Genomic DNA, 245,868 nt, shown 5'->3' on the forward strand with positions numbered 1-245,868 from the left:
CTCTCTCTCTCTCTCTCTCTCTCTCTCTCTCTCTCTCTCTCTCTCTTCTTCTTCTTTTTCTTTGACTTCTTGATTTTTTCTACCATCATTTTTACACAACCGGTCTGTTACATTTTTGCTGCATTTTTACTCTGGACATCGCAATAAACTGGTATGTTATCCATTCCCCTTCAATATTAACTTGTTGAGACTTTTGTTTCTATGTGGAGAGCAATCTGACATCAGATATTGATTTAGTCTTCAGTTATATGGTAAATTCATTTGAGTAATGCTTGTACTCTTTACCTCTGAGTTGAATAGAAAAGATTGAGTGTCATGTTTTTCTAACTATTGAGTTGGAAGATATAAACCTCTGAACATCTCAACCTAGATGTCTGGGCTGTTCTTCTATGTTAAGAAGGTCACTGAATGCTTTGTCTATATCTGCCATCACTGAACTAAGATAGGGATTAATCAGAATCCCAAAGCCCTTAGTTATATGGTAAGTTTCACTGGACATTATTCAAACCCTTAACCTCTGAGTTGGACAGATAAGATTGGGTATCATGTTCAATAACCTCTGAATACTCCAACCAAGACATCAGGCTATTCTTCCATGTTTAATGAACAAACTGAATAGTTTTGTTAATTTATAGAAGCCATCCCTGAACTGAAGACTAATGTCAGATCACGAGAAGTTTATTATTATTGAGTCTATATTCTTAATTGTTAATCAAGTCTTTCTCTCAATCAATGTATAAAAGTAGAGTTATTATTATCAAATGGAGTCAGATTAAATTAATTATTATGTATTTTACTTTGAAATCCTCACCTTGACACCGGAACGACGGAATACGTATTGGGGAGATATTACTATTTGTGTCTAGATATTTCCTCCCCTACAGTATCAAGCTTTTGTTTCGGATAACAAGATGCAGATTCCAGCAATGAAGCATCACTGAGCAAAGTCAAATCTTTTGATTATTTTCACAAAGGTCTGATAAATAATTATTTACATTGCGCTTTTCTTACCGGGTACTTAAAACACTCACACTGAAACTATTTTCCATTCATAGAGCATTCACACTGGAGGTGACAAACTACACATGTAGCCACAGCTGCCCTTTGGCTGACTGACGGTAGCGTGGCCAAGCAGGGTTTGAACCACCAACCCTTATTGGGACCCTTGTTGACCTCTACCTCCTGAGCTACTGCCGCACCCTGGGTTGGACAAACAGGACAACAACAGGGGAGAATTCAGCTATTATGTAGCGACTGGTCTGCACTTACGGCGGTGGGTGGAGGGTTTGTTTGACGCTGAGGTGTCGGCCCCCTTGCCCTCGGTAGGGGAGCTTGTCGTCGTCGTCGTTATTGGCTCATAACATTTTATGTCGAAACCTCCAGGCACCCAGTTGGAGATGTGCCTCCCACTGTACAAGGTGCAGTCAATGAAAACTGTGATGGAGGAGAAAAAACCCGTCAACTCATGGACTGTGCAGTGAGCCTTCACTATATTTGAATCACTATCAACTTTTTCTCACCACATTCAGATATCGTTTGTCCTGCAGAGGCCGTACTGACGTAATTACTGACAGTACAGACTACATAGCCAGACTGTCCTCGCTCCAGAATGATGCTAGACGAGTCACTTCCAGAGGAGACCTGAGGGACTCCATCCAGACTCCAGCTGTACTTAAAAGGCCTGTCCCCTCTAATTGAGTCGCAGTAGACCTTGGTGTCTCCCTGGGACAGACACTGAGAGGTCACCCAGACTGAGGAGACTGGCGCTGGTGGGAGAGGGTTGACTTTTATTTGACAGAAAAAAATTAAAACTACTGACATTAACAACTGTATGAATCTTATGAGGACGTGTGATGTTTGGTCAGTAAATTTTTACTTACCTTGAATGAACAAATCCAGAATCCATAGTCCAGTTCTTTTTCTGTCTGCATTAAAAATTTCAAGCTTGTACTGACCAGCATCATCCCTGTCCAGGTTGTTTATCGTTATTGCACTGCCACTGATTTCAGATCTACCTTTAAACTTATTCACCACATAACTACCCCGATGCCGCTCCAATACTTTCTCTGAATCTTTCCACCACATGAAAATGAACGGCGTTGTGTCGTTTAACAGGTGGAAGACAACAGATCCTCCCAAAGCTCCATGACACTTGGTGTTATTCTGTCGGCCATCACAAGATGTTTCCACACCTGCACAACAAGCACAGATACAAACCTCACAATACATTTTTTTTTTTTTTTGAACAAAAAAACGTTTTAATGTTTTTGATTGCCTAAAATGTCACACAATTGGCCGTCAAGTAGCACAGCAACCTACCATGACAGAGTCCAAGTAGCATCAACAACAATAAGCCCACAGCCGTCATGTCTCCTCCGCGTTCAGACCTTGAGCATCTGCACCGTCATCAAGCACTTTCAACGAATGCAGCAAATGGTGTAAAATCAGCTTTTATTTCATTCATCACTGTGTTTTTTAGAATGGCCCTTTTGTCATAATATTCTCATTCCAGAATGTGACTTTGCAATGACCAAATCTGTTTTTACTGTATGTAGCTTAAAAGCATTGTAGAACATCTCAGTAGAATTTTTTACAATGGAAGTTTGTTATGGGGAAAACATTTCCACTTCAAAGAAAGTTCAAAGAGCTCACAGCTGAAGCAGGGCTGTCAGTACTTATAAGCTTGTTAGTTATCAACATATATGATGGGCCATAAACACAACTGATAACTCTTTTTATATTCATTGATCACCTTCACCATATAACACCCAGCGCAAAATGATGCACATCGATATTCCAGGTACATGCAGTGGTAACATATGGATGTCATAAAAATGAGCCATTTTTTATAGTTTCTTGCAACATGACATCTTTCAAAGTGCCCAGAATTATTATGTACACAGGAAGGAAATATTGTTGGAATATTTCAGTAAAAGTAATGTTTTAAAAACTTGTCTCTGCACAACAAAGCTAAGCTGAGCTCGACAGTAATAAACTAGTGCTTCTTCTCAAGAACTTGAAAAGAACGCAGCCTGCAGGTGTCGCCATAACACAACGTACTGTACATACTCAGCATTCTGCTGAGCATCCAAACAGAATTTGGCGGGTGTGACTCAATCCAAAAGTCTAGGCTTTTTTTCTAAAACGTCTTTACAATTAACAATGATGATCCATCAACTGAGATAGATAGATAGATAGATAGATAGATAGATAGATAGATAGATAGATAGATAGATAGATAGATAGATAGATGTTTCGTGTTTTCAGAGAGATTCTGACTGCTGTTGCTCAGAGTCCCCAGCTTTTCCGTTTGGCTGCCCTGTTAATCAAACAATGCATTTTAATACTGTTAGAGACCAAACAGATCCTTAAAGTAAATAATCCAAACTGCAAAACCAAGCAGCTTGACTTTTTGTATGTTGTTGAGAATGCTGGATGATGAAAGTAGACTTCCTCAGTCTGTTTACCTGACTTTGTGCGCTTCGTTTTGCGACAGACACAGTGGGATATTAGCGCCACTATCACCAATATCACCACTATCAGCAGAACGCCACATGCTGATGAGGCCAAGATAATGTCTGAGTTATGGTTCGGAGGATCTGGGGAATAGACAACAATAATTTAGGCACAAATTTATTAACCATAAACACCGCTGCCCATGAAGTTGGAATCATTTTGTCAGCAGGTACAATTACATGTATCAGTATTCACTTTGGACCAGGTGCAATGATTACTTTTCGTGATACAAGTTATTCCATGAGCAAAGCTGTAATTACTTAGTCATGTTAGAGTTTGTTTTTCAGTTCTAAACATTCACATGGAGCCAGCAAACGGCTTATCGTGTTATCACTGACAGGCTTTTCATAAGGTTGACGCAAACAACGTTATGAAAGCACACAATAACACAAGGTTTGTGGTTTGGCGGTTGGGTTTGCAAAGTTCAGGGATGTTCATTTGAAATTGAAGCTGAGCTTGAGTTTGGTTTGTCGCTCTGCTTTGTCCTTTCATCTGAGGAACTACCCAAAAAGCCGGTCGAGGGTCGTCAACCATTGCTCATGTATATGGAAAACAAAATATGACAGCAACACTTGCTGTGAATGTTCTGCTGTAGTTGTAGGCAGAACCACAATGGAGTCTATAGATTGACCAAAATATGACAAAATGGTTTGTAAGATGTTTGTATGTTGTTGCTATGCCCTGCAAGATTAATCTGCAGTAGATTTTCAGCTGTAATGTCTATTTTAAATTATTGAATATAAAGAAAGATTTAAAAAAAAAAAAAAAAACAATAAAAAGAATTAATGTACTTTGTTTGTACTATACTTCTATTACTCTTAATAAGTTTTGGTATAAATGATAAATACTTGCCTTGAACATCCAGTGTGAGTAGAATGTTCTTTAAATGGAGTCCATTTGGGCAGAAGATTTCTATGCTGTATTGACCAGAATCATTCCTCTGTATGTGCATGATCTTCATCGTCCCATTGCCAATGAAAACCTCCACCCTGCTCTTGTAAACCTCCTGTATCACCACTTTGTCTTTCTTCAGAGTGAACACACTCATGGATTCAGTCCGCTGCAGCTGTTTCTTGAATTTCACCTGATGGCTGCTGGCATTATTCATCACTTGGATATACACAGTTCCTCCCAGGGTAGCTTTGCATGTGCTGTTGCTGCTGTTGCTGCTGACAACACACTGGGTCTCAGCAGCCGGAAAGAACGCTGAAGAACAAAAGCATTGTAAAGAGAAAAAAATAAATACTTCTCCTCAATTAACAGTATTAAAATGTTTTTGAATTCATTTATTTATTTACCTTGTGTTGCTCCAGCCAGCATTACAAGTAGAAGAACAATCTGCTCCATGCTCCTCAAGACTTACAAATATTAATGATCTTGAACCTTTAAAAAGCATACACAAAAAACTGTCACGGGTCAAATCCCATCTGATGAACCGACATAGTTCTTTCTGGGTAAAGATGACACCTACTGAAAGCCAAAAATGGCAGTTAGGTCATAGTCAGGAAATGGGTTTTTTTCACTTCTTCCTGAAAACAATCTGTTGTGCAGTGACTCAAAGTGAAGAAACCGTTGATCCTCTGTCGAAATCATTGACAGACTGAACAGGTGAAAATGCTCAGGGGCGAAACAAAATTTGATTTTAATTCTAAGGGACCCAGCTGACTGACATTGTCAAAATCTCTCTGATCAACTAAAATATTGAGTCAATAATTATGGAATAAGTATTTGCCTGGTATTTGTTTCTCATCATTGGTTTTTGCATTGCAAAATCTCTTGGGTGAAATAATTTTGTGCTTTATGCAAATAAAATAACCTGTAGTTGACTTCCCAGTTTTCAGCAATGATGCTTCTCATTTTCGCTGATTAAACCCTGAGCCAAGCAGTGAAACTTTATTTTCAGTAACTAACCAGTATAACCAGCATTCCAGCTTGTTTTTCGCTTCATGTATTCACTCACTTCTGTATGGCTCTGTCTCCCTCCCCATTGTGTAAGACAGTTTTCCTCCATTTGTTTTCAACCAGTAAAAAATAAACCTACAGATATACCTGTATTGCAACACAGTTAACCCAGTGTAGACAAATATACTTTTATTTAAAGTACAAAGTCAACAATGAATATATTTGTTTTTCATGAATCAGTTAATCTAACAAGACTAAAAATGTCCCTGCAGCAAATATAAGCCACCTTTGAATGTTTTATGTTTCAGATTAACATAGTCCTTCGCTGTGTCCTCTCTCTTCACCGCCTTTCTATATCCTGTTGGACATAATCCTGGTGTTGAGTCTCCGGAAAAATGACCTGCTTTTTGACAGTTTAAGTTTCTTCTTCCAGTCCTTGTTCTTTTTCTGATGGAAACTTCCCCAGTTGTCTTCCTCGTCATCCCCTACCCAGGGCACCCAAGCACCTCCATTCAGGTGTGGATCAGCCCTCAGGTCCTCTGATGGGTACCTTACTGGCACGGCAGTGCGGTTGTAGTAAACAAGTCTTGCCAGCAGCTGTTTAACCACATCTGGCCTCTGCTCTGACAGGTCCAAACGTTCATAGGGGTCTCCGGTGATGTTAAAAAGCCACACAGACTTGCGGGGTCGAGTGTGGCGCTCCAGGCTCCACCAACTGTTGGGGAACCCTGGGAGCACCTGCGGAGGTATCCAATCTCCATAGCCAGGGTCTCCTGTTAGGAGTTTCCAGTCCCCAGCACGAATGGAGGCCTGCACAGCTGTGTTCCAGATCCCGAAGCCTTGCTGCAAGGAGCCGCTGCGTGCGTGGTTGTAGAGAGGGTCAATGTTGTGGAGGATCTCCAACCTTGGCGACTCTTTGCCCTCACTTATGGCCTGCCAGACATCATACCCGTCTAGGCCATCCAGCAGTGACTCATTGCCTCCAGCTAATCGCACAAGAGTAGGGTACCAGTCGGTGATATGCACCAGTGCTTTACTCACCCTTCGTTTTTTTCTCAACAGAGGGCTGTGGACAAACCCCAGTCCCCGGACGCCGCCTTCCCAGTAGGTGCCTTTGCGTCCCCGCAGTGGCCAGTTGTTGCCGCCAGACAAGGGCTGGCCACCGTTATCGGTCGAGAAAATGATGACGCTGTTCTGGTAGTAACTGTACTTACGAAGGGCATACGTTACATTACGCACCGCCTCATCCACAGCCGCGACCATTGCGGCATATTTCCTGCGTGCCACGTTTTCCAGGTGGCTGTATGGGTATATGTATTCGCGAGGAGACTGCAGTGGGGTATGAACGGCCTGGAAGGAGAGAAAAATGAACAGCGGCTGTGACTGAGGGTCGTGGGATGCCAGGATTTTTCGGACCCTCTGTGTGTAGAGGTGGGTGGAGTATTTTCCCCTTTGTCCCCATGCGACTGACTCGCCCTCATGGAGGTCAAATCCACAAAGGCCAGGGCCGTCGCAGGAGTCGTAGGTGTAGTAGTCAACGCTGCCCGTCAAGGAGCCAAAGTAGGTGTCGAAGCCACGCCGAGTGGGCAAGCACTCCTTCTTGTAAAAGCCCAGATGCCACTTGCCAACCATGTGTGTGGAGTAGCCAAGCTCCTGCAACCTCTGGGGAAGGGTGATCTGGTCGAAGGGTAGGCAGTTGGGTTGCCGGGGCCGAATGATAGAGTGCTGCAGGCCGGTGTGAATTTGATACCTACAGGGTCAATGAGTGAAACTATTAGGAGCCATGGTAAAATGAAGCAACGGGTTAGTCAGAAAGGAGGATGAGACAAGATATACGAAATGGGAAAATGTAGATTTCTCTTTTTTTCTGCATCAAGTGTGACTGACATACATGATTAAAGTGAACACAAGTCAACAGGACTTGGCCTCGGAAGACCCGGAAAGCCTCTATCAAACAATGAGAACCAAATGACACAATAAAATTGTCTGTTTTATTTTGCCTCTGTTTTTTTTAATTTTTTTTACATTCATCACTCGCTTTAGTCCACAAATACAACTTTGCAATAAAATAAAGTTATTTCTCCTACAGTCCTCCATATGGCAAAAACAAATTCCTAAGAAGAACAAAGGACAAATGTTACCTTCCGGTGATGAGTTGACTTCGGGACGGGGTGCAGATGGGCTGGATGTAATAGTTCTCCAACTTCACTCCATCTGCAGCCAGTTTGTCCAGCACGGGTGTTCTGATGTCAGAGCTGTGATAGCCAATGTCGTTGAATCCCTGATCGTCCGTCATAATGAAAATGATGTGCGGGGGCTGTGAAGCAGGAGCCCCGCCGGCAAAGTTTTCCACTCCCTCATTTTCCACCTGATTTGGACTCATCAGGTCCCAGGTCAGGTACCCGAGGCTGAGCAAGCTCATCATGGAGAATCCAGTGAGAGCTGTCGTTGCCATGTCTTCCTAATTCCGCCCTATATCAGCCAAAGTATGAAGCCTTCTCAGAGCCGCCTCCAGCTCATTGTGCGCTAGGGTACGATGTTAAAGACGTTTTCGAAATCATCAACTCTGAGAAGTTTAACCATGAACTCGCAGTCTCAAAAGCGCGCCAGAGAAAATCTCAACCTCGGTCCTCTGCTGAGCCTCCAAACTGCTTCAGGCGCTTTCACAAACATTTCGCTTTCCCTAGCGGTCCCATTAAGACCGCCCATTTTGCCTCCGCCAGGCGAGCCAAGTACAACCAGACACAGTCATGTTTCAACTGCAGCCCAGGTGTTAATAGGCAGTATACATTAACGATACGTTGTGGTATATTTAATATACCTAAGCCGTTGGTGTTTTTGTTAGTGACATTATAACGGAAAAAATACAACTCAGACTTAAAGGAACCCCGAAGCATCTACAACTTACTGGAGCACCAGAAAAAATAATAATTCCCGTCTCACTTGGTTTAGCGGGTGACAGACTGCCTACAGAAAGACCCTCACTCAGAAAAGCACTGTGTGGGGGGGAGATTTGAGTTTAGGGGCCCCTACGGAGCCCTGGAGGCACAATCACAGACACTGTTCTTCCGATCCGTCGCCCAAACACTCGAACTCAAGAACCAGAACTCAAACACTGTCTTATTATTCCAGCTGTTTTATGAGGTCCGTCGACCTGAGGAGACTTTCCAGAGTCCGATAACGTCTCTGACCGAGTGTCAAAGAGCCACTTTACAAATCATCCATGACTTTTCGGGAGGACTGCACAGTTTCAGCCACAGCTCTGTGTCGATGTTTTGCTCATTAGCATCTTGTTCTGCACTTTCTGCCATGCATCAAATTCACAATCGGTGAGAGGATAAATATTTAAAAAAAAAAAAAAAAGGGACTTCTGAATCTTTGAAGGCAGCAGAAAAATCAAGTCCTCATGATGGATTTTGACCTGCCATTGCAGGTCCCTTAAAATTTTCACAGCACAATAATACTTCCCTTGACCTCAGTGTAGGCTCAAATCTTTGGCCTCACCTACATTGTTTCCTTACACAAAACATTTTAGCAAAGTTTACTAGGCCACAGACATTGTACTGAGGTGTGGGTGTGCATTATGTTATTAACTCGCCCACAGCTCATGACTTGCATGAAGAGTAAACAAGCCAAAGCAGAGAGTTTTACATCTATTAATAATAATCATTTCAATTTTGACTTTAATACATCTCAGTGTTGCACTACACAGTAAAATGAGATCTTTCCATGTCAGAAGTTTGGAAGGTAAAAAAATAGAAAAATAAATGTGCCTTGCAAATATTGATACTGATGCAGAGGGCTTTGCGCAAGACATCAAAGGAAAATCCAAGCGTTCTGTATAAGGTATGAAGCTGCGGTCAAAGGCGGCTTTTTTGGCCGCCAGTGACGGCAAAGGCCTCTTGGCGAAGAGCTTTGGAGTTTAAGACAGGTCAAGTTAGAAAAGAGGAGGAGGGAAAAAATGATTGAAGTGCACCTGAAGTTTTTCACCCTCGTGTTTATTTGTGTATTTTTCCTAGAGGGAGAGGCTTGGACAGCTGAGGTTCGTGCAAATATCCCACGGCAAAACAGAAATGCTGTGAAATCAGTGACTCAGTGAGTCGGTTTTATTATTTATATATTTCTCTGCATGGTAGGTGTGAGTGCGAGAGCGAATGGCTGTTTGTCTTTCTATGTGGCCCTGCGATAAACAGGCAACTTGTCGGAAGACGGCTGGGATTGGCTCCAGCACCCCCAACGACCTCTCGAGTGAAAGAGAAGTGGTGGCAGTAAATGGATAGATACATATGATTGCAGCAGTTTAACAAATATGTGTCTATGTGAAGAAATAGCTATCTGACAATGCACCACAGGCAGGCTGAATGTTGAATAAACACTGCACTTTGGTTTACAGTGGCTTATTTTGAGTCATTTATTTGCCATTATCTATTTTTGCCCCCTGCAAAATGCTCAAATAGGTTGTGGATTTAAAAATATGTTTATCTGGCAGCATTCTGAGAAATGCTGGTGTCCATTTCCAGTAATAGTCTGATTCAAACACAACAAGCACGCACGCACTCAGCTTGACTGAAAAATGTCCGTTCAGCTTGCAGACACAGTTGTGTTGAACTTTAGGTCTATGCGGGAACGGAAACCTCAGTTTGACCTCTCACGTTCTCTGCAAACAACAGGACGCGTCTAATGAGCAAAAGAGCGAGGACATCGAGAATTGGGTGGTTTATACCCAGTGCTCAGGTTTAACAAACATCCTTTATAACGTCGTATCTGAGTGAGCGCCGTTGCTGTTCTGTGTCAGTCTTCACCACGTGTTGGCCTCGGCTAAAGGAAAAGGCGCTGTTACTGAATACAGCCGCGCCCCTTTACTGAACACTAGCCGCTTTCTAATTAATGCCGCCGCCATGACAGTGAACCTACACATTACTTCTCTCTTTGTGGTTTCTGAACTTTCTGAACCACGCAGGATGTGTGTTTCTTTACTTCCCTGTGCCACAACTGCAAACTCAAAACTGCAACCCAAGTGTTGAGTATGTATTCACAACATGTCATTGGACAACTCTGAATAACAATAAACCCTTGGATCCAAAGTAAGATATTAGTTTGCTCATGTGCTAAGTTTGATGGTGTCCGTTAAAATATATTCCACCCAACTTTCATCTGTGTTCAATTCAATGAAAAAATGTACAACGTGATCATTTAGTTTTCTTAGTTTGTTTGTCTGGTTTTGACACATTAAAGATCACCAGTCATCCCCAGAACCAGCTGGCTTTAGTTACAGGCAGTGTGTAGAGTGCGGATGTGAGCTGCTACACATATGGAATGTAAAGCGGATATGTTTCCTGCGAAACAAGGTGCCATTGACAGGGGTTGCTTGTGCAAATATCTCAGCCATTTTTACTGAAATGTTTCATCAAAGGTGAGCAACTGCTTTGCTCCCTTTAAAGGGTCTCGACCATGGCCGTAACCAGGGTTATGAAACTAGTGAGGTACAAACCAAAAAAGTTTGAGCACTTATTTATGAATAAAAAAGTGAATAGTGTTTTAGAGTGTAGAATTACACAAATACACAATCACATAATGTTGTTGACTGTATCTTTATTATTATTATTATTATTATTATTATTATCATTTTGCCCTCTCATATATTGTTATGCATTATTGGAATTTTGGAGGGCTTGCTGAATCCTGTCTCCAGAGGGTTCACCTCACTGAAAGTACATAAAAAGTACAAACAGACAAACTTATGATCAGTTCATGCAAATGTGAAAAATAATACTGCTTTTTTTTTTTTCCATCTCAATTTTAACCAGGTAAGCATTTGAGAACAAATACTTATTTACAAAGGACGTCTAATCTTTAATCTAATCTACCTTTTACGGTTACAACGTTGAGAATGACCAGCAATGTTTTCTACCACTGTAAACGTGACTATTGGGACAATTTCACATTGGCCAATTTAGGGTTTCTTTAAAGTTATCCTTAACAATAATAACTGGTTGAGAGTCTTGCAATAAAATGTCGAGAAGACCACATGTATTGCTGTCAAACATGCATCAAGCAGTTGGCAGGTAGGCAGATTTTAAAACCCTGAATGCTTACACTGTATATATAAAACACATTAAAAACACATTATTTTAAAGTCAAAGTAAGTTCTTCAGAACCTGGCTGCAAATAAATACGCCCAGTGGCTTTTCACATCGCCAAGTAATCACGGCTTGGGATGGGGAATTAAGCCTGAACTAAAGTGTCAAAAGAAAAAAGAAGAAAAAACCTCCGCACCAGAGATTGTTTTTAGCGTGTGGATATAAAAGAAAATGTGTAGTAACATTGCATCTCACAAGCTAATAACGTTAGCTAATGAGATGAGATAAAATGACTATGAGATGAGAAAAACTTTATTGCCGCCCCGAACCCCCAGTTGAAATTTGTCTTCGGTAAGTACATGCAGCAGCTGCAAAATAGTGTTTTCTTTTTTGTTTCAACAAAACTATTATCATGACAGATGCGCAAACTGGCTAAAGTATTCTAAAGTAAAGCATTCTTTCCTTACCTCTAATTCAGGTCTCAGCACACATGGAATTTTCTCTTCCTTTCGTTTCTCATTCTTCTTCACACCAAACCAAAACAAAAGCCAGGGAGTTCCGCGCGGGGGCGTGACGTGTAATAAGGCCTAAGTTACGTGACCTCATATGCAGAAACACAAGCCGTTTTGTTTTATTTTCATTTCTTTTTTTTATATAGAAACACAACTCCTGATTGTCAACTGTAACGGTTAATATAGTTTGTGGACTTCCTATCAACTTGATTTAAATTTATTTTGTAAAATGTATATTTTTTTTAACTTTAAAAAAATCCCAGGAAATAGTAACCGAGGTATTTACCTCAGGTACCTCATAGCTAGTTACAGCCATGGTCTTGACCTCCTTCTCGGGGACGCTGATTAAGACACACCTTTTGGTTTGTGCACAATCGGCCCTTTCAATTTGGTCTTACATATAAAATTACATTTTATCAACTCTTATCCTTCCATTTGGACCTTGGTGGTCCTTCTATTGAATAATCTCGAGAATGAAAGCTGAGTCAGCCTCGAAGCTCCCATTGCCAAACGTGTGGCCTGTAGGTGATGGTGAAATCCAGCTCAGCAAGAGGGCTGACACAGACTTTGGAATACACTGCTTCCCTTTCCTGGTTCTCCTTCATGAATGGGCATCTTTCAGCTGCTGTTTACCCTCCGCTTGCCCAATACTCTCCTCAAATATGACCCAAGGTTTCTCACATCCAACGCCTGGCAGCTTGGCATTCCTTTAATTTTTACTCCAGTGAAGAAAATGTAAAATTTATTTGATCCCCCTACCTGGTGGTTCAATGATCTCATTCCAACATAAATCTGAAATTAACAGCTTGTATGGCAGTCAAAAGCGTCAAGAAAAGGGAGTTAAATTCAAGATCTTTGCAATAAACTGCAATGTCTCCTTTAGGTATCATCAATGCTGCATGTGCTGTGCTTTAATTTTTCACCTTTTAGTGTCTGTACATATTTTATACATTGATGCTGAATTAGGGGTCTTGGGTTTTTATATTTTTGTAATGAAAATGTGTCACCATTTTTGGAACATTTGTTCCAAAAAAGATAGGAGACATAGGAAATAGGAATGTGGTTAATTGCAGCTGTATTTCAGTCCTCTGCAGTCTCAAACCCTCTCTACGGGTAAAGTACTGCAGCTCCCATGATGCATTGCGGCGGTCAAACGGGATCACTTCCTGAGTTGAAAGTTCACCTCAACGTTCACATGCGAGTTTCGATTCACCCAACATGCTGTCCATGCGCAACGTGGGGATATTTGTAGCATGAAAACATCTGGAGCCGCTGTCCGTGTGTGTGTCCACATCTGTCTGCCTAGGACCTGCGTGGAGTATGTCCGTGAACGCATCACACCCCGAACTGCTGCAGCTTATCCACCGCCATTTGAAGGAGTCCGGCTTCCACTCTGCTGCAAATGAGCTACAGAGGCACAACCCCCAGGTCCACACACACACACACACACACACACACACACACACACACACACACACACACACACACACACACACACACACACACAGGGTTGCCGACGCGTCACCACACCTACAGTTTTGAACTTTTCATACTCTGAAATATGTTTGAGTTGAGTTTTGTTGTCATATTTATTGCTCTTGCACGGCGACTTGGGGCGGACAAATATAGTTCGTTCTCACCTCGAGAGTTGAGGATCGTTTGGGAATGTTGTCAGTGAACACCCCTCCCCGTCTCTCTCATTGGCTAGTGCAGTGTATTTTTGTGTGCCTCTCGTAGTAGGGGGTTCCTTTATTTTCAGTTAAATGGTAAAGTGTTTTTACATGGAGAATTATGATGAAAGAAAGCATGTTTTTGTTATGCAACGCTTGCCAAATTGCCCAACAATTCATTGGTCATTGATTTTTATTTATTTATTTATTTATTTATTTATTTATTCCCCCCACAGGGTGAATGCAGCATGTCTGCATCACTCCTGGATATCTACAGGTCCTGGCTCAAGTAAGAAAGATTTCACAGTTTTTTTTGTCAAAGTCTCTCTCATTGATTGAGTCATGTTAGTTGCAATGACACATTGTCTCTCCTGGTAGTGACCCCAAAGGGAAAAAGCAGCCTCCCTCTGCAAAGTCCTCCAGTTTAAAGAAAAAAGGACGTACTCCAGTAAAAGGTCTGACTCACAGTTCTTTCCGTTACCAAAAATGCACAGCAGTGTAATGGCGAGGTAGTTCTCATCTCTTATCTTTGATGGAAATCTTGTCTTATCACATCTCCAGACAATTATGTTGTCTTATGTTCTTTATATCATTAATTTCTGCAGATTCAAAATCAGAAACCGTCAATCAGACAATAGCTGAGGATGAGGGCAGCTCAGACAGCGAGGAGCTCAGCCACAGTCTGCTGCCACAGGTGAAATGGAGATTAGAGTTTCACATGTGATGACTTAGTAGACATGGATTTTCTCACTTTACCATTTTCCATCATCTCATGAACTTCTTTTTCATCTTGCAGACTCCACTCAAGTCGTGTCCTACAACCCCAGTTAAGATCCTTTATACGCCACATCCAAGGAAAGAGAAGCCTGCTGTCCTGGTCAGCCCTGTGACTGCAGTTGCAAATGATTCCAGTGCAACCACTGACATGCCAGGACATGTCAATAACACTCTATCTATGGTGAGGCTCATGTCTTTACTGCAGATGCAAATAAAATCATCCATCATCAAGTTGCACTGACAGACTTTTTCCCTCCATATCTGCAGACACCCAAAGCAGTGAAACAGAAGAAATCTGGCAAAGACTCAACTGAAAGCAAAAATGAAGTCAAAGCAGCTGTCAAAAAACAGGTAACACAGACATTTGTTATTGATTAACCCAATTTGCCTTCACTCTGTCCTCCTGTCCCCTGCGATTGTGCCATTACAAAAGCTGCTGCTGCTTCTTTTAGGCTAAGTTGCCCAAGACAAAAGGCAAAAGCAAACTGAGCTCTGCAGAATCAGCAGGAGGTAAAGCAGCACTTTCTGTTCTGAGCTCCTCTGCACTTAGCTGCTAACTAAATGAAAGTCAGACTTTATTTGTGCACTTGCTCACATTTCAACCAATTCTGTTCACTTTCTGTGTGCAGCTACGACAGGAAAAAAGAAGGATAAACCTGCAGCAAAAGCCGAGGCAGCAAAGAAGAAGGTGGGAATTCATTTTGCTTGGCTTTCTTCTTTTCTTTTCTTTTTTTTCCTCTCTTTTTCTAAATTTGAAGATCTGACATGCCCTCTCAGCTGGTTGTACTTTGATTTTGTCGTCTTTAGCCTGGCCCAGTGAAAAGGAAAACACCTGCTGGCAAAGACGAAGCAAATGTCTCCAAAGCCAAAAAATCTAAAACCCAAATTAAAGATGTGGTTGCAGCTGGCGGGGGAAATGATTCAGACTCTGACAGCAGCTTGGACGTGGAGAAATGGAAGAAACTGGTCCTGGACATGACAGGTAGGAGAGTCTCTGTGTGCAGGAGTACCTCCACAGCCAACAGAAGTTTTGTGTAAACAGTGATGTGTGAAGTTGTTGTGCGGTTGTGTTGTTTGGCAAGTGTTTTCAGTGTCCCACTTTGTGCACAGACGCCGATGTAGACAAGATGGATGTCATCAACGCCCTGGACAGCTCGGCCCCGCAACACAAGAGAAGACGAGTGAGGAAACCTACTGCAAGTAAAGAGACAAAGCCTCCAGGTAGGGATGTTAACAATTAACCGATTATCGATTAATTGTTGATTATTCACCTGTAAATAATGTGATGGTCATAATATACTTACAACAACTTACTTTTAAACAACTCTTTAAAAAAAAAAATAAGAGTTAAAATGTGACCCATTAGAAGTCAACTAGTCAGAGGATAAATGTTTAGGGTGTTTTTACTATTCTGTAATGTAAAAATGGGTCATATTGGACCCTCAATATTATTTAAGGGTTAAATAGTGTGTTCCTTACACATTTTTCATCTTGAAATTTAGGAAAAATCGCTGCTTATCAATTAATTGTTAATCGATCAATAAGGTCAATCAACTAATGATTAATAAATGAATTGATTATTTGCATCCCTGCCTCCAGGTGAAGAGAACGAAACAGTGGAGAAGAAAAGCACGACAAATACTCCGGCAAAGAATTCCTTGCCCAAGAAGAGCAGGACAACCACGCCTGCACCCATGACTCCACCAGCCGACCCCACACCACAGCAAAGCATCAACAGTGAAAAGGACCAACCTGCAGCGCCCACAGTGTCCTTGTCAGAACAGAACAGCAATGGTGTCACACTCAGTGAAGAACAGACCGAGGGAGCGACGCCCAAGAAGAAGAAAAAGAAGAAGAAGGAAGCAAATGAAAACAAAGACATAGAAGAGGAAATGAAAAAGGGGAGTGAAACAATTGGACAGGTGTCTTGTGAAAAACCTCTTGAGGAGACGAAAAAGGCCAAAGGTGGAAGAAAACAGAATGAGTATAGAGAAGATGTTGTAACGGAAGATCAGACGGTCATTCCTCATCATGACGAGGTTCCAGACTCAGTTGTCCCAGAACAAAAGAAAGAAAAAAAGGCCAAGAAGAAGAAAAAGGAGAAGATTGAACAAGAGGAAGACCAAGTAAATTCAGAACAAATATTTGAAAAAGCAAATGACGGTACAGAGGAAATTATGTCAGCTAAGAAGAAGAAGAAAAAGAAGAAGAGTAAAAGTGATGCGGAAAATTCTGAGGCGACCGAGAAAGAGAACGAAATAATCCCAGCCGAAACTCCAAGTGAAAATTCAAACCTGGCTGACAAAGAACGGAAAACAAAAAAGGAAAGAGACAAAAGTGATTTTCAGGATCCTTCAGAGCAGATTCTGAAGAAGAAAAAGCGAAAGAAGGACAAAGCGGATCACGATGAGACAACACCTGAGCAAGTAGATAAAGACAAGAATGAAATTGCTGACGTCAACAGCAATAATCGTTGCGAATCCACTTTGAAAAATGATTCAGCGCCGCTACCTCAGCTAATCCCCGAGACTCCGCAGACGGAGAAGAAGAAAAGTGAGTAGATCAGTAACACCTGCCTACTACTGCCTTCCGTCTGCTTATTTCTTTGAGTCACAGTTTCTGACCTGACTGCTTTCGCTCGTCCCTCCACCAGAGAAAAGCAAGTTAAAATCAACAGACGTCCCAGCAACACCTAAAACCCCCGGTCCAGATTCAGAAGAAGCGTCTCACCAAGAAGTCTTCTTCCAACCCCCGAGTGTTATTCACAAAAAGGTATGAGTGATGTCACTATTCATTTATATTCTCTCGATTTCACCTCATGTCTCTTTGACTAAAGTCACTTCCTTTGTTTCCCTCTGCAGAAGAAGAAATCCTCGAAGAAAACCAGTCCTGAAGATATTTGATTCTTCACTGCTGCACAAAAGACGAAGGCAAGACGTCCTTTTTTTTTTGGTCAGTCATCCGATGATGGTTGACTGGCTAAAAGCCTCACTTCAAACTGTAAAGGAAAATAACACCATGCTTATTAGTTTTCTGGACACTTTATATGTTGTATTTGTGTTTATTATTTTTATCTCGTCATTGTAATTGGTTTTGATTGTTTAAACAGAAAAAAACAACTCTGTAACACCTTGTCTAACTCAGTTGACTCTTGTGAGGGAAAAAAATGTTTTATTAATTTTAAAAACAGCATATTTATTCATAATGTGCTTTTGATCAGGATGATTCATGACAAGTTCAAGTTTCCTTAGAGCATGTTTTTTAACAAACTGTTTTGTATGCCACGGGGGGGAACATTTGTACATGTATTATACATTCTGCTTTTATTATGAATTAAACTTCATAGTTTTTGTAAACCGCTGTGTTTCTTTCTATTCTGTGGTTGTGAACAAAAGAAAATGTATCACACGTAACAGTGTTAATATGTACCCTCTCCTGATTTTGACACACCCCAAAATGCAGCGATGGTACTGTTAACGTGCGCACCTGAATTTTAATAACTTTCTTTTTATAATCCTGATTTCGTTGCTCTTCGTATAGATAGATAGATAGATAGATAGATAGAGGAATTAAATGAAAGAATGAGGTAGCTGGCACTTATATCCTCCGGTACTTTAGGTGGCGGTATACACCGTTTGAGCAACAGCGGCGGCGTGAAATCAATAGAAGAAGACGACTACTTCGTCCAAACGTTTACAGTTTATAGTTTGTTTGTCTTTTTAATGTTTAGACCGCTGTTCCACTTGAAATAAACATGTGGAGGTTAAATAAAGTTCGTCACAAAGCGGGTCGACAGGGCGGCAGCCTGGAGGAGCTCAAGACAAAGAGGCGAGATCACGAAAAGGGTGCGTGTTAATGTCCAGACCGCCTGTTCCTCGTGTTTTAAACGTGACTAGTTCATCATTTTTGTTCGTGCAACTTCAATGGGAAAGTAAGACTAAACCCGGGAGAGGAAACTGTGTCATGCTTGTGCCACTGGGTGAATAGTTCAAGCTAGCTGCAACACCCAGGTGGCGTAAACATCTTGTTGTTGTCACTGTTGCTCAAGACCATCTCCAGCTAGGCGCTTAAATCTGGGTCATGACGTCATGTTTGTTTTCATGTGTCGACGTCTTTTCTTTTTTTCTTGAAAGTGTTAACCAATAGTTGAATGTGTCGCCAAACGTTGCATGTACATTTTAACTGCTCTCAAAAGTGAGAAGCGCCACCGCTTATTCTCGAAACTACTGGTGCTGAAGTGGATGTGAGACTTGTGTTTTGTGTTGCAGCGCTGAGACAGGCGCGCAGGGACAGACAGCTGGTGAGCAGGAGGCTCCTTCCTTGTGAGGATGAGGACCACTCAGAGGTCACCATGGATACAGGGGAACAGGTGGGATGCTGCCACGTCAACATTTTATATACGTAAATATTTCTTTTATCATGTCAAACTTCCCCTCTGAACGTTCTCTCCCCTCCAGGATGTGGTGGATTTGTTCCACAAACTTCTCCGCAGCGGGCCAGAGAGGGAACCCCACCTGAAGGCGCTGAGCAAAGTCCTGCGTGACCCTTCGGCACAGCTCACGTTTACCAGGCATGAGATGAGTCTATAGATCTTATTGCCTGCTTATTCCCCCGCTTTCCGACCGCTGTGTTGACACTGTGAGTGCTCCTTGTGTTTGCTCCAGACAGGAGAACAGTATGCATCTTCTGGTGGGACTGCTCACCGGCTCCAGTGCCGCGTGCCGCCTGCAGGCTGCCCGGTGCCTCCACCAGCTGTCTCACTCTCCCCACAGCAGTGTGTCGCCAGCCTGTCTGCCCTCCACTCCCTACCTGCTCACCTATCTGTCTGGTCAGAGCATCAGGTTCACTGTGAGTGCCTGGCGCGTACCTGCACCGTGTCGCAGACAAATCTCAGTTTTGGCACTAAATATTGACATTTTCTCCTTTTTTTCACTCATGCAACTTGTTTTGTATGTGTGCTTGCACAGGAACTGTGTCTCTATACTCTGGGCAATTTATGCACAGATGATGTTGTCAAAGAAAAACTCCTGGCGCAGGGAATCATTCCAGCTTTGGCCAGCTGCATTGAGGTACTAAAAGAAACTACTCTACCAGTCAAAGGTTTGGCCACATAGATCTGATTTAATAGTTTTTCTTTCATTTTACATAATAGATTGTCACTCAGGCATCAAAACTGTGAATGAACACATATGGACTATGTATTAACAAAAAAGTGTGAAACAAGTCAAACAAGTTTTATATTTTAGATGATATAGAATAGCCACCATATAAAATATATATAACATAACATATTTAGGTATTTTTTTTCCTGTGCCACATTAATCCACATATCTTGGTCATATACTTGATGTCTTCAGTATGTATCTACAAAGTAGAAAGTAGTAAAGATAAAGAAGAAACAGGTGTGTCCAAACTTTTGACTGCTAGTGTATGTGTACATTTGCAAATTTATTAGAAATCTTTCTCATTTCACCTCCATGTGTTGTGATTCTTTGGACATTGTTCTTGTGTGCACCTTCAGAACCAGAGGCATAACCTCGCAGTGGTGGAAGCTGCTGCGTTCACCCTCTCCCAGCTTCTCCAGGCTGAAGATGCAGCAGAAAAAATCATCCCGTTAGTACTGTCTTTTTTTCCCCCGACATTTCCACAGACATTCAATAATAAGAGATCAGTTCTCTTATGAGGCTTCCTGCATTGAAAATTACAGTCAGCTGACCCTTTGTCCGCAGGGGGGTCCTGGCTTCCAGTTTGCCCTCACATTTGTTATCGGTTCTGACTCCTGACCCACAGTTTGGCCTGGCACCTGCAATAGAATGCGCATGGTGTCTGCACTACCTCTCATGCAGGTGAGAGCCGAAGTGCAACACTATGTGAAAGCAGCCAGTTAACCGGAGCGTGTGAATCATGTTGCTTCTACCTTGATCTCCACCTAAAGCACACAGGACCACACAGTGCTGTTGACTCTCGATGCACTGCTGAGGTGCACTACTCTGTTGGTGTCACTAGGTGGGGTTGTGGCAGCAGGAAATGAAGAGGAAGGGCTGGAGCTGGTAATGCAACACAACATTTTATAGCCCTTGTTTTTTTTATTTGTTTGTAATGGATTGTTCAAAGAAAAATGAGGAATACAGCTATTGAATGCTGTTTTGATCCGTGTCAAAGTTTTATAATGAGACAACATTGCAGCATTCTCAGAAAGATTAGTAAGTTTTGAATAGTGTGGTCTTTTCACAATATATCTGATAACATTTTTTTACTGTGTGGATGATGAAAATCATGAAGCTAAATATATAAATCACTTTCTCTTCAAAATAAAGGAAGAAACTCACAAACTGATTGCTTTTTTTCTGTACTCATGGCATATAATGCAAGCAGACTAGTTCTAACACCTGGGGTCACTGTTGTCCTCCTCTGTAGCTCATCTGTCCTCTGCTGAGGTGTGTGGGAAACCTCTCGACATCCTGTCCAGTGGGAAACCTGAGCGCTCAGGTGGGCGACGTCCATATCGTGGCTGCTCTGTGTGCGATTCTTCAGGCCTACCTGCAGACGCGGCCGGCGTTGGCCAGAGAGAGTGCCTGGGTGCTCAACAACCTCACAGGTTTTCAGTCTTCATATGCAAACAAAATAGGGACCCATGTTTTGATGTAAAAATGTATCTATTGGGTTTGGTGTGGTTTTATCACATTCACATTTTAAAAAAGCTTATCTATTTTAATCAGCAGAATTACATCCAACATATTTATCAGAAATGTGTCCCTTAATCAATTTTAATTCAGTGTGTTTTGCTTGTCTGGACTCCAGCTTGTTCCACCACCTTCTGCTCTGCTCTGCTGACTCTGAACATGGTGCCCGGACTCATCCAGCTCCTCCCGTTCTCTCAAGGCATCAACACCACAGTGAGCATCAAGGCTTTTTAGGTTTTTTTGTTGTTGTTTTTTTAGCCTGGCATGTGCTGATGCGTTGCCTCAACTGGTGTTTTACATGTCCACGGTCCCATAAGGTCCTGAGGGTTCTGGCAAATACTGCTCACAAGAAGAAAGACTTCTGTGTCCGTTTGCTTGATCTGGGACTGCTGCCCGCACTCTGTGCCACATTGAAAATGGCCAATCAAGAGATGGTGACCCTGAGTCTGGATGTCCTTTACATGCTACTAGACTCTGGTCCACAGGTAAACTGTTTTATATATAACTGTATACAGAACAAGTGAAAAAGAGACATTTTTCATTTGTTTAATCCTTGCATATTATTACATTAGTAGGCCAAGTTGCAGTTGAAACACACACAAGTGTGTATATAATACCTTTCAACCTACAGTGCTACTCTGCAGGAATCAAATGTTGGTTTTTTTGTGGCTGTTAACAGGGTGGCTCCTTTTCTTTTTTTTCTTTTTTTTTTTTTTTACAGGTGGCTGAAGAGTTTGTGAAGCTCGGTGGACTTTCACTCTTGGAAGCTTTTCAGTACAACGCCGAAGACGAGATCAGAAGAAAAGCAACACATCTCTTTGAGCGCCACCTACTGTCTTCATAGCATAATTTGTGTCACTGAAATGAAGCATCTCAGGTGCAGGCTGACAGCAACTCATGGGCGTTACATCCATGTCAGCAGGGCACGAAGACACATCAGGGACGAGTTACCAGGACTTTTCCCTGTGTCGGCGAGAACAAGCAGTTGGCGTATTTTATAATCTTGTGCAAGCGCCTGGAACATCCTCATTTTTATGTTTGTCAAATATGTGGAACTATTATGCAAGAGGCAATTGCACACAATGATGTCTGCGTTTCCCTTATACGTGATGGCTGTTATACAGCTGCAAATGATTAACGTAGATTTCCAGCTGATAGTGGAGTTTGTGAAGCAGATGGATTGGGATGATTTTAAATGCCATTTGCGCAGTTAGATTTTAACCTTTTGTTTTGCCTGACAATTCAACACAAAAACAAGAGTAAATGCATCATCTGAATCACACATTTGTAAATATATTCTAACATTTTTTCTCCCGAGTGTCTTTCTTTTTTATATTAATAAATTGCTATATATTTATAACATATCCGTCTTTTGATTTTGCACCTACATCATATGTAACATTTATTTTAAAGACTAGTGTATTATTTTATTACATTAGTAGGCTACTGGGAAGAGTTTCCATATAACCTTTCACATCTTGTTGTGTTCAGCTCCTCCCACTCAGTTGAGGGGAAAAAACAGAACTCTCCGATTTCTCAACTTCCTTTTCTCACCCAAAAATTTCCTTTCCCGTTAGCATTACAATCACAACAAGGTGGGTAACTTAGTACTTAAACATGTTAGAATGTTGTTAAGAGCATCATTTGTAATCCTAAATGAGGCAGTCTTTGTTGCGCCAGTTGTGTTTTAGTAATCTGTATACGGCCTGCTGTTTTCAAGTACTTTCATAAATTGGGATTCACTTCCTGTTGTTTTCGTGTTTTATTGCAGCATAAAAGTTAGGCACAATGGAGGTCTCTCAGTCTGATGCAACAACCAGTGGAACTCAGGAGGTCGACCAGAAGCTGCAGATGTCCAGCAAACCTGTGCACCGCTTCGTCAAAGGAGAACCCAAAAGTCTTGGGGTAATGCTGAAACTTTGGACTTGGGTTGAGTGTTGAGAAGCCACAGGTTAAGTACAATGAGGGCCTTTAAATTTATCTTTACCCTTGTCTCCTTTTCTAGATTGTTATTTTGCTTCTTGGCTGTGCAGAGTTCATGATGGGATTTCTGTTAAAAGGGGACCGCCTCACATCTGCAGTAGCCCACGTTCCCTACTGGCAGGGTCTTCTGGTAAGCAACATTTTGCTCCTCGATAGTGGTTGCCAATCATGAATTAACGTTTTAACCTTTTCCTGATTCTGTGCTGCAGTCCTGCATGATTTTTGAGGTTGTTTGTTAGTAGGGATTATGGTTTATTTGGGGCACAATTAAAGGTTTCATATTCTACCCCTTTTTCAGGCTTATTTTCCCAAGCTTTGGTGGCTGAGCCAAGCTCAAATATGTTTCCCAAGAAGCCTCTGTATCTCTAGAAAGCAGCTTACTTAGCACTATGGCAACAGCCAGCTGCCAAAACACACACGTTTTAACTTGCTACATGTGATTGCTTGAAAACTTTAACGAGGTAATGTGGAATCTTAAAACATTTAAACGCAAATGACGTGTTTGTAATGGAAAAATTAATTTAAAACCAGTAGGCATCTTGGGAAGCTGGAACCTTTTAACCGGAGGTTTTTTGTTTTTTTTCGCACAGCAAAATGAAACATTGCCATGCTTGGAAAACTGACATGTTGCTGTGATCATTCTTGCACCTTTTCTCCTAGTTCATCATCTGTGGAATCCTGTCTATCTACACTGAGAGACATACATCCAAGAAGATGGTGGGTGCACCATCATGCCACGCTTTGACTCGCTCTGAATAGAGCGAGTCGGTGTTATTCAGTCACTCTGAGTGTTTTGTGACAGAAACTCAATGAATCTTCTTGCTTCGCCCTTGTGTTCTTCAGGTGACTGCGTGTTTTGCCATGTATATAGTGGCTATGCTTGGCATTATCATCTCTTTTTCTATAAGACTGAGCATCCTTTCTCGTCTAAGATACTATGGTTTTTACTACTACGCTGATGCAAGTGTGAGAGGGGTGAGTTTCAAACAGATAGGCCATAATTCCCCTTTTCATTCAGTAATATGAAATAAACTTAATTTGGTTTCCCTTTCCTCAGTTAATGCTTACTGCATTTGAATCAGTCATGATCACCTGGGCTGTGTGTGTGTTCGGAATCCTCATCTTCTTAAGTACTGTAGCACGTTTGGGTCTGAAGTCCACCAGAACTCAGGTAAATCACGCTTTACTTCTCGGACTATGTTTTCAGTGAATCCTACCAAGATAGCTGCCACTAACTGATGATCATTATCTTATTTTTCCAATACTCTGGTGTTTTAATCCCAATTGGAAACCCTAAACACTCCAAAATCAAAATGTGTCTGTCCCTTTGTTCCCGCCGTGTCCTCTTTTTTTCTAACCTGTGCCCATGTCTCCTTCAGTTCATCGTCCAGCAAGTCCAGACAGTACAGAGTGTCATCGCTTCAAACTAAGGCCTCAGAAACCATCATCCTAAAACTAACGTCTCTCTTCATCCTCAGCGTGACAAAACAAAAGAAGAGTCACTTTAAGCCATGATTATGCGTCGCAAACACAATGTATGTGGTGTCTACATCCTGCCACCTCATGGGGGCAGTGGAGCAATAAACGAGGCATGTGAGCATACAGTCTATTATTGCTGTTGTCAGCATCTGCTAGGTTCGTGCCAGTTGTGCAATTCTGATTCTATCTTCAAAGCATCAAAGTGATCATTGTCTACTATGGCCGATATTGTATTTATCCATTAAATCATGTGTTTTATTGTAAAATCTATGTGATCTGAGCCTGCTTCCCTCCAATCTCATCTTGTTTTGTACCCGAATTCACGTTTGCTAATTTACTCGTTATATTGCAAAAGTTCACCTAGTATGCCTGATATGTCCTAAAGAATGTCAAGATTCCCGAGTTGAAATCTGAGCACTTTGGCCATGCAAGATTACAGTGTCAAAAATAAATTCACTTCAAGCTGTACAGTCTGAGAAAACAGGTTTTGATGATTCTTTTAAGTGTATGCCTATGACCTCATTAAATAAAAATCATTTAAAAAATAAAATCTGCTCTACACTACAATCTTTGAAAGATCAACATTTTAAATTACAAATACTTGTTTTGTTTGTCAGAAGCCACATTTTAGTCCCCTCAGGGAATATTTATGATCTAACTCGTGCATTGTAGACCACTAAAAATAAAGAAACCATTATTTCTAATTTTTATTGCAAGTCATTTTACAGAGCGTCAAAAAAAATAGTTCAACCACATAGTGGAGGTTGCCCCCTGGTGGTGGTAGCATTTGGAAGAGGTATTTGGTCCACATGAGTTTCGTTTGTTTGGTTTTTTTGTTTTTTTCAAGGTTCACAGTTTTTAGTAGACGTAGTTGACAGTGTGGAGGGACTGCTGGGAGGCCTGGTTGGCTGAGCCGCTGGGCTTGTACTCTCCTTTGGATGCCAGGCCATTGATCTGAGAGGAGGAGGGAAGAGAGTGAAGGCAAAGTCAAATCAGTGTTAATGATCAGCCGAGTTACCCAACACTGACTACGCAAACCCCTTTATTAATCATTTACAAATCTGTGCCAAGTCTAGTAATGCGAGATGAGCCACGCGGGACGCCTCCCCCAGCGGAAAAGCGTGAATGAATATTATTGGACGACGATGGGGCGGTTGCAGACTCTGGTCCCATTGATTCTCACCTTTGCCCTTTGGCAGAAGACTTCCTGTGTAGCTGCCCTGTTGGCTACTTTGCCCTGCCAAGTTGCGAGAGCAGAGGCCTGGAGTGCACGACCATAAGAGAAGGTCAGCTTCCACGGGCGGTGGAGAGCCACCTGGTTGATGGCGTTCAGGTTGACGGAGGCCTCCTCCTCACTCTGGCCTCCAGACAGGAAGCAGATGCCTGAAAGACAGAAAGAGGAGGTCAAGTTTTAGTCTTTCCCCCCCCCTTTAACTGTTTCCCTTCAGCAGTGAAGCTGACACTGACCGGGCACAGCAGCGGGGACGGTGCGCCTCAGGGCCGTCACTGTAGCCATGGCAACCTCCTGAGGTGTGTACTTCTTGGTGCAGGAGTGTCCAGCTGTCACCATGTTGGGCTTCAGCAGGGTACCCTCCAGGTACACATGGTGGTCAGACAGAGCCTTGTACACAGCAGCAAGAACCTAAAAATACACGGAAAGGTTTATCGCATCCATTTAAGTTCAACAGGAAACCGAGCAAACGTTCTTTGGTGGTTCGGAACCAACCTTCTCGGTGATGTATTGGCAACGCAGCAGGTCGTGGTCTCCGTCGGGGAGGATCTCTGGCTCCACAATGGGCACCAAGCCGTTCTGGTGAAGAACGCAGGATTAGCTTCCGCCTCGTGAGGAAAATTTCGATCACTCTGGCTGCCACGTTTACCTGTTGGCAGATGCTGGCGTATCTAGCGAGCACGTTGGCGTTCTCTGCAATGGCAAGAGCCGACGGGCAGCCGTCCGAGATCTTCAGGACGGACCTCCACTTGGCGAAGTCGCAGCCGTCCTTCTTGTACTGGGCGCAACGCTCCGAGAGCCCGTCAAGACCTGCGGGGAGACGGTGGGCAAGAGATAAGGTGACCGTTGACCTGAGCTTCTCAGTCGCGAGGCATTTCTGGGCCTTTGGACGCGTTCCTCACCCTGTGTGGTGGTCTCTCCGTCTGTTCCATTCAGACCTGCCGTGCCTTTGTCCACCTAGACCAAGGAGAGACAGACACAAACAATGCTATAACAAAGATATGCATGACGATTCATCGCAGCGGCCTATCTCCGTTATCCAGCCGCTCACCTTGATGCCGACGACGATGCCCTTCTCCTTGATGACCTGTGGGAAGAGCTTGCCACTGTCTGACTTCTGGTAGAGCGTCTCGTGGAAGAAGATGATGCCGCCCACGCTCGTGGACATGGACGAGTCGGAGGAGAAGAGGATGTCGCGGAAGTAGCGGCGGTTCTCCTCGGTGTTCTCCACATTGATCTTCTGCAGACGCTTTCCCATGGTGCCTTGCGAAAAGAGGAGCAACCCGAATTATCAAAGATGCCCCCGTCTCAGGGCTCGCCTCCCGCCTCGGGCCACTTGAGGGAGAATTGGAGGCTCAACCTGTGGATTCATCTGCAGCCAGGATCCCCTTTCCTGGAGCCACGATCCTCTGAGCGATGTCAGAGAGCTCCTTCTTCTGCTCAGGAGACAGTGATGGGAACTGATGAGTCATCCTGAAAGGAGAGAAACAAGTTGGCTTACAAAAGAGACTAAAGCAGGTATGAGGAAGATTTCAACGTTTTTCCCCCTTCCTTAACAGAAATCAACTCGACTCCCTGCCTCTCTTGCGCCACCTCGGTAAATATTTGACCTGTGAGGTTGAACTTTGCTCCGCATAGAGATAAGTCCTGCTTCCGAATAAGCAACACACGTTCGCATCTCACACAAGTTTGGCTAATGCGTATTTCTTCTTTCTTTCTGGTGCAACAAAACAGCAGATGTGGCTCAGGCATTTAACTCGTACACAAGTTTAAAGAAGCCCTCTAGCGGTGCAACACGTGTCGTTTGTTCACAAATCGCCCTTTCAAAGTAAAACTGCATTACGCCGTGATGCAAAAAACAAACAAACCCTCAGGCATGCAAAATGTAGGTGATAAAAAGCTCAACAAAGTTGGCAACTTTGGTCAGACGTACGACTGCAACGTTCCTGTCAATGCTGCACTTCATTACATCATTCGTCAATAATGCGAGACACTACCACAAATGAAAGCAACGTGCAAAGAGGTAAAAAATTGAAAATTGAGAAAAAAAATAAATACGAAATGCTTACTTGGCAAGGTTTTTTTTTTTTTAGTCAAACAGCAACGGCAAACAGAGGTGGGAACGCTTCAGCAGCCTCCAGACACAGAAGTGACTGATTGAGAAGAGCGAGCGAGGCTCACAATGCTGCATTTATTGGTCGGCTGGTGCTGCGAGGGGAGGGGCCACCGATGTGGCAGGGCGTGTGCCATCATCCGCGAATGCAATTGGCTGGAGGTGTCGGTGCGCAGTTTAATGGCATCAACCTATGTCTTCGTCTTTCGTCTTCTTTTTTTTTTTTCGTCCGTGGACTTTGCCGATATTGAAAACCTTGGCGGATGAGTTATAAACAAGCTAGGGAACACCATGTGACGTGTGAACACGGTTCTCGAGGTCTGTGCGCATGCACATATCACTCCGCTCCACCCTGCCTCCGCTGCAATGTTGCAATTCAGGTTTATTTTTTCTTTGTCCCGATGAAAGTTCAGATTACACAGTAGATTACAACGCATGACCTCATTGTAGTCTCGCTGTGGTGTATGTAGGCCAGAGTTACGGGTTTTCTTTTCGTGATGATCGTGAAAAGGACATTTGGAATTATAATTAGGCCTCCAATGACATGTGAGGATTTTTTTTATTTTTTTTTATTTTTTTATTTTTTTTATTTATTATTATTATTATTATTATTATTATTAGTATTTATTTATTTTTATCAGTAAACGACATGGAACATCCCATCAAAACATTGCCTTAGCTCCCTACATGTTATGTTTATTTTAATGACCCAAACTAAGCTAACTGCAAATCAATTACGTTTATCTTAGAAACATCCCATTCCCATAAAGATAAATGTTTATACATTATGACTACTCCCACTTTATAACATTTGCATTTAAAATGTTATAACTAAATGCTGTGGTTCATTGACCCATTCAAAATTGATTTGAACAAAATATGCATTTGAGCATTCTCATATTTGTTTGGTAAGTGCATCCAACTGTTCGTTGCACATTACGCATAGCTGCGATACAGTTCTCATATGACAGACGGGAAGTCAGAGTTTGCAAAGATCACAGGCCAACACAAGAGAGGGGTACCCAGACTGATAAACAAGGGTAGATCTATAACCTTGCACAATTTAGACTCTGAACCCAGTCCAGGGCAATGTACATTAATTGCTCTTATCGGTGTTCAGTCTTTGTCCATGATCTGCTGGTTTTACATAATGGTTTGCGAGTGTGTGTGTGTGTGTGTGTGTGTGTGTGTGTGTGTGTGTGTGTGTGTGTGTGTGTGTGTGTGTGTGTTGGGGGGGGGCGTTCAGAGAGGAACAATTGCTACTGAGATAAGCTGGTGCATGATCAAGTATGCAGTAATTAAAAAATTGCACAGGTTGTTTTGGTCACAGTACATGAATAACCAGTTCTACATCATGACCATACAGCTGTATGTTTCAGCTGATAAATCTTGGTTAATGAACACTATTGTAAAGTTAGCAGTTACGTGATTCCTTATTACTTTTCAGCATCATCAACTTAAACATTCTGACTTCAGACTTACTGACTTAACAGTAATTATCTAAGGAGTGCAACTTCTCCATAAATGCCTTTCACATGTGTCCAAAATAAGGACAATAATTTTTATCTATACGAAGCCAGGTTCTTAGCAATGAAAGATAAAAACAAAGACTTTAAAAGTGATAATCACATAAAAGCAGACAGAACAAACGCTATCCACAGGTTTTGTGGTCCAACCAGTGTAATCTATCTGATGTAAGCAGTTACTTGACTTTGTCTTGTAAATACAATTTACAGGGTTTTGAAACTGTATTCTTGACCTTTGCAACAACTGCAAATGCAAGGGCGCGTGTGCACACAGACACACACACACACACACACACACACATTTAACCAAAGTACTGTCAATAATAAATGAAAACGTACAATATTTACATTTAATGTATTATACATACATATAAACAAGAAATACTATGAATAAAACATTATTTGAATAACAGAAGTGTATTCTAAAAGAGAGTTTAAAAGGAGGGGGGGAAATAGAAGATTTTGGCATCAGCTTGGCAGCAGTATCTCCTCCGAAGCCGTGGAGGGCGCTGTTTAATGTGTAACGTTTATTCTACCTTTGCGCTGATACTTCCGTTTCCGATGACCAAGAAGCCGACACAAATGTTATAGTTTTTCTTGGTTCTGTATATTTTTTAAAAAAGGAAAAGCTCCATCTTGTTTTCGGTTAGTTGACGTTTGCGGATATTAATTATTATCAATATTCTTTCATGTAAACAGTTTTATGTTTACCTTGGGCTCGTATGAGTATTTGCGGCAATGCTAACGTTAGCAAATGGCTACCGTTAGCTTTACCAAAACTGTCAGCTTGTTATGGTTTTGTGAGGTGATGAATCGAAATGTGTCGTATTATTCCCTGCTAACTAGAACACGGTTTCAGAGTGAATATGGACATTAAAGTAGACCATGTTTAATTTAGCATGAGTCACTCATTCAGCAAAAACACGAATTTTACCATTGCTAAATGTTATTGCATTTACACATTGGTAATCTAATGATTTCCTTCTGTCCTTTTAGGAATCTGAGGATGTCGGGACAGAAGCGTCCTGCAGACTGCGGAGCCTCCTCTTCCTCCGGTGCACCGCCCGAGAAACGGAGAGAGAGGGAAGGAGAAGACGGAGGACCCGGTATCAGCACAGCTGCGGGGGGCAGCACGGCTGTGGAGACGGTCATTAAACTAGGTGGAGTGTCTAACTCGGTAAGAGGCAGTACATTGTTGTTATAGTTGTCATATTATATCTGTTGTCTGGGTCTGTTTTTTGTTTATTTTTTTTCCCTTTTGAAAAAAATAATAAATCCGTGGTTGTTTTCTTGTTTTTCAGGAGGAACAAGACATCAAAGCTCTCCAAGCTAAAAACCGAAAGTTGGGAGAAGCCCTTGACCAAAGACAGGTATGTGCAATTTCCATTTTCTAAAACTTGTCATTAACATGCTCAGCTGGTGACAACAATATCCACGATGTGTTTTTTGGCAGGTTATAGAAGATGAATTGCGAGAGCGAGTTGAAAGGCTGGAGACACGCCAGGCCACAGATGATGCCAGTCTGCTGATCCTTAACAGATACTGGAATCAGGTAAATAACTTCAGGCACAACAGTAAAGAGAACAAATTAATGTTACTCTCTATTTTACCAACCTGTTTTCAAAACTGTTAATCTCTCCCCAACAGTTGGATGAAAATATCAAACTCATCATCAGACGTTATGACCAAGCAAGCAGTGAATCTGAGAAGTCTCTGTCAGGGGACGGACGCAGCCTAAAACCTGACACTCCGGAACCTGATGGCGATTCCAATCAGGAGAGGGCCAAGGACAGAGGTGAAGACCTCGCTGACATAGACAACAACATGCTTACATATAGTGCCACAAGTTAAAATAATAGCCTAACCCTTCTTTCCTGACAATATATCTTAGGCCAACAGGGGGAAGGAACCAACTCCTTCCTGGCCACACTTGCCAGCAGCAGCAGTGAGGAGATGGAGGCTGAGCTGCAGGAGAGGGTGGAATCCAGCCAAAAGCAGGCCACTCATGTTGTGGATATTTGCGAGCACCTGAAGAGCACTGTGGACCAACTGAAGGCAGAGCAAGACTCGGAAGCACGTAGGTTCAATCGCAAAGCCAATGGATAAGGCTCTAAAATCAATACTGTGGTTACACCAGCCTGTTCTTTATTTATCTTGAAATACATTGTTATATTAGTCAGTGACATGCATGTTGATGAACACTTCTTTTAAATTATATGTCTGTTCTTTGTACTGTAAAGACTGGCTGACTAAATATTTGCAAAATAATGGAAAGAATCTGAAGGGCAGCCCTGGTGAGAAGATCATCTTTTAACTTCTGCTTCTTGCAAATGACAGTTAATATATTTAGCCATGATTATCACAAGTTAATGGAGCAAAGACATTATTTTGGTTGTGAGGTTTCGACCATGACAGAAAGACTACGATAAAGATGAAAATGTCAATGAAGAAAAGTAACAAATGACTTTCCTGTGTAGGCAGTAGATTGTGTGTTTGTTCATCCATCACATTGTACGTAGCTTGAAGTGATGATAGTGCTCCCAGACTGTTGGTACAGAAAACACCTGATTGTCATTTCAGAGACACATTGATGATCTCAGAGTATCTCCTGTGCCAAAGCAGGTCAATGCTGGATAAACGAGGATTTTAACGAATGGTTTTGTTTGTATGTTTTAAAAGACGCGAGCTGTGTTTTTGTTCTTTGAATCTGCAGAGGCCAACTTGTGGCAGACAGCCTCCAAGCTCAACTCCCTCCTGAGAAGTGAGAATGAGCGTTTGAAACAGTTGACCGATGACCTCAAGCAGAAGCACAGTCAAATGACAAGTGAGGTACGTGTTGTCCATTCTTACTCCTCAGTAGACTCCTCATCGGCCGCCATCAAAATGCTGGTAGAAACGAGGGGTGGGGGAAAAAATTGATTCTTCTGTTAATTGCGATTATCACATTGCCAATTGGGAATCGCTTCGTATGAAGGGTCACATGACAGCTGTCAATTGTCCTCAGTCATGTGACCCTTATGTGTCTATAACTGCCAGAGCAACTTCCTGTGGACCAAACCAACTGATGAAGGTGTTTGGATGGACACCGAAACGTCCTGTGTTTTTAAATTTGTTCCTTACGTCCAGTGTTTTAAAATAAAATCCTTTTGAGAAAAAAAATAGCTGTTCAAGACTCTGGTTTTGCTGCCTTATGAGTGAACTCATTAGCCGAATATGTCTGACACTTGTTGCTCTGTGCCAAGTTTCTAAGCTAAGTTTGTAAATAAGTACATTATCGATAAGTTTGTGCGTGTGTGTGGATGTTTTTTTTTTTTTACCACACTGTATTTCCAAGTCGTATCCCGAGAAGTGCAGTGCACTTTGAGTGTTTTATTGCATTTGGTTTTCAGGCTCTCTTTTTTTTTTTTTTTTTTTTCCCTCATTCAGTCGCGACATCTGGGCCGTGCCATCAACAAAGCAGACCAACGGGTCAGCGAGCTGCAGGTTCTGATCGAGGAGCTCCAGTGGGACATGGAGAAGATCCGCCGCCGAGAGAACAGACTGAACGCCCATCTGATTGAGATTCTGGAGCGGGTGAGTATGTGCTCCTTGCCTGTGTCTCTGTGCTTTACACGTCCAATATTCTGTTTACATGGAAGTCAATTGTGGCACCTTCCGGAATCTCTCTCAGGTGAACAGCAAAGGCTACAAAGTGTGTGGGGAGGCCAGCAGTGTTTGTGGGACCATCACCATCAACAAAAGAAAGGTGGGAATTGAGACGGCCTGAAAACTATTTTTACGAGCGTTTCGATGTTTGCTTTTCACGCTATAAGTGTTGACCTTGTGTCTTTTTCAGTTTGAGGAAATGAACAGCGAAATGGAGGAGAACAAGGAGCTCGCCGACAACCGCCTCATTGAGCTGCAGAAGCTCCAGCAGGATTTGCAGAATGTGCATCAGGAGAACAACAACATGAAGGTCTCAAACGTTCTGATCACCTTCTTTTCAGAAGCGCTCCACTTCTAATTGAAATACAATTACAACATTTGCAATGCAAATAGCTGAAGGGGAATATCAGAGTTGGTCCCTTAACTGAAAGTGAAAATGTATTTAAAATACTTTTGGCTGCATTTTACTGAAAACGTACTGAAAAAAGCTGTGGTCGTCTCTTGAAGGCTGAGCTACTGAGTCGAGCAGAGGGATTGGTGAAAGAGACGTCAGACTACCGCTGTCTGCAGTCACAGTTCTCGGTGCTCTACAACGAGTCTCTGATCCTCAAAGCTCAGTTAGATGAGACCCGCGCTCGGCTCAACACGACCAGGACGGCGAGGCTTCGACAGCTGGAGCACATGGAGGTGCGTGTCCGTCTGCGCCGGTGTTGGTGTTGAGTTTCAGTGTTTTACTTTCTAACTCTCATCTCCACTGTGCGCAGAATGATGAGGTGGCCCTGCAGAGGAAAGTGCGCACTGAGGTGTTTCAGCTGGAGGACACGCTGGCGCAGGTCAGGAAGGAGTACGAGATGCTGCGCATCGAGTTTGAACAGACACTGGCTGCTAACGAGCAAGCAGGTAATTTAAGCAGTAAGTGAAAATAAATATCTTCAACTTCACACAGCAATTGTACTGCAGAGCCAGTACAGCCACGGGTTCCGCCTTTCCTGGCTGATTTTTCCTTTTTCCGTTTCCCCAGGTCCCATCAACAGGGAGATGCGGCACCTGATCAGCACGCTACAAACCCACAACCAGCAGATGAAGGGAGAGGTGGTGAAGTACAAGATCAGACTGAGGGAGACACAAGCTGAGCTCAACCAGGTCGGTCCTGGATCAGAAACCGAGCAAAAAGCTTTTCTCTTGGTACAGCGGAGCAAAGATTGCTGTGCTTCGTTGTATAAGAGACCACTGCTGTGTTTCCTTTTGCAATGACTGCTGGATATTCGTGCACTCAATGTAAAACTCACAAATACAGGAAACAAAGAGTACAGAACAGGAGATAAAATAGGAATAAACTAAGAACCTGTATATTACAAAGTGCTGTAAAACAAGAAGTGTACAGGAGCACTGCCTAGACAACCTCAAAAATGATTCCAGCATTTCCCACGTAGCTTAATCAGAAATTCTAAATAAAAAAAAAAAACAACACCCTAATTTAGAAAAAAAACAAAACAACTAGAACACGTTGTGCACATCCACTGTATCAACTTGGGATACTGTAGTTTTCACAATAATAAACATGATGTTTAGGCATTGGTGTTAATAGACTGGTGCTGTTTCTTCAGGTGCGTGCCTCGAAGGGCAACGCCATCCTTCAGTCCCAGTCCAGCACTGAGGTAGACGTGAAGGAGGAGACGACCTCTCCGACCCCAGCGGTCTCAGTTGAACCTGCGACCAAGGCAGAGCCTGACAACGGCTCCTCCACGCCCAGTAGCGCAGGTGGCTTTCTGCACATTGGACACATATTCAGCAGGAGTTATTCACCTTTCATGTAATTTCAATGTAATTTAAAACTGAAAAAATTGCGCGTCCGTCAATGCAGGAGCCGCAGTGAAGGGGGAGCCCGGAGCGGAGCCCGAGGCAGCGGTCAAGGAGGAGGAGAAGGAAGAAAAGAAAGAGAAGGAGGAGAAGAAGGAGAGGGAGGCCGTCAAGAAAGAGGAGAAGGAGCGGGAGAAGGAGAAGGAGCGGGAGAGGGAGAGGCCGACCCGCAGCGCCAGCAGCAGCAGTGCGGTGAAGGAGGAGAAGGAGAAGCCCGGCAGCAGCAGCAACCAACCAGACGAGTCGGTGGCAGAGCGGATGTCAATGGTCGGCGGCTCAAAGAGGAAAGAGATGGAGCAGCTGAAGATCGTCCGAGCAGAGCTCAAGTAATGCTTGTTGTAATCGTCAGTCGATGTTGATGTTTTCTGTTTGCTTGTTTCTTTTAGAAAAATGATTTTTTTTTTTTTCAATACATCGGTTTAGGCCTTCTGTGTTTCATAGAATGTTCACAAATCGCAGATTCTGACCCGTCGATGAATCCCCCAGTGGATAATACAGAACAGTTGGGGCCTTTGCTGAGCTGTTCTTGTAACGTTGACTGTGCAGGAAAGCCCAGGAGTCCCAGAGGGAGATGAAGCTGCTGCTGGACATGTACCGCTCAGCACCCAAGGAGCAGAGGGACAAAGTTCAGCTCATGGCCGCGGAGAAGAAGTCCAAGTCAGAGGTGACCAGCCGAGCAACCCACAGACACGCATGCATCAAACAGCGTAAACACAGTAGCTGTGTTTCCATGACCCCTAGAATTGCACAAAACCTAAATATTGCAATAAAAAAACTGGTAATGGAAACACCTAAACTTCAAAAACTTCTCAAATATGGCTTAAAGGTTTTTACACTCATATGAGGCCTATCGATATCGAGGTATGTCGCAAAAATGTCATGGAAACACTTTATTCGCATTTACGCTTCACTGGGCGTGACGTATATGATCACGTGACCAGTTTACTTCAAGTGAAACTGGCGCGTTGTGTTTGGACGGCGGAGGAGACGGAATATTTTTTACAAGTAATCAAAGAGAAAAATATAACAACCATTGTTGACCGCAAACAAACGTAAACAAACAAAAGCAAATGTAATTCTCGTAAAATCTTGCGGAACGAGATGTTGTGAAATTTACGGCTTTACGCCATTCAATGGAAACACCTTCAAATCACAATTGTACTTTGTCGAAATTTTTAAAAATTTTGGGAAAAATCGTAATGGAAACGCAGCTTCTGACACCAGGCCGTCCCTGCTGGGTCATGCACTTGATAAAAGGGATCTTTGAATCAGTGTTTCTCAGCTCCATGAGACTCCCTGGCCTCGCTGTGAAAACTTGCTGTTTTCCACCCAGTCTGTGATTTTAAACTCGGCTGATTGCTTCCACCGAACCCAGGGAGAGGAGCTGCGCCAGAGACTGCGGGAGCTGGAGGAGAGGGAGAGGAGGGAAGGGAAGAAGATGGCGGACGAGGAGGCGCTGAGGAAGATCCGCTCAGTGGAGGAGCAGATCGACATCCTCAACAAGAAGCTGTCCATAGCCAAGCAGGTGTGCGGTCGGTTGGGGGGGGTTCTTTGTGTTTTAAACACTCACTTCTTCCTTTGACTCCTCCTCCACCCACTCACCTCCTCCCTCCTCCCTCCTCCGCCCTGCAGGAGGAGGACGCTCTGCTCAGCGAGATGGACGTGACGGGCCAGGCCTTCGAAGACATGCAGGAGCAGAACATCCGCCTCATGCAGCAGCTCCGGGAGAAGGACGACGCCAACTTCAAGCTGATGAGTGAGCGGATCAAGTCCAACCAGATCCACAAGCTGCTGAAAGAGGAGAAGGAGGAGCTCGCCGACCAGCTGCTCACTTTGAAAACGCAGGTAAAGTCGTTGTTGTATCTTTGCAATGAAACCAAGTTCTTAAAGTTCCTTGAATCAGTGAAATTAAACTGGTAACTGAAACTAATTTTTCATTTTTTATTTTTTTTTATACATTTGATTTCTAGTCTAAATATTTTTAAATTGCACCATCCGGTCTCTTCTACTTGTTTTCTCCTCTCTAATGAGTTTTGTCTCTGTGCCTTATGTCACATGTATCACCATTAATGACAAATATTTTGTTCTTTAGATTTGCTCTGATTTTGTTGTCTTTTTTTGTATTTTTCTGGCAGGTCGACGCTCAGTTGCAGGTGGTGAGGAAGCTTGAGGAGAAGGAGCGCCTCCTGCAGGGCACGATCAATACTGCAGAGAGGGAGTTGGCTCTTCGCACGCAAGCTTTGGACATGAACAAACGCAAGGTAGCGCGTTGTATCTAGCATCTTATTTCCTCATATGTCACTCAAAACAGGAGTTCATTTCTCCATCATTTTGCACAGTGTCCCAAAGCCTCCACCTTGAATTTATTTATACACTTAATTGGATGATTGTTATGTCCTGGTTTGGATTCTATGCACTACTTTACACTCTTTCACTGGATGGGCCCAAAAACAGGAATTATGGGAAACATGGAATTGTACTTAATATTTAGAAATGATGAGCCAGACCTCAACAAGAAAAGAATCTGAATGAGACAGTCTGATTGAAAGGAAAACAAAACACTCACTGTCTCCGTGTTTTTTTTCCTGCAGGCTCAGGACTCTGTGCTGCTGTCGGAGGACTTCCGGATTCAGCTGGAACAGGTCCAGCAGCGACTCAACCTGGTCAGGGAGGAAGTCGTCGAAAACAGCCTTTCCCGAGAGAAAGAGTCCTTCAACGCGCGACGGGCACAGGTGATATTTGAAGCCGTGTGTCAGTCAGTGCGGCGACATAAGGGTCGAGGTCCAGGAGTTAAACACATCAGAATACACTTCAAAATGAACGCTTTATGTTCTGCAAATCTACCAGTTGTCAACATAGCCGATAGTGACGTACGCTGTGCATTCAACCCGACATCGTCGTTCAGTCTACTAACATTTTTGCCTTGAGGCTGTTGCCTGTATTGACTGTGACGCACAAACACAACACAAACTTTTTTTCATTACTATTATTACTGAGCAGTTGTTCTCTCTGCGTGTCTCAGGAGGACATCTCCAAACTCAGGAGAAAGATCGAGAAGGCCAAGAAGCCAGCCGAGAAGATCAGCAACGGAGACGACATCCTGAACGAAGAGATTAATGAATATAAGGTTTGTCTCGGGCCGCAGGGACACCTCAAACACTGACCTGTTTCACTACATGCTGCTTCAAGGACTTAGTTGTGCTCGACTGGTGACAAAGCAGCACTTGTGAAGATGTGCCATTTGGGACGGCGCCAGGCCCTCGTGTTGCTGAAGGATCACTTGCACCCTGCAGCATTCTTTCTGTTCTTTTTTTTTTATTTTTTTTTACAATGTTGTTCAGTTACACTCAAGGCTGTTTTCCACAACTGGTTCAGTGGAATGCCTCCCTTTTTTTTTTTGTATTTGATGGTTTCTACCTTCCCTTTCCCCCTCCGACCCCAGGCTCGTCTAACATGCCCCTGCTGCAACTCGCGGGTGAAGGACGCCGTGCTGACCAAGTGCTACCACGTCTTCTGCTTCGAGTGCGTCAAGACGCGCTACGACACGCGCCAGAGGAAGTGCCCCAAGTGCAACGCCGCCTTCGGAGCAAACGACTTCCACCGCATCTACATCGGCTGAAGCCACTTCAGGGTCGTCGTCGTCGTCGTCGTCGTCCAGACGAGCAGCGCTCACAGTCACCACCCAGACCTTGTAGCTCCACCTGCTGTGTGTGTGTGTGTCCAGGACCACTTGGGCGTCTTTGAATGATGCCGGTCTCATAGACTCAGTGAACTTTTTTTTCCTCTTTTTTTCTTAAAAAAAAAAATAATGACCAAAATAGCTCTTGCTATCCATTATCCACCATTTTACTGTTTCGAAGTAGTCCTCCAACACATGGTGCATGTTTGCATCACATGACTGACAGTGCAGATTTTGTATGCGTGTCACATTTAGAAGCAACCAGTTCAGCAAAACCAGTGCAGAGAAATAAAAATAAAACGATATCCCAGTGAGAAGGGAGAGTTCCTCAATTTTGTGTGCGTTTGCACAGTCGTTGCTGTTTACTGCATGACTGTTTCTCATCATTCCTTCGTGTCTGCTTCGTGTCTGGCAGAGTACTGAAACTGTACTGCTTCTGCTTTCCTCGCCATGGGGGATTCGATCTGTGATATTCAAACCTCAGACCTTGGTCCCATATTCCGCAAAATTATTGTACACATTCAACAGTCTATTCAAAACCAGTTTTACACAATTACAAAGGAAGAAAATAAAGTCATTTTAGCAGTGGAGGGGTCACTCACTGCATTACAGTGTGGCATCTTAAAGCGCCTTTAACCCTGATTTTGCCTAATTACAAGCATGCAAAGGATGCGACTAGGTGTCATTTTTTTTTAGCAGGAAACTAAGATGGAGCCTTTTTGCAGGTGGGTTGTAAACAGATGGCTTCACATGCTGCTTTCAGGAGACGTTGATTTTATTCTTATTTCATAAATGATAGCACCAGGCGGGGCGGAAATAATAATAAAGCTCTGAGAAAGGACTTTCCACGTTAATTTCAGTGTTTCATTCAAGCTTCGACGTTTCCAAACCACAAATCCCAGGGTGCAAATCTCTGTTTATCCCCTTGCACGGAACGCCTCCCTCTCCGAGGATGTAGACGTGTTTGCACGCAGCAGCCAGCAGCAGCAGCCAGCAGCAGCAGGGACGCCACGCCGGGAGGCAGGGCAGGTTAAACGGGAGACTTTTGAAAGGGTTGTGCAACATAATCCGTCGCGGACAAAGGAGAACCCCAATTGCAACTGGTTTGGAGCTCAGATGAATTAAGAAGCTTTGGGAGGCTCGTGTGCGGCTCTGCTCCACCACCGCCTGGGTGCTTTTTCTTTTTTTTCTTTTTTTCTTTCACATTTTTACCTTCCCTCTTTTTTACGCGCAAAGGCAGGCTGAACTTTTGGAATTATTTCTATCTACCATTTAAAAATATACTTGTATCTATTTTTGCAGCATTTCTGCTGCATCTTCTTTGATCGCCAAATATCCGGGCTACTGGCTGCCCTTAAGCCTTCAACTGTTTCTTACCAAATATAGCTGCCGCTGCCGCCGCTGCTGGTATTTGCAGGAGCGTCCTTCACGGAGCGATCTGGGATCGTGGGTATTTGCAGCTCCGCCAAAAGTTTATTAATAAATCCGCCGATCGCTTTGACACTCTTTATTCTGAATTCGTTTCTTTGCTTTCCTTTCTTTTCCCCCCCTTCTTTCAGGAACACTACTCGACTTCCACGGCGGAAGAGGCTCGCACGCGTTTTCCTGTTTTGCAGCCCTCCTCTGCCACCAGCGCGTTGGGTTTAAACTCGCTGCGTCTCTGCCACCGAGTGCGCGCACAGGAGCCATTTTCACGTCTTTGTTTTACGAGGCTCTCTCGACTCCGCTGAACACCGGCTACTAGAATCTGCTTCGGGCTGCAACTCTTACATATATATATATATATATATATTTTTTTTCCCCCCCTCGACATTTTTGTGCGCGCGTCAGTATTTAGTTTCCCTTGACGATGATTTTCCGTGCGTCTGGCTGTGGGCGCGGCGGTGGATGTGCTGCCGTGGCTCGCTCCCTTCTCCTCGCCATCTGCGGCTTGGCTCTCAGCTTGGCGCCGATCTGGGCCGAAGCCGAGCCGAACCCAGCTGCTGCACCACCACCACCATTGGCACCACAGACGGTCACTCTGCGGACCCTTGTGGTCGGAGGCTGCCAGGAAGCGCAGCGTTACGCGGAGTCGCTGCTGGGAAGCGGCGCCGTCCGCTCCGTGGCTGAGGTAGGACGCCCCCTGCTGCCAGCCCCTCTCTCCAACCTTCTCTGCTTCTCTTTGTTTCATGACTCTCTAACTTTGACTGTGTGATCTGCCACTTTGTAACTTTTATAGTAACAGACCAACTAAAAGAAACTGTCGCCTTTCTCCTCCACCCATGTCACCCTTCACACACATTCCTCCCCCTGACGCCCCTCAACTTGTTAATCTCCTTCCTGATCCCCCACCCCCCTCCTCATCTTCCCCGGCCTCATTCCTGCTTCTATATATCCTTGCATCTCAACCTTCCTCCTCCAACACCACCACCTCCACCACCTCAGAGTGCAGTGTTGTTTCTTGAGTCGTTGTTCGGCCAGGAGAACGTCTATACAGTGGGCATGGTAAGGAACCTCGGCTCTGCTTTGGCCCGCGTCGGGACGCTGGGCGCAGAGAGAGAGAGAGAGAGAGCCTGAGCATGACTGTGTGTGTGTGTGTGTGTGTGTGTGTGTGTGTGTGTGTGTGTGTGTACGGTGACGTGTGCATGGGGACGCACAGTGTAGTCGTGCCTGTGAGCTTGTACCGTGGCAGGCTTGGCTGAACTCGGGTCAGCACTGAATGTTGCACACAAAGAGTTGCGAACTGGGAAGTTTGACCTTTTTAATGCATGTCCAGAGTTAAAGGGGGGGAAAATAGATAAAAACTAAGATCAAACTGCATCGTGTAGGTCGGCTGATTTCAGATTATCAATCAAGAAATCAATCAAACTTTATTTATATAGCACCTTTATAACAGCCAAACGGTGCACAGGGTGCTTTCCAGAGTAAAACATCAATACTAGTAAAACATAGTTAAAACACAACATTACCACGACTGCGCAATTATAAAACAAGAGTAAAATGCAAAATTGTTAAAACATAATTAAAACACAATGTAAAACCAATAAGCAGCAGTGTTATAGCTATATATAAAATGCCGGCCTGAATAAATTAGGTTTTAACTCTCAAAAGTCTTAAAAACTGTGAGTTCAGTGGCAGCCTGGAACTGAGCTGGAAGAGAGTTCCACAGCTTAGGACAAAGCTGTTCGCTCTCCAAACTTTTTGTACTTGGACCTGGGGGATGACCAAGGAGGTGTGATCAGAGGAGCACATAACAGTGATCAGTTCGCTGAGGTAGGCCAATTACCCGGAGCTCAATTAGAAACCTCCACACTCGCTGCTTCTTGCCACTTTACCACTAAAGTGACTCTTGACCTGGATTGGCTGATGATCAGGAACAAGAACCTACAAAACCGGCAAAACACTTTATTGGGACCTGCACAGGCTGCATCACGTCTTGTTAAAAAGCTTGCAGCCCGGCTGACAATGAAAACATTGTGTTGTGCTGTTTGCATTGCACTGTCAGATAACAAACTGCCGGTCGCGCCTCCTTCCCCCCACCACCACCACCACCACCACCCTCCTGCTGAAACCTGTTGTGCGCTGTGAATTCACTGACACGCAGCGACAGATGCCTGACTCCCGCTCCGACGCGCTGGTCAGTGTGTGCGCAGCAACAGGTGCAGATAAGACGCACGTCCAGCTCGCAGGTCTACCCTTGACCTTGGCTGAGGGGGGTCGCACAGCTCGTGCGTTGTGTATTTCTTTTCTTTTTTTTGCTTCCAGGGACGGGGGGTGGAGGGATAGGGGCGTAGCGGTGACTGTACAGGAATAGAGGAAGGGCAGCGTCCAGCTGTCACCGTGCATGCACAGCTGTTTTCCCCAGTCAAAGAAAAATGCAAACCTTCAATCTTGAGGTGCAGCTCGGGAGCGAATCGTCTGCGTCAAAAGTGCAAAGGAGCAGTTAGATGTGTTTCTTGTCGTTTTTCTTTTATTCACGTCTGCATGACTGTCTCTGTAATTAGAATTCCGTCTGTCCTACCTGTTTCCACCCCTTATGAATCCTTGTGCAAAACCGCTTCTCCGCCCTTCCTCTACCCCGCCGCCGCCACACAGATCTTTGAGACGGTGATCCGGTTCTTGGCCGAGGGAGCCGCCAGCGGCCTGAATGTTATCGCCGTGTACGTCACGGAGATCCTGAGGGTCACAGGATTCGACGGTAGGTGCCAGGATCGCCCCTTTGTTTGCTGTGTGTGTGAGTGCCTGTGCGGCCGTTGCTAAATGCTCCACCCTTTTCCCAACTCCACTCAATCGGCTGCCAGATTAAGGCAATAAAACTTTTCCTGTGCAAGTCGCAGGTGTGCAGACTTGCCTGTTCCTCAGGTAATTTGTCTGTCACGCCTTTCAAGACAGCCTGTGTGTTTGCTGCGAGTGTTTTGCCCTCTGCAGGGTGTGACGTCGAAAATGTGGAGCAACGTTTGTCATTTCTGCATTTCCTCTCCTCAACAGTCGCAGCGTTGCCTCGCTTCACGCCGGAGGGCGTGTCGGCCATCGCCCAGTGGGGTCTGCTGGCTCTCATCGCCTACTGGGTGCTGACCGTCCTCCTTCGATTGCTCATGTGCGTCGTCAAGCGGGTGTTCTGGGTGGTGAAGACAGTCCTGGCGCTTTGGATGTTCGGACTGATCGTGACCGACAAGACCGCCAGCGGCGAAACCACGGCGGTCCGAGTGGGCGGCCTGGTGCTGGGATGTGTCCTCCTGTCTCTGCTCACCTCGGACTGTGAAAAAACGCCCAACGTGGACCACCGGCTCAGCACGCTGGAGGGACGGCTGAGGGCCGTGGAGAAGAGGAAAGCGGAGTAGTCGCTGAGGAGGTTGGGGGAGGGGGAGACGAGGGTAATATTAGTCAATTTATCTCGAATGATTTACTGTGTTGGTGTCAAGATCGAAGAAGAATGAGAAATAAAGTTTTGCGTGATTTTCCAAGGAGAAACGTCTTTGTTCTTGGACTTGATTGAGAAAGAGCTTTGAGATTTTAAGGCCAATTCCTTCAGTGTGACTTTGAAGCGGCACGTAAAGATGGATGGAGTCTATACCTGAAGCCTAGAGAACCCAGAGAGGTTAGAAACCAGAAGATTCCATAATCACATATGTGAGCAGTCGTTGAAGGTGTAGTGTGATTGTATTGAGGGACCCAATGCCAACCAACCCTCTGGGAAGCTAACAAACTACAGCCACTAATTTGTAACGGTATGAATTTTGCACTCCTTCCCGTATGGATAGCTTGTCTGTTTTTCTTTTGTCTTTTTGCAACCATTTTTTGGCGGTCCCTGCTGGCCAAACGGTAGAATGCAGGTTTTCAGCGCTAGCGTGTTGGCCTCCTTATTTAAGGGATGATTCATCCATCTTTATACACAATCAGTGCTTTGAACCTTGAATACAGAATCACAAAGTGCCCTCTTCTGGCATCGGAAATAATTGCTTAAAATCAAGACACAGTATAAACATGAATTTATCCAACAATAAAAAAAATAATTTGACAGTTTAATTCAAGTGTATTTTCCATTGATCAGCTTTATTATTATTGTATGAATTTGTTCTTTAAAGAACACTACTTAAAATATCAGTAAGTTAAATTTAAAGTGTGTGTGTGTGTGTAGTCCCACCTGTTTTAATTCCCTGGTTTGATCACATTTTCAGATTTATCTTTGCTTATATATTTCAATGTATCTATACTTGTGCACATACCTCAGTTTACACTAAAGATCCCTTCATGCCTTTCACACACTCATGCATATACTGTAACTTTGATGCCACAATGTGTAAGTTAGGGCTCCTTTTGATTCCTTCAATATAATCCACCCAGTAGCCCTGGAGATAATTAAATCATCGTGTGTTTGAAATTAGAGCAGATTATCTCAGTGGGTGGAGGATATCTGATCAAATCTTTGTTCTTTTTTTTTTTTTAAACTATACCACAACCCAAATTAGGACCTTCGGGGCGGTGAGATTGTGTGGTCTGACTGGTGTCCCGCAGCTCAGTCAACCGGAAGCCTTTTTGATCCTTTAGGTTCGCGACGGCTCTGTTCGTCCTCTGTGCTGCTCCACCCGAGTGGAATGACCTGACCTCGGCGAGTCCTCATTCCTACTCGCCCGCCCTGCAGCGAGTGCAGCTCACTTCTGTCCTGCACTTTTGCCACTTTTGCTCCAGAGGCGAGCAGCTCTAAGTGGGCCAGAAACAACAAAACGCCAGCGTGCTGCAACTCGGCCCCGAGAGGAACGATAATGGGACTGCAGACCCAAACTGCATTTCTACAAAGGCTATTTGATGGCAGCACAACAGTAGATAAGCTTTAAAATATGGGTGACTGATGGAACAAAAACATTTCTTCAAACACCTTTATGGCATCTGTTAGCTTAAATGTATTGGTCCCTCACCTTCAGCATAACACAACACTACCTAGTTTTTCTGCCTTAACATGGGATGCGTGCACGTCTCATCATTAGGTTTTCATTGCCTTTACCAACCATTTAGCAAACAAGTATAAACACAAGCTGGTCTGCTTAGTTATATTGGCTTTAATTCATATAACACAGCTCCAAATAAAAACACAATCACAAGGCACGTAGAATAAATTTACATTATGGGTTGGCTATAAAGGTCAAAGTTCGAGCGAAAACAAGAAAAACTCCCCCGAATCCTGTGCAAAAAATATACAAACAGCTTGACACGCTACAGCATGCATGCGTGCGATATAGCTCCAGCTCAACATGAGTTGAGTCCCATATGCAGACAAGGGATAAAATAGACACTTTAGTGCAGCATTTTGTAGCTGTGGTTCAGCTGATGGCTTTGGTGCGTAAGTCAAAGTGTGAGCAGACACATTTTAGGAAAGACTTCCTAAAGTAATGCACTTGGGAGTTCAGTGCATCTGTGTTTTGAAGTGTCTCCCCCCACCCCCCAGGCCTACATACAGTGAAGGTAGAAGAAGAGAAAAGGCAACCCAAGTTTGTGATACATTTAGAAGAGCATCATAGCAGTTGGACACTGGCACAAGAGCCATTCATTACATGGGGAGACACCTACGACGTGTTCAATACTTCACAAGTCTATACCCAGCTCACAGGATTTTTTTTTTTTTAAAAATGACCTACTAGTCTGTGGTTTAAAACCTTTGTTCCCTGAAAAGCCAAGTGGATATCCGTGTCTACTGCAGCGTCCCTGACAGAAGTTAACGAGTTAAGGTGAAGGTGAGACTCATGAGGTAGAGAGTCATTTTACAGAGTTCAGGCACTCAGTGTTGAGTACGTTACTGAAGAAAATCTTTTTTTTTTCCTTCTTGAAAAAAAAAAAAAAAAAAAAAAGATTTTTTTTTAACGTTGTCTTCTTTGTGAAAGAGAGGCTGTACCTGCTTATCACACATAATCTATGAAGTAAAATAAGACCATAAACTGACTGGTGAAAAAAAACAACACTTGGCACAACAAACAATGCAGAAAAGTGTCCACACTGTGAAAATACTAAAAAGAGAATTCAACTACACAATTACATATGAAATTCACAGCAGCCTCACGTAAAAAGGACAGATATGCAACCTCTCCCACTCATTTTACATGCATAAGCACAGAAGCAACCCCCACAATGACTAGCAGAATATCTTTACTTAGAAGTCAGCTGGACTGCTAAGGTTTCATATGTGAAATGTCATGGATTAGTGATTGGACCGCTGATGGTTGCTGGGGACGAAGAGGCAGTGGCTGCACGTGGAGTTAAACTGTGGCAATTTTCGCTTCCTTGGGCTCAACTTTTCTTTTGTTATTGACGTGATCCCCAAAAACAGCAACAGGTCCGGCTATGTTGTTCACCCCTAGGTGGCAGTGGAACGCAACATATGTCTGTGTTTGGTCGATCTGATCGGGAGGAGTCCCGGTTTAAGGCCCATTGTGTTACAGTTAATGCCATCTATTGTTGTGAAATTGAAAAAAAAAAAAGATGTATGTTCGTCACATAAAGTCACTAAAAGAAATAACTGGGGTTTTCATTCACTAATAATATCATGTATTAAAGAATGTGGCTCTCCTCAGGGGTTTGGTCTGCTGTAGGAAAGACGTGAGATCAAGTGAGACATGGGATTAACAGTGTTTGCAATATACTTTCTCACTCTCAGATGTGACTGAATATTGCATGCATAGTGGAGTACTCCATATGGGAAAAAGGAGTGTTTAAAACAAGATTCTGGAAGACCGGCCATTTTTTTTTGGACTCCATTTGTATCTAATTTCGCTGCCAAACACGTTCACATGTTATTTTGGTGACGCAGGTTTTTTGACAGGGCTTCCAAACTGGTCAGCGGCTAAAGACACAACACCCAACACATCAGATGGCGCACTGAGGAAGACTGGGGTTTGCGGTCGAAACTGTCAGCACGAAAAAAAAAAAAAACAAGGTATGAAACATCTCCTTAGAACTTCATAGTCTAAGAGAATCCTAACTGTGAGAGGAACGTCATCTGTTTGGTTAGGAATATTAGCGGATCATTGCTAACCTTTTTTTTTTTTTTTTAAATCATGTCAAACAATAAACTTCCTACGAACGGATGGATTCTGATGTATGCTGAGACTGATAACTTTTCAGAGAAAGTTGAGTTTGTCAGAGGTGTACACGTCACTCTGGGATGAGTTGGAATTGAGCGGCGAGTCGAAAGTCAGCCCCTTCAGTTCGAACCGCGGCTCGGGCCCCGAGTCCAGCGGGGAGGTCACAGAGGGAGCGTTGCTGGCGTATGGTGGAACAGACAGCTGGTGGGAGAAGAACACAGGCCAGTGTTAACAAACAGGAAACAGGCTCTCGTACTCGCACATAGCTGGAGAAATGATCATTGCTGATGCGACTGATTTACCGCACCACAAAAACAACCTTACAGTTAAAGGCTCCCTGTGTTGTGCTTCAGTGTATTCCAATGCAGACAGCCATATGCAGGTGAAACAACCGACTGCAGCAGGTTTGACAGGGATGTGATGGATATGTTTCAACAGAGTTCTTCATAGATGCACTTTCAGAGTGAACGCAGGTCTGTGACCTCCCCAGAACTCTGAAAAGCAATTACTCCAGTTCTTTTTCTTGCTGTGCTGTCCAGAAAGTTTCCAGTAGTCAGTCCCGTGTGATGTCACAAGGGGGCACTGATGCGTTGTGACCAGACCTCCAGTTGTGCTTGTTTGTTTACTCAGAGTTGTGTTCTGGTTCCATTTTTTTTGTTTTGTTTTGTTTCATTCCCTCCAAAACATGTGGAAAGTCCCACGAAGCATCTGTTTTAGCAGGAGGCAGCAAACAGAGGGCTAAATATAGAGTTCTGGGGGGATCTAGAGAGCTTCTGGGATGAGTATCCATGTTTCAATGGGGTCGAGGATGAAAAAAGAAGATGAGAATGGGCGTGATGGTACTTTTAAGACCTAAATTCTCTTATTCCAAATGAATAGTTTGTGATTACTTGGAACATGGATTAACTGTATATTGACAAAAAAGCAGTTGTGCGCAAGGTGGGCGGCGGCCTACCTCGGAATAGGCTGGTGGCATGGCAGGAGGAGAAGAGTGCACCTGCAGGAGGGAAGCCACACAGCACATGTGAGCGATGGAGAGCGGATGGCTATCAACACACACACACACACACACACACACACACACACACACACACACACACACACACACACACACACACACACACTTACCAGCGGCACAGACGGGCCAGCAGGGGCAGCAGAGGGCAGAGCAGGGTAGAGTGGCACTGCATCGTGCTGATACGACCGCGGTGCGGCAGGTTCGCGCTCATACTGCAGTTCGCACACATGGGAGACAAAAGCAGTTGTGATGTACAGTCCACCTCTTTGACATCGTCCTCTTAACACGCAGCGAGCAGTCTCACCTCCGCCAGGTTCTCCGCAGCCTCGCTCCCCGGGGTCTCGTCCTCGTCCTTCTTGCTCTTCTTGCAGCAGCACTTCACGCAGCAGCAGCAGCAGGACAGGAGGAGGGAGCCGACGATGGAACCGACGATGATCTTCCAGACCTCGACCGGCATCGCTGCAGGCATCAAGCAGAACGTCACGGAGGGCCGATCAGCGAGAGGAGACATTGTTGTGATTCTATATTAAGTTTAATGCATTATAGCTGTGTGAGTTAGTATATTAGCAAATATTGTATGTATGTGTTAGAATTATTAGAGTTAGTTAAATGTTTGAATGTAGTGAATATTAATGCATGTAGTTCTCTTATAACCATTTGCCCATCATTATCAGTACTTTAGGGTCATTCAGAACCTCTGAGCAAAGACTGTGAAACTTAAGTCTCGTAAACAGTGACCTGGGTGAACAGAGAGTGGTCAGCTAAGGAAACTGCATTTGCGACCCCCATAGTGTTTATGACCCATCCAGGCATGGGAACAAGAACTTTTCACCCCAGGAGGTTATGGCAGGGAAGTGTTCCAGTAGACCAGATCGGAAGGAGGATGGATCATTTGGCTCCCTGCCAAATAAGGACTTGTTTATTTTTAATATTATTAACTGGGGGCTGGGATCTGGACACCCGGCAGCCAGTCAAAGGAGGGCAATACCGGAGAACATTTGCATGTTTTCATTATGTATAAAAGGACTGGGTCAAGGGACAGATAGCAGTCAGACTTCATGCCCTGACAATACATTGTTGTTGCTAGGGTTTTGAACTCGGCCCAGAGCTCTGTATATTTGTATCCTGAATTGTTTTATTTACTAAAGATATATTTAAATTGGCATTCTTCTCCTGAGACCCTTCATTCAACGAACACGCGGATCAGCAGCACGACATAAGGAAATAATCTGATCCAACAACATACAGGAGACGACATACGACGGCAAACAGTTCTGTCGGCCGCACTTAAAGGACTCGTATCAAACCAGCTTCCATTCAGCAATTCAGAGAATAGGCTGACAGTCACTTGACAAAGGATTGTTATACTTTTTTAAACCAATTGAGTGACATTGGATAATCTTTCCTTTCTGTGTGGAGTTTGCATGTTCTCCCCGTGTCTGCGTGGGTTCTCTCCGGGTTCTCCGGCTTCCTCCCACACTCCAAAAACATGCATGCGAGGTCAATTGAACGCTCTAAATTGTCCGTAGGTGTGCATGTGAGTGTGAATGGTTGTTTGTCTCTATGTGGCCCAGCGATGAACTGGCGACTTGTCCAGGGTGTCCCCTGCCTTCGCCCTAAGACAGCTGGGAGAGGCTCCAGCAGACCCCTGTGACCCTGAGCTCGGGAGTAAGCGGGTATGGAAGATGAATGAATGAATGAATGAATCATTTTTCACAGCACACCCGGCCTTATCTCACGGTACACCAGTGTGCCACGGCACAGTGGTTGAAAAACATGTGTTGTGATGGTCTGACAACTAGCTGCCACAATCCTTTTTTTTTTTTTTTAGGAGATGGCTCTGCAAGATGAAATCTCTGCCTGTTGACCTCTGACGACCATGTCACAATTCACTCACGCTCCACTTCCAGGTCTGCCTCTAGCGCAGTGTTGGTGTTGGCGTCTTTGAAGATGAAGGTTCCGCTGCACGCCGGCAGGAGATCCTCGTTCACGAGCCCACACGGTCGAAGCAGTTCAAAACCGCTGCACTCTTGACCGAACCGATCATAGTCCAGCCTCCCGCGAGTCACAATCCTGTGTTTCATCTGGCCTTTCTCACTCTGTGGCATGAAGTAAATGAAGCAGGAGGCCGACGGCAGGTCAAAAGAGACTTCAAACGTTTTGCCGGTTTTCAGCGTGTAGGACTTGATGTTTTCTGGAAGAAACAAACAACAACAACCCGTCATGTAGATTTTACTGCCTAAAAACAGGCCATGCAATCTACTGCTTTCAATTTGCTTGCAATCTTTACATGCACGGCCATAAATCTATATGGTCATAGTGCAATGAGTTCCTACAAATAAGCATAAATAGAAGAATCAAAAAAACAAAACAAAAAAAAAACAACAAAGCAGCCCAAAGCAAAACAATGGACTAGTCTGTCAAAAGGTGCAAAACATGCACAAGAACAGAAATGACAGGGATGACAGTAACACAAGTTGAACTGCTAACTTACCTACTACTTCAAGGTCAGTGGAGGACAATACAAGTCCGTTTCTGTCTTTCATTGAGAATCGGCCACTGTCCAGCTGGGTTAAATTATATACTGTAAAGTAGTTTCCCACAACCTTTCTTCTGCTGTCTTTGAACGTCCCAACATCTTTCCACAAGACAATCGGAGATCTTCCAGAGGATGGTGTAAAGTCCACCATTTTAAGCCCCGCCTGTAACCTCATCTTGAATACTTGTCCATAGTACTTTGTTTCGTCCCGATAGCAGCCTGGGGAGGGAGTCAAGGAACAGTTGAGAACAGCAACAACTTTTTTTTAAGCTAGCTAGAAACATAAAAGTAATAACCTCTGAGAATGCTTAACACAGTCGTCACAAGGGAGGTATTTACATCACTGATGTCTCTGCGGCAGTCGCAACAACTGCTGTGTTGCATGAGTCGACGTTCTCTGTGATGCAGATGAGTTTTAAAGGAACGAGGATTGTTTTTGTTGCTGCTGGGCTTTGTGCAATCAAATCAAATCAGGAATGGCCCAGTGCCGCACAATAAAAATATCAAAAGACCAGCCACCACAAGTACACATCAGTTCATTTAGAATGCATTACAATCATTTTAAAACAAACAAACAGGAAAAAACAAGTTGATGCGACAACTCTACAACAACATGAAATACTATTCCAATAACGCAAGGGTGTAGGATGAAGTCAATGAAAACTTATATTGTCCTACCCACTTTTCAGTTTTCTTTGCAGAGTTTATCAATCGTATAATGTAGAAAAACAGAAGAAAATAAAGCATATCAGCCAAACAAGGTGCACAAAGGCAAACGTGTCTTGTGTCAATTCAAAATGTTTCAAATTTCTCACTTAAATATTAAAACTAAAAATTGTTTCCGTGATTGTTTTAGATGTGTTCTCTCCCTCACAGGTATGGAAGTATGAGGGAACAGAGCAGGGCGTATTTGACTTTCGTGTCAAATGATGGCAATTGACATCATTCGACTTGAATTGAGCTGAATACGACGAAAACGGTCATTGACGTCGACGTGCACGCGTAGTTACGTAGAAACAACAACACATCGCGAGGGCAAGACGGTCCGCATCACAGTTAGAAAAGCAATTAAACTGCTGCAGCTTTTTTGTTTGTTTGTTTGTTTGTTTGATTGACTGATTTTCCTAAAGCAGCACTTTTGTTTCGGCTCCCTCCAAATGCTGGTCTTATTACATAAGTGGGTGGGTATGTGTAGGATGTTAAAAGTCGCGCACTGAAAGAAAAGTGAATGCATTTGGGACTCACCGACAACACAGAAGAGACTTAGCAGCCACGCTAACAGCAACATGACTCTAGCACTCAGTAGGTGGACGCCGTTAAACAGAAAACAAGGGCGCGGAAGCTAATACAGTGAACAACTGAAGGAGAGGAGCTCCTGCCAGGGCAGGACGGGCTTGCTCGCTGTCGAACGAATCAAATTGGAGGAAGTAATGGCACGTAATTTTTTTTTTTTAGTAGTGGGGGGCCACGCCCATAGACCTCGAGACTCCGCGGGACTCTACGATTGTATCGCGATACATCGAGGGAGGCGCTTGTGGGAACTGGGAACGTGAGTGGAGAAGATGCAGCAAGCTCAATATTCGCCTCGTGCGACCTGCAGTGACGTGCAACTAGGAAACATTTCTATTCACGTCGCACGTCGCGTCATCTCGGTGTAATTGCTCATTTGTTCAAGAGCGACAATGCTGGGTTCATTTAACGTCAACTAAAGCTAGTTAAAATCGTCAATAGATGAAATATATAGTTTAATATATAAAGTTACCAAAAGCCACATTGTTATTATGTGTACTATGCGCATCATGCCGTAGCATGGAGGACCCCCACCTCCCACTCCCCCTGAATGTGGTGCCAACTTCAGCGTCGTCCTTTTAAGTCTTTGCAACAATAAACATTACAAAAAAATTGTCTCGCATTTCCAAATTTGGTTCCATCTGAATTATTTTGTTGTAATCATCATAGTACAATCCAGTTCATGGATATCTGGAAGAGCTGGCAGTATAATGGAATCAAATCAATCATGACAAAATACTAAATAAAAGTGTATTTTAAAAGAAAATAAAAAATATTTAAAGCCCATTCATATTGCAGAAAAATACATGTGTAAAAAAAAAAACACTCCAAGTGGATTATATGAAATATACAAAAAGTCAATTGTGCAATAATGCAAAAGGCACAAATTGAATCGAAAACAACCATGAAAGAATACATACAATTACATGTAAATACAGTATTTTAAAGTAATGTGGTTTTTAATCATATTCAGTGCCAACACTATTTTAACTTGAGCATTAATTTTGAGAATCTCTCAACATAAACCCAGTAAATTTATCTCACCCACGGTAATACTCTTCATAGAGGCAAGCAAAGAAAAACGATTGAATGAGTTTTTCGATTTGGTGCATTGTTATTAGAAAGAAATGCTACTAATCTTGTGGTCTCAACAAAAACATCTGATGGACATGTTTGAACAAAACACACAATTCCAAACTTTGTATTTTCAGTGAAACACTGAGAGAGTAGTCTTCAACCATCTTTACGTGCCTTCATGAGACGATCAAACTGATAATCTAATGGCAGCGTTCCTCATTTTCACAACATTCAGAATGTTACACTGTCCCCTACATCTTCTGAGAGCGAAATAAAGTTGAGTTTATCAGAGTGATAAACATTGCAGATAGCCAAGTCTGAGTCCAGAGGCGGGCCTGAAAGTTCAAACAATCCTTTTATCTCAAACCTGGGCTCGAAATCGGGGGAGTGAACATCCAAGTTCATCCCAACAGATGAAGTTGGGTCTTGTCCGGCCGTAGCTACAACCTGGCAAGGCAGGCAAACAAAAAAAGTCAAGTCAATGTTGATAGTGGTGGAAATGAATGATTAATGCCAGCAGAGTGCATGTACCGTCTGTGTGTGTGCCGTAGGTTCCGGTGTATACACGAGGACATTAACTGGAGTATAAACCTGTTTAGTAGAAAATATATGAATAATGCATGCAAGTCAGTGTTGAAAATGGGGCGTTGCCACTATGATTGACACAGGTAAATGTAATCTGTAGAACTTTTAGATTTGCTGTTACTAATATCAACAAACTTAGTGGACTCTGGAGATCCAGAGATTTAAATGGGAATGTGCAGCATTGTTTAGATTGGAGATTTTTGTCTCACGGGATAGCAAACACATATTGTATCCTACACATGTGGAGCTGTTTTTTTGCATACCATCTAGTGCTTCCTGCTTCTTAACCACTACTGCATCTACGACTTTCAACCAATTTCCCTCTGTTTCCAAAACATGGACGCACAGCTGCCTGCCGCCCACTTCAAACCGTGCCATTACCGATGAGACACTCCAAAACAACTTTTCCTAGAAAACCTACCAAGGGCTCTGGCACTGTGACTGCAGTTGCCGGTTGATGTGGTGGGGTGAGAGGGCTCACTGGTTGGTAAGCGTATCGCCGGACAGGTGCAGTGGTGTTTGCTGGTTTGTAGGAGTTATTCTGGAACTGCAATGGAGACACGCGCTTCTAAAACAAAAACGCACACTTATTACAAATGGTTTGGCCACCCTGAGCGGTACTTACGCGATAAGGCACGGTAGGTGTCTCCCTCGGTTCTTTTTGCGGAGTCCTCTTGCAACAGCATTTTCTCACACAAATACAGCAGCCGATGACCACAAAGGCAAACACGAGACCGACTCCGACATACGTGGGAATGCTAGAAGGCGCTGCGAGGCAGAGCAAAAAGTTGATTGGATTACTTTTGAGTTTTTCTTTGCTCCTTTAAAAATGAAATTGTGGCGTTACTCACGGGTGTGTACTTTCACTTCCGCAGTCATGACCAGGTTGTCGTAATAATCTGTGAACTTATAAACGCCAGCATCTTCGCTTTTCAAATGAGAGATCTCAAGGCCCTCCTTTCTGAGGCTCAGTCTCCCATGAAATGAATTTTGAAGCCTTCTACCCTCGTCCACGACATGATTATCTCTGACCAATAATTCACTTCCTGATCCCGCCGCAGGTTTAAAAGTCACTGTCCTAGAGAAAGTCTTGGGAGTGTGAAGGATGAAGAGTGGCGAGCCCACATCTCCTTCAAGACTTTGACTCCTGGCTGTGGAGAAAAGATAAAGAGCTTGTGAGAATGTTTCATTTGACCAGGAACAGCTAGAACATCCACCAGTCTCCCCTCATCACCTTCTACCGTGAGAAGTGTCCTCCAGATCAAACTGTTGTCCGTTTTCCTGAGGTTGTAGTACCCATTGTCGAGCTGAGTGAGGTCTTGAAACCTTCCGCTAACCCCACTCATTATGAATCTGCTCCCTTCAGTGTGAGCACCGCTCGCTCTGGTGCGATTCCACACAACTTTGACATTTGTCTTATTGTTAATGGAAGCAAACTCCATAATTTTAGCCTCCAAGGGAACGTTGAAAGCGTACACATCCCCATAGTATTTTTTAACTGTTTGTGCACATTCTACATAGACAGAAAGACATTGGACACAACAGTGACTTACATTTGCATCAATATTTTTTGTTTGAATGGTAATAGTAATTAAGACATAATACAATAATGACCTTACCCCGGACAGTGAGTTTGAGGATATTGATAAATCTGTTATCACTTTTGCGGATGGAAAACAGTCCTTGATCATCTTCTCTTAAATCTTTCAAAAAAATCGAAGAGAAATACAATCCAACACGAGGGTGCTTTGGCTGAATCAGTAGACATGAGAGAAACATAAGTTAAGAACCATCCAGTCTGTGTTGACTGGGGAAAAAAAAAACAGTGGCATCACAGGCTCTTTACCTTTCCCTCATTAAATATGACAGTCCTGAATGCCCGCCCTCCCTTCTCCGGGGTGAAGTAAATCGTCTTGCCGGAATCAGACATGGCATGTCCATATGGAAATCGAAGAGTTGCGCCATAGCACAGTTCACGGGTTTCTACAGCATCTGAGAATCCTCCAGTCGCAAAGATACAAGCAAATATTATATCATTCCCATCATGCAACTCAAAATATTTGTATAAATTAAGGGGGACGGGACGGAGAAAGGCACGCTTCAAGATCACTTCAACACCAGGGCCCTGACACTAGTACAACTAAATGGAATATGACCATTAATAATTCAGCAACCTTAAACCAGCTTGCAACATATTTAAATGTGTTCTCTTGAAAACTTCATGTCGAGTGACTCAATATTACACTCCAACACCCCAGCAGTTTATCCACACTGCCATTCCTACTTTTCCGTCCGCATTCATTCGGGAGAATGTGATTTGAAGGCAAAACAAACACAACTGAATTCCCAGAGGATACATTCCACGTTTAACTTAAATAATTTAGATTAAAAATATATATACTCCTAGTTTTCTTTGGTTACATTTTAAACTGCATTTTAAACTGCACATTTTAAACTGCAAAGGCTTATTAAGCATGCACATGCTATTTTTCTTACTGAAAAGAAGACATGACAGCGCGAAGTACAGCAACATGTTCAGCAGCGACAGCTGGGGGAGCATTGACCTTGTCGATGGTCTCACCGCGTTCCTCTGAAATAACTCATGCAAATCATCTAAAATCAAACCGTAAACCAGTTCGATCGACGGTCCGTTTGCCCCGACAAAGGCACCGTCTCTCTCTTGTCTCGACACCGCCTTCCGGATGTTCTCGAGGAAAGTAAAAGTAAACGGGGCGAGGCTGCCCGGTTCGCGGTTTGCGTCGTTCGTTTGGATTATGACGTCACGTCCTGCGTCATACTCAAACAGCGCACATTGAGCACGAGGGTCTTTGCAAAACTTGAGCTCGTGTTTTGTCCCAAGAGTGTGTATGTGCGTATGAGTTCATCAGGAAGTGATACCTTAGTGTTGGTGGGAACAAAACAAAAATCAAAAAAACGATGCGGAAATGCACAGGGAACAAATATCGCGAGGAAACTTTATATGATAATATCGCAGTATTGGAAATGCGGGTGCTCTTCCTTGACAAAGCAAACGATCACAGCAACACTGCAATAAAATGGAATAAGCGAAAACTAAGTAATGAGGTAACGGGTAGTTACCTTAAGTTCTGAGCTGACCTTCGAGTTTTGAGTATCTTGCCAAACGCGATTGTTTGCAATACAATCAGTGTGACAAGCCCTCTTTATGATCGTCCTTTATGGTTATTTATTTATTTATTTATTTATTTATGTACTAACTTATATATTAATTAATTAATTAATTTATATATATTATTTATTTCGCACATAGTCAAGATTTATACAATTAAAAAAATATATAAGAAAAAAGAACAAACACAAAAAAGAATAAACAAAACCAGAATTATACAAAGCAGACGTGCTATGAAGTCCAAAAAAAACCCTTGATGGACTTGTCAGAGGACCTCCTGAAAGCAAGGCAAAACAAAATGCAAAAAGGACAGAATCCAGTTGAACACAGACCATAGATATACTGTACACACAACAAGCTGCAATAAAGGTTAAAAAGTGAAGGCAAGACATTCAGTACTTGGTTACACACTTGCATTTCACAGACTTTTTACAGATTTAGAGAGTGTAAGGAATTCCATATCTTGGAACCTCTATAGGAGATTTTAAATTGGGATAAAACAGTTCTTGAATGTGGGGGGCCTACGCTGATATGCTTTACGGGTTGAAAAGTTATTACAATTGTTGTAAACTATGAAAAGAGGAGGGAAATGTTTTGCTTAAAGAACCATATACAAATTGAGCAATTTGGAGTTGGACTGCAGCTTTGTCTCTAGCTTGTAATGTCACAGGGTGGCAAGTGTTGTGGTATTGCAGGAGAAAGTCTAATGTGACAAAGGTCTGTCAGAGTGTTGTAGGGCACCAGTGAGGCAGTGGTGAGGTGTGCTGTAGGTGGTGACAGAGGAGTTCAAAGTGGAGCTGGGACTGCCTCAGGCATCAGTTCTAAACCTCCTCCTGTTGTCTATAGCGCCCGAAGGGCTGACAGATGAGGTCAGACAGAAATCCACATGGTCTGTAATGTTTGCAGGTGACATAGTGGGAGCTCCCACTCTTTGGAGGAGGTGGAGGAGAAGAATCTTAGAGGTGTGGGTATGCCCTGGAAAGGATATGAATGAAGGTTGTGTTGAAGGTGTTGAAAAGGGAGAGGAAAGCCTCATCTGTATTGGATTTTCAGCTTTAATATGCCGACTTTTAAAATTGTTGTGAAATTGTTAGTCCATTTGAAAATAATAATAATAATATTGCATTCAAAGATTATTGGTGCGGTTGGTTTGAAGGATTTGGTTCCATCTAGTGGTGAGCAAGTAACGCAAACAAATGAGTACCTGTTCGCCTGTGGCGTGTGAGTGTAGTATTTTGCTCCTGGTCATGTTGTTTCTTTCTAATACGAACACAACATTTAATGATTAGTGATTTTTTTTAAAAAAAAAACGAACAAACATATAGTTGTATTTTCTATTGCGGGACATCGGCCCTTTAAATCTAGTCTTCTCTGGCCGCGCGCCATCCTCTGCGGACAAACGAACCCTTTCTCGCCTCGTCTTGTCCGGTCCGTGTTTTTTTTTTTTTTTTTTTTTTTTTTTTTTGGCTCCGTCCACCGTTGACGGAGTATTAAGACGTTGGAAATCGACGCAAGTAACTGTACGCGCAGCGCAGCCTGCGTAGACGCGGCTGAGAATATACCGTCGCCATAGAGAGGAGAAGGACCCCAGTGCCCATGCGCGCGCCAACAGGGACGGCGTTATCCTCTTAAACATCCGTCCACCACTAACGTCGAGATGAGGAATATCTCGCGGCGGGCCGACTCTTCCTGTCCACGCGCACCGCAGGTGAGTTCAGGAGCGCTGCGTGCACACCGCGTGCATGATGTGTGTGTGGGGGGGTGCACACGTCGCCGTTGGACGTGCACGTCGCTGACACCCGCGGACCCGTCGGACGGTAGACACCTGAGCGGACATGGCACCGAGCAGCAGCAGAGAGCCCAGCCCAGCACGCTGGAGATGATCCATCACCCTGCCGCCGTGATGGTTCTGGGTGACCGTTAGTGCGAATTCCTGCGCTACTGCTCCGCTATTGATCACGGTGGCCTCTCCGCCCGAGACCCCCCTCTGACCGTCCCCCGCCCCTTGGGCCTGGCGATTGGATCGCTGTTGACAGTAAACAGAGGGAGTGTGCAGTTCGGCTGCCGTGCGTTTGTTCATGCAACACGTCTGATATTTATGTGTCTGTGTGTCCTGATAGGAGAAGATGTCCCTCTGTGTCCTGATCGCCACTCTTCTCAGCCTTCCACTGGCTCTGGCCCAGGGTAAGTAGGCTACCTGCTTGCATTGGCCATCATCATCATCATCATCATCATCATCATCATCATCATCATGGTGTATCTGCATTAATATTATGTCATACTCACATGCTATTCTTTTTAGGCACTTTTAGCATGTTGTGCTTAGGTTTTTCTCCAGCTAGAATGTACCTTTGCAAGCTAACTGCCTGATTTTGGGGTTGTAGTGTTTTCAAATGAGACACTAAGTAAAAGTGTTGTAGTGGAGATGAACAGATCAGTGATCCTGATGTCTGTTCTGCTCTGTTCTGCTCTCAGATGCGGTTGTGTTGAGTAAGTCAAATGCCACTTTTCACCAATATATCTTTTACACAAAAAATATTCCCTGAAAACATAACTCACCTTAAGTTTCACCCTGTCAGGTGAGAGAGAAGAAGTCCAGATGGTGTGTGCAGGGAAGGCATTCCGTCTTCCCGTGTACTCCACTTCCAGAATTGTGACCTTTAATCCAGACTCAGGGGCGTCGAGGCGCGTTCTCCTGGAAAGAACCACTGTGAGTGAAACTATGTGATCATGACCATTGCTACACTTATTAGTGTATGCATTTGTTCAAATTGTTCCAGGCACAGATTTCCAAAGTCAATATACTTTGAAACTGCAGGTGAAGGACCCTCGCTTCGAATGGACCCGGGATAAGATGTTGGTCCTCAGAGAGGTGACTCATGCTGACCAGGGACTGTATGCCATTAAAATGTCATCTGGATTCACCTATGAGACTGTTCATTTGACTGTTTCAGGTAACGCAATTTTTCAGTTTTTCTCTCTATAATCTCATGTTAATATATGATTTTGCTTTTTTTTTTTTTTTTTTTTTAAGTTTCAAAGTAAAATCATATAATGGTGAGTTGGGGTCTGTGTAAGTAAAATATTCCTTTAATTTTACTGTCCCTGATTCTGTCCGCTTACGTCCTGCATCAGAATGCATCAAGTCCTACTACCGACACTACGGCGAAAACTTTGAGCACCATATCCCTGAAAATGTCACCCTGTTGGAATTTGCACCCCGCGGCGCCCCCCTGGAGGCCATGCCGGTCGTGTTGTGGAACCTGTCGGACGCTGAGACAAGCAACGTCGGCCGCGGTCGGCTGCAGCGGGGCGGCAAGGTGTGGGTGGCCGAGAAGGTGACACAGGCGGACCAGGGCAACTACACCCTGAAGAACCACCAGGGGAAGGTGTTGTCTCGCAGCACCCTCACAGTCCGCGGTGAGAACGGACAAGATGATGAGTTCAAAAGTTCTTCTCAAGTCTGCCGCTCTGTCAGCTGTAACATCTTTGTTTTTGTTTTTTGTTTTGTTTTTGCCTTTCCCCCTTGACGGCCACCTCTTCCTTTCATCCCGTCATTCCATTTGGGTTTTTTTTATGCTCATTTTCCTTTCTGTTCCTGCTTGCCGTAACCAGGCCGCTCCTTCAATGTCACCCGCTTCACCAAAGAGTCTCTAAACCTTCCCCTTTTTCTCCCCGTTCCACACGCGCATCTCATTTTCACCCCCAAACGCTACCCCGACGAAACCTCCCTCGGACCTTTTGATCCCAAGCCTCCCCGTGGCTCGGTGCAGCTGATGCGCGAGGGCCAGATAACGGATCACGACATGCGTTATCGGGGCCTGGTCTCACTGGGCAGGAACGGCACCGTCAACGAGGTGGTCATCGCGAGGCTGACCTCGAGGCACGACGGCGTGTACGAGATCAAAGATAGGGACGGCAACCTGGTGTCCTCCACCTTGCTGCAGGTGATCGGTGAGTGTTGGGGAATATTTTGGGAGGACTGTTTGTCTCCCAAAATTAAGCGCTCCAGCACAGCCATCAATTTCTGGAGATACTACTTGTAGAACAACAGTACTTTATTGATCCTTCATTAGTAATTGCTTGTTGCAACAGCTAAAACAGACCCACAAGACAACATTCAACCGACACGAAGGCACAATGCACAATATTAAATGCAATAAAAATATAATAATATGGATTATGTGTAATCTAAAAAGGATAAAATAAAACAAATTCACCATATCAAACAACCTACAACCTGGACAAGGGTTGAAATATGTGCATATTAGCATTTTCTCAATTCTCTCGTGAAAACGTACATTTCGTGATATTGAATTTTGCATCAAATTTGTGCTAAATTATTGGAAGGTGTCCCTGCTGAGCTGGAAATAACAGGAAGTAATGAAAAAAGCTTGGGAAATAGTATACCAACGCTACTGCTCAGCAGTGCTAAACGGTCTGGTGGCAGACTTTGTGGCGTCCGTCCTTCACTGTTTCCTCTGCTGTCCACAGAACGAGGCGGCAGATGGCGTGGCATCCTCAAGTCCATCACTGTCCCCTCCGGCATGTTTGTGTCACTGGCTGGTTTCATCCTGTTCATGAAGCGATACCCACACTGCAGCCTCTCGCAGATCATCGCCGGCCTCCGGACGAACCGGACACCTCAGGCACACCATCAGAGCGCCAACATTCAGGTGAGATGCAGCTGGAGGTGTTTTTCAGTTTGGATTAGAACGTTCGAGTGTCCAATCAGTGACATACCCATTGCTTAACAAATGTTCGACAACGCAACGCACGCAAGTATTTTAGAATTCTTTTTAGTTAGAGTAGTGCATGGACTGTTTAGAATCAACTTTTTTTATTTATTTTTTTGTAAACCATTGAATTTGAAATTTCATGATTCTAAGAATGATTACTTTAGGAATGCTTTAGGACTACATTTTTTTTTTTTTTTAGCTGAAATGCTTTACTTGTGCATTCGTCATTAGGGAAACCAAAAATATTTTGGTCATTACCAACGCTGTTCATTTAGGGCAGCTGTAGAATACTATAGATTATCAATAAAGACGTCCACTCTGAGGCTTTGCTTTAAAGGTCCAGTATGTAACATTTTTGAGGAAGCTCTATTTAAGGAAGCCTGCCTGACAGCGCGTTTACACACTGGACCTTTAATGTCTCCTTTATGTTCCATTAACTTTATTGTTGGCTTTGTGCGGCAGAAAAAAACAACATAAAACATAGTAGAAGGCAATTATAGCCTGCAAAGTGTATTTACATACAAAGGATGAAAAAGAAGTCATCCGGGCCCAAAACATCTACAATGAAGCTTGTAAGGACACGTCTTCGCATTGAGTCAATTTGTATTTTATCTTTAGCTGAGCACCATTTGAGGGCCGTGTGATGTTACTCAGTGGCTATTAAGAAATTCTATCCTTCTTTTTCAAATTAAAACTTTGATTGTTTTCCTTTGGATTGAAGATTGACGCTTCCTTGCTTGTCTGCCAACTAATTATTTCTATTTGGTGTTTTTGTGTGTGTGCAGGACTACAGCCAATCCAGCCCTCAGTCCTCAGGCTTTTACGCTCAGACACAGCAGCCTGGCACACCAAGAAAATGGACCCCTGGACCCAGTCCTGCTCATACTGTATGACCATAAACTGGTTTAGATGAATTAGAAGTCTTATTTATAAACAAGTTTGTATGACCAGAATAGCTTTTATGTGTTTTATATATACTTCCTGTGTTGCTGTATGTATTTTGCAGGGTTACACACCAGTCACCGTGGGAACTCCAAGGGCTCAGAACCAGGCAGCACAGAGATCTGCAGCTACAAGTTCTCCAAGTTGCAACACACAGATGGCGGTATGACTATGAAGATAATTTATGGCTCAGCATACCATATTTTTCTTAACGTATTTGCCTTTGTTTCTATTAGGGTACATCTAACGAGGAAGACAGAGCGATATTGTTCCCAGTGCCCGGGGCTTCAGACTGTCTCCACTCCTCCGAGGAATGTGTTCAGTTTCAGATTAAGAAAGATGGAGACAAAGAAAGGTGGAGTAAATCAAAGGAATTCTTCACCACGCTGCCGCTAGACACGGACACCTCTGAATCCAGCAGTGTTTACACCTCTGACAAACTGAACTTTTTGTGAAGTCTGATTTTGAGCTTGCGTGTGGAGGAAGACATTTAACGCAGAAAGAAATCGATGGGATTGAGTGGTGCACTGAAGCTGTTACAGAAGAAAAACCTGACCTGTGCCTTCTACATATTAACATACCCTTGTCAATACTGCATGTAATTTTTTTCATGTATCTTCTCAAAAGGCCTGAACTTAAGCCTATGCTGTTGCATTCAATTTTCCTGAAAATCCTGACGTACCCTGCTACTGCCTACCTCTAGACCCTCAGGACCAATCTGATTAATGTGTATGATGTGAGAGTCAAGTGATCTCTTGGACTATGTAAACATTGCAGATGTCTCTCAAAAAGGATTTCCTAAATACTATTGTCACTGCTGTTTTCGTGACTTCACTTGTACATACTCTCTGTTCATTATGTTATGCATTCCTGACTGATAATGTACAATATACAATCATGTTAGTTTTAAATGCTATGATGTAGAACATTTAACCTTGAAGTAATTTTGAATTGCATCATTCTCCACCAAATACTGCAATACTTTACTACTCTGAAAATGTTTGTTCAGAAATGTCTCCTCACCAAAATCTTTCAAAGATCAAAGAAAAAGGTTGTTCTGTTCATGAAAATGTCGTTTTTCAAACAGTAAATAAAAAAAGTTTAAATGTATCTAACAGACAATTTGTATCCCTCTTCCATTTTACTCTATCCCAATAAGGTGTTTATATATTGTACAGTCTTATGTTATGTCACTTTTATAGGACCTCCGGTAGGTGGCGGTAGAGAATTGTCGCGACTTGGATGCCTACTAGGTCACTGAGCTGTAGAAGAAGTCACATTTTGTAGTGGCAATGAAAGGGCAGCGTGCCACGTAAATTTTGAGTAAATCGTTGTTAAAGTGGAAATTGGCGCTCTGAATTAGCAAAGTACCCGGTCATCGTAAATATTCTTTCTTAGTCAGCCCAACTACTACAGGAAGATGTCTTTGGTTTGTGCAAGTAAGTGTGGTTAAAGTCAAACACATTGCGGATGCTGTGCAGTTGCCGGGCCAATGCTACTAGCTAGCTAAGCTAACGCTAGCGGCCACGCATTGGCGCCTTCTACAAGTCGCGGAACTAAACCGCTTAACTTCTTGCTGATCGTGCTATTGTTAATGTATGACTTTTAAGCCGCAACTGCGTTTTTAATCACAGTCTCGAACGAAGTCCCGGAGCACCCCTGCGTCTCCCCGGTATCCAGCCAAGTGTTCGAGCGCAGGCTGATCGAGAAGTATATCGCCGAGAATGGGACGGACCCGATGAACGGTCAACCTTTGTCTGAGGAGCAACTCGTAGATATCAAAGGTAAAATCAAAAAGAGCAACGGAAATTTCCGGCTGTCTTACTGAACGTGTTTACTTTTCTCCATGTGTTTCATTCATAATATAGCTTCATTGTTGTGGAGAATGTACTCAAAAGTCTGCATATTGTGTTGTCATGCACGTCATATTGTGTAATCAATGCATAGAATTCACATTATTACCCCATACGAAGACTCCTAGAATACAGTGTAGAATCATTATCTCGCCGTGTGTTTCTTGTTTAAAGGAGTTATATCCACAGTAGAAATCAAGGCTGTGCTCTTTTATTTTGGTTGGGTTGCACTCTATCTCAAATCAATTCTATGTTATTGCGAGAGAGTGAACGTGACAATTTTCCTTCTCTATTTAGTGTCCCATCCTATCCGACCAAAAGCCCCATCTGCTACAAGCATCCCTGCCATCCTAAAGTCCCTTCAAGACGAGTGGGTGAGTGTCTGGCACTTTGAGGACATTGCACACAAGAAGAGAAACAAAACATTTTGTGCGCTTACCCACAATGTATTCTATCAATTGCTTTTGCATATACTTGAGTTTCCTCATCCTCCCTGTTCTAGGATGCTGTGATGCTTCACAGTTTCACCCTGCGGCAGCAGCTGCAGACGACCCGCCAGGAATTATCACACGCCCTCTACCAACACGATGCCGCCTGCAGAGTCATTGCCCGACTCACTAAAGAGGTCACTGCTGCCAGAGAAGGTGTGTTTGACAAATTTGTGGGTGTTAAATTCAACGACCTAATTCTGACCGCAAAGAGCATATGGAATGTACTTTGTTTGGACGCAGTTTAAAAAAAAAAAAAAAATACTCCATTTTACATTGTGTTGTATCCCTTTTACAGCTCTTGCTACGCTTAAACCTCAAGCTGGTTTGGTTGCACCTCAGGCCATCCCTGCCTCTCAGCCAGCTGCTGCAGTGAGTGACTGACTCTTATTTTATTTTATTTTATCTTGGCAAATACTTATTACCAATACGCAATATATTCCTCAACTTAACAAGCTCGTAAATTTGCCATCTGTCTGTCAGGGTGATGGTGCAGTGCCCATGGAGATTAGTGAACAAGTGGGAATGACCCCAGAGATCATTCAGAAGGTACTATTCTTTTTTTAATTTTCTATGGCCTCGACACATCATTCTTTAGTTATGCTATACCTGATTCGTTTCCACCTTCAATACTTGTTTCAGCATGACTTTTTTTCTGTTTGCAGCTCCAAGCCAAAGCCACTATCCTTACCACCGAAAGAAAGAAGGTATTGTTTTGCCTTTTAAATTTTCCACATTATAGATACTAGTATCGCACGCCGTCAGAGTTTTTCTAATGCTGAACTGTATTTCTTCAGAGAGGAAAAACTGTACCAGAGGAGCTGGTTAGAGCTGAGGATCTCAGCAAGTACCACCAAGTGGCCTCACATGCCGTAAGTGTTGCTTTCATATCGTTACTCCCTTTTTCAGAAACAGGGCTGGAACAGCTGTTCTTTGCTTAATGTGTCTTGTGTTGACAAGTCCTCTCACTGTTGTCTTCAGGGACTTCACAGCGCCAGCGTCCCTGGTATTCTGGCTCTGGATCTGTGTCCCTCAGACACCAGCAAAGTTCTCACAGGTAAAATGGTTTCTAGTCAGTTGCTCGGTTGCGACTTTTGATTTAATTTATTTCCTTTTTAAAGGACAAGAAGTCACCTGAAAAGTCTTCCTGAACTCGGCCGTCTTGTCTTCCTCAGGTGGAGCTGATAAGAACGTTGTGGTGTTTGACAAGAATGAGGAGCAGATCGTGGCAACACTCAAGGGTCACACCAAGAAGGTCACCTCTGTCATCTACCATCCCTCCCAGGTAACATTCAGGGTTTTCAAGCATCCCATAATGTCCGCACTCCCGGTCTCTGCGCACTGTTTACATCACCTGAATCGTTCTTTGTCTCCCCCTGTAGACTGTGGCCTTCTCTGCATCTCCAGACAGCACCATCCGTGTGTGGTCCGTCACTGGCGGCAACTGTGTCCAGGTTGTGCGTGCCCACGACGCAGGTGTCACTGGACTGTCCCTTCATGCCACTGGGGACTACCTGCTCAGCTCCTCTGAGGATCAGGTGTGTGTGATATTATCCAGAATTTGTTGTTTTTTTCGCCTTGCAATTAAGCAATCTCTAAATCACTTCCTGTCATGTCTTTTATTTGGTCACCGCCATGTAGTATTGGGCATTTTCCGACATCCAGACTGGAAGGGTCCTCACCAAAGTTACCGATGAGAGCGCTGGCTGCGGTAACTACCTCCACTTGGCTTTTCATCTATCAGATTGCACAGTCGTCTTCCTGTTGCTGACGGTGATATTTGTTTTGTGCGCTCCTCTGCAGCTCTCACTTGTGCTCAGTTCCATCCTGATGGTCTGATCTTTGGCACTGGAACGGCTGATTCCCAAATCAAGATCTGGGATTTGAAGGAGCGAACAAACGTGGCCAACTTCCCAGGCCACTCTGGTCCTGTCACTTCCATTGCTTTCTCAGAGAATGGCTACTATCTGGCCACAGGTTAGAACAACTTCAGTTGTTGGTCTTTCTTGTCCCAGGTTAATGATGAAATACACTAACATTGCTCTCTGCTTTTGCTCCAGGGGCTCAGGATAGCTCTCTGAAACTGTGGGATTTGAGGAAACTTAAGAACTTCAAAACCATCACTCTGGACAACAACTATGAGGTCAGAATTATGATTGTCTCTCATTCTGTAGTAGCAGAATTCGGTGACTAGAGAAATACAGTTTTGTATGCAGTACAATTTGGAACACCTGCAGTTGGTTTTTACAAAAAGACTTGAGGTCGGTACCTGACTTGATCAAGAAAATTAAATGTACAGTTATTATTACTTCACGTTTGCACTGACTTGTCCTCCTAAATAGTTGCATTGGAATAGCTATATTTAATTGAGAACAAAGATATTTTAAAGTATGTAAACTTTGAAAACGGTTGCTACATACATGCGTTCGGCCATCATCTGTTCTGATGCATTTCCCCCCTGCAGGTGAAGTCCCTTGTGTTTGACCAGAGTGGTACCTACCTGGCTGTGGGAGGTTCTGACATCCGTGTCTACATCTGCAAGCAGTGGTCTGAGGTCCTGAACTTTACAGGTGAGGAAGAAAATCTGCTTTTGCTATTTTTTTCCTGTCTGTGTAGTATTTGTCTTTTAAAAAAAAAAAAAAAAAAAAAAAACGACAACAACCTTTTTCTGCTCCCTAATTGTAGATCACACTGGATTGGTGACGGGAGTGGCTTTTGGCGAGAATGCTCAGTTCTTGTCCTCAGCAGGAATGGACAGAAGTCTCAAATTCTACAGTTTGTAGAAAGAAGTGGAATCAGGTTTGTGAGTTTAGGGTATGTCGAAGCACTCGCTGTTGTACACAGTGATTTGGCATATAGCAGTCATTTTTAGAAAAAGTGAAATAAAATGAATGAAATTCTTGCTGTGCTTCATTAGTGCTTGTCTCCATGTGCAGGGGAAAATCCCTTTAAATTGTCTGTTAAAAAAAATGAAAACAAAAAAACACAGCAGCCAAGATAATTAACTTGTTTCTACCGTTTGTGATGAGGAAGCCAGTGAAATGTCACTCAAGATTTGTCAACGATACTTTTGTGTGTGTGTAATTACTTTGGGAGGGGTTTTCAGTTATTTGTAGTACAGAGCTAGAAGCTGTAACTAGTGTGATCACAATTTTCATTGTATTACTGTAGTTCATCTTCACTCAGTTCCTTTAGACCAAGATAAAATAAAACACATCTGTAGTAATGTACAGAGTAATGAAAAGTTCAACAGGTGTATCGCTTGTATTATCTCTGAAAAAAATGTCTGGTGGAACCTCCCTTTTCTCATTTGTGTTTCATTCAAACCTTTTCTTTTCCAACTGTATATTTTTTTGTTCCCGAATCTGCCCTTTTACAATAAAAATATATCTTTTATATTGCCATTTATTGACTTTTTGTCTGTTTAAAATGTCTGAGTTACAGACCCAAATGTAAACAGTCTTATCCCATATTTGCCCATCATCATCATCATCATCATCATCATCATCATCTGATGTTATGTTTCAGCTAATATGTCAGTCATTTTACATAAATGGTGTGTTTACTTTAAGGTTCCATAATATACCAATTTCTGTCACATATTTATTCTTCATACCAGAGTCCAGTGGGAACTGCTGTGTGAGAGTGATTACTACAAACACCAGAGCTGAAAGGAAAAAAAAGGATACTGAAGCATTAGCGTGAAATTAGCATTATGTTGGACTTTCAAATGCCCATCCATCCATCCATTTTCAATACCCGCGTCTTCCTGAGCGCAGGGTCATGGGTTTCTGCTGGAGCCTATCCCAGCTGTCATAGGGCGGAAGGCAGGGTGACACCCTGTACAAGTCACTTTCAGATACACACTATGCTTAACGGAGAGTGACCTTTTCTCTGCTAAAATGAGTTATGTGATAACATTTTTGAGCTCAAATTGTGTGTGTTTTTTAGACTGACAAATAACAATTAAAAAAAAAAAAAAAAAAAAAAGACAAATTCGGTCTATATGGTAATTGCCTGAACACATGCGAAAAATAAACTCATCTCTCAGGTACGACACAAACGGTTGTTATTTTCCAAATCTGAGGATGTTGTTTTCCTTTGTGCTAATCAAATGACTCAAGCCAATAATTGAATGATGCAGTCGCTCAGCGGCGCATGACCGAACTGAGCTCAGCCGCCACACATGACAGCCATTAGCCATAAGTAAAATCACAATCGTTACGCCAACTTCACTTCATAGCCTCTTTCATTTAACTAACGTCGCCTGTTTTTTACGGCCTGCTCAGTGCGCGGCCTCGTGGGTCAAATCAGAGTGTGACGTCATGTGTCACATGAGTCCGCAGTAACGTGACTTCCACAAACAGGAAGTGGGAGCCGAAAAACGGGGAAGTTCCCGTCAACACGTCTGTGTTGTTCTCCCCGGTGAACGGTCGCCGGGTTTCTCCTTCCATCGGTGCGGAGGCTGGACAGCTTGGCGGACAACAGACAGGGATTTTAAAAAAAAAAATATATATATATATATCATCTTAAAAGAAGCAGGTGAGTTATTCCACATTTGTTTGGCGCTATGTAATGCACGCGCGCATGCGGCGGCTCTTCTCAAGCTGTTGTCGGGACTTGCTCATTACTTTTCTTTACCGGCGAGTCCGTGGACGCAACACTTTACCGGGCAATTCCGTTTGTGGGTTAGTTTCATTTTCATCTTGGCGAAACACTCACCTGATGACCGTGTGAGGGACGCCTGTGAGAGACCACATATTGCTGGTGTGAAGTCACTCACTCATTACTGGGTGGCGAATGGGCAGTCTGTTAGAAAATTGTCGGTTCAGCTGAACTCTTATTGCTGCTTGGAGTTCAGGCAGGCGTGCGCCAGTTTTAACACACACACTTAAAGTTCAAGTTCATGCTGCATTGTTCCAGTCTTTTGTGTTAAAATAAGTGGCGGATATACAAAAGCAGCTATTTGCTTGGCTGGGATCAGATTTAGTCGCTTATACACACTTCTATGTGCTCAATAAAATGATGAGGGGAGATACAGGAAGATACAGTTTCTGTATTGGTATCAGGAACTTTCGCATACCAGGCTCTCAGATCGAGAACTCCGCACTGAATAAATCATGGTCATGATATTATTAGTAAGGTGGCTCTCTTTAAAAGAGTGGCTCATTCACAACCAGGTGAACCAGAGAATGCGCGTATTTCATTTATAAACAGTGAACATATGCTGAATCATCATTATCACTTTTCTTGAACTGTCTAAGCAAAAAGCAAGCACAAGCTTGTGACAGCCATAAAGGTGGGATTTACTGCAGAGCTGCTCTGGCAGGCTGGAGTTTTACCTCGTAGGAACAGCCCACAGCAGACGGTTGAAAAAAAAAAAAAAAAGACAATGTAGATTTTTATTACTCCATCAAGCTTGCCAGCGCAACAATGGAAGTCCCTTGTGATTGCAAGGGAGCAGTGGTGATGCTTCCCTCATTAGATGCATTGTATCTCAGGGGCTTTTTTTTGGGGGGGGGGGGGGGTGTAACTGATAAAGATAACCTTATTTTTTTTACTGCCTGACTTGTTCCCCACTTAAATCAACATGTCAAATTCTACTACGACCCGCAGTCCATGGGTCATGTTGTTCCAGAAATATAAGAATCATTCATTTGTAACCTGCCCTCCCGCCCTGCGTTTAGGCGACCATGGGCTCCTTTTTTCGGAGTGAGGAGGTGTGCCTGGTGCAGCTCTTCCTCCAGTCGGGCTCGGCCTACAACTGTGTCAGTGAGCTGGGGGAACTGGGCTTGGTCGAGTTCAGAGACGTGAGTAACCTTCCTTTTTGGTTTTGCTCAGTCGTGCATTTAACGAAACCCAACGTTTCTCAGGTTATCGAGTGTGTATGTCCTGTGCCTGCTATGCTTGCATGCCATTTGTTTAAAGCCTACTTCTGTATTTTATTTTATGTTCCATTGTGACGGTGACTCGTGTGCCTCCTATGACTCACTTTGTGTTGGAGGAAAATGTGTCTCCCGCTTTATTGGAATCAGGTGAACATGAGCAGCTCTTCTTCTCTCCCCCCAATGCTTCCTTCATACAGTTAAATCCAAACGTGAACGCCTTCCAGAGGAAGTTTGTCGGCGAGGTCAGGCGCTGCGAGGAACTGGAGAAGACTTTTTGTGAGTGTTTTGAACTTTTTCGAGTCACATTTATTCTCACTTGGTTCGTTTTCTCTTTGGCCCCCCCTTTGACCTGGTCTGTCTGTTATCAGCCTTCCTGGAGCAGGAGATCAATCGCTCCTTGTCTCCACCCTTGCAGCAGCCACTTACCCCCCCGTGCCCGACACCTTTGGCCCCTCAGCCCCGCGAGCTCATCACCATCGAGGAGGAGAGCGAGAGGCTAGCAAGAGAGCTGAAAGAGGTGGGTGGAGGTTCAAAACAATGACGGATGATTAAATTAAACGACAGCCTTGAGTGTCATTGACACACGCACCTTTAAAAGACACCAGAGTTGTTGTCGGCATTTTTTCAAATCTGGCTGTCTGTGTAGGTCTCCAGAAACCGCGACAGCCTCCGGGCTCAGCTGACCCAGCTGTGTCAGTACCGAGGGGTCCTAACGCAGACGCACTCTCTGACAACCTCACCGGTACAAACTTTTTTTTTCTCACCGCTCTGTCGTGTCGAGTTAAAAAATAAAAATCTGCAAAATCTCAAGATGTGAATCTGCTCCTCAGGATCCGCCACCTCTTCTGGAGAGCCAAGGCCTGCTGGACAACCGCCAAGACGTCCACCTGAGGTCAGTGTCATTGGCCATGGTGGTGACCGGGCACACGTTTGAAAGATCTCACTTTAAACTCTTTTCCTCCACAGTTTTGTGGCAGGAGTGGTCCATCCTTGGAAGGCCCCCTCCTTCGAGCGGCTGCTGTGGCGAGCATGTCGCGGCTTCATCATTGTAGACTTCAGAGAGATGGAGGAGCGCCTCGAGCATCCCGAAACGGTTAGGGACTAAGGGGGAGAGAGAGGCCGGAGGGGTCACTGGAGTGAGAGGTTTTTATTTGTCTCTGTTGCCTCCCAGGTGTTTCACCACAGCTGCTGTTTCTATATTTACAGGGGGAAATGGTTCAGTGGACCGTGTTCCTTATTTCCTACTGGGGAGATCAGATCGGACAGAAAGTCAAGAAAATATGCGACTGGTGCGTGAACCGTTTAAACACAATTCATAAATGCAGTCTTTTATATGTTGCACTACATGCTTTTGTTTATTTCCAGCTTCTTCTTTTTTTGGCCCCCTAAAAAGTTATGCAAATCCGTCTTTTTTCACACCATTCTTCACATCTCTATTCTTTTAAAAGCAGGAAATAATCTATTGCCAAAAAACATCCAGGGTAATATTTAAAGAAAGAGGAGGACATAATGTAAGAAGTGAGCTAAACTTTAAAAAACAGAAAGTAAGAACAACATTGAAAAGACTGTGCATGTAAGGCTGTGGGGTGACTTTATGGAATAAATTATTAGTTTTTTATATTGTTGTTATTCTTATTTTTTTGATATGCTTATTTAAAATAAATAAACAAATAAATCAAATCAAAAAGGGGGTTCCGCATTTTGCACTATCAAATCAAAGTCCGGTTTTCTTGCAGCTTCCGCACGCAGACGTTTGCCTACCCCGAGAGCCACGCTGAGAGGGAGGAGATCCTGCAGGGACTGGCGGTCAGAATTGAAGACATCAAATCAGTGAGTGCCAATCAAAGCACTGAACATTTACGCAATCGCCGCTGGACCCGCACCCTCCCCTTGTTGCAACACATTGAGTCTCCACCCACTCGCACTTCCCTCTGCCCCGCAGGTGATGTCGCAGACGGAGACCTTCCTGCAGCAGCTGCTGATGAAGGCGGTGGCCGTGCTGCCCCAGTGGAAGGTGCGCGTGCAAAAGTGCAAGGCGGTGCAGATGGTGCTCAATCTCTGCAGCCCGTCGGTCACCGACAAATGCCTGATCGCCGAGGCCTGGTGTCCCACCGCCAAGCTGCCCGAGCTGCAGAGCGCTCTGCGAGAGGGAGGGGTAAGAGGGCGGAGTCACACTGAGTTCATTTAAAGGTCCCACTGTTTTTTTAATGTTGCATCCCCGACTCCAGTAGAGCTTCTTTGTATGGTTGATTATCTATGAATTTCCAGAGAATAGCATATTTAGCCCTGTTTTTGCAGCCCCGCCAACACAAATTCACACAAAAATGCTACAGCCCTATGTTTTACCATAAACATTGTTTTCTTTTAATGAAGCAAAAGTGAAGGTTTTAATTTTCTCATTCTCATTTTGTTCGCTGACAATCTGCTAATTTCAATTCATGGGACCTTTAACATCTCCATTATAACTGTCTCACATTTTCCATTTTGTGTCCTGCTTCTGCTTCATCAGAGGAAAAGCGGCAGCGGGGTCGACTCTTTCTACAACCGCCTGCCCTCCACCACGCCGCCACCCACCCTCTTCCCCCTCAACTCCTTCACAGCAGGGTTCCAGAACATTGTGGACGCGTACGGAGTGGCCAACTACCGTGAGGTGAACCCAGGTATGACCTTCGCCCCCCTGAAGATGTTTCTCCCCGGCACCAGGCCAAAGATCGCATCTCTCTGCACGGGCTTCTCTCAAGATTCACTCGTCTCTTCATCCCTGTTGTGCCTTTTGCAGCATTGTACACCATCATCACCTTCCCCTTCCTGTTTGCTGTGATGTTTGGCGACGTTGGCCATGGTTTGCTGATGGCACTGGGTGCCCTCTGGATGGTCCTCGAGGAAAATGATCCCAAACTGAAGAACAACAATAACGAGGTGATCATGTGCTTATTAGAATTAGAATTTATTAGAATTGTAACAAACAGACTCAGGATTTTTAAATTCTACGTACAGTTCATTGCTTTATAACAGCATGAACACTTTTCATTTTTGATCATATTTGATGTGACGGTTCGATCAAACCTGTTTTGTAGATCTGGAAGATGATGTTTGGAGGACGCTACCTGATCCTACTGATGGGCCTGTTCTCCATCTACACTGGCGCCATCTACAACGAGTGCTTCAGCAAAGGCCTCAATGTGTACGGCTCAGGGTGGCATGTTGGCCCTATGTTCGAAAAGAACATTTGGAAGTGAGGACTTTTGAAATCTCTTAAGCACCCTCTTGTTCTTCTTTTAAGGTTCTCACTTAGTGTTTCTTATTTGTTTTATTCTCTATGTATATATTTTGTTTTATTCCTTCTAGCTCCTCAGTCTTGGCAGGTACCCCCTTCCTGTCCATCGATCCTGCTCAACCTGGGGCCTTCAATGGCCCTTATCCGTTTGGTATTGATCCGGTATGGACGTCACATTCCTCAAACTTTGGTTTTCAGCCATGTCTTCTCGTTTGGGTTCAGCAGCCCTCCTCACTCCGACCTTTACTCCACAGATCTGGGGGCTGGCCAACAATAAGCTCACGTTTTTGAACTCGTACAAGATGAAGATGTCAGTCATCATTGGTATCATCCACATGACTTTCGGAGTCAGCTTGTCATTCTTCAACTACTGGTAACGTTTCACTGAGATGGCTGCTTTATTTTCCTTTTTTTTTTAATCACAACTTTTACTAACACGTGTCTGTTTTGTTTTTTTTTCCTTGTCATCGTCATTGTTGTCTTTTCAGTCACTTTGGCCAGACCAACAAAGTCTTCTTTGTGCTCATCCCTGAGCTCATCTTCATGATATGCCTGTTTGGCTACTTGGTGTTCTTGGTGATCTTCAAGTGGATCGTGTACACGCCTGCCGATTCCAAATATGCTCCCAGCGTCCTCATTCACTTCATAGACATGTTCCTCTTCACAGAGAGTGCAGAAAACCCAAAGCTCTTCACAGGACAGGTGTGTGTTGTTCAGTGTCGGTAAAAAAACCCCCAAAAAAACAAAACAAAACCGACACCAGTTTGTGTTTGATAGTCTTCCTCTTCTTCATTTTTCCTCATTCTTTGATTTTTAAAAGCCATTAGTTCCTTTTTTTGCTGCAGTGTAACCACCTTGAAGCGGTGTGATTCCTGTGGCTTCTGCTTCTATCTTGCAGTTTATTTGTTAAGAGGCACTCATAAAATGTGTCAACTCATTTCGAACTATCTGGCTGGGATATGTGCTAAAAGTTTCTTCACATGTTTTTTTTTACCTCTTGCACAAAAAAATAGCATTGTTTGGTGCACAGCTGACTGGGTTTTTGCTCAGTTGTTCAAATTACAGTCATGTAAACAGAAGAAAGGATAAAACAATTTTTCAATTGCCATCAATCTGAGGGACTTTCAAGGCCATGTATAATGCATACATGTGAAGTTAAAGTAGAGAACATCCAGATATATGAAGTTGAAGTCAAATCCTTCTACAGCCCATCGTTATAACATTGTTTGCTGAAAAAAAAAAAAGTCAATAATGCAGAGAAACAAAAGTCTTCCGTGAACGCGCTAAGATGTTAACAGCTGTAAATCTCCCCTAACAGATTATTGTGCAGAAGGTCCTGGTGGCTGTGGCAGTTTGCTCTGTCCCTGTCCTCTTGTTCGGTACACCACTCTGGGAATACTGTTTACGCAAGTACAGACGAACCAATCAGGTAAAGCACACACACTGATGACTGCTGAGCCTCTCTTCAGTCGAATGAACTATTTTCTGATGAATTTCTGGTTCTCGTGAATACTAGAGCACAGACAGGTGCCCGTTGGTGACTGACGATGGCAACATCAACACCCGTCAGGGGGAAGTAGAAGAAGAAGCTGCTGGTACCTGCGAGCAGGTACAAAAAAAAAGAAGACATTTTGTGGTGGACAGTGGGTTGATTCCCGCTTGGCCTGAGGTGACTCCGGCTATAAATGTTTAACCTTTGCTTGGCAGGAGTTTGACCTGGCGGACGTGTTGATGAACCAAGCAATCCACACCATCGAGTACTGCCTGGGCTGCATCTCCAACACCGCCTCATATCTCCGACTCTGGGCCCTCAGCTTGGCACATGCACGTCAGTGTTGCACCCACTCTTACAACACGCTCAGCAGCCACTTCATCTGGCAGACCTGCTAACTGCCGGTGACTTTGAACATGACGTGACAGGCTGGTTTGAGTGTATCAGAATTGTTGGTCTACTGGGATATTTATGCAAAGAAAGTGGACCAGGAGATTGTCAATGTGGACGTGCAACCAACAAATTTGCAACTGCGGTGCAATGCTGTCATGTCAATGGAACAAAATGTCTGTGGAATGGTTCCAGCACCTTGTTGCATCTGTGCTGCCAAGAGTAGGAGGCCTCTTCTGAAGGCAAAAGGAAGTCCCATGCGGTACTAGCAGGGTGTACCCAATAAAGTGGCCAGTGACTCACTCATGACTCACACTAAAGTCAGACACTCAGGATTCATTCTGTACTTTTTCCAGCCAGTTATTCACAAACTCATGATATCGATGATTGTTCTTCTTCCTTTTCTTGATATTAATATTAGCCCCACTACTACTAATTATGATAATAAAACTGTGTGCTTGTGTCTCTGCAGAGCTGTCAGAGGTGCTGTGGGGGATGGTAATGCGCATAGCCCTGAAGTGGCAGGGTTACGTGGGGGCTGCGATGCTCTTTCTCATTTTCGCCTTCTTTGCGGTGTTGACCGTCTCCATCCTTCTCATCATGGAGGGACTCTCGGCTTTTCTGCACGCGCTCCGTTTACATTGGTAAGATTAATCTCAGAGTTGAACTGACAGTAAAGCTGAACGTGTTGTGCGGCTCCAATATCTTGTTAATACTTGTTGGCTCACCAAAACTATTGATATGTTAAATTTATTAAATGTTATATATGTTAAATGATGTTCAAAATGTCTAATTTATTGTATATATTGATATGTCTCCTTAATTTGGCATCAGGTGATGATTTCATGCTGGATTTCTTGAATTCACATTTTTGGTTTTGGCTTGTTCTGGAAAACGTAATTCAACTCGTATAAGCTCCTCAGACATCAGATTAAGCTTTGACTTCCACTTGATGTCTATTAAAAGTGTTCAGTGCATTTAATGTTGAACAGTATATGCAATTAATTCATTCATTTAAACTCCATGGTGGTATTCCTAGGTTGTAGGTCTAAAACAGCCCTTTGGCAGACTGTGATACACTAACAAATCTGATATTTGCCAATCAAGAATAATATTCAGCTTTATGTAAACCAGGAAGTCGACAAAAGTTAATTGTGTGTGTGTACTTTCCCTGTGTGGCTGCATGTTGACTCTGCCTCTTTGTCCTACAGGGTGGAGTTTCAGAACAAGTTCTACAAAGGTTCAGGCTACAAGCTGAGCCCTTTCTCTTTCTCATCTCTGATAAATGCACCGGCTGCTATATGATTGACCAAAAATCTGATTCATATTGCCAAACTGTTGTATTAAATTATGTACTGGAAAGTATTTGGACTGTAACTTCACAAATGAGAATGACTTGTCTTAACAATGGCAGTCTAATGCCTCTTGGTTCTGAATGGTTTAGGTCACTTGCACAATGGACATGATGGTTTAAACTGTTATTTAGCGTCAGCATATTAAAAAAATACAATTGTATTGTATCAAATGAAAAAAATATGTATAACTTCCTTTTTATCAGTGTTAAGTTTAATTTTGTAATTGCCCTTTTAGATTTAAAAATCTATTCAATATATGAACACACCTCTAGACTTTAATTTTGAAAAGGGAATGAACATTAGCAAAACAAATAAATCTGTTTTTCATGTCAGGGAGTTACCAAAATCATGCATTTAAGCTTTCTCATTATTATTGTCATGTCTTCCAAGCACAACACACAACTTGTATTATTGGAAGGAACAATTTAATGTGCCTTACAGGGACGGAGCGCTTTTGATTAGTCTTCAAGTCTTTTGTTTAGATGAGACCAGAATTCCTGTCACTATGGTTTTCTTCATTTATTTTAAATTTAACAGAATGAAAGTCATGTGTTTCTTCCTGCTCGTTTGCACTGTAAACTTGATCAAATTTGAACTGAAATTAAATTTGATTTCCTTCTGTAATGCTTTTGAAGATCATTCAATGAATAGTCACACCATTTTTGTATTATATTAAGCATGTATGACATTTTTGCAAAGTCGGTAATAATGAAAAGCATAAGCTTAGTCTATGCTTTACTTTTGATTCCACCGTGTAAAATACTTTTTAAGGAACGCATCAATGTTAAATTAATATTGCTTAATAAAAAACAATACAAACCAAATGTATTGTTACTTCTGTAATGAAGAAGTATGGCCAAATAAACGGTATACGTTAATTCAGATTATGTAGACTGAATAAAGTTGCACTATTTAAGAAAGACTAGTTAATTCATGTACATTTATAAATCCATGTGTCCAGGAAGATCATGTGTTTTGTGCAATACATCCGGATACGTGCACACAACATTTGACTGTAAAGAACCTCAGAAATATTTTAAAGGATATACATAAAGCGGAAAATCAATCAAATACTTCATAAGCATACAAAACTTGTTAAGGACTAACGTGGGAGTAACCGTTGGACGGCGACTGTTTTGGTCCGTCCACATTTTTAGTCCGTGCACAAGGAGTAAACGGACTAAAAATGTGACCTAGGTCTTGTTTCCGTCCGAGCTACGTGTGTAGTAACACCAAGTCACCCGGATGTTGTCTGAATGTCAAAGATGGCGCGTCTCACGTTACGGTGTACGCCTAAATCGTGAGAATAAAAAAAAAAACTACTCTTAGGACTTGTGAGACATAACAAATCACCATATGTAATTTACTTGTCAGGAAACGTATCCGAATTAATCAAGCCGTCAACAAAGAATGGCTTTTAGCGGGAAGTGTCTTCTTAGGCCGATTATAGGTCACATCCAAAGCTGTCGCCCATTTGTTGCCCTCAACCAGACTGGTAAGTGAAGCTGCTCTCTTTAACATACAGCACTTTAACCTTAAGTCATACGTGGACAGTTGACCCTCCTTAAACTTCACTTTGCTTCGAGGTAAATTACGGTTTGCGTGCTGGCAAGCAGCAGTAGACCTAATGAATTCCAACTGCTTTGTGTTCTCTCAGCTCGATGTCTGAGCCAAACAGCTCCACAGCCGGAACCTAGTGCAGATGGAAATGAAGCTGTCAACCCGACATTTGTGAATAGAAACCCCCGCAACCTTGAGCAGATGGCCCTGGCTGTGAAGGAACGGGGCTGGAAAACCACCTGGCCCCACCGGGAGTTCTACCACAGGTGTGTGCGCTGGACGTAGAACCGTCCTAATGTGGTCCATTTGGCCAAACATGCTTAGAATGGCCAGGTAGGGTTAGTTTCTGCTCTAATATGAAATGGACAGATTTGGAATGGTATTATTGTTGTAGACGTCAGATTCATTCTGCCTTTCGCCATTTTGATGACTCCAGTTCTGTTTTCCTCCTCCTCAGATTGGAGTTTTCTCGCACTCAGCACCACGTGACTGCACAGGTGTTCTCCAGCAGTTCTCCAGCCCCAGTGCTGTCCTGTTCAACCAAAGAGTGGGCACTGAAGAAGGAGCTGGCCTCCACCAGATGTGTGGCAGCATGCCAAGCTGTGGGCGAGGTGATGGCACAGCGATGCCAGCAGGCGGGAATCACCAGGATTGTGTACAGGGCCATTCCCTGGACGTACCGTTCTGATGCGGTGAGTCTACTGCAACGTCAATGACTTGAATGCATCCCCCCCCCCCCCCCCACTTTTTTTTTTTTTGTCCCCTAATTGTTTTTTTTTAATTGTCCACAGGTTCAGTCCTTTAGTAAGGCAATGAAAGATGGTGGAATTACCCTGAGTGAACCTCGAAGGAAATATATCGGGACGTGAATTCAGATGTCCTATCAAGTTTGCTGTCTGGAGAACTTTCGTTTTGTTCCCTCGTCTCATTTCTTTTGTGATTTAACTCTTGTCTTGATATAAAGTTGTAAAAGCTCTAAAACTGAATGAAAATAAATTGTGGTTAAAGTAAGCTTGATTCTCTCTCTGCTATTATTCACAAACAGCAGCTATTGTTGGTGTGGGACAAAATAAGTATACAAACCAGTGGACCCGTGTATTAATTACTTATTTATTTTTCTCTGTGGTTGTAAACTAAAGACAGGTGCAGGCAGTAGCGTGTGCAACTCGAGAACCTGATACTGGCTCAGCAAATATACTTTCCTTAACAGTGTTGCATGCATCTTGGAATACACTTTAGCTTGAACTCACAGCATAACTGTAACACCAGCAATAAATAATCCACACCAGCAATTGATAAGAAATCATAAACCAGGAAACTGAAAATTTTACCCCAGTGGATCAAAAGTCACGATAAACACACAAGAAACTCTTAATGCTTCACGTGTGGGTAGAAAAACACAGAACATGCATCAGGTTTCTTCGTGTCTCTACATGTACCCTATGCATGCCTGAAGACCAGGGGGTATAACATTTACAGCGGTATGTACTGCAAATCACATGGAAACAGTACAGAACAGCCAGAACGTTTCATCAAAAGAGCAGTCATAGAGTCTTATTTCATTCTCAGGTTGAAGGCACTCACAAAGAAAAGGACATAAACATAACTGGACACTTAAACACACTAGTTGGCACATCTGAATACAGTGTTTGGCAAACAGGGTTGTGCCACAACACGTGCCCTGACTTGGTTTATACTGCACAGCTTAGAAACAGTTGAGAACAGCAACATTGGTTCTCCTTCAAACCAAAGAATTCCAACAAAAAAACAAACACTTGCTAAGATCTTCTAGAGTGGCAGCCTGCCAGATTCCTTTGCAGAGTAAACTCAAAGGTGAGCGGTAATTGCATAGATGTCATTTCAAAAACAAAAGTGAGAAAAAGGCTCAGTGAGATCGCTACATGGAGGAAGAGATGGAGGAAAGAGTAAAAAAAAAAAAAAGCAAGAAGAAGAAAAATTTACACTAAGAATCGCTCCGAGCATCAGGAAGTTTCGCTGATATATCAATACTGCAACAAGAAATATAAAGCCAGAGCGAATCAGTGTATAAAAACCTTGGCAAGTTACAAGCTTTCCTTCAGCAGTTCACTTTTCTGCCTCCTTCTCCTCCTCCATGCATCTTTCGCCACTTTAACTTTCGTTTGGACCTGGATCCGGCAGTCTTGGTGGCCCGGGTGAAACATCTGTGCAGGCTCTCTGGTGAACCAGACCCCGGCTTCGTCTCCGCTGCCGTGGGGAACGCAGAGGGCTGACTGGAAGCTTTGGAGAAGAAAAAAAAGCAGTTGTTTCTCCCTCAGAATGGGTAAAAGAGACATTAATTGAACCTTTTAGTTTTTTGTGTCTTCTCATTTACTTTTGATCACATTTGGATATTTAACAAAGTGCAAAAGAAGTAATTATAATATTGCAATATTGTACCAGTGAAATGAATGTCCACACTATTCAGACCTGCACCAATTGACTTAATAAATTTGACTATACAATTGCGTCATGACCATTCACGGTTTGATTTGGCCAGAAAGGAACTGAAAATTCAAAATATTGAAATCAACAGACCCTAAACATCCCATTGTCTAGCTCTCTCCAGAATCATCCTCACGCACTAAGTTAAACTGCACAAACGAAGAAAGACGGAGGAGCCCGGCCCTCTTCCTCGCTCACCTGGTGTACGTCTTCTAGTTCGCTGATGGACTGCATGAGGGAGAGCAGGTTCATCCTGCCGCTGCGGTCAACACTTGAAGCCGCCTTTGGTCGGAGCAGAGAACAAAAGAACATGCGTGTTCATTTGTAGGAGGATAACACAAAACTAAATGACGGATAGAAACCGGTTCGGACGCAGCGACAGCAGTTCTGCCTGCATCGGCCGCTCTGGTCCATTTACTTTGACAGCGGGGTCGGCTGCTGGCGGCTCCGTCTTCTCAGGCACCTCGATGCAGTCAGGCTGCGGTCTTGGCTCCTCAAACACCTGGACACGTTTGAAGACAGACAAGAGTTGTGGTCAGGATGCTCGGATGCAAAATGCATCTGGATGTTATTAGTGTAGCTCGCCTCTTCCTCGTCTGACTCCTCGAGTTCCTCTGAGCTCTCCTCCTCCTCCTCGTCTTCTTCGTCTTCTTCCTCTGATTCCCCATGATCCACCTCATCCCCTGGCTGTTGGTCCGCCCCGTCGTCGTCCTTGAGCACAGACTTCTGATCTCTTGACTTTCGCCTCCAGAGGGCGCTGTGACGTTGCTGGCTTTAATGACAAGGGGAAAACAACAGATGAGAGAGTGAATACTCTTGGAATTCATACTCAATGAGCGTCGGCCACCATCTCCACAGCTGCGGATCTGACCTTGCGTTGAGGATGCCGTTGTAGAGCTGCAGCTGCTTCATGAAGCCGTCGTTGGGCTTGACGACGGACCGGCGATCCTTCACGTAAGCCAGCGCCACATCCAGCGGCCAGTGTTGCTTCTTCATGGCGTAAGCGACCACCGTAGAGCCGGAGCGGGAAATTCCCATCTTGCAGTGCACCAGGACAGCTTTTCCACTCTTCCTGCCACACAGAAACAAAAGACAAACCACTCAGCAGCTGAAACAGTGTTGGAACGCATCCATGTGATCCAAGCAATAGATTGTCTAAAGGTCCAATATAGGGATGTTAACAATTAATCAATTAATTGTCAATGAAGAATGTGATCAATTAAATTAAATTAGTCGCAATTAATTGTATTTTTTTTGTTAAATGGCGTGGCGCCTACCTGTATACCTAGAACAAGTTACTTTTAAAGAACTTAAAAAAAAAAAGTTGTGACCCATTAGAAGTCAACTTAAAATCAGAGGATACATTTTTAGGGTGTTTTTACTGTTCTCCAATGTAAAAGCTGGTGACATTGGACCCTCAACATTATTCTATTATTTAATATTATTATGTGTTTTCCTTACACATTTTTCATTGTGAAATTTAGGTTCTCATGAAAAAAAATCGCTGCTTATCAATGAATCTTTAATCGATCGATAAGGTCAGTCAACGAATGATTAATGAATATTTGCATCCCTCGTCCAATATTATCACAAAAGCACTTTTAGGACAACCTTCATGTTTGTATTTATATATACATAGTAATTTTTTTTTATTATTTATACTTATGTCTATATATTTTCTAGAATCTGTGTGTCAAAGAGAAGCACAAAATATGCACATTCCCTTCATGCAACTTGAAAAAAACAAACCAAAACCAAAACAACCTTGCAGCATCAATGAAGCTGTAAGTGTCTTTCCAGTGAGGGAGCAGGTCGGAAGCTTCCACATCGTAAACTCTGATGTTCATGTAAGCGAAGGACTCCGGGAAGAAGTTGTCAATCTCCCTCGTCACATTCAGGATGTAGCCCACACTGACAAGGAAACAGACACAAAAACGAGAAGCAGAGCGATGACTCAGCTGTGGCAGAACTGGGCGTCGCGGAGGCATGACAACTTGAGGACTTTTGTGACAGAACCACACAGTGTGCAGGTCCCAACGCTCACTTGTTTTTCTGCAGCTCTTCAAAATTGGCTGCATTCCATTCGGAGCCCTGAAACCACAGAAAGATCGAGTTCAGGCGACAGTGACGGAAAAAAAAAGGAAAGGGCCCACGGAGTCGCCTTTAACACTTCCCTCAGGAAGAGGAAGTTGAGGTCACATGACGACATCCTGGTGAAAGGGCTTATCTGACAGTTCGAACAGAGACTGAGGAAGTTTTTTTGTGTGACTAGTGTGTTAAAATAAAGTGTTTAAAAGCCTCTACCCACCAGGTAGAGGTAGTCAAATATTTTGGATGGTCTGTCCATCTGAGCCAAAGTGACCAGGATTTCATTGTCAATATATTTCTTGTAGGGTTTCAAGTCAAAGTCCAACCTGCTGGTCAGATTGTCCAGCACCTGCAGAGTCAGAGCAAAGCCCAGTCAGACACAGAAGAAACAGAAACCCTTACATTCAAGTCTACCACGTCTTTCTAACTGGTATTCGGTCCTACCATTCTGGATGTCAGGTTCCCCAGGTCTGCGTGGTTCATGATGTCTCTCAGGTGCTTTTTGATTAGCACCTCTTTGGAGAGTCTGTCTGCCGAGCTTGACAAGAAAATGCAAACAAAAACATTTAACCTTCAACGTTCATCCGGTTAATGTTAAGTTTAAAAAGCCATCTGTAGCAAGAAAGTTTGAAAAGAACCTTCAAAAGATTCTTAAAGACACTTTTAGTTAAATAAATAGCAAAGTTAAAGTTTTTCTTTAAGTCGAAGCTACATTTGCTGGCGTGAACGTCCCTGAACACAACACTGACTGCTGGTTTGACCAACCTGTATCCTTCACTGTCCTTGCGAACTGACTCCAGCTCATTCAAAACCTCCCACTCGTTCAGGCAGGAGCGGTCGGACTCAACGTGCTGCTGGTAATGTCGGGCCCACTCCAGGCCGCTGCCTGGGATCACGGCCGCCTTGACCGCCCGCTCGCAGCAGCCATGCAGCGCCTGCAGCACCGACCTGATAGCAGAAGGAAGGAAGGAAGGAAGAAAGGGGATAAAAAGGAAATTGAGGGATTAGATTAGCATGCAAGGTGCATTGGGGATGCAAGTGAAGATATGAGCTGTTGCTCACCACATGGTCTGCATCGACACGGGTTTGAATGTTCTCATCTCCTCCGTCGAGGTTATGCTGAAACCACTGTGAAAAGAACGATGAGCTACGGTCATTAAGGCTGCGTTCAGACTGCAGGCGAATCTGATTCAAATCAGATTCCTTCTGTTTTTAGCAAGTGTCCAAATGGGAACTGGCTCTGTTCAGACTGGGCCACATTATTAACCCATCTGACAGGTTGCTGTCAAAACCCATCGGTGTTGAAACTGATGGTTTCAAACCGTTTTGTAAAAATCAAATTTCATGTGATTTGTGACTGTTCAGACTACACTAGAGCCACCCGGTTTCAATCTGGATGAGCTAAAAATTGGATTTGGGCTGGCAGTCCGAACGCGGCCTAATTCGCGAGGAGACGGTGCAGAGAGAAATGAAGGACAGCGACATAACGTGCAGCGGCCCGGTTATTCAGCATGAGGTGGAACAGACAGCGCTAGCAGAGCGCGAGGGAGGAAGACGTCAGCGCAGCTGGAGGTGTGACCCAGCCTAATGACCACACTGGCGTGACACAGTGTGGTGCACTACAACACTCGGCACGTGAGACCTCACACTTCGTCCAACCCACTGTTGCATGGCTGCTGTCACTTGAATTGCAGCAGCGCTCACTCAATTCAAGACACACTAGAAGTCAAGTCAGCATCGCAGCATTCAAGGAAAACGTTTAGCAGCCAAACTCTGAGCACCGACGTGTTGGCGCCAGCTGGCTAGAGCTTGTTTTCATTTTGATGCGAGAAGCAGTGATGTTCATGCTTCCAAAATGGTGTAACTGGCAGAGTGATAAGAGCAGCAGTCATTCACGGAGAATGCTGCAGCTCCATAAATAGAGAAGTTGGTCGTACAGATTTTCTTTGGCCAGAGCCACACATGTTTCATTTGTGCTGCAGCCAAGACAACCTCAGCTCAGCTGTGCCTCCAACCTTCGACCTTAAAGCCTTGTTCATTTATTTATTTAATTATTTATTTATTTATTCTTTTACCCATCTCCATCCAGGTAGACCTGCGTGTCGCTCCACACTGGCAGGACCAGCCCGATGGTGCACTGATCGCTGCAAACATGGCAAGCAAAAAAAAAGAAGAAAAAAAAAAATTAGCAGAAGTAGCGTGATTAGAAATCATTAACTGAACAGAAACCCAATCTGCAGCTTTCCTTGTGACAGTGCAGCGCTGCAACAGGCCACACGCACCTCTCTGAGTTGGGGAAATCCATACCCAGCAGCACACTCTCTTGTTTGCTGGCGAGGGTGGAGACAATGATCAGATACCTGACTCTGACCGCGCTGACGGACTCCAGCTGCACTGCCTGGTGACCATGCAAGAGTAAGGAACTTGAACTATTGAAATTTAAACGCAAAAATGTTGTTATTTCTGATCGAGCTCGTCAACAAATTCAACTGTTCTGATGGCAACTGGTGTATTTTTCCCTTTGGTGTCATGAGTCAGTGACATGAGTAAGAAATGAAGGAGGAGATTTTTAGCTTTCCTCACATTTTGTCTACAATAATAACTGTAACTGACTTGAATTATTAATTAATTAATTAATTAATAATTATTTGATTACTGCTAACATCAAAACAGCTGCTGTATAACTCCGCAAGAAGCAAGCTTCAAAGCTTGATGATTAAAACGCATCAAATATTTTAACATTGCAAACCACTCAGCAGAAGTAGAAGGACCCAGCAGAAGGTTTCCACTTTAACCTAAGATATGATTATAGGTGCTGATAAAGCAGGTTTGCTCAGTAAACAAGCCAAAGAGTCGAAATTCTTTGGTCGTGACATGTTTGACGGATCCACTCGGCAAACACAAGAGAGTTTACCAGCTTCATGGTGTCTTCGGGCCTGAGCTGCTCCACCATGGCGTGAAGCTGTCGGCGCCGCGCCTCCGAGGCCTCGTCGCTTTCCTTTACAGGAGAGGTTGGAGAGGAAGCCGTCTCGTCCTCCGCATCGTCTTTGTCGCCTTCCTCCAACAGGTGGACGGCTCCCTTCACCAGGGCAAAGCTCTCCCTGACAGGAGGGGCAGAGACACAAGACCTCAGGTTGACCCACAGAGCACAGAATCGTCTCAGATGTAGCTTGCTGATGGTGAGGAGGCAGCACTGGTCTGAGTTTACCTCTTCTGAAGTCTCCCTCTCCTTTGGAAGCTTTCATCCTGCAGAAAAATACAACACTTGAATCAAGAAGGCAGGAGAAAAAGTGGACGACTGCTGTTTTAGTTTGACTAAAGACATTTTTTTGTTTTGCAAGCTACATTATGTCCTAAACATTCCAGCAGACTAGAAATTTTTTGTTTGGAAAAAAAAAAGCAGAGTTGAGGTCCAGAATTCTCCAAAAATCAACTCTTGCAGGCGGTGCCGTACTTTTTTCAATGTTGGAAAACAGTGCACACTAGAAAAACATACGTTTGCAAAGTGTAAGAAACTTTTTGAGAGCACTGGACGCAGTGTGCGGTGTTTTCCCCGTCGCAGTGCAGACAGATGACTGTGCAGTTACTTCTCTGGTGTAACTTGTCACAGCACAGACGAGGTGCAACGTAAGGCTGACATGAGGGGAGACATTTCGGCGACAACTTAAGAGGGGTAAAGCAAATCATAAGCGGGGGAAAAAAACTGAAGAAAGGTAATAGTGGAATAATGCAATGAGTAAAGGAGGAAAGATAAAGTTGCAGTAATAAGAAGAGAAAAAAAAAAAACTGAGACAGTGACATTACCTGTTACGCAACTGACAAGTCCAGACAGAGTCAGAAAATAAAGAAATGACAGAGGAGACGAGGGCAGAAGCCAGAAGAGGAATGATGAGGGTTTAAAAGGAGGGAAAAAAGAGAAAACATACATTTAGACAGCAGAGTGATAAGAATTGTTGACTTAATATGCAAAAAAAATGAAAGGTAGACATTGAGTCAGGTCATTTGCATTTAGCTGTTGACGAATCGGGTGATAGACGGAGACGGGGCTGCAGTGTTTCATGACCGAGCAACGGAGTGACAGGACGATAGATAACATAACTTTACAAACAGAGGCTGACCAGACTCCTGGTGTCTCTCTATGAGCAAAAACAAACACAGATGAAGCAGGCATTTCCATAGCCAGAAGCTGATATTGTGGTAAAATAAAAACATTGTCAGGAGCTAAAACGTTCAGAAAAATGGAATAAATCAGCAACAACTGTCGCATGCAAAGTCTTGCCCGAGCCAATTAGAATCGCCCCTTTTAAAAGGAAAGGAAAGCAAATGTTATACTCCATTATAACATTTGCTATAATGGAGTGCTGCGCTCAAGCACGACAAACTCATTTATGTGTGCAGAAGAAAAAAAGCATCATGGGGTTGACTGAACTCACGGGAGGGGTTGAGATGGATGGAATCCTTCGCAGGGTCAACAGAGCCATGACGGCACGCAGGTAGGCCTCCACTAATCCTACCGGCAAGTTCAGACAGGCCGCACAAGTTCCTCACCTAAAAGCGTGCGGCGGGCGGGACGAACGGTGGAATTTTGCTGTGAAATGACAAGCAGATTCCTGATTACGTCCAATAGACAGGCTGGAAGTGTTGGCTGATGACATTTGGCTTAGGAATGCCCAGAGGTCTGCCATATTTGTAAAGCTGAATGAGTCAATCATGATAATGATTTCTTTTTTTCAAGTCTATGTCTTGTGATATTTATAGAAGATTCTTGTGATTACATCCCTTTTTACGCCAGTACCCCCAGAGCATGTTTATTGTGTGATACAATGATGTCAAAAACATATCATATAATCTTGAATACCTATAAACATTGCCAAATGGCTCCATTCCCATATCACCCCTATTAGAAGGTAGAATCGTGACTCATTATCCGATATGCAACCAATACACACACAACATTCTTAGAAAAAACACTTTGAAAAGAACTAGAGGGAGAAAAATAAATGAATAAAGTTGGAAACATAAATTAAACATGCACACCAAAAAAAAAAAAAAAAAAAGATTCTGTGCATTGATGACAGCCCATTGCTAAGTGTGTGGTAAGCTGTGCAAATTACATAACGCAGTCAGGGGTGGTTGCTGCTAGAGAGAGAAAGGAAAAATGCCAGCACTTATGTTTCCCCCCTGAAGCGTTCTGAAGTCGCAGCCCTGTTGACCATCATAGGAGCGCCGCGGTAAACGCCTGCATTTGACGGTCGGCAAAATACACGATTCCCTTCAGCTCGTCGATGCCAGGACATGTTTAGTTCTGTTTTTTTTCCCCCCCCAAGCAACGAGTAGCCATTAAAAAAAAATGACCTGTTAAGTTGCCTGACGAAGCCAAACAGGACCGCGATTTGTTTCTGCAGCGCAAACCGCACTGGCTGCCACGAGCACCGCTGGATAACGTCAACAACTGACTAGTCGTAGCTGTCACGTCTGCCGACCAAACCCCGTCCGCCAATTTAACAAGACAGTTGGTCACCTTTCCAAAAACGCCGCTCCGCGCTTTTTATTTCCTGCTTCGAAAGTCTCGGCTCGTTGCGTCCTCGACGGTTGCGGTATTCCGCCTCCTTGCGCTGCCGCGGACGGACGCCTCTCACTCCCTCTCTCCCTCCTCCCTCCTCCCTCAGCGAGGCGACGGCGGCTTCGGCGGTTCCTGCTGCTGCGCTCGCTGCTGGAGAGGCGGTACGCACGCACCCCGGGGCTCGCGCGCGGGCACGAGGACTCGGGAAGCGCAGGAGCGGCCTTGTGACGTCACGAGCACCGTTGACGGGACTTTGTCCCAAGATGGCCATAAAATGAGAAGCGTGACTACATTTTCGATAAATTGCGAAATATCCCAATTTCAAAGGTAAATGCAGGTTATTAAGAAGAAACATACTTCAAAGATGAAGACTCGTGAATTATTACGTGTTTTAAACTAAGTTGGTATGTTTAGGGGAAATGAAGGGAAATTAGAGTATTAACTGTGCTCAATCCAATTTAAACACTTCTTCTTTTTCCACTCTACCGCATGTCACTGGTAACGTGTAAGGGCATAGCAGCGTTGCAATGCTGTATTTATTTTAAAAATCGAATTCCTTTCAATCTACTGATACAGTGTTTACAGGATTTTATTTAAAATAAAATATTAGTGAAATTACAGTTTTCCCTCACACACTTTTAGTAATCAACTGTTTCAGTATTTTACAACTGTTAATGCTGTTACAACTATTCATTTAAAATTTACTTTATTGAGAGTAGAAGTTTGAATTGAGTTTGGATACAGACATAAATTGAAATTGAAAGATAGTTTCTTTCTTCCACGTTCACCAAGGCAGTTGTATGATTTTTGAAAGGTCATATTAGAAATTACAGATAAAGTTTCAGCGGGGTAAAAAAAAAAAAAAAAAAAGGGAAACGGCTCCATGTCCGCGCATGCGCAGTGGGGGCGCTACGCTTCCCCGTCAAGGAAGGAGTGTGCGGACCACAGTGTGCAGGCGTCTTTGAGGCTAAACACGCAGAAGTACCCGTCCGATTAGTTTGTGTAGGGGCCCGTTGGTGTGATCGAGTGTCTGCTAGCATCCGGGGTGTCGGCTCCAGTGTGATGCAATCGGCCGGTCACATCATGAAGGTTTTCTTGACGAGGCGCATCCCGCAGGAGGGAATGAAGATCCTCTCAGCGGCGACTGGAGTGTATGGTTAATTATCAACTCACATTAGCTTTCCCCAGTAGCAGTGACACGCTGTAGGACTTTTGCATGTATTAGCGGAACTTTGATTTGCTTCTCGCACCCGGAGTGATGACATGTGACACAACCTCACGTCCCTCTGAGTTGGACTTAAATGTCAACCTGGCTATGGCAGAAAATGTCAATCTCTACTCGTCTTTCCAAACAGGTGCGAGGTGTCCATGTGGGACTCTGATGAACCAATTCCAAGGGCAGAGCTCCTCCAGAGGGTTCAGGGGGCTCACGGTCTGCTGTGTCTGCTGTCGGACAAGGTTGACTTTGAGGTTCTGGATGCTGCAGGTAAGAGTCAGGCAGTGATGACATGAGCAGTTTACCATGTGTACACACAGCGGCTTTGTCATTACTTGCTTTCCAGGAAGTCCTGGGATTAAATATTATTTTTTTGTGTGCGTAGGAGAAACTACATTCTGCAAAGAAAAAAAAAGCTGAGAAAATTATTTGGAATTGAATTTATTTAAAAATGATCGTTGGTTGTTGAGTCAGTAAAATACTTAAGCATTAAATACTCATTCAGGTTCTTTAAAGATTGTTGTAACACTTTTTCTGAGCTTTTATTGTAACAGCTTTTTTGGTTTCAATGCAACGCGGAAGCAAGGCCAAATAAAAGGGACCAATCTTTAATGAGTGTTTCTGGTTTCAGGCCCAAACCTGAAAGTGATCAGCACTCTGTCCGTGGGATATGACCACTTGGCAATGGATGAAGTCAAGAAACGGTAGATTACATGGCAAACAGCTGTATACGTTATTTTAATCAGTACACCTTAGACTAATGGAGTATTTTTTTTCTTGTGCGTGTGTTGTTTTTTTTTAAACCCACAATGTTGCAACAGTGGCATACGTGTTGGATACACACCTGATGTCCTGACCGATGCCACAGCAGAACTAACCGTCGCTCTGCTGCTGGCCACTGCTCGCAGGTTGCCAGAGGGAATCGAGGAGGTCAAAAAGTCAGCGTCACAGTTACACATTCACACTCATTACCCTCAGCTTTGGTTAACTTTTCACCCTGTAGTGGAAGTATAAGTTTTGTCACACAACCTGCCTGTGTCTACCTCTGTCAGCGGTGGCTGGAGCTCCTGGAAGCCCCTGTGGTTGTGTGGTTATGGTCTGTCCGGCAGCACTGTGGGTGTCGTTGGATTGGGACGCATCGGTGAGACTTTCCTCTCTCACTACAGCTTCATTGTAACACAACATATTTGACGAGGTTGCCTGTCCATTGTTGTCATTTCTATTACCATCATGCCGTGTTTACTTTGTAAACTTTTGGCGGGCCGTTGGGGTGAGTAACTGGTTTTTCCAATCCCCAGGCATGGCGATCGCCCGCAGACTTATGCCATTTGGAGTGAAGAGGCTGCTGTACACGGGGAGAGCGGCTAAGGATTACGCTTCTGAAGTGAAAGGAGAGTTTGGTGAGAAAATGGAGGGAAAGTGGATTGGAAATTATTAGAGGCAGTGCACAAAAGTCATAAACTAAAAGTTATGTTTAACATTTCTCATCAACATTTATTTGTTCCCCTCATCATTTCTCCCCCCTCTCCTTCTCGTCCACCAGTTCCCATGGATACCCTTGTGTCCGAGAGCGACTTTGTTGTCATGTCCTGTTCCCTGACGCCGGAAACCCTGGGACTGTGTGACAAAGCCTTCTTCAGCAAAATGAAAAACACAGCCGTCTTTGTAAACACAAGCAGGCAAGGAACAGCATCTGGTGTGTCATCTTTTTTTTTTTATTTCTTTGGAGAATATTTTAACATATATGTGTGATACTGGTTCTGGACCACAGGGGAACTGTGGTGAATCAGGAAGACCTGTACGAAGCTCTGAGCAGCGGCCAGATCGCTGCTGCAGGACTGGACGTTACAACACCGGAGCCCCTCCCAACTGACCACCCACTTCTAACACTTAAAAACTGCGGTGAGTAAAACAAACGTTTTTCCCTACCCGACGACTAATTTAAATTGCTGACTTTTAATTTCTCTTCCTCTGCTCCACCTGCTGCAGTGGTGTTGCCACACATCGGCAGTGCCACCTACTCCACAAGAGGCATCATGGCCGCGCTGGCAGCCCAAAACCTGCTGGGTGGTTTGCAGGGGACAGACATGCCCAGTGAACTGGCCTTCTAGTTTTGTCAAACACAAGCACATTGCCTTATTCAAATAAGCTATGATAAATAGAACTGGAGGGAAGCTGATGTTAATTGAACAGCTTATTTGTTTGCACATCATCTGGGTGAATGTTATAGACTGGCCATTTTAAATGTGCTAAGTAATATCTAGAATTGCAATGAAGGTAAGCCATCCAGAGAGAAGCTTACAAAAAACTAGCATTGCTAATAAAAAACACTCCTTGATGTTTTTTTTTTTTTTTTTTTTAAAGCACTCCACTACTTTAGTATGATGCAGTAACATTTTCAGTCACTCCTTCTGTTAATGGAGAAGATTAACCATTGTTTTCTGACTCTTAAATTTTCATGTAAACATGGTCTGCCCTTTTTACTGACACAACTCCTCCAGTTTTCTGTAAAACCCTATTTTTTCAGAAGAATTAAAACTTAAGTGCTCAGTTTAAAAAGTTGTGCTCTCTGTTTTAAAGAAAAAATGTTCTCGAAAAAGGACATAGATAAGGAATTCATAATTTATTCTTATCATTGAATTCACACCTCAACCATTTTATTGAATTGTAAATTAAGATAACCTTAAGGCATCATTCAAAGGTTTTTTTTCTTTTAAATCAGTATTTAACAGCACATTGTATTTGACTTGATGTTAAACAATAACAAGGTAAGCGGAAGGGGTAATAAATAAGATTTACAATGTGCAAATTCCAATCAGTTCGGATGAATGATGCGTCCAAGGCTGCAGGTTTATCAATCCGTGCCGGTCAAAGCAGCATGTCAGGGAGTGATTGAGTGTCCTTCCAGTTAAGGCAGGTATTTTTGGAGTGCTTGTACAGATGGGAAGACTGACTGAAACGTTTGCCACACTTTGGACAAGGATACGGCTTCTCTCCCGTGTGGACGCGAATGTGCTTCTTGCAGTCAGTCAGACTCATGAAGGTCTTGCAGCAGATGTTGCACGCATACTTCTTCTCCCCTTCCACGAGCAGCACGTGGTCCTCAGCCGCTGCCTTCTTGCACTTCAGGAGAACATCCTCGGAAGCTCTGGTTAAACTCGGCCGATCCGCTTCATCCCCCGCTGGTGCAGTAGGGGGGTCTGTGTCTGTTTCAGATCCGGGAGTAACTTTGGGGGCAATGCGACGCAAATTTTTACCCCCTATGCTTTTCCCAGCACTGGACTGTGGTACCAGGGAAGTTTTCACACAGAGACCCGACCTGATCCCACTCAGGAACCCTGTGAGGGGGTTTTGAGTAGGCTGTAGGATGAGCGTGTCACTGAATCCAGAGCCCTGAGTTTGCAGAAGCTGCTGCTGCACGGGGACAGATGAGACTGGAAATACAAGCGGTGGTGAGGGCTGTGCTTCAGAGTTTTCACACGGCTCTTCACAAGCTGCTGGAACATCACTCGCAGCTGCTGCCGCAGCAGTGACGGCGGCAGTAAGGCTAGCTAGGCTGGTGTCTTCTTCTAGGGCTCCCAATACACTATCACTGCTGGGGTTGAGGAAGCAGGAAAAGGCCAGTTCTGACAAACTGTCCAGGCCTTCATCAGCATCTGCAGACTCCTCACCCAAGTCAGGCACTTCCTCCTGAGCATCACTTTGAAGATCTGGGCACAGCTGAGATTGGAAAGACCCAACATCAGCCTCTGTCGCACAGGCTGTGGTCACTTTCCCGACATCAAACTGGGCGTCTGAATTGTCCAGGAAGTCTTTTGGTGGAAATGGAGGAGGACTGTTTGGTGCAATGTCTATATCAAGAGGATACAAGCTCAGATTTTCCTTTTTCACCTCAACCATCAGCATTGTTGGCTCCCCTACATCGTTTTCTCCTTCATCCCCAACTTTGACTTTGACCACACCGTCTCCACTTGCACCTACAGGCTGCTCCCATGTGCCCACAGCGCTCGTGCTGCTGTCTGACTGGCTTGGCAGCTCGATCTCCTCCCACTCTCCCTTAGCTGCCTCGTATTTTTTCTCCACCTCTTCGCTTCTGTCCTCCCAGGGTCCATCTGTACTCTTGAGGCAATCACTGGACAGCAGCCCCTCTCCTCCCTCCACTGTGCCAAAAGGCAAACACCCGGGCGGCCTTCGGTTCCTCTTTGTCCCACCGAGGCCGCGCTCGTCTGACTTTCTCTTGAGCTTTGTACCGACCCCATGATCCTCTCGCCCGTTAGACTGGCTGACCTCTGCTCCCACCTCCTCAACATCCATGTCCCCCTCCACGACAGACGTGACGTGCTGCTGCATGGACCTCCAGCCTTTTGGCGGTGATGTAGGGAAGTTCTTCTTGGACAGGTGGATCTTGCAGGCCTTGACCACAGTGTTGAGATGAAGGTGGGATGCTGCCAGGAGTACATCCATAACATTGGTGGCACTCAGTGAGAGGTTGGAGGTGTAGATCATGTCCAGCAGAGTGGAAAACGCGTCTGCGGTCACGACCCCCGGGTCCAGCTCCATCACACTGGGACCTGCTTTCTGCCCGCAGATTTGAACCCCAGTTTCATCGCCGCTGTCACTGGAGCTCAGAAGAGCCCTGAAGTGGGAGCTGCACGCAGCCAGGATGGAGCGGTGAGCCGGGAAGCTCCGGCCTCCAACCAGCACAACACAATCGCACAGCTGCGAGCGGAGGCGCTGGTGGTTGAGCTCCCTGAAAATAAGCTGAAAATGACCCGGAAAGTCCATAATCGACGGTGGGATTTTTTGGGGGGTAAATATTTGGTCTATTGTTTTAGCATCCGCGCTGCTGCTGCTGCTGCTGCTGCTGCGGGCAGGACAATACAAAGAAGATCAATGCCGCGAGCATCCCTGGTGCTCAGTGACCGCTCGCACTTTCCGTTTCTCGACCCCTGGAAAAATGACCGGGTTTCTAACATTTTATAGAGGCATACCTCCGGTAAGAAGTGCGAGGATGGTGCGTCTCGCGGCCGCGTCTCCTCCAGATGGTCTGGAGTATGGGCGGGCTAGTTCCAACAATAACGAGGAGGGATGCGACGCCGTCTCATGCTTACTGTCCAAAAGCGGCCTCGTTGTGCGCGCAGCAGTTGTTCAGCTGCCGCTGGAAGGCATTCATAGTGCTGATTATTTGGATGAACTTTAATTGTTTCTGCCGGCGACACTGCTCAATAAAAACTGACTCTGTGTCGCCATTATTCTGGATCTCAATGAATCTTAGGAGGAAACAGTGCCCCCAGCTGATGATCCGGCGACACTACAACTATATTTGAATCGAGTGGATCCATCATACTAATTTGAGTTTATTAAAGCTTTTTGCATACCGAGAGTAGAGTATATGACATAAATAGGCTAAATATTATCATTGAACAATACCATAAAAGCCATTTTCATTCAAAGAAATAACGAGGAGTAACTGTAAATTGTATGAGCTTGCTGCTATCAAACCTTTGATTCGATTTGAGAATCGGATCGTATGTTTTATTCTCCCTAATAAGAAAATGAGATTTTTTTTTAATGAACCAATCAAGACTGAGAAAAGGTGTTTGAGAATACTTCCTCTGTGAAATTAATAAGAAATTAAATTCATGTTTGAGGTCAATGTCATCACCATGAAAAAAATAAATTAAGAAACTGACTCTCCTGTTGCCATTTTCTTTTTAATTATTCACAGGTTTCATGGTTACACTAAAAGAGTGAGATTAGAAAGGTTCAAAACTACCTTTCTTGCCGAGACAAACGATGATACAGAGTTTCCATGGCATGAATAAATGCAAAAACTAACAAAAAAAGACCTCCGTCCTGTGATCGCGTGAACATAACAAGTAAACACATTCTAATATCTTGAGGTCAGCAAGCATAACAATTTGCATTATAAAAAAGAGGCAATTTAAAACAATGAGGGATGGAGAGAAATGAAAACAAAACTGTGGGGGCAGTGATAGAAGACACTTTGACAGGAATGGCCCCAGCTTCCTGCCGGTGGTCGTCCATAGTGTCTCTGGAGCTGTGAACTCTTGAGTTGGTGGGAAGTGGGAACAAGCACCTTGGATCATATGCTGTCCAGCTTCTTCAACACATATGGAGCTGCAAACACAGAAAACAGGTGATCACGAACAGGACCAGAAGTGGAAATTTGCTAGAGAGCTAAACTCTGGTACAAAACATCTTTACTCTGAATCTAATGTGTGTGTGTGTGTGTGTGTGTGTGTGTGTGTATATATATATATATATTAGATTTTATGTGTGTATTGGCATACGTACAGTTTTACGTATCCAAGTACAGAGTTGACTTGACAAACAACTACAAAGGTACGCTACAACTAAATTATGCAACATTAATCAACAAACCGACGTTACAACACTCTGCTACGATAGCAAACAAGCATTAGCAAACCGATCAATGCTCACAACGCACGCTAACATATCAGTAAAGTTGCTACTTGCTTAATCACATACTGCATGACGAAACACATAACTCGCACACGAATTGACAATGATATAAAGGAAATAGTATACATTATGGCGAAAAGTCAATGTCATTTGCTTATACTCACTGGCTCTGAGAAGGGCAACGTAAATTAGAAAGTTTCGTAAAGACGAAACGACGTCCTGTCGCATTTTCTTCTTCATCTCCTCTGGATCCATTTTTGGTCCAAGTCCCTCTAATTTTAACATTTTTTCAAACGTTTCTCTGCCACGAGTTCTCTGGTCTGCCTTACGTGAAGATTCTGTCACCGATCAGGAGCATGGACGAAGATTAACGTGAAACGGAAATACGTAAAACGGAACAAGGTTACTCGACGGCAAGTACCGAAGGACAAACTACCGACGCCGACGGGCAAACGTAAAAGCGAAGCGGAACTTTTACTGCTCCGTTTGAAAAGAGGTGAACATACGTGAAGCTTAACTAATGTGAGGGAGTCTGAAGCCAAAATTGCGCCCAATGTTTACTTCTTCTTCATGTTTTTTTTTACGGTTCGAATGAGTTTCCGGATTTTTTTCATTTATTTATTATTTTTTTTTTACCCCATTTACTCAATTTAAAACCATAATCTATAAATGGCAAAAGCCGTGATCACTACGCTTTAACCGAAAATGTTGAACTGATCTCACGTTTTCCCATGGCACCTAAACATACCACCTTCTGAACCACAGGTGATATAGATCAACCTAATAAGTCAGTCTCAGTAGTCCAGAAGTGAATTAAACAAGTAAGAGACCGAGAGTTTGGTGTCACGCACTTTAAGGCTGTTCGGTTTTTAACATTTATCGGTTATATTTGACACCATGAAAGTCACAGATCATAATGTGATTCGCTTTCACCTTCACGTTCTCCACGGAATAACTGTGAAGACGTTGGACAAGAAAACGGCGAGAATGTTTGTTGGTGGTCCAAAGATATTTGGTGTTCCCCTGGAGAATTTACCGAGGATATACATTCCTGAGTTTGGACTAGTACCCTGGTATGTGACAACAGCTGGGTCAAGGAATAACTAGACTTACTCCGAGCAGCAGCTTCACATGCTAAACCCTGTTTGTTTCACATTTCCCCCAGTTTTTTGGCGGATGCTTGCTCCTTTTTGCTCGAGCGTGTCGGGACAGTGGGTATCTTCCGAAAACCAGGATCTCTATATCGCATCAAGATCCTCAGGGTAAGCAAAGCGTCTATTTCATTCATATCATCTATAGCTAAGCATCAGCACCATCTAGTGGTTAGATGGTTCCATAACACGTGTTTTCACCATTTTGTCGGTCCTTAACAAAAAAAAAAAACGCCCCTCTTGTGTTCGCTTTAGGTAAAGCTGAACAGGGGTGAGGGCTGTTTGTCCACAGCCCTTCCCTATGATGTTGCAACCCTCATCAAACAGTTCTGCAGGGAGCTTCCAGAGCCTCTTTTCCCCACTGAGATCCACAATGCTCTGCTCCTAGCCCAGGCACTGCCCAATGCAAAGGACAAGACTTCGGCCCTTCAGCTGCTGTCTTGTTTGCTGCCTGCCAGAAACGCGTCTTGTCTACACTATCTGTTTAATTTCCTCTCAAGAGTCTGCAACAGGTTTGGTTAAAAATGACCTTCTAGGAATTGAACACCAGTAGTTAAAATGTTCAGAGCACATAAAAGTACTGTATGATCTGGTCCACGACTAACTTTTAGTTGACTGTATTTTTAAGATGGATGCTTTGGATAAGAGTAAATGAGTAAACAACTTATGTTGCAGTTCAAAAACAATGTATCCTGCTTTTTTTCCGTATGTTTCTCTTAGATGTACGGAAAACCTCATGACCAGCTCCAACCTTGCAACAATCTTCGCCCCGTGTCTTTTACCTCCACCCAACCAGGCAGAAATGTCTGAGGGACGACTTGAACTTAGAGTTCTAATTCTTCGCACATTCATTGAAAATCCACACCTGTTTGGTAGTAGACTATTTGCTTCTCTTGAGTGATACACTGAATATAAGGCATTTACAACATTTGAAATACCTTCTGTTTTTTTCTTTTTTTTTTCTTAGGTGTCATTCCTAAAGCTGTCTTGGACAGCATGGAATTTCTTAATAACTTCCATCCCCCGAAAGATGGGAAACACACACGAAAAAGAAGACACAGTTTCAAAGGTAAAAGGGAAATATTTAAGGCATTAGCAAAATGTTGACTGTCATTAGCTGTGTTACTCAATACCATAAGCCACCCGCAGAAACGCTTTCAGCAAAAACAGTACCCCGGATGCGGGCAAAGCCAAAGATCTACCCTACAGTTCAGGAACCTGTTGTCCAGGAACCCAGTTGTGAAGGCAGAAAAACTCTCAGGAGGAGCAATGGTGTGAGCACGTTCTCCAATGTGCTGCTGTTTCAGACCTGCATGTCTACTGGAGGTAACCACAATATTAAACGCTGTCATAGATTTTCTTTTAAAAATGTCAATGATTTATTTGTTTTTTGTGTGTGTACAGAGCAAGGTTTTACTCCTGCCATGGCTTTGCTGGAGAGCCCAAGAAACAGGAGTGAGTCATGCAAAACTCAACTGGAGAGACTAAAAAGGTGAGTTGTTATTGTTGGCATTATTTCCCAATGGCACTAGAAAAATGCATTATAACATAGGCTGAAATGTGGTACCATTTCGTGTTTATTTTATTTTTTTTTAAATACGGCTGTAAATAATATCAAATTATCAAAGGAGGCCTTTTTGTAACTTTGTCAAAAATTTTCAGAGATCTTCAGAGTGACGTTTCAAGATTCAGAAGGGATTCAGGCAGTTTTCCTATGCTCGCTGGTTTGAGGAAACTGCAACTGACGCGTGGGAAAAAGCGAACATCAATATGATACGTTCTGGAAAACACATGATGTGTGTACTTGTGTTAGTGTTTAGTATGTAATGTTGTAAGTGATTATTTCCTTTTGAAACATTGTTTTTGTAAAGGAAATATATTTTATTTAATTTTCAAATTGCTCTCCATCTGTACTTAAAGGGTTTTAGTTGTGTGGATATTTAATTTTTAATAAATGAAAATTCTACCTAAGCAACATTGCTGAAGAATTATTACTATAAAACAAGAATATCACTGAATACCCAGTAACTCATCATGATAGTGCCTTCTGATAAAGTAAGGTGACTTGTTCCCGTAACAAAATGCAATGGAATAAAAATGAACTTTTTTTTTTTTTTTTAGCAGGAGTGAGATTTTAGCATTCCTTGCTCCCCATGTCACAAAGCCTGATGAACTGCAGTTTTTGTGTGGTGACATACCAAGGTGTCTGGAAGTCGCGCTCGGAAGCACAAGCTTGCAGGCTAAACTGGGTGCTTTTTTTTTTTTTTTTTTTTTAAGCAGGGAGAGGAACATTTTGGCAGCACTTCCTAATGGTCTGGACTTGCTGAACAATATTCTGAGGAGGATTTCAATTCAAGATCAGATTTTCAATTAACTTCAAATTTACTGGGGGAAACCCACTGAGACTAGCTGGGGTCACATACAGTACTGCTCCGGCTGCAAAAATGAGTGAACATCCACATAAAATAAGCAATATAATAAAATAATAAAGAGAAGGAAAGCATGATACTCAGGATGCCATGGAATGCTAGCTTGTAAACCAGATTGTCTGCCTGCTCATGTGATTTATTTGAACTAGCAGGACTTATTCACATGCAAGATTTTGTTTAGGGAAAACCGTGTCGACAAGTAAAATGTTGATAGTAACCAAACAAGTGGCTTCCTGTCTTACAGACATGTCTTAAAATGAATAAACAACACACAATTATTAAACTCAGGGTTCACTACATCACAAACAAACAAACTCGAAATTATTCTAAATAATTTACAGCAGTGCATAGAGGGGAAAAAAAACATTGCACTTGCCAAACTGACTTCCTGTACAAACAAAGGGGTCTTGTGTTTGTCTCTTCTGCTCTTAGCTGACGTGTAGAAAACACTGGTTTTGTCGTCACTTTGCACTGAGGACAAGCGGAAAGACGCGCGAGTGCGCGTTCACACGTAGGGCGAGCGAGACTCTGCGAGGTGGTGGGCTTTTCGTCGCAACACCGGCTTCAAAACGCGGCCATATCACATGACGTCGAATAAAAAAAAGATGAATTAAGTTCAACGTGCGGGGACACTGTTAATGGAAGCATTTGCTGCCACGTGAATTTATGATAGAGTCATTATCACCGTTGAAACGTTATTATTATTATTATTATTATTATTATTATTATTGTTATTATTGTTGTTGTTATTGTTATTGTTATTATTATTATGTTGTGCCGGTGAGCCAGTGGTAATTGTGACCTTGCAGACGGGGGTAGCGGTCCTGCGGGCAGACAGGAGGAGGAGTGAAAGGGAGGCTCGAGCAGAGGGAGGCAGGGAGGAGGGGGTGGCTTTCCTGAGCTCAGGGCCGAGGATTAGAGAGCAGTCTCAGCACGATGACAGCATCCAGCGTTTAGCCAACTCCCCCCACCACACACACACACACACACACACACACACACGGACACGCCACACCACACCACATCACCATCACCGCCGGCTCGGGAAGGAAGCGGATTTATCCGGGAACCAAATATCGTCTCTGTCGTTTCCTCCGCGTCAGCCGAGCCGTACGGGGAGAACCCGATCAGACTGTCTCCTCACATCCCGAGGTGAGTGCTGCTCGGTATTTCCCCGGTGTTGTTGTCTGGACGAAGGGGCGCTCCGGCTGTCTGCACCTTACATCCTCCCGTGCCGTTCCGACTAATATTAATGCCACAATCGAATCGAATCGTTGATCGAACGATGGCTCTCCTCGCGTCCGTGGGCTCTTTTAACCCCGCGTGTCCCCGTTTGAGAGTCGCGTCGTGGAGATTTAAATCCGATTAAAATTATGGACGCAACAAAAGACTGACCTTTTTTTTTTTCTTTGTTAAGCCTCCTGCTTTGACAGGACATGGCTGCGAGCACCAATCAAAGTTAGAATCTAATCAACGCTGTGGCTGGGACCAAAATATCGTTTTAAAAGATGGGTTGGGGGGGGTGGCGGGGGGCGGGGATTACGTAGTACGGTAACGTTTAATTTCTTCCGTTTTAATCTCACGGTTAACCTTACGGGGGGGGGGGGGCAATACTGGTCTACGTCCACGGCCCACAGCCGGTCGTGAGTGAATGAATGGATGGCGATTTTAAAAGCACGTCCTCGCGAACACATGTCTCGTGCGAGGGGGGTAGTGGAAAACCCACGCTGCCATATGCGCGGTGGTGAAATCACCGTCACTGGATGGCGTCGGATCGGAATAGAACAAGACTAAATCCTGACGGATCGGGGCCAGCAGTAAGGCTCCGCGCGAGAGACGCACATTGTGAATGGGGCGTAGGCGACGGGACAGTCGCCTCTCCTCTTTTCTTCTTCTTCCTCCTCCTCCTCCTCCTCCTCCTCTTCCTCCTCCTCTCTGCTCGTATCCTTCGGCCAGCGGCAGCCTTTTAAGTCTGCGCTCTCTGCCGTGGCGTGCCGTGCCGTGCCAAGCATGACAAGCGCGACACAACTAGACCGGAACAATGCGTTTTGCTGTTCCGGGGGGGGGGGGCTCTAATTTAATGCATGACATGATTCAGTATGAGCGTCGATCGCCGTCCGTTTCATTTTTGGACACGTGGTGCGTTATATAGAGACGTCGCCCGCTCATCACTGGGATTGTTTTTGTTTAGCAGCGTGTCGTTATTGTGCCGCTTGTAGCTCCACAGCTGTTTCTCGAACCCCCTCCCATTCGCAAACGCAGGCTTCCCATTATTGTGTGGACATACTGGATGGACTACCGCCTACATTGTGACGGAGTTGTGAGATGGATGATGTCGGGTTAAGGTTCGGGCTGAGATGTACAAAAGAAGGGACCACGAATGAAAGCCATTTTGAAGTCCTCAGAAAGATACAGATACCAACACATACACACACCAAACGAATGAATGAATGAATGCCTTTTTTTTTTTTTTTGACGCAAACCCTGTTTGAAGCAGCCCAGTGTTTTGCTTCCAGTGTGCAGTTGGAGCCTCGGCAGCCTCCTGTGCTATGACTCAGGGATGTTCTCTGCAACACGATGTGATGGTGGTTTCTGCTTCGAGGTCAGCCTGCCTGAGGACGAAGACGACGGGGGCAGAACTCGAGCATCAGGAAGCTCTTGGTGACTGGCTGGTTTGATGCGATCTGCCGTGCCGACTGCTCCTCTGGCCTACTTACTGTAGACGGCCACACAGCCCCGTCCCTCCTCCTCTTCCTACCCCCCGCTTCTCTCCACATCCTTCGACCTTATAGCCTCATATCTCCAGGGCTGGTGTTGAGCTGCTTCCTGCTCCCCTGACGCCCTGACCAGCCCGCTCTCGGATAAATCGATAATCAGAGCTGTTCAGGAGTGCGGTTGCCCCTTTTTTTGCAGCGACTCGGTGCCAACGAACAATTAATTTTTATCTTTCTCAGTGAAGGAACCAAAATAGTCCATGATTCAGGATCAACATCTGGGTGGTATTTTCGAGGGGCTGGATTGATATTCGGGGGAAAAGGGGGGATGTTGTCTATCTTTCCTGTAAGCGGCGGAAAAGGAGACATGACCTCATTGATGTGACAGCTCCATGGTGATGGCACAATTGACTCGCCGTGAAGCCATAATGTAGGCCAACGCTATTTATGAACATCCAGCAAAAATAAGAAAAATCAAGATGTGGCGAACCATAAGTACATCCCCAGTCATGTATAGGCACATTTATACGCCTCAATTGCCCTCTGTAATATTAAATATTAGAGACATACTGTATTATTATTAGGTATTACGGCAAAGCCCTTAGTTGCTGCTGGCTTGTTTCCACTTATATTACATTTCTTAAAGATAAGCCCTCTATTGTGCAGATATTGGAGGATTTCGTAGCTGGAGGAAATTGGCACAGACACGGCAGCGGAGTGAGTGAGGCAGACAGTTTTCTAGACTTGTAAAAACATCGGACAGCTGACATCAAAAAGCCGTCTCCAGACATCGAGATCTGCTTCGGTCTGGCTGTCTGAAGTCATCGGGACCATCGATTGAGATTCGTTACAAAATGCAATACGCTATTAATCTTCAGAAGAGCTGTTATTTAACAGCTTGCTAGGGGATCTGAAGCCTTTGCCAGGTCGCCGATCAAGCGGGGAAATGAAATGAGTGGCACAGGGCAAACCCGGTCTTCATAAAGCTAATGGAATGAGCCAGCAGGTTTGAGTGATGAACAGGAGCTGCGATTTTGTGCGGAAGACAGGTGGGATAAATAAAACCACAGGAAAAAGTCACAGCTCAGGTGTTTTTCTGTACATTGCTGAAGTCAAGTTGTTTGCTTGCTTAATTCTTTATCTGGCTTTATGAGGGAATTTTGTGGAGGAAAAAAAAAAGCATGAAAAACACATGACCTTTAACATAACTTAATAACTTCACCCGTGAACATGTTGACGTTTCCTTCTTAAGACATCTGAAAGATTTCTTTGTGTGTGTGTGTGTGTGTGTGCGCGCGTGCGCACACACACACACACACACACACACTTTATTTAGCCATCAATATAAAAAAAGGCTTCTAGCAATGGATTTGCTCATTAATTCTAAACCTGCATTAAGTTCAATAAGTATTTTCGTACTAGAACAAGTAAGGAGTTAATACATGTTCGGTTGAATCCACTGTCTCTCTTCACTTTTTCCACCCAGAAACTACAGATAGGGAGCCAAGACAGACCTCTTCCATGCTTTTACTCCAAGCAATCTCCAGTCATGGCCAACACCTTACATAAGATCCCACATATCACTTAATCATCACGACAAACCTTGGGAATAATCAGCTTTGACTCAGCTTTTTGTACCTCAGTTTTCAGTCGCTGAGTTTTTATTATTGAAACTCGACCCGAACCATCTGTGTTGCATCAAAAACGCTCATCCGAGATGTTCCTGCTGTTCGTTGACAATAGAACGGCTCAAACTCTCTGCCGTTGTCCTCAGTGTTCACAATCTTTTGGGCCGTGACTTGAAGACAAAGTGAAATGTGGAGTTTTCTAAAAATCAGACCCTGTTGCTGCTGCTTCTGCTGCAGCGGCAGCTGACCCGAGCCTCATGTGATGCAGCTGTGTCCGGTGCCTTGCTCGGCCTGAGGGGATCTGATTTGGAGCGAAAATCAAATATATTTCTCTGTTAGTGGCGAAAGGGTTCAGTTTTTATCTGGGCACTGTTATTTATCAAACGCTTTGTCCACTGAGTCCAGTTTTAATTTTAATAGTGCGAACAGCAGATTGTGCTGAATTTAAGCACAGATGAATTTGTCCTTGTCGGCGAGCCATTAGTTTGGATTATGTTGTTTAGCCGTGCTTGCGGGGAGATTTGAGCGATTTTTTTTCTTTTTTACCCCACCCTTCGTCCTCACAGATTCACAGTCTCCGTCCAGGTTGATGTGACCCCCGGCGGCCCCGCGGTGCAAAAACAGCTGCACTGTGTGCTTTTTTTTTTTTCAACCGCTGAGGAGGAGGAGGAAGGAGGAAGAAGGAAGGAGACACCTCCGTGCAGCGCATGCACGGAAGGGTTGAATAGCTGACGTTTTTTTTTATCGGCCGGGGACCGACAGCAACTGCTGGGGGGAGGGGAGGTGAGGAGAGGAGAGGAGAGCGGAGGTGTCAGAAGGAACGAGGTGGAAGACGGAGGACTGAGGCAGGCTGTGTTCACAGATATGTGATGGAGGGCCGAGAAAGGAACCGGCGGAGCGGAGGGGGGAATGAGCGAAAGGTCAGACGGGCTGCGCTGCCTGCTGATGAGGCGTGTGTGTGCATGCGTGAGTGTGTGTGTGAGACGGCAGCTATCGATTGAGAAGCAGGATCGGGTGCCGACTCATCGTTGGGTCGGGGCCGCACACACACACACACACACACACACACACACACACACACACATACACACACACACACACGCACTGCTCTGCTGTGACGGGTCAGATGAAAAACGCCGCCCCGTGGTCGGACGGAGGGAGCGGCCTCGTCTGAGTGCGACGGCGGCCAGGCCAAAAAAAAAAAAAAAAGGGCGTGACAAATGGTAAGAAATGCCTGCTTCGCTCGGACCTCACTTGGGCCCTGTTTGCTTCTGGTCGGCTGATGGACAATCGACCAATGAGAACTGATGAGATTTTATTTTCTCCCCCCTGCTCTCGGGGCCCTTTGCGTCTCACTGTAGACACTTTTTGTCCTCCTCCTTTCTTCTGCCGCCGCTCAGCTCCCTCTCTGCTTCGCCGCTGCCCTTTTCACCCTTTTTAAAATTCTCCCCCCTCCTTCCCTCCCTCCATGCAATATCCTGTCTTTTCTCCCTTTTCTTTTCCCCCTGACCAATTCTCCTCTCTGCATCCCTTCCCCTTTTCTCAGCCCCCCTTTTTTATTTTCTTTCTCAGAGCCCCCTCCTCTTTCCCACCCTTCGTCAACCCTGCACCCGCCTCTTACTTCTTCCCTCTCTCCTCTTCATGTTGCCTGCACTGGCAAAGTGGCAGAAGGAGGCACTCGGCTGGGGGGGCAGAGCTAGCTGCTTTAGCTGCATGCATTATTCATGTGCCCTGCAGTCTGTGTGTGGGTCTCGGCATTCTGCTGGCTTCTCACCGGGACGCACGGCCATCGCGCCTCTGTGTGCGGGACGCTGAGGCCCCAACGGAAGGAACTGCGCACACGGGAGGCGATTATTTCTTGATTTCTGCTCGGGGAGGTCCGAGTTTGCTGCGCAGGCCGGCCGGCAGCGGAGTACGAAATGAAACGGTCTCCCTAGTCCAAGTCCAGGAATGTTTACTCAGTGTCTCGGCTAATTCAGCCGGGAGGCCGTTCACAATAAAGAGTTTCCCCCAAGTTTGTTGCTCCGCTGGCTAGAATTTCAGTCAGATCTGCCCCCCCGATGATGATCTGACCGACTTCTCCTCCTCATTTAATACTGGCTAGCATCTCTCTCTCCTCTCTCCCTCTCCCTCTCTCTCTCTATCTCTCGCTCTGTCTCTCTGTCTCTCTCTCTCTGTCTCTGGCCGTTTTTTATCACTTCAGGATTCAAAGGCTGCCCTCTCCGCTTTTAGAGTGCGCCCAGTAAGAACTGTTAACTCAACTGGGTTGGGTATGAAATTTTAATTTAGACAACCAGATGGAGATGGAGTGCCTCGTCTCCGCGCCGCCGCGTGCTTTTTAGGGTGCGAGGGAGGAAGTGGGAGAGACGGAGGGATTGGGAAAGACATCCTGGGGGACCAGAAGAGAGAGAGAGAGAGAGAGAAAAAAAAAAAACGCAGCCGCACAGCTGCTTTTCACTCTCATCTGGCGCAGTTGCGTGTCCTGGTCTGGAATCATCTGCGAACTGGGATGAAGCTCTGTGAGCTTCAGTGCGTCTGAGCTTCCAGCGCAGATTATGCAGCCGACGCAATTTCTATCGGCCTCGATAAGTGGTCGCTTCACACCCGGCTCTAATTATAAACTGCCCGCGTGTGTGTGTGTGGTCGCATGTCTTGTTCATGAGATTTGACAGGTCTCCCTGATGACGCTGCTCTGCTCCGCACAGGTGGCCGCACAGGACCGGGATTGGCCCCGATGATCGCTAGGACCCCCCTCCAGCTCTTCTCAGCCAATCCTGGAGGGGCTGCGGAGCTGATGTCTCAGAGGGCAAGAGGGTACTTGTGTTCCGGAGTTCTGAAGAGGCACGCCACATCACGGTGAGTCAGGCTCGCGTGTCTCTTTTTTTTTTTGTCTCCCTTTCCTCGAAATTTGGGACATTTTGTCTCTATCCTTAGATATGCAAGGGAAGCCGCGGAACACAGCGCACGCAATGTTTTATTAATCGTCCCTGCCAATTCTTGCTAGTGTACTTGTCAGTCACTATTTGGAGCAAAGACACAAAAGCGTGAGGGAAATACCAGTGAGGTGTGAGGGAATGTATTATTTAAAAGGATGTATCTGCTTTGGCGAGGACACAAAGTGGCATGAGAGAGGATATAGCAATACGTCTATATTACTGTACTACTGCTGCTATATTATTGAATAGAAAACCTTTCCATCAAGTGCTGAGGATGTGCTTGTTTGTGAGGGGCAGCAGCCCTGAGAGACTGTCACCTGAGAGCATCACATGACTCGGCAAGGACGCTGAGGGTGACCGGGGCAGTAAAAAAAAACCAGAAGAGATGGGGAAAAAGACGGAGAACGATGACAAAAAAAACCCCCACCCGACCGAGCATTGATTGATCGACACCTGCGACACCTGAAAGCACACGCGACGCGGCGGAGGCACGTGTCCGCGTTTGGGTCCGACTGACGTGTCAGAATCTGTTTCTCTCTCGGGCCGTGGAAGGCTTCTTCGTGTGCCGCTATCATCTGCCTCAATCATCCCTCCTCATCCTCAACAATCTGCCTCAATCCGGATCAACGGGAGGTGCTAAAATGACACCCTGACCAGTGAGGGCTCGTGTAGAACGAGGGCCTCTAATCCTCTTATGGGACAGACCTACACTTGCATGCTGCACTCCTACTGCCGCTGCGGCAGGCGATGTGTTTAACGTGGCCACTTGGACAAAGTGTGTGTGTGTGTGTGTGTGTGTGTGTGTGTGTGTGTGTGTGTTCCAGTTCAAAAGTCTCCTGCCTCTAAAGACCCCAAATTACCCATTTTCAGTTCTTTCATTTTCAAGCCCAGACTCCAGCTGACCAGCTTCAAACAGACCGAAACACTCTCTCGGCCTCTAGAGAAGCATCATATTTAGCACTCTGTTTACAGTCGTCTGTTTCAGCTTCCTGCTAGAACTGATGCTTTGAATAGACTTTCCACGTGGGCAGAAACTAGGCGGATGTCAGGCTGTCACTGAGGACGGAGCGAACAGCTGGCCGGAGGTGCGGCATGGCGCTGCCCCTTGTGACATCACAAAGGGGCTTATTACCAGAGCTGCGAGTTTTACTATAATTTCTCGAAAGTGAAGCAGTCAAGCGAGCTCATTTCTGGCCACTTATTGCTATAACACATTGGTAGAGGGATTCTTTACACGATGCAGGGCCTTTATAAATCTTGCCAAACACGTGTATTTCGGGAACGGGTGCAGCTGAGCTCTCCACAGTCGGCCGCTGAGGCCAAAGTTTGGATCACTGGGCTTCAGTGGACACATTCATCATCGTTAACCATATTGATCAGGCCTGAGTTGCCAGTCGTTGCATTGCTGCAGAAGTTGCCGCCCTTGTTTTCCGCCTCAGGGGGTCACAGAGTCCAACCAACAGTGAAGTCCTGTAAGAAACATAAAGGATACTTTGAGGAAGTGTAATAGTAACATAATGAGAGCTCTATTCCAAATGATTAAAATCTGGGCTCCATGACTGTCCTCCTTTGATATCTCTCTCTCTTGCAGAAAACGTGAATCTGATTAATGCGGCGGCCTTGCGCGGAGTGCACGCTCAGCGAGAGGTGACACGCAGAGTCATGGAATTATCAGAGGCTCCGCCAGCTCAGTGCCAGCGTATCGATTAGCTGACAGAAAGAGAAAACAGTTGTGAGGAAGCTGTGAGATTCGGTCCAGATTTGGCGCTCCTCCGGGGCCGACTGCATTTTTCATTTTGCACAGAGCGCTTTTGCTGCCCAAAGGCCAGGCGAAGCAGAGAGGCTGCAGCTGAGGACTTGCAGCAAATGTGCACATTGCAGCAAATTTTTAGTATGAGATTTCTCAGTAACACCCAGTCATGAGGTGACGCCACAGGGCTGAGAAACGGCTCTTTAAGGCAAACGCCGAGCATTGTGTGTTGTTGTCATCCAGACGGACAACACTCTCCCTTTTTCCCTCCGTTCCCCTCCGCCTTCTCGCTCTCTTCTCACATATCTGATTATTCATCGCATTCAAAGCAGACTACACGCTCTGAATATAGAAGCGGAGCAGACAAGATGCTAATTTAACCAAAGCGCAATGCTGCCACCGAATATTCTGTCTGACAAGAGAGCGAAACGGCTTTTTATTGTGTTTTCTCCCTCCAGATCTTTTCATCTGCTCCTCATTTGTCTCCTCTCCACTCTGTGTTTGTCCTGAAGGGGAATGTCTCTTACTGATCTTCTTGTCTCCGTGCAGATAAATGGAGGAGAAGGAGCGATGTAGGAGCAGGTCTCCAGCCCGGGGGGCCAGTCGGGTGCAGCAGGTGGTGGGAACAATAATACGACGCACCCGGGAGTCACTAAGCAGGTACGGAACTGGAGGTCTGGGAAAAGATTCTGATCCACATCAGGAAATGTACATGGAAGTCAAAAGGTTGTACTTTGCATTCCCTGTTATTTATTTAGAGACAATGAATTGTAATTCTATGCTCACACATCAGTTAGAAAGTCGGTTTGATCAGCAGATAAATTTAGACTCAAGTGTGGACTGAAAAAGATTAAAAAAAAAAAAATATATATATATATATGTATTTGATTTGTTTGGTTGTTTCTGGCACCGTAACTGCTCACCAAAAATGGCTTCAGTGACAAAAAAAGGGCTTAAGAAAAAAAAACACTGAGGAATCGGGTTTTGGACAAAGGCTGGAGAAGAACAGCATTATCCAACTTCTGGGCTGGTCGCCAGTTGCTGTAGTGGGAAATAAAACAAGGATTTGTTGCGTGCGCGGCGTATTACTTTTAATAACAATGTCGGGGCAAAAAAAATGCAGCTTTTTTCATCTGCAAGCAGAAAGAAAAGTCCTAAAAGAGGGGAGAATTATATTCCTTAACCTGGTATGCGAGCACGCACACACACACACACACACACACGCATACACACGCATACACACGCACACACACGCCACGTCTCCTCCCAACACCCACACGTTCAGATAGAATTACACATAGTTTAGCGTGTATTCAGAATCTCATACACACACACACACACACACACACACACATACACACGCACACACAGGGAACCACAAATATTCCTTTTAAGAGTCCTTGGGTCTTTTTTGAGAGTCCTGTTGGTGTGGGCGGTGCACTGAGGGGGCCCAGCAAACTGTCTGTTATTCATTGTGAGCTTGCTAAGTTGCATAATGTGGCGAGCAGCTGACCTCGGTGAGAGGAGGGCATTGTTGGAGGGGAAAACACATAATCATACATCATCATCGTCATCATACACATCTGCTGGGACTGCGGACGCGTGGCATTTGTTTTCATGAATGGGCTGTCAGAGTTCGCATACATCTGCTTCAGGCCAAAGGACATTGTTGTTTGTTGGGTGACACGCAGCTTCATGAAGTATCGCTCAAGATTCCTGGATTTTTTTTAATTTTTTTTTTTAACAGTAAAACGGAGAGAATTCCACATTAGACTTGCTATTGATTATGGTGATCATGCTAGCGCGCTGAGCCCCAGTATAGCAATATTTAATGGACCGTAATGTTTTTTGCAACCTCAAAATAACAGTTTCACAATCATTTCCTGAGTGATTGACTTGTTGCCAGGAGACTGACTGCCCTGCGTTTGACACAGGACAAACTGCTGGCTGACCTAGGTTTGGACTTTGGTTTGCCTGCCTGGCACCATCTCTCAAGAACACGCCTCGCTGTTACTGGATATAAGAAGCTAGCTTGTTTGCTCACTTGTCACCTTACGTAATGACGGAGGTGCCAGGGGAACTGAAGGAAACATTGTCAGGACTTAAGAAAGGGAAGAGCGCAAATGAGCGAAACTGGTGCTGGCCAGGCAACCAAAGTGAAACATTCTGTTTGATGGTGATTCCACTTTGTGCTGAGAGGAAAATTGTGAAGGAGTGCAAATGACCAGTTTTGTATAAAATATAGTTAATATTAGAAATGGCTGTTGAAGTAATGTTGACAATGATAATCTGCGTTACCAACAATCATCTATAATGATTGTTGCAGATGTGTAGTATAGTCTTATATAAGTGACTTATGGGGCTTTTGCAAACCTACACATCTTTACATTTAAATATAACTATTATACACCTTCTTATGTGATCATTTCTTTTCTATTCTTTTCTATTGCTGATTCATACTTTCGAAATGTGTGAATCAGCGCTTCCAGCCACTTTTTAGGGATTCAGAAGTTTTTTAATTTTGTCAAAACCATGTTGAATAAAACATTAGTCATTCCTAGTTTCTTTTTTCTTTCTTTTTTTTTTTTTTTTTTTTTTTCGTTTAATGAATTTCAAAAGATCTCCTGAGGGGGAAAACAGCACCACCGCCTTATACATCAGCCAGCGTTCTGTGATGGAAAAAATACAATTCAGGATTTCTTCCTCTTTTCACTGATACAACACTCTCGATGCCCACAGTGTTAAGTAAACCCACCCGTCACTGTCTGACCCCCTCAGAGAGCGGCTGCTCGGCGATGGGAGGTCGCAGCGCTCCAACAGTCTGTCCAATCAGAACTTCCAAGCCAAGCTGACGCTGCAGATCACCAGGGACCCCGTCCTGGACCGCAGCACCGGACATGGATTCACACTCACCACAAACGCGCCCCTGCTGGTCAGGGATGTCGCTCCAGGTACGTGTAGCGCTCGGTGACTTCTTGTTAAACGTGGCAATGTGAGGATCGTTGTTTGTGTCGTGTTGTGTTGTGTTGTGAAGGAGCATTGTGAGGAAGTTTTTACGGCGAAGGGTCAAATTTTGGAGGCGAGGTCGGAGCTGAGATTAGGTTGAGGTTAGGGTTTGGGTTCGGCTGGACAAAAGAATGTAAGATGAATGGATGTCAACAAGAAGTGTGCATGCGTTTTTGTTCCAGCTTCTTTTCTGGGTGACTCAATTCAAAGAAATTCAAAAACACTTTCCTTGTCCGTCAAGAGGCAATTTGAAAGGTTACAGGTGCAAATAGGTTGCTATTTCATTGACATAAAACACATAAAAACATAAAAACACAAATGTACAGACAATGCACTTTTAAAACAAAATGACCACCTGCGCCAACAACAGTTCTTGCCTGCAGTGAGACAGATACATTCTCTCTCTCGTTCCCTGTCACACAAATAAACACACACACACGCGCACACGCACCCACACACACACACACACACACATGCTGCCTCTATCTGTCCTGGCATGAGAGCTGCGAGGCACAGCGCCAGAGAAGCCACGGAAACAACAGAGCCACCTGCTCATCCTCTCTAAATTCAATCACTTTTCATTTAGCCAACTTTGATAGGGAGGGGAGGGGGAAGTGAGGCCGAAGCGGGGGAGCGAGGTGTCGACGTGCTGCATTTTTATCTCCCCCCCCACCCCGTAAGAATAAGCTGATAAGTGCCCCGAAGAGAGTCCCACCCTGTCGCCAGCGCCGTCGGTGCTGTCAGCTGCCAAGAGCGAGAGCCAGAGACGGAGCGAGCGGTGAGGCGGGGAAGAGGTAATGACAGAGCAGGAAGCCGGCAGGAAGACCTTACAGGGAGCAGACGACAACTTGAGCGAGAATACGGGTCGGCAGCGCTAAAAGATGTGGAGCGCAGTGGTGATGGGAGGAGGAGGAGGCGGAGTGGGGGAGCGGGTGTGAGAGACGGAGAGGAAGGAGGTTAGAGGAGAGAAGGAGGTAGGAAGGGAAGTTGAAATCCTGCAAAGACCAGGATGATGGCATGAATGGCAGGGAGAAAGAGAGCGAGAGAGAGAGAGAGAGAGAGAGAGAGAGAGAGAGAGAGAGAGAGATGAATGCGTGCATATGTGGCCTCTGCGTGCAAAGCTCGCAGACAGCAGTTCGGGTTCAGCCAGTGATTCAAAAACACAGACAGATGGGGCTTTGCCAGGCAGACATGTTGGGGAAAATACATGTGCAGGGGTGTGTGTGTGTGTGTGCGTGTGTGTGTGTTTACAAACCAAAACGGTCAGTATGTTAGTGGTGTTTGTGTGTGTGTGAGAGAGAGAGTGAAAAGTGAGCACAGCGCCTCGGTCGAGCTCCCTCGCTTCAAGACGGACGGGTATAAATAAAAAAGAAAAAAAAGAAAAAAAGCGGCGGCCCCAAAATAACTGTAACCCCCTCACGCCCTGGAGAGAGTGAGACAGAGAGAGAGAGAGAGAGCGAGAGAGAGAGAGAGAGAGAGAGAGAGAGAGAGAGAGAGAGAGAGAGCTCAGCTGAACAGTGATGAGTCAGCCATGTGTCCAATGTGTTATTTTGTGGGAGTGCGTTTGCGACTGTTTGTGTGTGTGCGCGTGCGTGCGAGCACGTGCGTGCCTCCTTTTATCTGAATCGGTGCCCACGTGCGCAGGTTTTGTTTGATGCAAAGCGCTCCCGCTCGTCATTGTTCATCTGTGCGCGCTTGTGTGTTTGTGTTTGTGCGTGGCCGCATGCAGGGAGTCCGGCCGATGGGATTCTGTTTCCAGGCGACCAGGTGCTGCAAATCAATGATGCAGTGCTGGAGGACCTAAGTGAAGAGCAGATAAAGAACGTCTTAAGGTGAGAATATCTATCTATCTATCTATCTATCTATCTATCTATCTATCTATCTATCTATCTATCTATCTGTCTGTCTGTCTGTCTGTCTGTCCGTCTATCTGTCTGTCTGTCTGTCCGTCCATCCATCCATCCATCCATCTGTCCATCCATCAATCTATCAATAAGTCTATCTATCTATCTATCTATCTATCTATCTATCTATCTATCTATCTATCTGTCTGTCTGTCTGTCTGTCTGTCTGTCTGTCTGTCTGTCCATCCATCCATCCATCCATCTGTCCATCTGTCCATCCATCAATCTATCAATAAGTCTATCTATCTATCTATCTATCTATCTATCTATCTATCTATCTATCTATCTATCTATCCATATTATGTATATATATATATTTGATGTGACAATATTTTTGAACATTATGATTGAAAGAGAAACCACGCTGATCTACCTTTTTAAACACACACACACAACAACATCATCAGCGCTGCCTTTAGTCACCCATCAGACGTCGGCTCGACCAGTGCGTCCAGTCCACCCGGTGACTAAACGCAGAGTCACAGCTGTTAGCCGAGAGTGTGCGTGTGGCTGATTGATGTGCGAGAGCGTGTGAGGAGGGCTTAGCGAGTGTCAGAGCAAAGGTCAGGGGAGAGAGAGAGAGACAGAGAGAGAAAGAGAGAGAGAAAGAGAGTGAGAGAGAGAGAGAGAGAGGGAGAGAGAGAGAGAGAGAGAGAGGGTGTTTGGTTGACGGTGGGTGCAGGAAGATAATGATGCCTCTTGTGTGCCTGTGTTTCCACTCAGGGACCTGGAGGACTGTATCAATGTGACCATCCTGCGACACATGACGGTGAGTACAATGAGGCATTGATGATGCCCCTCCCCAGCAACTCAAACACACGCCTGTCAAAGAGCCGTTCTCCGTTTGCATACCGCATGCACTCTCCTTGTTTTTTCTCCCACGAGCATGCAACTGTAAGTTTGGTCTTTCATCTTACAGTAACTTCCCTCACACTTGCTTTCTGGACTGCTATGGTCAGCCGAGTTAATTTTGCCCCTCGAGTCTGGACTCGCCGGTTGATCGAGTGTCTCTGTCCGTCTCGCAGAACCCCAAGTCATCCATCATGTCGGCGGAGAAGAGAGCTCGTCTGAGGAGTAATCCAGTTAAAGTGCGCTTTGCAGAGGAGGTGGTGGTCAACGGGCACACTCAGGTTGGTTCCTGTTGCTGCTGGGATGCTCTGATGGCGTCTCTGCATTTGACGATCTGACTTTTATTTGCTCTATCTTGATAAACCTTCTCCTTTCTCTATTTTCTACATGCTTCATGATCACTCCTTGTCCAATCACTGCGCCGTCTGTCTTGTCTGTCCACCAGGGAAACTCTCTTCTCTTCCTGCCGAACGTCTTGAAAGTTTATTTAGAGAACGGGCAGACCAAGGCTTTCAAGTTTGACAACACCACCACTGTCAAGGTATGTTTTCAATCACTGCGTTGTCATTATAATAGGTGATGCCATTTTTTTTTAAAGGGGCAGTGTGCTTTATTCAGCATTAAAATGAATTATTGAATTGATTAGAGCATAACATCACGCCCCCCACCCTTTTGATATTGGCCCCTCTCGATCAGTGCACGTGTTGTGCATGTGAATCTCTATCACCTCCCTCGACCATCAGAACAGCTGCCCAGCCACCATTATCAATTTAGGAAAAAAAACATACAAATAGCATGAAACATGCTCAAAATGAATGCAAACGCTATAATTATGTTGATGTAACCCCAAAACCAGAGAGTCGCCTTTTGTTATGAGAACTGTTACAGTGTTGTGTTTCCAACGAGACAACTTTGGGTGACGGACCTGCATCCAACACAGAGCTCTGCTACATTCCAAAGTGGTTTAGTTTTATTTTAAACAGGGTTCGAACTAATGAAATGAAACAAAAAGTAGTCAAGCGCGGAGGCAGGTCCGTCACTGATCGTGGTCCCCTAGGAAACTGTAACAGAAGGCGCCCCTGCAGCAAAACCTGCTTGTTGTGGTTTACATGCTGCGCTCAGCTGTGCACTCTAGTGGTGAAAAAAAAAATGCACAGTGCCACTTTAGTGATTTTAAAATATCAATGTCAATTTTGTCTTGTCAGTCACCACTTATTTGCTAAAGTTTTCTGGAAACGAGGATCAGAATTCACAGCGTTTTGAACTTCACCTGCTGCTGGCTTGTTTTCAAGAAGAATTTTACTGCTGAGAAGTCACGTTGGTCTTTCATCCAAGAGATGGCAGCATGATTCTGAGGAAATTGTTGTGTTTGTCCCTACAAGTTTGCTCCAATAAGAACATACTAATGTGTTATTGTGATTAATGTAGTCTGATACAACCTACAACCTACAACAAGCAGAAAAAAAAATCAAAATAAACAGTTACTTTGCTCCTATTTTATGCAGTAATGCTAAATTTAACTGCATCATTGTGTTCTCTCCATCATTGTCCTTGAAGGATTTGTCAGATTATCCCTTTTTCTCACTTTCCAGTGAATCAGACACTTTCCAAAGCGTGTGGGTGTATTTTGCTATCAGGCACATCATGGCAAGTCACGCCTTAGCTGCCTGAGAAATGTTATGCCGTGGGTAGAGCTGCCCCTCATGTTGAAATAATACAGGAAAATTTGTTATTAAGCAATTGCATTCAGAGGAAGTGATGCCAAGAGCATTTTTTAAAAAATGGGAAGCGTTTGAGTGATTGGTTGTTTTGTAAGTGCAGACTGTGATACGTGCTGTGTGAGAGAAGATCGTTAAACCGCCAACATGCACGTCTTCTCTTGTCTACCCCTGCTCACAGTTGGTCGGAGCTGGCTTGTGTGCGGTTTTTCGTTTCAGTTTGTACTTCCCAGCCTGTAGGAAACTGGGAAGTGAATCCCATTTTGACAATGTGCCACGAGCAGACAGGGGTGAACATGTTTTTCTAGGAGGGTCTGATCTGTTGGTCTTTCTCCATTCCAGGACATTGTTCTGACTCTGAAGGATAAACTGTCCATCCGGGCCATCGAGTCCTTTGCGCTGGTGCTAGAGCAACAGTACAGCATTACTAAACTACTGCTGCTGCACGACGACGAGTTCATACAAAAGGTAAAGAAAACAGGGGGTGCACAAACGCAAACCTTCCCCATTTGCTGCAGCAAAAAGACTGACTCTTAATGCTTGACTAAAAGTGCAACTTTCCTTCAGAAAAACTTCCCTTCCTCACATGGCTATTTTTGTCTTCATCAGGTGGTCCAGAAAAAAGACTCTCATGACTACAGATGTCTGTTCAGGGTGTGTTTCATCCCCAGAGACCCTGCAGACCTGCTGCAAGATGATCCTTCTGCCTTTGAGTATCTGTTTCTGCAGGTATAAGATCAAAACAAAACAAAAAATCTTCTATCAGCCAGACTACACGACTGATTTTTTTGAGTATGTGTGTGCGTTTGATTTTGCTAAAGAAATAACAGCATAGATGCCCCAGTGTTTTCTAATCCAAATGATTCCAGCTCAACATTTAGTCCGCTGAGGCTGGCGTGTTGCACGAGTATAAAACCTGCATATCTGTTTGTTGAAAATACTGCATTCATTTTGCAAAGCTGTCAAGGCAATTTTTTTCCTGTACGATGATGAATGCGTGTGTTTCCAGAGTGTTGGCGATGTGCTGCAGGAGCGATTTGCAGTTGAGATGAAGTGTAACACTGCGCTCCGCCTGGCTGCCCTGCACATGCACGAGAGACTAGATACTTGTGGACAAACCAGGACCTCTGTGAAGAGTATTACGTGAGTCATATGTGCACTTGTGAGATTTTGCCCGTGGGACGCTGCGCTTCTTACCATAGCACTCGCCCGAGATGGTTGTTTCCCATTGAATTTTAGTCCTTTTGAGCTTTGGATTTGGACTGCTCTGCTTATTGTTGTTTTTCAAATATTTTCAAATGCACTGATGATATTGCAATTGTAAAATGTCAAATTACAGCTTCTTAAAGCACAAGAGATAAAAGTGTGTCTTCCATCTGTGCGGCGACAGGAAGGAGTTTGGCCTTGAGAGTTTCATCTCTCCCACCTTATTGGGCAACATGAGGGAGAAGGACCTGAGGAAAGCTGTTAGCTACCACCTCAAAAAGATTCAGTCCCTGCTAGAGCCACGTCAGAAGGTAGGCACCCAATGACGAATCACTGAAATGGTTGTATCTTTCTCGCAAGATGAGCAAGAGTTTCTGAAGACTAGCAGAAAAAGTTTGTTGTTTTAGTTGTTTTGTTTTAGGAACCAAGACGTTTCAGTGTGCGTCAACTGAAAGACGGTAGTTTCCATAAACTCCAATATTAACTTTAGCTTGTTTTTAACTTCATATGATAAAGCACTCACATATTTCCTGATTCAAATAATGTGTTCACCAGTTCAACTTGTGTAAGTAATGCAAATGGAGAAATGTTGATAAGTACTGCAGAACGTTAAGCGATGCACACTGCCCTCCCTTGGTGGCACTTGGTTCCACTTACATAGGCATAAACAGGGGACCTTTTCATTAGCAATCACCAAGGTTTCTAAAGAGGGCCGACCAAAACCAGAGGCAGAACCAAAACCGTGTCTGTCTAAAAGCCTTACAAGGGTTGCAACTAAAGAGACATTAGCCGTTTTGTGGTGGCCTGTGGGTAATTTCCTTTTTTACACACAGAGAGGTGTGAAGTGATGCGATAGGATGTGGAGAGGCTTGTTTGGGAAGATGATGGGTAGGAAGCTAATTAAAACAAAAAGTAGGTCTCAGGCTTATTAATGTGTCTGGCACAACGAGTAAGGCGTATTTGTGGTGTAAAGAGTAATTTGATGACTCACCCATAATGTTCTCGCTGTTTTTAATTCTGTTCCTGTTTGCCCGCTTCCATTTTTATCTCCCTCCGCCCCTCGTCCACTGCTTTAGGTAATATCTGCCAATCAGGCTCGGTTGGCCTACCTCACTCAGTTGGGAGAGCTCATTTCATACGGGGGAAGATCATACACAGCTACAATGATGGTAATGGAGAACCGAGACGGTTCCAATATGTCCATCAGCAGATCTTCCACATCACTTTTGTTGGTTGTTTAGTTCTTTTGTTATCTGATGAATGTTCTCTCACTCTCACCGACATCCAGCTCCAGGACAGGGAGGTGTTAGTCAGCCTGCTGGTGGGCGCCAAGTACGGCATGAGTCAAGTCATCAACCACAAGATCAACGTGATCTCTACTCTGGTGGAGTTCAGCAGCATCAGCCGCGTGGAGCTGCTTTCAGAGTCGGACAAAGTCAGCCTGCTGCGAATCTCACTGCATGACATGAAGGTATAGCAGGCGTGCCATTTATGTACCCAGTCCTCAAGGTACTGGGGCTCTATTATTCATAAACATGTGGGCACACACACACACGCACACGCACACACACACACATTCACTGACACAGATTGGAAAAATGAATTTGCACTCGCCAGACCATGTTTGAACCAAAGCTCATGCTTGAGTAAATGTAGGTCAAGCATTTCTACTCCAATACTCAAACAGTATGCAGCCCAAGGGTGCGTGTGTGTGTATGTTGTGTGGCAGCTATATAAAGCTAATTCATTGGTCTCAAATGTAACTCTCTTTCTTCCTCTTTCCCTCCACTCCAATACCTTTTATTCCTTACCCTTTGGCTTCAATCACCACCACTTTCCCTTGTCCCTTTTTGCGGTGCCCCTCCGCCCCATTCAGCCATTTGCCTTACTGATGGACTCTCTGGCAGCCAAAGACTTAGGGTGTTTGCTGGGAGGCTACTACAAACTCCTGGTGGACCCCAGTGTCAGTGTCTTCCGTCTTGGGCGCCCAAAAGTGCGGGTGCACCGAATTCCTGCTGAAGAAGGTGTGTGTGGGAAGTTCGCCGTAGTAGAGGGCGTGTGCTATGAATCCCTATCAAGTGAGCAAAAATTGTTTCACTTAAAATGATCACCTTTTCATCTTTGGCTTTGGAGATATAGATATTTTCCACCTCACTTGTCAATGCCATCATTCTGTAAGGATAGAGAAAGCAGTCACTGTTCACCATCAAAATATAATTTTCATTCCCCTCCCAGATACTTTGCTCACAAATCTTCTCATGCATGCATATTTCCTCTTCTGTTTTATTAGGTTACGTGTCGCGATGCTGCAGTGATTCGGATGACTCAACAGACGAGGACGACCCAATGGATTCTCAGAATTACAGAAGCCCAGACCCTGCTAGTCAGGACTGGGAGGAAAGGAGGAGAGAGGAGCAAGAAAAGAGGAGGGAGGAGGACAGAAGAGAAAGAGAAGAACACAAAGGCAAACAGGAAGTGAAAATAATAGTGACAAAAGAAGGTGCGGAATTTGAGGGTGAAGAGGACAATGGGGCGACAGGAATTGGCCTGCATAAGTATGGCAATATGGATGACGAAATAAACCTGGCGCTCACTGGGCACCACTCTGACCTGCGAGTCACTAGCAGCTTCTCCAGCTTGTCCAGCAGCTCACTGAGCACTGCCCTGGAAGACAATGTGGCAGCTGCCAAAGCCCCGTCGCGCCTGGATGCAAAACGTGGACGCCGCACAAGTGAAGATCTACCTTCTGTGGATGTTCACCAATCCTACCTCCCGGAGCCCAAGCATCAACAAGGTCCCACGCGACCAACCAACCTCAATTACCGGGGAAACGACAATTGCATTTGCTTCGCCGATCTTTCCAAGGCAGACTTTCTTGCCAGCCCATCTGAGGCCACGAGCGACGATGACAACGACGACGACGAGGAAGAAGAGCTTCAAGTGGGGAAACTCAGACGCATCTCTAAGATCCCGAGCTCAAGAGATTTGAGGATGATTGACAGCACACCCTTTGATACCTTACCAATTAAGAGGAAGAAAAAAATCCCTCCTCAAGTTCCAGTGCGGACGAGTTCAATCCCTGGGAGCAAGGCTTGCCAGCCTGAACAGCGTCTATCGAAGGATGAGGAAGGTTTATTTCTGACACCGTCACCCAATCCCAAATCAACTCTGTTTGCAAAAGAGACTGCCTCAGAATCAGATGATGAATTTTTTGATGCAAAGGAAAGATTTACTCCGCCAGTTCCTGATTTGACAGGTTTGTCTATTTATGTTTCTTCAGAAAACTGTGTTAATGTGGTAGTATCTTGTGCCATCTCTGTAGCATTTGGGGAAAGGACTATTTTGTGGAAATCCGCTCACGATTTTCTTCTTTCCCTACAGATGCTGAACTTGCTGACCGGCGAAATGCAAATCGATTAAGTGGGACCTGGAATCGTCTTCCGGGTCATCCGGGAAAAGAGCCATCCACCCCACTTGCCAATAAAGATCAGATCTCAAATGCCAAGAAAAATGATGAGAAACCTAAAGGCCATGCAAATCAACATACCCACCAACAACCCAGCCCAGCAAAACTATCTTCCAAACCTGAAGTTAAAGTCAAACCAGCCTTGGCACCAAAGCCGCAACTGCCTCCTAAACCTCAGAACATTCCACCTAAATCCCCACAGCATGGCAGGTCTTATGCACATTGCAATGGTGATGCATCTGGCCGCCTGACATCTGAACTTGTGGAAATGGAGCCAGATACCATGGAGTTCAAGTCTGTCACATCTGGGGCTGGCGGACTCCCGCTCTCATCCCCCCTGATCACAGCAGTCCGTTGCAACAAGCCACAGTTACCCAATCAAACGCAGCAAAAGGAGGAGAAAACAAAGAAAGGTGAAAATAGCCCAAAACTAAAAAAAGATGTGAAAGTAGTGCAAACTGCTTCTAATGAAAAGGTGCACACAGTCAATGATAAGGAATCTCAAAACATTGATGGGAAAAGCAATGGAAGTGTACCCACAAAAGTTCCTCCAAATCTGCCCACTGTGGCCCGTTCCAATTCTGGTACAAAGCTAGCAGTTCCTCCACCAGTGCCCCCGAAACCCACTTCTCCCATCAATTTCCATAATTTGTCACTACCTGCCAGCTCCCCAGTTTCCCCAACTGATCCTAGCAAAGGGATATTTAATGATGCAGTCAGTCCACAAAATGGCATCCACCCTTGGAGCAGCCGTAACGGCAATGTCCAGTCTGGGTCCAGGAGGGTGTCTCTGAGTCATGAAAGCCTGTCACCCAAAAATACAGACGCCCCACTCTCTCTTACCACTTCCCTTACTTCCAACACCAAAGGTGTAGGGTGCCTCGAGAGCAGAGAAGCTGGAAGGTCTGGATCAGGGTCTGACTTACGGACAAGCTCCTCTAGCCTCGGAGGTAGGGTACCCGCTTCTTTCCTTAGAGGAAAGATTCAGGCTCTGCCTTGGTACATGACCCGTTCTCAGGAAATTCTGGGAACTCTGGATTATCCTTCGACAAGCTCCATTAATGGCGACACATCTGGATTTGGCTCTGGTTTATCTGTAGCTAGTGGCTTATCAGACTTAAACAAGACACCAGTGAAGGAGAAGGAGATGGCAAACCCCAAACTTGAAAGTAAAGAGGACATGTTAGAGGATGGAGCTGAGGTTGTCATAGCCACCATCAAAGAGGCTGAGGAAGTTACCTCACTAATGAACAAGGCCAGGGGTATAAATGGCTCCCATTCTAACCTGAGTTTCAAGGAAGTTAATGGTCTGTGCGGGAATGTTTCATCAGAGCAGCCACAATCACGGTCCCATTCTGCTGTCGGGCTTGGAGGTGTGACCAACATGCAAATTGGAGGAGACTCGCCAACGTCCTCACTTGCAGACAGCACGCCGCCGCAACAGCACAAGGAGGCCTGCGGCTGTCGCACCGTCTATGCTAACTGCTTCAGTGGAGACACAGAGGATGGTGTAAGCTTCGATGAGGAGCTTACCGTTTACGAATTTTCTCGTCGGACACGCCCCAAACCTCCTCGACCGGCACCTGCATCTTCTCCCACCACACCGCCTCCAAATCCCAATATTCTGTCACTCTTGAGGGACAATCCCCGACCTCTGTCCACTTTATCCACTTCCTCCGCCGAACTCAGTCCCTTAGTGTCATGCCCTGTGTCCCCGACAACTTCACTCGGTTGTCCTCTGCGCTCGTTGACCAACAAGAACTATGGAGGACTGAAGGGAGGTTTTACCTCACTCCGTCAGGACATTGACCAACTTTTGCTGGTCCTAGAGAGGGGAGCGTTTGAAGACCAGCCACACCCGTGTAATGAATCAAAGGAGGATATAACAGCCGTAAAACTAGGACCTGATCTAAATCATAATGGAAGCGAAGACAGAACTACACCAGGACACAGTCCAAATTGTACTGGAACAAGCACGGCCGCTATGACAGAGACTGAAAGGACTCTCCTCCAGGCAGAGGCTAGACGATTGGCATCTGGGTGTCAGCGAGCCACACGTGTAGGCTGGGCTCCTGATGAAGCCCTACGTTCTTTATCAAACAGCTTCAGTGCCCTGGTTCAGCTGTCAGCAGCTTGCCTGCGAACAAATCCCTGCCCCGGCTGCGAAACCTACAATAACACAAGTATGGTCAATGGGGACGATGATGATGACAGCCAGGAGCCCATGGACAAGCTCAAGGAAATAGTTGGGTTGTATCGAGAGTTTGTCGGGGCTGTTGAGACGGCTGGGACTGGTACACGGCTTGCAGGCAAAAGTGTGGGCTTCGCTGGGTCTGGACAGGGTCAAGAAGAGACTGATGGAGTTCGGCTACTAGCCAAGCGCTGCACTGTCCTCATCTCTTCTGTATTTGCTCTCACACAGCTCTTCCGGACACACACAATAGGCAACTCTGACACGCCTGGACACGTACCTCTTAACTTTTGACATGTGAATCTTTACCACTAATAATCCACTGGGTCCAGACAAAAAAAAAAAACAAACAAAAAACAAAAACAAATGGTACAACACAAAACAGTCTGGTGTGTAACGTGTGTTAATGTACTGTAAGTGCCATGCACGCCAGTGCACACAGACATCAACCCACTTTACTCACGTGAAAAACCTGTTCACCTAACAAAACCAGAGACACAAAACACATCAGCGGTTGGCCTCTTCTCGGACGCATGTGGACTATGCATTTGTACATATGAATTTTGTAATTGTCTTATAATTCTCTTATTTTAAGATACAATATATGTATGTAAGGATGAATTACCCACGTATGTATTTATGTATTTATTTTTCCAATATTTGCACCATGGTTTAAGTGCAGGTCTCTGGTGGAAAAAAAAAAACTATCGATGTCACTGGAATTTTTTATTTTTTTCTCTTTGACACAGTATTATGTTATATTTTGCTGCTCTGAAGATTTCTCCACTTAACGAGGTGTAATCTGTAAAATGTCAGTTTTTCCAGTTTATAATTGCAGTACATATTACTGACAAGAAAACGCAAAAAAGAAACGTACTCTTTCCATACTTACAAAATACAGGTAAACATAATTTGTTTTTATATGTGCAGGGATCACATCGTTTTGAGTGGTTTGGTTTTTAATCATCACATATAAATGGGTTACAAAACACCATTAAAAAGCAGGGAGAGCACTTTTGACTGTTACAGATTGCACCTTTTTTTTTTGAAACACATACCTTTATGTACAGTGTTTTTTTTCTTCTCTCTATCCCACCCTGGTCCTGACTGTGAGAGTGGATGACATGGAAATAACTCCCATTACCCAAATGTATGCAGTATTAAAAACACTAACCTAGTTTTCATCCAAAGGACATTACATTTATATTTTCCTGGAATGTGTGGACGGGGCCTAGCAAAACAAAACAGGGGGACCTTATTTATGTTGTCAAAAAGAAGTTTTGACTCGGCACAAGGGTGACTGTTAAATTATGTCCAGATGTAGCAAAGATCCCAAAGTCTTAAGACACTGAGCAACAACTGTTCCCACTAGTTTCCTCTTTGAACACACAACCTTTTTGATAACATACTGACTTACAAAACGGACTGAGTGCTATACGATGGGCTTCGAAGTGTAGATATTATATTATTGTATGCTTTTCCATTTTTACCTTAGTTATCGGCTATGCAAGCATAAACTCCCAACCCTGCCACACGTTATATTTTTTTTGTTCACATGAAAAGCAGTAGCAACATTATGTGCATCTTAATATAATGGTTGCTTCTTTTTTGCCCCTTTTTGTGGCAACTTATGACATTAAGCGTGCAACATTCTGGAAAGTTGCATGGTATTAGCATCCTTGTCAATATTGAGACTTTTTGTCTGTATTGATGCCTGTCAGTTTTCAGCGTGCTGTTGTACAGTGTTAATGATCAAGCTTTTCAGTATCACCTGAGGCAACTTCATCTTATGAGCCACTGAGTGTGGAGAACTTGCTTGCGGCCAAATGACAACTGAAGTGTAATGAATTCGCCAAATCAGTAAGCATTTGCCAACACAAATAAGAGGTGGAAGTTATGAGACCTTGAAGGAGTAGTTCAGTTAGTTTTCCCAAATGGTGCACAGACTTGTTTTTATATCTAACAGAGAAAGACTGATTTTTCCTTTTGGATGAACTGCCCTTATACAAGGGCTTTTAGAACGCTGGTGGTAAGACAGGCTGAGTACTTAATATTTTAAATAGATGAGCAGGGAAATTTTGTCAACATGGCCAGGCTTCAAAAAAAAAGAGTGTCTCTCATGTCGGATTATCAGTTCTTCCAAAGGCCATAGAGGGACATTTTCATTGCAGAGTCCGTTGCAGCACTGAAATCAGATGCATTGTGCGTGAATATCGCATCTCTAGTTGTTCATTCAAGCAGGCCCATACAGGGAACAGTGTCTGTGCTACTTTTATATTTGTTTCACGTCTGTGTGGGAAAGATTCAACCAACAGCATTTCATTTTCAAAAAGGACGTCGTGTGTCTACCTACACAAGAAGTCACTTTTCCAAACCCACATATAATGAGCTCTGTGTAACAAGAAATGTTTTGTTTTGGAATAAAGGACACATTGACCTTACATTGTCTTGGTGTCAGGTTCTATCAGCAGGAAATTTGGTGACTAAATCACGTTTTAGCTTTCCAGTCGGACGCATCATAACGAAACGACAGAAAGTGTACAAATTTGGTCAAAAAACATTCAGAAGTCAGTTCACTATCTTTTATTACTTTCATCACATTCTAGGTTGTCTGGATTCACAACCTAAAATAATGAGCCAAGGCTACGTAGGCTTGACGCACCACTCAATTTGTTAACAAGGAATATTCAAGTTGTATTTCTTTCTAGTTGTTAATTTGCTCTACTTCCACGAAAGGAAGTGGTTATCTATTTATGCAGCACTGAGGAATACTCCCACTTTTTTTCATTCAGCACTTGGAATGTCTCTAAATTATTAATATACAAAGGGCAATAAAAAGGCAACGTATCCACTCCTATTTTTAAAATACACTTGTAAATTATTAAAATTGAACTTAAAACCAGAATTTTTCACCATAAAAATGAGTTAAGTTTGTTTGTGAGGATTCCCAGCATCTCAACAAAGAGAGATGAGATGCTTTGTGATGACTGCAACTCAATTCTGCCTGGTCTGAGTCTGAGAATCTGAGTCCCCTTGACAGATTGTCCTTAATCTGATATCTGCAGTCTGACCTCTTGTGATCTAGCAAGTCTCGGAGAACCATTTGTAAATACACCATTGTGCAAATGATGCAAGATTGTGTGATTGATTGCAAAGAAGGGATTATGCTTCCCATCGCTTCTACTCTACCATCTGAAAATACACAGACGCTGTTCAGTTTCATAATTGACAGCATGAGTTGATCTCAACTCAAAATGAAAAAGCAAATTTAAAGAGCAGAGGAAGATTTGGTCAATGTTTGTTCACATTCACGGAGAGATTAGGTGATCTGTGCTTTACTGAAAGTGGATGCTAACACAGGAGACCATGAAAACACAGCCCACTTATCCCAGTCCAAATGGAAAGAAAGGCTCCGACATAGCAGCTTTAGCTTTTAGTGCAAGTGAGAAGTGACCTCTGCCCGGCTATTTTCAGCACCATTTCTGTCAAGTCTCGCTATGTCTGTGTGAATGTGTGTCTCCTCACTGCATAAGCTACAGCGTGGTGGCTCCATCTACTCAAGCTTGAAATCTGAGCCCATTATGTCAACAGTTGTTGCGGAGAAATGGGATAACGGGCATGAGATTGGAAAAGATATGGAGGATGCAGGGGGAGGAACAGAGAATTACATGTGGAAACCAGTGACGAGAAGAGAATCGTAAAAGAGAAATACTCAATTTGTGAAGTTGAATAAATTCATGGTGTATGATCTAATCAAGATCAAATGTTTTGTTTTGAGGCTTCTTCGACAAATTTGAGGATACTTCGACAAATTTGTGCCAACAGAATTCCAATTTGATATACACATTTATTTTCCTCTTCTCATTGGAGAATGGTTCCTGTGGTTAGATGGCACTCTCATGCAGTGTCCATGCTTTTTATGCAATTGTAATCTAACACCCACGCCTTGGACCTATTTAAAATAGACTGCACGCAAGTCATTGGTTCCACAAGCATGAACATCATTTATACATTCATTTGGCACAACACCCACTGAACATACACAACATATTTTCTGGTGCAAAGTTTTTTTCCGAATAAGGACTCCTTGTATAAAACTAGCAAGTGTACTTTGCAGTACACAACCTTTCAATTGGATCCTGACACCATCCTTCGTTCCTTACATGATTTTTAGAAGTAGTTCATAGGTGGCATTGATGATGCCCCAGGAGAGGAGCGAGCGGTGGTAGTTGAGGTGAGCTCCTCTGAAGAGCATGGCCACGCTTCCACCTCTTTCCCTCCACACGGTCAGAAGCACCTCCCTGCAAGGCTGGAAGGGTCCGCCCACCTGAGACTGAGCCCGAGACTTGACCACATTCAGTGGGAAGAACATGATGCCGAGGCCCGCCCCCAGTAGGCCTCCGCACACAAAATCACTTGCCAGGTGACCGGCCCTGGTGTGTGCTTGTGGTAGCTGCTCCTTGATGGGTCCACGGAGGCCAAAGAAGAGCACGTTGCTTGGCCCGTTACGGAGGAGTATTGGCACAAGGCCGCGGTAACACTCTGTGACACCGTATTCTGACAGCAGAGTCCTGAAGGTGTGTGCCGTGTTGTTGAAGCGGCCGTGATGTCGATGGTCTTGCAGGAGAGTCTGCACGCGCTCAAATGGCGTCAGGACCGCCTCCGTTGTTCCCGCCAAAGCTGCAGCAAAGCTTCGGACGACAATCGGCGGCAAACAACTACCATCGTTGCACTCCACCAAGCCTCTTGAGAGGTCCTGGTAAAGTCCAAACATCATGGCTTTTGTAGTAGACTTTTGGATGAGTGGAGGTAGGAGGCCACGGTAGAGATTTCCGAGGCCCTCCCCACGAAGTTGGCGCACTGCCTCAGTGGCCAGCATGGCGTGCAGCTGTTGTCTGAACAGCACCTTCTGAATGGGGAAGGTCAACATGATGTTGGTGAAAGCTGCAATGGAGCCGCAAACGTAGTGTTTGCTGTGATCACCCAGCCGACGACTGAGAGCAGGTGTAAAATCGTGTCCATCTTCAGTCAGTGCAGCCTGAGGCTGAGGTGTTCGGGCTGCCTCAAAGTCCATGGTGCTGACAGCCGCAAGAGGCTGAGTGCTGCAGAGCTTCGTCCTCCAACATCACAATAATAGCACAGCTGTAGTCTCTGAAACATCCCCCAAAATGAGCAAAAAACAGTGGTTACTTAAGCTGGAATAGTGATTAAACTTCAAAATGTTCTGAATTTAGTGGTGCACATGCTGTTGACGGGTACAAATTCACCCAACTGCATCCGTTGAGCTTTGCTCTAAAATGAACATTTTTAATTGTGTTTTTTTTTTTTCACTTCATTTTCCTGGTAGTTGGGTTCAATGGAAAATCCGATAATTGCATAAAAATGTACCTAATTCAAGATTTGGATCTACTGGTTAATCAACTATTGTTCCATAAGGAACTATATGCAATTTTTAATATCTAAAAGTTTCAAAGTCTTTCGTGATTCACTGATTTGAAACAGGGAGGATGACAACCCTGTCACTGACACAGCACCCCTGGTTGTCCTCATAGTACGATCTTGGGCTGGGCGACGCATCAATGTCATCGATTATGTCGATGACATAAATACGTCGACACAAAAAATGTGCGTTGACGCGTCTAACCAAAACAAAATACGACGGCAACATATACATCTATCTATATATGAATGCAAAATCAAAATGTATTTCTGTCTCTTTTACCTTTTACCTACCTCTTCTTTTAGAGACATGGCTATTTCTGGGACACATTTAAGACACAAAACGCTGCATCAATGCAACATTATTGTTGTCCAAGTGTCACCCCATGTGGAGTGAAAAAAGCTTGACCCTCCATAAATGTGGGTCCTTGTAGCTGAAAAGGTTACAACATGTCTTACTTTGAAGTCAGAGTTCAAAGTTTAGAATCAGAATTTTCAAGGCAGGGTTTGAAGGAAAGCCTTTAGATTGGAGCATCAACAAAGAAGTCACCCGTATCCCCCAAAGTAAAGTCAAAGAGTAGAGTAAAGTCAAAGGTTATCTCCTTTTATGTAATTTGGGTGTCATTTTCACACGACGTTGAGCAGCAGTTCATAGGTGGCATTGATGATGCCCCAGGAGAGGAGCGAGCGGTGGTAGTTGAGGTGAGCTCCTCTGAAGAGCATGGCCACGCTTCCACCTCTTTCCCTCCACACGGTCAGAAGCACCTCCCTGCAAGGCTGGAAGGGTCCGCCCACCTGAGACTGAGCCCGAGACTTGACCACATTCAGTGGGAAGAACATGATGCCGAGGCCCGCCCCCAGTAGGCCTCCGCACACAAAATCACTTGCCAGGTGACCGGCCCGGGTGTGTGCTTGTGGTAGCTGCTCCTTGATGGGTCCACGGAGGCCAAAGAAGAGCACGTTGCTCGGCCCGTTACGGAGGAGTATTGGCACAAGGCCGCGGTAACACTCTGTGACACCGTATTCTGACAGCAGAGTCCTGAAGGTGTGTGCCGTGTTGTTGAAGCGGCCGTGATGTCGATGGTCTTGCAGGAGGGTCTGCACGCGCTCAAACGGCGTCAGGACCGCCTCCGTTGTTCCCGCCAAAGCTGCAGCAAAGCTTCGGATGACCAGTTCTGGCGTGTAACAGCCACTTGCACGGTCCAGAAAGATTTTCGAGAGGTCCTGGTAAAGTCCAAACATTATGGCCATGGAAGTGCTCTTCTGGATGAGAGGAGGCAGGAGGCCACGGTAGAGCTTTCCAAGCCCCTCTCCACGGAGCTTGCGCACTGCCTCGGCTGCCAACATGGCGTGCAGCTGTTGTCTGAACAGCACCTTCTGGATGGGGAAGGTCAACATGATGTTGGTGAAAGCTGCAATGGAGCCGCAGAGATAGTGCTTGGCTTGATGAGTCATCAGAGGATTCAGAGAGTCAAAAGGGAGCAGGGTGGGGCCATCTTTAATCAGGGCAGCCCGAGGCTGAGATGTCGGCGCCGATTCAGAGTCCATGGTGTTGACAACCATGAGATGATTAAAGTTGCAAAAATGTTTTCCCTCCGACTTCACATTCGGACAAGTCTCTTCTGTGACACAGATTCGCTGTAGAAGACAGAGAAAACATTCCACCTCTCAGCACATGATCACGAAGCTAATAGCAAAGGCCTATGCATGCAAGTCTTCACAAACTCAGCAGTTAGGTGCCCAATTGTCACGCCGATTAATTTGTATACATATTAACGTCAACCAAATTTTCGTCCTTTATCTTTTATTATGGGCGATAAACAACAGATAATCAGTTGTTACAAATCCAACTTTTTAAAAATGGCATCAGAAAAAAAAAGTCACCTGAAATGGGCTTTGTTTTTTTTTTAATTTAATAAGTATATACGGAAAAGCACAATCTCAGAAATCATTAGCACTGCTTTCTATTTTCTGCGGCTTCTGATGAATGAAACAGCTTTTTGTGGAGCACCCCAAACATACAAATCATTGCTTCAGTCCATAGTCAGTCTGGGTGTGGAATGAGTAGAAATGGTCCTTACCGAGGTTTTGTCATTGTTGATACTTTATACCTGAAAGTGGGAAGAAGATCGAGAGGGCAGATGCTTCAGTGCTGGCTGTGTAGAGAAGCAGGAGGGTCTTCAAACTCCAGCCCGGCCAACTTTACTCCACAGCCCTGCAGTACTTCAGCTATAGGTTGTAAGAGACCTAAGAGACATTTGGGCATTAAGCACTTGGACATTGACTGCTGTTAAACCTTTTATATATCACTACTTCTACAATTAATGTTGGGCTGGTGGCAAACGAGAAGACAATGGTCGATGGTAAAGAATTAAAGAAAGACTGGAGATGACTTTAAATCATGGAATGCGTTGGGATTAAAAAAAAAATGGCTGAAAATACACTTTGAAGTGCCAACGTCATTTAATTCTTCCAAAAGTAGGTGGTCCTTAAAGGGGCAGTAAGCAACTTTTATCATTGTCAGATACAAGGAAACAAAAAAATGTATATGAATCTCATGTGGTGTTAAATTATTCAAGCTTGACTCTCACATCACATGGCCATTCAGTCTTGATTTTGAACTCTTTCTTTTGTCCTGTTTACAGTGTTGGACCAGCTGTGTGTGCATGGTAGTCCATGTCAATGTCAGGCTCCTCCCAACCATTGGAACTGTTGCCCCACCAGCCTTATAAATAGCGAGAAGCAACCACCCCTTTTCGTGAGATAAGATGGCTGAGACTGAAATGAAGCTTTAGCACATTACAATGTAGTGCTAATTTGTAACTTTACATCTTGGTCTGGTCATATTTTCTTGATTGTGTTAAGCTAACAGAAGCTTGTCCAGCCCATTCATGCGACAGTCACACGCTTGCGGCATCGTATACTTTATCGTCACTGGACGTTTTCCTTGTTCGTTCAGAGGGTGGTAGTGAGGGGACAGAGCAACAGATGAAAAGAGTGTGATGAGGTAGGGTTCAGAAGCTTCTTTGTTTTGATTTACATTCTGCTTTTATATTTAATCATCTAGAAAACAATATATTTTCCGAAAATTAGGAAGCAAAGTTTTGTGTGCACTTCATGATCTTGAAGATGAGGTTGTGAATACAATGATTTTTTTTCTCTCAAATGTAACTTTTCTCATAGTTTTTTTCATGCACAGTTACAGTGCAATTTAACACGCAACACTTCTGTGCAAATTGAATAGGTGACTCCTGATCCTGATACGCAGATTGAAACCTGCTTATGTTAAGGCATGACCATTATTTTTGGATAAACGTAACCGTTTCTGTGGATTAATATTTCCCCATTTGGCATCTAACTTGCACAATATCCTTATTTTAACCAATCAATTATAAAGAACTGCACACGTTCTGGTTGAAGCGTAATGTTTTACTTACATATACATTTTTAGGCAACTGTAATAGAACATTTGCACGACTTAACAGTTTCAACGTCTGCCCGTCAATATTTCCACAACCATGTATATTACAGATTTTTTTGATCATTTAAATCAAACATTAGCATTCTGATATTGAAAAGCCAGGACAGGTGGAGGCAGTGTACATGCATGGTAGCCAACATTCTGCTTCACAACAACCTTATATTTCATTGGTCAAAAACAGACAAGTGTTTCAGTTACACAGTGGTGGACAAGAAACAGCTCTTCTCAATAGTAAAGACACAGCACTGCACAAAAAACAGCTCAATTAAAACAGTTTGATTCCAGACCAAGTCCTTGTATACAACTGTGGAGAAAGCACTAATGGTTGGCTTGTTCCCCACACTTCTTTCAACAGACCAAACAGGTTTCAATTGGACCCTGGCACCAGTCTGCATGGGCTTGTGCAATATTTCTTTAAATACTTGGGGGAAAAAAGTATAAATGGCAGGTGGTGTGTCTCTCACACTGACTGTTGGCCCCTCAGAAGTGCAACTTACCAGTTGTTGATTTTCTGAAACTATGTCAGACAGCAAAGTATTAGCCTCACGTTCACATTTTTAAACATGGCAACCCAATTCATTGTTCCATTTTTAAATGAATATCTTAATTCAAAAAGTCATTGTCACTCTTCCTCTTACATGACTTTAAGAAGCAGTTCATAGGTGGCATTGATGATGCCCCAGGAGAGGAGCGAGCGGTGGTAGTTGAGGTGAGCTCCTCTGAAGAGCATGGCCACGCTTCCACCTCTTTCCCTCCACACGGTCAGAAGCACCTCCCTGCAAGGCTGGAAGGGTCCGCCCACCTGAGACTGAGCCCGAGACTTGACCACATTCAGTGGGAAGAACATGATGCCGAGGCCCGCCCCCAGTAGGCCTCCGCACACAAAATCACTTGCCAGGTGACCGGCCCTGGTGTGTGCTTGTGGTAGCTGCTCCTTGATGGGTCCACGGAGGCCAAAGAAGAGCACATTGCTCGGCCCGTTACGGACGAGTATTGGCACAAGGCCGCGGTAACACTCTGTGACACCGTATTCTGACAGCAGAGTCCTGAAGGTGTGTGCCGTGTTGTTGAAGCGGCCGTGATGTCGATGGTCTTGCAGGAGGGTCTGCACGCGCTCAAACGGTGTCAGGACCGCCTCCGCCATTCCTGCCAAAGCTGCAGCAAAGCTTCGAGTGATCAGTTCCGGCAAACCACTGCCCTGTGCGTGGTCCAGTAAGACTCTAGAGAAGTCCTCGTACAGTCCAAACATTATGGCCACAGTTGTGCTCTTCTGGAGTAACGGAGGAAGCAGGCCACGGTAGAGATTTCTCAGCCCATCTGACTGAAGCTGCCGAACCGCCTCAGTGGCCAACACGCCGTGCAGCTGTTGTCTGAACAGCACCTTCTGGATGGGGAAGGTCACTACAATGTTGGTAAAAGCTGCAATCGAGCCACAAAAGTAGTGCTTTCCGTGATCACCCAGTTGAGCACCGAGGGCCCCGGAAGACAGAAAAGTGCGGCCATCTTTAGTCAGGGCAGCCTGAGGCTGAGGTGTTCGGGCTGACTCAGAGTCCATGGTGCTGACAGCCATGAGAGGACAACTGCTGCACAAAGTTCTCCTCCAACATCACATTAGTACAATTCCCTTCTGTGGAACGAACACCCTGTAAAACAGAGACAAAACCATATTTCCTTGTTATTTTTTTGATAGAGCATTTTGACAGGGTACAATAACGTATGTACAAAATAATGTGAACCCCAGACTTGTGCAGAGTTAAACCTGACGATACGTGCAACCGTGGCTGCAATGAAAGAAACCAAAACAGTTTGAAAAATGATGAAACAAACCATTCCACAGCTGAGCAAAGTCAAACACTCTAGTTTGAATTTTTAGATAGAAACCAAAAACTAGTAATCCAACTCTTATCTCATGGATTCAGATCATGTGTTTGTGCAATTGTTGACTTAAGGGAGTGATCTGTTAAAACATCAGCCAAGTCCCATTAGCCTCAACCTCCAGACAGCCAGTCCTAGCTTGTCACAGCAGTTGTGACACAATTTAACAGGTTGATATGTTGCAACCGTTTCGGGGGCAGGGAGAGCAGCTGTATTGCGGGAGCCAGATTCATTTAAAGTGCCGTCATATAGCCCCTTGTCATCATGACTTTACAGAAATAATAAAGAACCCTCTCCCCCAAAAAGCCAAGCCCTCGAGACAAAGACTACGCAAGGATACGTAGCAGAAGAGTTTATTTGAAAACAGAGGTCATTAGAGGTCAGATTACCACGAAAGGGAAAAAGGGGTGACAACCTAATTTTTCTTTGAGGCATCGCGATATCACTGTAAACACGACAAAGGTAAAGACAAAAATGTATTTGTGCCAAGTTATTTTCCAAATTTAATTCATCAACATTGTTCACAGAATCACACACACAATGACTGATGATCTGTTTATTTTTAATCATCGATTTTACGTTGTTAGTGTTTTCCAGTATATTTGTCAAAGTTGCTGTCTTAAACCCGGAAGTATCCGCCCATGAAGATAACCGTTAGAAGTAAGTGGAACAAAATATCAAATGATGTCATTTCTTCCAAGTAAGTCCCTTAATATGAAGCCGGCGATTCAGGCCAACAGACTGGATATATTCATTGTAAAACTAAACTACCTACAGCTCTCAGCTCCGTGCTGTCGCAGCAGCCTTGCTACCCTGCCATGCCGTCAGCGAAACTGAACAGGCACAAACGTGTGGCATAAACAATTTACTGTGACGTTAACAGTAAGGACATACAAGATAGAAGTGGTAGCATACGTGGATTCACGTGGCTAATCTACAGGATAGCATTTGTAGCTGAAAAGCGAGTCATCCAAAGGCCAGTCTTGCTAACGAGTGTAGCTACAGTTATCGGGCCTTCTCTGCATGCTAGTCAGAATTTTTTTTTTTTTTTAACACAAAGGAAATAGACTGTGACCTGAGAACCACGACGGTCGGAATGCCATTTACGGTAAACAAATAAAGAAATCGCTAAGCAGCACAGGGCTGCCCAATTCGTGTAAAAAAAAGGGCGAGCTCGTATTAATGAATGGTTACAAACTTCGTTGACAGCAAGTGTTTGTTTGGAATCAAATAAGCGTTTAAGAGTCACGAACAACCAAACGGTGAGCGCCAATAAACCATTTTTTTTATTATTATTATTTTTTTACCTGCTGCGTATACAAGGTGTTGTCCTGTCTTTGGTTCGGCAAGTTGAAGCTATTTGGAAAGCGGTTAGGACACGACCATAGGTCGTGCACAGGTCCTGCAGGCGCAGTTGACAGGCACCAGCGACGCATGTTCGTTCTGCGCTTGCGCTCTCCAACATGGAAATGGCTCTTTCCAGACTTTCACAGGGTATAGTGAATTATGTCGTCAAAATTGTCTTTATTTTTTCCAGTTAAGATTAATTTTTTTGAAAGCTATAGATATTTACTAGAAAACTCAAATGCACAAAATTTTGCTTTAGTACGGGGACATCAAATCTGACAGTCCTTGAATTTTACCGTAAAAAAGAACAAGGACGCACACCGTCTGTTTTACGACACAAATGTGGTGTCGTACCGTAAAGGAGTGTCGGTAAATAAGGGTAGCGTTATGGTCCTTATTGAAGATTAATATCACAAAACTCAAGGCGTTTTCTGTCTTGTTATGATACATTTAAATGCTACTTACGAGCCAAATCACAATAAAACACGAAGCTGCAATCAAACTTAGCCGATGTTGTTATGAAGCGTAATAGTTAGCATTACTTAGCGATGTGCTGCTAAGTTAGCTGTTTTTGTGTGGCTGCGGCTAGTTTTCTAACATCAAGGTGCTCTTAACCTGCCCCCTTTCGATGTATTCGCTGCTATACAAGTGTTTCAAAGAAACGTTGAAATTTATGTCGACTTGGAACCGCATACGAGGTTAGACCGCCGTTATAGTGATCGAAAGGAAATATGTCAGCGCAAAAAGACTGCGAGTTTTTGGTGAAAAGAGCTCGTGAACTGGTCCCTGAAGACCCCTGTGCGGCCAAAGCATGGCTTATAACAGCAAGGACTCTCTACCCTGCGGATTTCACCATACAGGTAAGATCAATGCAACAGTGAAATGTTAATGTTTGTGTTCCCAACCTCACAACAAACACCCTCTTTATCTATTACACAGCGCGTTTGATGATTATGCATGTTCTTCTAATTTGTCTTAATATTTTCCCACAGTATGAAATGTACATTATTGAGCGAAATGCAGAAAGGACTGCATCAGCGGGGAGACTATTGTATGATATGTGAGTTGAGGTCAACTGTCACCTCAATAGCTATGTTATGTTATAGTTGTCCTTGTTAAATGTCGACATTTGTGCATTTTCTAGGTTTATAAACTTTCCAGATCAACCCATTGTGTGGCAAGAGATAAGTATCATTACAGCTGCACTGCGCAGCGACTGTCAAGACAAACATACGCAGTTTCTACGAGGTAAGAAGAGTGTAGACACTAATCCTACTTTATGACATTGTTTTTGACATGGCTTGTTAACGTTTTGAAATCTGAATATCTAAATGTTTCTATGTTTGTCTTTCACAGGTCTCTTTGAAACACTGCCCGGTCATGTACAGTGTGAAATGCTACTCAAAGCGACAGAGCAGTGTTTCAACACCCTGGAGAAGGCAGAAATGCTGCTACTGCTTCTGAAACGTTTTCCCGAGTCTGTCGTCCAACACGGGGTAAGTTACTAAAACGTCCCACCTGTGTGCAGACATTTGATTGGGGAAGAAGCAAGTCACAAAAGAGGGTTTGTCTTTTTTTTCCTTCCAGGTGAATCTTGGAGAAACACTGTTGGAGGCAGAGACGTCAGAGAATGTGGAGTCTCCAGTCAACTGCTTTAGAAAACTTTTTGGTGATTTTAATATTTATTATATTCATTTAGGAACCTCACTTGCCAAAAATATGTATATATTTATACTTATTTTGTGTAATTTCAGTCTGTGATGTCCTTCCGTTGGTCATAAAAAATGTGGACATGCGCTTACCAGCCAACCTGATGCAGAAGTACATGCTGAAAGCAGCTGAATTTTACATTGGCTATGTCACCCGTGGACCCTCATCTGATGCACAGATACATGGTAACACTGTGCTCTCCAAACACATTTTCTCTTTGCACAGACAAATTGTAAACACCAAAAACTTTTAAATTGTTTTTCCTGTTTCTGTTAACTGCCTTTACAACTCATCCATGGTTTGTTTTAGGATCTCAAGATGGAGGCTCCCTAAAGTCACCGGGTGTATCTCGTGGCTCCCAACGTTACGTGATTGATGGTCTCTCGGAGAAGTCCTCACTGGTTGCAGAACCCTGGGAGAGACTGTTGGACATCCTGGCCATCGCTGGAGCACGTTGTGAATGGCAGGGAGACAAGACACAGTGGTAGAGCATATTTTTTCCTATGTACCTATTTCAGTGTTTTAGATTTTTATTTTCTTTAAAATATTAACATTTGCAATTTTAATGAGCGCTATGACACTCAATGAAATATGTGTCGTCTTTGTCCATGTCCCTGTTGTAGGTCTTACATTGATATGCTGCAGAGAGTGAAGGAGCTTTGTCGCTACCTGCCTGGTCTGGAAGGAGACACGAGGTCTCGCTGCTGCAGTCAAATCGTTATTTGTGCTGCACTTGTTCTTTTCCGCAGCGCCTTCCTGTATGTCTCTGCTGTACAGCCAGCACTATTTCATGGTGAGCTACTGCTTCCCCTCTTTCTTTTTTTTTTTTTTTTTTTTTTTTTTTAATTTGCTTGCTTGTGCTCTACACAATTTGTTTCAGTGAATGGTGTGTGTTACGGCTCAGATGGTGTGTGTTATATTTAGCAGGTGTGAGTGCTTTGAATTCAGGGCCATGGATACTTGTGGAGGATCTGAGCTCAGTGTATAATGACGTCGAGGTTGAAAGAGGAGGGGTGAAACACGCTCATAAAAAACGCAAACTAACAGACGGGAGAGAGAAGACAATGGTACATTTTCTTTCTTTTTCTTTTATTTTTTTTAAATTTTTTTTTATTATCATTTTTATGTTTATTATTATTAATTAGAATTGTGCCTGACTATTCTTTAAAGCTGACCAGAAGGTCTGGTGGATCACATTATGTGCACAGTGTTATATGCATGTACTAAACGGTTCAATGGATTTCTTTCTTCCAAAAATTCTGATGACTATTGAATTTGCAGTTTCTCACTGAAGGCATCAAAACTACATATGAACACACATGGAATTATGTAGGAAACAATAAAAGTGTAAGATAACTCAGAGTTTTAGATTTAAATTCTTCAAAATAGCTAATAGCTTCATAAAAAGCATATGTAACATATTTTTCTTAGCTGCATAATTACATATATCTTGCTTGCTCAATATCTATGTGTAGTGTAGAAAGTTGTAAAGAAAGAAAAAAATTGCATGAGAAGGTGTCTCCAAACTATATATATATATTTATATATATATGTTGTTTGTTACGTTGTTATTATATTTTCTTGTAGAGCTCAGATGATGAGGAGGGCCTGGGAAAAGGTCGCGGTCGACACGTTTTAGTAAACAAGACCGAGATGCCCAGTTGGTCGGAGACTCTGGACAGCTTTCGCACAGCACGAGAAAGCTGGGACCTTCTACACTCACATGACAGCCTGGAAACTGGTAATTAACCTGTGTCTTCATATGGCATAAAAATACATACTTTCCATCTTTTTGTTTTTGTATTGAGTAAACATGTATTAAATGTTAAGCTTTTGCATTTTGGCAGAATTCAAGAAGATCTGTGCGTCTTGGAAGACAGACGGCTGGCTCTGGTTCAGAATATTTCTCACAGATATGATCATATACCAAGTAAGAAACACGTTTTTAGACACTTTACAGCTTCCCTTCCTGTGCAGATTCACATTACTTCCTGCTTCTGTCTACATTTGTGTGTCCCTAGGGACAGTATCGGAAGGCCCTCTCCAGCCTGCACCAGATGGCTGCAGTGCAGCAGCCTCCACCTGGGCCGCAGAGCCCCTCAGGTCAGGCCAGTCTGGAGCACCACAGGGCGCTTATACAGCAGGCCTCTTGCCACTACGCTCTGGGAGAGTACAGGGTAACTAAGCATAAATAAACATGACTAATATTAGCAGAAGGCACGGATGTTTTTTTTTTTTTTACAGTATATGTGTGCAGCCTTTGTTGCTGCAGTTTTCTATTCTTTCCGTTTGCCTTACTTATGCCTTGTTGTTCTGTTAATTTTAATAATAATTACAACACTTATCCAGCAGATGGTGCCATTGAAAACACATTTTCATAACTTCAGTTGCAGTCCAGTTATTTGTTTGCTCAGAACTGGTTATGTATTACACAATGGCATGTTGGCCTAAGATATATTAAGATCACAATTGCAAAAAAAGAAGAAGCACATTTTGCACATGCAAAATTAGTCTTGTCTTGTATCTGTTTACCAGTTGGCCTGTGAGAAGCTGCTTGATGTGGTCAGTGGGCTGGTGCCCCCCAGCCAAATGCCAACAAAGGGCACTGAAGATCAGACCAGAGTTAAGAGTAAAACAAAGAAAGGTAAAATTAAACTCTGATACGGTCACTGGTAGTGGGATACAGTCATAACATATTCAGCAACCTATTTTTCTTGTGTACAGGGAACGACCTGAGATTGCTTCCCTGCAGTAGTAGGTCTGTGTTGCCCTTCTGTCTTCAGCTCATGCTGGCCTGTTTCAAGGTACCCTAAGATATTTGGCAAACAAAAATACACCGACGTTCCACTGATTGAAACTGTCTTAACCAACTTTACTTTTGTCCCGTAAGCTCCGCGCCTTCACTGACAACCGGGATGACTTGTCGCTGGGCCACGTCGTGGTTCTTCTGCAGCTCGACTGGCCGAGCGGCGAGATGATGTTCCTAAAGGCTGTGGATAAGATCTGTCAGCAGGGCAGCTTCCAGTATGAGAATTTCTTCAACTATGTCACCAGTATCCTTTTCTGTTGTGTCGACACTCTCAACCACGACTGGGTCAGACAGTGACAAATTGTGCCACGTAATTAGGTTGTGGCGTTGTTAGCTTTTACGTGATTGTATCTTCCTTTAACTCAACATCCTGTCAGACATCGACATGCTGGAGGAGTTTGCGTACCTGCGCACCCCAGAAGGGGGCAGGATTCAGCTGGAGCTGTTGCCCAACCAGGGAATGCTCATCAAGTAAGTCGGCCTCTTTCACCAACCTCAGCCGGCATCGTGACTCTGCACACTCCCGTTCTGTTGCCGTTTTCTTTTTTAAAAATGAAAAGACCTTTTTATCGATGTGTCCGGTAGACACGGCCTGCGGGGGAACATTTGTGCTTAGACCAGATGCGGCTTTTGGTGCAGCGTCGGGGAAATCGGGAGAGGAGGGAAGAGTAAAAAAAAAAAAAAAAAAGAGGCTTCTGTCGAACTCCTTTGCTCGTTGCTGTGGTAGTAAAGGCACTTGAATGCACCCTGTCACTGACTGAGAGTTGTTGAATGTTGCTGTCCCTCAGGAATCCTAGTCCCGCCCTGGGGGTGGAGTTAAACACCCTTCTTCTACATGGGGTGCAGACGATGGACAGGTATCCCAGGCCCATCCCCCCCCCCCCATCCCCCACACCAGTCACCCCTTCCTCCATTTCCCAACCTCAAGGCTTGTCATTCCCCCCCCACAACCCCAGTTTGATTTTTTTTGGGCCCGTCATTTTACATTAAGAGTTAGTTGTTCTTTGATTTCCTGTCGGCGTTTGTTTCTTTGAGACACTGCTTGTCTGTCTGTGGTCATGACTGTCGTCGTCGTTCTGCCAGGGTTGTGGAGGTCTTGTTGTCAATTACGTTTTTTTTTTTTTTCTTTTACCTTTTCATAACACTTGAGTTCATTTCATTTGTGGACACTTTTTTGTGTGTGTATGTATATGTGTATTCTTATTTCCTATCATGATGATGAGTATAGTCGTTTGTTGCATCATCAACTGTGCAATATGATTTTTTTTTTCCTTTACTGTGCAAAGCTCAGTTCCTGTTTTGCATCATCTCATAATACACATTTGATATGTCGTATTGTTGTGTAAATTTTCTTTCCCCCCGTTTGTCTTATTTTTTCAGACATCACACAGTGACCCGTGGAATCACCAAAGGAGTGAAAGAGGATTTCCGTCTGGCCATGGAGAGGCAGGTGTCCCGCTGCGGTGAAAACCTGTTAAATGTGCTTCATCGCTTTTGCATCAACGAGAAAATCATCATCATCCAGTCGCTCCCTTGAGGCCTGGCCTCAGACTTTCCGAACTTTTATACGACTTTGCCGTGTCGGCAACAGCTGAAATGACTTTTAACCCTTAAAGGTGTTTCTAAACACAGGACAGATTTTCTTCTACCCTTGTCTAAACTTTAAAGAAAAGCCCGTCCCTCTTTTTAAGAGGGTTGAAACTCATTGTTGCTAGTCTAAAAATATTTGTATTTTCATCCATTCTTTGTGTGTTTGTTTTCTTCTTTTGTGCAAAGATATCAGTGTCATGAGCTCAACCACATTTAAAACGCTTCATCATGTGACAAAACTATGGATGTATTTTTGGTTTATTATTTTTTTTATTGCAAACATGACCAATTGTTTTAGTTTATTTAAATGTTACAATTAAATGTCATTCAACAATGTTCTGAGCCCTTTTTTTTTTTTATAGCAAAACAACAAGATCAGCTGTAAGACATCTTTGTAAAAGTATCCTCACTTGTTAAAGAAAACGTCTGGAAAGAAAGCAACGTGTACTTGTTCTCACTTGGTCTCGGGGCGTTCTTCCTTTCTTCTGTCTCGGAAGCGCCCTCGGGTTTGTCCCCTGCAGACTTCCTCTTTCTATCCAAAACCCTTTCACCCCTGTTGTTCAGCGACCACTGCAGGTGGCAGGTTGGCCTGCAGGGCGGCTCTGAGGTTGGCCCAGAACAGCCTGTGTTTGGCCCTGTCCTGCGGCCACTCCAGGTACGTGTGGCGACCCATCATGGACTTGAGCTGGTAGTACTTGGACGGGATCAGGTACTGCGGCAGGGGCTCGAGCAGCACCAGCACCACGCTGTCCGAGCCCTGGGATAGGTGCTGGTGGCTGGCGAAGTACAGCTCGTAGTGGCACCACTCGCTCTTGACGAAGTGGCCCGAGAGAACGAACACAGAGCGCCTGCTTTTCTCCACGCAGGCGATGATGTTCTGGACGATGGTCTTCCCCGGCACAAAGTCTTTCTCGTGGTGGCAGATCCTCAGGCCTCCCGCCGGGCCCTCCAGGTTCGGCAGGAGAGAGTTCTGCACCCATTCCGCGTCGTGTTGGCTGTAAGAGACAAAGGCGTGGAACTCCACCCCGGCCTGATCTTCCCGTCGAGCTCGTACCCTGGCCCGATGTTTGGCCCTGGTCCACACCCAGATCATGTTCAGGTACCAGGGAATGTCGAAGCGGCGGCACAGCAGTAGACCGGCGAGAATCAGCGCCACAGCCGGACACAATATGGTGGCAGCCAGAAGGGCCGTGTTGCAGGAGATCTCTAAGATGGTCACCGTGTTTAACGTGGAGTTCCTCAGTGCCTCCGGGTAGGCACAGTGGTAGGCTGATGGCCATCCCACCAAATCAATTCCCGTGTGGTTGTTATCCTTTTCGAACTTGGCGCCGAGACTCAGAAAACTCCTCAGGGGACAGGTGCATATGAACGGATTCTCACTCACATCTAAGGTCTTCAGTTTGGGGCAACTCCCTATATTTTGCACTGACGGAGTGTGGAGTGAGTTTAAATTGAGCAGAAGCACGCTCAGTCCGGGGAAGCTGTCGCACACTGGTAGGTCCCTCAGCCTGTTGCCACCGAGATTTAGCACAGACAGCTTTTCTAACTTTAAAACTGATGAAGGAACCACAGAAATTTCATTGTTTTGGAGCACGAGTGTCTCTATCTCATTCGGGAGACATTTAAAAACAGCTTCTGTCAGAGTATTATAGTTCAAAATCATTTTGGTGATGTTTGATGGCCAGAGACATTTTTCCAAGCCGTCATAAACCAGCAAGTTGAGGCTGGCGTCCAGGTACTGCAGAGACTTCATGTGCTGCAAGCGCTCGCTCAGCACCTTAAAACTCTTGAGATTGTTTCCGACCAGGTTCAGCTTCCACACATTAACCAGGGTCTTGCATTCCAGAATTTCAAAATCTTCCACTCTGGAAAAGATGGAGTCCGACAGTGCGCAGTGGGAGAAGTCCACCTGTTGAATGGGGCTCTCGGATTTGGGACACGTCATGTGAATCAACGAGATCTCGGTGAGCGCAAATTTCGTCACTGGCATGTTGATGAAAAAGTTGTAAACGGCCTCCTGGTCGAAAAAGAAATTCTTCACCTCGACACGGTTGGCTGTGAAGGATGTCGTGTTGGATGTTTTGACCTCAGGTGAGTCTTTGTAAGGCAGCTTGTACAGGGCTATGTCGGAGGTCGTCAGGTGGGGAATAGATATCTGGAGACAGGTGCTGACTAAGTTGGTCATGTCTTTCCAGTCGATGGATATGTATTTGATATAAAGATGAGATGTGTAGATTTCTGGGCACTTGGTCAACTGCTGACTGAGGTTTTTGTAGCCTCCTGTCAGATTCAGCAACTCCACTTCCTCGAAGTGACGCAGAGCGTCATCAATCATCTTGTGGAAAATTGATGGGTCCCCGCCAAGGGCGATCTGAAGTCTCCGGGCCTGGACGTCCTTCAGGCTGCCCGTTTCATAAGCCGGATTCTCGTCAAAGGAAAGGCACAGCTTGCGAAGGTTAAACTCTCCAATATTTCTGAAATCGCCGACGTTGATGTTTTTCGCTCCGAGAGCTAGCCCCGTCAGTTTTACCAGAGATGCAAACTCACTTCCTAGCCTCATGGAAAAGAATTCATTGTGGGCCAGATTCAACATAAGGAGGTTCTGCGTGTGCAGCAGGAACTGCTGGCCTGACAGGTTCCTCAGCCCGTTGTGGGACAGGTCCAGACTCTCCAGCAGGGGCGTGCGGAGGAATGTCTGGGGATGGATCTCCCCCAGACTGTTCCAGGACATGTTCAGGAACCTCAGGGAAGTGGTGTTTTTGAAGTCTCCTGTGTGAAGCGCGGTGATGCGGTTGCACGACAGGTCCAGGTACTCGACCGTTGGTGGCAGGTCATCCGGCACGGCGGAGAGGTTTTTAGATGACAGGTTTACAATGTCCTGGGCGAATGAAGCACCCAACAGGAAACCTAGCAGTGTAGCTGCTGCCACGAAGGCACCAGTCACTGTCCTCATTGTTCGCCTGCATGCAAACAAAGAAGTATGCAGGGAATTGAATTGAAAATGAATTTAGATTGATCTTGAATTGATAATCTAATCATTCATTTGTGTTTATTCTGGCAACCTTGCCCAATCACCCAAAAACTGAATCTAAAACACCCTTCCCAGAAAACAGCATTATTATTATTTAGCCCTTTGTTAACAGCACTCACAAAAAGTGTGAGTTTTGCCTCCTCCAAAACTGACAATGCTTTTCTTTCTTTCTTTCTTTCTTTCTTTCTTTCTTTCTTTCTTTCTTTCTTTCTACAACATAATCAGAATATAAGAAAACTAAGATGAACATTTTGTAAGATCATAATGGGGTGATTTCCAGAAATCTGTTTTATGCTCTATAAAAATGGAACAAGCAAATCACTCAAACAAACAACCTAAAAAACAAAGGCTTACTTTTGTTTGTAGTAGCTTTCAGATCAGCTGGCCAAACAATATTATTTTAGTATTTATTTCTAGTTTTTGAGATTATCTTACTTAAATAATAATGCCTTAAAAAATGACCTGCACACAAAAGGCAACCTCAACTCAACAAAATGACGAGACTTTACTCACCTTTTGCAGAGGACAGATGGGTTTTACAAGAAGAAAAAGAACTGCAACACCATATAATGAGGAGATATTAGATTCAAACTCTTCTTGAATTGGCCGCAGTTTGTGATTATGGAAAACAACGACTCAGTCGCTGGTTCAAATAAATTTCAACATTTTCAAAAAGAATCAGGGATAAACTTTTAAAAAAGAAAGCTGTTCATTGAGCCTGTGAGCAGCCTTCACTCCGTCCTCGTTTGTCTGCAAGTGTCTGTTCCGTGCGTGAGACGATAAGGCAGAAGTGTTACATCCTCTTTTCACTTCCTTTAACCGTTGTTATCTTTTTTCGTTTTGCTTAAGGAACCATTTGCCTGTTAGCTTTTTTTTGGTCAAAGAAACATCAATATTTTGTACCAGATGATTCAAGAGACAAACTCAAAACAAAAGCATGCATGTTTCTCTTCTCTTCCGATTTTGCCGTGCTGTGTTTAGTCAGGTTCAGGCCATCTTTCCGCTAGTATCATAGCTACCACACTGAGGTCATTCAGGCCAGTAGATGACCATTTCCTAAGTTAATTAACTCCCACTAATACGTTGAGGCAGCGTGTATCCTGGGAAACTGGGCTGTTTACTCCAGACAGCTGTAGGAACTGTTCCTAATGAAGGAGAATGAGGAAGGGGCTCTCATATGAGCTCTGTCCCGTTGTATCATGATTTAGAGGCTTTATCAAAAAAATAGCCACACATACACACTTCAGCGTTTCGTCCTGGCATGACTGCTGTTTCCTCGCGCCACGTGACTATTACTCATGCGACACATGGGGGTCAATTGAATAAGGTCGATATAAGCCTCTGTCTCGTTCGCCACCTTGCGCGGTCTGATTGAATTTCGGAGGAACACTGGGAAGGTGCTCAGCAGCTCCTGGCCATGTGGTAAACAACAGGGTGTGATGTTTTTGATGTGATTTTAATGTGAGTTTCTATTCTCAGAACTCCTTTCGAGGGAAAACTGCGTCCAAGCAAGACAACAAACGGAGCTTTGGAGATTTTGACGGCCCCGGCGTGGTGCGTCTCCTCAGATGTGGAAGTCAGATCAGAGTGCAAGCTAATTATTGACGTAAGAATGTTCCTGCATATGTGTGTGTGCGAGAGTATGAGTGTGTGCGCATGTGTGTGTGGCCTATAGCGCAGCGATATCCTCTCAATTACTGCTCTTTTTTCCCTCCCAAGAGTTTGATGATAATCTAATAATTATGATGTCACAGGAGAATTGTGTAACTCCCCAGGAAAACGACGCAAACTGCCGGTGTTTACACGCTCGCCTGCGCGCCTTCTTGCAAGTCAACCTTTGTGATGTGAGGACGTTATGTGAATGGGAGGGGCCGAGTGGGAGCACGAGTGCACAAACGGACAGATAGGGAAGTCGGAGCAGGTTGTCAGATGGACACAGCAGCACCTGGGGACCCGGAGAAGAGGGAGCTCTGTGAGAGATAAACACTTTTCCTTCCATCCTCCACCATCATGATGCTCCCGTTTGTGCTGAGAGGAAATTTAACAGCGAGCAAAGGTTTCGAATGACACCCTTGTAGTGGATTTATTTTTCTGATCACGACGAGGTGTGATCCGTCACAATGCCGTGCAGTCCACCTAATCCTGCACGTCGCCGCTTCCTGCTTTCCCTCCTCTTGCTGGTGTGTTTTTGGTACCAGGCCGCCTGCTCCTCTGGCGATGGGATGAAGGTCTGGACTCAACCCAAACCGGACCAAAGCATCAAAGACCAGGCTTTCCTCCACGGCAGCTTTCCACCAGGATTCCTCTGGGGCACCGGGACTTCTGCCTTCCAGACAGAGGGGTCGTGGGACGTCGAGGGAAAAGGCCCGTCCGTCTGGGACCATTTCGTCCACTCCTCTAATTTGTCCACCGAGGACGCCGACGTGGCCAGCGACAGCTATGCTCGCAGGGAGGACGACGTGAAGGCGCTGGAGTATCTCGGCGTAAAGTCATATTCGTTCTCTCTGTCGTGGCCCAGGCTCTTCCCTGACGGGGATCCGAGAGGTCGGGTCAACTCGGCCGCGGTAGCACACTACAGCCGTCTCATTGAGCACCTGCTGGACAAGAGCATCGAGCCCATCGTCACCCTGTACCACTGGGACCTGCCGCAGGTGTTGCAGGAGCGTTACGGAGGCTGGAGGAACGAGACGCTGGTGGAGATGTTCGAGGAGTACGCTGCCTTTTGCTTCCACACATTCGGTGGCCGAGTCAAGTACTGGCTCACGATGCACAATCCTTACCTGGTGGCGGTGCAGGGGTACGGGACAGGTGTGCACGCTCCTGGGGAAACAGGGGGAACAGCTGCCTCGCTTGTGGTGGTGCACAACCTGATCAGGGTAAGTTCAATGCGAGTGCTGAATTACAATGACATCACCGTGAATCGATATTTCACAGTGTTTTTTTTGGTGAATTCTACCAGACAGCTGCAACATTTTCTTAAACTGATCTTTTGCAGGTCAAGTTGGTTGTATTTTATTTGACGGCTACGCACCCTGTAAACAGGACACATAACGGGGTCAAAGTCCACCACATCAGCACTTTGTGCGGGAGAGAAAAAGTGTCTGACAGGAAGTCTCGGAGATATGTCCCATTAATACTCACTCACAGCCCTGCGGCTGAGCCAATGGCACGTTCAGTCAACAGGGTGAAATTACATTCTGTGTTGCGTTACAGAATGCTCATATGACCATGAGACCGCGCCTTTCAAATGTGTTTTACATTTCATTTTGCTTCCTTGTTTGCTACTTATCTGTTTGCACAATATCCCAAGTCCAAACTGCACAAGAGAAGAAAGTGACTATTTACTAAAGAATACTGTCTTGGCATTACCCAATAACATACTGCCATACAATGTCTTTGAAGCATTTCAAGCATAGATAAAATAGCAATCACAGAATATTGTGCTAACTAGGTTTCATCTGCTTTAATGAATGCGAGACACAAGATTTTACAACACCAATAATATTATTATCAAGATCAGTCAAGTGACTCAAGTAAAAATTCTTGAAAAAGACTGGAGACTATAGGTAAAAGTACATTGTCTATTTTTTCAATTTGTTATTGATGTGTATTTCTGCCTTACTGTGACACATCATAAAGGATCTCTGTACACCGACCTCTATACAACATAAAAATAATATTTGAACTGCCATTTCCAGGCACACGCGAGAGCATGGCACACCTACAACCTCGGCTTCCGCGCAGCGCAAAAGGGGAAAGTCTCCATCGTGTTGGGGTCCCACTGGGTGGAGCCTCAAAGGGGCCAAGCTACGGCCGCTAACGTTGAGCTTTTCCAGCAGTCAGTGGAGGCCGTCCTCGGCTGGTTCGCAAATCCCATCTTCAGTGACGGGGACTACCCGCTCTCCATGAAAAACAAGCACGGCCTTCTCCTGCCCGCCTTCTCCGCCGAGGAGAGGCTTTGGGTCAACGGAACGGCCGACTTCTTCGCTCTGTCCTTTGGGCCCAACGTCCTGCGTCTGGGCCGAGCCATAGTGCAGCATGGGCAGTCCGTGACCCCTGACCTGAGGCGCTTACTGGCCTGGATAAAACATGAGTATGGGCACCCGAAGGTGCTGGTTGCTGAGGCGGGCTGGTTCTCCGAAGCCGATGTGGGAAGGGAAGACACTGTGGCAATTTATCTGATGAAGCGGTTCATCAATCAGGTCCTTCAAGGTAAGTGTAGCTTTGAAAAAGGGAAGTAGGGAACATAATAAACTGATAAAATATCAGGTTTTATTATTTTTTCCCCACTGTACAGCTATAAGATTTGATGGTGTGGATGTTTTTGGCTACTCTGCCTGGTCATTGGTGGATGGATTTGAGTGGAACAAAGGCTATGAAGTCAGACGAGGCCTTTTCTACATTGACTTCAATCAGCCGAACCGAAGCAGGACACCCAAAACCTCGGCTCAGTACTACAGACACGTCATCGCTCACAACGGTTTCCCCAGAGATAAAACCTCCGGAGAGGTCGCAGGCCGTTTCCCCTGTGGCTTCCACTGGGGTATCGCTGATGCCACTTTACAGGTCGGAGGACAGAACTCGTCAAAGCTTGTGATTTTTCTGCAGAAAATATTGAATATTTGTCCTCAACCATTTGTTTTTTGTGTCTGTGGTTGTAGGTGCACTTCTACCCTTTCTCGCCACAATTTACCGACAGCCATTTGTACCACTGGAACATGAGCCACGACGGATTGTTGCGTCCCGTCTCAGGAGTGACGATGCCCACCAGGCGAGCCCAGTGCACCGACTTCTTGTCGATCCGCGATCATGTCGCCCTGTTTGCATCAACTGGGGCGTCTCACTATCGGTTTGCTCTAAACTGGGCGCTGATTTTACCCCAGGGAGACCTCTCCAGTGTGAACGCTGAAGCTCTGAGGTAGAAAGACGCCGATGGTCGCTCTCCTTTTTAACTTTTACAGCCCAGTCTGACTCATTTTGATGCAATTTCAGAACTATTAAACGCTTCTGTATGGATACGGTCTAACTTTATTTCAGGTCTACACACATTATTTCCTGATGCTATACTCTGCTTGACACTTTAAAGGTATTATCGCTGTGTCCTCACTGAGCTCAAGAGGCTGGATGTGGAGGCCGTGGTCGTACTCTATTACCCCACAAACAGGGCCCCAAACCTTGGCCTACCTGGGCCTCTGCAGGACTCTGGCGGTTGGCTCAACCACACCACAGTGGAGGCCTTTCTGGCCTATGCGGCGCTGTGCTACGAGCAGCTGGGTCCCTGGGTTTCACACTGGATCACCATGAACGAGCCCAACCGACTGGTTGACGTTTACTCGGGCGGCGCGGAGACGCATCGGGCCGCTCACAACCTCCTCCTCGCTCACGCTAAAGCCTGGAGGCTGTATGAGAGGGAGCACTTCGACAAATGGAGGGCGCCGGTGTCACTCGCTCTGCATGCCGACTGGGCCGAGCCGGCGAACCCGTACCTGGACTCGCACACACAGGCGGCGCAGCGATTTCTGCTGTTTGAGCTCGGTCGCTTTTTAGACCCGCTGCTGGCTGCGAGGCACGGAAATGAGCCCAGGAAGGGGGACTATCCTGCAGAAATAAAATCCTATCTGGAGGAGAGAGCTCAAGAAATGGGTCCCTCCGAATCCCCTCTGCCTACTTTCACCGAATCTGAGAAAGAGGAGTTGGCAGGTGCATTGAGCTTCATTGCACTGAACCACTTTACCACCCGTTTGGTCTCTCCAGCTCCGCCATCCACGGCCGGCTCTCAGCAGAAACAGCCCTCTGCCCATGGCTGTATGACTCTTGCTGATCCCACGTGGCCCTTCTCTGGCCGGGGGCAGGCTCTTGTACCGCAGGGCCTGAGGAAGACCTTGAATTGGATCCATCAGAGATACAGCGGTGCGATGCCCATAATCATAACTGCCAGTGGAGTGGATGACCCGGCGCTCGTCGATGACAGACTCAGGCAGAACTTTCTCAAGAGTTATCTGCAAGAGGCTCTTAAAGGTGGGATGATTCTTCTAAAATTCCCAATTAGACTTTAATGTACGTAATGTGTTTTTCAGTCAGAACACATGCAGTGCCAGTGTAGTAAAATACAGGTTTTATGGCTTTGTCACTCCCTGTTATAAAACACAAATGTGAATCTGTAAGGATAATAAAAACAGGAGAGGGCAGGAAAACAGCGCAGTGATGGTGTTTGATGGGCGTAGCTTCTATACTTTGCCCTTTATGGCTCTTTGCTCACCTATATTTGCACGCAGGTGTTGCTCTCCACAGAACAGCCAGTAAATGCTTGTCTTGTGTCAATATACTTAAGCTGTTTATTCAAATAGGATTTTAGAAATGGTGAAATGCTCTGCATTTGATCGTTACGAAATCATTTTCATTCCACACTCCTGCTTTGTCCTGTTTTTCTCCAGCACGCCAGTTAGATGGAGTCAACCTGCAGGGTTTCTATGTGTGGGAGCTGCAGGATCGAAATGTGCCCCAGTTTGGCCTCTTCACTTCAACCCACCACCAATCCAGAGCCAAAGCCTCCCTCGCTGTCTACAGAGAGATCATGCATCGGGGCGGCTTCCCCTCTCAGAACACCACCCAGGATTGCAGGGCACGTGAGCAGAGGGAGCACTGCCCGGCGTGTGAGTGGATGTTCAAAAACAAAGCCATGCTCGTCTTTGGCGGGTGCCTCCTAATCACGGCTGCTATGCTGGCATCGCTTGTCATCTCCGTCATCATTACCAAGAGAAACCAGACTATGGGCAGGGGGCGGGGCATTGTCAGGATGAACAGGAGAAGAAAGAAGATGCCCGTGTGCTCCTGTGCTCGCTTTAACCACTATGACTTTCCACGCTGAGATGAACATCTGCATTGTTGTTCTGTCTGTGCACATCACAGGATTGTTCACCTTACAACTATTTACTGACAATAAAGAGTATACATGATTTTCACTGTAAAAAAAAAAGAAAAGGAAAGAATAAATTGGGAGAGAGTAATTTGTTGGATTGGTTTCCCAAACCAGACACTCATTGGTGTAAAAATAAGGACTGTTTGAAAATATGATTTAATTTGGAACACCCAAATTAATACAGACATGCGTTTTCAAGGCTTAAAATGAAAGATTTGTGATGAATGTGTTATACCATCAGACTATACATTGACTTTAATTTGTAATATATCTTAAATATTATTAGATAAAATTGAAAGTAGTTCCGATTTGTATAAATAAACTAAAATAAACTGAGTGGTATCCACTTCATTAAACGCGTGGTTTTTAATGCGTACGCAACAATTTAACCGCAGAACTGTGGAATATGTATGGTGCAATACCGCCCCCTTGTGCCAAAAGCAAGTATTGTGATTGTCGTTTATGCATTGCGCTTGGCTTCTGTTAGACGCTTTCGAACGCATCTTTATTTGCTTTTCTCATCAATAAATTGGATATCTTCACAGTGCCCTTGGCATCAATCTCAATGTTTTGTTTCCCTTTGAATCCTTTGATTTTTTTATTTTTTTTAACACCGTAACATAACATACACCTTATATTTTCAATTAAGAAAAAACAGTGTCAGTGGCTGACTATTGCCGTTGTTCACGACTACTCTTCATGCTAAAACAAACAAACAAACAAACAAACAAACAAACAAACAAATAAAAAACACAACAGGGGCGCTTACTGTATTAAACTGACAACAATGCACACATTTATTTATCTACAACCTTTTGTTCCGATGAAATAAAGCGATCTCGTCACAATCGGCCAAACGTAATCAGCAAAACAGTCTTACTCTTCACGGCATCGCGTCTATTTTTGCGTGTTAACTATTTTCTAATAATTGACGGTGAAGTTAAAGTTTTGAGTTATTTCATTGCGATCAAACGAACCACCCGGGGAGGAACAAAAGAACATAAACACAACAACAGCGATAGCGACAACACTAACAGCATGAATCTATCATGAACAGGTTAACCAATTGGAGAAGGCTTTCAGGATGGCAATATAGATCACATGACCCCCTCTGCCCAGACTGCATGCAGTTTGGTATTAAAATGTTTTCAGTTCTGCCAACCGTTGTGCTACACATTTGAGATTAAAGAGGGGCGTTTGGCCACATTTTAAACATAATTTTTTTTTTAGCATCATACGGAGAACCGGGACAGACGGCACAGAGCGGCGAACGACGGCGTAGCTGTTATTTTTCAGGTTGTGTCCCAAAAAAAAAGTGCAGCGATAGATAGTGTCGGCAGAGCCAGGCTAGCTAGTCAGGTCGGACGGCGCGAGGCCCCAACCGAACGGGAACACGGGGGAAACCATGGCCAACATCGCGGTGCAGAGGATAAAACGCGAATTCAAGGAAGTGCTCAAAAGCGAAGAGGTTGGTTCACATGTTTGTCATTTACATCGACCGCTTCCCCTTTTATTTCCCCCCCTCCTCTGCTTACGAGACGGGATGTGTGGATGACTCGTCGCTGTCTCAGCTGTCATCTCCCTGCTCATTAAGCCGCTAGCTGTAGCTAACTCAACTGATACCGCACATGAGCTGACGCTAAATAAAATGATAGTCAAAATGCTGCCAGTCAGCCGTTTATCAGCACATGGGCGCAGTGGAGGGATTTGGTCGTTAGCAAATTGCTAACGTCACAGTCTCGCCTTTCATACCCTCTAGTGGAAAACAAGCTAGCAGTGTTAGCATAGGCAGAGTGGGTTTGTCCGCGTCCACTACTAACACTTTACCTCTTTAACCTTATGTCATCGTGGGCATACATTAAACGCTGTCATCTTAACTTTAACCGCTGTCTTAAGTGGAGATCGATATAACGTGTTCAACAAGTTCAGGTTAACTTTTGGCTAGCGATGCAGGGGAGGGGGAGGGTGTCCACTTCTGCTGCATAGACAGGTTTGAGTTTGACAGCGAGCTGGTTGGTCTGAACGCTTTGGAGGCTGCCTGTTAGCCCCTGGGCTCACTCGCTTTCTCTTAGTGTGTTTCTCTAAAACCTTTCAGACGAGCAAAAACCAGATCAAGGTCGACCTGGTGGACGAGAACTTCACAGAACTTAAAGGGGAGATCGCAGGGCCACCTGACACACCATATGAAGGTGAGCTAAGTGTGTCGTCTGACATTCAAGCCCCTGGGAGCAGCTTTATTTTTAAGGGAGGTCTCGTCAACTCACCACTTCATAGTGCTGTCCATTCAAAATAACATTTGGCACAAACAAAGAGCATGCTAAAAGGCTATTCAAGAATGCTACGATATTTCCCCCTGTTGCCTTCTAGAAGCATCACAGGTGACTCTGAGTGAGTCCATTTCGGAATCTAATGATGCACATAAATATGACTGCGTGAACCGTGCACACTATATTTTTTAGGCAACCTCTTGTGATAAATATATTATAATTTACACGTTTCTCATCGAAAAGTTAATTGTGAAAGCATGTGCTTTGGATGCCTCCAGTATCACCGCCACACCCATAAACTCAGTTTGAATTGTATTCCATATTATTTGTACTGGCAGCGATGATTGTTTTAGATGCTTCAAAAAATGTTTTTGAGTTGAACTTTGCATGTAAATCATCCTTACAGCAAAGTAAAAGTAAAAACAATGTCATGGAAAGTTTTTGACTGATTTTGTCATGTTGAATCTCTTTCAGGTGGTAGATATCAGCTAGAAATTAAAATCCCAGAGACGTATCCGTTCAACCCACCCAAGGTAGGCAGTCGGTACTACTTCAGATAACACCCCCCCCCCCCCCCCCCCCCCGCCCAAATAATCTTTCTCCATCCTGTGTTTATGAATATCTCCCCCAGGTGCGGTTTATCACAAAAATCTGGCATCCCAACATCAGCTCAGTCACAGGTGCAATATGTCTGGACATTCTCAAAGACCAGTGGTGAGTCAGTGTATCACAGCATTCCTAACATTCTCCATCAGTCAGCTCTGACAGTACAGACCCTGAACGACAGCGACAGCCGAGTTACGCAACAGTGTAATTATGATTTTGAACACAAATTTCTCTTTTACCCTCGCTCTTTAGTGACATAGCAACTGATTAAGACATATCGATTCTGACATTTTATCACTTTTTAAAAAAAGAATAAATGTGCCTCCACCTTTGCCGTCCAGCAATGCTGACTTTTCTTCATCAAAATGTCCAGAGAGTTGAACTCCGCTTGTGGTTGTGTGCTTTCACTTGCAGGGCAGCAGCAATGACACTGAGGACGGTCCTTCTGTCATTACAAGCCTTATTGGCAGCTGCAGAACCAGATGATCCACAAGATGCTGTGGTAGCCAATCAGGTTGGAATGTGCATTTTCGTCCCCCCCCCAGGTTGTTGCGAAGGCTTTAGTCTTATTTTAAAATGATGAACAAATAATGTGCCACCAACCTTAAACCTAAGAAATCATTTCTCCGTATATAGAATTTCCCTAATTAAGAAATCTTTGCCTCCAGTGAGTTCTTCTGTACCATCGGGGTCCAATCACTATATATATGTCTTCTGTCCAGATGCTCAGCATTCATTTCAGATGGTGGATTTCCTTCGTCACGTTAAAGTGCTGGTTTCCATGATGCACGACTTTAGGGAAATATCACAAGTCTGCGCTTATTTTTGCTGCCCCAGCAGTCTGTGACACGGGTCTGGATTGGTCATGAGTAGATATGACGAGACAAATGGTGGTGCGGCAAGAGTGAACACAAACAAGGGATGAATATTGAGTGAAAGAGTATTAAGCAGCACACTGTTTTATTGAATGCCGCAAAGCATTGATTGTCATATGCACCTGAGACGTCAGTGTTGTTGGCGGGATGATATTTTAATTAAAAAAAGGGAAGAGCCGGTTATCTAGATTTGAAATAATTTCGTTTTAACAGTTAATTTTTCTGTTTTGATTCGCTATTGTAAAAGTTTTTCTTTCTAATTTATCAAAGTGGGCCGCTGGCGGCGGTGCGCGATGGCCGCCGCTCCGCCACCGTTCGCCAGCGGCCAATTGTTTTGAGCTGTTGACGGCGCAACGCTAACCTGGTGCCGTTTGTGTTCTTCGCACAGTACAAGCAGAACCAAGAGATGTTCAAACAGACGGCGAGGCTCTGGTCTCATGTTTATGCAGGCGCCCCTGTTTCCAGTCCCGAGTACACACGCAAAATAGACAAACTCTGTGCCATGGGCTTTGAAAAAGTAAGCGACTCTCTCTCTCTCTCTCTCTCTCTCTCTCTCTCTCTCTCTCTCCACCTTTTTGTACGTGCGGCTTAAAAGGAAACAGTGTCTGAATGCTCTCCGCCCCCCTCACCCTCCTTCACCCCCACTCCCTGTTCCTTTTCTTCCCAGAATGCAGTAATAGTGGCGTTGTCGTCAAAATCCTGGGACGTGGAGACGGCGACAGAGCTGCTGCTCAGTAACTGAAACCCAACGTCATCTTCCTCTCCGACCTCTGTCCCCTCTTTCATGACACATCCATCCACCCACCCACCCCCCCAAACCCTCGCTGTCTCGACATGTCTTTGCCCCCCCCCCTCGCCTCGCCCCCCCCGCCACCGCCACGGTTTCATGGTGGAGCTCTCGCCTCCGCCTCCCGCCCGCCCCCGCCCCTCCCATCCCACATGTGGCCTTTCCCGTCTGCTCATCACATCAGCTGTACCACACTCCAATCAGTCGCTCCGTCAGTCGCGTTCATCTCTGGGTCCTTTTTTTTTTTTTAGTACGTTTGCCATTCCACTTTGTGCAACAATCAGAAGTTGGACCACATAGCGCCCCCCCTAGGAGGGAGGGATGGGGTGGTGGGGTGTCAGACTTGGGAATCTGCCCTCCTCCCGGCTCTCTCCCAGCGCCTCTGCCTCTGTCCAAGAGGCAGCTGGCTGCAGCTTCTTGCCTATGCAGTGCATTTACTTTCATTTGAGGAACAAAAACTCGAGGGGACTCTCTGGGAGGCTCGTTGAGACCCAGTATGATTATTATCATTGTTGTTTTTTTTCCCCCATGCATGAGCTGCTTTACTAAACAGTTGTCATCACACACAAAAAAAAAGATTTTGGGTGATACTTTTAGGGTAAGTGTATTCAAAAAAATTAATTGGTGACTTTTTCTTTTTACGACGCTGAAAAATTTAACAAAAACATAAAATAGGTAGATGAAACGTTTCTTTTTTTAAAATTTCAAATTGAAACAAATTTCAGCAGGTAACAAACACATTTATTCAGACCAATAACAGGACAAAGCTTTTTCTTTTCTCTGTCCAGGTTATCCGCTCATCATTTCTCTGAGTTGTCTACTCAGCAGTCAAATTCCTGTCAGTGACACGCCCCTCCCCCTCCCCCGCCCCCTTTCAAACGTCCGACCAACTCCAAAAAAAAACCCCAAACTTGTGCAGCAAAACACCAGCGCCCAACAACCCTCCACCCCCTTCAACGCACAGCTTACTGCACTTGTCCCCTTCCCACATCATAGATCTTTGGTTCTGGCCTCCTACGAGAAAACCTTTGGATGCTTGTTTTTAAACAGACAGAAATCAAAACAGATAAAAAACAAACAAAAAAAAGAACGCCCACAGGTTCAGCTGTAAAACAATCTCTTAAGTCTGGATGGAAATAGTTACAAAAAAAAAATGACTTTGAAGAAATATTGCATCGTCTTAAAAACACCAACAGATAATATGTCAATGGTTCATCTGTAAATAAAGATATTAAAGTCTGTGTAAATTAATCAACACGTCCTCTGTGTTGTGGTCTTTGCATCCCTGTGCGACATTTTCACCGCTGGAGATTTTCCCCCGCCGCGGCAAGTGTCAACCTTCAATTTGACTAATATCATTGACAACATTGATAAGTAGTGTAGCCGTTAATGTGCGTTGGCGCCTCAGATCCAACGTGTTGGCCGCGCATGCATTTGAATAAAAAACTAGGATGAGGGAACTAAATTTACAAGACCAACAGCGGTTGAGCCTGGTGGGAATTAGGTTTGCCAGTGAAAATGGAGCAAGCGAGCCAACGCGGATGAAGAATGAGTATGCAGACGAACCAAGAAATGGATTATGGAGACTGGGAGTGCGGCTTTCCCCGCACTCTGCGTTTGTGGATTTGTGCTCATGCAATGTGCTAACAGCTTTTGTGCCTCTGTAGCAAATTAGCACAATATCAGAGCCGCTCCTCTTCCAAAATAACTACCGATGAATGATGCAGGAGGTTCCTTCACAAATTATGTATTAATTCAACTAGCCAGCAGGATTAAGCAATGGAGCGACAATGCACTAGGTTGGTTGTCTTATTTTATAATAATGGGCATCATATATAACTCAATATAAAGTATAAGTGTAAGCTGAATATGTGTGAAACATCGGCACTTCGTTCTTTGCACCAACGCTCCTGTGCACCCAAGTCGTCTTTGTCCTTTACTGTATTCAGGTTAAGGTCATTTGTATTTCTGAGTGTTTTAAAAACCCACTCAGACGTCCTTTCTGTGGAAGAGAAAAAGTCAGAGAAAACGGAATGTTTCCTTTTAGAAACGACTCGCTTTAAAATACAAACCAGCTCAAACGCACCCTTTGCCAGAGCTCGCACACTGTATGCAGCGAGTCTGCAGTGTGGGAGGTTTTTCATATGTAGGATGCAATTTCTGCCTTGCCTTTGGGCCCTTAATGAGGGAGTGTTAGGTAGTTTTCAGAGCACCTTGTTCATAGCGGGCACACTGTGAGCGAGCGTGTGAACAGATGGTCTGCTTGGTAGCATGTCGTGTCTCGTCGGACCGCTCCAAGAGCCACTGGCATTAATCTGAACGCTGCGTTTTAGACACACACACACACACACACACGCACACACATACACAGAAATGTGGAAAAAGCCGTCAGTCTGTCCATCTCTTAGTAGCACTTACTTGTGTGCGGTAGATCCAGGAGCATCAAATGTGAAAGAACAATGCACCTCAGTGTTAGACCACATTTTTGCTCCAACAATGAGGTTACAGTGACTTCAAGATTTTAGTTGCAGCTTTTCTCACTCGTTCCTGGAGGTTTCCTTTTTATACGGTTCTGTGAGTTTAGGATTAAAAATTTTTTTTCAGCTTTGCCGCAGGGAAGTGTTCCCAACGTAGGCTAATTTTAGGGCATCCTCCTCCACGCTCTTTCGTTCTTTTTTTTTTCCACCATGGAACTATAAAGCTGTCTGTCAGGAGCTGTACCACGAATCACAACCTGACACGACGAGATTTAAAGCACCTGAAAATATAGACTTGATTGCAGTTGATTTATCCAAGTACAATTTTTTTGGTGACTTGAAACCCTGACGCAATAAAACTTGTAGGGGTGGAAAATGCATAGAAGCAAATCCAGGCCAAGACATCAGTGTATCAGAGCCCATATACTGTAAATGTTTGATTAAATTAATTAAAATGAATTACATGCCTTGTGGAAAAATAATGCTCATTCCTCTTATCTTGTGGAATTGCATTACAATTAGCTGAAAAAGAACAACTATGCTGCTATTCAACCCCACATAATCTACTAAAGCTTTGCTCCCTTTTCGGAATTTTTATCTCCCTGGTTTTCCATGTTTATGATTCTCTCCATACTGCTGCAAGTGATTGGCGGGGCAGCCAGCAGCCGCTGTGACTGACAGGTGAATAGCCGCGTGTGCGGTTAGCCGATGATTCAGAGGCGTCCTGTTTCCCTCACTGCGCTGCTGCCATGTGATAGCGGGAGTTTTATTCCCCGTCTCGGCGAGCGGACCCGCTGCCCCCCCTGCCAAGCCAGTCGCTGCGAGGAGCTCCAGCTGAAACTGTGAGCCGCCGCCTGCAGCCGAGTTCAAGCGGGGTTGAACGGGCATCATGTAGAGCTGTTAGGGGAGGAAACCAAAGCGTGGATAGAAAGCTGGTTATCTTTTTTTTAAAAATTTTTTTATTTAGTGAAGATACTTAAAAATGCTGCGAAAAATCTTGATTTTCCTTTTGTTGTTGCTGCTTCCCAAAGGTGAGTCGACGCTGCTGTACGTAGAAAAATAAATGTCTGTCTGCTGCTGGAAGTGAATCAATCCTTTGCTACTTTTTCTTTCAGCAGCCCAATATTCTTGAATATGAAAGGCATATTTTGAGAGCAAGTGCTGAACCTCATGGGTAAAAAGGCTGTCAAACTTGCTTTGCAAGGCAGAATAATAATGATTTTGTTCTCAACATGCATTTACGGCTTTAGAAAGAAAGCGACATTTCAACAGCAAAAACTTTTTGAGATGAATTGAAATGAATTGAATTTCAGCATTTGACAGAAAGAGCACTTTAGTTTTTCCAGGATGTTGCAGCTGGAAGTGAATACAGAAAATCTCTTTGTGTGCCAAAGTGAGACAGAGTTTTGCGCCAAATTGTCCTTTAACCACACCCCTTCCCCGCCAGCGGCTCAGTCAGCCGAGGGCCGCTACGCCCAGAAGCTTCTGAACGACCTGATGGAGAACTACTCCAGCGCCCTGCGGCCTGTGGAGGACACAGACAGAGCCCTCAATGTCACCCTGCAGATCACCCTCTCCCAGATTAAAGACATGGTGGGTCCGAGCGACACGCTCATCAAACATTCATGACATCACGATAAGATCTTTTCTTTTCAAAGCCAGTGAGTGAATGTATGAGTTCTACTCCCGCAGCATGTCAAGTAAAAAAAAAAAAAAAAAAAATCTCATTCCAGAGGGGCTGTTCTTACTATAGTAAACGTTCCCATGTGTGCAGTTGAGCGTTCATTGCAGCCAAGATGATGGAACAGTTTGGCAGCACAACGACAGACTAGATATAAAGTGGACAGTATTGAGGGAACACTAAGAGAAAACAGATGGAAAGGTTTGCAAAGACTTTGAATTTATTTAAATTAGAATTTGAATTTGCATGGATTTACTCAAAGACTCACTTGTTTGTGTTGCTATGAAATTACTGATAGCAAAAAATCCTTTACTGCGGGAAATGATGTAATGGCGAGCATTAGTTTTCTTGCTGGAATTCTTAATCAGTACAGATCCTTAATTTAAGTATAGGCAAAAACTCCCTGAGATTTAAGACATGGAATTCAGAGAAAACTTGCGGTTGAACTGCATGACACCCTAATGTTAATAATACCAATCTCATTTTAAGGTGCATCGGTACCTCCCAGAGCTCTGTACTTAGACATTATTAGTAGCCGATTACTATCAGTAGAGATCTATTGACAAAGTTATAATGCCGTTGTCAGATCTCCTCTCAGAATTATACTTAATTTTGTTTTATATCATAATAATTATAAGATTAATTCAGTGAAGTTATATTCATCATAGCACAGCAAAGTAAAAGAAAAGTAAAAACTTTAGTGGTAGCGCCAGCACCATGGACAGCACTACAAATCAACCAGTGACTTGTCTGTCTCGGTTGTTTTGCACACAGAGTCAATAATAACAGAGTGGGGAATCGCTGTACTTTATCCACAGAAGCGCTGAAAGATGGTGATTACAACTGCAGTATCAGTTAGCAGTACTATGGCTGAGGCAGTGTCAATACTGAGCTTCACAATGCTTCTTCCAGCCTCTGACAAGCAGTGATGGATTTTTTCCCTCTACATTAGTCTGCAGTTTCTTTTTGTAGAGCTACAGTGCAAATTGTGCTTCCTCTCCTGCCTCTTTTCTGTGCGTGGGGTCTATTTTTTTTTTTTTTTAATGTTAATATTACTTTATTACTGTGACATCCATAAGTAGAGAGTAGAGAGTCTCGGCGGCCCCCCTCTTCTGGCGCTGCAGAGGCATGGTTTAAAAATTCTGCTTGTAATGAAGCGTTAAAATCCTGAAATATGTTTTTTCATATCAGTGCTTTGTCACCCAGAACACAGCGCTTCCACACTTGCAACGTGTCAGCAGGATAATCAGTTAGGACCGCACGCACGCTCTTCAAGTGTGTGTACACGTCACAGTGTCTTTGTTGCCCAGAGTTTTCGTGTTCAGACAGTTGACTGGAACCGCAGAAATGAAACGGACGTACGCTCCCGCTTAGCGTCGGTGTCCCTTCGCTTTGTCAAGGACGAGAGGAACCAGGTGCTGATCGCCTACCTGTGGATCAGGCAGAAGTGGAACGACGCCTACCTCCGCTGGAACAAAGAGGACTACGACGGACTGGAAGTGATCCACATCCCCAGCAGCCTGGTGTGGAGGCCCGACCTGGTTCTCTACAACAAGTACGTCTTCACGTGGTCTGTCTCTCACAAACACACATCGCCATGAAATGTACTGCATTTCATAAACTTTCACTGCGTTATGGGTCATTGGAGTCCGGGACCTGGCTGTAGTGCATGTGGTGAGTGTTTTTTTTTTTTTTTTTTTTTCTGCGCTAAAGCCTTGTAGCCCAGTAACCTGACAACAGATGGAACTTCTCCCACATCGATTAGATTTTTGTCACCCACCCATCTGGGAAAGAGCTCAAGGATTCCCGCTGGTGTTAAAGGCCTCTTCAGATGGATACTGTCAGCCCTGATGTGCTGCCAAAACCTGTCACGAGTGAAGTGGAAATATCTTTTCCTCTGAGGGCAGCTTTCAACCCTACCAGACCTGATGAGGCTGCTTCTACCCTGCTGTTCTCTTTAGCAACGGGTGCAGCTGTGGCTTTAAAGGGCAGCTTGCAAGAGTTCCTTCTTGCTTTTGTCGAAACCTAAAAGACTCGCATGGAACTAATGCATATGCAGGGTGTTGCAATTAAAACCTCGTGACCGTCGTCCCTCTGTGTCGCCTGGATTTGCTGCAGAGCCGACGACGACTTCTCCGGGCCGATGGACACCAATGTCAAACTGCGCTACAACGGCGAGATCACATGGGACGCCCCCGCCATCACCAAAAGCTCCTGCGTGGTGGACGTCTCCTACTTCCCCTTTGACAGCCAGGAGTGCAACCTGACTTTTGGGTCCTGGACGTACAACGGCAACCAGGTTTTTGCACTTTCTCGGTCCTGAATTGCACTCTGCTTTTTTTTTAATGAATTTACCTCCCCTTCAAAGTGCCTGTCGATGGAGCTCTCTGCCTCATCCAATTCCAGGTGGACATCATCATGGGGATGGACAGCGGCGACCTCTCCGACTTTGTGGAGAACGTGGAGTGGGAGTGCCACGGGATGCCGGCCACCAAGAACATCATCATGTACGGCTGCTGCGCCGACCCGTACCCGGACATCACCTACACGGTGCTCCTGCAGCGCCGCTCCTCCTTCTACATCTTCAACCTCCTGCTGCCCTGCTTCCTCATCTCCTTCCTGGCCCCTCTGGGTTTCTACCTGCCCGCCGACTCTGGGGAGAAGGTGTCCCTGGGGGTGACGGTCCTGCTGGCCCTCACCGTGTTTCAGCTGATGGTGGCGGAGAGCATGCCTCCGTCTGAGAGCGTGCCTCTTATAGGTGGGTGTCCACCCATCTCATACAAAAGCAGCCTGTGTGTGATGTCTTTGAACGTAAGAGTCCTGTTGGTCCTTTCTAAGCGCGCCTGTAGCCACCTTACTAACTTTTCTGCTACGTCATCATTTTGCCTACAAATTTGTTGTCCGGCTTGTTTGAATAAATCAACAAATGTTTGCCCTTGCCATTAGTTATTTTTATTTTTTGATGCCTTCCAAAAAACTCCATGTCAAACTGCTGCAGGCACTCTCCTGAGCCTTTTTGCGTGTCATTAGCAGATGTTTGCTGCTAAGATGATAAGGTGATGAGTCAGACTTCCTGAATATTAGCGGTGATGCGTGCAATACTGTCATGGTGATGCTGCTTCTAGCTCAGGGCAATGCTGAGGATACAGCACCATTTTTTTTTTTACACCATGAAAATAAAAAATATCCACAGTATTTAGTTTTAAGAAGAAATTCCTCTCCTCTATCCTTTGCACAGGAAAGTATTACATTGCCACCATGACCATGGTCACTGCCTCCACCTCTCTCACCATTTTCATCATGAACATCCACTTCTGTGGAGCCGAGGCCAAACCAGTTCCCCGCTGGGCCAAAGTCCTCATCATCGACTACATGTCCAAGATCTTCTTTGTGTACGAAGTGGGTGAAAACTGCGCCTCCGCCTCCTCGTCTCCAGCAGCAAGGGTCCCCCAGGATGAAAACCACCGTAAGCAGTTTTCCGAGCAGGTCCAGGCGAATGGCAAACCGGCGAGTCAACAGGACTGGCAGAGTCACAAACACCCTCGTCCTCAGACCCCGAGGCCGCAACACAAGCCCAGAGTCAAGCACCACATCACCAGGGACGAGAGCAGCCGCACCTCTGCTTACACCCTGGGGAAGTACGAAGGCTCCAATGGGGGGATCCTCAACGGCGACTGCGGCAAGATAGACCAGAAGGAGCTCTGCTACCCTGAAGATCAGAAGTATCCCTGCTGCCCGGAGGACAAAAAGCCTCCCCACCGGGCCCCGACTGTCAGCTTCGGCCCCTGCGTGCTCTGCAGCTACGGCGGCGGGATCCCAGGAGTGAACACCAAGCTGGTGCGCAACGTGGAGTACATCGCCAACTGCTTCCGAGAGCAGAGGGCCACCTGCGCCAAAGGGGCCGAGTGGAAGAAGGTCGCCAAGGTGATGGACAGGTTCTTCATGTGGATTTTCTTCATCATGGTTTTCCTCATGAGCATCCTGATCATCGGCAAGGCAGCGTGACCAGGGAGCGTCGACGCACACGCTCGTTTTTCAGTGCTTGACTCACAGACAAGAACAAGCTGGCTGATTTGTGAGGAAAAGTTCATGAATGCAGGTTTCTCTGCATTCATTAATAATACAGTGGTTTATAAATACCACATTTTGAGGAAAAACCTTTAAACTGTTGAGTTTCGACTTGAGTGTGCAACTGTAGAGAGCCGAACTACAACTTTCTTATTTAGCCAAGATAACAGGAGAGCTGGACAAGGCAGGTTCGGCCACAGTGATACTGAAAACTGGCAATATAAAAACATTCAAAGAAATCTACATTTTATTGTATTTAATAAACCGTCTTTCATTTTGATGATAGAGTTAGAGGGCTTCAGTGAAAATATTTGTTTTGAGAAACTTGAGACTTTCTATTCACAAATGTACTATCATTTAAAACTTTATTTTTAAGCATCGCAGTCTTTGTTTAAGCGGTGAAGGTAACGCCGTCAGTATCGTTCTCTCAAACCAGATGCCTTTGGACTTACAGTACCAGGGCCGGTGCGAGCTCGGCATCTGCAGAATAGTTTTTCCCCTTCAAAATATCTATTGAATATTTGATAAGCGAGAGTTGTTTGTAGCGCAGCCATGGCAGCGGCAATGAAAGGTAATATGGAGCATCAATTATGTAACGCAGCGAGCACACTGTGACACCCCCTCTACCAAAAAACCCATACGTTCAAGTTGGAAAGTCACAGCAAAGTGTGTCTGTGCGCGTGCTCACAGGGTTAAAGGATGAGTTGAGAATACCTCACGTGCAAGGGAAAATAATCAAAAATTAATAAAACAAGGTGTAGAAAAAAAAAGTATGAGCACCAAGGGATTCCGTTTTCCACATAACAGTCTTTTTCCGCCCAGCACCAAACAATATCTGGTTGTTTATAAAGCTGCTTGCAGAATTTCCATCTCAAGGCACACTGAAACTCAAACTTCAGGCTTCGACTCATGATGTTTGGGCATATTCAGAACAAAGATATAGCTGTAGCTTGGATGCTGATGTGATGTCAGAAAAGTAACAAATGGTTGATTTTGGTCTTTCTGGAAGCTGTTGTCAACATGAAAAATACAAAAGGCCAACAGAATGTTGGGAGAGACTCCAGCGGTCCCTGTTTGACCTATGTATGACTTAACTGAGGGTAAACATATATTATCAATTAAAATACAACTGGTTTGCATTCGTGTTTTGCTCAAATCTGTACGTGTCTCCTTTCAGAGATGTTGGGGGGGGGGGGGGGGGGGAATCCCTTTCAGTTTTTTAAGCGCGCTACCTTTAAGGGACGATAGATGGCACTCAATTCCCACAGCAACAACAGACACACACACACACACACACACACACACACACACACACACACACACACACACACACACACACACAGAGAATTACAACAACCATTAACTGCTGCTGTTGCTACGACTCTTGCTAATACTGCTGCAGCTGAGGGTGACGATGGCTCTGATCAAAAGTATTGATTGAGCTGTTGGCATTTTGTTGAGTCAGTGGTGACGGCATCAAAGCCCCTCTCCAAAACCACACCATTCTGAAAACCCTAATTTCACTGCGGTTATTTAAGTGGACAAATCTTCTTTTTTTTTTCTTCTGTCGCCTGAGCCGATTAGAACTCAGGAGCAACTGCAGCCTGCAGCCTGGATTGGAGGCCTGTAGAAGTATAGTTCTATGTCCCGAGAGTACCGCTTTACCTTTGGGTCTGATATGCTGAGATTTTAAGTCTAAAACCTAGTCGATCCATCCTAGCTGCAATAGTTTTAGTAGTTTGTGATTAAACCTCCCTGTTTTTTTTAATTTTATTTTTGAAGGACTCTCCTCTCACGTTGTCTGTGAGCTGCTTCTCAGGCGTAAATAAACACCCCAAAAAAATGGACATGAGAAACATTTGAAGTAGAACAATATGCCACATTCATGATAGGAGTTTAACATTGTCATCTGTGTAATTTCTCTGAACTCTGTTCAATCCATAACGGCCAAACTGATATGGCTCACATGATAAACGCCAGTATCCTGCTCATCTTTACTGCGCACGTGTCTGCGTTGTTTGGAATTCAACACAAATTACGCCAGCTTCTGAACATCAAGAAAAATGTAAAGACTCCTGTATGGCTCAGTCGCAGTAGCTGCAGGTCATCCTCGACCAAAGTAGTTCCCCCTGTCGTTTAGAGTGCCAATGCTGTGTTTAAAAATAAATAAATAAAAAAAATAAAATAAAAAAAACTATCACAAGGCCGCGCTGTTCCACACAGACAGAGGACGAGCGCCGTTAAAGGGATTAATTCCTGATCCGTGAAGAACAGGACCTCGAAATCGGCACGCAGCTGGCTGCCATGACGACGCGTGCACGCTAATCGCGTAAAAGCACTCCACAGTGGCGGCTTCAGGCTTCAGGGAAGGTTTTTTTTTTTTTTTTTTTTTAATTATTTAAAGTGGGGACCTAAACTAGTTTGACATAAAAAGAAAGAAAAAAATGGGGGAAACTGGAATAGGTTCTGGCAATCACACGCGTGGAGGAGAGCGTCCGCGGGGGACGCACGGTGCGTCATGACGCACGGAGCTGAACTTGACGTAGTTACTTTCAGACGACAGTCGGAGACGCTTGTGACCGATGTGATTTGTTTTCATTTACTTAAGTTTCGTTGATTTGCGTTCCTTTTTGGAGGTCCGAGTTTCAAAGCATGGACGAAGCCCTGAAGAAGCCTGCGGCTGGTGTGAGGTCACACAGCAGGTGACGCTGTTCTGACTTCAGAAGCTTTTTGCGCGCTTGTGGTGGTCCAGGAGAAGAGATGAAGAGATGTCATTACCTGGGGAACAGCTGGTAAGACACGTGCTATTTACCTTTAAGACGTCTGTATGTTTAGAGGAACACAGGACAGCACGGTGCATCTACTGCACGACACTGAGCGGATAGTTGGTTTTGTATTGGTGAGGCGGCTAGAACGTGTGAACCATGGACTGGGGATAAACTCCCCCTTGTACTCCGCATGTCCCCAGGAATGTCCTCTCCTGCCTGGGAGACATCGTGTGATCTCTGCATTGGCATTCACAGTCGCTTATCGCCGCTGTTTAAACTAGCTGGAATCAAAAGTGTCTTTGAAAATCAAAGTCTTTTGCTGCAAACATGAAAAGGGATTGTAGAATTAAAACTCTGCAAGGAAAGGTGTGGTGCTGTGATTAGCAAGGCCCTTCATGTGTGTACGGCCGGACTATAACAATCTCAAACTATTGCTGAACACTCGTCAGATGGAATATGGAACAAAACTTGCATTGAAAAGGTGTTGTTGAGCTGTTTGTTCTTTTTTCAACGAGCTTCAGATGGCTCATGTTGAGACGATCTCGTTCTTTAGGAGTCCAGGCAAATCAGCCATCAAGGCTACAGCATCTGAGTGCATGGACATTATTGCTACCGATGGATGAAAACCCTCCAAAATGACTGAATAAATTGGCCTTCACTGAAGTTGGCCTTACAACCAACACCATGTACTGGATTACTGCCACCTCCAGTCACGACCTTTACCTGCAGCTTCCATAAATACGCAGCGCAGTGAACGTACCATTCTGCTTTTGACTTTCATCTCTGAAGTTTGGTGGGGCGGGGGGGACGCGGAAATCGGCAGCTTTAATCACAGAATCAAAGGACAAAGGAAAAAGTCACAGTCAATTTGACTCTCACTTTTCGTCCGTCTGACACATGTGAGAAAATTCTAACATGTCTCACGTTCTTCATTTCTTTTGTTTTGATATTTTTTGCCTGTTAGTAGCTTCCGTCTGAAAAGAGAGAGGATGTGACCGCGGCAGTTAGTATATGTGAACCTTGTGTCAAGCCCAGTGTGGTCAGACCAAGTTAAGATTCACACAAGTTAAAAACACAAAAACAAAAAGTTTGAATATGTCGACTGAGACGTTGGAAGGGGAACATGAGGCCCATTCTCACGAGGTAGCGTGAATGAGAACCACATAGTTCAAGAGCTCCAGTTTCTGTCGTTAATGAAGGAATCAAAGTTTCCCTTACACCCCCTCCAGTTTCGCTGCTTACGAACTGCTCTCAAATTTGATTAAAAAAAAAAAAAAAAAAAAAAAGGCAACATAAGCAACAAGCAACATCACAGATTAAAGAAAATATCTATTTGGCATTTTAATTATTTACGGCTTGTTTAAGTGAAAATTTTGTGTTTGAAATCATCTCAAGCTCAGACTGCAGAGGTCATTCAAATGCCCTTAGCAACGTTTTGCAATGCATGGCTTCACTATCCAGCATTGTTTTAGCAGCTTAAAGACTGTGCTGTGATTTCAGGTGTCTGACTCAGACGCACCTGAGGCGGAGAGGAACATGGCGGCCGGTGAGGGTCTGAGTCACTCCAGCCTAATTAAGACAACAAGCCCTGCCGTCAGCAGCAACACAGAGCTGAGCCCAGATGTTGACCAGGAGCTGTGGAGCTCCGACCAGGGTCAGGAGGGCTTCCCAGATGGCGTCTACCTGCTGGCGTCGGTCATCTTCCAGAATGACCACCTGGAGAGGCCAGCCGAGGGCTGCAAGGTCAACTACGTCAAGGACAGGGAGCTCCCGTTGCCCGAGGTCAAAGGTGAAGAGATGCAGCAAGCGGCCTACCAGCTGGCCTTCGATACGCTGAAATGTGAGTGTGCGTCGGGTCTGTCCAAACGGACGTCTGAACAGTCCAATTGATCAGCTTCTTTTACTGTCAGTTTTACCACAAGATTAAGGAAACTAGCCCAGTGCCGACAGTGGAGAGTTCGACATTTTTGAAGTTATCACAGAACCTGAGAAATTTGTGGGTGCAGGAAATAAATTATTCACAAAATATATGTAATGTTACCATGCCAATGCACCTACAAGTAATTTCAAAAATTGTGATTGTAGTAAGAAATATTGCATACATATATATACATTCATAAATATATATGTACATATGTATGTAGGCTGAACAGAAAGGCAAAAAATAAGGATTCAGTGAAAAATATAAATCATTTAGAATATTTATGCGTTCTACGTCTTGTAGGATTCTTTTATCTGAACCTATGGCACACTGTTAATTTAGTGCCACCTAGCGTGACAAAGTTACAGCGAGATGAATTTGTATACTAGCCAAAAAACAGCCGTTTGGATCGAACACCGTCCCAGAGGGGAATGTGATGCACAGGTAGAATTGAATATACACGGGTTGACGAAGAACGATTCAGAGCAAGAGAGGGAGGAAAAAAAAAAAGGGCTGGAACGTCCTTGGGGTGGGTATTCTTAGTGAAGCTACAAATCAATTTGGCCGATAATCTGTTAGCCGGTAGTGGGGCGTGGTCTGCTTGAGCAGAGTCAGAGGGCTGTGTAATCGCCACGGTGATAGGAGCGGGTGGGGGTCGCGGTGGGTGGGGGTCACGCTGGCTGCCACTGCTGGAAGCTGGTCGGAATCGATTTCAGGTGTTTGAGATGGAAAAAGGGCGATCAGGGAGCTGGTAGGAGATCCAGTTCTTCCGAACAGGATCCAAGACGCGCTAAAAATATAACCAGTTACCACCAGCGCCTTGAATTTACCTCGCTGGGTTGCGCAGCTGCAGCTCACTGTGATTATGCTGCAGTCAGAAATGCTCTGGATGTCTCAGGATAATAATAAGAATCTTAAGGGTTTTATTGTCATTGTTTTTTTTTTTTTTCTTGCAAAGTGAACTAATGAGCCACCAGCAACTGCATGATAAGCTGTTTGGGGCTGGTGGAAAAGATTTGGCAAATTTTTCATACTCAGCTCAGCCGCTCGTCCCACTAATACATGCTCCTTCATAAAGTGGGTTTTAATTTGAAAGGGGAACACACAGGGTTTTCAACTGCACAGTGCAATAATTGCCAAGACATATGAAGTTAACTCAGCTTGGCTTCCTTGAAATATGTTAAGTGATTAATGAAAGGCCTCAACTTTACATGCCTCTATCAACACAGGAAGTCAATATGCGCTGGAGTAATTCCAGCTCAGATGTTCTGAGGTGAGGTTCAGAGGTGCGTTATTATCACGCAAGCAGGAAAGGCTTTGAAGCGACTTGTGCTGAAACTTTACTCACCCTGACCTGTGGACTTGTCTCAACCGGCTGCGTATTTTTGGGTCAAGTGTTTGCGGGAATGTGGTGAAATTTGATGCAGATAATTCGGCCGCTGCCGCCTCCAAACCGAATGAACCTCTCGTCTTCCTCGTCCTGCGAGCGGCCCCGACTTCTGGTGCGCAAAATTGATTTGGGAGTGACGCACAGATAGGCTGGCAGACATACACCTACCTACACACACACACACACACACACACACACACACGCACACGCGCACACACACACACACTGGTGTGCTTCCTCAGAATGACTGATCCAAAATTGAGCTGAGGTCAGTTGTTAACCTCGGGGAAGAAACGCTTGGGCAGCGGAAAACACACGGAGCAAAATGCCAATGAGCTCCGCTATTGATCTCGTGATTATAACTCTTATCTGCTTAAAACAGGAAAAGTTGCCCAGTAAGCGGCGTATCGGTGGTTGAGGACACCGCTTGCGTCAATATTGGAATGCGGAATGGGATTCGCCGGTGACATTAACCCCCGGTGTGTTTTTTTTTTTTTTTTATCAATTCTTGGACAAACTTTATTTGGCCGACGGCAAACAAGACACTCAAGCAGTTCTATTATTTCCAGCTCTGCTTCTCTTCTCTTTGACTTCGTCCGTGCCCTCGTCAATGCTTTTTGAATCCTCTATTGACTCATAAGATTGCATGCCGGGTGGAGCGTTTCCCAGGTCCTTTGGATTTATCTCACGTAGTCATCTTGTCAGTCAAGAGTGAGAAGGAAAAACATGTTGTTGTCGACCAATAAAAGCCTTCAGTGTCCACTGCCTTTTCGTGATAATATCGTCCCAACGAAAATACAAAAAGAATCCGAGTCAATTTGGCCATTGAGTAGAAACCTGACCGCTTTACTAAGAGCCCACAGGCTTTGCACAGACTCGTTTCTCCCCAAGATTTGTTGGACAGTGGTCCCCATCAGTCAGCCGGTTGGAGGCCAGCAAACAGGTGCAGCGCCTCCTGGTGGTGAAGGAAACCTTTTCTTGTCAGGATGTCTTTTGTCAACCTCTCACACAGGATGGTTGTGATTTAGGAGACCCTTCCCTCGACTCTGTCAGCCCAGCTGATTTGTCTGCAGGATTTGATTTATCGCTGCGTTTTCTTTTTCGGAGGGTGGAAAATTTGCTGCGTGCGATTTATAGCGCGTCGGAAAGACGTCTGGGGACCCAACTGTTTGTTTGTTTGCTCGCTATATGGTCTCCTCTGCTCCGCATGCGGCCTTTCGGGATAATCATCAAGGCCGCCATAAAAGGGCCGCCTTTGTAAACACCATTCACGTGCGTCTGCTGTTAATTAGGCTGCTGGCTGATGATTTGCATCCGGTTCACCAATCATAGACGAGCTCACATTGGCAAACATTTGTATTGTGTTTGAGTCTGTTTGAATCTGTGTGCACTACATTGATGTTTGTCCTCAGTGGCTCATTGTTATCTGCCAAGTGTGCTGCTGCTGCTGTACATCAACTGCGTATCATATTGCTCATATACGCAGGAGTTTGAAAAATAGATATGAAAAGAGAAACGCTAGTTGATATTACAGTCAGCGGTGAAGCATGAATTTACTGGCCATATGCGCTCCACCTCCCCCTGGCAGTTTAAAGCTCCCTTCTGGATTTTATAATGAAGGCTGTGCTCCGTTTAATGACCTCCTCTGAAGGTAAACGTACACAGTCTGATGAATGGTATTCCTGATGGCTACGCTTGTTTAGCGCCAGCGCTGTCGGTGATGCCGCTTTGATTGCACAACCCTCCGACCCTCACGTAATGAAATTGCAGAAATTAGGCAGCATTAGGAACGGGATTTACAGTAATGAGGCACCAAGTAAGCGTTTAATCATATGAAATCTCCCCCCTCCTCCCTCCCCTCCAGTGTAATTGAATTATCTTTTCATATTCAATCACGATCGCTCGGAGGCCTCCAGGAGTCTTTCTCTCAGTTTTAAATCCAATTCATCGCATTTTAACGACACGTTTGTGTCGTTAAAATGGATTTGTCCTTCATCGCTTGGATTTTACCAGGTAGCAGTTAAAGCTCGATGCTCGCGCCTCTATCTCGTGATCTAATTGAAGGAATTGGACCAGTTTTCATTTTTGGAAGGGAATGCGTATAGACACTCATTTACAATATATCCTAACACATGTGTCTTTTTTGTCACAAACACAGTTGTCAATGTTGTCAAAGTCTCATTCTTCAACCTGACTTGTTGTCTCACTGTGTGTCTGCGCAGATCAAGAGTTGCTGGAGGACATCATGACCGACTGCTTTTTCCACCCTGATCAGCCCCTGGTAAATGCTCTGCGCGATCAACGCCGTGTGAGCGATTACACAAAGCCGCTGGTTATTTTTGTTTGTGGGAATAGCTTTGCAGGGTTTTCGCCCGTTTAGAATGCAAAGCCTTTACGGCTTTGTTTAGCTCATGAAAAAGAAAAAAAAACTTTATTGCTCTGGAGCCTTTTGATGGTGCTTCAATCAGAGCCGTCTAATATTCATGTCCTGCCCTTCACACCACTCATGGTGTCTGTTGTGTTCTCCAGAAGCTCAAGAAAAGGCAATTTTGGATGTATTACACAGGCTTTTCATCAACTCACAAAGCGCCACGTGCCTCCTATATTCCCCATCCCAATCAATGACAAACGCTCCCTTTGGACTAAAGCGCCTGAAAGGTACTATATGGCACAACGAGTTGGTCCCTTTAGCTCCTTTTTTCTCAAACAAAACGCCTCTTTAATTAGTGATGAAGTTGAAGTTGTACAACAGGCCAGAGGCATCTTTTTGGGGCTGTGAAAACTGCTGCTTGCTTCAAAGGTCCTATGCTCCACACGTAGTCAGATCTTTATTTTCTGTGGAACTGCCTGGCATTGTGAATTAGTCAGAAAGCTCCATGGATCTCCGAACTGTTTACGCGCAAACAAGGTTTAGCTGCAGCTCCCTTTTAGAGACCTATGGATGGAAGCTGGCAGGCATAAAAAGCTGGAAGGGAGACTCAGACACCGAGCTGGAGGTGTTGTCACTGACCTTGGAGAGGGATCAGTGAGGTATCACTGCCCTTTGTGACATCACAAAGTGCTGATTTCCAGAACTGCAGGCTTTAACGCACACGTTCTAAAAAGTGGGAACAAGAATATAAGATCAAGGCAATCTTTCATAATATTGGAGCTCAAGTGTCTATTAGAACTCGTGTGCCAAAATGCTATTAGCTTAGCCACGTTGAGGTGCAGCGGCATTGATTTGTGCCTCCGCTGGTAGTTGCTAGCGCGAGTCGTCGCTATTTTAACACGCATTCCTCTGACGGTGAAGCACTCACGTCGCTCAGCGATCGCCGCCTATTTGGTCACGTTATGGTCTTTGAGAGTTGCGAGCCTATGGCTTTTAACACCGTCGGAGGGAAAAAAGAAGGGGGTGCTTTGCTACTTAGCGTAAGAGCGTATCCACTGGAGGAGAACGGCACGCAACTGTGCCCTACTTTTGACACTACACATAAAGAGTGGTGAAGGGGAGGGCCGCTCTGGCGTGTTCTCTAAAATGTCCTGGTGGCGATAAAACACACGCACAGACAGAACACACACACACACACACACACACACACACACACACACACACAAACGGCGTCGCTGCCAGGGACTTAGGCAGGGTAATGTGTCAACAGAAAGCGGGGCTGACACACAGTGTACAGATTGCGGGCAACTAATCGTTACTTCAGTGAGGAGGCAAATACAGGCAGACATTGATGCACGTGAAGGTGCGCCGACAAGAAGTCCACACACACTCAGGCGCATGCACGCACGCACACGCACACATACAGTGTGCTGGCAGTGTAGACTTGTAAAATATGGCCCTGGGTGGAATGAATGGGCCTTCCTGTGTGTCGGTGGCAGGTCGTTACTCTGCGTCCCTCCGGTGAAACAATGAAGCCCAGACACAATGAACAGTCTTTAGAACTCACTCTCACCTCCTCGCAGACCGCTGGCATCTATAAAGTTCAACCTTGATCGAGAGGAGGGAGGCAGGGACGGCGTGGGGAGGGAACAGTAGGACCGGGGCTGATGGGGGGGTGGGGTGGGGGGGGTGAGAGTGGTTTGACGCGGGGAAGGAAAGAAAAAAATTAAAATGATAAATGAAGTTGTGGAGAGACTTGCGAGCTGAAATCGCCTGAGGGGCTTTTGATCACAATGGAGTGGGAAGAAAGAGGTCCGAATCCTGTGGAGAATTGGAATAGTCATGTGACGAGGACGCGCAAGTGCGAGGGAAGAGCACGAGCTGTACTGGAACATGTAACACAGAGCAGCTTGTGTGAAGTGTGCCGTGCACTCTTCCTCTTCTTTTCGTGTAGAATCTTCCTCAGTTCTTCTTCATCTGCTCTCAGCCTTGAGTCGAAGATACAAGGTTTCTAAGGTTTTAAATCATGCTCCATGTAACACGCTTAATATTTTGAGTGCAGTAGCGCACAAAGTGTGTTCACACTAAAGAATTACGTAAAGAATTCAATTTATGAGGTCTGCAATGATGTGGCACAGTAGCGTGCAAGCTAACGCAACAGGTCAACATTTTGACCGGGCATTGACACTGTGATGTGCATTTGTATGTGTGCGTGTGTGTGTTAGAAATTGTCATCTTTACTGTTGAGCATTCTTCAATAGTAGTTGGTTTCATGTTCAAGTTATAGATATTAATAAATAGCTAATATTAACCATTGTTTCACCCAACTCCCGAGTTTAATGCTTCTCACATTAAGTGGACTGCATTGAAGTATACTGACAGAAGTATGGCACACATCTGCGGTGTCATAAAATGCGTTTTTGCGACTTTTGATATCACCTGCCATGAAAGTAACGTGGGAGCAATTCCGATTCTCACGCCTCGGACGTATTTACTGCCGGCCAGTTCCCTAGCAGAGAGAAAAAAAAACATCGCCAGGCAACGTAATGGTGGGGAATTTTCTTACACCCGAGGGTTCCACTTGGCCTCAACTGTGGTAAAGGCCAAGTGGAACATGAGGTGCAAAGGCAAGTGAAGCATGCAACCTGCATCTGGAATTGAACCACCCCAAAAAAACATGAAATAAAGGAATTAAAATGGTCAGGAATCAATCATTATAATTGGTCAATGGCTAATTCTTCAACTGCTGCATAAACCTTTTGTTGCGTCCCGGCTTCTTGGCCCATTAGCTCCTGTGCTGAGGACGTCTCAAGCTGCTGCCGCTGCTGTGGAACAGCCTTCTGCCACTGGAGCAGCTGGTGCCCCGCCACCTTTAGTGACAGGAAGGTGGAGACAAATTAGAGGGAAGAGAAAGTGTTGGGTGGGAAGCAAGGGAACGACGGTAATTGTGGAGATGGAGGTCGACATCACTCAGGCTGCCTGCTGTCTTCCACTAGACGGCGGCAGCAGGGTCATGGCGGGACATCCTGGACCTGCTGCTTGTTTGCGTGCGAGCCTGCCTGCTTTTTGCTGAGATATTTCTGTATGAAGTGTAGTCAGTGCAGGTAACCCTCATTTGTCAATGATCATCGACTTAATATTAACAATGTCAAGTTTCCTTGACTGATATAAGCATTAGTGCAATTTAGGGGTGAAAGTATTTATCTTTAAAAGAATAATTGGCAATTTAAAAGCTTGTGTTGTCAGGTTGTCTCCAATTAAAGCAACGCCTGCTGCACACATTGCATGAACTTAAACCTGGCCCGCTCACACGCCACCTAGTGCTCGGAGGACCACTTTACACGGACGAAAACCACATGGCAACAATGACGCTTCAGAGCCTTTCTCTTATGAATGCCTCTTTCTGCTTAGCATGCCAACTCATTTATTCTTCCTATTTTTTTTTTTCCCCAAAGTTGTTGGAGTCAGACGAAAGGATGAACCTGCTTGCAGTCTTCCTTTATGACTTCCAGGACAGAAAGTTCAACGCGCGGGAGCTCCAGGGCCAACAGGAGGTCATCCCTGAAGTCAGAGACATGGAGGAGTTCCTCCTCAGGTACGGAGGGAAAAAAAACAGCTCAAGTTCACCGTGATTACTAATAAGATTTGAGAATGTGTACACGACAATAACAATGTGTTCTTATTGCGCGTCTCATGTGCAGGTTTAAAACCAGGGTGGCGGCGTCTCTGGCCCGCTGCCGGATCAAAAACAACCTCATATCCATTGACTACTTCCTGCCGGAGAACTTGAAGGAGATGGACAGGCGCTCACGCAGGCTTCCGCTCTACGCCTGGGTCAACACCCTGAAGACCAGGTTGTCTAGCACACTCTCACACACACATACACACAGCGCCTGTCCATGCACACACACCTGTACAAAAACCAGCTTCTCAGTGCAAGCGTGGGAAAAGAAAAGCGTGTGTGTGAGCTCCACACGCAGACCTTTAACTTTGGGGTTCTGCCCAGTGTTTTATGACCCAGATGTCCAGCTGACATTCAATTAAAACCACTGTGTGCGCATGTACCTGTGGTACCGTGTGTATTTTGAGATGTGCGTTGCCTGTGTGTGTGTTCTGCCCCACGCACACGCACGCATGCACACACACACACACACACACGTTCAGGCTGATTTCAGGCCGTTGTAAATCCTGCTGGCGCGGACAGATCCAATCACCAGCGGCTCTCGCCGAGCTCTGCCACTGTAAAGGTCATCTGGGAGGAGAGGGTTGCGTGTGCATGTCCACGTGCACGTCCTGTGTACCTGGCCGCCTTTTGTAATGCGATTCCCATCCGCAACCGTCCCGTAAAACGCTTCGCCGCACGCGATCGCGCTCGTGATCGCCATCATGGAGAGGCCGCATCATCCCGTTGCCGCGACTCGTGGTAATCGCGGCTGATAATCGGCGTGGAGACACGACAGGACAGGGCAGCGTATAGGGCGGCTTCTCCTGGTCGCAAACAGCTGCACAGGCAAAACACACTGACTTTTAGCGGCCTGGCCGTAGAGGAGAGCTATACGTTCCGGCACATTAACACTTGGCAACAACCCTAACAAAATGAAATGACCTGGAACTTGGTCCTACCCGTAATCTGACCTGTTCTTCTTCACATCCTGGTTATGACTGTGGACGTTACGGCTGTCTGGTCAGAAACCCTGGACTGATGCAGCGACAAACAAGAATTCCTTTGATGGTACGGTAGAAAAAATGTCCTACAGAATAAGCAAAGTGATTTCTAGGCTCATTCTTACAGACAGAACCTGACAGCCAGTTTAGAAAACAACAGGAAAAAGTGCCTCCGACTGCAAAAACCCGCTTCCTCTGATCAGCTCCCCGCTCTTTTATCCGACTCCTTCGCCTTCCATCCTCTCGGGGCCCTGACTGAATCTTCTCTCCTCCTCCTTCCTCCTCCTCTCAGCCTGGATGAGGTGCAGGATGTGCTGAAGGATGCAGGATTCTCGCAGGTGGAGTCGGTGGATCAGCTGGAGGGCCGGACCTTCTGCCAGGACCCCCACTGTGAAGACACGCTGGTGTTCCCCGCGCAGGCCAAGGCTGAGCTGCGCTCGACCAACTTAGCCAGGGAACACAAGCTCATCATCCAGGTACGTCCGTGAAGTTCGCCTGTTGTCCAAGGTCGCCGTAGTCAAGGCACCTGGGATGGTTTTTCTGTGGTCCAGTTGTCCTTTTGCTCAACCTTGGAGACCATCATCATCGTCGTCATCATCCGGCCTCCTCCGAGAAACCCGTCTCATCCCATAAATCTGCCCCGATATTTAAAAAGACCCCGATGAAAGAAATTGATTGGACGAGCGAGTTACCTGAGCGCCGGCTGAGATTACTTTGCCCAGATTGAAGATGTTTCGCAGTCCTCTCGCTCTCAGACACGTTTCTGCAGGTCGTGGACGATCCCCCCCGGGTGGGCCGCAGCTCCCTTTAATCATTTCATTTGTGCTCCATTAAAGTCAAGCTGCTCACGCTAAACCGCAGAAGCGGCGCCAGGCAACACGGCCGCAATTAAATCGCACTTTGCCGACAAACTCAAGCAAAATACGCCGCAGCGCCGCCTAATTAATCACCTCTGGGGGTTTTTACATTTATTTTTTTTAAGACCTCGTCACTTCCCCCCCCCCTTTTTCAAACGTCCTCCGTCATCTCCTCCTCAGCTTGATCTCTCCTGACAAACCTCGTCGTGCCGACACCCCCACAGTGGCAACTCGATCCGGCCCCGTGGTTCCACAGGGATCCTCCAGGGGGAGACGCTGCTGGTTGAAGGACATTTCTGTAACTTGACATGCAAAATGTTCCTCTCCCGCTCCTCCTTTCACTCAGTGGCTCGTTTTCTCTGCCACTTAATTATTCAGCCGGCAAAGTTCCCCCCCCCCTCTAACCGGTTTTGGAGTCTTCATTTGCCTTTTGTGTCAAAGTCAAACTTGTTCCCCGACGTCTCCCGCAGGACAAGTTTTGCAGCGTGAGCCCAAACGCCGTCTCCTCCCTGCTGCTGGAGAAGGGAGACGTTCTCATGGTGGGCTCCTTCTCCGGCCTCACCATCTGCCACACAGCCGCCCTCATCGCAGACAAGCAGAGCGGCGGCGGCAGCGGCCGCAGCAGGCCGACGGTGTACGTTTGTGTCGGCGACCGCACGGACGCCCAGAGGGAGGCGCTGCAGGAGACCACGGCCGCCCTGGGCTGCAAAAGTAGGCAACGACAATAATCAATTTTTTTGCATTTCTTACTCCAGTGCATATTTAGAGTCCCAAAGACAAGCCGACAGCCAAACTATTAGTTTTACTTTTCTCCACTGACCTTTAAAAAAGTTATTATTTCAAGAAATGGACACAGAAAAATAATTGGTGTAAAGCCAGTGAAGCATTTTCAATAAGATAGTTTCAAATATTTATATTTTGCTGGCATCAGCAGGATCTCAGGGACCCCCAGAAACCAAACCAGACAGCGTGAGCTGCTGCTGGCTTGTGTTTGGTTATTACCTGCTGACGGCGGCCGCCTCTGCGGCTCGTCGTCAGAGAAAAAAACTGACCAGGTCGCTCGTCACAAACGGACATTTTTCTAATTGCGCCAGTCGCCCTCGGGGGGGCAAAAGCGCCGCTCTGAGAAACGGTTTGAGCCGAGTGCGTGTGCCCGCCCTGTTTCCCCACTGTATGTTCGCTGTGCGCAGATGTGAAGCTGCTGCCGGAGGAGTTCAGGGCTCTGGGCGCTCGGGACAAGAGGTTCCAGAACGTCCGCGTCATCCTGCTCATCCCCAAGTGTTCGGTGTCTGCGATTAGCAACCCCGTCGGTTTCCTGCTGCAGGAGAACGGAGGTACCTGCTGATCTGAGGGCTTTTCAAAAAAACACCCCTAGATAAAAACAAAGATGTGATGAGCAGAGTTCCGAGTCCGGTGGATCAGAATCCATTGAGCAGTGATTTATAGAGTGAGCAGAATAAAAGGGACAGCTTCACTTGGGACAACTGGCGCAGGAGATGTTCTCACAGATTTATTATTCCCTTTTAATTATCCCCCGAGATAAAATGCATAAATATTAATCCCAGTTCTGTCTAATGCTTTTAGTCACTGTTGTGATCTTTTTCTATAGATAATCATCTTCCACTCTGCTCTTCTCCTCCACTTGCTCATAAATTAAATAAATATCGCTTGCCTGTAGCACATTCACCAGACACGGCTGGAGAGAATAAAGCAGTGATGCCGCCTGTTTTGATTTTTGATTTTTTTCTCCTCAGCCATTGACCTGTTGCAGAACCTGTCCCGGGGCTTCATCAGCCAGAGCAAACTGGAAGCTCTGGTGACGCAGCAGAAGAAAGATATCGACACTGCGCTCAAGTGTGAGTCAATACGGCCGACGTGTGTGTGTGTGTGTGTGTGTGTGTGTGTGTGTGTCTGAGATGAGCCCACGCCGCAGCTCCCCCGCCCCCTCCACCTCCTTGACACAGTGAAGTTCACCCTCGCTGATTATCTAATCTGCTGGCTGTTGCCTGCGGTGTCCCTGCGAGAGTGTCTGACTTCTTAATTAGGAATGCAAATGTTGCTCTGCGTCACTCAGACAGAACCCGCCGCCCGCCCCAGCCGCCGCCGCCGCTGCCGCCGCCGCTGCCGCCGCTGCTGCCGCTGCTGCCGCTGCTGCTGCTGCTGCATTTCTTGCATACTTCACAGGGAAATTAGCGCTCCCGCTTGCTAATGCACACGTGCCGTCAAAATGATTGTGACACGGGAAGATTTTTGACCTTTGATTTGATTCCTATTTTCACACTCAGACTTTCAGACTCTGCTGTCCTTGTCGCTTTTGACCGAGGTCGTGTGTACAGAGCAGGGCGTGTTGGAGAATTTAAAGGAGCTCCTATCACACGGCCATCGATTAGTCGTTAAATGTTTCCGCCCGTTGCTTTTTAATCGTCCTCTCCTCCCACTTTGGGCTCGCGCTTTTCGGTTACACCTCGCTTGGATGCACAACCTGAGATACCGCACTGACATCTGAGCCAGTTTTATTGGTTATTGATCCGAGATCGAAGGTTTCAATTTGGGCAGCTGAATAAAGCAAACAAAACTGCTCCTGTGCCTGTTGCATTCTAATAGTATATTTGGTATATTTGGTAAAATCAATGTTTGCAATTTATAAAAGGAGAGACAAGTGCATCTTATGTATGCGCAACTTGATCATGTTTATCATCATTCAGTTTGAACTAATATAATGGGAAGTGGAAATGTTGAAAAAGAAAGCGTGAACTTACCAGTCTTACTTGTTTATTCCACGTTCAGAGCTTCCTAACTTCCCTGTTAGTCACATCCGTCAGATCAACCTGACCTCCCTAGCTTTGTACGGCTGTGATGTTCTGTACGTTGATGGATGCAGTGTACTTATTTGTTCTGTGCAGTCCCACAGGTTGGCTCAGTCGTCTACTCGACCTGTTCGCTCTACCCGATGGAGAATGAAGAGGTGGTGACCAGGGCGGTGAAGCAGGCCAAGGAGAAGGCGGACAAACACAGCCGGGCGGCTCTCACCAAATTCAGGTCGGCCTTCTCATGTTTTCCTCCCTCTTTTCTGCCTGTTGGCATCAGTGCACTGTGCCTCCCGTCAAAGTCTCGGCGCATCTCCGCGCACGACCGGCAGGAGGTTTCACTGAATACGTGATCAAGGCTGCCACTTTTTGTCAGGAAATCTATGGGAAGGGCAGGAAGAAAATGGATTTTCCTTCCCGCGAACATACGGTCTCTTCTGCAGGTGTGCGCGCAGATTGAAGGGAACGTCGGTGTTGTTGTTTACCGATCCGGCGGGCCGACGCGCTGCCTGAAGCAAGTCAGCCTGAGGGGCTTTCAATGCCTCGGGGACTCATGCATAAAACTCGTATCACTGCTGTTGAGCGCTCCGGCTCATCCCACCGAGCTGCTGGATTTATGCGCATTTAATTACCCCGCTTGTTTTATGTCCTGTATGTGTGTGTTTTTTTTTCAAAGTTGTTTTTTCTGCCCTGTGTGTGTGTGTGTGTGTGTGTGTGTGTGTGTGTGTGTGTGTGTGTGTGTGTGTGCTTGCTGCAGGCTTTGCCCGTCCCCATTCAGCAGCACTGACCATGCAGCCGACTCTGAAAAAAGGAACTTCTTCATGCTGGAACCCTCGGAGGAGAGCAACGGTTGCTTCCTGGCCGTCCTCGGGAGAGTGGTGAGCATCAGAAAACACACAGATAACAACCTCATCCTTCAGAAGTCAATATGATGCTTGCTTGTTTTTTGCCCTTTGCCCTTTCTAAACTCAGGGGGTAAAATTCCAACTCGCTATATTTTATTTAGCGACGCGGCGGTCAAAGAAAAGCCTCGCAGCTGAATGTCGGTGCCTGCGGTTTAGCCCAAAAGTGAACTCTCAGTTGGATCCGGTGAACCTCCTCAAGCATTCTATTCATACTCTCTGTCTGAATAGTGTAAGCGGCAGTCAGTCAAGTCGCTAAAGCATGATTCAGGCTAATCTCTGCAGCACCGTCCACTGTCATCAACTTGCAGTGACTTGCTCTTCCCGGCCTTCCTCGCTGCTATGCTTTCATCCGTAGGAGACGCTGATTGCCTCTTGGATCCAATGAAAAATTGATATTGAAAGCACTCTGTTGGCTTTTCGGCACGATCTAAAGACTTCAGAGCTAAAATCTGAAAGGTCCGGCTGCCCCTCAGGATTTTGGACATTTTCAGGAATGTTAAAAAGTGCATTGAGACAAATTCCTCTTCATGAGCAGTAATAACCAGTGCTGTATTGTCGCCTCACTTTTATCAGTTTTCTCTTTTTTTTTCAGTTTCAGACAAACAGACTCTCGCTACCACATGGTTCTTTAAGGCACCAATTTTTGCCAGTTTTCTCGACAGCTGTCAGATGACACGACCGTAAGGCGTTAATTACACCGGATCCAGCGCACTTACTGGTGCTGGGCTCCGGCTGTTGGATACACAGAGTATAGCTAAATATGCATCGGGGGAAACCTCGCCGACTCTGTGTAACTCGGCCGCCCTCATATCCCGGTAATCCACAAAATAACCCCTCCGAAGCATGAAATCTGTTTTTTTAAACTCATTACGCCAGAGCCGAGTTAATAAGCCACCCGACGGCTGCCGGGGCCTCGGCGGAACATCTCTCAGCCAGAGGCGTCTGTTTCATCTCTGGCCATCCATCACGGTTTATACCTCCACAGACAGGAATGAAAAGATAATCAAGCTGCTGCTACAGACAGGACCCCCCCCCTCTCCCCGGCCCAGCACCTCCCCTCCCCCCCAATAAAACTCAGCTAATCAAAAGTTATCGTCGCTCTCTGCGAAGCACTATAAAAACAGCAATTATATATGTGTTTGACTCCTGTCTGGTTGTGTCTCGACTGTCGTGGTTTTTTGTTTTACGAGCCTTTTACGCAGAAGCAGCTGGGAACAATAAAGACAGCTGAGCGATGGATTGTGTTTTTCACAAGACGACCACCATGTTGTGTTGGCAGGACAGTGTCTTGAATCCCGCTGTTGATTGGACTCGGCCACGTACCGTGTATGTTAAAAAGGGAGGGAGAGATTTACAGAGCGGCACGCTTGGCGAGGGGAGGGGAGGGTGGCGCGGGAGGAAGTCGGTTTCGCGTGGGGGTGAGGCGCGGGAGAGCGTCCGCTGAATAATTCACCTGCTCCTGTCGCCGCTAGTTAGCGTCAGCGAAGTCGAGGGCGTCCGCCCAAGACGGCGTTGGCTGGGGTTTTCTGCCGCGCCGCCCGCTTTGTCGACACGCAAAAGTAGACGCACACGTGCAGAATGCATCCTTTGCTTGCAAGGATGCATGTGTGTATACATGCATGCGTGTACAGTATATAGGTGAGAGCAGGAGGGAGCAGCTGACCCCTGGTGCAGCCTTGCAAGGACGCGGAGGCACTTCCTCCTCCTCCTCCTCCTCTTCCTCCTCCCCTCGGAATATTTGCTCACGTCTCAGAGAGTAACACTCCTGATCACCTCTCGCTCCTCCGACAGCCTGAGCCGGTGGCCAAGGAGTCTCCAAAGGACGTGATTAAGAGGGCCAACGCCAAGGGCATCCTGGACCGGATCGGCACCAGGAAGGAGCTGTCCAGCAGATCCAGCGCCCCCAGCACCGCTGCCGACCAGTCCAAAAACCACCGCTGGAGGTCCAGGCCTCCTCCTTGCAACCTCTTAAACAGGCAGCTCTCGGCTCAAGGTGGGCATGATTATTCTTTTTTTTTCACATATTTTTTGGGGGCATTTATAATACAGACATACAGAAAATATAAAAAAATATATACAAAATTTAAAACATGAAACACAATAAACACACACAGCATTAACAGAAGGTTGCTGTGGTTGCAGGTTGACAACCCCCTAATCTATTACTAATTAATCCACCACTGTAATTGAACCATTTTTTTTTTATAACGGAGTAATGTAATGGGATTACGTGGCAAAACTGGTAATTATGTCATAATTACTTTATCAAGTAACGATTCTATTACTTTTCTGAAGTATTTTGCAAGTTTAAAATGTCGTATTATCCACGAAATGTCTGAAATTCAGAAAAACAACCAAAAACGGTGTCGCTATTGATGATGCAGGCGTGCAATGCAGCGTCATTGAAATACGGCGACTCGATAGCTTGAAATACAAACATTATTGAGTTCATCTCGTCTAAATCAAAGATTATTGTGGTTCGTTGTGCGTTATGTGCAGGAAACAAGATGTTCTCAACTTTGTTGAAAGCCATGTTTGCAGTAAGTCAGCAGTATTCTGCACAGTAAGAGATCATTTAACCACTGTGCTCGTTCCAAAGCACAGAGCCGCTGTTAAACTCAAGTAATTAGTAATTGATTACTTATGAAGCAAAGTAGTTAAAAAAATAATTAGATTACTTTTTAAAGGAGTAATCCCAACAACACTGCAGGTTAGGACTGCGATGATGGTGTGGTGTGGAACATTGGATTAAAGGTTCACGTTGCCGCTAACACTTAAACTGCGTTGATGAACTGGGCCAAAGTCTTTCATAATATAAATAATAATAAAATAGAAACGCCCTTCTGCCTCACTGTTGTTTTTTTTTTTCCACGTCCCTCAGATAAATCCCGGCCCTGGAGCAGCGCCTCCTCCTCCTGCTCCTCCATGTCGAGGCCCAACAGCAGCAGCTCCTTCCTCTCCTTCGCCTCCTCCAACCCGCCGCACGCCCCGTCCGACAAGGGCATCCGCATCATATTCAACTCCCCGTCCGAAACCTCCCCCGCCACCTCCGCTTCTCACCTCTCCACCAAAAAGCCGTCGGGGGTGAACCACCGGCGCCACTACGCGGAGAAGCCGATGCTGCTGGAGCTGCCGTTCGCCCAGTTCGACGCCTACTTCCCTCCGCAGTACAGCCGGGTGGGATTCAGGCCCGTGGTCAGGAAACGCGGTCAGACGCCGTTCCTCTCCCGCTCCATGGCCGCCAAGGATTCCTGAGCCACCTCTTTGAGATCGTGAGCCCGGGCACAAACACTGAACTTGTGTAGCATTTGTGGCAAACAAAAGTCAGTATTATGTCTTGAGTTTAACCACGTTGAACACTCAAAAGTGCCATTGTGAGCTTCCACAAGTCATAAATTAATGTCACATGTTCATCTAATGTCGTTTGACTTCCAGGACACTGCGAGTAGCTAAGAACATATTCCAGGAAGCTAGTGTTTTTCTTTTGATAATGCATTTATTGTCACAACAGATTACATTTATACGGTGTAAAGATGAGTGAAGAACAGAACTGAAATGATTTACCGGATCTCATCTCATTTTTTTTTTTTTTTTTTTTCCTTCGCCAAGTGCGTGTCTTTGTCACGTCGATCGGGCTGCATTCACAGAGTCAGTGTGCAGGTCGTGGCCACGAGGAACAAGGAGCGGCCGTCGGAGGTTCCGCTAGCAGTGACCTTTTCTTTTTTTTTCTTTTGTTTTAACCGCTCCACGTGTTTGTGTATCTCTTCGTGTTTGTGAATGGGAGTCGACCTGACCCTTCCTGTTTGGCGCAGGCCGGTTCAATCGTTTGCCATGCCGGTCCACCTAACGCCGTGCGCCGCGTTCACACAGCCGCGAGCCCTCGCTCCACAGCGCCACCTGCCTCCTCACAACCAAGGGAATCTTGGGTTTCGACACAAATATTCCTGAGGGAATTCATGTTTGAACAAAACGTGACATTCCTGAGCTATCGGACTCAGTGTTCTAGAACGTATGCCAAAAAAACAAAACAAAAAACATACACTTTAAAGCCCCAGGATACATCAACTTTCTTTTGCCGATGTCATTCATGTACCAACGGAATACAACTGTGAAGTGACAATCGTTAATTGAAAACTAGACGTGGCACCAACAGTGATACATTTTTTTTGTTGTTGTTGTTTGGTACAGGTTAAAACGATGCGGTGTAAAATCCAGACATGGCCCGTTGGAGATGATTTGTGCTGAGAGCGTCTGACTCTTTCCTGCATGTTTACCACTCGTCTCTCATTCCAGTCAAGAAAACATGCAAAAATGAAAAACCCAAGGCTGCCTCTGCCTCGCCGAACTCGTCCTATCTACACGTCTAGTTCCCTTAATTTGCTCTTCTTCCTACATACAGTCATTTACATACACTTACACTTGGTACAATCACTCCGGTCGCTCTGAGGAGGCCTCATCCGTCGTATGGACCTTGTCTTTCTTTTTTCCTCTGTCATATCTGAACGTATTTTTCTAGCTAGCTGTTGGGTGTAGCTCAACTGGGCCGTGTTCTTACACACTTTTTCGCTGATGTCTGAAGAGGGGAAACTAAACTTTGGAAACCAATCCAATAATAAAAAAAAAAAATTAACTATTTTTCACACTTGAATCTTGGTCTTTTCTATAGAATGTCCATCCAGTGACACCTGCTTTTCAATCCCTTTCCCTCATCTGACAGCATTTTTTTTTTTCTTCTCCCAAATAACATCTTTGTATTACCAGGCATCGTGGATGAATCCTCTCTGCCTTTTTCGCTGCAGCAGTGTTTTAACATGTATGTACATCCTTGGTAACCATGGCTGGCACTGATAACGTGTTGTCGTGTTGAAGGTGTGGTGGGCGGCGTCTCGGGGGCCGGACTGACCGGTGCTCTTTGCCGTGGGCGACATCATTGCTGTGGGAGTTCGGACGGCTGTTTCTTGGTTTTCAGGGTGTCTATGAGGGACTGGACCCCGCGCTTGACGCTGGTGGTCACCCGGCGACTCACAGAATCCGGGGAGGGTGCCGAGGAGCAGCCTGCTCGTTGGGAGGGCGGCCGAGCCACCAGACACTTCTGATACCGCAGCTGGAATACAGAGCAGAGTGGTCAGGCTGGGCATGGTTTCCATTGACTTCAAATGTATATGCAACGGGTGGAATTATTTCTCGCTGTTAAACTGCAGGTTAGAAATGCCGGCAGCATAGTGGGGAACAGGAAATGGGTAAAACTTCGATTTAAATAATTTAAATCAATGAGCTCGGCTAGGACCTCCTTCTTCTTTGGTCTTCATGCTAAATTTGATTAATCATAATAAACTTGAAAATAAAGACTTAAAATACGTCAACAAGCATCTTGATCACCCCTGGTGGCTGCAACCAAAAGTTCTATCTTTAACACAATGATTGACGGCTGAAACGGTTTAACCACTGTGGGTCTTACTGGCCACCGTGGAGTAAAATTGCATCCACCTCATCCATATTTACTATCACAAGACAACAGATGGACCCTTATTTAGAAAACATTTGTAGTTCTGGTCGGAAAAAAAGATGAAAAATAAATTCACAACGTACCACGCAGGCTGCTTGCACGGCCTCGGACACGCAGCCCGCATTGGGCTCGCACCAGAATGCGTGACAGTGGAAGTGCTGGCTCCCGGTGTCCATGATGAAGGCAAACGTGTGAATGTCCCGGCCCACACCCATGAAGGACAGGAAACGGACGCGGCACTCCACCAGCACCTCCTCCTCCTCCTCCTGCTGAGACAGCCATAAATTAACCTCCCACTCGGCCTCAACATTCAGCTCTGCTTGACGGGTGTGACTGCAAAAATGGTCCTCCTCAGGTGGACGCCTGACAATAAAAAGATTGACGGAGCTTGCGGTTTAACAATGTACGCCGGAACTACCAAAAACCTGCATTCTATTGTTTAGCCAGCAGGGAGTGCAAAAGTTGGTTGCGAAAAGACTAAGAATGGCTGGCTGTCACTACGGAAAGAGTCCTAAATTCATACAGTATAAACTACCAAATTGGCTTTAAAGTCCATTTTATCTAATTTGGTCTAATTTTGAGTGAAATTGGCCATAATGTGCATCTAAAGTTTAGCAGCCAACTGTAGTCAGCTTACTAGCTGGAGGTGTGTGATTGGATACATGCTGCTCCAATGATTGCTCACCTTTGGTACCACCCATAAATCTAAATATGTAGTCTACCAATTCCAAAATGGAGCAGAAGCAGAAGATAGCGGAGAGCGTGAGACAAATTCTCTATCTAGGCTTCAGAACAGCAAACCGTTGGGTGACATCTGCCCATCTTCAAATACAGTCACTGTGTGGAGAACAACATGTCTCTTGCCTTGTCTTTCATGACGGCCACAGTGGTGTCAGCGATGCTCAGTATGACGGGAGTACACTCCTCTTTCCCTGTTGACGTCAGCAGACTGTCTATGGCCCCGTTTATGACGTCCATGCCTTAGGACAAGAGAGCCGCAATCAAGCAAAAGTAAAATAAAAACAACAATGGGTTAAAACTGTGAGCGCAAAGGTTTACCTATTGGGCGGGACACAGACGTCATTCCCAGGTACAGGACATGAAACTTCTGCACCAGCTCAGTCTTTGGCATCGGAAACTCTGCAGAAATACAAACACAGACAGATTTCAAAAATGCGCATATAGCACCAAGTGTCCAAGGGGAATTTAATTATCTAATGGAGGGGCCTAGAAAGAGAAGTCCACGCATAACAACGAGTCTGATTGGATGGAATAAACGTGTGAATACGTGAATATTTTATGATGGTGACACGATTAGGGGTGTGATAAATATGTACACCACACACGAGCACGCAGGGTTTTCCTAATGAAAGAGGCAGCGCCGTGTTCCTGCACAATGGCCCGCAGGTGGAAAGATTATGTTGCGCCCAAAGAAGGGAGAGAAGTTGCATGATGTGCATTTCAATCAGCGCAGACCCAAAACGCCATCCACCCTCAGGAATTCCACGTCTGACTCTTCCCCCTGCGAGCCACGGGCCCACATGATTTGTGGTCCAGTACGGCAGGGACGTTTCATTGAGCACTTAAGAATCCAACTTTCAGTGGCGACATTAATTATTGATGCGGCGTCGTTTGACTTTGAGGTTGAAGAAAAAGGCTCGTCCTGCTCTAAAACTGAAGGCTTTTAACGCACGTTCTCCTCTTCTCTCATATGACTTTGCGACATACGGGCGTTTCATCATCCTCGAGTCCAGAGGCAACATCACAAGACAAAACAAGATTTTCAGGGCATGTCAAGTCAAACCATGATGCCTTTCCTTCATTTTTGGGGCAGATGACTTTCACCTTAATTGCCGAGATCCGCATCTTAATCACTGAGTGTAATTGCCAGCCAATTGCTGGTGAGAACGGGCTGAGTAAGGGAAATCAATCCAGGGTAATGCTTTTTTCTGCCTGGATTCACCTCATTAGAGAGTTCAGTACATTCCTTATGTGGTGCCACAGCTCTTGAAAACTGTAGTTTGGATGAGGGATGAACGGTGGGCAGCCATGTCGACAGCCGAGCCATTAGTCTGCTGATGGAACTCATCCCAAAAAATTTGGTACTGATCTCCTGTCCCGACGCGGGTTTCCTCGGTCCCAGAGATCTAATACCATCCGCTGGTTTGTCTCTGATGGAACTAATGATGCTAATAGACTGGTGTGTCTACTTCAAGGGCATCGCCTTCGCTGGATACCAGCAGGGTTTTTTTCCCCCCCCACAAGTCAAAATGCCTCAACAAGTTGTTGCCTTAAAGGATATTGAAAGGATGATTCATCAATAGGTTCTTTGATCGTGGGTTTGGGTTTGATGCTACAAAGCGTCACGACTTTCCTCAAAGAAACACTAATTGGGTTTTAACGAGGTCGGTCGGATACAGTTCTGGTTCTCTCCTCTACGATCCCCTCAAAACACAGCGGGCGCACACCGCAGCCTCAGCTACCGAGAAGGCAGAACTGTCCTGGAATTATTTTTCTTTTTCGTTGTAATTATCCGAGACTGAGAGAAGCAAGTTGTAGGACTTAGCGAAATGGGAAATGGTGAATAGGATTAGTGCTGGCAGGACAGAGCCGGGCCATTGTGGAGCGGCGAGTTTGTTCGCGAGTCAGCAATATCATGTGGAGCTCAACCAAACGCGACTATCTTTTCTATTAGCCAATGTTCACAGTTGTCTCTGTGAGGACGATGAGGGAAAAAAAAATGTTTTAGTTGGGAAAAGGCTGTAGGACAAGAAATCAAAGCAGGGCAGGCAGCACACCAGACCAAGATGGGATACATGGGCGTATTTGCATATGTATCGATGCACGTGTGTGTGTGTGTGTGTGCACCTTGTAGCGGAACATCAGAGCTGGTCTGGGAGGAGCTGCCGGCTGCAGCCTTGGTGCTTTTTCTTTCAGCCATAATCTAGATGGGGGAAGTAGAGGAAGGAATGGGGAGTAGAGTAGGATTAAAAAAAAAGGAGGGAGAAACATTTGTAAGAGGCTTTATGAGAAATACAACAGGGATGAGACAAGTGACATGAAGGGAAATTTGCAAGCAATAAATGTAATACAATAGTGGGGTAAAAGACTGCCAGTCAAATACTGTTTCAAACAATGTTGCAGAGTTTTAAATTAAAAGCTCCTGCTATTCATGTACACTAACCCGAACACAAACCCAATCCCTAAACCATAACCCAACCCTAAATCTGGACCTAACCCTAAAGCTCCAAGCCAAAACTGAACTGTAACCTAAACCACCTACCCCTATACTCCTAGAACCAACCCTAAGCATAACTCTATCCTAACTGTAACCCCAACCCCAACCAAAAGTCTAACCCTGACCCGAGCACCAGCCATAGCCCTAACCCTAACCCGAACCTTAACCTAACTCCAATCCCCAACCAAAACAAAAGTCTAACCCTGACCTGAGCCAAACCCTAACCTCAATCCTAAATTCAATTGTCAATCATTCTCAGTCACTGGATGCATAGAGCACCTGAATGAAGCAGAGAGCATCATGTCATCCTACCATCTCCGAGACGGGAGCTAAGGTCTATGCATCACGAAGTTCGGACTTTGGGTACCTGTTTGAAGGCATTTAGTGTTTTCTCAACCGCAGCTCCTAAAAATCAGTTATTTTCTCCATTCAATGATCTGCGAATTAGTGACTTAGATCTGTATTTTTCGTCCCTTTCCTGCTACAGCGTGGACACTCGACTCAAAGTGTCTGTACGGCCTCGGCTCTTGGCTCGATGTCCGCTCTGCTGCTTGCTTGATTAATTGTAAGTGTCATTAATCAGCGTATATGGTGAGTCTGCAAGTGTGCTCACAGGGGAACATGTGAGTAATGCATGGGCACATTCCCTCACTTTCCTCTCTCTCTCGCTCTCTCTCTCGCTCTCTCTCTCTCACACACACACAAAGCCCCATTAGCTGCTCTGCACAGCTGCAATGCTGGGGTCACCAAGTTCCTCCCCTGCAGTGAAGATAAAAACTGCCTCTACCTTAGAGTCGCACAGCTCTGCTTCAATTCTGGTCCGGTGATAAGAAGAACCAAACAAAGCAAACAATCGTCCACACTGGGCCAGCACGGCTTTGGATGGAACATAAACTGTAGCTCCAGGTAGATATTATCAGCCACAAGGTCATTCACGGCTGGTGCAAGGATAAATAGCTGCGTGTTATGCGTGTGTAGGTTGTAGAGGCACACGTCGAAGAAAAGAAGGAAACAGACTGTTACTCTGTATCTGTATTTTCCAGAAATACTGTAAGTGTGCTGATTTTGATCATGTTTAATTAATTCCTTGTCATAGTGTTAAGTGCATATCCAAGTAATCGATTATAGTCAACTGATGAGAAGGAGCAAACACACACTAGCTTTTTCGTTTTTTTAGCAGCAGCAGCAGCAGCAGGGGATGTTTACCTCGATCGTAAAGTCTTGGTGCATCAGAAGTAAAGCTTTGCTATTTTTCATTGAAAAACGCACATATATATTTTGACAGCAACTCCTAACAACTTCTGTCAGATCCATCGAGATGGATGAGCAGCGTTTGGGGCATAAGCAAGCATCCATTTTTGATTTCTGTTTTGAAGAGATTTATCATGTTTCTGCAGGGTTAAGGGGTAAGTGTAAATCCTGACGCAGAATGACAGCTTGCCTACACAGACAGATTCATAAATAATAATAATTAAATTGCAAAATGATTGATTAAAACCAGTTTATGTTAGATTTGGTGTTAGAGTCGGATTTATTCCAGGCGTCGAGGCAGGTATATGGTCTATTCTGACAAGAGTAAAAGGCACACTATGACTTTCCTCCGTGGATAAAAACAGTCTTGTTAGACTGCTGTACCTTCTGCTCTCAGGTGCCTTATTCATAAGATGCAGGTACAGCTCTTATGGAATCCCCAAACTCCTCCGTCAGCAAAGTCAAAACTTTTCTCCGCCTTTCTCCTCGGTAGCTTGTCAAACTGCAACTCGATAGCTCGTCCCACAGCAGCAGATTAGCTCATTCATGCACGGGCGGCGATAATGACACCCACTTTGGAGCAGATTTCGTGAAGACTGGTGGCGATGGCTGCGGCGGGAGTATCACATCGGAACACGTGGCACTTTAAGACCCGCGTGTTTTTGTCTCTCGCCACGTAGGCAAAGTCCCTGGAAGACAGACAGAGGAGGGAGGATGGTTAGCGCAGGCGGGTTCTGGTGGCAGAGAGGAGGCAGCAAACACAAGTCACTCTGACACAGCAAGCAGCCTGGTCATTATGGGGGCAATAAGAAAGCATCTCCGAGGTCCCGTTACACACGCACACACTCACACACACGCACGAGTCAGTCATAGCGCCTCTTCAGCTGGTGGATGACTCATGCAAATCTCTCAACGCATTTCCCAGCAGCCATATTCAACTTTAAAGATGATATGTGTGGGGGAGCAAACAGAACAACAGCAAAGAAATCAGAATGAGAACGAGGGAAAGTATGCAATATTGAATTTTTTTTTTTTTTTAATAATCTCTATGTAATGTTTCAAAAAACCCCTTTGTTGAAGGGGCGGAAAAGGGGCAGAATTTGAATGAAGGTGAGTCAAAGTGCAATCGAATACAGTTCAGTGTTTTTGTGATGGCAAAGAGAAGCACATCAGGGACTTTCAAATGAAACCCCTGACAATAAATCGACCCTCTGTCTTTCTCATTCAACCCACCGGCCGCTGATCTACTAGGAGCGAGTTTCCCGTTCTTTTATCATTCTTCACGTCTTATATCGTCTATAGGAGAGACTCTCCAGCCGTCAGATGAATATTACTGCCTAAGGGCTGAACACTTCCATCAGTCCAGACTCATCTGAAAAGCCTATTGATTGACTGGTGGTGTTCCAGCAGCAGCAGCAATAAGAACAACCGCCTGAAGATGGGAGTAATAAAATTATACAAGAAGGAAGCTCTAAATTGTAAAACATGAAATTATATTCAATTTGTGCTGGATTCTCCAGTTTGATCTCAAACGCTGCCTCGCTTGAAAACTCCCAAATGGAGCAAAATTCACTTTACCAACGTTTTCGCACAATCATATTCATCTCTATGCTTTTCATGAACTCCTCAGGGAAGAGAAAAATTCAACTCTTTTTGTTTTTGCTGCTCGTTTCACTTTTCAGAGCAGAGTATGCAGCTTTCCGAAAGATTCTTTTTGAACACTGACAATCCATGGCTGCTCCCCGAAAAGGGATTCAATGTGAAATCTTTGAGAGTGTTTTTGACCTTGTCTCGCACCCTTTAACACCACTTTCCAACCTCATTGCCGCATCTGTTGCGCAGAGCTGGTAGAGTGCAGGAATCGTCATGCTCAATTTCGCAGTCGGACAACATAAAATGAGTATTTCCTCCTTTTGCATCATTATGGATTCGTATTTCTCCCTCCAGATTGTTTCATTTTTGGGCTCCAGTCTAATTAGCTCACTCCTCCACTGTGAAGTAAATCCCTCCCTCCCCGTGTCCCTCGCAGGCTGCCATCAGCGTTGCCGCTTCATTGGCGTGATTGCTCGCAATCCTGTTTAAAGTTTATTTGCTCTACGCATAACTTAATTGTCTGTTACCATGCAACATTCTTAGCCGCAGTGTTGTTTTTTTTTTTCCTTCTCACTCCTGCGCTGACATAGATATAGAGCAGAGCAGCTGTGTGGAGGAAGCATCTGCTCTGGTTGTTTGCTAGTGCGTGACAATAGTGCTGTAATACAGGGGGGGAATGACATAAAAGAGGAACGACACAGACACATGAATGGAAGTGGATATTAAAGGGACATTTCACTCTTAAATTACAGTTTCATCTACTCACTCCACTGTCGATAAAGGCTCTGAGTGCATTATTGAAGAAGAATGATGCCCAGTGGTTGCCTTGTACTGTGGACTCCAATACAAATCACTTACAAAAAACATACCTCTGTTTTATTTATGTCGAGTGCTGCAGTCAAGTTTGTCTCAAAGCAGCAACATTTAACAATTTTTCTTCTGCCAAAACATCCACTGCACTATGAATTATGAACCGCGTGTGTTTAACTCTTACAAGTCTGTAAACAAACTTCCATAACGCAGCTCCTGGCCAGAAGGCAACAGGCGCTACAGACTTTGGCGGCGTTGTTTCAAGAAAAAGTGGATGCACAACCAGTTTGGAGACACGTCACACTCGTCGTCCATGTGTGGAATTCTAAACGGCTGGAATGGTTGTTGTGGGTTTGGGCATTTCACCAGAGCATCCACTGACACTGGGGTGAGCAGTGAATGGGTGAATTCAATTCTGAGCAAACTATCCCTTCAACGAAAGAGCACAAAGTTGAGGACACACTTTGTTTGGACAGGTGATGGAGACGAGCTGCAGAGACTCAAGCGCTGATGGTGCGATCGCACAAAGTGAAAGCCAACAGCAGTGACGCGCACACAATACACACACACACACACACACCCAAAAACCCCTGTAGAGACACACAAAGACATGGCAGGGCAGACAGTGCTGGCAGTGATCACAGGGGGCTCTTGGTGTTTATGAGTCCATTATCTCGACTGTCTCCTCTCCACAGCTGTGCGCTCACACACTGCGGGTCGATAATTGCGCCTCCTCGGCCGCGGTCGGACATGAAAGTGCCGTGGAACGTGTGGATGTGTGCGCGTGCCGCCGCCGCAGTTTGCTCGGGGACGGCAGAGAGGAGAGGGGTGTGTGTCACCCAAAGGCGGCATGAGTGGCCTCGCCTCGCCTCCAACAAATGGCTCTTTAATGACTTCTGTTCCCTCTCAGGAGGATCAGGAACGGCGTAAAAGCCGCGCAACTTCAACCGACATCAAATAGCCCGCGGGCCGGCCCGGCCCGGCCCGCTGATGACTTCACAGCGGCCGTTTGGACATGCAAAGCCGCACCCCGCGCGAAGATCAACAACGACTGCGGGCGGCGCAGAGCCGCCGGGGTGACCGGCGAAGCGTCGAAAAGCGATTGTGCGTGCGGGGAGAACGGTCGACGGCGGCGACGGCGGCGGCGGCGGGTGCCTCGAGTCGACACGCGGCAAACGACTGGAAACATCGGGGAAGCAAATCACAGTTGAAGACATCACAGAGAGCAATTTACCTTTCTCTGGGTCCCGGGAAGCAGAAAGAGGAGGATGAAAGGAAAGTGTTTTGGGGAAACGTGGTGGAAACGAATGGTTGAAAGGGAAGAAAATGGAATTCAAAAAAAAAAAAAAGAATCAAAGAATTTGTTTATGGCAGAAGTGGAAGGGGGAGGGCGGGAATGGAGGAGCGGTGGACGGGGAGACAAAGCGAGAGAACAAAACAAGAGCAGAGTTAATACAGACTGCGCACACACTTCCCCTTCATCACAGTCACTGGTCCTTCCTGTTGGAGGTGTGTGTGTGTGTGTGTGTGTGTGTGTTGCTGGAAATATGGGATTGTGAGGAATGGAATAGTTTTTTTTTTTTTTTTTTGAACCAACAGATTGAAGACATTTGTCATTTTGGCCAGACCTCAAGACTTTTGAATTGAGGTGAGGTCAATGTCATGATCAGATTGTCCTGGTTAAGGCTTGTGGTCACCCAGTTAATTTAGTTACAAAATCAACCCACCCACCCATACATCAATCCACACATCCATCCCTTTATCTATCCATCCATCCATCATCCATCCATCCATCCATCCATCCATCCCCCCTACCTGTCTCTGGGCCAAATGGGTGCTTACACGCTGGATATTTTACCATTGTAACACAGGGCCACATAGAGACAAACAGTCATTTGCACTCACAGTTAGACCAAATGTAGAGCAGCTGATATAATATATTCAAGACAGTTGCAGGAACCTTCAGAACTGGGAGAGAACCATCAGAGGCACAGGGAGGACACACAAAGTCAAAGACGGGACGGTGCTAGCCGCGGCACCAGCAGGTCACTCTCTGCACAAACCCCTCCCCCAGAAACACAAAAACAAAACAAAGAAAAAAAAGGCTAGACAATTCCCCGACATCTCCGCCGTGACCTTAGGACTTTGCAACAACCCCTTGGTTTGACAGCCTCAAAGTCCTGCTTTGATCACGAAGAAGTGAAATCTGCGAAGGACGGAAAACAAGTGGAAAGCGGAAAGTCAGTGGGAGTCCTCACAAAGACGGAGATGAGTATGTTGCTCAAGCTCTTCTCTAACTTTCCCCTCATCCATCCTTCATCACATCCATCCATCACTGTAGTGTATGTGTTCCAAAGCTCGGCGGCTCTGACCCACAAACGCGCTCTGCCACGCACGCTCTCCTTTATTCCCTAAAAGCTGCAAAAAGAAGAAGAAGAAGAAGAAGAAGCAGGGAGTGATTCATGTTGACGGCGCGGCTCATCACAGGCGCTCTCCTCCATGTCGGCGGTGACACGCCGTCTCCTATCAGAAACGCTACAGAGGACGCGCAGCCTGAACGGAGAAACAAAAGACAGGGACGGCTCCAAATAAATACTGAGTGCCTTTGATTCTTTGACAGTCTCCTTAGTAACGCAGTCTGTACAACTCAACGCTGGTCCACGAGGACGTGTGAGCGCGTCACGTGTTTGTTTACGTTTGTGTTTCATAGGAACGTGTGTGCGTTTGCGTGTTTGTGTGTGAAAAATCTCCTCGTGCAGTGCGCACGCGGCTTAAAAGCTTTGGCTCTCTCGCATGTAAATGTCTGTGCACGCGCTGCTCAAAAATTCATGCCTTCCTCTCCAGTCATGAATTTATTTATAGCTCAATTGTGTACACTTACTTTTGTCTGCTGTTATTGAAATGTTGTTTACGTGACAAATGCTACACTGAATAACATGTCATTCAATGCTATCCAAATTCCTCAAATTATTTCTTAGTGTGTTTAAATTTGCGCTCAGGCAATTCTTGAGAACAACTTGTTTTTCATCTTCTTACTCAACAACTGAAGTTCAACAACAATGCGCGTAATCTTGTCATACTTACTGGTGCTTCTCCCGCCCGCCCAGTTTGGCAGGGAACCAGGAAGTTCCAGAGAATGTAAATGAGACCCGTAATTTTACTTTACGGCCACATTTACTTTCGCAGCAACGACTGAGCTTTCCTGAAATATGATTTAGTGAGGGATAACAGGTTTATATTTTATATATAATACCTGGGCTTTGAGCTGTAAGCGTTCCTGCGTCGCAGTAGCCAGCGCTGTGCCGCAGCGCCTATTACTGAGCTCTGGGCGGCTGCTGGTGCATCCAATTAAAATTCAGACTGCGCCTGTTGATTACAAGCCTTAATGATTGAAAATTAGATCCTGTCTCTATATCATATTAGCTAAATTGAACTGATCATGCAGGCTGAGCCAGTCACGGTGGCATGACAAACATTTAAAGACCCATCATGTAAAAAAAAAAATCATGCTTGTCAAAAAGGATGAAAAATACACGTAAAGATACAGGTTTTATGCCTGTAGCCTAGGAGAGTTTTGCACATGAAAAAGGTGTGATGTCAAGTGTTGCACCAACTTTGGGCAAGCTAACAACGGGAACAATATGTGATATCAACAAAGAACCTTCAAAATTCATCGACGACTGGCTGGAAGCCAAAGAAAAAGAAAATCAGACTTTCCGGAAGGGTTTGCTGCAGTGCAAACATATTCCAACAGCACCACTCTGTTCTGCACTGTTGGCACTGTCTGTATCATGATTGTTATTGTGTTGTTGTTGTTGTTATTATTCTGGCTAATTCTGATTCATTCTGTGTGCTTTACTTGAGTTTAATATGTCCCATTTGACTGATTGAGTTACTTTGGCAACACAGACAGACAGATTCCAGTTTAACATCTACTTTTTCATTGGCATCCACCCCTGCTCTACGCACCTGGTGGTCATGTGACCACAAACGCACTCAACAAACACCAAAAAACAAACACCCTGCTTCAGAAAACTGACACTGCAATTCTGCATATTGTAGGACAGGACAGGACAGGACAGGAAAAGACGATGTCGGCTCTCTGAGGAAGACGCGTCCATGACCTGCTTGGGTTAATGGAACAGCTGACATACAGTGTGTTCCATCAACCGACATCGGAAGACGGATGACACGGAGACCTCGGAGATGTAGATGGATATTTTGGCACGGAAGTGAGCAGAGAGGAAAAAAGACAACAAAAAAAACAAAACAAAAATAGGGAGCAGAATAGGGAGTGATGAGGGCGAGAAGCCAAAAACGTGGTGGTGGGAGTTTGGTGGTGAGGAAGATGAACGAGCTATGAATCTCACCAGGGGCTGGCTGGCTGGCGGAGGGGAGCCGTGCCAGAGCAGAGGGGAAGCGGAAAAAAAGGAGCCATGAGACTGGAGTTACGAAACGGTACTCCTACCACGCACCCATTCTTTTCCCTCCTCACCGTGCCCCATTTATCTCCCGGGCTAAATAAAGGAGGCCTGACTCACTACTAGCGATGCCTTTGATCCTGCCGCCATTCGGGGAGGCGGCTGCAGAGGACGCGCACGGCTCGGGGATTAAACCAGGTCAGGGGCGCAGACAGTACAAGTCGAACTGCCTGAGAAAGTCTCTCAGAAACTGTGAGAGTGCGGCATCAGTTGCACACTTAGCAACGACTTGAGCTCAGAGCAGCACGTGCTGCATACAAAACACGCTCCCCGTTTTTTTTTTTTGGGGGGGGGGTTTTCCGACATGCAAACTGGAGTCAAAAGTGGTGCAATTGTGACGTTTGTGGCTGGTAAGCGCATTCCGCTAACGAGACCAACGAGACCAGCAGCAGAAGCAGCAGCAGCATTTCCACCCAGTTACTCCGCGGTTGCCACGCTGGGCTCGTCTCCCCTTTCCAGTTTATTTCAGGAGTAAAAGCGGCTGCTGCAGTTGCACGTGAGGGTCAGAGTCCTGTCTCACAAGCTTCTCTTAGCTCCAGGCAACAATCTTTTCCAACAGCGCCAGGATTGCTTTGAAATGAGGCTGGAGTAGTGGAGTCGCCAGCCTTCCAGTGTGGAGAGCTGAGCTGTGGCTGAAGTAGCACTGGTTTCACATTGGGACTATTTTAGGTGATATTGATTTTTATTTTTTTTTAAATTTGTTCTTAATGTCAATGTGTCTTGATGGGAATTGTATGAATGTGTTTGTGGGCCCTGGCAAAAGAAGAATTCCTGTCACCTTTTGGGACAGACAATGAAGCATAGCTTATTTTATCTCGAATTGTGAAATTATCTCCAATTCCCACTAATATTCTTACTATTAAGAGTTCTGTTGGGGTTTGGGGAAGAGTATTTGATATAAAAGCTTTGATAACAATGGTAAGCAACAAAAGTAAAACCTGAGGCCATTTTATTAGGTATACTTTGGTAATAACAATACAATCCTTGATAAAGTGTTTGAGGACAAAGTGTGCGTCTATATTTAATGTTCAGCTGACCTTTGTTGTAACCAGCGGTTGTGTGGGTGGCCGTTGCCTTTCTCTGGTCTCCAACCAGTCTGCCCACGACCTCCGACCCCTGACATCAACAAGGCATTTTGCTCCACACAGCTAATGCTCACAGGTTTTACTTTTTTATTTTTTGGGGCCCATTCTCTGTGAAACCCTCGGTGTGGTTGGGATGTTGTGAAAATCCCAGTCGAACGGCAGCAGAACGCTCCGTTTCACTGAGTACAACTTGACTCTGCATCTTCCTGTGGAAAGACAGAGCAGTTAAAGTAAACGCAAGGTGTCCTTGCGGTAAAATAAGCCTTTCCACAGCCAGTGAAAACATCAGAGACGTAACTGCTCCCGCGGCCATCGCCGCCGTGCCTTCCCGCTCGGCAGAGACCAGCGTCCTCTGCAAACCATCTGCCGCTAGCACACGCAAAAACACACAAAACGCCGCGCCACTTCACACAGACTCGGGTTATCAAACAGCCTCGGCGAGTGTCTGGGCGCTGGCGGCCGCTATGCTAATGCGCCCACAGATGCTAATCGCGCGCGGCTAAATGCTGATTGGAGGCGTCTGAGAGTGGAAGTTCTGCTGAGGCTCCCGTCAGCAGAAAACAGAGAGGAGGCAGGCACGGTGTGTGTGGGGGGGTGGGGGGGTACTCGTGCTACAAACGTATTGATTGCAATTAGTGACTGCGACTGCAAATGGGGTTGCAACCTTTGGCCTCGGACAGTTTCAGTGTCTGATTTAATGCCCGGGAGTGACGAGTGAGAGAAACAGCCGGTACGTGATGAAGAGGAGCAGCACCTCGATGTGATACAGTGTGTTGGAAATGCTTGTGGCTCTTATTTCTTCTGCCTTTTTTGTACCTGATGTAGTGTGAAATCATCCAAACGCCAAGCACTCCCCGGTTAATAGTATTGGGAGCACAAAGCAAAATAAACACACTGCTGCCGTGACGGCTATGAAAATAAAAATGAAATGAAAGTATTAAATCCAGAAAAAAAAACATCCATCCGAGAGCTCTCGCTGAAATTAAAAAATGTAACTGTAAAGGATTATGAATGTGTTGCGTGTGTGTGTGTGTGTGTGTGTGTGCGCGAGTGTGTGTGTTTTCTGAGAGTGAGAGATTTCATCCAGTTGATTGATCCTCGTAATCTGCAGGCCTCGTGTTGGGATAATTAAATGTTTTAATTTGTCCCCCAACGATAAACGTTGCCCCTGTGTATTTTATAAAATGGATTATTTAGTTGGGAGGGGGTAATGAGAGGGGTGGGGGTATTGTTTATGACTGGTGAGCTGCGGTTTAATGTAGATGTAAATGAAATGTAAAAAAAAAAGTCAATAACATTTCCAATAAAACACAAATTATAGGTGCACAAAGACATAAACTCTGAGACTCTGGATATTGGATTTGTTTTTACAGCGCTGCGTGCTAATGCTGCTGCGTCCACCTGATGATGCCTGATCTGCTAGTATTTGAATGAATGTCTCGCAAAAGCGATCGAGAACATGACGAGTGTTCTAAAAACTAAGTTTTCTTTTCTCCCAAAAGCAAAATGACACTTTGTATTTCCCCCTATTTCTCCTCACGTTCCCCAAGTTTTTCCACACAGAGCTCTACATCACATGCTCAGGCAGCTACAGCTTCTTCTGCCGCTGGCAGAGTGATGGCAGAACGGTTGAAAGTGACAGAATCAAACTACTATCCTGACAATAATTGGTTTTCGGAGACAACGAACGGGCTTTGAGCAAACCTGTGATCGACCCAGGCTGTTTCGCTTCGGGCTCTGAAGATATTTCTGCCTCATATACAAAACAACACAAGTATCTTCTCTTCAGTTGTACAATTCAAAGTGGGGGAAAAAAAAAAACAACAGCTGAAAAAAAAAAGCAGTACTTCCTTCCAAAAGTCATCGTGACCCAGTTCTTTTGGAAATCAGAGTTGGCTCTGAGCCGTTTCCTCTCTGTATCGCTGCACAGAAATAGGCCGCCATCGACTCACCAGCGAGCGGCTCGTGAAAGGAGCTAACTTGGCGTTTGAGCTACTTCGAGGAATGTGCCATTCACGTTTAGACGTCAACCCGAAACCATTTGAAATAGCAGAGGCAAACTGAACTATTTCCGCGCGACGACAACGTTAAATATAAAGAAGTCTGCTAACAGGGAGCGGCGTCAGATTCATTTATGCTAGGGAGGAAAATACATGCTGCCGACTCTGCAGCCGACCGGGCGACTGAATGTCGAACTCATCTGAATGAGGAAGGAACGTCAGGCTACAGATAAGAAGAAATGACGTTTTTCTTTTTTTTTTTAATTCATACTGCCACGTTAAAGATCAAATGAGTACAGCAGCACACTTAGCCCTCTGTTTACAGGCTTCCACACAGGTTTCAGTTATTGATATTATTAAAACTGATCAGCTTTGTTGTACTATTTGAATGTTAGGAGGGGACAGAAACAAGACAAAGTCAGAGACAGAGAGGGAGAGAGAGCCTTTGGTGACATCACAAAGGGCATGTTGAAGACTTTCTGGAAAGCGGAGGAAAAACAAAGAAATGACGGACTTTTCTCAGTTTACTGAGTTCAGTAAAAGTCAGGAGAAAGCGGTAGCCGCTTGGAAACGCTGATAAGGTGAATTTTGCATAATGTGAAACCTTCAATATACACAGCACAGAACCAATCTTTTAAGATTCTGTGGAGCCTCTGAACTCGTCTGGCTTGTTTGTTGCTCGTTTGCTTCCTTGCTCGGCGACTCATACACAGATAACACTCTCCTCGATCGTTTCCTTCGACCGTAACACCACATTTCTCAACATCAAACAGCACGACGACCAACAAGATAAGTGTCACCAAGTGTGACTCCCAGCTCACTGGGTCTCCGCGGACAGGGATGCCAGCGGAACCGACCACGGCGGCAAGGTTGCATCCTTGCGAGTGACTACAGCCTCAGCGGGACCAAAAGCCCCCGTGCGACCCGCTGAATTAGTCATGGCCCATGGCCATTAGGCCTAATGCAGAATGTCTGCGCGTAATTACTTCTCTGTGCCATAAACTTGTTTACGGCTCCAAGATGAGCGAGGAAAACGAGCAGCCAGGGCCGCAGGGCAGAGAGGAGGAGGTAAAGGAGGTGAAGGAGGGTCTGCCTGCACCACCTCGCAAAAAAAAAAAAAAAAAAAAAAATCACGAGCGAGCGCCAATATCACCCTGAGGGGATTGATGGAACCCCCCCCCCAAAATGATCCATTAATGAGCTCACGTGCCACACACACTAACGGCTGCCAGTGTGATTTGAGAAGAGAGGCTCATGGGTAGCAGGGGTGGGAGTGGCGTTCGGGGGGGGGGGGGTCGGGTCGGTAAAAACGGTGATTTGCGACAAAACACACAAGCGGCATCGGTAAACGTTGGCGGAGCCTCCTGACCCAGTTCCACGCAAAGCAAGCGAGCGAGCGAGCGAGCGGCAGCGAACCAGAAAGGGGAGGGGCACCCGGCCGCGGAGGCACAAACAGCACCCGAGTGTCAACAGTCATCACATTTCATTATATATTTAAGAGCGTGCGCGGGCGGGCGGGCGGGCGGGAGAGAGAGATGGAGAGAACAGAGGACGCGGGAGGAGTGAGGGATTGTGGGAGAGAACTGTAACGTCCCGCTGCTCCCGGCGCTCTTGATCATTTATACATCACACCCCTCTTGCGTGACTGCGTGTGTGGCTGCTCGTGTGGCGGCGTGTGCACGCTTGCTGGTTGCAGCTTCATCTCTTCTTCTTCTTCTTCTTCTTCTGCTGCTGCTGCTTCTTCTTCTTCTTCTTCCTTTTTTTTTTTACGCAAATGCCAACATTCCCGACTGGGACACAAAGCTTCAGCAAGATGTCACTCCAGCAAGACGCCTCCATTCAAGTCTCCGAGTGAGGGAGGGAGATGAAAAGCGTGTGTGTGTGTGTGTGTGTGTGTGGGAGGGTAGTTGAGGAGGAGGTGGGGGGAGGGCGGGGCCGCGACGGTGGCGTCGAGCTCGGCTCCGAGCAGCAGCAGCAGCAGCAGCAGCAGAGCAACTCTGGATCGTACTGTATGCACGTAACCTAATTAGCTGAATGTGCCATAAATCATTACGCGGCGCTCGGTAATTAGACGCGCCGCTCTCATTCCGCTCGTGGTGCATCTGCTTCGTTATATAAAAAGGGGCCGGTTCAGACTAATTATACGAAAAACAAACAAAACAACACAAACGGCAGTTTCCTGTCCAGCTGTCAGCTCATTGACAAGCCAACATCTAATTTGATCAGAAATTCATCCAACTCTTGATTTTTGGTGATTGGAAAAAAAAAAGGCAACAGCCATGTTTTCCAGCTAAATTCTTTGAGAAACACATTTCATGTATTTGAAAATGTTGATCAAAATTCTGCTTCTCACTTCTGGAAGTTTGCAATAATTAGGAATAAGTCTATAAATAATAAATCCGTCTCGACTGTCTTCTGACACAAGATAGCCAGTTTCAGTTGTTGCATAAAAAGTTCTGAAACATTTAGAATGCAGTATCATTTATTGTACAAACAGTTTGAGTTTTCAAATTAAGGCCCCAGCGTTAAACTTTTAGACGGATTTATTGCCATGAAATGAAATGCAGTCAGATGATACTTGACCTGAAGTCACAAAAAAATAACTGCTGCATTATTATTTGCTAATATTGTGGAATTATATAAAGGGTCGATCCAATTTTAAGAAGGAGGCCATATTTGTCCATCAATGATCCTACAGTTGTGCAGAATGTTGTTCTGCTCATGTGTGAGATCAGAAACCAGGGATTCCTTCTTACGCCTTTACACTGAGATGAACCTCCGATCAAGGGGAGGAGGGGGGGGAAGTCACGTGATCCTCATGGCTTTGGGCGTTTATCTGTCTCTTTAATGAAATACTCAGGCTTAAGTCGTTTCACCCTGACCTCCGATCGATGCTCAAACAAATGACTCGGATTAATCGGATCGCCTCATCCAACACGCCCCGTAAATCGTTTCGAACAAACTCCTGCATGTTACCGCATGAGCGGCTCTATCCGGTTTGAATTAACGCCACTCTTGGCCTCGACCGGCCCCCCCAAGTCCTCAATCGGATCTCGTCTGTGGAATCATAACGGCGGTTGAGAGGTGCCGAATGTCTGCACTCTGTCAAAATAAAAAAACACACCGTGCTATTGATCGCACAAATAACTAAAGGTACATTCATTTGACACCTAATAGGGCTGCATTGATTTTTTTTTCTTTTTCGCTGCCAACATCATCGCGGGCGGCCGGTCCGCAGAGAGCCCACACCAGGAAACATGTTTACATGTGTCATCAAATCCGGGCCTGCGCCCGCTGTGGTGTGACTGGATGAACCCGGACGGTGAAGAGAGTGAAGCCGGCTGTGGTGGCGGCGGCGGCGGCGGCGGCGTATCGCTGCAGGATCGGGCCGGCATCAGCAACACGTTGACGCCGCAGCCAGGGGGGTTTTATCGGGGGATGATTTATTGTCTTATGGGGCCGGCAGAGGGGATCTATAGGTGGAAGACGAGGACTAATCTGTCAGGACGACAGGGATTACAGCAGGTGTGTCCAACATGCTAATGCAAGTCAGGGTGGAAGCCCAAGAGAGCTGGCTCGGGGTTTTATTTTTTTATATGTGAAAGAGACACGGGCCTGTGTGTGTGTGTGTGTGTGTGTGTGTGTGTGTGTGTGTGCGTGTGTGTGCTGGAGAGGGAGTGGCACATGGCTCCGACCATAATGACCCTCGGTGGGTTTTTTTTCGAAGAGGCTGGGCGAACGTGCCCCGGACGCGAGGGTCGGGTCGGCGTGCTTGTCTGCTCGCGTGTGTGCGCGAGGTATGTTTGTGTGTGTTGAGAGAAGTGGGAGTGATGGATTGTTGGAAGATTGAAGGAGCTGACGTGGAGGAGCGATGACTTGCAGGCACAGAGGGAGAGAGGGAGAAAGAGGAAGAGAGAGAGAGAGAGAGAGAGAGAGAGGGGTCGTTATGGGGCACAAATTGGAGCCCGGGTGGTGGGCGGAGCAGCCATCAATCTCTGCACGGCTCCTATCGAGTGGGCCGAGGTGCGACGACAGGGGCGGCAGAGGAGGTGGGTGGAGGGGGAGGAGGAAGAGGAGGAGGAGGAAGAGGAGGAGGAGTCCCTGCGGTGCGGCCGCTGGGGTCTCGCATGTTAATTAAGGCTACAGGGAAAGTGACACCGGGTCATGAGTCGCGACTCCATCGGGGGGGGGGGAAGGATGGGAGGAGCCGGCGCTCACAGCATGTGGAGGCGCTCAGTCATTTTACAGTCACTATAAATAGACAAATCTTGTGTTTTCATTTTCAAATAATTCAGCATTTATATCAGATAAAGAGTGGGTCCATTTGTAGAACGGTGTTGCGACATGCGACGCACAATCAAAATTTGCACTTGTTGCAGCTGAGCTACAAAAAGCTGCTAAAAATGAAAAAAAGCTGCAAAATGCACAATGGCAGAATAAACTGGAAATTATTTTGCATCCCGCCCTGATGTGCTGCCACTGGTTGTGCTTGCTGTTGATGTGACGATACTCAATTCTGGATGTGAACTGTTGTACTTTTTTTTTTTTTTTTTTTTTTTTTTTAAATCACTTTTACTTTTAATATGTTTTTGTTGCTATCGAGGGGTTGACTGTAAAACAAATTGCCCTTCTGGGACCAGTTAAGTAGTAAATCTTAATTTATAAAAAGGTAGTAAGTCTGAATCTCAATCAGAAAAACAAATCTGTGTCGTTCTGTGTATAATCAGTCTGTGTGAAAAGATGTTTCAATTTAAAGGACCAATGTTTAACATTTAAGGGATTCTGTTGGCAATAAATTAAATTTAAAAGATTTAAAGTTGCACAGAACGAGTAACAATGAAAGACTTTTGTTTTAAATTTGCTAATAATCAGCACTGATCTTGTCAATAAAGAGTCCACCTGTAGAGAGGCGACCTTCTTGCTCCCAGAATGTGGAGCCGCTCTGCGTTGAGTGATCTGACCCCTGACATCACAAGAGACCAAGCGAGTCGTGAGGGATTCTTAACAGGGCTTCCAACATTAACATTCCTTGCAATGCCGCTTCTCCGCCATTAGACGCCGCTAGAGCGCACACCGCTGGGGCCTTTAAGCGGAGGCGACGGCTCGAGCCGCGTTCCGCCCTCAAATATTCATGCCGGCCGAGCGCTCGCGTGCCTCCGCGTCTCCCGTGTGCTTTCCCTTCGCTTCCCTCCTTGTCCCTCCCTTCACGCGCCGCACATGTCGGAGAGGTCGGCGGCGGGGAGGACGCGGAGCAAAGGACCGTGGGAGTTAAGGAATAAGCGGCGCCCCACGGTGCCTCATTAAGCGGCATGAATGAAACATGGGATCCTCCGCCGTGTGTTCCCTTTAACAGGGTGCATCGGCGGTGCGCGCAGCAGGGGACGGGAGGAAGATCTCGGCCGTGCACGTGCACACGCACGCGCCTCCGTAACAGTGTTGTCTGAGCGCTAATAGGCGTCACACACGCCAAGGACGGAGAAAACAAGCGGCAAGCGCAGCACCGGCGCCGCAAATCACTTCAAGATCTGCGCCCCTCCGCTCATCCCTCTTCCTCCCTTCCCTCCTGCTCCTCTCTAATCTACTTTTTCTCTCCTGGATGCTCCAGGGGAGGAAGGGGGAGAAAAGAGGGAGCGGGAGGAGGGGGCAGGCAGCGGGAGGGGAGGAAGAAGAAGAGCGTGAGAGAAGGGTGCGCTCGTTACGTCACCTTGGAACCCGCTTAAACGTGATAATGATGCAGAAATGAAATCAACATGTCAGCCGTACGAGCCCATATGTTTTGACTCTATTGAGAGCTGCGCGCGCGCGCGCGCACACACACACACACACACACACACACACACACACACACACACACACACACACGCGCACACACGCGCACACACCAAGTCCCATATCAAGCGGCTCCAAACAGCAGCGACACACACTTTGAAAAAAAAAAAAAAAAAAGAAAAAGAAAATCCCTGCACCGCATCCCTGTCGTCTAATCCTGTTTATTCTCCCCCCTCAATCCCTACTTTGCTTACTTCTTCTCCCTCCCCTTCTTCACATCCCACTGTCCTGGTGAGATTCTTCTCCCCCATCTCCCCTCCAACCCCCCATCCCCGCCGCGAGCGCTGTCGCTCCTGCCCCGAGACATCTCGACACCCGGTCGCAGATAGAGCGCGCAGCGGCAGCGGCAGCAGCAGCATGATGACAAACACAACCGCCGGGTGGCCGAGAAGTTAATGAGTGAAAGGAAGGGATGAAAGAGAGAGAGAGAGAGAGGATGAAAGTGGGTCTGCGGTGGAGACGGTGGATGAGAGGGACGGACGAGAGGAGCGGTGAGTGATGGGAGGTGGTGGTACTCACACTGGCAGGCATGCTGGACCCCTTCACGGACGACTACTCCCCTCCCCTCGTTAGCTCCTCCGCCACGGTGACATTGCTACAGCCCCTCTGCTGCTGCGGCACCCGCGGGTGAAACCTCCTCCCGTCTCCTGTTCCTCCTCCTTCTCCCTCTCCTTCCTTTCTTTTTTTCCCCCCCAAAAAAAATAAATCCTCTGAGGCTCCCGTTTCCCCCAATCTCTCTCCTCAGTGTTCCCCCCTCCCACTCTCCTCCTCCTCCTCCTCTTCTTCCTCTTCCTCTCCCCTCTCTCTGCTGTGCCTCCTCTCACCTCCCTGTCTTCCTCTCTGGTCGGCCAATCTGAAGAGTCTGAGGCGAAAGTCCTGCTGAAGGGGGGGTGGGATGGGGGTGTGGAGTGGAGGGAGGTTTAGCCTGCACTCCCACCACCACCCTCACTGGCTCTCCGTCGCTCTGTTTACCCCCCTCCCTCCTCCTCCTCCCTCTCTTTCTCTCTCTCTCTCTTTCTCAAAAGCACTTCCAGTTTTTAATCTTTTCCCCTCCCGTTCTCTCCCAGTCGGCCGGTGCTACTGGGTGTCTGCTTCCCTTCCCTCTCCTCCCACCTCCTCTGGCAGGGGGAAACACCCACTTGAAGTGCCGTGGCGGGACAGACAAAGCGAGGCAGGAGAGAGCCAAAGCAAAGCAAAGCAGACTGACGGAGCAAAGCCGAGCAGCCTGTGACACGAAGAGGGAGGCAAAGAGGGGAGACGGAGACAAAGAATAGCAGCAGAGCGGTGCAGACAGAAAAGGAAAAAATGGAGATGTGTGTGGGACTGGGGTGGAGAGGCACTGACACACCCACTCACTTACCATCACACACACACACACACACACACACACGCACACGCACACGCACACGCACACGCACACCCCTCTGGATTTAGAGCTATGACTTCACCGATTAAAGCCCGGCGTGCAGGGCCACAGAGGTGCACGCAAAACACGCGTATGCATGTACACACACGCGCGGCGCACACCAGCGTGCGCGCAGTCGGACTTGCTGAGTGCTCCGTTTATAGCTCCATGACTTCATCGGGGAGCCGAGCCCCGCCCACCAGCCACCCCATCTTTGGGGCAGGGGTGGGCTGGGCTGGTGGGGGTTATTCATATTGAATTAGGCTGATGGAGGCAGAGAGAACATTCAGAACCAGACTGGCAGTATCCCCAAGACGGCTGGCTGGCTGGATGGATGGATGGATGAATGGATGGCTGGATGAGAGAAGGAGACGAGTGTTGGAGCAAAGGAAGGGAGCTCCGCTCTGAAATGCCCTCTGCACATGCACTCCCTCACCTCGTCCCTTCATTCTGCCTGCTTGTTCACTTGAAACCGTCACATCCTCAACTGTCCTCTCAGTATTTTTATCCTCCTCCTCTTTTTCCCCTTCATACGATTATTAAAGAGGGTCAGCAGAAAGCCTCTGGGTTTGTCAAACTGCAGTAAAAAAAACAACAAAAAACGGAACGAGGACATTCAAGGAGGGAGAAAATATGAATGGTCTTGATAGATCCCATAAGATGCAAAAAAAAAAAAAATCACATTAGTGAAGGTTTCCAACCGTAATGAGAAAAGCCCCTCACTTACTTGTTTTGCTTGCCCTACTTTTCAAATAATGTGTGCGTAAAAGCAATCATCCCTTTGCACCTTGCAGTCGGTGCTCTACCAGATCAGCACTGACAGGAACTGGTTCTCCACAAACGCACAAACGTGTTCGGCGTCCTCTCTGAACAATTTATATTTTTTCTTCTTTAAGATATTTCAACAAATGTGGAACCAACCAAAGCAACTTTCCCCACTCACATGACTGTAATTGCGGGCTGAATAATTGAGGCAGCATCTCATGAAGCAAAGTGCCACAGCCTTTGATTGTGCTGCCCTCTAGCGGTAAGAAAAGGCAAGTCACAGTAGTTCGTTTCACAGCCGCCAACACACACACACACACACACACACACACACACACACACAAAGTGCTGTTGGGAGCAGAGGAGGAGGAGGAGAAATAGTTCCAATGTAGAGAGAAAGAAGAAGGAAGAGAGAGACTGGGGAGGATGGGGGGGAAATAAAAGGGCAGACCAGCCTGAGCCCTCCCCCTCTTGTTTCCACTCACACGCTTTTTCCATTACCGCTGAGAAAGTCGGCCTCTAAAAGTTTCTTGTCCATCCTCTGAGACCTTTGGAGGATGGGGAGATCACTTTATCTCCATAGATACTTTTCATATATATATATATATAAAAAAAAAAAAAAAAGCGTGCATGCACGCAAACACACCTGAGAGTGAAGGTAGTGCTGCCGCTGAGGGAATGAATAAAGGCAGAAAAACAGTGAGGGTGGGCCGCAGCATCATCCCACAGCCTCCTCGCAATCATGACAACACTCGAAAGGAACCTTCAAAGACTCAGCGAAGAGGCGGGAACAGAGGGTAACACCGGCGCCCAAGTGAGAAGAAACCTTTTTATTCTCCCCATCGTGCTATTTTAAACCATCCGTCTCCACCCGATTCCGCAACAGCCGATTATGTCAGGACACGTTGGGGACAGATTCCAGCAAAAAAACCAAAAAAAAACCCTCCGCCACCCGTGTCACGCGTCTCCGTGGGGGAATCTCCTGGCTGTTAGAGAGTTTTTTAATGGAAAATGCTTCCACGGGACCTCTGCGTTGGTGTGAGGGCGCCCTTGATCAAACGCAGCTCATGTGTTGCACGGCTGCTGGTGAATTCAAATATGCAAAACGAGGCTCCGGCACAGCGGGGAGTCTGCGCTTTGCATCGGCACGCGTGCCGCCATATGTGCGGATAGGAGCAGCTGTGCAGCCCAGGAACACGGTTGCTAAATAACTCGCGGCCCCCTGAAGGAAACATGGAGCAATCAGCACGAGAGGCGCGCGCGGCCTCTTCCCCCCGATGCGCAGATATGCAGCGAAAATTAATGAGTCTGATTCCGACTCTCTGATTGGATGAAACTCCTGTAGCATCTGTTAACAGCGCAAATATTGCATTCATTTTACACTCTGTTTACAACCACTTATGCAAACAGGGGTCTAATTTATTCATGACCGAATCTTCTCTACGTGCCGCAGCTTATTGAAATTCAACGTCAATCGACGTCACGTAAAGAAACGCAGCAAGTTGAAAAGCCGTCGAGGTCGAGCTCGGCCTACCTGTCGTGGTCTCGGCCGACTCCCCACACACGGATGCTGCTGATTGGCTGAGAGTGGAGCAGGCTGCGATCGTCCGGGTCGACCAGGGTCAACATGCGATCCTGGAGCACTAAGAGCATCCCCTTACCCTAAAAGAGCCACATCAAACACGGATGAGCCGCAGCTCAGAACCTGACCGGTTTACGACTTCCTGATAAGCCCTAACTTTTGTCTCCTCGAACGTTGAGAGAGCGTCTATGTTTTCTGTATGTGTGATCGTCATTGGACTGACCTCTCCCCACACGCCGGCTGAGTCTCGTATGTCCCTCCTGCAGTAGGACAACTGCCTGATGCAGTGGTGGACGGCCACACTGCTCCTCCCCTCACACAGGTCCTGTTCCGCCATCTCCATCCAGCCAAGAGAGCGCACTGGGAACGACTGGCAGGAGGAACAAAAAAAAAAGGAAACTTAAATTACAATGGTAATTGATGTCAATATATTGTACGACATTTTAGTGTTTAGTTCCAGCTAGTGTTTGTTAGGGGCAGTATTTTGTTTGGTCTGAATCTCTGATTAATAATAAATAATTGATAATATAATTTTACGTTCCACAACCTTACCTATTCTGACCATTAACGCAAGTTAGTGATTAATACACACCTTTAACAGATAGATGGATACAGTGTGGATTCTGCTCACAAACTTACAGTAGAGCCCTGCGAGAGCTTCTGCTCCGAAAATAAGCTAGCCATAAGAAAAATAGCTGAGACAGGTTTGACGGGAAAAGGAACACATGAAATATGGAAGACTCAGTGTGTGTGTGAATGTGTGTGTGTGCACGTGCGCGCATGTGCAATATGGCTCAGGGCGGCAGCGGTTGCCATCCCCTCTCTTTTTCCCCTGACTCTCTGTCTTTTTATGACAACACAGAGGCTCGTCTCTTCTCTGCAGAAGAAAACCTCAGGATGGAGCCTGAAACACACACACACACACACACACACACACACACACACACACACACACACACACACACACACCCACATCCACACACAGACAGACACCCTCTCTCTGACCATATTAGTGTCTAAGAGCTTCTTTCTGCATTAAAGATTTTAAGACTCATACCCGTAATTTTTTCTCGGGCAGAATTGGAAAAATCTGCTCGGAATACATTTGTACGACATGCACTTAAAAGACAACCAAGCACATTGAGTATACGAGGAACGAAGATGGTATTTTGAATTTATGAAGCACTAATATGATGAAACATCTGTTAATAATGCATGCCGCAAGGCGCTGTACTTTAAACTCAAGTCAAACTGAGTTGGAGTGTCTTTCTCGAAACCATGTGACCACCCCAGATCAGCTCTTCGCAGTTGGATATCGATCTGGGCAGCACAAGCATTTTAATTCACAGACCATTCTCCCTGCAAAACCTTATTTAGGTGTGAATAAAATTCACAACATTCCTCAGTTCACACTGTCACCACTGGGTGGCACTGCAGCAAGCAAAGAGAGGCAGAAGGAGTGAGAGGGCTTTAAAGAGGGTGGGACGCTAGCTAGGAGCAGGTGCGGGGCTAATGTTGACAGACTGAGCTTTTAACCAATTAGCACGTCATTATCTCGTTCTGCTGCACAATTGCAGAACGTTTCCTGTGACACAAAGAACCATCAGTATTACTGCTCAGATCTTGCCAGCCACATTAGTACTGATAACAACTGTTTACATTTTTGACACAATAATACCTCCAGTTCTCCAGTTTCTCTGCCCATGAGAGTCTATATTATAGCTTTGCTAAAGTTGCTTTTGATGAATGTGTGCATTAATATGATCTCACCATTGCCTCTGGATCAGAGAAGCCACTGTTAAGGTCCACCGTCTCCAGCTGGGCTGGAGCGCTGTAGGGAAGCATACAGACAGTTGTCATGAAGGAACAGTGTTTTTCTTTAAAAAAAAACAAACAAACAAACAAAAAACTATGCTGTTATCTCAATTTACTACCATCCTTTGTGAAAACAGCCTCAACCATGAATTATTCTTGAACATAATCAGTTTTAACAGCTACAGATTAAAACTGTTACATTTGTACGTGCTGTCCGAAAGATAAAAATTTAAGAGACACAAACCAGTATTTAACTAATTTATTTATTTAACTAAAAATACATTTGCAATACAGCAGCAAATGACGGTGCTTCGGATCATGACTGTTAATGTTGTGAGATTCTTTTAAAGCAAATACAAAGTGTCTGGGTGTGTGTGTGTGTGTGCGTGTGTGTACTTGAGTTTAAGAGAAGCATAGCGGAGAGTGGCTCCTTCAAATGCCTTCAGACTGGGATCTGGGTAGACTGGGTAGTCCTTCAGCTCCTGGAGCAGAGCAGACGTGTGAATGGTTGAAAATGGAAGAATAATGATAAGAAGTCGACAGGCTGAATACGGATTATATCCTATAGTTAGATTTTTTTTCTCTTTGCAATGTCTGGGAGGGAGAATATTCATCTTAACACAAAAGTCAAGAGATACTGATCTTAGTTGAACAGAGACGAGGATTAGTGCGCACATTTCCCTTTTATGAATGCATCACTAACGGCAGTGTCATACTGATAACACCACTGTCTTTTTAAGCCATCTTTGTAAATCACTTATCAGATGGGTAGAAGCTGATGGAGAACTACATATTTACTGTGATAACGAATGCAGAATGCCACAGATTTGTCTTTTATTAGTGGCTGGCGACAGCAGAACTGTGGGATTGGCTCAGGCTGGGATATCAAAAAGCTCACTTGCATTACAAAAGCCTGAATAAAATGGAAAGGCGGGTGGCTTAAGAAAAGTGGACTTCCCAGTAACGCACCTTGGCAGCGGAGGGGGTGAGGTTGAGATTTGGTGCAGCAGAGATGATGTCATTGGAGAGGATGGAGGCTGAGGAGGAGGGCGGGGACGACTCGGAAGGCGAGGGCACAGGCTCCACTGAGCTGTCAGATATCAGACTGCTGGGCCGCTGTGAGGAGGAGTCAGACAGACAGACAGACAGAGAGGCCACACCGTTCGTCTGTGACAGCTTCCTTATGTCTCAAGGGACTGAATGCTCCTCTCGTGCCTCCGGGTAAAAAAAAAACAACCAAAAAAACAAAAAAGAACCTCGAGATTCTTGAGATGTTTTTGAGAAATAAAAAAAACACCTTCTTGAAGCTGAATGAATGCTTGAATAGAACACGAATTTCAAGGTGTACTCACTATGTTGTAAACAATTTTTAACCACTGCCTATTTCTAAGTGGTTGAATTTATGAAATATAATATAACTGATCCCTCACTGTGGTTTATTTTTTAAAGGAGAAATTCCATGAAAAATGAACTGATGCAAAAATTCTGCATTGTAATTTTAATTGTGTGCAGATGGTAAATGGTAAATGGACTGCACTTACATAGCGCTTTCCAGCACCTTCACAATACCCCAAAAAAGCGCTTTACAATGGCCTCTCATTCACCCATGCACACACACATTCACACACCAATGAGTGGCTGCAAGGCGCTGCCAGCTAATTAAGTGCGGAATGAATTTTCAGTAAGATTATGATTAAAAAAAAAACTGTGCATGCTTTGCACAGACATTAAAGCTTCTGCACAATTCCAGTGTTACTGGAGGAAAAAGTAAATTCTTAAAAAACATGGTTTAAATATTCACTTTTTAAAGTTTCCTGAAAGAAAGCAGATGAACAGATGCACCAAACACTTATCCTCAAATGAGCGACGAAGGAAAATAAAAGCATTTTTCTTACATTATTAGAATTCTTACTTGCATTTTTGGCATGTAAGCAGAGTAACACTTTGGATGAAATTGCCTTTCTCACCTCGTTGGGCGGCTTCAGACAATCTATCACTTCAGGGCAGGGGTCGTGCTCTCCGTCTGGATCGGCGCTGGGTGGGCTGTGTTGGTTAGTGGCTGCAACAGGTCGGTGGTACTGCGTGGTGCCGGTGGGAATGTGCCAGAAGTAGACCTCCGAGGAGTCGGAGATCTCCCTCCAGCCCGGCGGCAGGTCCCCGTCATTCCAGACATCTGCTACTGAGTGACGGAGATACACAAGGACACAAGAGTGAACAACAAACAAACACAAATACGTGCTCGCTGACACCCATGAGGACACTGTGAGAATGCATGCGGCATGGTAAGATGGACTGGGTAAATTTCATATCTTTAATGGTAGCTCTTTTGAAAAACATTATGGTATCCACAAAGACAAAGAAATGATGTACTTGTGTGCATGTTTATGTTTTTTCATTTGCCCGCCACCTTTTTTCTTCTCTCATTTCTTGAGATGGGGAAAAACAAAATGCTTTGACATTAAAATACAAAACCGGCGCTTCCACAAATCGTATCACTCGGTTCTCTCAAGCAACTCGCGGCATTATTTTCTCTCTATTGCCTTGCTGTGAAAGCGAGCCAAGTGCAAACGGATGATGGGCTCCGCTTGACTGCTCAAAGAATTACAACTTTCCCCCAGAAGAACTATCATCTTGGCCATTGGTAGTGATGCTGTAAAACTGACAATCCAGTCGGATCGTGCGTGGGACTCCTCCTGTCTGACACCTCTCCTCCTTCTAAGAAGCAGTGTCTTATTTTCTCTTCACATTCCGTCAGAGCACTACTTCATCTGCAGTGTCGAATGGGTCTGTCCGTCCTAATCACCCTGCACCATGTGGTCGGGCTCGGGGGGACCCTAAAGGTTGAAGCCGTATTACTGGACTGACTCGCTTGTTAAACGAGAGGCACTTGGTATTTTTCCAGCTCAGACACTGTGTGGGAGGCGGGCGGAGGGAGAGTGAGAGGGGGGAGGGGTGTAATGAAGACGTGATTAAAGGCGGACACGGATTTGCGAATTTGCTCCACTGCGAGATGGCATGGACGGCGAGACCAACCTGTCTCCCGTGGACTCTGAGGGGAGGGCGTCTCCTGCGACAGGGTGGTCCAGCTGGAGTCCTCGTCCTCTGACGGTGTGTCGGGAGTCATCTCCATCCTCAGGCCCACTCGGGGAAGCCCGGTCTCAGGCTCTTGGTCCGTCAGAGGAGCCGGCGCCGTGTTCCTGGTGGGCGTGTTCCTCTCCGCGGCCCGGGCCTGTTTGGGAGAGGGTGGATACTGCTGCAGGAACTGGTTCTCGTTGTTGGGGTGGAGCTCCACTTTGATCACCCGGGGCTGGGAGCTCCGGGGGGGTTTGGCGGGACTGCGTGGACTGGCCTGGACCGGGGTGCACAGCTCCTCTCTGACGGGGGCTGGAGCCTGGTTCTGGTTGTCAGGGAGCCACTCGGGGCTGTTGGTGGAGGAGGAGGAGGTGGAGGACAGAGGGGCCTCCATCACCACCGGCAGCAGGGCCGGCCGTGAATGTCGTGCCGGGTCATCCTCCACCTCCTCCTCTCCTTTCTCCTCCTCTGTCTCCGCTGGCTCCGCCTCCTTCTCCTCCAAGCTGGCCTGCTTGCTGCTGAGCTTCTCCTCTTTCTGGGTCTCCCTCTCCTTGACGGGGCTGGCCTGCTCCTTCTCGGGGGACGACTGCTGCTTCTTCTCCTTCAGGGCCTCTTTGTTCCCCAAACTGATGTCCAGATCCCAGGTCTTCTCATGGTAGCCCAGGAAGCTCTTGGTCCTTCTCCTGAACGGCTGCTGCTGCGAGTTGTCCTTTTCGAATTCGGCCCAGTCTGAACTGGGGTTGTTGATGAGGTCGTTGTGGATCTTGCTCTCTGTGTGGGCCCGGCTCAGCTCCAGCTGCTGGCTCTCGGCTCTTCTCTGCATGTTTGCCCCGTTCTTGGCCACTTTGGGGTTGGTGGTGTTGAACAAGGAGGTGGAGGAGGTGGAGGAGTAGAGGGCAGAGCTGGAGGAGGACTTGGTGGGGAGACCCCTCCCTCTGGTCACGGGTTGATTTTTGGAAGATGCCGTCAAGTTGTCGCACATCCCCATGGCGCTGCGCATGCTGCCCATCGAGTAACGCTTGCGGCTCTTCGGCAAGGTGGCCGAACTTCCCGTTTCCATTGACGTCTTGATGACATCTCGGCCGAGCAGCTGGTTGTAGGACGAGCGGAGGCTCAGGGAGGTGGGCGGAGTCGCACTGGCCCCGTTGCGATTTGACAAGCCCACGTTGGAGGGGGAGGAGCCAGATCGGGACAGGGGCGGGGTTTGGACAGACGTCATGACTGCTTGGAAGGACACTGGTGTGATAGAGCTGGTGAGAAAAGAGACGCACAATCAACTGTAACACATCCCGTCTGATTTATTGTAATTGTTCAACCATACCACATAACCTGCCTGTATGATCACAGGCAGGTAAATTCTTATTTGTAAATTAATCTATTCAATAAAATTTGAATTTTGAATTCAATTCCCTGTTGGTCGGGGTGTTGTTTCACATCACTTGTTAGTTAATCTACACTGGATATAGCAGCATTAAGAAAAAAAAAAAAAAAAAAAGAATCAACACAGCTTATTCTGCTCCTTTGAATTACATTTAAGCTGTATGTGGATTTACCACAGGTTTTGTTTAATGGATTAGCGTTGTGCTTGTTATTTTTCAGTGACAATGCAATTTCCATCCAAATCATGGTATAAAAATCTGAACAGCAACAACCACATTTACATAAGTAGGAGAAAAGAAATTAGGTCACACTAAGCTACAATCATTCAAATATGAATAAAGACAAAAAATTCTAAAAAAATTCTAAAAAATGTTTTCTCATTTTTCACTCTTTTCCAGATTATTGATATCTTGTTTGGTCCCTAAACCTGCCCTATAACTTGACAAAATATAACACAGTTCAGTTCAGCTCCATTTTACATCCTTGTCTCTGATTTTAACAAAAGGCATGACATCATCAAGTGGAGACGTACCCACAGCCAGCAACGCCTCAGTTTTAAATTTAACGCGCTGCACTGAAAAAAACATCCCGCTTTCTGCTCTTTTCTCTGTTCTCACGACTCGGCTTTGATAAAGCTCACTCGCGATGCGCCTTATTTGCTGCCGTATGCAGACTCTACACTCAGGGCGTCACCAAACCCCGCTTCAAAGTCGGGAAGCTTGATTGTCTGATACTGGAAATGAGTCAGGTTCTCTGTGTACTCAGCCAGCACTGACATTCAAAGACGTGGCTGAGCACAAAACCAATCTGTGGGGAGGAGAAGTAGCAGCCAGCTCCTGCTAACTAGCTCACTGTGTCTCTTTTATCTCTGAGTGGAAAGCAGACAGATGGACGGCAACAAAGACAAGGGCAGGGAATCATCGTGGCCTTAAGATATAGCACATGTCTGAGTTGCGTCACTGTCGTTTCTGCTCCTGACTTGTTTCATCTGGCCCCAAAAGCTTGTGTTGGGGCGACATTGCAGCAGAGCACACGTACTGAAAAAAACTAAACAAAACAGTAAAATAAAACAACATCAACACTGAGGCACGCAAGGATAAACATCCCGTCACCTCCACGGCTCAAACGATGCTACAGTCATCATCGGCACCGTTTCTCAGAAACATGGAAAGAGTGAACGCAGCAGATTCGGCGGCGCGATAAGATCTTGGGAAATGACAGAGGCGACGGCAGAATCTCTGGACGGTGCACTTTGTTCATGCGGGGCCCCCATCGGCTCCCCTCTCTCGCCGGGTGCGTCTTGTCCTGTTGTCCTGTCACTGAGCCAGACAACAACAACAGCTCTGTTTTTTTGTGCTGACTCTGCACTCGTGCTGCAGGCCCGCGCGACTCAGACGACAAACAACGGCGTCAACAGGTAGAGGAGAGGAGGGGGTGGGGGTGGGGGTGGAGGGGAAGCATACGGCCCTGTGAGAGCACCAGCTGGGGCCGCTCTCAATCAGCAGTCCCTCTCACAACAACATGGAGCCTCCGTCTCTGTAATACATTTTTTATAGTGCACTATAGGCCATAATGTGGAGAGCAACCGCACATTGTCTCTTTTCCACAGCTGCTGATAATTACACAGCATGCAGTGAACGGCCCGGAGAGTGACTTACACACGCTGACAACGTCCTAAAATTCTGACAGGGAGCAATTAACAAAAGTGCATTACATTAAGTAGCCTCTGCCACACACACACACACACACACGCACACACGCACACACGCTTCCCCTCCCAGTCACCCTCTCCAGCCCCATCCATCCATCCATCCCTGCTCCTAATTATATTAGAAAAAAAGGCAGATTGGGCTGAGAGCAGGAGGACGAGGAGAGTGCAGTGGAGAAAAGGCTGGTTTCTGTTTCTCGGATGGAGAAAGCAAAGGGGAATGACACAGCAGTTTGCAGGACAGCAGGGCTCAGTCAGCGCGCACGCACATACATGCGCACACATACATGCAGTAGGGCAAAGAGGCAAGGAGGTTCTACTATTGACTCAATAAATCTGCTGGGGCCTCCAGCAGCAGAGGTCACTCAGAAGATGCACAAGATTGAAGACAGCTGCACGCAGGACGCAGCTGTTCGGGGAACCTTTATCAAGTTGTCTTGCTTACGCTCTCTTACTAGTTTAAGGTGACTGTGAAATCAGGATATATATTCTATATTTGGCCTCTGCAGGGTTATGTGCATTATATATGTGAAAAATGAGTCAATAAAACCCAGAAAACTAGCAGAAAGACACAAGTGAAGGTACCATTTTTCTTGGGCCGAGGTATATTTGGCTGTTGATCCGTTTGTGGATATTTTGGTTCGTCTTTCATACAGACTGCTAGTGGTTCTAGGCTTTGTCTTCAAGACCATCTAACTTCAATAATGTGCTCAAGGAGATTTACCAATAGAACAGTTTTTAAACGGCGGTAACAATTTAGATGACACAACCTCAATCAGCTCACTTCCTGTGTCACCAGGCCTCTCCGCTCAACTCTCAACAGCACCAATATATATATATATATGTATATATAAAAATGGAAATGCAACAGATGAAAGCGCGAGCTTGACGGGAGGATGTGAACTTGAAAAAGTCGATGATGTCATGGGTGGAGTAATCCAGCAGCAGAGCTCCTTCTTGCTTGCCACCTCAAAAATAAAACTGTCTCCGGCGACTAAATAGATCATCGACAACATCAGCTCTCCGTATCACCCGCCCTGTCGGAGGTGCAGCGGGAAGCTGTCGTGAGACGCAGTAAATCATCAGCATCCGGTCCCTGCCACACCACCAAGCGCCTTCCGCCGCCGCCTGCCGCCTGCCGCCGCACTGGGAGGGGAGCGCATCTATTTACATCAACTCACCGCTCTCCGGTCAAGCCTTCCGGGCGTTCGCGCGTCTCCGGATCCCACGACGACGCACACACGCAGTTATAAGGCAGCGGCCGAGGTGTCGATAGTCGCCTTTCAAGTATCAAGTCCGCCCCGTAAGCTGCAGCCAACCCCCAACCCGCCCGTATGGGATCACATCACATCAACCTGCCCTCCCCAGCCCCGGCGCGGTTGCTCGCAGGCGGACAAGCTGCGCGTTTTTCCGCTCTGCGCCAGAGGATCCCGGAGCGGCGGCGCGGCGCAGCGCTGCCACCTGGCTGGCCAATCAGAGGCCGGGACGCAGGACGCTCGGCGCACAACGGGGTGGGAGAGGAAGAGACGCAAGTGCGATAAATCTGCTTTTATTTTGCAACTCAGGTAATGAATTCACACATCATCGGAGCGTTACGTCATACTGTATCGCCAGTGCATATTAATGCGCGGCGGAATGGCACAACATCACGTTTCCATGTGAAATTAGGTATTTCTTTTGCTTTGTGCCGTTTTAATGGGGATTTCCTTAATGATGCTGAAACCACTGACTTTAAAGCGTCAGCTTATGACAATTCCAAACGCTTTTGTTTTTCATTCTAAACTGTAACTTTCACTGTGCATATACAATACAAGGTACTGTTCATAAAAAAACATTTTGATCAGCGTACAGTAGTTTTTAGGTAATTTGTAAAACTATCTGGGAAAACCAGAAAGCAACCAGGCAGCCAGTTCTTGTTGTAAATCTTTTACTTGTGCGTATAACAGGTACATCCTCAGCGCAGGGTCATTCACTTTGGCTTGGAGAGTCAGGTTGGACTACCATGTAACATGGGTTCCCCCTTTTGTCTTAATCTGGAGATGTTTTTTCACAGGAACAAGAAACAGTCAGTGCAGTACAACATGAATGCAGTTTCCACAAAACCTTTGTTACTTGTCATTCTATGCGGCCATGCGATAAACTGGCAACTTGTCCAGGGTGTAGACCCGCCGAGAGCCGAAGACAGATAGGCTGCAGTGCCAACCTTGACCCCGAGAACAGGAGACGCAGGTATAGAAAAAGAATGAAAAATAACTCTACAAAGGTAAGAACGGAAAAAATGAACTGGTATGTTCCTTTTTTTAAGACCCAACCCACTTGAAGGCACCGAGACGGCATTTTCTGACAGGAAAACGTGTATGACAGAAAACACACGCACTATACAGCTCCCATATCATTTCTATCCAACATAGCTTATAAAAACACATCATTTATATATTAACAAATCTACATTCACATTTCTCCATTCAAACTAAAAAAAACTCTTTCGTTCTCATCCATACAGGTCAATCCTTCTCTGGTGTAAAAACAATCAAGACTATATTTAAGAGTCTGCAAATACAGATATACAGTGGTGGAAAAAAGTTTCCGGACACCTCATGCATTTGTGATTCATTTATAATGTCTGAAAACTTTTTTCCACTCCTGTGTGTTATTCGACTCTGTACACCAGTCAGTCCAGGCGTTTCTTAAGTGCAATTAAAGTATCATCAATGAACGCTGGGTTGCTTTAAACGTGTGAAGGAGGGACTCCTTTTGGCGTGAACTCCGCCAAACTTGTTTATCCCATCCCTACAGTCCACTGGCAGGTGGCATCCTCGCCGCTGTGGGGATGGAGGTGAGGGGGCGTGAAGGAGCGCGTCGAAGGGACAAACAGGCTCCCGGTGCTCCAGGAGTGGGGGACACCGCTGACCAGAGCGGACAGGGGCCGCTGCAGGCGATGTTCTGCTCCGGAAAAGCACGGAGAGGAATGGATGGAGCGCAACATGGCCTCCTCCACTGCAAGAGAGGAAGGCCAGAAGATAAGAGCTTATCATCACTCTTGTCATTAAAAGCTCAACAGATGCTGTACCACCGCTAACAAATTGCACAGAATCTCACAGTTCACACAGATATGGCCTTACCCTTGCTGTGCAAGTCGCTATGAAGCGTCAGTAAGCTCTTGGCCTGCTGGTTGCCGGCTCGAGCTGCTCGTTTGTAGTATTCAAATGCTTTCCCCATATTTTGCTGCACCCCGAAGCCACTCTCAAAGCACTGGCCAAGGAATAGCAGAGCAGTGCCGTCCTGCACAAAGCAGCAATGATAAAACATGTTAATATGATGTCTCTTCAACAAGACACAAATCGGTGTGGTGTTGATGATCTGTATTTGAGAAGACTAGCAGTGTGACATGATCACCAGAAAATAGCAGCAGCGGAAGGTTGGAAAAACAAATGGAGCACAAGAGACACACACACCACTTCATCTCCGGCCATGTCAAGGTGAGGAGGCCGGGGATGGAAGTATAGAAGCATCTAGAAGACCACTTACTCCGCTCTCTGCTGCCATCTGCAGGTAATGGACTGCCTTGCTTGCATTTCTCACTTGCTCCTGCGAGTAGACTGACGCCAGGCAGACCTGCGCCTGAGTAGGGAGGGAGGGGAATACATGACTCACAGTGCGCCTCAGTATATTCTCAACAATCTGTACATTTTCGATTTTTTACGTGCTAAATGAGAAAATAACTTCTCCCGTCAGAAAGTTTGACTAAAAAGTTTATTTAGAGTTTTAATAAAATGCGATGGGTGGTTCCGTAATTCAATTTCTTTTTTTATTAGTATGTTAAGCAATTTCTATTTGAAAAAGAAAATAGAAATAAAATTAATTTGATCATTATTAATTAATTATTCATTTGATTTCATCAATACAAAGCCAAAAAAACAGTATCTTTCTCAATTAAGCTGCAAGCTGAAGATTTTCTGACGGATTATTTACAAACAGATTTTTTCGACAAACCAACATACTGGTAATTTATGTTTTTAAGTATATGCTAATATTAGCACAGTCATGGTTTCTACCTTGGCGAGCCCAGCTGCAGCAGATTGCTCCAGGAGGCCAATGGCTGTGTTCAGATTTTCTGGACTTTGGTGCTCCGTGTTGGTCAACAGTAGCTTTGCATGGCGGTACTGGGCCTCTTCGTGGCCTCCAGCGGCTGCCAGCCAATAGTAGTGTAGAGCCTTGAAAAGAAAACATTAGGATAAGGTCGATTTGATCTCTGAAAATATTTTTCCAGAAATGCCATCTGAAATGTTTACCTTTTCTTTGTCCTTTTGGACTCCTCTGCCTTTCTCGTAGCACACACCCATGTTAAACTGAGCCTTGTTGTAACCGTGCTTAGCTGCAGCGGCAAAACACAAAAAAGCATCCTCGTAGTTCCCGCTCTTGCAACTTTCAAGTCCTGCCAGGAACACAAAGGTGGCAACATCAGTAAAGTATGAAAGAGCACAAGTGAAGTTCAGAAACAACAGCAGCATGTTTACATTTTGCAAGGTCTTCACATTAGGTTTTTTTCCTGATAACATTTTACCAAAAATGTTGAGGACGACTGGCACACTACTGTCTCCCACACTTTTGAAGTTGACTGTGGCTTGTGTAAGCCTCTCTTCATCGGACAACGCATCCTGAAAACACAGAAAAGACTGATGAGAACACAGATAAGCCAATGAGTGACAGACATGTTTCTTGGCAAATTAAATAGGCGTTTTACCTCAACACTGGCATCATTTCTCTCAGTGCTGCTTTCATTTGCATCATTCTCCAGTGGAAAGGATTCTGTAAAACAGGCAAGAAATAAGCATTGGTTTCCTGTAACTACATACAATATCAACAGAACACAGGGGAAGAAAAGAACAACTAGTGAAACAAAAACAAACCTGGTATGAAGGAATCGTGGCTTAGCACCCCCCTCTGCTGGTCAGACGTGGTACAATCTGCAGCCAGGTGGTTCTCATTGCTTGTGTCAAGTTGCGTGTCAACTGAACTGCTGTTGCTGCTTTGAGCCGACGACTTCTCTGTGCTCGGACTCTCTGAAACCGCTTGCAGGCACAGCACGTTGCTTCCTCTGGCCAGGACATCACGTTTAGACACTGAGGGAGGCCAAGAGATGTGATGTGAGCACAATTTGTGACACTTTCTTCTGTGTAAAAACCTCTCGATGATAGAATGACTGCTGGTAACCCATGGCTGAGTTTATTAATGAGACAGTGACTCACGGATCTCAAGCAGGAGGCGGTAGCCACATCTGTGCAGGGAGGTGGAACCCGTCAGGGCTCCAGGGTTGGTGCCTGGCTCAACACCCGAGGACAGCTGGGAATGGATCCTCTTGCAGAGCTGCATGAACAGAACTGCAGCAGCTCCCTGTGCAGAAACAGAGACTCCACCGTCACCATCAAGATCAAAATCATCTAGGAGATGTGCACAAGAAACTGGGCATACTGGGCACACATAATAGTGCAGGTTTCTTGTACATTTACTTAGCACACAGGTAAACCTCACTTTAATCTGAGAGGAGGAAGTTATCAGCTTGTGTAAATATATGCAGAAACAAGAACGGATTATGGCGACTGTGATTATAACGTAATGACAAAAACGATGGCCTTGACACAGGTCATACAATCAAGAATTAATTTAAAGATGATAAAGGATGACATAAACAGAAGACACACCCATCCAACAGCGTCGAGAGCCGTGTAGCGTGGAAGCTGGCTGTGGCCAAAACGAAAGGTTCGCTGTTTCTTCCTCCGCTCTCCATGGCTGTCCGTTTGAAAGCTGCCAGAAAAAAAAGAACACAAACAAAATAAATGTATTTTTGCAGTCTTTGTGTCAGAGCTTAAGAGAAAACAGAGTCCTTGAGGCCGATGGCCTTGTGTCTGTGTCTCTAAACCTGGCCGTGGCTTCGGTTAATACTGCTGGATGATGTAATCAGCTGTAAAAGAGGGAGAGCGCAGACTCAAAGACGGGGGGTGGGGGGGGGGTGAGAGAAAAAAGGTTGGCGATGAAGGGAGCCTCCATGGGTTGACCTTTAAGCTCTGTTTCATCAGCCGACAATGTGGCCAGCTACTCTTTCGAGGCTTTTGCTGGAAACAAAGTTTGATCACCGAAGTGGGCAGGAGAAGAAGACGCAGGACGAACCTGAAATCAGATGTGTGTCGTGAGGTGGAGAGGAGTGACGAGGGGTTGAGGACCTCATCCTGCACATTGTGGTTCTGCTGGAGCCGTAGCTGCGTGTTGCCATGGCATCGATGCAGAACTGGGGAGAGGAGCACAAATGAGGAATTAATTGCCACAGTTTGAAAATCAAGGAGAGTTGGAAAGGTGGGGCAACAAATCACCAAAAATAATGCGATTGAAAAAGTGCATAAGAGCGCTAAGTGCATGACAAAACACCCATTGCACAAACAAGCTTTGTTCAGTTTTCCTCTCAGAATATATAAGGATGGGGAAGTAAATGTGACGACTGTATCGACCTTCAAGTGTTAAGCATGTATTGAACTTGCATCCAAAGACACACACAGTTCTAAATGGTGTATTTGTACTTGACATGGTGACATAATCTTTCTATTCCGCTCCCCTGCTGGCATGCAAAGACGAGAGTGCAAAATACGTCTACTCTGAAACGAACATAGAAACAACCAAACAAAGCTAAACAGATTTAATATAAACGCCCCCCAACAGCAGGGAAGGATGCATGTTAGTGTTGACGGCACACAATTTAAAATAAGCTGCAACCGGATCCCAGCTCCCTGGGAATGCACATGCACCAAAATAAACAAGCAGTGATGGTGCCAAAGCACAAGCTGCGGGAACAACTGGGAGCAGCTGGATCTTTATTCGGTCCACATATTGTGAAAAAAAAAATTGACACTCAACTGACGTTATGAAAATGAAAATGAATATATATATTTAATAGCAACACAGTTGTATTCGGTAATATTTGGCACGAACAAACAAAATGGCCCTGAGAAAACTTTGGAGCTTCTCCGTGTCAATGTCATTGCTCTCACCTCGTCCGATGAAACCTTGAATTCGCCACATGTTGCTGTTACGGAGGCTTCGGCTTCACGGAAATCTTGAAAACATGTTTGAAATCGCCGCTGGGGTCGCCAGGTCCCCGCGACTGAACGCTTATCGCGGCCGTTCCGCGACACTCGAAGCGGACACTAGATAGGAACCTGTCACGAGACGCGTTGGAAGCGAAAACCGGAAACGTCCGAGGTGACGCAATTGAGGAAGTTCAACAACACACACACACACACACAAAAAAAGGCGATTGTAACCTTACATTGCCATCGTGTGGTCGAATCTGGAACAACAGTCTCAAAACAGCGGCATTGAAAGCGCAACTATTTTTCTTTGTCACATAAAACAACTAATCATGAATAACACGACAGTTTCTATTTAGTTGATGGGCAGAGCCCCTTGCGAGGAGGCTGTCAAATTGTGTAATCCTGATTCAACAGTAGCCCTGGATGGAACTCCTGGGATGAAGCATGAGCTGACGCATGGCACCCTAAAACCAAAGATGTGATAAACAGGAGTGATGGATGCCCTCTCCTAGATCTATATTAGTGAAGGGAGAAAATGATAAACATATAAATAATAAGAACAATAAGAACTTTATTGCAACATAATCAGAACTGAATAAAAATTACATATGTATAAATGCCACTAATCAGTGGACTCAACACTCTCACCAGGATAAATCTACGGTTGACTTATTTTGCGTAAAGTAAATTGAACTAGTTTGGAAAATACTTGAGTGATTTTTTAAAGATTTGATCATCAAGTATTTGGGGACAGAAAATGTGCACATGTAGAGATTCACTCGACCAAGTAGGGCAATACAATACAATTTTTGTCATTGTTAAAAAAAAAGAAGAAAAAAAAGAAATTTCAATAAAGGCCAAAGGCTTTCAGAGGACTGCCAATTAAATATTAACCAGTGTCATGCCCATTCGTTTTATGTCACTTGTCGCTGCGGCAGCTGCGTCATAAGAGTAGCTTTTCCAGTTCCAGTTTCAAAGTTGTGAATATAAATCAGCAATGAGGTGCAAGGTATCTATAGAAAGGAGGCTGGCACTTCAACCTGAACATGCTGTTCCTCAACTTTATTTCTTTCAGGATCAATAAAAGATTTACATAGAAACCCAGAGGTCAAGTCACTAACCTGCACCCAGAGCTCATCAGTCAATCTGCAGGACTGCTGGGCTTTTCTTCTCTCTGCTCATGGGTCAAAGAATGACGCACACCCCGGGTCTTCCTGGAACTGTGCACTCTTCCAGTCAGACAAGGGCTTAACTGGGGCCTGGAGGGAGGAGACGGCATATTTAACTTGGAACCGTTCGCTACTTGACCAGTTTCCATGGTGACAAACATCACGTTTCTCACTTACCATCCTCCTCCCCCCGGGCAAAACAGGTCCGTCCCGAGGTAGGGCTAAAGGTAATTGCAAACGCGGCGCTGCGGTGTGACTTTTATCATTTTTATGGCATTTATAATTTTGCATATGCCATCACGGGTATAATTAAAACACCAATGGAGTAATGGGAACATGTAGCATGAGCAACACAAAAGTAAGATAAACAACACACGCACACACACACACGCACACACACACGCACACACACACACACACACACACACACACACACACACACACACACACACACACACACACACACACACACACACACACGTACAAATGCTAATTTGCCCAAGGCAAATGTGTCTTGGTAAAATGAAAAATTGGCTGGAGTCTCAGCGGTGCTGACTAATTGAGCAGTTTGTTTTTACCCATGTTTCAGTTTGTACTCAAGATATCGAGTTGGAGAAAATTTAAAGCAGAGAGCAGACTTATTAAACACTGAACAACTTTGAAAATGTTGTTTGGGCTCAATTTTTTTCTTTTTAAAGGCATCTCGCGGCTCTGTCACTGGAGGTCTGCCTGCTTCTTCCCAAATAAACTGGAGGCGGCGAGTGAAAACATCAGAGCTCAGCTGTGAAAGGACTCAATAGCTTCTAGGTGGTTTGGACTGCAAATTGCAGTCGACTTCACTTCATACCGGTGGATTCAATTCGGAACAGCAAGATGCATTGCTGAAAGGGCCGTCTGATGATCAAATAGTACTTACAGGTTGAGAGAAATTCATTTAAAGATAGCAGGTGACATGAAGGTTATTTTTCATGTTTTAGAAAAAGGATGTCAGTGGTAGAAAAAGACAAAGAAATAAACAAGGAGAAAAAATTGGTGCATTAAAGTCATTTTGCATTTAAACATAATAAAAGTGCAATGAACAAATGCATTGCTTTGGTAAAGCTGCTGACAACCATTCAGAAGTATAAGGATGAAGTTTTTTGCCTCATGAAATTGGATCATTAATTACTCGATGAACAGGAAAGGCCTAAAGTAGCGCCCATCCCTGCCATTAATCACTGCAGCCAAACACAGTTTTAGCTCGGACTATCTAACCTAACGAGCACAATTAGTTGTTGTTTTATAGAAAAAGAAAAACCGGTGTGCGCAAGAAGTGAATCTTTTACACAACTCTGGTGAAGCAGCAGCTGCAGACTCGTCAATGATCATGATGCTCATCATGTTTCAGAGTTCCAGACAAGTGGAAGAGTATCTGCAAACACAGGTGACAGGTGCACTGGAGGGAAGCGGCGTGTGAATAAAAATGAGAAAACTCCCCCCCACACACACACACACTGACTCGCTTATGCAGTAATTGGAGGAGTGGGTGGATGTCCATGCTGCCTGCAGCCGCATCTGATCTAACGCTGCCGCCAACTTTGTTGGATATTTTATATAATGTAAAGTTTGACCTCCCAAAACACTCATACAGCCTCAAGATACTGAGCGTGTTAGTTGATATGAGAAGATATTTTTAACCGTGTCTGTGGTTTTAGCGTGCAAAGTTAAATAAGTTAATCAAAGTAAGCACTGTAAATAAATAGAAAGAAAAGTATTTAATAAAAATTACAAAAAAGATTTTCAATAAAACGTCAGTGCAGGTTGAAATGACACAAATTTCCCTGGAAAATATTACGCCTGGTTTCTTGCCTCATCAAGGGTTGAACTAATTTATGTTGGAAATTTGACGCTGCTGTTTCCCAGCACTGATGATTTATTCTTTTGCCTTGCGGCATGTTTTTGGAGCCCCCACAGCCACAATCTCAACACAAGGCTGTGACTGCTGCGTGCAGCCCCTCACTCGCCTCACCCCCAAACTCTGGAATCCAAAATCTTGTGTACTTCTCATTTGTAGGATGGAGAAGGACAAAGGGCTAACATGCAGGGGAGCCCACCTGTGTGACCGCTGTGTTTTTCTGGCTAGTGGGTGGATTTTGTTAATTTTTCTTCCAGGATATCTTCTGATTGTGGGTGTGTGGGAGTGAGATGTGTATCTCGCCTGGACACGGGGCTCAGCTGTACATCCACATAATCTTTGGATGCTGAGCTGAGGATTTACAGAGGATTTGGTCCAAACAGAGAGGGCCTGTGGCAAAGTTATACATTTTGTTTGTTTGTCTGGAGCCTCTCGAATGGGGACGACACAGCGTTTGTGAGTGTCACATGACCATTCCAAATCTTTATTCTTCATCCCAGACTAATTTGGAATGGCTTTGCATAGTTAGTTAGCCCAAAACAAGCCTAATGTGTGGGAAACAGTAGTTTAACAGCTCAGAATTTAACCTATAGCTTAATGCTAAAACTGATTATTTTAACATGTTTGGAAGGAGAGAAAAATAAGTTTGCGGTGAGATGGTTAGTAACAAATACCCAAGAGGGATGCTGTCACTAATTTGTAAAAGCAGGAATGAAGCAACAATGCCCTTTGTGACATCACACTGAACTGATTTCTAGGTGTTTTAGCACACAAGCTAATGAAGTAACTAGCGTTGCCAACTCCCAGAGTGTCAATAAGGGACACCTCTTTGATGAGCATCATTTATGATGAATAAATATAAGTCATTACATCTACTTGCATTATCATATGACTCGGTTGATCTTATTGTTTTAAAAATATCATGGTGTATCAGTGTTGTGGTACTTACTTACATTGAACATTTAGCAGCATGAAATTGACAAAAAACAATCAAAATATATGGTGTAAAGGTATGATTAGAAAAGTATACATGACTTGAATGAATCTGCTTCATCCTGGTTTAAATTCAAATTTACATATTACTAGCCTAAGCATTAAAAGCAACATGTTTATTTGACATAGCAGGTTAGCCTCTGCAGTTGTGTCATTTTTCTGTTACTTGAAGTAACGGACAAACTTTTTCATTTCTGGGTTTAGGCCAGACATGCATATTATATATTATATGCCCAACATGTAATTTTGAGTTAGAGGTGGGAGAGCAAGCAAGATCCGTGGGCTGAAAGAGAAAAGTGAAGGGGGCGGGATGAAAGAAAAGACACAGGGGGAGTATCCAGGCCCCTTTCCCCCTTTTTTCCTCCCTGCCTGTTGTCTTGGTCTCACACACACATGCACACATCTTCGCACACGCATCCACACAAACACTGACGAGGGCTCAGTCCTGCTATGGCCGCCCCCACCACCACAACCACCACCAGCAGCGCGGAGGAGGAGGAGAGCAGCGCTCCAGTCCCGGCGGCCGTAGCACCAAAGCAGCCTGACACAGAAAGTAGCGTAGAAGCCGGCTCTGCAGCAGAGCCTGAGTCCAGCGAGGCCCGGCGTGACAGAGGACAGAGAGAGGATGAGGAGGACGGGGAGCCGAGGAAGGAGGACAAGAGAGGGCAGAGCCTGGACCCCGACTGGGTGGAGGAGAGGTTCAGGATCGACAGGAAGAAGCTGGAGAACATGTTGTACGGTGAGTGACCGCAGATGAACCCGAGCTCCTCTCCCCGTTCTCTCTAATTTGGCCCAGAAGCCCTCTGGTTTCCCACAGTGCTGCACCTGCCATCGCCGTGATTTACGACCTGTGTTGTGATACATTCAGAATTCATTTTAGCCACTATCAGCAAGGTGCAGCTGGTGGAGCTTGCTGCTTGTGTTAGTTGTTACACGTCCTGGAAAGACTTCCTGTCGGACACTGATTGTTGCCCGCCTGTCCTCGCTGAGAATCTGGGAGGAAAAAGTTGAGACTGATAAAGTTGTGTTTTAATCTGCACAGTTGATACTTTTGCTCTTTCTCAGTCTGTTGGAACTGTTCATGCATCCACATTGGGGTGTCGGACTCATTTTCATCCTGGGTGCCCCTCTAAGGGTGGGTTCTAACTATAGGGGTGTACAACCATAATCACTCCTTTACTCTAAATGAACTGTCTTTTTTTTTTTTTTAAATTTAATCATCATTTATTCACATCATTGCATCAATGAGAAAATATGTGTAAGTACACAGCAAGGTATTTTTCAGAGAGACATGTAAATCCTTTTGATTCATCAGGTTAAGAAACGCACATTTCTCCAATCAAAGTTGAACATTGTGGAATGAAAGCATCAAACACAGTTTATGACATTAACATTGAACAAAAATTGTCACTTCATCTTCAATCACACATTAGGGTAATTTGTGGGAATTCTCAACTCTACTTGATGGTCATCGCTCAAAATTTTCTGTGAATTGTGGAAGATTATCGATATAAGTGGGAGTTTATGGTTGATATACACTTTAAAGCAGCATAGGCCTGAATTGGAAGACGATCCAACACTTTTTAAGTTCCACTCCTCCAGTTTGACGCACGCGGTCGAGTCGATGCTGAAAATTGCGACCAAGAATTCTCCTTTATCATTCCACAGCAGTTTTGGACGGCCGTTTGACTTGCCTTTGGTTCAGTGGGAGGTCTTTGCGTGAGTGGATGCCACTGATGTGACTCGCTGTCTCCAGGCTAATTTGTGATCGACCCCCTCACCGCCACCTTTTCCTCCCCACCCCTCACTGTTCTCCCTTCATTCTTCAGCGGCGGGCGGCGTAACCCTTAGCAATGAGGGAGTCAGGGAGGGGCGTTCCCGGTCTCCCCCCCCTCCCTCCCTCCTCCTACACCCCCTGCCACCATCCTCTCCAGCCCTGTAAATGTCACCGCGGAGTGATGGCCTTTTAAAATTGTTTATGTTCCCAGCCGAGCCCCCCGTTCCAGTTGGCAAATTTCAGCCGAGTCAACATTGGCGTGTTGACCCTGCGCACATGCTCCGCAATGACCATTTGGGCAATAAACGATGAGGGTGACGGGGTCGGATATTGTGCCGCTGAACAAGGAAATGGTGACAAATCACGACGCAGCGGGGCTGACGCGCGTGTTTATCTTTATCGGCCCGCTTCTCACGTGCGTCTCTCCGTGTGTCTTCCAGCTCCGAAGCCCGAGGACGGCGAGACCGGCGAGGACTTCTTTGAGCGAGTAGGTGGAATTTCTCAAAGAGTGAATACAATGTTGAGTGAGGATGAAGACGCCGCCTGCATACAATGCGAGAGCAAACCCGGCTCCCGGCTCGGCTCTGATGTCACTCTCGGTGTCGAACGATTAATGGCTTTATGGAGGAGATGATTGTGGCCTTTGAAATGCAAATGGGACCTTGTATTCCTGAGTGTGTGTGTGTGTGTGTGTGTGTGTGTGTGTGTGGGGGGGGGGGGTCTGCTATGTGTCTGCATGTGTTTGCGTGTTTCCCGATGTGCGTCGCCGCCTGCGTCACACAATGACACGGGCCTGTCTTTGTTTCTCTCTCTCTCTCTCTCTCTCTCTCTCTCTCTCTCTCTCTCTCTCTCTCTCTCTCTCACTCGCTCTTTCTCATGCCTATTGTGTTCTGCTCTCACAGGTGATGAGGGAAACTGACACTCAGGTGAAATGGCCGTCCAAACTAAAGATCGGCGCCAAGTCGAAGAAAGGTGAGGGACTCTTCGCATTTCTCTGTTAAAACACCTCAGCTTGTTTGTTCTATCTTCCTTGCAAGTTGTTCTGGTCCAGCAGATTTTGGGTCTCACTTAAAACAGTGCGCTGAAACTAAACACATTTGTCCGTCTAGATCCACATGTGAAGGTGGAAGGAAAGCGAGTCAATGTATTAGAAGCCAAGAAGATGATCCTGGAAGTGCTGGAAACGAGGGTGCCTTTTAATTCCTTACATTATTCTTGTAACACTGATGACACCCGAAAAATAACCCCAACGAATTAAAACGTGAAATCCAGGTGAACAAGGTGACCCTAAAGATGGACGTGGCCCACACGGAGCACTCTCACGTGATCGGCAAAGGCGGCGGCAACATCAAGAAGGTGATGGAGGCCACGTCCTGCCACATCCACTTCCCGGACTCCAACCGCCACAACGCTGCTGGAGAGAAGAGCAACCAGGTAACGGAGGCGGTGGCTCAGCCGGTCCCATCGCTGTCAGGTTGGCCTTTAGAGAATGAGAATAAGCCTTGCAGCTGATTTATAAACTTCTTGCAGGTGTCTATCGCCGGGCCCATAGACGGAGTGGAAGAATCGAGAAGGAGGATACGAGTAAGTGGTCCGCATGTAATCCGTGCTGATACTCCCAAGGCAACGTTTTTATCCATGTAGGAACTCTTCCGCCTTGACAGCAATCGATGTGATGATAAATACAAGCGGGCTGAACTGCGAGGAGACGAGGGGCCACTCGTCTCACACGTCTCTTTTCTCATTCTTTCTTACCCACTTGTTGTCTTCCCTCCTAGGACCTGCAGCCGCTGTCTCTCACCTTTGACCTTCCGGCCGGTCTGATTCCTCAGACTCTACCCGACGCCGGCTCCCCTCTCGTCCAGCAGGTGGCGCAGACTCTGGGGGTCAGCGTGAGCTTCAAAGCCGTTCCGCCGCACCCTCAGGCGCAGCCGGCCTTCTACGAGAGCTGCTGTACCGTCTGGGGCCTGCAGGGCAACGCAGCTGCCGTCAAGGTCGCTGTCGAACACACACACACACACACACACACACACACACACACACACACACACACACACACACACACACACACACACAAACACACAAACACAGACCTCTCAGGTTGGCGCACGTACCAAAAAACAAGATCTAATCTTGCACCGCTTCACTGAGTTGTGTCACCCTCTCGCAGAAAGCTGCCTGCATCCTCATGGAGCTTCTGCTGGGGTCAGAGGTCGCAGTCAGCAGCCAGCTAGACGTCACCTCCCAGCAGCATCTCTTCCTGCTGGGGCAGAATGGAGCCCACTTCCTGAGTGTCATGCACCAGACCCAGACCCAGATCATGGTGCCTGACCTGGGTGCTCCCCAGAGCTCGCCCTCGCTGCTCATCCAGGGCAGCCCCGACGGAGTGTGTCTGGCTCGGCAGCAGCTCACGGTACTGTGGTACCAGCGTGTTGTTTTTTTCTCAGCCGGTGCTTGGGGACAATTTCAAGTGGAAAGTTTTTTTTTTTTTTTGGGGTGATGTTTTTTTTATGTGTGTTTGATCTATTTTATCCATCTGCACATCTAGGACTGTCTGCCTGTGTGTTTAATGTTCGACATGCGCGAAGACGGCGAGGCAGATTCTAACAAACTGGCTCAGATGATGCAAAACCTGGGAGTCTTCATAAGCGTCAAGCCTAAAGTCAAACAGACCAGCAAGGTACAAAATGGTGATTTTCCGTACTATTGTCACCTTCTGTTGCTTTTTTTTTTTTAAATTAAAAAAAAGAGAAGAAATGTATTTCAGTCAGATGCTAAACTCCCCACAATATTGTCTGGGTGCTCTGGGTCTCGTAAACACGCTTCAGTCGGTGGTGGTGAAAGGCCTGGAGAGGAACATCACGTGTCTTTATGAGGCCCGTCGTCTGCTGCTGGGGCTGGATTCCAATGAGACTGCCAAGGTAACTCCGATGACCCCTGACCCTGTGCTAGCCAACAACGGGCCGAGCAACCACTGGTTAAACATGCTGCTGCAGCAGCTTCGTCTCTCCGAGCAGGGTGAGCATGCAAGCGCATTCAAAACCTAGCAACACAAGAGTTACGAGGCTTATAAGTTTTTTTTTAAAGGTCCCATATTATGCACATTGCCAAATGTGTTTTTAAAACCCTTGACTACAGCAAGGAGGTCTCATGAGTCAATTACCTTTTAAAAGTAAAAAAAAACAAACCAAAACACTGAGCATATTTAGCATCTGTTTACAGCCTCCCACAAAAATGCCTGGATTTTTACAACTGATATTGAACCTGATGCATGTGGGTGAAAGGGAACAAACAGCTGCTACCTTCAACTGTTGCTGGTAACCTGAGAGAAGAATCAGTGCCCTTTGTGACATCACTATGGGCTGAATTCTTATGTCTGACAGAGTTGACTGACTTATTTGATATATACAATATTATTAGAAAATAATATGAGACCTTTGAGGCAAGTTTATGCTTTAACCATAAAACTACACTTTTCTTCTTTTTTTTTGTAACTTTCTGCCATGTTAACAGCGATAAATACCCTCTGACTCACTGAACCCACAAGTTTTTCTCTCTCTGATCTCGGTCCTGCCTCTTCTACAGAGGCTCTCGGCGGCACAAAGCCTCCCCCCTGCCCTCCGCCCGGTCTCACGCCTCCTGCCGATGAGGGAAGGACGGGACTGAAGGCTTCCGAGAGCCGGCCACTGGAGAAGGTCAGACATCTATCACTAAGAGATAAACACTTCACCAATGACACAACCTCTACTTTAAATGAGCACCAAAACACCTTTTCAAATTCAGATCATAGAAAACGAGGACCTGTCCGGCCATTCAGACGACGAGGGCTCCATGGCTGCTGTGATGTCATCGTCTGAGGTGTTTGAAGCAGTCAGCAGCAGCAGCAGCAGCAGCTCTCTAGCTGGCCGGCTGGCGCTCATGGGTCGGAGAGGCAGCCTTCAGGGCCCAGAGGTCCCGAAAGCTTTTGCGCAGGGGAGACGTCATTCCACAGGGCAGGTGCTGACATTCCGGTGAGCTAGCAAAACACCACGGAAAGCACAACGTACGTCAAACCATTAAAACATCCCATAGGTACACATACACACGCGCAACTTGTATTTCCTTTAAAATAATCTCACAACATTAAGAGTCATAATACGAAGCGTCATCATTTGCGTTCGTAAGTAATGCTTCGTGTCACTTGTGCTGATCCTGCAAATAAATAAATAAATAAATAAATAAATAAATAAGATGCCTAGATGTGCAGCTGTCCCATAAATAATGAGAGAAATTATTAAAAAATATTTTTTAATTGTCAGCAGCAGCCTGGGCAGGAACATTGTGCCGGCTCAAGACATCCGTGCTGAGCCCTTTAGGAGTGAGGTGAGGAAGACCAGAAATTGACTTTTTCTCTACGCTTTCTTGTGTCTTTATATAATATCACTGGAAAAAATTCGATCACCCCCAGACAAAACAAACCAATAAAAAAGATTTCATGCATTATTTACTGGCTCTATTTGCTGCTTTACAGGACTATGACTATGAAAAGAAGAAATTGCTGGCAACAAGAGGTGGGCAAATTGGAATGTTTTCTATTTTATTTTTGGCATTGTTCTGGTTACAAGAGCCCTTTGAGTTGATCTAACTTCTTTTCTGCTTTGGCTGTTGGCAGCAACTCAACTAATCAAAAGATCCTTTCTTTATCCTGCCTGACAAATTTGTTTCCAAAAGCCTTCGTACAAAATGTTGGTTCTACTCATCAAACATGTCGATGTAACCGAGCTGTTTTTGGAACTGGACGCAAAGGATGTGGCAAAGTACTTGGATTCGGCTGCGCAGCCACAGCCGCTGGTGGCTGCTGAAAACGTGATTCACCGACATTTCGAGTCTCCTGGGTTATGTGGCCCATGGGATTTATTCAAACATTAATATCCGAAGCAATGGCAGGGCACATGAGAGGGGATGCATTTCACTGCTGCACGCTGCCAGCACAGCTGATGATGGGGACCTGTTTAAAGGATGCACCTTACTCATGGTATAATGTAGAAGCACCGGCACTCCCATTTCATTCAAAGGGACGCACACACGCGGGCACACACACACACTTCATCCATTATGCAGAATGAGAGATACTGGTGTATCTGCGGCCAAATGCTACTCAATTCCCCCAGTGTTGCTTTATGGTGTTATGAATTAGATGTTTGAATGGGCCATCTGCCCCGCAGCCATTAAGACAGTTAAATGCCAGTATATGAATGGGACATTCTCTCTCACACACACACACACACACACACACACACACACACACACACACACACACACACATGCACACCAGTAACAGCCCACCAGTTATGAGCCCATTGATTTTGGAGCCCCGGCGCAGTTTTTAATCACACATCCACGCACGGATCTTGTCGCAGGGAGCCGGAGAGTCAATGGCTCGGTCTCTCGAGCGCTTGTATCCATATCAATTTTCAGTCCTTCCAGTGCGAGGTTTAGCACGTATGCCACATGGTGGGTTTTATTATTTGACACGCGAAGCCAGTTTGTCCAATTTGGAATATCAAAGCAGACGTCAAAGACCCCCAGTGCATTTCCCCACAGCCATGAGCTCCGTCGGGTGCAATTCAGATTTTTGTGCTCTCATCTTCGCCCTGGTTGGACACAAGAAACCAGCTGTGTCTCTGCCAACTCGGTTGTTTAATCCTGACTATGTTTGTTGTACTGTGTTGTGTTGTGTTGTGTTGTGTGGCAGCCATGCAGAGGAAGCCTGTGGTCACCGAGGTCCGCACGCCCACGGACACCTGGAGTGGCCTGGGCTTCTCCAAATCGATGCCGGCCGAGGCCGTCAAAGAGCTGCGGAGCATTGGCCGGCGCTGCTACAAGCCCTACCTGAGCACCATCAGCAGCCAGCAGCAACAGGTGCAGCAGGACTCTGATTTCACGGCCAGAAAATGAAATGAATAATAAGGCAAAATTGGATTTGATTGAATTTTGGAACAGCTCCATCTGCTCCACTGGGTTATTTTACTAATGGAGCTGAGGTACTGATCCACCTGTAGCAGAAATGGTCCAATAAATGACCTTCTAGAATTGCAGTCAATCCACCCAAAGTTCCATGACACATTTTTCCATTTGATATCCCAACTTCCTCTTTCATCTCACTCTGTGGTATTCTACCGGCTGTTTCACTCAATTGCCCGCAGTCTGATACCACTCAGTCAACATGGTCTTTCCTCAGGAACATGTTCTCACAAAAACCTGCATGAACTCAGACACTGAAGCAGCGGCTCTTCAACTGTTCACTGGACTCCCTGGGCTGAAGAAGCGGCATCTTCCAGAATTCTGTTTTAATCTGAAACCCAGGCAATTTGCAGGAAGTTTAAACTACATACTAACTGGACATTAATGATAAGCAGTAAGATGGTACAGTAGCTGCAGCTTAAAGAAAGCTAGAGGACTGAGCTCCTTCTGAGCTTCTTACAGAAGCTTTGTATATGTGCGCACAGTGAGTGCGCTGAGTGCCGCTCCCTGCCCCCTAAAAAACATTTGATCCCTCGTAGTTTTTGTTGTCTCATGACCTCCAGTGCTGACAAGAGAGATGAAAGCAGGGAATAGTGACAGTACAAGGTGCCACAGTTGGCAGATGAAAGAAACGCAGGTTTATATTTAATGCCGTCACAATGTCTCTTTGTTCTCCCCCAGGCTCGGGCCGCTCACTCAGGAAAGGCTTACAACGGGAGCGACTGTGACAACTGGAGGGAGAGACGCGCCTCGATGTCTTCATCCCTGCCTGTCTCCTCCTCCTCCTCGTCCTCCTCCTCTTCCTCTTCCCCCTCCTCGCCCCCACCTAGTTCCGCCTTCCCCGCATTTGCGACCCTGGTGAACAGGAGCAGAGACGACAAAGCCCGTAAGTCCCGCCTGCTCTTGCGCGTGTTATTTTTTTTGCTTCGCAAAAATAAAACCCCTCCTGTCACCTTGTTCCTCTGACGCCTGACTCTCAGCTGAGAGCTTCCCAGGCAGCAGCGGCTTCTTTGAAGGTGTCTGCTCGTCAAGGAGGGCATCGACCTGCAGCCAGAGAAGCCCCTCCCCGCAAATGACAGATGACCTTCCCGAGCTGCTCTGCCAACTCGGCCTGTTCAAATACATCGACGTCTTCGAACAGCAAGAGGTAATTCTGAGAAGGCAGATGCAACAAACTCCCTTTTCTGTCACAGCTTTTGGGTGAGAAAAAAAGAAAAGAGAGAAAGAAATAATCACGATCACATGCAATACACCTTGCCGTCCAAGACCCGGCACCTCAACCCAAGAGACACTCCTGCACCTATGGTGAAAGGTTATGTAATATAGATGAGCATCATGATGCAACCGATCTCTGCTCTCCTCCAGATCGACTACCAGACCTTCCTCACTTTGTCAGAGGACGATCTGAAGGAGGTGGGCGTGTCCACCTTCGGAGCCAGACGCAAAATGCTGTTGGCAATATCAGGTGAGGGTAGGTGCCTCTGTCCTGTTTTTAGTTCTCCTCTTACCAAAAGCCAACTGCGTTCTTGAGCAAAAATAAACTTATTCATCTGTCATGATTATAGACCTAAATAAGAGCAAGAGGAGAATGTCAGATACACCCGCAGTCAAGCCCTGCTACCTGGAGGGCGGCGCAAGTGGCCGGCTGACGTGGATTACGGATCTTGATGCAGCTGCTCAGAGCAATCGCTTCTAGGACGAATGAGGCCCATCAGCGGATCAGCATCAAGCTCCTCTGAAGAGCGGCAAAAAACATAACTGCCCTTAGAAACCAGCAAATCAGACTGACCGACTTTCTTCAAAAGTTCCCCAAACAAAATCAAGACAAGGAGGTCTCTCCCTTTCAACCTCTGATGAAGAAACCAATTGGATGAAACAAGTCAACAAGCACAACGATGGCCTTTGGTTTATTATCATCATCATAAAGTTCTTTTCTTATGCAAAATGTCTTTTCTATGCTTTTTATCAAACCCGCAACTCTTTTATGCAACTGTAAATAGAAATCTACAAAGAATAAAAGACTTGATAGTGACAATAAAACAAAGCTTCTGTGACCTTTCATTTTTAAACCAAGGCAGCATCCTGAGAAGAGTGTAAGAGACCGTCAGAGCAGGTTAATCACAGGCATTTAAGTTCTGAGCTCTAGGTGGAAGGACAGGACTCTCATGCATCCATCCATCTTCTATCACCATTAACATGCACTCAGGGAGGTGGCGGTGCTTAAGGGTAAGGCGGGGTTAAACCCTCGTGTCACAGGACAAGTTTCCACTTTCTGCCACATGTATAAATTCCCAGCATCACAAAAAAGCTCCATACGTTTGTATTCACTGGTCTGTGGAAGCCCCACTTGATCCACAAGGGGGCACCAGTGTCCCAATATGTAATCTGTATGGCTCACGCGTTTTGGATGGAAACTGTTTTTATCACAGTGACCAACACCCTGAAGTTTGCTTCAACAATGGACCAGACAGAGACGCAAACAGATTCACTGGTGAGACATAAATGTGTGCGTGACACTCTTTCTGATGAGGTGGCGTCTCGTCTCGCTGCACACTGCTCACCTGTGATTTCCAATTTAATTTAATTTATCACTGGAGCTAAGGGTGGGAGCCAGTAGAACTATGTGTCTACCCCCTCCCGCCCTCACTAATTTATTTAGCGGAAGGCTCCACCCTGCAATTTAGTGCTATCACAGGGATGTCACTGGCTGGGAAGGAACAAGAAGACTGCAGCCTCTCTCTAAAAATTGCCCAATGATCCAGGAAGTCTCCACTGGGGCGGTGCACCAGGGGTCCGGATCCATTCAGGCGCTACACAAGCCGGCTGGTGCAAAGGCAGCCAGGCATGAAAGAGAGAGAGAGTGCGAGTAGAAGTGGTGGGCTGTGACAGATTAGAGAGATGATCCCTGCTTATTACAATGTCTCTGCCAATTCCACATGCTGGCTTTCGACCAGCGAGCCTCCACTGTGCTCCTTGGGCTTTTGGTGCACTATTAGATTGTTTATTTTAATTTTATTTTTTCCCCCCGTCAGGTAGTTAATTGCACTCTCCTGTGGTACGGCAAAGTTTAAATTTGGTCCTCGATCACAGAGCAGGAACGAACACTCTGTGCTGGCACCTGAGGGACTTGGAAGAGCCACTTGAGTAAAAAATCTTTGCACATGGCCCGGCTACACTGTAGATATGCAAAACAGTGCAGTGAGCAGACTGCACTTGGAGCCAAGTGCTCTTGAATTTTAGTGACCTCAACTTCTGGAGAAGTTTCTTGGCTTCTCCAAATTTTTAAGATTTGGCTTGAAGGAAATATACCGTCAAAGCGTTGTTTGCATTAGCAACACTGAGTGAGTGGCAGCAGGCAATTTTCTTTAAGACGTGTGGAGGCGTGGAGGTGTTTTTTTGTTGTTGAAAAAAACAACAACAACCCACCGATATCTAAAAATAAAGTCAATACACAGGAAGAGCAGATGAAAAATAAATTGGAGCAGCAGGCAAAAACCCCCCCAAAATTATCCCATTTGGGGAAAAATAGAAAAAACACCGGTCGTGCTAAGCTGCTGCTTAAAAGCACTCGCAAGGTGCTGCGGTTTCCCTGCACTTATGGTGGGAGTCATCCGACAGAGAAACCATCTGTGGGTAGCGAAAGAAAAGCGGCCAATAAAGACATGAAACCTAAGGATAGACCGCCTGCAGGATAAAACACAACCATGCGTCTCTCTCACTGAGCAGAAAATGGAACTCTCTCCAGGAGAGTGAGTGGGATGGCACAGAGAGAGAGGGAGATAGACACAATAATCAGAGAGAGGGTAAGCCCCGGTGTGTGCAACACTGTGGCTGAGGTTAAAAGTTTAATGGTAAAAAGAAACCGGGAAAATGTGTGATGTCTCAGCACAGGGCTGTTGCTTTGCTGCTTCATTAAATTCTCTCTATTTTTTTCTTCTCAGACTCTGAGATTCCTGTTATGTATCGAAGTGAAGAGGTGAAAAATTGGACACAACCAAACACTGTGGATGGTTAAAAAAATCACACACAAATGACTATTACCTCAGGTGCACATTGATAGTATTGGGTACCTAATAAAGTGCCTGGTCAGTGTACGCAAATATTGCAAAATACATCAAGGTTTGCGTATGCTCTTCTGTCAACCTCAGTTATAACCAGTGGTTATTTGAGTTGTGGTTGCCCTTATTTGTTCTCCAATCAGTCTGCGCACTCTGACCTCTGACATAAAAAAAAAAAACCCTGACCAATGGGATTATACTATGCCAACCCCAGATCAGCAGTTTGTGAAGCACTCAGACCAGCCAGTCTGATAGCAAAAAACATGTTTTCCACTCCAAAGTCACTTCAATCCATTTTCTTTCCCATTCTGATGCTCGCTTTAAACGTCAAATAGTCAGCTTCAACACACTGACATGCCTGACCATGCTGCCATGTGACCCGTACCTAACCCATACCTAAGTGTATTAGTCAACAAGCACAATTTAAACAGCAAGATTGCCATGCAAGAAGAAAATACCAGCAATATAATCCAACAATATAAAATAATAGTTTTGTTTGATTCTGTTGCCTTTAGTTAGTCTCTGTTTGCGTCTGCTGGTCTGATATTTACAGAAAAGAAGAAGTACGAGACAGACAGGCATGTTCTTTCTGAAATGTCAAACCTTTTTCTTTTTTGAATAGGCTGAGGGTCACATCATGCACTTTTTCCACAGACAGAAACAACACCTGAAAAACCTTGATTGCACAAGGAACAAACTGACCCATGGTGTGAGTAGATGCAGGTGAGGAACAAGGACTGTAATGCAACGAAAAAGCCACGAAGAAGCAGTAGGACGCTTCGTCCTGTGCCAGGGAGGAGAAACTGCACTATAAGGTTGCCGGACTGTGCAATTACAGCCCTGCTCCTGCTTCAGGCGTGATTTGATGCGCAGTTAAACCAACCCCCCCTTTTTGTTCCCCTGTTGCGTCTGACACATCGCCTTGCAGACTGCTGAATACGCTCTTTAAAGCCAAAAGATTCAGACTGTCCTTTTGGCCCCCAATTCTTGGTACAATAGGCTTTCAAAGTGCTGAGCGGACTGTTTCAACCCAGTGAGGTCAGCTGTCCCATTAGCCAGTGATATTACAAAAACACTCATTAAGCTTTTATGTTCCTTTTGGCACTGCCGTCTTTGTGATTCTCCTCTCTGTGGCGAATTGATAAGAGGGCTCCGCCGCCGACGCTTGTGCCGCCTTCTAACAGCGCGGGCTGCTTCCTCAAGGGTGGAAAAGGTCAGAATTGATGGAGGAGTTTGATTGTTTTAAAGAGGAGAAATGTGAGCTTCTAAAGGGAAAAAAAATTAGAAGCCTGAGAAATAACAATGCGGCGATTTGGTGGATGTGTTTTTATTCCCACCAGATGACTTGAAAAATTAAGATGAAGAGTCAAAAGATCAAAAGACTGACACCTCTAACTTTTCGTGAGTAGTGTGTGTGTGTGTGCAGAAAAACGCTTTGTCAAACCCAAGTTTCTGCTCACAAGGGAAGGCAAGGAGCGCAACACGCAAAGCATGAGAGGAAAGCAAATTTGACAGGGTGGCAAAAACATTGTTTCCCATTGACTCCCGTGGTCGAGCTGCAGACTTCTTAGGTGCCTGTGTCGCTCTGCCAGCTGCCAAGAGGGTTTCGTGGTGATCTGCTATCAGTGTAACACAACAAACCATCCAGCCACTCTACATATTTTTGTATCAATACTTCTCCTGCACTCAGTGTTGCTGGCTTGCTAGAGCCAGAGGTGGGGTTACACTCTGGACCAAAGCGAGCACAGACGAACCAACGATCACCCACACTTGGATTAACACTTGGAAACTCCACACAGGAAGCAAGGGTAGGAAGCAAATGCACAACCTTCTTGTTCTGAGGCTACAGCACCAACAAGGGGACCAATACAACAACACAAACAGCCCCCAAAAAAACCCTTTCCAGCTTTTTTGGCAGTAGTGGGTTTGGTGTGAGCGCAGCCTTAGACCTTCATGAAAGCCATAACAAGGTCGAAAAAAGATCTAGAGCTGTGTGGTAGATCGTCTGTTATAGTTGAATGTCTTCAGCTTGGAAGCACTGCTATTTCCTTGTAAAACACAACAATAGGTAAGGACAAGTGGACAACCATAATTTTTCTGTCCTGTAGGCAATGCCATGCAAGTGAGGAAGTAATTTTTTTGAGAATAAGCTCTAAATATTTGTGTTGTATTTGTTTTTGTTTTTTTAAATTCTGGTTTGATGGTTGGTACATACTGAATCGTCGGCACTGAAACACATATATTGGGAGAGCAACAGACACATGAACACAGACCTGTAAGGTTCAAAAGACACCCAAAGTGTCACTTTACTTAAACTTTCAATGTTACAAAGAAAAGTTCACTCGGTTGACATAGTGGAGATTTCATATTATGACATATCCAATGTTGGGGAGGCAGAAGCGGAGGCTCTTTCCCTCCTTGCCACGCTTCACGTGTCCTCCCAGCTCAGGAGCAGCTTCTTCTTCCAGTGTCCGTGCACAGTCAAAGAGCCTCGTGGGCCTCCCCGACCATTTAGCGAAAGCGGCTCAGACGCTGCTCGGATTTGGACCGCGGGCATCGCAGCTTCTTTTCTACTCTGCTATCGCTCTGCAATGCAACCTGCTACCTCCTGAGATTGGGAGCGTAAACCAGAACGAAAAAAAAAAGAGAAGAAAAGTAAAGGATACCAGACAGCATCAACATAGCAACAAGTATTGTAGCAGCCAAATTGGCATCACTTTCTGTTTGGGATGCATAGAGCTGGACCTGGCCAGCTAAATCTCTCTTTTTACAGAAACACGATGAGAAACATGCAACAACAACGACAATACATCATTAATCTCATTGTTTCCTGGGCTTTCTGGGACATTCAAGATGAACGATTAAATAATTTACAATCCTTTGTGGAGCAACAGTGAAGGGGAGGTGGGAGAGAAGGACGGAGGGCGAGAGAGAGAGGACGGGGAGGGAGCATCTCAGAGCCTGGGAACATGTGGGGGGGGAACATTTTTGAACACTAGAGAGAGCCAGACGGCGGAACACGGAACATGAGAATGAAAAGCCGATTTGAGTACAAGGGGGGAGGCGATCCACAATCTGGTCTTTCCCGGAGGAAACGTATTTACATCCAGTGCATCAGCTACTGCATCTGGGCTCACAGAGTGATCAGAAGC

The 245,868-nt window shown here is 45.3% G+C and overlaps 30 protein-coding genes across 48 annotated transcripts; 17 read left to right on the plus strand and 13 right to left on the minus strand.

The window, feature by feature from the left end:
- Positions 1-5,549: 5,549 nt before the first annotated feature.
- On the minus strand, positions 5,550-8,490 carry LOC142892736 (arylsulfatase I-like). Its single transcript, XM_076032998.1, has 2 exons — positions 7,560-8,490; positions 5,550-7,168 (listed from the first exon to the last, which is right to left on the minus strand). The coding sequence occupies exons 1-2, from the start codon at positions 7,871-7,873 to the stop codon at positions 5,770-5,772; spliced, it is 1,713 nt and encodes a 570-aa protein (XP_075889113.1). The 5' UTR covers positions 7,874-8,490; the 3' UTR covers positions 5,550-5,769.
- A 4,674-nt stretch (positions 8,491-13,164) lies between these two features.
- On the plus strand, positions 13,165-17,814 carry LOC142892739 (uncharacterized). The gene is made up of 13 exons (XM_076033000.1): positions 13,165-13,438; positions 13,917-13,969; positions 14,059-14,135; positions 14,286-14,374; positions 14,477-14,638; positions 14,725-14,808; positions 14,910-14,967; positions 15,087-15,145; positions 15,265-15,439; positions 15,568-15,678; positions 16,057-17,010; positions 17,111-17,229; positions 17,319-17,814. Exons 1-13 carry the CDS (start codon positions 13,331-13,333, stop codon positions 17,358-17,360), a joined length of 2,091 nt encoding a protein of 696 aa, XP_075889115.1. The 5' UTR covers positions 13,165-13,330; the 3' UTR covers positions 17,361-17,814.
- Positions 17,815-18,130: 316 nt separating this feature from the next.
- On the plus strand, positions 18,131-22,444 carry tmco6 (transmembrane and coiled-coil domains 6). The gene is made up of 12 exons (XM_076033001.1): positions 18,131-18,302; positions 18,726-18,826; positions 18,915-19,027; positions 19,122-19,305; positions 19,425-19,526; positions 19,979-20,070; positions 20,187-20,303; positions 20,393-20,507; positions 20,875-21,055; positions 21,259-21,353; positions 21,458-21,625; positions 21,862-22,444. Exons 1-12 carry the CDS (start codon positions 18,212-18,214, stop codon positions 21,982-21,984), a joined length of 1,482 nt encoding a protein of 493 aa, XP_075889116.1. The 5' UTR covers positions 18,131-18,211; the 3' UTR covers positions 21,985-22,444.
- A 2,852-nt stretch (positions 22,445-25,296) lies between these two features.
- Positions 25,297-27,348, minus strand: aldob (aldolase b, fructose-bisphosphate). Its single transcript, XM_076033002.1, has 8 exons — positions 27,194-27,348; positions 26,885-27,096; positions 26,736-26,790; positions 26,483-26,643; positions 26,329-26,412; positions 26,070-26,244; positions 25,786-25,985; positions 25,297-25,556 (listed from the first exon to the last, which is right to left on the minus strand). Exons 1-8 carry the CDS (start codon positions 27,303-27,305, stop codon positions 25,461-25,463), a joined length of 1,095 nt encoding a protein of 364 aa, XP_075889117.1. The 5' UTR covers positions 27,306-27,348; the 3' UTR covers positions 25,297-25,460.
- Positions 27,349-29,961: 2,613 nt separating this feature from the next.
- rnf20 (ring finger protein 20, E3 ubiquitin protein ligase) lies at positions 29,962-38,973 on the plus strand. 2 transcript variants are annotated; one of them, XM_076033003.1, is made up of 22 exons: positions 29,962-30,117; positions 30,469-30,649; positions 30,774-30,842; positions 30,926-31,024; positions 31,120-31,267; positions 31,364-31,549; positions 32,186-32,301; positions 32,899-33,045; positions 33,143-33,217; positions 33,308-33,427; positions 33,625-33,804; positions 33,882-34,029; positions 34,139-34,260; positions 34,725-34,878; positions 34,982-35,303; positions 35,524-35,641; positions 36,353-36,502; positions 36,610-36,822; positions 37,113-37,238; positions 37,569-37,709; positions 38,000-38,104; positions 38,420-38,973. In XM_076033003.1, exons 2-22 carry the CDS (start codon positions 30,479-30,481, stop codon positions 38,594-38,596), a joined length of 3,087 nt encoding a protein of 1,028 aa, XP_075889118.1. In that variant the 5' UTR covers positions 29,962-30,117; positions 30,469-30,478; the 3' UTR covers positions 38,597-38,973. The 2 variants fall into 2 exon arrangements, with proteins under 2 accessions (XP_075889118.1, XP_075889119.1); XM_076033004.1 differs by having other exon boundaries at positions 33,882-34,017.
- A 638-nt stretch (positions 38,974-39,611) lies between these two features.
- LOC142892743 (uncharacterized) lies at positions 39,612-43,569 on the plus strand. Of its 4 annotated transcripts, none has more exons than XM_076033007.1 (5): positions 39,612-40,106; positions 40,216-40,766; positions 41,081-41,140; positions 42,731-42,833; positions 43,124-43,569. In XM_076033007.1, the coding sequence occupies exons 2-5, from the start codon at positions 40,506-40,508 to the stop codon at positions 43,474-43,476; spliced, it is 777 nt and encodes a 258-aa protein (XP_075889122.1). In that variant the 5' UTR covers positions 39,612-40,106; positions 40,216-40,505; the 3' UTR covers positions 43,477-43,569. The 4 variants fall into 4 exon arrangements, with proteins under 4 accessions (XP_075889122.1, XP_075889121.1, XP_075889123.1 ...); XM_076033006.1 differs by having other exon boundaries at positions 39,612-40,102; XM_076033008.1 differs by having other exon boundaries at positions 39,612-39,827.
- A 1,603-nt stretch (positions 43,570-45,172) lies between these two features.
- LOC142892744 (uncharacterized) lies at positions 45,173-52,253 on the minus strand. Its single transcript, XM_076033010.1, has 7 exons — positions 52,011-52,253; positions 50,721-50,984; positions 50,124-50,420; positions 48,531-48,685; positions 48,337-48,438; positions 48,164-48,205; positions 45,173-47,409 (listed from the first exon to the last, which is right to left on the minus strand). The coding sequence occupies exons 1-7, from the start codon at positions 52,051-52,053 to the stop codon at positions 47,245-47,247; spliced, it is 1,068 nt and encodes a 355-aa protein (XP_075889125.1). The 5' UTR covers positions 52,054-52,253; the 3' UTR covers positions 45,173-47,244.
- Positions 52,254-52,406: 153 nt separating this feature from the next.
- On the minus strand, positions 52,407-56,421 carry LOC142892784 (uncharacterized). The gene is made up of 9 exons (XM_076033061.1): positions 56,214-56,421; positions 55,564-55,718; positions 55,337-55,469; positions 54,952-55,230; positions 54,569-54,868; positions 54,343-54,485; positions 54,139-54,264; positions 53,664-53,723; positions 52,407-53,579 (listed from the first exon to the last, which is right to left on the minus strand). The coding sequence occupies exons 1-9, from the start codon at positions 56,275-56,277 to the stop codon at positions 53,364-53,366; spliced, it is 1,476 nt and encodes a 491-aa protein (XP_075889176.1). The 5' UTR covers positions 56,278-56,421; the 3' UTR covers positions 52,407-53,363.
- Positions 56,422-58,334: 1,913 nt separating this feature from the next.
- LOC142892745 (uncharacterized) lies at positions 58,335-63,656 on the plus strand. Its single transcript, XM_076033011.1, has 11 exons — positions 58,335-58,573; positions 58,986-59,049; positions 59,341-59,355; positions 59,445-59,575; positions 59,684-59,819; positions 60,001-60,285; positions 60,481-60,819; positions 61,360-61,541; positions 62,390-62,491; positions 62,611-62,709; positions 62,783-63,656. Exons 1-11 carry the CDS (start codon positions 58,523-58,525, stop codon positions 62,999-63,001), a joined length of 1,623 nt encoding a protein of 540 aa, XP_075889126.1. The 5' UTR covers positions 58,335-58,522; the 3' UTR covers positions 63,002-63,656.
- Positions 63,657-63,801: 145 nt separating this feature from the next.
- Positions 63,802-68,291, plus strand: prpf19 (pre-mRNA processing factor 19). Its single transcript, XM_076033012.1, has 16 exons — positions 63,802-63,985; positions 64,181-64,330; positions 64,697-64,773; positions 64,902-65,043; positions 65,186-65,259; positions 65,371-65,436; positions 65,553-65,594; positions 65,685-65,759; positions 65,869-65,944; positions 66,063-66,172; positions 66,270-66,425; positions 66,529-66,598; positions 66,691-66,864; positions 66,948-67,030; positions 67,352-67,457; positions 67,573-68,291. The coding sequence occupies exons 1-16, from the start codon at positions 63,967-63,969 to the stop codon at positions 67,668-67,670; spliced, it is 1,518 nt and encodes a 505-aa protein (XP_075889127.1). The 5' UTR covers positions 63,802-63,966; the 3' UTR covers positions 67,671-68,291.
- A 969-nt stretch (positions 68,292-69,260) lies between these two features.
- Positions 69,261-77,913, plus strand: tcirg1b (T cell immune regulator 1, ATPase H+ transporting V0 subunit a3b). Its single transcript, XM_076033018.1, has 21 exons — positions 69,261-69,429; positions 70,575-70,697; positions 70,973-71,051; positions 71,144-71,292; positions 71,422-71,517; positions 71,606-71,667; positions 71,742-71,868; positions 71,982-72,064; positions 72,512-72,605; positions 72,718-72,930; positions 73,285-73,435; positions 73,555-73,694; positions 73,853-74,010; positions 74,124-74,214; positions 74,307-74,425; positions 74,541-74,754; positions 75,371-75,481; positions 75,569-75,661; positions 75,760-75,880; positions 76,407-76,578; positions 77,146-77,913. Exons 2-21 carry the CDS (start codon positions 70,581-70,583, stop codon positions 77,237-77,239), a joined length of 2,484 nt encoding a protein of 827 aa, XP_075889133.1. The 5' UTR covers positions 69,261-69,429; positions 70,575-70,580; the 3' UTR covers positions 77,240-77,913.
- A 618-nt stretch (positions 77,914-78,531) lies between these two features.
- On the plus strand, positions 78,532-79,860 carry mrpl18 (mitochondrial ribosomal protein L18). The gene is made up of 4 exons (XM_076033023.1): positions 78,532-78,784; positions 78,947-79,115; positions 79,307-79,541; positions 79,641-79,860. Exons 1-4 carry the CDS (start codon positions 78,700-78,702, stop codon positions 79,716-79,718), a joined length of 567 nt encoding a protein of 188 aa, XP_075889138.1. The 5' UTR covers positions 78,532-78,699; the 3' UTR covers positions 79,719-79,860.
- An 80-nt stretch (positions 79,861-79,940) lies between these two features.
- Positions 79,941-89,060, minus strand: LOC142892754 (protein phosphatase Slingshot homolog 3). Its single transcript, XM_076033020.1, has 17 exons — positions 88,922-89,060; positions 87,834-87,988; positions 86,609-86,646; positions 86,315-86,501; positions 85,683-85,798; positions 85,476-85,544; positions 84,463-84,528; positions 84,166-84,348; positions 83,845-83,938; positions 83,621-83,749; positions 83,357-83,403; positions 83,077-83,223; positions 82,184-82,384; positions 81,898-82,084; positions 81,731-81,814; positions 81,511-81,594; positions 79,941-81,108 (listed from the first exon to the last, which is right to left on the minus strand). The coding sequence occupies exons 2-17, from the start codon at positions 87,879-87,881 to the stop codon at positions 80,980-80,982; spliced, it is 1,809 nt and encodes a 602-aa protein (XP_075889135.1). The 5' UTR covers positions 87,882-87,988; positions 88,922-89,060; the 3' UTR covers positions 79,941-80,979.
- A 19-nt stretch (positions 89,061-89,079) lies between these two features.
- Positions 89,080-92,738, plus strand: grhpra (glyoxylate reductase/hydroxypyruvate reductase a). Of its 2 annotated transcripts, none has more exons than XM_076033022.1 (9): positions 89,080-89,290; positions 90,319-90,449; positions 90,811-90,883; positions 91,001-91,117; positions 91,232-91,320; positions 91,478-91,579; positions 91,723-91,858; positions 91,951-92,081; positions 92,169-92,738. In XM_076033022.1, exons 1-9 carry the CDS (start codon positions 89,238-89,240, stop codon positions 92,288-92,290), a joined length of 954 nt encoding a protein of 317 aa, XP_075889137.1. In that variant the 5' UTR covers positions 89,080-89,237; the 3' UTR covers positions 92,291-92,738. The 2 variants fall into 2 exon arrangements, with proteins under 2 accessions (XP_075889137.1, XP_075889136.1); XM_076033021.1 differs by lacking the exon at positions 89,080-89,290 and adding an exon at positions 89,872-90,114.
- A 13-nt stretch (positions 92,739-92,751) lies between these two features.
- LOC142892753 (zinc finger and BTB domain-containing protein 5-like) lies at positions 92,752-95,456 on the minus strand. The gene has a single exon (XM_076033019.1). It carries the CDS (start codon positions 94,962-94,964, stop codon positions 93,048-93,050), a length of 1,917 nt encoding a protein of 638 aa, XP_075889134.1. The 5' UTR covers positions 94,965-95,456; the 3' UTR covers positions 92,752-93,047.
- Positions 95,457-95,874: 418 nt separating this feature from the next.
- tomm5 (translocase of outer mitochondrial membrane 5 homolog (yeast)) lies at positions 95,875-97,009 on the minus strand. The gene is made up of 2 exons (XM_076033013.1): positions 96,791-97,009; positions 95,875-96,320 (listed from the first exon to the last, which is right to left on the minus strand). The coding sequence occupies exons 1-2, from the start codon at positions 96,909-96,911 to the stop codon at positions 96,286-96,288; spliced, it is 156 nt and encodes a 51-aa protein (XP_075889128.1). The 5' UTR covers positions 96,912-97,009; the 3' UTR covers positions 95,875-96,285.
- A 295-nt stretch (positions 97,010-97,304) lies between these two features.
- On the plus strand, positions 97,305-99,748 carry LOC142892749 (inactive Rho GTPase-activating protein 11B-like). The gene is made up of 8 exons (XM_076033014.1): positions 97,305-97,699; positions 97,792-97,888; positions 98,033-98,289; positions 98,498-98,649; positions 98,745-98,846; positions 98,927-99,103; positions 99,182-99,282; positions 99,450-99,748. Exons 1-7 carry the CDS (start codon positions 97,524-97,526, stop codon positions 99,271-99,273), a joined length of 1,053 nt encoding a protein of 350 aa, XP_075889129.1. The 5' UTR covers positions 97,305-97,523; the 3' UTR covers positions 99,274-99,282; positions 99,450-99,748.
- A 1,301-nt stretch (positions 99,749-101,049) lies between these two features.
- Positions 101,050-126,015, plus strand: frmpd1b (FERM and PDZ domain containing 1b). Of its 2 annotated transcripts, none has more exons than XM_076033015.1 (17): positions 101,050-101,358; positions 107,254-107,404; positions 109,784-109,894; positions 112,013-112,185; positions 113,970-114,072; positions 114,868-114,913; positions 115,170-115,274; positions 115,439-115,534; positions 117,054-117,179; positions 117,321-117,440; positions 117,721-117,854; positions 118,102-118,228; positions 118,994-119,086; positions 119,206-119,388; positions 119,794-119,995; positions 120,208-121,173; positions 121,299-126,015. In XM_076033015.1, the coding sequence occupies exons 3-17, from the start codon at positions 109,788-109,790 to the stop codon at positions 123,866-123,868; spliced, it is 5,151 nt and encodes a 1,716-aa protein (XP_075889130.1). In that variant the 5' UTR covers positions 101,050-101,358; positions 107,254-107,404; positions 109,784-109,787; the 3' UTR covers positions 123,869-126,015. The 2 variants fall into 2 exon arrangements, with proteins under 2 accessions (XP_075889130.1, XP_075889131.1); XM_076033016.1 differs by having other exon boundaries at positions 101,054-101,358; positions 119,794-119,941.
- A 1,543-nt stretch (positions 126,016-127,558) lies between these two features.
- Positions 127,559-129,451, minus strand: LOC142892762 (mitochondrial nicotinamide adenine dinucleotide transporter SLC25A51-like). Of its 2 annotated transcripts, none has more exons than XM_076033034.1 (2): positions 129,308-129,451; positions 127,559-128,725 (listed from the first exon to the last, which is right to left on the minus strand). In XM_076033034.1, exon 2 carries the CDS (start codon positions 128,646-128,648, stop codon positions 127,734-127,736), a length of 915 nt encoding a protein of 304 aa, XP_075889149.1. In that variant the 5' UTR covers positions 128,649-128,725; positions 129,308-129,451; the 3' UTR covers positions 127,559-127,733. The 2 variants fall into 2 exon arrangements, with proteins under 2 accessions (XP_075889149.1, XP_075889148.1); XM_076033033.1 differs by having other exon boundaries at positions 129,297-129,432.
- A 185-nt stretch (positions 129,452-129,636) lies between these two features.
- On the minus strand, positions 129,637-132,151 carry LOC142892761 (mitochondrial nicotinamide adenine dinucleotide transporter SLC25A51-like). The gene is made up of 2 exons (XM_076033032.1): positions 131,095-132,151; positions 129,637-130,651 (listed from the first exon to the last, which is right to left on the minus strand). Exon 2 carries the CDS (start codon positions 130,574-130,576, stop codon positions 129,641-129,643), a length of 936 nt encoding a protein of 311 aa, XP_075889147.1. The 5' UTR covers positions 130,577-130,651; positions 131,095-132,151; the 3' UTR covers positions 129,637-129,640.
- Positions 132,152-132,421: 270 nt separating this feature from the next.
- On the minus strand, positions 132,422-135,830 carry LOC142892760 (mitochondrial nicotinamide adenine dinucleotide transporter SLC25A51-like). Its single transcript, XM_076033031.1, has 2 exons — positions 135,677-135,830; positions 132,422-134,137 (listed from the first exon to the last, which is right to left on the minus strand). The coding sequence occupies exon 2, from the start codon at positions 134,062-134,064 to the stop codon at positions 133,129-133,131; it is 936 nt and encodes a 311-aa protein (XP_075889146.1). The 5' UTR covers positions 134,065-134,137; positions 135,677-135,830; the 3' UTR covers positions 132,422-133,128.
- A 159-nt stretch (positions 135,831-135,989) lies between these two features.
- ints10 (integrator complex subunit 10) lies at positions 135,990-142,161 on the plus strand. 4 transcript variants are annotated; one of them, XM_076033026.1, is made up of 18 exons: positions 135,990-136,576; positions 136,709-136,776; positions 136,861-136,964; positions 137,073-137,212; positions 137,304-137,385; positions 137,471-137,611; positions 137,736-137,910; positions 138,050-138,219; positions 138,351-138,493; positions 139,014-139,167; positions 139,274-139,356; positions 139,448-139,603; positions 139,962-140,070; positions 140,151-140,230; positions 140,317-140,479; positions 140,613-140,706; positions 141,024-141,092; positions 141,616-142,161. In XM_076033026.1, the coding sequence occupies exons 1-18, from the start codon at positions 136,448-136,450 to the stop codon at positions 141,770-141,772; spliced, it is 2,217 nt and encodes a 738-aa protein (XP_075889141.1). In that variant the 5' UTR covers positions 135,990-136,447; the 3' UTR covers positions 141,773-142,161. The 4 variants fall into 4 exon arrangements, with proteins under 4 accessions (XP_075889141.1, XP_075889142.1, XP_075889143.1 ...); XM_076033027.1 differs by having other exon boundaries at positions 138,354-138,493; XM_076033028.1 differs by lacking the exon at positions 141,024-141,092.
- Positions 142,162-142,362: 201 nt separating this feature from the next.
- Positions 142,363-145,611, minus strand: tlr1 (toll-like receptor 1). Of its 2 annotated transcripts, none has more exons than XM_076033024.1 (2): positions 145,384-145,611; positions 142,363-144,785 (listed from the first exon to the last, which is right to left on the minus strand). In XM_076033024.1, the coding sequence occupies exon 2, from the start codon at positions 144,776-144,778 to the stop codon at positions 142,373-142,375; it is 2,406 nt and encodes an 801-aa protein (XP_075889139.1). In that variant the 5' UTR covers positions 144,779-144,785; positions 145,384-145,611; the 3' UTR covers positions 142,363-142,372. The 2 variants fall into 2 exon arrangements, with proteins under 2 accessions (XP_075889139.1, XP_075889140.1); XM_076033025.1 differs by having other exon boundaries at positions 145,370-145,611.
- A 970-nt stretch (positions 145,612-146,581) lies between these two features.
- Positions 146,582-152,017, plus strand: klb (klotho beta). Its single transcript, XM_076033035.1, has 6 exons — positions 146,582-147,732; positions 148,555-149,068; positions 149,154-149,422; positions 149,518-149,774; positions 149,943-150,874; positions 151,291-152,017. Exons 1-6 carry the CDS (start codon positions 146,977-146,979, stop codon positions 151,722-151,724), a joined length of 3,162 nt encoding a protein of 1,053 aa, XP_075889150.1. The 5' UTR covers positions 146,582-146,976; the 3' UTR covers positions 151,725-152,017.
- Positions 152,018-152,878: 861 nt separating this feature from the next.
- Positions 152,879-157,561, plus strand: ube2ka (ubiquitin-conjugating enzyme E2Ka (UBC1 homolog, yeast)). Its single transcript, XM_076033054.1, has 7 exons — positions 152,879-153,243; positions 153,871-153,964; positions 154,517-154,575; positions 154,674-154,756; positions 155,063-155,162; positions 155,912-156,040; positions 156,191-157,561. Exons 1-7 carry the CDS (start codon positions 153,181-153,183, stop codon positions 156,263-156,265), a joined length of 603 nt encoding a protein of 200 aa, XP_075889169.1. The 5' UTR covers positions 152,879-153,180; the 3' UTR covers positions 156,266-157,561.
- Positions 157,562-159,896: 2,335 nt separating this feature from the next.
- On the plus strand, positions 159,897-165,564 carry LOC142892771 (neuronal acetylcholine receptor subunit alpha-9-II). The gene is made up of 5 exons (XM_076033050.1): positions 159,897-160,380; positions 161,869-162,023; positions 162,587-162,767; positions 162,875-163,226; positions 163,707-165,564. Exons 1-5 carry the CDS (start codon positions 160,135-160,137, stop codon positions 164,471-164,473), a joined length of 1,701 nt encoding a protein of 566 aa, XP_075889165.1. The 5' UTR covers positions 159,897-160,134; the 3' UTR covers positions 164,474-165,564.
- Positions 165,565-167,026: 1,462 nt separating this feature from the next.
- On the plus strand, positions 167,027-185,551 carry LOC142892770 (putative methyltransferase NSUN7). 3 transcript variants are annotated; one of them, XM_076033048.1, is made up of 13 exons: positions 167,027-167,328; positions 168,805-169,144; positions 172,838-172,896; positions 176,442-176,581; positions 176,688-176,840; positions 177,944-178,127; positions 178,979-179,219; positions 179,699-179,842; positions 180,263-180,364; positions 181,412-181,547; positions 182,073-182,193; positions 184,012-184,213; positions 185,102-185,551. In XM_076033048.1, the coding sequence occupies exons 1-13, from the start codon at positions 167,305-167,307 to the stop codon at positions 185,473-185,475; spliced, it is 2,220 nt and encodes a 739-aa protein (XP_075889163.1). In that variant the 5' UTR covers positions 167,027-167,304; the 3' UTR covers positions 185,476-185,551. The 3 variants fall into 3 exon arrangements, with proteins under 3 accessions (XP_075889163.1, XP_075889164.1, XP_075889162.1); XM_076033049.1 differs by lacking the exon at positions 167,027-167,328 and adding an exon at positions 168,198-168,447 and having other exon boundaries at positions 168,805-169,093; XM_076033047.1 differs by lacking the exon at positions 167,027-167,328 and adding an exon at positions 168,199-168,447.
- Positions 185,552-185,696: 145 nt separating this feature from the next.
- apbb2a (amyloid beta (A4) precursor protein-binding, family B, member 2a) lies at positions 185,697-221,148 on the minus strand. 4 transcript variants are annotated; one of them, XM_076033044.1, is made up of 15 exons: positions 220,922-221,148; positions 216,614-217,902; positions 215,548-215,759; positions 214,550-214,696; positions 213,977-214,062; positions 213,536-213,596; positions 211,989-212,135; positions 211,718-211,845; positions 192,790-192,904; positions 190,595-190,670; positions 188,786-188,866; positions 188,591-188,706; positions 187,810-187,995; positions 187,124-187,324; positions 185,697-186,164 (listed from the first exon to the last, which is right to left on the minus strand). In XM_076033044.1, exons 2-14 carry the CDS (start codon positions 217,869-217,871, stop codon positions 187,148-187,150), a joined length of 2,790 nt encoding a protein of 929 aa, XP_075889159.1. In that variant the 5' UTR covers positions 217,872-217,902; positions 220,922-221,148; the 3' UTR covers positions 185,697-186,164; positions 187,124-187,147. The 4 variants fall into 4 exon arrangements, with proteins under 4 accessions (XP_075889159.1, XP_075889161.1, XP_075889158.1 ...); XM_076033046.1 differs by having other exon boundaries at positions 185,697-187,324; positions 215,548-215,756; XM_076033043.1 differs by having other exon boundaries at positions 185,697-187,324.
- A 502-nt stretch (positions 221,149-221,650) lies between these two features.
- dele1 (DAP3 binding cell death enhancer 1) lies at positions 221,651-226,973 on the minus strand. 2 transcript variants are annotated; one of them, XM_076033037.1, is made up of 12 exons: positions 226,781-226,973; positions 225,909-226,026; positions 225,443-225,545; positions 224,990-225,134; positions 224,651-224,863; positions 224,485-224,549; positions 224,305-224,398; positions 224,033-224,175; positions 223,796-223,954; positions 223,269-223,361; positions 222,863-223,022; positions 221,651-222,737 (listed from the first exon to the last, which is right to left on the minus strand). In XM_076033037.1, exons 1-12 carry the CDS (start codon positions 226,809-226,811, stop codon positions 222,520-222,522), a joined length of 1,542 nt encoding a protein of 513 aa, XP_075889152.1. In that variant the 5' UTR covers positions 226,812-226,973; the 3' UTR covers positions 221,651-222,519. The 2 variants fall into 2 exon arrangements, with proteins under 2 accessions (XP_075889152.1, XP_075889151.1); XM_076033036.1 differs by having other exon boundaries at positions 224,485-224,551; positions 224,635-224,863.
- Positions 226,974-231,266: 4,293 nt separating this feature from the next.
- Positions 231,267-240,691, plus strand: bicc2 (bicaudal C homolog 2). Of its 2 annotated transcripts, none has more exons than XM_076033038.1 (19): positions 231,267-231,617; positions 233,096-233,142; positions 233,558-233,627; positions 233,765-233,844; positions 233,928-234,089; positions 234,186-234,239; positions 234,434-234,649; positions 234,826-235,068; positions 235,204-235,335; positions 235,484-235,673; positions 236,241-236,350; positions 236,439-236,665; positions 236,954-237,017; positions 237,166-237,205; positions 238,390-238,556; positions 239,340-239,544; positions 239,639-239,805; positions 240,024-240,123; positions 240,224-240,691. In XM_076033038.1, exons 1-19 carry the CDS (start codon positions 231,329-231,331, stop codon positions 240,352-240,354), a joined length of 2,694 nt encoding a protein of 897 aa, XP_075889153.1. In that variant the 5' UTR covers positions 231,267-231,328; the 3' UTR covers positions 240,355-240,691. The 2 variants fall into 2 exon arrangements, with proteins under 2 accessions (XP_075889153.1, XP_075889154.1); XM_076033039.1 differs by having other exon boundaries at positions 236,957-237,017.
- The last annotated feature ends 5,177 nt before the right edge of the window (positions 240,692-245,868 follow it).

This window comes from Nelusetta ayraudi, unplaced genomic scaffold (assembly GCF_046127955.1).
Source record: "Nelusetta ayraudi isolate G7.1 ecotype Tasmania unplaced genomic scaffold, CSIRO-AGI_Nayr_v1 ptg000039l, whole genome shotgun sequence".
Taxonomy (NCBI): Eukaryota; Metazoa; Chordata; class Actinopteri; order Tetraodontiformes; family Monacanthidae; genus Nelusetta; species Nelusetta ayraudi.

Coding starts and splice junctions, on each gene's coding strand:
- dele1 (XM_076033036.1), bottom strand. CDS start 226,811: ATGTGGCGAATTCAAGGTTTCATCGGACGAG. Junction 225,546..225,908: donor CGACACACATCTGATTTCAG/GTTCGTCCTGCG, acceptor TTTTTCTGGCAG/CTTTCAAACGGACAGCCATG. Junction 223,023..223,268: donor AGATGGCAGCAGAGAGCGGA/GTAAGTGGTCTT, acceptor TGCTTTGTGCAG/GACGGCACTGCTCTGCTATT.
- LOC142892760 (XM_076033031.1), bottom strand. CDS start 134,064: ATGGCTGTCAGCACCATGGACTCTGAGTCAGCCCGAACACCTCAGCCT.
- aldob (XM_076033002.1), bottom strand. CDS start 27,305: ATGACTCATCAGTTCCCATCACTGTCTCCTGAGCAGAAGAAGGAGCTC. Junction 26,791..26,884: donor GCATCGTCGTCGGCATCAAG/GTGAGCGGCTGG, acceptor TCCTTGGTCTAG/GTGGACAAAGGCACGGCAGG. Junction 25,986..26,069: donor CGTCCCCGCTGCTGTGCCCG/GTCAGTGTCAGC, acceptor TCTGTCTTTCAG/GCATCTGCTTCCTGTCTGGA.
- tlr1 (XM_076033024.1), bottom strand. CDS start 144,778: ATGAGGACAGTGACTGGTGCCTTCGTGGCAGCAGCTACACTGCTAGGT.
- ube2ka (XM_076033054.1), top strand. CDS start 153,181: ATGGCCAACATCGCGGTGCAGAGGATAAAACGCGAATTCAAGGAAGTG. Junction 155,163..155,911: donor ATGCTGTGGTAGCCAATCAG/GTTGGAATGTGC, acceptor TTCTTCGCACAG/TACAAGCAGAACCAAGAGAT. Junction 156,041..156,190: donor GTGCCATGGGCTTTGAAAAA/GTAAGCGACTCT, acceptor TTTTCTTCCCAG/AATGCAGTAATAGTGGCGTT.
- tmco6 (XM_076033001.1), top strand. CDS start 18,212: ATGTGGAGGTTAAATAAAGTTCGTCACAAAGCGGGTCGACAGGGCGGC. Junction 19,527..19,978: donor CTTTGGCCAGCTGCATTGAG/GTACTAAAAGAA, acceptor GTGCACCTTCAG/AACCAGAGGCATAACCTCGC. Junction 20,304..20,392: donor CTGCACTACCTCTCATGCAG/GTGAGAGCCGAA, acceptor CTCCACCTAAAG/CACACAGGACCACACAGTGC.
- LOC142892743 (XM_076033007.1), top strand. CDS start 40,506: ATGATTTTCCGTGCGTCTGGCTGTGGGCGCGGCGGTGGATGTGCTGCC. Junction 41,141..42,730: donor ACGTCTATACAGTGGGCATG/GTAAGGAACCTC, acceptor GCCGCCACACAG/ATCTTTGAGACGGTGATCCG. Junction 42,834..43,123: donor GAGGGTCACAGGATTCGACG/GTAGGTGCCAGG, acceptor TCTCCTCAACAG/TCGCAGCGTTGCCTCGCTTC.
- LOC142892771 (XM_076033050.1), top strand. CDS start 160,135: ATGTTGCAGCTGGAAGTGAATACAGAAAATCTCTTTGTGTGCCAAAGT. Junction 162,768..162,874: donor GGACGTACAACGGCAACCAG/GTTTTTGCACTT, acceptor ATCCAATTCCAG/GTGGACATCATCATGGGGAT. Junction 163,227..163,706: donor TGAGAGCGTGCCTCTTATAG/GTGGGTGTCCAC, acceptor TCCTTTGCACAG/GAAAGTATTACATTGCCACC.
- tcirg1b (XM_076033018.1), top strand. CDS start 70,581: ATGGGCTCCTTTTTTCGGAGTGAGGAGGTGTGCCTGGTGCAGCTCTTC. Junction 71,518..71,605: donor ACTCTCTGACAACCTCACCG/GTACAAACTTTT, acceptor TCTGCTCCTCAG/GATCCGCCACCTCTTCTGGA. Junction 75,881..76,406: donor CCTCAGCTTGGCACATGCAC/GTCAGTGTTGCA, acceptor GTGTCTCTGCAG/AGCTGTCAGAGGTGCTGTGG.
- grhpra (XM_076033021.1), top strand. CDS start 90,026: ATGCAATCGGCCGGTCACATCATGAAGGTTTTCTTGACGAGGCGCATC. Junction 91,580..91,722: donor TGAAGTGAAAGGAGAGTTTG/GTGAGAAAATGG, acceptor CTCGTCCACCAG/TTCCCATGGATACCCTTGTG. Junction 91,859..91,950: donor GTCTTTGTAAACACAAGCAG/GCAAGGAACAGC, acceptor TCTGGACCACAG/GGGAACTGTGGTGAATCAGG.
- klb (XM_076033035.1), top strand. CDS start 146,977: ATGCCGTGCAGTCCACCTAATCCTGCACGTCGCCGCTTCCTGCTTTCC. Junction 147,733..148,554: donor TGGTGCACAACCTGATCAGG/GTAAGTTCAATG, acceptor TGCCATTTCCAG/GCACACGCGAGAGCATGGCA. Junction 149,775..149,942: donor GTGAACGCTGAAGCTCTGAG/GTAGAAAGACGC, acceptor GACACTTTAAAG/GTATTATCGCTGTGTCCTCA.
- prpf19 (XM_076033012.1), top strand. Junction 65,437..65,552: donor CCCCAGAGATCATTCAGAAG/GTACTATTCTTT, acceptor TTCTGTTTGCAG/CTCCAAGCCAAAGCCACTAT. Junction 65,945..66,062: donor CACCAGCAAAGTTCTCACAG/GTAAAATGGTTT, acceptor TGTCTTCCTCAG/GTGGAGCTGATAAGAACGTT.
- LOC142892754 (XM_076033020.1), bottom strand. CDS start 87,881: ATGGCTCTGTTGACCCTGCGAAGGATTCCATCCATCTCAACCCCTCCC. Junction 86,502..86,608: donor AGAGGGAGACTTCAGAAGAG/GTAAACTCAGAC, acceptor CCCTCCTGTCAG/GGAGAGCTTTGCCCTGGTGA. Junction 83,404..83,620: donor TATTTGACTACCTCTACCTG/GTGGGTAGAGGC, acceptor CTGTGGTTTCAG/GGCTCCGAATGGAATGCAGC.
- LOC142892749 (XM_076033014.1), top strand. CDS start 97,524: ATGAAAGTCACAGATCATAATGTGATTCGCTTTCACCTTCACGTTCTC. Junction 97,889..98,032: donor ATCGCATCAAGATCCTCAGG/GTAAGCAAAGCG, acceptor TGTTCGCTTTAG/GTAAAGCTGAACAGGGGTGA. Junction 98,290..98,497: donor CTCTCAAGAGTCTGCAACAG/GTTTGGTTAAAA, acceptor TGTTTCTCTTAG/ATGTACGGAAAACCTCATGA.
- mrpl18 (XM_076033023.1), top strand. CDS start 78,700: ATGGCTTTTAGCGGGAAGTGTCTTCTTAGGCCGATTATAGGTCACATC. Junction 78,785..78,946: donor TGTTGCCCTCAACCAGACTG/GTAAGTGAAGCT, acceptor GTGTTCTCTCAG/CTCGATGTCTGAGCCAAACA. Junction 79,116..79,306: donor CACCGGGAGTTCTACCACAG/GTGTGTGCGCTG, acceptor CCTCCTCCTCAG/ATTGGAGTTTTCTCGCACTC.
- LOC142892761 (XM_076033032.1), bottom strand. CDS start 130,576: ATGGTTGTCAACACCATGGACTCTGAATCGGCGCCGACATCTCAGCCT.
- LOC142892770 (XM_076033047.1), top strand. CDS start 168,400: ATGTCGACTGAGACGTTGGAAGGGGAACATGAGGCCCATTCTCACGAG. Junction 169,145..172,837: donor GGCCTTCGATACGCTGAAAT/GTGAGTGTGCGT, acceptor GTGTCTGCGCAG/ATCAAGAGTTGCTGGAGGAC. Junction 184,214..185,101: donor CAGGCAGCTCTCGGCTCAAG/GTGGGCATGATT, acceptor CACGTCCCTCAG/ATAAATCCCGGCCCTGGAGC.
- LOC142892736 (XM_076032998.1), bottom strand. CDS start 7,873: ATGGCAACGACAGCTCTCACTGGATTCTCCATGATGAGCTTGCTCAGC. Junction 7,169..7,559: donor AGTCAACTCATCACCGGAAG/GTAACATTTGTC, acceptor TTGACCCTGTAG/GTATCAAATTCACACCGGCC.
- LOC142892784 (XM_076033061.1), bottom strand. CDS start 56,277: ATGCTCCCCCAGCTGTCGCTGCTGAACATGTTGCTGTACTTCGCGCTG. Junction 55,719..56,213: donor GCTGTCATGTCTTCTTTTCA/GTAAGAAAAATA, acceptor TTGCGACTGGAG/GATTCTCAGATGCTGTAGAA. Junction 54,486..54,568: donor GGAAGTGAAAGTACACACCC/GTGAGTAACGCC, acceptor TCTGCCTCGCAG/CGCCTTCTAGCATTCCCACG.
- LOC142892744 (XM_076033010.1), bottom strand. CDS start 52,053: ATGTTGCTGTTAGCGTGGCTGCTAAGTCTCTTCTGTGTTGTCG. Junction 48,439..48,530: donor CTGCGGAGAACCTGGCGGAG/GTGAGACTGCTC, acceptor TGCGAACTGCAG/TATGAGCGCGAACCTGCCGC. Junction 48,206..48,336: donor CTGGCCCGTCTGTGCCGCTG/GTAAGTGTGTGT, acceptor TCCCTCCTGCAG/GTGCACTCTTCTCCTCCTGC.
- LOC142892762 (XM_076033034.1), bottom strand. CDS start 128,648: ATGGACTTTGAGGCAGCCCGAACACCTCAGCCTCAGGCTGCACTGACT.
- LOC142892745 (XM_076033011.1), top strand. CDS start 58,523: ATGAGGAATATCTCGCGGCGGGCCGACTCTTCCTGTCCACGCGCACCG. Junction 60,286..60,480: donor CAGCACCCTCACAGTCCGCG/GTGAGAACGGAC, acceptor TGCCGTAACCAG/GCCGCTCCTTCAATGTCACC. Junction 62,492..62,610: donor GACCCAGTCCTGCTCATACT/GTATGACCATAA, acceptor TGTATTTTGCAG/GGTTACACACCAGTCACCGT.
- ints10 (XM_076033026.1), top strand. CDS start 136,448: ATGTCAGCGCAAAAAGACTGCGAGTTTTTGGTGAAAAGAGCTCGTGAA. Junction 139,604..139,961: donor ACGCTCTGGGAGAGTACAGG/GTAACTAAGCAT, acceptor TCTGTTTACCAG/TTGGCCTGTGAGAAGCTGCT. Junction 140,071..140,150: donor TAAGAGTAAAACAAAGAAAG/GTAAAATTAAAC, acceptor TCTTGTGTACAG/GGAACGACCTGAGATTGCTT.
- rnf20 (XM_076033003.1), top strand. CDS start 30,479: ATGTCGGGACAGAAGCGTCCTGCAGACTGCGGAGCCTCCTCTTCCTCC. Junction 33,805..33,881: donor GACAGCTGGAGCACATGGAG/GTGCGTGTCCGT, acceptor CACTGTGCGCAG/AATGATGAGGTGGCCCTGCA. Junction 37,710..37,999: donor TCAACGCGCGACGGGCACAG/GTGATATTTGAA, acceptor TGCGTGTCTCAG/GAGGACATCTCCAAACTCAG.
- LOC142892739 (XM_076033000.1), top strand. CDS start 13,331: ATGTCCGTGAACGCATCACACCCCGAACTGCTGCAGCTTATCCACCGC. Junction 14,639..14,724: donor TCAATAACACTCTATCTATG/GTGAGGCTCATG, acceptor CCATATCTGCAG/ACACCCAAAGCAGTGAAACA. Junction 14,968..15,086: donor CTCTGCAGAATCAGCAGGAG/GTAAAGCAGCAC, acceptor TTCTGTGTGCAG/CTACGACAGGAAAAAAGAAG.
- bicc2 (XM_076033038.1), top strand. CDS start 231,329: ATGGCCGCCCCCACCACCACAACCACCACCAGCAGCGCGGAGGAGGAG. Junction 231,618..233,095: donor GCTGGAGAACATGTTGTACG/GTGAGTGACCGC, acceptor TGTGTCTTCCAG/CTCCGAAGCCCGAGGACGGC. Junction 236,666..236,953: donor GGGCAGGTGCTGACATTCCG/GTGAGCTAGCAA, acceptor TTTAATTGTCAG/CAGCAGCCTGGGCAGGAACA.
- apbb2a (XM_076033044.1), bottom strand. CDS start 217,871: ATGACGTCTGTCCAAACCCCGCCCCTGTCCCGATCTGGCTCCTCCCCC. Junction 214,063..214,549: donor TCACCCCCTCCGCTGCCAAG/GTGCGTTACTGG, acceptor GCTCTGCTCCAG/GAGCTGAAGGACTACCCAGT. Junction 213,597..213,976: donor TATGCTTCTCTTAAACTCAA/GTACACACACGC, acceptor GCTTCCCTACAG/CGCTCCAGCCCAGCTGGAGA.
- LOC142892753 (XM_076033019.1), bottom strand. CDS start 94,964: ATGGACTTTCCGGGTCATTTTCAGCTTATTTTCAGGGAGCTCAACCAC.
- tomm5 (XM_076033013.1), bottom strand. CDS start 96,911: ATGTTAAAATTAGAGGGACTTGGACCAAAAATGGATCCAGAGGAGATG. Junction 96,321..96,790: donor CGTTGCCCTTCTCAGAGCCA/GTGAGTATAAGC, acceptor CTGTGTTTGCAG/CTCCATATGTGTTGAAGAAG.
- frmpd1b (XM_076033015.1), top strand. CDS start 109,788: ATGGAGGAGAAGGAGCGATGTAGGAGCAGGTCTCCAGCCCGGGGGGCC. Junction 115,275..115,438: donor TGGTCAACGGGCACACTCAG/GTTGGTTCCTGT, acceptor TCTGTCCACCAG/GGAAACTCTCTTCTCTTCCT. Junction 117,180..117,320: donor ACGACGAGTTCATACAAAAG/GTAAAGAAAACA, acceptor TGTCTTCATCAG/GTGGTCCAGAAAAAAGACTC.